Source organism: Cetorhinus maximus, chromosome 10 (assembly GCF_964194155.1).
Source record: "Cetorhinus maximus chromosome 10, sCetMax3.hap1.1, whole genome shotgun sequence".
Taxonomy (NCBI): Eukaryota; Metazoa; Chordata; class Chondrichthyes; order Lamniformes; family Cetorhinidae; genus Cetorhinus; species Cetorhinus maximus.
In genome coordinates this window covers 110,130,087-110,418,444 of record NC_135888.1, presented here as the reverse complement: position 1 = coordinate 110,418,444, position 288,358 = coordinate 110,130,087, and the positions used below count along the sequence as shown (strand labels likewise).

General features: G+C 42.3%; 2 protein-coding genes and 1 long non-coding RNA gene across 7 annotated transcripts in view; all 3 read left to right on the top strand.

Annotated features, from left to right (window-relative positions):
* The first annotated feature begins 61,799 nt into the window (after window positions 1–61,799).
* On the top strand, window positions 61,800–166,246 carry LOC144685941 (long-chain-fatty-acid--CoA ligase 6-like). 3 transcript variants are annotated; one of them, XM_078550997.1, is made up of 21 exons: window positions 61,800–61,853; window positions 78,607–78,827; window positions 86,091–86,205; window positions 95,267–95,331; window positions 97,154–97,255; window positions 97,399–97,498; window positions 101,574–101,752; window positions 107,079–107,111; window positions 107,304–107,355; window positions 115,058–115,131; window positions 127,357–127,434; window positions 131,798–131,932; window positions 133,961–134,095; window positions 135,672–135,767; window positions 142,787–142,859; window positions 150,561–150,649; window positions 151,537–151,653; window positions 157,883–158,026; window positions 160,994–161,095; window positions 161,894–161,965; window positions 165,770–166,246. In XM_078550997.1, exons 2-21 carry the CDS (start codon window positions 78,633–78,635, stop codon window positions 165,908–165,910), a joined length of 2,097 nt encoding a protein of 698 aa, XP_078407123.1. In that variant the 5' UTR covers window positions 61,800–61,853; window positions 78,607–78,632; the 3' UTR covers window positions 165,911–166,246. The 3 variants fall into 3 exon arrangements, with proteins under 3 accessions (XP_078407123.1, XP_078407122.1, XP_078407124.1); XM_078550996.1 differs by having other exon boundaries at window positions 61,805–62,054; XM_078550998.1 differs by lacking the exon at window positions 127,357–127,434 and adding an exon at window positions 127,232–127,309 and having other exon boundaries at window positions 61,805–62,054.
* Window positions 166,247–198,028: 31,782 nt separating this feature from the next.
* Window positions 198,029–202,837, top strand: LOC144685282 (uncharacterized). Its single transcript, XR_013577693.1, has 3 exons — window positions 198,029–198,133; window positions 199,504–199,603; window positions 202,734–202,837. It is a non-coding gene; the product is annotated as an uncharacterized LOC144685282 (long non-coding RNA).
* Window positions 202,838–283,728: 80,891 nt separating this feature from the next.
* fnip1 (folliculin interacting protein 1) overlaps window positions 283,729–288,358 on the top strand; it is a 122,635-nt gene continuing 118,005 nt past the window's right edge. For 2 of the 3 annotated variants that reach the window (XM_078550995.1, XM_078550993.1), the window contains exon 1: window positions 283,729–283,892. In XM_078550995.1, coding sequence (XP_078407121.1) covers window positions 283,807–283,892 — 86 coding nt within the window. In that variant the 5' untranslated portion in view covers window positions 283,729–283,806. The remainder of the gene's footprint in view (window positions 283,893–288,358) is intronic. The other variant, XM_078550994.1, reaches the window with a different exon arrangement.

Genomic DNA, 288,358 nt, shown 5'->3' with positions numbered 1-288,358 from the left:
GGCAGCTCACCACCACCTTCTCAAGGGCAGTTAGGGATGGGCAATAAATTCTGGCCTAGCCAGTGATGCCACATCCCATGAATGAGTAATTTAAAAAAGACCTTGGACAAGGAGGAGAGATTGAGTTGTAGTTGCAGGGGGTGCAAGGATTGGGGTCGAATGTTAGAGTCAAGTGTTATTAATGGTGGTTCTGAAGGAAAGAGAGCAATGCAAGAGCAGAGGGAGCCATTAATCATGTTAATATGTTGGCTGGGATTTTCCAGCCCCACTGTGGTGGGGCCCACCGCGGGGGATGCGGCGGCTCAGCCAAGAGTCCATTGACTTTCCGTGGGACCAGACGATCCTGGTGGTGGGCTGGAAAATCCCGGCCATTGTCTGTCCTTTCTCCCGTTGTGATCTTCACCAACCAGAGCTCAGCATTAAGTTTTCATTCCTATAACATTTACTTCTTTTCCAAACCAGACAGTGATATGTTTTCTCTGAGATGTTAATCAACATGGTAGCAATTGCTTTTGCTGAGAATCGGATCTAATACAACTTCTAATATAACTTCTCATTTCCCCTAGATTGGAATTCCTCTAGTGCCACACACAATTCTTCACCTGAGAGGACAGTATGACAATCTGTCACCAAGCCTGGGAGACATGCAGTGCCTCACATGAAGAGGCGCCTGGAGTATTTTGACCTCTTTATTTTGCCTCTCTGTCCTATAGAGAAGCTCCTGGCCTTTTGTCAAGCCCAAGACCGCAGCTGCAGAATGCACCACTGAGATTTCACCATGTGGGAAATCACTCGCAGCCTCAAATTCCAGGCTTTCAATGGCATCGCGTAGTGGATCATTAATGAGTCGCATTACCTTGGTGCCACCTGTGTTGATGTTCTTTTTCAATAGGCTTTGTAGCAATCTTAATAAAGTCGTAAAAATTTGGCCGATGCGTAGCTTGCAGGAATACTTATATAGTTTGCAGTTTGGATCTCCACTTAGAAGCCTCATTTGCTAATGTCTGTGGAGTTACATGGTGATCCATAGCGCTGTGAAGCCATTAACCAGGGCACTGAAGTTCATTCCTCTATTGATTTACCAAACTGTTGCATAATATCTGACACCATCTCTTTGCCTCCACATATGTCATACCCTGCAAACATCCTTCCTTAAAAAACAGGATTTCTGAGATCTGAATCCCTGGGCTCTATAGATAAGGAGTGATGTAGTGATGTATCCCTACTCCTGGTCAGTAATGTGTTTCTCCACCTGATCCTGATCACTGATGCTCTGTACATCGCCCAGCATACACCGTTCTGACTCACTTACCAATTACTCCCAAGTGTCCCTAAACAAGTGTTTGTAAGGTGAGTGAGTGTGTAAGATCACTTGTTCTGATGTGATTACATGGTGGATTACTCATCTTTTCCAGACACAGAGAGAAAAAATAGAAGGTGTTTGTGACCGAGCTTAAATTTTATTTTCAATAGGAAACATATGAAAGTTTATGATCTGGCACGCTGACAATTAATGTAGGGTGCAACAGGAAGAGAAGTAGAATGTCCGAATGAACCCTTTTACTTCACAATCTACCATAAATTCCCTGCCCTAGATTTGCAAGACATTTTCCTCAGAGGAATGAGAGGTTGCAGGTTTTGCACTTCTCATTGGTCCCTTCTATTATCTTTGTATACTCTTCATCAGCTATAACTGCGTCATTTAGCAGGATTTCTGCCAATGACAATTTGGGTGAGCAAATTGTCTATGAACTTAGCACCATTTGCTTTTTATTAACTCTCTGATTCATATCACCTGATGCCATAAATACTTGTCTAACAATCTGATGAGAAATATTAGATTTTGTTAAGGGCATACAATGATGACCTAACTGAGTAACTGCAGCTCAACTGATTTTCCAAAAATAATTGCCTTATTATACTCCATGTCAGATTTAATTTGTGCCATTTTCATAGAAGGTTTACTCAACAGCATAGGTATCTCACTATAGATGACATCAATACCTATAAATGGCTTCCTGCAGCTATTTTACATGGAATTACAACTCTCTTTAGTGGTTTCAATGTGTTGCCATCACCAAGCATAAAGCAAGTAGTACTTTTATATTCCTTAACCTTGAGATGATTCTCACTTGGTTAATCAATTTGTCCCACATACTGTTGAAATACAAGAACTACCTGGTACTGCACAAGTGAAAGGAGTCCATTACTAACACATTTAGCAAAGGAGTAAAACTCCTTATGATGAAAATAACATATTGAGACTCATCATTATTTTAATCCTCTTCCTTAAAATCCTCTTCAACTTGTGGCATTGAGAGCCCAGCCTCTTCGCTTTGGGCATTTCACCACATAATGATACTTCGAATCACACCTGAAACATCTATTAACTGTTTGCTGGACATTCCTGGATTAATTCTTCCCTTATTTTTGTTACAATTTTGTTTTATGCTGTAATAACCTGATTAAGGTGCTTTCACTTAATAGAAATTCTGAATCTTCATCACTATTCAATTCATGGACATCCACCTCACAAAATACTTTAATTCTGAGTTTACTCCTTTCAGGGAACAACAATAACAAGGCCAAACTTTGTTTTCCCTTTAGTAGGGCTATAATATGTGTCCACATATCCACTTAATTCTTCCATTGGTCATGTGGTTCAGACTCTGGGAACATTGGAGGATAATCATACCCTGACAATTTGCATCTGGTTACTGTCAGTTTCCACAATGGCCGGTAGGTTTTTAGTTTTCTTTATGAAAATCTTTTCTTCATTTCCAAACTTTACCTTTAGGCAACCATTCTTTACTACTAGGTTATATTCCATAGATCCAGGTGGTGAAGGTGCTGCCAATCCTTACACACTTTTATAAGCATTTATTTACAGAAATAAACTCCTCTTAATCCAACAGTTTCAGTCTGTTCCTATTCCATACCTCTTTTGTAATGGCGAACAAGTGAAGTCCCAGTTAATGCCCCCCACCTGAATACAATTAAATGCAATTAATACATAATTTATACTGCCATGTTCTGGTGTGAATGGTGGTGAATAATTAGCTAAAGAGAGCAGGAGGATCCATGACCATCCCCATCCTCAATAATGCAGCATGTGAGTGCAAATGACAAGGCTGAAGTATTTACAATGATCTTCAGCAAGAAGTACACAATGGATGTTCCATCTCAGTCTCCTCAAGAGGTCCTAAAATCTTAGAAACTAGTCTTCAACCAATTCAATTCACGCCATGTGATATCAAAAAACAGCTGAACACCCTGAGCACAGCCAAGGCTATGGGCTCCAAAAACATCCCAGCTGTAGTGCTGAAGACTTGTGCTCCAGAACTAGCCCCATCTCTAGCCAAGCTGATACCCAGGGTAATTCTCTGGGTATTGAATCCCACCACGGTAGATGGTGAATTTGAATTCAACAAAAAATCTGGAATTAAAGTCTAATGATGACCATGAAACCACTGTCAATTGTTGTAAAAACCCATCTTGTTCACAAATGTCCTTAGGGAAGGAAATCTGCTGTCCTTACCTGGTCTGGCCTATGTGTGACTCCAGGCCCACAGTAATGTGGCTGACTCTTTTAAAAAAAAATTGCCTTCCAAAATGGCCTAGCAAGCCACTCAATTCTCAAGGGCAATTAGGGATGGGCAATAAATGCTGACCCAGCCAGTGATGCCCACATCCCATGAATGAATAAAAGTACGCTACAGTAATGGCATCCACCCAACCAAGTGGAAAATTGCTGATGTATGTCCTGTCCACAAAAAAGCAGGACAAATACAACCTGGCTAATTACCACTCCATCAGCCTACTCTCAATCATTAGCCAAGTGATGGAAGGCTGTCGACAGTGCTATCAAGCAGGACTTAATCAGCAATAATCTGCTCACTGATGCTCTGTATAGGTTCCTCCAAGATCACTCAGTCCCAGACCATATTACAACCTTGGTCCAAACACAAAAGAGTTGAATTTCAGAGGTGAGGTGAAAGTGACTGCCCTTAATATCAAGTCAATATTTGACCAAGTGGCATCAAGGACTCCTGATAAAGTTGAGGTCAATGGGAATCAGGAGGAAAATTCTTCACTTGCTGGAGTCATACCTAACAAAAAGGGAAATGGTTTTGGTTATTGGAGGTCAATTGTTTCATCCTCAGGAAATCACTGTAAGGTTTCCTTAGGGTAGTGCCCTAGGCCCAACATCTTCATCAATGAACTGCCCTGAACCACAAGTTTAGAATTGGGGATGTTTTGCTGATAATTGCACAGTGTTCAGTACCATTCACAACTCCTCAGATACTGAAACAGTCTGTCCCTGCCTGCATGCAGCAAGACTGTACAACTTTCAATCTTCAGCTAATAAGTAATAATTAACAGTCCCACTGCCCAAATGCCAGACAATGACCATCTCCAATAAGAGAGAGTAGAAACCTCCTTTTGATGGTCAATGGCATTATCATCAATGAATCTCACACCATCAACATTTTCGGAGTCACCATTGACTAGAAACTTAATTAAACTAACCATATAAGTACTATGGCTTCAAGGACCAGTCAGAGACTGGAAATTTTTGAGTGAGTAAATCACATCCTGGCTCCCCAGAGCTTTTACACCATCCACAAGGCACAGGTCAGGAGTGTAGTACACCTCACTACCTGGTTGAGTGCAGCTCCAACAACACGCAAGAAGCTTGGCACCATCCAGGACAAAGCAGCCTACTTGATTAGTACCCCATCCACCACCTAAAATATTCACCACCTCCACCACCTGCAAACCATGGCTGTGGTGTGTGCCATCTATAAAATGCATTACAGCAACTCACCAATGCTACTTCAACAGTACTTTCCAAATGCCTGATCTCTACTACCTAGAAGAACACAGGCAGCAGGTGCATGAGGACATCACCATCCGCAAGTTCCCCTCCAAGTCACATAACATCTTGACTTGGAACTGTATCACTGTTCCATCATTGTTGCTGCGTCAAAATCCTAAAACATCTTTGTGGGCATAGCTACACCACATGGACAGCAGTGATTCAAGAAAGCAGCTCACATCACCTTCTCAAGGGCAATAATCGATGGGTAATACACTGGCCTTGCCAGCAATGCCCAAATCCCATGAACAAATAAAAACACACAATGCAATCTTATAATGTGCCAGAATTTACTGTAACCAATGAACAAATAGCAGCTGGCATTTATTGTATTTTCCCTTAACCATTTAATTTATTTTACACTGGGAGTTGCTGAAAATGGGAGACCGAAGCAGAGCACACCCTCTATAGGGCACCAGGGAGATCCATGGGCAGGGCAAACAGCTGTACATCTCTTTAATCACACTGAAGAATTGTGAAATGATCTAACTCTCACCAAAGGAAAGGAACCACCAAGGAATATCACTGTCCTCCTGATAGCCTTTTAACAAGTTTTACCTAGATTATAACAACTGGATATTATAAGGTCTAGGCATCTCTCCTCAACAACGTAACTCTCCACTGAAGAGTATATGGAGATAGGTTTTCGAATTTGGATACATAAGACAATATCAGACAATATACTTCTTAAATTATATGAAAGTTTATTGAAGAACCAAGCATGCAATTCACTTTTGTTGGTAATGCAATTGCAACATTGACAGTTCCAGGACAATTAAGTATACCTTGTCTCTAATAGAGAACCCACATCTTATTAAAGTTACAGAGATATTTGAGATATCAATTGATATTTAAAATAGTATTTACCTTAAATCCCTGAGTAGAAAGCTACCGAGTCTAGTAAGATACTTCTATCCCAATTAAGGGGAGAACTATCATCACTATCCTATAGCAACCTGCCTTTACCTTGAGAGATGCTGGCGAGAATGGAACAAATCTAAAAATCCTACTATGTGGTTCAAATATTTATACTCTAAAAGAACTAAACTAGCAGGAAGTATGTTGAGCACTCATGCCGGACAACATCCTTTGTTTTTTTGTCAACACCCTTCATTTTTAGTCAAGACCCTTCAATCAAACAGAATACGCAGAGGTGCAGACAGTGGTCAGTTCCTTGTAACAACCAGCTTCCAGGATTCAGTTAACAAGCTGTTTAGGGTCACCCTTACGGTTATCCATTGTTAGATTGTAGTACCTTACAATATATCAATGCATTGCTGAGGTGATGTACAGGCCAGTTCCGGTTTTTTTTTTCAGAATAGCCTTGTGTTAGAGGATATGCCACAGGTTATTGTTGTACAATTATACCCAGGCATGTTTACAAACTTTTTGAACCTTTGTCAAGCAGATGAACTCGGCTTTTAAGTTGAACTCTGCTTTTAATTTTTAATCCTTACTTCATAGGAGAATCACCATTTTAATCTCATAACTCCATATTTATAGTCGGATTCTCTTATAATTTGATATTTATATCTGCGTTCCTTCACAGATTGTGTACGCAGCGTGATGACATAAAATGTAAACCAACGCACACACGTACTATGCTCACGAACGTCATTGCACTGCCCGTCTTCACTCAGCACTGAGCCTTGACTTCGAGGAGAAATAAAGGCACAACTCAGAGCAGGCACTGCTGCAAGGGCAAATGAACTTTTAACCTCCTGGAAAATTCATACCATACCAACTAAGCCAGCCTAGAAAGATTTTTACACACAGGAAGTCCCGAGACTATAGGTACATGAGTGATGCTGCCTGCTGCTGGGCTAGAAAAATTAAATTAAAGCCCTAAAAGCCTAGAAACTTAGAAAGCCAATGTAATCTGGTAAAAGGAGTGCTGTTGCTTATATTATAGCTAGAAGAAAGCAAGCCTATAGTAGTGGTAAGTGTATGATTGATTTCTCTATCGGGTGTCCTGGTTTTAACAATGTGGGAAAATACCCAAAAAGTTAAACTGGATTCACTGACGGGGAAAGTTTACAGCATTTGTCATTAGTTTCTGCTTGTTCTTAACTGTGTGAGTGAAGGGTTGAGGGCTCCTCAGTCTCTGCCCCTGCAATCCCCAGTGGAGCTAGGTGCTGAGCTGTGGACGGTGCTGGAAAATCGGTGCTGATTCCGGGACATTTCTCTCTCGTCCTGCTCACTGCCCATGGCTCACAGCAAACCAGCCGCTTGGGTTTGGGCATCTGAGTACATGCAAATGATCCCAGGATGGAGATGGGATAGAAATTGATCCTAGTGGGATTTTCTCTTTCGGGTTGTGGGAAAGAGAGTCAGATTTTAATGGGGTTTTGAGGGACAAACCTGTTCTACCAGTTCTGCAGATTTTCATCAATTCCCTGGGAATAAACAGCACTGTGGGGCATCTTCAATGATTTTAATGTGTGTCTGTCCCTAGGGAATTGATGTAAATCTGCAGTGCTGGTAGAATGACCTTCTCTGTCTTTATCTTTTGGGTGGAAACTGATCCTAATGGGATTTTATTTTGGGGGAGGAAAATATCGATCTTCATGGGATTATAATCCAGGCAGGAATTGAAAATATTTGCTTGTTTTCCAAGTTTGCACTTTAGGACAGGATGAACCTCAGGACAGACCATTGAAATCCTACTTTTTTACGCAAAGCTGCAGTGATTGGATAATGTTGAATTCTCAAGTCTGCTCTGCACAAAAGGAGTATATTTCCCACTCTGTACAAACAGGGACGTTCACAATAGAAAACTTTCTCCATGGATTTGTAATAAAAGACACTACAGAAGTTTGTAAGGGCTGTTCTTTTACCTGTGTTCAAATCTATATAATGCGTTAACAGATAGGTTAAATGTTACGGAGATGGATTTAGTGCTAATTGATTTTTTAAAAAATAAAACTATTGTGCAAATTGATGAGAGTTTCTGCAGGAAGTTTTAGCTGGTGTGAAATGGGCTTTTGCAGCATGTTTGACAGAACGCTCAGTGTGTTTTCCTCTCTCACGATCCCTTAGAACTAGCTCACGCCACACTGCCGGCTTTCTGTGATATAATACCCGCCAACATCTCTCAGAATATGACCAACGAGAGTTAGAAACCTTCAGCCAATCTTCCTAATTAAAGAGAACCCCGCTGGCTTGGTGTGGTGTGCTTGTTGCTTGCAATTTAAAATTACAGCTGACCAGACCAGGGCGGAAAAGGGTTGGTTAAGTCCCCCACTGTGTTTTAATGTACTGCCATCCATCTGCCTGGTGGAAGGGTTAAACTCAAGACCTTAATGGCACGTTTACCAAAGCTTTTCACTTTATTTAAAAACTGTATACTTTGCTATGAGGCTAAATTGTTGTTTGAGTATGACAAGAAAATATCCTTTTCCCATAATGTTGATTATGAGCTGTGCCTGCTTTAACCATGGGGAGTTCATTAACTCAACAGGACGATGACGATGACTCATTCCCATAAATCCAGCAGCATGCTGCAGTGTTTGCTGCAGTACTGTGCATTAGATTGCATGCAGCACACAACTCTCTGAAAGATGGATACCATTCTCTTTGTCTGTGGTTGTATCTGGCTGCTGCTTAGTGAGTATGATTCCCATTTTATGCCCCTAATGTTCATTTATGAATTAGACTTATTAATTATCCTGGCAAGTGTCACGGTTACTGTGATGAGCTGGAAACCGCTGGTACATTTTGTGTGTGAGCATCATGCTCACATTGAATACATTTTATTAAATGATGTTAAAGTATTGTGATGTACTTAGTAGGCATTTAAATAAGCAAAAAACATACAGTTCAACTGTTTTATATATCTTTATTTAGTGTTTGTAATTAAGCAGCAGTTACAACTCTAATTCTGATCCTTCTTAAAGCAGCACAATCATTGTGTTCCGGGTATTAAGACCTTTTTCTGACTTGAGACTGCAATTCATGGAAAATTTAAAACACTGAAGTTATTTCTGATTTTCTTATGTCTGTAAAAGATTAATTAGCTGGACATAACTAATTAATACTATATTTTCTTTCTGTTTACTTTAATTGCTTATGACTTTTTTCCATACATCCTTAAAAAATACTTTGAGGGAGAATGATCCAGTGTTTTTTAATGCTGGCCCTGCCTTCAGCAGTACAATGTCTGGGAATTCTTTTAGACTGAAAGAAAACTGTGCATATGTTATTGTAAGAGACCACAAAGTTTTGAATTTGGAATGTTATTGAAATGATGCTATACTTAAATAGTGCATATTTGTTATGGGTGCATTGTAATCTTAACCTTAACTGGCCATTTTCTGCTGTTTGGTGTTCTTGCACTGTCTGCTCATTATACCAGCTGCAGTGACAAGGCTGACTTTTTAAACAGTAAACTTAAAGTTTAAAAATAACTCAGCAATCTCCCTAAATGACTCATCTGGTTTTAAAAAAAAGAATTAATTGAGCTACATTGACCAGAATATATATTTTAAGATTTAATCCCTGTTTTGTACAGCATTTATTGATCTCAGGCAGGGAGGTTATCAGTCTCTAAAATTGGCCTCTGAGTCCCTTACTATGTGAAAGAACCAGCCAGGGTTCCTGCTTTTAGTCACTAAGCAGTGAACCCCTGCTGGAAGTGTGTGCATATGTGTCATATTAAAGTTAATGCTACCAAGGTTGATTACTTTGTTAAGCCCAGTGGGCACTATACCAGAGGGTAAACACCACACCCCAGGATGAATGAAGGGCCGGGATTTTCCGTGCCCGACAGTGTCAGGCATGTTCAGTTGCGTGAGCGGACAACATGGTGTGATCGGTTTCACGACAGCATGAAACCTGTTTGCGATCGTCCACTCAGCCCGCTGATGGTGGGCCGTGTTTCCCGCCATCAGAACCTCGGGAACCTCATTGTAATACATCTGCAGATCATTATTAGGCCAGCCCGCCGGAATCATTGCCCCCACTGGATCATCCGCCCACGTCAGCGGGAAAACACACCAACATGTATCACAACAGCAAATAAGCGATGTGCACCTGGTGAGCTGCACTTCACTCGGGACTTCAATGTTTGTTTACCTACCTTGCTTCGATCAGCACTCGCAGTCATCAGTGCCAGGCTTCACAGACAGCACCACATCACTTTTAGGGGGGCTCGCGGCAGGTCTCTACCTACCAGACCAGCCCTAAGCGGGTGGCTTTTCAATGGCTGCAGGGCTAGGGCTTGCTTGGCAAAGGGGGAGAAGTGGCCTCAGGCAAGGGAAGAGGCTGCAGGATGAGGGCTGTACTGGGGAAGGAGGGTAACTTAGGGTGTGTGGGGGCACATATTAACCTTTGCAAGTGGCCTCAAGATGGTGAGGGCTCAGGAGGCAGTCTCCAGAGGAGATGAGGCCAGATGGAGATGTGAGGGTGTGTGTGTGAGAATGGGTGGTGATGCCCCTTGAGCTGGCCGTGAGTGAGATGCCAGTGAATGTGTGATGGGCTTGAGTGTGTGAGTTTAGAGTGATGAGATGGTTGCCTTACCCTGGCTGCACGGGTGAGATCATTCATCCTCTATCTGCACTGGATGGCCAACATCTTCTGTGCAGCATTGGCACTGATCACCACTGCCATCACCTCCTGAGCCTGGTTGGTCATACCACTGCCCATTTGCGGCCAAAGCGGGGGAAGAGGACATCACAACAGGCCTCCATGGCGTCCAAAAAGCGTGCCAGTGATGTGTCACTAAACCTGGGGGCTGTAGTCTTTTTGCCTTTCATGGACATCTTCCCTGCAGTAATCCTGGGCTAGAAGCACTGAGATGCGTGCGTGCGGCTAGACTTTAAATATGGAACCCGACGTGATGAAGTGGTGAGGTAATGGAGTGTTGGGCGAATGAGAGCCTGCCCACTATCGAAACGGCATGTTTCCTGGGATTGCATAACTAATGCGGCGGGTTTGGGACGATACGGCGTGAAAACCTGCCATTGCGGCCAGTGGGTAAAATGTTTTACCTGTCCACTACCGCACTTGGTGCAAATCTGGGACAATTCCGTCCAAGGTCATTCCGAGAGAAGAGATTTTTTAAATGTCAGTAAGTTGGGGGAATGAAAGAATTCCTGGGTGAGTTTTTAAATTCTCTCGAATATTCCAGTGGTATAAAAAGCTGACTACCTGATCAGTGCTTTTCTGGCATCAGGAAATTCATTGACAAGTGGGGACCAACGAGCAGAGATACAAGGCATGGGGTTAAGAAAGTCTAATTCAGAAACAATGTGAGTATTCAGTGTAACTGAGCCAATTTGCCCTCACTGCTTTGATGATGCACTGAATATTATTTTGGTAAAGTCATTGTAGAGTTATTGTGGCACAGAAGGAAGCCACTTGGCCCACTGAGTCCATGTCCAAATTCAGTGCAGTAAAATGGGGGTATCTGGAATACAGTGAAAACCTACTAAAGTAACTTGATCCAAAGATGAACTGACCTAGCACAGTATTAGGGCTCATTATTTTCTCCCCCACCCCCACAACAGCTCCATTAAATGGGTGGGAGGAAATGGGGGTCTATGTTATTAAAATGTATAGAATTTTGCTAATGTCATTGTCACAGTAAGTGAAAGTGCTATTTAGCATACCTCAAAGTTTCTTTTAATAAATAGAACACCACATAATTGTTAATGCATCACAAAGATACACTCACGCATTAGAAAGACTATTACTAGTCACAACTTGTGGTAATTGTAACAAGGGTTGTTCATACTTGTGAAAGAGCACCTACAAATCCCAAACAGTAATACAAGATTCGCATGGAGCATTTGCATTATTTCAGATCATTGCATGCTAAAATGAGTAACCGATGAGAGCTTTCTGAAAGAAAGACTGCAGATATTGTTGCAATTTTTCTCTTCCTACTTGCTTGTTTGCATCTGTTCTGGTTTGTGCCTCCTTTGATGTCTATGATGGTCACCCTTGTGGATAGGATAAACTTTTCTCTAGAGTTGCACTGGTACCTCCACTTTTAAATTGTGCAGGGACTCATTCCACCAGCAATCATGCCCAATATACCCTCCTTCTCTACATTCCACCCGCCCCAATCCCAATTGCCCAACAGACTGCTGCCTCTTTTGGGATTATCTTCTGAGATGACAGGTGACGTTGAATGCATCAGTCATGACTGGAATGGACATTTTCCAGTGAAAATTAATGACAAGGTAATGTAATTCAACTTATTTTCTGTCATTAATGTCATATTAGTGCTTGATGCCACGAATGCTAATGTATTCCTGACATTCGGCATTGCTACAGTAGGCAGGAAGTGATTTCAATTTCCATTCCCAAGAGATTGAAATTGATTACAAGATAATTGATCAAACTAATGCTGTCTTAAAAATCTTAAATTTAAAAAAAAATAATTTCTCAGTTGTTCTGGAGATAGTCAGGCACGATTCAGTGCTGCCAGTATCCAAGGCCTGCAGCAGCTATTTTCCTCTCTCTCCAAGGTGGACCTCTGATGCAGATGGAATCTACCCAGCCACCTGATAAAATTATTTAAGTGACACTGACCTCAGAAAGTACACCAGGGTCATCAGAAGGGCAAATAAGCAGGCACAAAATCTAACCCACCAACTTCATGCTGGGTTTCTGCCAAAGCGCTAAGCCCTAAATAATACTCATTAGTGTAGTTAAAGTAGATGTTAATAGTCACATACAGGTCATTTCACAGGAATGTGAAATTGCTTGGAAGGGTAAAAAGCCGATAATCCCTTCCATACACCATATGCCGCATTTCATGGCGTTATTACCCCAATTTTATATTACAAGAAATGGTGTTGTCTATGAAGATAGCATGAACAGTAAGAAATCCACAACAGACAACTCCAGAACTCAATGTGTCACTTTCCCACTATTTAGAACCTTTTCCATTTATCATCACTTCTCCATTCCATTCCTTGGTTGATTTTCAATCCAGTTGGGTAATTTCCCATTATTTCCATGAGGTCATTACAAGTTTCGTTTTTTTTTTCATTCTTGGGATATAAGAGTCACTGACAAGGCCAACATTTGTTGCCCATCCCTAATTGACATTGTGTGCCCAACCCTATAACAATGAAAACACCTCCGCTTTCGAGTGTCACATTTACCCTCAGCACCTTCCTTTTTGGTCTGAGAAAAAAACCTCCTGAGGATTTCCAACTGCTCCTTCTCTCCCCTGACTACCTACCTTCCTATCACCTTCCCACTTTCTATCCTTCTCGGATTTAAAAGGGTGACGAAGAAAAGGTTTAGATCTATGAACTAACTCACAATCAACAATTATCCCTGTTGCTTGCCTTGCCACTTTAACCCTCTGTTCCTCCACATGAGTTCTCATGACTGAAGGAATTGAATCTTTAAATTCTTCCAAAAGAATTACTTCTCTAAGAGCTGCATATGTTGTCTCTACCTTTAATGCCCATATCCACCAGTCAAAATTACTTTGTTTTATTCTCTCAAGCTCAATATAAGTTTGAGCAGGTTGTTTCCTTATATTCCTACATTTATGCCTGTCAGCCTCAGGTACTATGTATATGCAATCAAAATATCCTTTTTTTACTGCATCATAATCCACCGATACTCCTTCTGACAGTGAAGCATAAACCTCATGAGCTCCACCTACCAATCTAGACTGTTAAAGCAATGTCCAGATTTCTTGTGGCCATTTCATCTGCTTAGCTAACTTTTCAAACAAAATAAAGAATACCTCCCTTCCGTGAACTTTGAAAGAGCCTGCATCTGCCTGTATCTCCCCACTGGGCTTCAGGTTGGAACTGGTCATTTCATCCTCAAGACCTCCCTCAGCCTCTGAGATCTCTTTTCTAACTTACACTTTTTTAAGCTGATATTCTCTCTTCCTCTCCTTCTCCCTTTCCTCCCTTGCTAATTTCTCAAGTGCCAATTCCCTTTCCTGTTTCCTTTCTCTCTCCTGCCTTTCTGCTTGCTCCCTTTGAAATGCCCTTTCTTTTTCTTTTGCCTCCAATTCTAGTTTGTTTTCCATTTCCATTGCTTGTTCATGTTCAAGCTTCTTCATTTGTAACTGAAGTCTCACTACCTCCAGCTGTGACTCATCAGTTTCAGGTATCCCTTCCAGTTTCAAATGCTGTGCTATCACTTCAACAATATCTGCTTTCTTTGCCCCTACAGTTAATCTCAACTGCAATTTATCTGCCAATTCTGCTAATTTACCCTTAGATACTTTTTGTAAACTAATCAGAGTTATGTCTTCTACTCCGAGAAAAGTCTTAGCTATGGATAAAGCCATTTCTGCAGTCTCACCACTTTAAAATCCCTCAACACCAACTCCTGAGTTCAATGTTCTTCTCATAATTGTAGCCTTAAGATTCACCAACTCCAAGCCAATCAAGGAATTTCAAAAATTCCCACAAAGAGACCTCAGTTTTGTTATGACATGGCAGGTGATGTGCGCTGGGCAGACCAAATCCACAAGGGAAACTTTGCCACACTATCACAATAGTTTTTCAATTTGTTTTTATTATGAGAAGATTTGTGCACTGAATTCAGAAGTAATGAGTCCATTAACACCTTTAGAGATTTTAAAAACTAAATAAATACATTTATTGATAAAAGAAAAGATTTAAAATGCATATATGAGATTACATTTATTTAATACTGTAACAAATCCGAAAATCTCTAATTAACCTGACTCCCAACTACACACCCCCTTTAAGGCAACAGTCCAAAACAGATTTTAAATTTAGATAGGCAATCCTGCAAAGTTACCACATGCACCCATTCGACAGTAGAATTTCAAAGGCTTTTAATCAGAACTTTAGTTACTGGGCACAGCAGACTTCTGAAAAAGTGGCTAGAGGCTTCTTCGAAGTCTGTCACATGGTGTATCTTTCAGGATTTTACTCAGCCACTGCCCTACATAGTCTTCCATCCCTCTTTATATATGTTTCTCTCTCTTTAATTTGTAAATTCCATTGTTCTATATATTTTTGCAAATTTACTTTTTCCACAATATAAAAATCTTTCATGTTGCCAATATGGTTAGTACCTTTAGGAAAAATAAAAATACTGCTTGGCCTTCCTTATCTTGTTAGTTGTAAACATCCTATCATCCCTTTGAAACCCAAACAGCTCCTTCACTTATCTAAAAATGCAAATTTCCTTCACAGCCTACATGCTAAGCCCTCATTCATATTTACTCATTAGCAATTCATATTACCTTTTACCACTAACTTCTTCTGATAATCTCAAGTCTGCAGTCTATCTGACTCCAATTCAATTAAATCACACAAACAGAACCATCTACACTCACACCCATAAACATATTTAACAATAAACCACAATAATATAATGAAAAAATATGTTAGTTTCAGACAATTACTTGTTGCAGTGGAGATGTGGGTAGAGGAGACCACTTTGAGATCAGATTACAGGTTTCCATATAAACCCAGTGATATCACAGACAGAAGGACAGTTGCAGTTTTGGGTGATCTGCAACTGACTGGCAGGGGAAAAGGAAGAAAATAGATGTTGACTAGGCCTGCAACTTAGGCAGGGAAAATACTGGCTCTGTCATTCACCATTCAGAATGCAGTTAGGGACTTGCGCCTAGTTTGAAAGCTTAATTTGAGAGGAGTTAAAACACAGCTGGAGGGTTTGCCTAGCTAAAGAAAGAGTCCACAAGGAAAACTCTCATGGTGGAAGATTGTATTGGGAAAGGAAAAGAGCAGAAGTAAACCTGTGGGAGTTGTAAAACACTTGAGAATGGATATCCAGTTAAGTAATGTAACAAAATTGGGGTTTTTGGTCGTCATTAAAAGTAGAAAGTGGCAGGCTCTGTTCAGTAGTTCAAAATATAAGTTGTCCAGGAAATATTAATAGTGTTGAATTAATAGTGTTTTGTCTTCAATCATTGATATGATACTGCACAGTAAAAATTATTTTAAAACATAGAATCTCGACATCATCCTTTCAGCTAATAACTGGAAGTTTGAATTTATCTTTAAATCACTATTGGACTCAATATGGAGGTTGTAACAAACCATTTTAGCCAGTAGAACAGTAGCTGCATTTTAAAAGTTGTGTCTTGAAAACTTATTGATTTTGCTTCTTTCCTGGCCTCTACTAGGCTACTGCTCACCACAGCACAGCTGAGATCAGGATATCAACAAATGACAGGAAGGTCGGTAGCAACTTCACATCCCATCATTTTGTGACGTTGCATATTGATGCTCCAATACGTTGCACACATTTGAAGTTATCATTCTCCAAATAATGAGCTTTCAATCTCAAGGGTGCTGGTAAGGATGAGACATAGAACAGAGCCATGTAACTCTATCTACATAGGGAAGTAAAACTATGTTAAAGGTTGATTCCTTAATTTAGTACAATTCTTGCTACAGATGGGGAATCACATGATTTTCCCAGGTACATGGTTCTAAGTATCATTTCCCATTGGGAGCAGTGATTATGAAATTACCCGCTAAAGATCAGTTCTCATTCATGGGAGTGGATTGTACCAGCCCTCTGAAATTCATTTTTTTTATTTTTTTCATGGGATGTGGGCATCACTGGCAAGGCCAGCATTTGTTGCTCATCCCTAATTGCCCTTGAACTGAGTGGCTTGTTGGCCATTTCAGGGGGCAGTTAAGAGTCAATCACATTGCTGTGGGTCTGGAGTCACATACAGGCCAGACTAGATAAAGACAACCGATATCCTTCCCTAAAGGACATTAGTGAACCAGATGGGTTTTTACAACACTCAATGATAATGAAACTAATGAAATTCATGACTAGCTTTCAATTCCAGATTTTTAAATTAATCAATTGAATTTGTTAATTAAATTCAAATTCCACCAGCTGCCAAAGTAGGATTTGAATCTATATCCTCAGGATATTAACCAGGCCTCTGGATTACTAGTCCAGTGACATTACCACTATGCCATCATCTCTCATTCAGCTGGGAGGCATAGGGGCCCATAAAATGGTGAGGGAAGGTGGTGTGGGGAGGGAGGAGTGTGGAGTGCCAGTTAACTTCCTGCCATAATAGCATTTCACCAGCAGTGGGGAAGGGGAGGGCAGCCCTCCTGTCCAGAGGCCATTTGTGCCAATTAAGGGTTTCTTCTCACGGCTGCTAGCATTTTACCAGTGGCAATTTGCATTCCGTCAGGTGGGGAAACTGCCTGGTGAATCTTGTGGCCTTGCCGTTGGCTTGGAAGTGCTCTGCTAATCAGGCATGCTGTGGCTCATGGAGGGGACCCTGCCAGAAATATCCACCCTCACAGCAAACCCCTACACTCTCATCAACACCTCAACACCTTCGCTGGGGTCTGCCTGACTGGCCCCAGTAAGCCCAGACCCCACAATGCCAATAGTGAGGGTGGCCTGCTCCCATGCATCTGCTCTGCTTTGATGCAGTCCCAGCAGTGTCCACCATCCCCCAGTGGTGCTGCTGAAACTGAAGCGCTGCCAGCCCTCTGATTGGCCTTGTCAGACAAACAGAAAATGTGGCTGGGGTTTCCAGAAATGATTGAGGCAGGTTTACTCCCCACCATCTTTCAGACTGGATGGTCCGACAAAATTCTAGACATGGTAGGATCTGTCACTTTAATAGTTTCCAGTATCCTGGCCATAACCATCTCCTTTTCCCCATGAATATCTAATCCCTACCTCTGTCTTGCACAGCACAGTCTAAGGGCCCTTTGCTTCTTCCTTAAACAGAGGCCCAATCAGTTGCCATCCACCAGCACCCTCCACCGCCTGGCTGAACGTGATCTCACATTGAACAACTTCTTCTCCTTGATTTCACTCACTCCCTCCAAATAAAAAGTGTTGCTATGCGAACCCAAATGGTTCCTAGCTATGCCTGCCTTTTTTTGTGCGATAAGTGGAACATTCTTTGTTCCAGTCCCATTTAGGCCCATCCCTTATCTCTTTTTCAGGTATAGCTGAATGTATTGGTGCCATTTGCTGCACTTGCTCATCAACTTTGCTTTCGATTTCCATCATTCCTTCACCTTCACATGGTCTATCTTTGACTCATCCTTTCCCCTCCCCAAATTCTTTGTTTCCATTTCTCGGGATAAGCTATTGACTAAGATCTACTACAAGCCCACTGACTCCCACAGTTACCTCGACTACATTTCCTTGCACTCTGATTCCTGTAAGGATTCTATTTAATTTTCCGAGTTCATCTATTTCTGTCATGTATTCTCTGGCAATGCCATCCTCCACAGCAGTATTTCCAATATATCTTCCTATTTCCTCAACTGAAGATTCCCCTCCATTGTGGTTAACAGAACCTTTGGCTGTGCCTGCTCTATTTCCCACACTTCTGCCCTCGCTCCTTTCCCTTCATCTCAGAACCATGAACCAAGCACAGAAGATGCAAAACCTGCCCTTTTACCTCCTCTCTTCCAATCATCTAGGGCGCCATTCACTCCTTCTGGGTGAAACGATTTACATGTATTTCTTTCAATTTAGTACACTTTATCTTTTGTTCACAATGCACTGTCCTCTATGTTGGGAGACCAAACACAGATTGGGTGACCACTATTTGGAACTCTTTTATTCAGTATACAAGCTTGACCTGATCTTCCTGTCACCTATTTCAATTTTCCACCCCACTATTACTCTGGATTCTCTATCCTTGGTTTCCTATACTATTCTAATGTACTCACTTTTCATTTAAGCGTTTTTCAACCCTCCAGACTCAACAGTGAGTTCAACAAAATGAAATGCCATCAATCTGAAAATAAGCTTTTTTTCTCCACAGATGCTGCCTGACCTTCTAAGTATTTCCCGAAATTCTGTTTATATTTCAGATTACCAGTATTTGCAGTATTTTGCTTTTGTCTCTCTGTTCCTATGTTCGCTTGAAAGTTGTACCATTTACTTTATTTTGCATCTTCTCATTCTTTCTCCAAAAATGCGTCACTTCACAGCTTCTCTAACTCAAATTTCAGCAACCATGTGTCTGCCCAATTCATCTATCTTTTAAATTTTTTTTTTACAGGATGTGGGTGTCACTGGCTAGGCCAACATTTATTGCCCATCCTAATTTCCCTTGAGAAGGTGGTGGTGAGCTGCTATCTTGAACCACTGCAGTCCATGTGGTGTAGATACACCCATAGTGCTATTAGGAGGGGGATTTCAGGATTTTGACACAGCAATAGTGAAGAAACAGCGATATAGTTCCAAGTCAGGATGGTGTGTGGCTTGGAGGGGAACTTGCAGGTGGTGGTGTTGACATGCATCAATTGCCATTGTCCTTTGAGGTGGCAGAGGTTACAGGTCAGGAAGGTGCTGTCGAAGGACCTTTGGTGAGTTGCTTCAGTGCATCTTGTAGATGGTATATGCTGCTGCCATTGTGCATCAGTGGTGGAGGAAGTGAATGCCGAAAGTGGTGGATGGGATGCCAATCAAGCGGGCTGCTTTGTCCTGGATGGTGTCAAGCTCCTTGAGTGCTTTTGGAGCTACACTCATCTGGGCAGGTGAAGAGTATTCCATCACGCTCCTGACTTGTCACATGAAGATGGTGGACAGGCTTTGGGGGGGGTCAGGAGGTGAGTTACTCACCGCAGAATTCCCAACCTTTGACCCGCTCTTGTAGATACCATATTTATATGGTTAGTCCATTTCAGTGTCTGGTCAATCGTAACCCCCAGGATGTTGATAGTGGACAATTCAGTGATGGTAATGCCATTGAATGTCAAGGGGAGATGGTTAGATTTTCTGTTGTAGAAGATGGTCATTGCCTGGCACTTGTGTGGTGTGAATGTTACTTGCCACTTGTCAGCCCAATCCTGAATGTTGCACAGGTCTTGCTGCAAATGGACATGGACGGCTTCAGTATCTGAGGAGCTGCGAATGGGTCAATCATCAGCAAACATCCCCGCTTCTGACCTTATGACGGACGGAAGGTCACTGATGAAGCAACTGAAGATGGTTGGGCCTAGGACACTACCCTGAGGAACTCCTGCAGTGATGTCCTGGAACCGAGTTAATTGACCACCAACAACCACAACTATCTTCCTTTGGGCTAGGTATGATTCCAACTAGTGGAGAATTTTACCCCTGATTCCCATTGCCTCCAGTTTGCTAGGGCTCCTTAATGCTACACTTGGTCAAATGCTGCCTTGATGTCAAGGGCAGTCACTCGCACCTCACCTCTTGAGTTCAGCTCTTTTGTCCATGTTTGAACCAAGGCTGTAATGAGGTCAGGAGCTAAGTGGCCTTTGCGGAACCCAACATGAGCATCAGTGACCAGGTTATTGCTGAGTAAATGCCACTTGATAGCACTGTCAACGATAGCTTCCTTCATTGTACTAATGATTAAGAGTAGACTGATGGGGCAGTAATTGGCGAGGTTGGATTTGTCCTGCTTTTTGTGGACAGGACATATCTGGGCAATTTTGCACTTTGCCAGGTAGATGCTAGTGTTGTAGCTGTACTGGAACAGCTTGGCTAGGGGCGTGGCTAGTTTGGAGCAGAAGTCTTCAGCACTATTGCAGGAATATTGTCAGAGCCCATAGCCTTTGCAGTATCCAGTGCCTTCAGCTATCCCTTGATATCACATGGAGTGAATTGAATTGGCTGAAGACTGGCATCTGTGATGCTGGGGACCTCAGGAGCAGGCAAAGATAGATCATCTTCTCAGCAGGGTTGCAAATGCTTCAGCCTTATCTTTTGCACTGATGTGCTGGGCTTCTCCATCATAGAGGACGGGGATATTTTGGAGCCTCCTCCTCTAGCTGGTTGTTTAATTGTCCACCATTATTCATAATTGGATGTAGCAGGCCTGCAGAACATAGATTTATCTGTCTACTGCCTCCTGAAGTCCGTTACTATCCTCCTCATTGTTTTCTAAACTCCTGAGTTTTGTAATCTGCAAACTTTGAAATTATGTACTGTTTAGCCAAATCTATGTCATGAATATCCATCAAAAAAGAGCATTGGTCCTGTTGTGCTGAGTCCTGGAGAATAGCACTATATATTTTCCTCCTGTCTGACAAATAATTATTCACCGCAATTCTCTGTTTTCTGTCCCTTAGCCATTGTCATATCCATCATTGTAATTTTAAACCCATGGACTTTAATTCTGCTCATAAGTCTGTTATTTGCTGCTTTGTCAAACAGCTTTTGAAAATCCATACACACATGAAACACACTACCTTCCTTAAGTCTTTCTGTTACTTCATCAAAGAACACAATCAAATTAGTACATCAGAATTTGCCTCGAACAAATCTGTGCTGACTTTCATGTATTAGCCCATATTTTTCTAAATGCTGGGTAATTTTATTCTAGATATTATCTGTAAAGGTTTCCCCACCACCGCATTAGGCTGACTGGTCTGTAGTTGCCCAGGTTATCCCTCTCCCATTCTTTAAACGGGACATTAGCAATCTTCCAGCCCTCCATCCCCATATCCCCATACCTAAAAAGGATTGTGGCCTGACCCTCCACAATTTTCATCTTTTCATCAGTGCCCTAAGATGCATCTTGCCCGGAGTAGACACATTTTCTATGTTGAGGAATGCCAACCTTTGAGTTACATCCTCCTAATCAATTTTTATCCCATCTAATATCACAATGTCCCTTCCTTTACTGCTATAGTGGTAGAATTCTCCTCTGATAAATACAGATTTAAAGTACTCATTTAATATCTTAGCTACGCAATCTGCCACCATAAAATCTTCTTAGTCCCTAATCAGACCTCCCCTCCCTTTTACTATTTGTGTGTTTTTAAACTTTTGGGTTTTATCTGGGTTTCCTGCTAATTTATTCTCTTACTCTCTGTTACCCCCTTTATTCCCTTTTTTTGATCTCCTCTGTACTCCCTATGCTCTACTTTCTTCACTTTGCACTTTACTTTCACTGCAGATTATTGAATAGCACAGTTAGATGCCTCATTATTTTTGATACCTCCTCCAGTCTATTGTTCCATGTGTCTATTGTCTAATTCATAGGCCAGGGCTTTCTGGCCACACCATGACGGAACCCACCATGGGGGATGCGGCGGCCCAGTCAAAAGTCCACTGACGTTCAGCAGGACTGGATAATCCCAGCAGTGGGCGGGGCTGGAAATCCCACCCATAGTTTTCATCCTGTTTTATTAAATTTAACCATTCCAAGAAGCATTCTTTCCTTTTTTTAAATTCCTTCTTGGGATGTGAATGTCATTGGCAAGGCCAGCATTTATTGCCCAGCCCTAATTTCCCTTGAGCAGCTGGTGAGCCACCTACAACTGTGTGAGCTAAGCCATGCTAGAGGGCAGTTAAGAGCCAGCCACATAGGCCGGGATTTTCCTGCCCTGTCGCGGGTGGGACCCGCCACAGACGAGGCGGCGCTCCAGCCAGAAGTCCATTGACTTGCGGCAAGACCGGAAGATCCCGGTACCAGGCGAGTGCAGAAAATCCCACCCATCGTGTGGGTTGGGAGTCACATGTAGGTCAGACTGGATAAGGATGGCAGTTTTCCTCCCCTGAACGTCATTTGTGAACCAGATGGGTTTTTACAACAATCCAATAGCTTCATGATCGTTATTATTGAGACTAGCTTTTTCCCCTACCAGATTAATTAATTGAATATAAATTCCTTCAGCTGCCATGGTGGGATTTGAACTCACATCTCCGAAGTATTAATGTGAGCCTCTGGATTACTAGTCCAGTAACATTAGCACTATGCTACTGTTCACGTATCATTTATCCAGGGTTAAAAGTGTAATTATTGGCAATGTAGAACTAGCATTTTACGTTAACATTTGTACATTCTGTGAGTTCAGCATTGTTATTCTGACATCATTAGTTCTGCGGATCTACACTGACAGTGTTGTATTGCAATCATTTGGTCATGGGCATACACTGTGAGAGTGAGTTAGCTCTCTTTTAAACACACAGAATTTGTCCACACAGTAGGGTTGGGCATTGAATGAAACTTCCTGCTCAAACCCCAGATCTAGTCAAAAGGGCAGATCCACATGGGGAAAAACTTGCAGGGATTTCTGACTTTAAGTGCTGATTTTTTTGGCCAAATTTAGAGATTATTTTCAGAAATTTGTGATCTTTCCCATGCTATGTTGAACGTGATGTTAACAAATTTTAACTTTAGCTGTACACAATGCCCATACGGCCAAAAACAATAACAAAACTATTTCAGCAATTTGACTTGGCTTTTTTGGTGCAGATTGCTGGGTTTGGATAAAGTTTGAGTAATTTGGGTGCTTTTTTTTTGTTTGCTTGATGCTAATTGCAAGCAATGTTTGTCTAGTTGATGAATGAGTTTTTAGATTGCTTCAATTAGCCAATGAAATATTTTAGCCCATCAGGTGGTCTGCATGATCATTTGAGGCAAATTCAATTTTAATACCTATGGATGCTGACACTTTTGAGGTGCATCACCACTGAGATGCACTCTTAAATGGGTAAGCATTAAATATAAGGGTTTTATGTACAAAAATTACATTTGTTTTAACATTTCGAACCATCCACTTTATCCAGTGATAAAGATGGAATGGATGCCTGCTTGTTAGCCTCCATCAATAAAGCTTCTTACAGTTGTACAATAGGAGGTGCATGAGAATGAACCATAACTCTCCCTCAGTTATTCTCTCCGTGTCTGTGGTAAAATGCCTGGAGTCCAGCTACTCCACCCTCAGTGCATGACGACTAATGCACTTGGCCTGCATTGAAATTTTTCTTATTACGAGATTGCTGATGTCTCATTAAGGATATTTTTTAAGAATAGCTTATGGCAGTGAACATTTCTCTGATGCTGCATTGAACTTCTTGCATAGGCCTCCCTTCCCGCCAGATGGGGGGGTGTCCCACAGCAATTTCACGCTTGAATGAGCATCCATTGGCTGCAGTGGGTCTTCTACCCCTCACTCAGGAGGAAGTCCCACCTTAGAGAGCTGCCGGCCAACCTGATTGGCCGGCAGCTCTCCAGTCCCTGCAGCGACAAGAGCTGCAGGGGAATGAAGACAAACTTCAGAAAGATGCCTGAGGCCTAAGTGCAGGGATCGGAGGACAAGGTTAAGGGGTCCCAGGGCGGGGAGGGTTGGGAAGGCCTGGAAGGTGCAAAGGGGGTGATCAGCATGTCAGGGGAGAGGCCAGGGGTGGAGGGAGGTCCAGCAGCCACTGGACATTAAGAGGTGGTAGGGGGCTGGTGCGTTGTGGCGCGGCGCCTGCAGTCAGAAGCCTGTTCTTTTTCGGGCTTCCCCTACACCAGGTAAATTCTCCTGCCAGCCTAATGACTGAGGCTGGGCAGGAAACGGCCTTTAACTGGCCAATAATTGGCTATATAAGGGCCTCAACGTGGACAAGGGCAGACGCCTGTCTGAAGCCTTGCCCGGCCCAGCGTAAAATTGCTGCGAGGTCAGGGCAGGCAGGAACCCTAGGGGAAATCGTGTTCCTTCAATTTCACATTCCTCCCCTCAACTTAAAAACCTGCTGGTGGGGGAGTGTGAAAGTCAGGCCCAAGTCTACTTTTGGCAAAGACAAACTCTTCTGGTGTTTGAGTATTTTTTCTGCAGAACAAAGTTATAAAAATGGGATTCCTTTGGCTGTTCCATAAAACTACATGAATTGAATGAGGATGAATTCATGAGGTTGCAATATCTTCAGGTGCAATGCTACCTTAAGAATATGATCTATACTGTCATTACTCAAGGACTTGTGTTTGAAGATCATAGCACCCCTACTTGGGAATGACATAGAATCACAGAAGGTAATTTTCACCTTCACTGCGTGGCTGGTAATCCAGCAGATCAGATCAGTTCTCCCGCTATAGAACCTGTACGATTTTCATCTAATTTATTTCAATGTGATTAAAATCAGGCAGGTTCTGCAGCCGGTAAGTGATATGATCAATTTGATTGCAGTCCAGGCAGTGAAGATAAAAATTACCATCAAAGAATTTTGCAGCACGGAAGGAGATCATATATGTAAAGCAAAACACCTCCTTAATTTACCAGTGGAAAAAAGATAAACCTGGAAAACTTACAAATCTTTTTCCATCTAGTCGGTTTGCCAAGTGTCTGAAGCATTATACATGGAACCCATCAGGATTCTACAATTTAATCTGCATGAATACAAGAAGGGGGAGTAATCCATAAAATGTGCAAGTCATTTTCGACTACAAACCCGTCAATTTTCACCTTAATAACCATTATGCAGCAGTCTGCAGTGCCTGCATTATTTGATGGTCCCAAGAGAACGAAAGAATATCAGTGAATTTGTGAGAGAATATTATTCGCCCTTGATCCAGCAATGCTTTAGGTTTCTGCAGGTGGCTATGAATATGCCACTCACTCAATCATAACCTGCATATTCATTAAGACATCTGCAGCATTGCAATGTGTATTGCAGCACATTCTTTGCTGTTGCAGGTACCTTTTGGATGTGACAAATGTCTTATGCTCCTGCATCAACTCTCATCCGAAGGCAGATACAATAGAATGCCAACCCTTGCCCAGTTGACATGCAGCATCGGTTGCAGTCTGTCCAGACCTTGCTTCTTCTTATCCCGTCACTTTCTCTTTCAGTGCCACAGTTGTGAACTGTGACTCACTTGGTGCTCCTTTCTTACACTCACTAACTGCATTCACTAGTGTACTAGAATCTGTTCCATTGCTGGGGATAGGGGTCTGCTTGATGCAAGCTGTTGTCTAATGGTTCATCTTATGAAAACCTATAGGAAGAAAAGCCAAAACTAATTAACAAAGCATCTCTAGGACAAGGCCTTAAAAGAAATGCAACATTATTAGACACTGTGAACCATATATAATCCCTACTGTGAGAGCTAAGGAGAATTGGGGTATGAAGGATATATGCATACATGATATTCGCTGGGTTACAGCACCATGCCTCTAAATTCACATTTACCATTGACTGCAAGTCCAAGTGCTATTTCATCATACAGTATTGTTTTCTACATGATTTCCTTTCTGTTCTGGCTCTCCTCCTTCTGTTATGCACTGCTTTGTAGAGGAAAGAAATTGCTCCAAGCACCACAAACAATACTCCTCTGCTCAAACCACCTCCCTCTTGGGACCAATACTTTTAAAATGGGCCAGCATGGTATTTCTGCAGGCTGTAACAGAACTTTGAGCAACTATATTTAAGATATTATTGAGCCAGGGAAGCTGTTACTTCCACTGATCTTTGTATGCAAGAGTAAATTGAAAATAAGTAAATGTTTTCCATACATTCTCTCCCCGACATCACAGAAGGTATTTGCTTCTGGAGCTACATGGACAAAAGGCAATCATGTCTTAAAGTCATAGTCATAGAGTCATAGAGGTCTACAGCACAGAAAAAGGCCCTTCAGCCCATCGAGTCTGTGCCAGTCAAACAAGTACCTAGCTATTCTAATCCCATTTTCCAGCACTAGGCCCATAGCCTTGTATGCCATGGCATCGTAAGTGCACATCCAAATACTTCTTAAATGTTATGAGGGTTTCTACGTCTACCACCCTATCAGGCAGTGAGTTCCAGATGCCCATCACCCTCTGGGTGAAAAAATTCTTCCTCACATCCCCTCTAAACCTCCTGCCCCTTACCTTAAATTTATTCCCCCATGGTTACTGATCCCTCCACCAAGGGGAAAAGTTCCTTCCTGTCGACCCTATCTATGCCCCTCATAATTTTATACACCTCAATCATGTCCCCCCTCAATCTCCTCTGCTCCAGGGAAAATAACCCCAGTCTATCCAATCTCTCCTTATTATTAAAACTCTCCAACCCAGGCAACACCCTGATAAATTTCTCTCTAGTGCAATCACATCCTTCCTATAATAAGGATTCCAGAACTGCATGCAATACTTTAGCTGTGGCCTAACCAGCGTTTTATACAGTTCCAGCATAACCTCCCTGCTCTTATATTCTATGCCTCAGCTAATAAAGGCAAGTATCCCATATGCCTTTTTAACCACCTTATCTACCTGTCCCGCTACCTTAAGGGACCGGTGGACATGCACATCAAGGCCCCTCTGATCCTCGGTACTTCCCAGGGCCCTACCATTCATGTGTATTCCCGTGTCTTGTTTGTCCTGCCCAAGTGCATCACCTCACACTTATCCAGATTAAATTCCATTTGCCACTGATCAGCCCATCTGACCAGCCCGTCTATATCCTCCTGTAATCTAAGGCTATCCTCCTCACTATTTACCACCTCACCAATTTGCGTGTCATCCGCGAAACTTACTGATCAGCCCTCCTATGTTCAAGTCTAAATCATTTATATATACCACAAACAGCAAGGGACCCAACACCGATCCCTGTGAAACCCCATTGGGCACAGACATCCAGTCACAAAAACACCTATCGCCCTCTGCTTCCTGCCACTCAGCCAATTCTGGATCCAATTTGCCAAATTGTCTTGGATCTCATGGGCTCTTACTTTCATTATTAGTCTCCATGGGGGACCTTATCAAAAACCTTGCTGAAGTCCAAGTAGACTACGTCAAATGCATTGCCCTCATCTACACACCTGGTCACCTCTTCGAAAAATTCAATCAAATTTGTCAGATATGACCTACCCTTAACAAAACCATGCAGACTGTCCTTGATTAATCCCTGCCTCTCCAAGTGTAGATTAATTCTGTCCCTCACAATTGCTTCCAATAGTTTCCCCACCACTGAGGTTAGACTAACTGGTCTATAGTTCCCTGGTTTATTCCTTCCTCCCTTCTTAAATAACGGTACCACATTGGCTGTCCTCCAGTCCTCTGCACCTCTCCGGTGGCCAGAGAGGTATTGAAAATTATTGCCAGTGCCCTTGCTATTTCCTCCCTTGCCTCACTCAACAGCCTGGGATACATTTCATCCGGGCCTGGAGATTTATCTACTTTTAAGCCTGCCAGACCACTTAGAACCTCCTCCATTTCTATGCTAATTTCTTTAATTATATCACAGTCCTTCTGCCTGATTTCTATTCCCACGACATCCCTCTCACTTGTGAACACCAACACAAAGTATTCATTTAGAACCCTACCTACGTCTTCCAGCTCCATACACAAATTACCACTACGGTCCTTAAAGCGCCCTACTCTTTCCCTAGTTATCCTCTTATTCTTAATGTACTTGTAAAATTACTTTGGATTTTCCTTTATTTTACCTGCCAATATTTTTCATGCCCCCTTTTTGCTCTCCTAATTTCCTATTTAAGTTCCCCCCTACACATTCTATACTCCTCTAGGGCTTCAGCTGTTTTGAGCCCTCGGTATCTGCCATAAATCTCCCTTTTTCTCTTAACCCAATCCTGTATATCCCTCGACATCCAGGGTTCCCTGGGTTTGTTGGTCCCACCCTTTACCTTCACTGGAATATGTTGGCTCCCTATTTCCTTCTTGAATGAGTCCCACTACTCTGACGCAGATTTACCTAAAAGTAGCTGCTCCCAGTCCACTCTGGCGAAATCATATCTGATCTTATTAAAATCGGCCTTCCCCCAATTTAGAACTCTGATTTCTGGCCCATCCTTGTCCTTTTCCATAACAACCTTGAATCTAACAGAGTTATGATCACTATCTTGAAAAATGCTCCCCACTGATACCTCTACCAATTGCCTGGCTTCATTCCCTAAAATTAAGACCAGTACCGCCCCCTCTCTTGTAGGACTTTCTACATGCTGGCTTAAAAAGCTCTCCTGGATGCATTTTAAGAATTCCGCTCCCTCTAAACCTATCACACTATGACTAACCCAGTAAATGTTGGGGAAGTTAAAACCCTCCACTATTACTACCCTATTATTTTTACACTTCTCTGAAATTTGCCCACATATCTGCTCTTCTATTTCTCTCTGACTGTTTGGGTGCCTTTAGTACACTCCCAGAAATGTGATTGCTCCTTTTTTGTTTTTCAGTTCTACCCATATGGCTTCGTTTGAGGAGTCTTCTATGATGTCATCCTTCCTTACTGCTGTAGTTAATACCTTGATCAATATTGCGCTACCCCCTCCTCTTTTACCTCCTTCCCTGTCTTGCCTGAAGACCCTATATCCTGGAATATTGAGCTGCCAGTCCTGCGCCTTCTCAACCATGCCTCTGTGACAGCAATGGCATCATACTTCCATGTGTTAATTTGTGCCCTCAACTCATCTGCCTTATTCGTCAGACTGCTTGCATTAAAATAAATACCATCCAACCTTGCCAAACTGCCTTGTGCCTTAACTAGCCTATAATTTCTATGCCTTCCAGACTCACTTGCTCTCTCTTCTAATTTTGGCTGTGCATCTCCCCCTACTGAACCTCCTCTCAGAAGCCCATCCCCCTGCCAAGTTAGTTTAAACCTTCCCCAACAGCACTAGCAAACCTCCCTGCAAGGATGTTGGTCCCATTCCGGTTCAGGTGCAACCCATCCGCCTTGTACAGGTCCCTGCGCCCCCAGAAACGGTCCCAATGTCCCAGAAATCTAAAGCCTCCCTCCTGCACCATCTCTCCAGCCATACATTCATCTGGACTAACCTCCTATTTCTATATTCACTAACGTGTGGCACCAGAAGTAATCCAGAGATTACTATCTTTGAGGTCCTGTTTTTTAACCTGCTTCTTAGCTCCCTAAATTCTGCTTGCAGGACCTCATCCCTCTTTCTACCTATGTCGTTGGTATCAATATGTACCAAGATCTCTGTCTGTTTGCCCTTCCCCTTTAGAATGCCCTGCAGCCGTTCAGTGACATCCTTGACCCTGGCACCAGGCAGTCAACATACCATCCTGGAGTCACGTCTACGGCTGCAGAAATGTCTGTCTGTTCCCCTTACTATCGAGACTCCTTTCACTATTGCTCTTCTCCTCTTTTTCCTCCTCCCCCATGCAGCTGAGCCACTCACAGTGCTATGAGTGTGGCTGCACTCCCCAGAGGAACCGTCACTCTCACTATTTTCCAACACAGAAAAATGGTTCTCGAGCGAGATGCACCCTGGGCATTTCCTGACTACCTGCCTGACACCTTTCTTCTGACTGATGGTCACTCGTTCCCTCTTTATCTGCACTTCTGTAAGCCGTGGGGTGACCACGTCAAAAAGGTGCTACCCACGAAACTCTCAGCCTCGCGGATGCACCTCAGTGCCTCTAGCTGCTGCTCAAGCACCGAAATTTGGAGCTCAAGTAGCTGCAGCTGGTGGCACTTCCTGCACACGTGGGCGGTCAGAGCGCAAGGAGCATCTAGGACTTCCCACATGTTGCAGATAGTACATTACACAGGACTGAGCTGCCCTGCCTTGCCTCTAGTTGAAAAAAATCCCTTACTTTAAGTTAAATACAGTAAAAAAATGTTAAATTATTTATGCACTTTAAATAAAAACTAGAGCTCTTACCTTTCCTTAGCTTAATCTATTTTAAAATGGAGAAAAACTGGAGAAAAAACTGGAGAAAAACACTTACCCACTACTCACCAATCAGCTCTCACCTTTGTGTTGATGTCACTTTTTGAAGCCTCCCCGTACTCACGCTGGTTCTGATCTCTCCGCCGCTCTCTCACGCTGTCTTGTGACATCACTCTCGTTATTTTCAACAAGAACTGATTGCAGGAGACTCTTCCCAGACTGCTTCGCTGCGATGCTGACTGCAGGACACTCTTCCCAGACTGCTTCACCGTGATGCTGACTGCAGGACACTCTTCTAAAGCCTACAGGCAACTTTGTATCTCTCTGAATATTAAAAAACATCTCCCTCATTTTCTGCTGTTTATGATAGACTTGGGATGCTACCTGCCCTCTCTCTGCCTCCTTTCTCCATGCAGTTTTGTATCTCAATCTTCATAGGATGGTGACCTTCTGGTACAAACAAAACCAAAGTCCATTGTCACACCTCCTACAACAGGACCACCAAGGGGTGCGTAGTGAAGGAAGTATTGGATTCCCATCACTCATTGCAGCCATATTTTTGTATACCAAGCTGGTTATTTACAATTGGCTGAATTTTGGGACTAGCAGCTATTAACAGTTCTGGTCTGATTCTCATTTTTCATGAGCAGGAAGCTTATTCTAATTGAAGGGGAGATGGTCACCTCATGACATTTGACATAAGTGAGATTTCCCCACATAATAGCAGCCATGATCAGTCCAGTCTCATATCATTGAGTATGTAAAGCATTGTTTTATTAGAATATAAGAACAAAGGAAATTAAATTAGTATTGTTCTGGTGAAGAGTGTTGTTAGCAAGAACATAGTGGTCCATTAATTGATATTTGATGAGACAAAGGTAGAGTCTTAAATCAGCTAAGGAATATCAGTAAATATGCTTACATACAGGTGTGTATGGGAGAAAGGGGCATCTTGAATATGCGTTTCTGGTTCTATCCAATGACTAGATAACTGGGACAAGGCTGGAGCATTAACTACACAGGGAAATAATGTAAAAATATGTAGAAAAACAAATGTTAAAGGTCAAACTAACACCACTGCAAAGCAAAGAGCATTTTTAATTCAATGTTTCACTTTCATTTATCTTGTGATGCTTATGCTCTCTTTGTGAGTATGTACCTAAGACACCCAGGGCTGAATTTCCCAGGTAGGTAACGATCCCAAAGATGGCCTCAATCCTGGGCCAGAAACCCAGAAGTGCCTCAGATGGGATGTCTATCATGATGTTCCCGGAGGTGGCCAATTAAGCAGCTGCCTCCAGGAGCCCCAACCAATTAAGGATGATGGGTGGATCAGGGGAGAGAGAAGTCCAATCAGAGGACCCACGGTGATGCCTGGCCTTCAGTCTTACTGAGAGAGGTGGACGTTGCTGAGAAAGGCAAGAGACCACCAGGTCACCTCAACATGGAGGCGGTCTCTGCAGCCTTGGGGAAAAATGTGAAAAACGCACATGGCCACAGACATCAGAACATTATTTGCAGAATCCATGCTGGGATGAATGAGAGGAGGCTTTGATGGTCCTCAGTCAGCCGCCTGGAAGCCATCTCCAGTTAAATGCTGGGCTCCAGCCTCAGCCTGTCTGCCATTGGGAAGATCCCAATGGCGCCATCACCTTTCCCTCATTGACTCATTAATGGGCCGAATTGTCTACCCACTGCTGTCAGGCGGGGAGCTTCTGCTGCATTGACCACATCTCCAGCAAGATCACTCAGAGGCAAGAGTGAGTCAGGTGGCGAACCCAATGTGCTCCCAGTCCCGCCTTGTAACCCTCCCTCTTCCACCCTCCCCCCAACACAGGCCTGGGGAAATTCAGCCTCCTGTGTTTCTTAAACACATTGGGCTGAATCTTACCTATGTCGTGCGGGCTGGGCGGGAGTGGGCAGGGGCGGGCGCAAAGCTGATCGCCACCCGTGATCGGCTGCACGCCGCCATTTTATGTGGGCGGGCCAATTAAGACCCGCCCAGCGTAACGCGCAGCCGGTAGCACTCAGTGCTACCTGTGCGGGCTGGGGGAGGGAGGAGAGTTGGGGCCTGCACTCTTTCGCACTTGTGAAAAAAAAAACTAAGTTGAGAATAAAACTTTTGAATAAATGAACTAAAAAATTATTTAAACATGACAGTGTCACATGAGCTGGGACATGTTTGTGCATTTTGCAAAATGTATTTATTTATTTTAGTAAACCTTCAGGAAACCTCATCTCGCCCGTGGATGAGGTTTCCTGAAAAACGCAAAGGCCGCTTGGGCTCTTCGCCTGCCTGACAACCTTAAGGTTGGACGGGCAGCGCTGTTAACAATGTCAATTACTTTTTTAATGGCCTTAACAGGCCTTTGATGGTTCGGCGGGCGCGCAGCCACCTCTAGCGCGCGCCCGCCGAAAGCAATATTGAAATGGTGCGTGATGACGTCGGGACACACACCCGACGTCATCTTGCGCTTCGGCGTGTCGGGCCCGCCCCCGCACACTGACGGCAATATTCTGGCCATTGGCTGTGAATGAAAGGTGGAAGATGAAAATGAGCTTGTCTGACACCATAAAGTCAGCTGAGTTTTGTATATTACAATCACAGGACTAAAAATAACCTTTGTAATCCAATCCTATGCACAGTGCTGACTCATTAGAAGGGTTCTGGGTACCATTGATTCCTGATACAGCAAAGATCAGCTTGTTCTACGGACTCTACCGAAGCCGGCCAGCTTGATGCCCTTGGCATGTTCACCCTCAAGGAGCGGCTATATTCTGCAGCAGTGCAAAATTTTGAAACATGTTTTTCTAGCTATGACAATGTGATAGAATTTTTCTTTCGAAATAAAAATATATTGTATTCACAACATGCACACCAAAGAACCGGAAGACGTGGATCCATCCTTTACTTTCAGAGTTCCATGCTTTGGCAGTGCTTGTCCCGACCCAATACTCACAAAAGCTGTTTAATAAATCCTTACTTTCACTGCCCTCTCACTGCACCAATAGTATGCCAGCTGATTCATTTTTTACCTTTTAAATATAATAAATCTGCCTTTATAAATTACGATTAGTTTTAATTCTGGGGTTGGGGCTATGCAGAGCAGGTCTATAATGTGAGTTGTGAGGCTTTTTTTTTCTGGTTTGGGAAAAGGTGTGACTAGAATAGATCAACGAGTGAAATAATCACTGACTTGGAGTTGGGTTAATCTGGTGCGATTTTCCACAATTATTCAAGGTCATATTAGCCCTGTTAATAACACAAAGGTTATTTGTTATAAAGGGAGGGGTGAGGGCAGGGCAGAGATTTCAATTTCATGTAGGAAACCTCAGGAGCATTTTACTTCTGAGTTTGTTGGCAATTCTGCGGCAGCAAGTGCGATGTGTTTTGCATGACTTCATCTCAACTCCAGTATTTAAAGGGCCAAACCAAAATTGGAATTTAAAGGTGTTGGGGGCTGTAAGCAAGAAAAGATAAACTGTGAGAATGAACTGTGCCGCACTTCATTGATGCCTCACCTTGATTTACTGCAGGGGACTGTATAGGAGCTGGAAAGATATACTTTCCCCCAGCCAGGGAGGAAGAAACTTGCTGCGGCCACAAAGGCAGGGTGGTGGGAGATGATCCAGGAGGTCAGCAGCTGGAGCAGACTGCTCCATCCTCTCTGCAATCTTCCATGCATGCCTTGATCATGGATGTGCACAAACTGAATGCCAGCATGTCTGGTGCCTCAAATAGGATGACACATGTCTTAGCCTTGGCTTTGTTTGGGCTTTACTGATCTACACCAAGTTGTCTCCATCACAGTGGTAGTAGTGAAGTGTGGCTGACCCATGAGAGGGATAGTGTTAACAGGGCACATGGGAGTGAGGATTCCACTCAAAGCCCTTATAGTTCTCCCCCTTATCCTCTGCCTCCTGCCCCAATAACCGAGTCTGCCCCTTCTCAGACACAAGTGGAGTCATCTTTGGTGGGCATCTCACAGGCTCCAAAAACTCATACATCGTTGACCAAAAGCAACTCAGTTGGCAGAGCAGGAATCCAAGCAGCATGCCTCTACCTTGTTCAAGCCACAAGGTTGTGCCATATATAAAAGAGAGGAAGGGGGGGACTACAGTTATCTAGTTACACAATGCTATGCACATGGGTGTCTGATCAAAAGTCATGTTGTGAAGTTTCTGTTCTTTAGTAGAGCCACATAGATGGTATTGTTTTGCATTAGTCTCACATTTTGCCCATTCTTGGTTGCAAGTCATCTTTATCTTTGTTGTCGATAAGTGGCAAGACATGAATTGACAGGGACCAAGGGGGTCATGCAAGGACTGTTTTTGTGTCAGTCGCATGGTGCATGGGCAGGGGTGGGAGAGGCAGTAAACTGACAATTACATGTGGTTCTGGTGCATCCTAAGAGAATGTTGCATTAATAAAGGTATCCCATGCAGCAATATAAACAGCTAATTCTACATTGAACTCATCTGCTTACTGTTCTGGTCACCACTTTACATGTGATCGCACTAAAGAGAGTACTGTGGAGATTTACGAGACTATGAGAATCAGTGAAAGCAGCAGCGGGGGCTAAAAGTTCAGACAGAACAGGACTTTTTTTATTCATCTACAGGATGTGGGCATCGTTGGCTAGGGTAGCATTTATTGCCCATCCCTAATTGCCCTTGAGAAAGTGCTAGCGAGCTGCCTTCTTGAACCGCTGCAGTCCCTGTGATGTAGGTACACCCACAGTGCTGTTAGGGAGGGAGTTCCAGGGATGGCAATATATTTCCAAGTGTGTGCGTTGGAGGGGAACTTCCAGGTGGTGGTGTTTCCATGCATCTGCTGCCCTTGTCCTTCTAGATGGTAGTGGATTTGGACAGTACAGTCTAAGAAGCCTTGGTGAGTTTCTGCAGTGCATCTTGTAGATGGTACACACTGCTGCCACTGTGCATCAGTGGTGGAGGGAGTGAATGTTTATGGATGGAGTGCCAATCAAGTGGGCTGCTTTGTCTTGGATGGTGTCAAGCTTCTTGAGTGTTGTTGGAGCTGCACTCCTCCAGGCAAATGGATAGTATTCCATCATACTCCTGACTTGTGCTTTGTATATGGTGGATAGGCTTTAGGGAGTCAGGAGATGAGTTAATCTCCACAGGATTCCTAGCCTCTGACCTGTTCTTGTAGCCACAGTATTTAAATGGCTAGTCCAGTTCAGTTTCTGGTCAATGGTTACTCAGTTAAATGCTGCCTTGATGTCAAGGGCAGTCACTTTCACTTTGGAGTTCAGCTCTTGTGTCCATGTTTGAACCAAGGCTGTACTGAGGTCAAGAACTGAGTGGTCCTGGTGGAACCCAAACTGGGCATCAGTGAGCAGGTTATTGCTAAGCAAGTGCCGCTTTGTCATGAAGCTATTAATGTACATAATATTATTGGAAAATATTTTTCTTTTAAAATAGAGGTTTAGTCTGTGGGTGTGTCTTAATCAGATTAAAGTCTGGGTGCTTTGATGTGTACTAGTTTTGAGATGTAAGAGAGGTAGTGTGCATTTGCAATTTTTGAATAGAGCATTCAAGAAGTGGCGTGAAATCTGGCACCTAGCTGGCAGAGACCAAGCAATGTGATAATGAACTCCCAAGGTGAGGTGAGAGTGACTGTCCTTGACATCAAGGCAGCATTTGACCGAGTGGGACATCAAGGAGCCCTTGCAAAATTGGTGTCAATGGGAATCAGGGGGAAAACTCTCCGCTGGTTGGATTCATACCTAGTACAAAGGAAGATGGTTGTGTTTGTTGGAGGTCAGTCATCTCAGCTCCAGGACATCACTGCAGGAGTTCCTCAGGGGAATTAAGGAGAAATGTTTTCACCCAGAAGAAGTTGGGGTCTGGAACTCACTGCCTGAAAGTGTGATACAGCTGCAAACCCTTGTCGTATTTAAAACAATACTTGAAAATGCACTTGAATTCTGTAACCTACAGGACTATAAACCAAGAACTGGAAAGTGGGATTAGGCTCTTTTTCAACCAGCACAGACATAATGGGCCAATGGGTTCCGTGTCATAAATCTAAGCTTCTACACCATCCACCCACTCCATGGAATCGCCTGTATCCAGTGTGCATGAGTTCGAATAAGCTCCTTCAAAGGCCATTGTGTTCACACCTTACTTTCAATGGCCAGATTCAGGAAGCCGGAGGAACCAGTGGGTGCGACACTAAACTTAAAAATATTTTGAAATATAGCTCCAATTGAACAATTACCATACTTTATTTGCTGCACATCTCTCCGAAGGGGGTTGTGTGCAACCAGCATAATGCACACGAGTTAAACATCGTCAGGGATTGTAGTTAGGTTCCTGACGCACTTGCGTTGTTTCCAAATTTAACACCCCCCCCACCCCCATACCCATGTGCTCTTCCAGGTTATAACTCCCCCCATTGTGGATATTACTGATGGTGTGCAGTGTTTGAGGTGCCACCTGTCAGATGAGATGTTAAACCATATTAGCACTTCTGAGATATTTTCCTTTTTCCTCAACTGAGGATTTTCCCCTCACTGCGGTTGATACAGCCCTCAACCAAGTCCATTCTATTTCTGCTGTCCCCCATTCCCTTCCTTCCCAGAATGAAGAATGGGCTCCCCTTGTCCTCACCTTCAACCCCAACTGCATCCATATTCAAAAGATCATCCTCCGCCAATTCTGAGACCTCCAGCCTGATACCAATATCAAATACATCTGTCCATCCCCTCCCTTTCAGCAGTCTGAAGGGACCATTCTCTTTGGGCTTCCCTGGTCAATCACCCTCAAATGCTCCTAAGGCACTTTCCCATGCCAGTCTAGGAGTTGCAACATTTTTCCTCCTCCCTTCTCACCACCCAAGGTCCCAAACATTCCTTCCAAGTGAACTTCTTTCACTTTAGTCAACTGTATTTGCTTCTCACGATGTTGTCTTCGCTACATTGCAGAGACCAAATGTAGACTGGGTCACTGCTTTGAGGAACAACTTCATTCAGCCCCCAAGCCTGACCCTGAGCTTCCAATCTCCTGTCATTTTAATTCTCCACCTTTCTCCCACTTTGATCTTTCTGTCCTTGGCCTCCTGCAGTGCCTCAATGAAACAAACTCAAGGAACAGCACCATAACTTTTCTTGGGGTACTTCACAATCTTCTGAATTCAACATTGAGTTCAAAAATTATAGATTGTTATCTCTGTCCACATTTTACTTCATTTTTCTTTGCTGGTTTGAGTTTCCTTTTTTGTTTTTTTTTTCTCTTGTTTTTCCCTTATTTCCTTTTCTTTGCATTTGGGTGGCAGCTATTCAGGATCCTGACATTCACACCTCCTCGAGATACATCAGGCAGAATTTAGTTCCTATAAATGGGGTTCCCCTGCCACGAGTTGGAGAACTGGTGGGACCCCTCCCCATCCTCATGCCTGCTCCAGTGGGCTCCATTAAATCCCATTTGTTTCTTTACTTGTCTCTTTATCACTCCTTTGGTCTTGCACCATGAAATATTTTGTCATTTAAAAGCTCTTGCCCTCCAGCTTATTACAGACCGTCCCTTTTGTTCTTTTTCCCAACCTCTCCCCGTTTCACTAAACCTATCACAATTCTAACTTTCCCCAGTTTTGATGAAAAGTCACAACCTGTAACGTTATCTCTGTTTCTCTCTCCACAGATGCTGCCAGCCCTGCTGACTATTTCCAGAATTTTCTGTTCATATTTCAGATAGCTAGTATCTGCAGTATTTCACTTTTGTGTTAAACTGAGATCCTCTTTGCCTCTCTGGGTGTAGAGAGTCTCAACACTATTTGAAAAAGAGCAGGTAGTGTTTTTTTCTGGCCAATACTTAGCCTTCTGCCACCCCATCCTTTACTTCTCTCAGTATTAACTTGTCTCCAGTGCTACTCTTAAACCGCTAAAAATCCTCTCATTTACTTTTCGAGAAATTTTCTGGCCTCCTGTCCTGCCTGTCACTGCTCCTACCTCTTTTCACATTGCAGGGTCGTGGAGGGCTTCAGAAACCCACCCAACGCTGGTGGAACATACAAACATATGAATTAGGAGCAAGAGTAGGCCATTCAGCTGCTTGAGCTTGCTCCACCATTCATTAAGAAAATGGTTGATCTGACTGTGGCCTCAACTCCATATTCTGTCTACTCCCGATAACCTTTGACCTCCTTGTTTGTCAAGAATCTATCTACTTCTGCTTTAAAAATATTAATTGGCCCTGCCTCCACCGCTTTCTGGGGAAGAGAGTTGCAAAGATTCATGACCTTCTGAGAGAAAAAATTTCTTCTCATCTCTGTCTTAAATGGGAGACCCCTTATTTTTAAACTGTGTCACCTAGTTCTAGTCTCTTCCTAATAGGGGAAGCATCCTTTCAGGCATCCACCCTGTCAAGTTCACTCAGGATCTTTTATATTTCAATAAGATCACTTCTCAATCTTCTAAACTCCAGAGGTTGCAGCCCAGCCTATCTAAGCATTCCTCGTAGGCTAACTCCCCCCATCCCAGGTGTCAGTCAAGTGGACCTCCTTTGAACTGCTTCTAATGCATTTATATCCTTTCTTAAATAAGGAGACCAAAATTGTACTACTCTAGGTATGGTCTTACCAAAGTCCTGTACAACAGTAGCAAAATATCCTTAGTTTTATATTCCATTCCCTTTGCAATAAACAACAACATTCCACTTGCTTTCCTAATCACTTGCTGTACCTGTACTTTAACTTTTCCTGATTCATTTACCAGGACACACAGATCCCTCTGTACCTCAGAGTTCTGCAATCTCTCTCCATTTAAATGCTATGCTGCTTCTCTATACTTCCTGCAAAAGTGGACAAGTTCACATTTTCCCACATTATACACCATCTGCCAAATTTTTGCCTACTCACTTAACCTACCCATGTCTCTTTGCAGACTCCTTATGTCCTTTTCACAACTTACTTAACTACCTATCTTTGTTTCATTATCAAATTTATCAACCATACATTTGGTCCCTTCATCCAAGTCATTGATGTAAATTGTAAATAGTGGAGGCCCCAGCACTGATCCCTGTGACACTCCACTGGTTACACCTTGCCAACCCAAAAATGACCTATTTATGCCTACTCTCTGTTTCCTGTTAGCTAACCAAATCCTCCATCCATCCATGTTAATATGTTACCCCCTACACCATGAGCTCTTATTTTGCGTAGTGGCCTTTGATGTTGCACCTTGTCAAATGTCTTCTGGAAATCTAAGTATAGCACATCCACGAGTTCCCCTTTATCCATGTTACTTGTTACTTCCTCAAAGAACTCCAATAAATTAGTCAAACATAATTTCCCTTTCACAAAACCATGTTGACTCTGCCTGATTACATTGAGATTTTCTAAGTGCCCCGCTATAACTTCCCTAATAATAGATTCCAGCAATTTCCCTAGGACAGATGTTAAGGTAACTGGCTTTCTGTATCCCTCCTTTCTTGAATACCTGGGAGTCGGAGAGGCACACCAGTCAGCTGCTCAGAACTGGCCGACACTGAGTTTGAAAGGAGAGTGAGAAAAAATAAATAGTGACATCACAGGAAAACGGTATGTTCATTGCTTGGTCAGAAACTGCTGTTAGGGACTGTCTTTAAATTGCAGTAAATTAGAAAAGCACATTATTTCTAAAGAAGCAGCTATATTTGGATTTAAGTGAGAAACATCAGGAATAAGGGAAAGTCAAGGCCAGTATATTAAAGTAATACAATAACCCAAAGAAAATTAAAGTTAAGACATGGTGGCGCAGCTCAGTCGTGTGGAATGTATGTCTTGTAATATGTGGAAGGTCATAGATGCTACCAATGTCCTAGAAGACCACATGTGCAGGAAGTGCTGCCAGCTGCAGAACCTTGAGATCTGGGTTTCAGAGCTCGAGCTGTGGCTGGAGGCACTGTGGTACATCCATGAGGCTGAGAGCTACGTGGATAGCACGTTCAGAGAGGTGATCACACCACAGCTTAGGAGCTGGAGGCGGAAAGGGAACGGGTGACCACCAAGCAGTCCAAGAGAACTAGGCAGGCGATGCAGCAGTCCCCTGGGAACCTGCTTCCAAATAGGTTTTGCATTTTGGAAGTGGGTCCTCAGAGGAGTGCAGTCAGAGCCAAGTTTGTGACACCACTAGCAGCTCGACTGTACAGGATGGGAGGAAGAAGAAAGGAAGAACAGTACTGATAGAGGATTCATTATTTAGCGGAACAAACAGATGTTTCTGGAGCTGTAGACGTGACTCAAGGATTGTATGTTGCCTCCCTGGTGCCAGGGTCAAGGATGTCACCAAGTTGCTGCAGGACATCCTTCTGGGAAGGGTGATCAGCCAGGCGTCATGGCTCACATTGGTACCAATGCAGTGCTGGAGAAAAAGGATGTCCCAGAGGATTCAAGGACAGAATCAATTTGGCTAGAGCGAAGGAACAAAAAGGGCCCAATACATTGCTGGGTGTAGTCTATAGACCGCCAGGTAGTGGGAATGATGTAGAGGAACAAATCTGCAGGGAAATTACAGAGAGGTGCAAACATCATAGAGTGGTTATAATGGGGGATTTTAATTATCCAAATGTAGATTGTGACAGTGGTAGTGTAAGGGGCAGAGGAGGGCAAGAGTTCCTAGATTGTGTTCAGGAGAATTTTCTACAGCAGCACGTGTCCAGTCCAACAAGAAAGGATGCACTGTTGGACCTGGTTCTTGGAAATTAGGTGGGCCAAGGAGGTCAGCTGTCAGTCGGAAAAAATTAAGATGATAGTAGAAAAGGACAATGTGCAATCCAGAGGACGAATAATTAACTGGGGACAGCGGACTTCAATAGGGCAAGAAAGGAGCTGGGCCAGATAGACTGGAACCAAAGATTGGAGGAAAAAACTGTCGCTGAACAATGCGCTACCTTCAAAGAAGAAATGGTTTGGGCACAGTCAAGGTATATTCTCTCAAAAGGGAAAGGTAGTGCAAACAAATCCAGAGCTCCCTGGATGAAAAAAGGAAATAGAAATTAAGGTAAAGAAGAAAAAGTCTGCTTATGACAGGTGTCAGGTAGAAAATGAGAAGCAATTGAGAATCAAGCAGAATGCAGAAGGTTCAGAGGAGAGGTGAAAAAGCAAATAAGAGAAGTAAAGTGGGATTATGAGAAAAGACTGGCAGGCAGCATAAAGGGGAATTCCAAAGTCTTCTATCAGCACACAAATAGTAAGAGGGTGGTAAAAGAAGGAGTAGGGCTGATTCGGGACCAAAAGGGGATTTACCCATGGAGGCAGGGGACATGGCTGAGGTGTTAAATGAATATTTTGCATCTATCTTTACCAAGGAAGCAGATGCTGCTGAGGCCACAGTGACAGAGGAGGAAACTCTGTCACTAGGAGAGATCAAATTTGAAAGTGTTGAATAAACTGTCAGTACTTAAATCTGACAAGGCACCAGGACCAGATGAAATGCATCCAAGGATATTGAAAGAAGTGAAATTGGGAATTGCAGAGGCACTGGCCTCAATCTCTCAGTCTTCCCTAGACTCAGGGGAGGGGCAGAGGACTGGAGAATTGCAAACATTACACCCTTGTTCAAAAAAGGTTGTAAGAATAAGCCCAGCAAGGGACATAGACAAGTTGGTGGAGTGGGCAGATAGGTGGCAGATGAGATTCAATGCAGAGAAGTGTGAGGTGATGCATTTTGGTAGGAAGAACATGGGGAGACAATATAAGATAAGGACTACAATTCTTAAGGGGGTGCAGGAGCAGAGGACCTGGATGTATATGTGCATAGATCACTGAAGATGGCATCACAGATGGAGAGAGCAGTTATTAAAGCATACAGTATCCTGGGCTTTATTAATAGGGGCAGAGACAAGAGTAAGGAGGTTATGCTGAATTTATATAAGACACTAGTTATTTGAATAGAAACAATGTGCAAAGGTACAAGGAAAAGGCAGGAGAATGGCACTGAGTCATAATGCTCATTTGGAGAGCCGGTTCAGACACAATAGGCCAAATGGCCTCCTTCTGCACCATAACAATTCTGTGATTTTGTGATAGAGGAGTCACATTCGCTAGTTTCCATTTTTATGGGACCTTTCCAAAATCTAGGGAATTTTGGAAACCAATGCATCTATTATCTCAACAGCCATTTCTTTTGAGAGCCTAGGATGAAGTCCACTAGAACGTGAGGACTTTTCAGCTTTTAATTCCAATAATTTTCTCCATACCCTTTCCCTGGAAATTCTGCAAGCTCTGACCTGAGCCTTTCGATAGGGGTCAGTGGGCTTCCTGCCTCACACCTTTTCCGGCACCCCACAAAATAGCCGCCAGTGGGAATGAAGGGAGGACTTCTACCCCACCGTTTGCCAACTGTTTTTTTTGTCCCACCTCTGTTTGGTCCTCTCATGGGACCGTAAAATCTGATCCCAACTATCAATGGTGTGGTGATTGTTGCTTTAAGGCCAGCCTTCCTGAGTAAGGGTCACGTAGTCAGAACAGCCAATCAACACCGAGCGTGGGGAAGTTTATAAGAGGCGGGGTTTTCCTAATCTAAAGTGTATATTGTAGTCTAGCTAGAGACCTGCAGCTAATCCAGCAGCTCTGAAAATAAAGTTCGTCGTTCAACTAAAGGAGCCTCTTGGTAGTACAACTCTACAAATGGCACACCAGAATTTCTAGCATTCATTTGGAGATATTCAGGGTACTAGCCACAGAAGTTTAAATCAAGTGCATTAAATGGCTTAGATCGCTCTATTTTTCCTTGGTTGACTGTTTTGTCTGCTACTCATAAGTCATTTATTGTCCTCTGGGAGGGCACATAAATTCAAACTCAGCATTTTTATGTAGGGCTTGATCCTGATATATAATCCCTCTTTGTCAGTAAAAGCACTATCTAACTTAAATATTTATACGTAAATCAAAAGGCTAATTCCATCACTGTTACTTAATCACATTTAAAATGCAAACATTAATAAAGTAGATGGTCTAAAATACATTTAGTAAAATTTAACTGGAAGTCCGTTCATGGAGAATAATTACTGGCTGGGAGGGTGTAACATGAGAAATAAAACGCTATCTGGGAGCAACTGCAAAAATAAAAGCTGTCTGGGCTGACTATATATATTTGCTGTGTAACTGTTATTAATCTGCTTATGCAGTTGGGTCTAACCTGAATTTTGGGACTTCATACACTAAGGATAATGTGGAACACCAACATTTTACAACAATGGCAGGAACAGAGTTTCATTGGGCACTGATTACTGAGACATAATTGGCCGTGACCAACATTGAATTCTGTGATGAATGGTCTCAGAACAGTACCCGGTGAAGCAGTTACTTGATTGGCAGCCCATCCACCACATTAAACATTCACTCCCTCCACCACCAATGTACAGTGGCAGCAGTGTGTACCATCTATAAGATGCGCTGCAGCAACTCACCAAGGCTCCTTCGGCAGCACCTTCCAAACCCGCGAGCTCTACCGCCTAGAAGTTCAGGGGCAGCAGATACATGGAAACACCACCACCCGCATGTTCTTCTCCAAGTCACACACCATCCTGATTTGGAAATATATCGTCATTCCTTCACTGTCGCTGGGTCAAAATCCTGGAACTCCCTTCCTAACGGCACTGTGGGTATTCCCACATGGGTTGCAGTGGTTCAAGAAGGCAGCACCTTCTTAAGGGCAATTAGGGATGAGTAATAATTGCTGGCCTAGCCAGCGATACCCACATCCCATAAACAAATAAAAGAAATGGCATCTCAATTGCCAGGTTATACCATTCAGATTATAGTCACTTAGGCATCATCAAATCAAAGCATAATTATCCTGAATTCAGAAGCCTTCCAAACCATAACCCAAGAAATTATTTTTGAAATTAGCTTGGCTTTGTGCTAAACAGGATGGGTAGCTCACTTGTATTTGATAGGGTTTAGCTCCCTATATATCAAACATCTACACACTCCCCCTAGGACGGATACTTCGAAAGAATAGATATTAATCTGATACCCTTTCTCTGACAGTAGTTGGGAAACCACAGAGCATGTACGCTAAATAATGGATCTGGCTCCCTGATCAAGATAGTCAGTGACATGGCAAAATCAATGAGCCATGATTTCTACGCAAAAGGAGCAGTTACTATCGACAACCAGCAGAGGCCCAAGTGCCCACTTTAGAATGTCCTCGTCTACGAATAGATGACTGGATCAGGACTGTTCTGTGGGGAAACTCTTTCGAGTTATCAACAGTCACAGATTGCAACTCTTTGGAAGGTAGTGATGGTTGTCTGAACACTTTGATAGACTCCAAATACACAAAAGCATTTAATGCCTGAGTTGCCTGGGTCCTCAACTGGACTGGATCCAGAGTCCTCAACTGCAGAATGGAACAATTATTAAGTGTGCAGAATCCACTGAGACTCAGGATACTTGCATACTACAGTAAATACAAACTTGACAGTTGTATAGTTTACTAGCTGCAAACTTGGTAATTATTCCTCCCAGCAGAGAAAATTTGCCATACAGGAAACCGTCCAGGCCTTTGCCTAAATAAAGGGTCCAATAAGTGGATGCATTCTGCTGATTAAATATATCAATAAGGATCTAATCAGGTCAAGATGGCATGCCACCAGACCATTGGACTGCATTTGGTCACCAAAGGGCCACATAGCTCCAGACACTCATTAACAAGTCAACTATTGCCCCTAACTTGTGAGGAGGTCTTGTGGTGCATTGGGTAGTGACCCTACCTCTGAGCCAGAAGTTCCAGTTTGAGTCCCACCCCAGCACTTGGTGGCCAAGGAAGGTGCATTCATAATGCAGCCAAACAGGTTGATTATCAACCTGCAAATCCTTCCACCACACACCAATGGCAGGCGGTAACAGCAGAAGAGATTCCTGGTCAGCCATGTAATGGAAACAAGTTGGAGCCTTTAATATCACTATCCGTAGCTCCAGACCACAACTTGCATGTAAAAGTGTATGTTGCCACAGCAACTCAGATGCCTGAGCGATCTGTAACACACCACTATTTCCCCTAATTTACAATCAAATAGAGGGTGCCATGCTACATCAAAAGGCAGTGGTCCTGGACTTTGCATTGAGATTAATGGTTTTTAGTGCTTTATACGATTCTGTAAATGATCAGATCAAATGAGCTTAAGTAATTTACATTGATAACTACATTAACAAAATGTCACCCCCATGAGCAATCAAAATGGTTCGCCCCAATCAAAACAAAACAGATTCCAGATATTTTATAATTGGCAAAAGATGCAGGACTGTGGTCCATTCTACAACAGAATAGTATGAAACTAATCTGTGAAACAGGATTAAAGATGGTCAAACCGTGAGAGAGATTATCCTAGAAGTATGGTTAGTTGCCATTGAAGTAAAAGATGCAAACTTGCATTCCTTCATAAGATAGCACAGAATGTGTTTTTGGGTTCATCTTCAAAAGGCAACATGCCTGACCATGTTTGCAGTGTATGTCAGGTGTCCTCATCCCAGCTGAAAGTTATAGGAATTGTTGGTCTGATCACAGGAGTTGTCATTGTTGTTATCACCACATTTCATGTATCCACTTCGACTGTACCTTGTGAATCTCCTGCAGAGCATCCTTTGCCTAACCCTTTCCTAGTGCATCAACCCTGGATCTTAGGCTGTGGAATTACAGCAATCTCAAGTGGTACAATGCCCAACAATTGAAAGTGATAACCAGTATGTTTCTGCAGGATGTATTTTCCACCTGCAATAGAATTGATAGTTGGTCAAATGTATAATACAGCACTACGGACAGCTGGTATCAGGAGAGAGTGGTGCACTAGGTTAAACTATCTAATGGATAGGGTGAGCACTGACAAGCCTGATTGCCTTTCTGCAGCACATAATAACCATTTTTTTATTTCTTTACTGGATGTGAGAATTGCTGGCTAGGTGAGCATTTATTGCCCATCCCTAATTGCCCTTGGGAAGGCTGAGTTGCCTTCTTGAACTGCTGCAGTCGCTGTGGTGTAAGTACATCCACAGTGCTGTTAGGGAGGGAGTTCCAGGATTTTGACCCAGTAACAGTGAAAGAACGGCGATATATTTCCAAGTCAGGATGATGAGTGTCTTGTAGGGGAACCTCCAAGTGGTGGTGGTGGTCCCATGTGTCTGCTGCCCTTGTCCCTCTAGATGGTAGTAGTTATCAGTTTGGAAGCTACTGTCTAAAGAGGCTTGGTGATTTCCTGCAGTGCATCTTGTAGATGGTACACACTGCTGCCACTGTGCATCAGTGGTGGAGGGAGTGAATGTTTGTGGATGGAGTGCCAATCAAGCAGGCTGCTTTATCCTAGATAGTGTTAAGCTTCTTGAGTGTTGTTGGAGCTGCACTCATCCAGGCAAGTAGAGAGTATTCCATCACACTCCTGACTTCTGCCGTGTAGTGGACAGGCTTTGGGGAGTCAGGAGCTGAGTTAATCACCACAGGATTCCTAGCCTCTGACTCACACTTGTAGCCATAATATTTATGTGGCTAGTCCAGTTCAGTTTCTGATCAATGGTAACCCTCAGGACATTGATAGTGAGGGATTCAGTGATGGTAATGCCATTGAATGTCAAGGGGCGATTGTTAGATTCTCTCTCGTTGGAGATGGTCATTGCCTGACACTTGTGTGGCGAGAACGTCACTTGGCACTTGTCATCCCAAGCCTGGAAATTGTCCAGGTTTTGCTGCATTTGGACATGAACTGCATCAGTATCTGAGGAGTCGCGAATGGTGCTGAAAATTGTGCAATCATCAGCGAACATCCCCAATTCTGGCCTTATGATGGAAGGAAGGTCATTGATGAAGCAGCTGAAGATGGTTGGGCCTAGAACACTACCATGAGGAACTCCTGCAGTGATGTCCTGGAACTGAATTGATTGATCTCCAACAACCATAACCATCTTCCTTTGTGCTAGGTGTGATTCCAACCAGCAGGGAGTTTTCCCCCTGATTCCCATTGATTCCAGTTTTGCTAGGGCTCCTTGATGCTATACTTGGTCAAATGCTGCCTTGATTCAAGAACAGTCACTTTCACCTCACCTTGGCAGGTCAGTCCTTGTAGTTGCTGCTATGGCTCCTAAGTTAGGATCTTTGAATCTTAAATTTCTATTACTTTATGGGTGCAGAATAAAGCGAAATAGGCAGATTATCTTCGTGGTCAGGTCTTCTTCATTCTTTGTATGATTTGCACACTGCACTCAGGCCCTGCAAGGATATTTGGGCAGAATAGATTAGCACAATGATTGAATTCCTGATGCTTTATAAAACTTTGGACAGAATTTTGCCAACGGTGAGTAGGGGGCGGGGCCCGCTCGCCGACGCATAAAATGACGCGGGATGACATCAGGCGGAACCCCCGACGTCATCCCGACCCATTTAAATTTTCAGGAAGGCGGGGACGCAGCAAAATCAGCTGGGGGCCCGCCGACCTGTCAATGGCCAATTGAGGCCATTGACAGGATCATTTAAACAATTAAAGGACTTGCCCGTCCAACCTTAAGGTTGGCGGGCAGGCCAGGGGCCCCAGCGGCAAATAGAAGAAACATGAAACCTCATCCACCGGTGGGATGAGGTTTCATGCAGGGTTTTATAAAGTTTAATAAAGTTATAGTGTAAATTATGAACATGTCCCATCTAATGTGACATTGTCACATGAGGGGGACATGTTAGGGATTTTTTTTTCTATTTTTAATCTTTTTCAAAGTGGAAGAGATCTCCCTGAGGCAAAGTGCAGCCTCAGGGAGATGTGTGTTCTTTTGTGCGCATGCCCAAAAAAGTGCACTCTCGCTTTTGGGGAATCCCCCCCACCCGCACAGGAAGTGCATAGCGCTTCCCACCAAATGTCACGCTGGGTGGGCCTTAATTGGCCCGCCCACGTAAAATGGTGGTGCGGCCCACTTCTCCAGCGGGGATCAGCTCCGCGCCTGCTGGGGATTGGGTCAGGCCCACCCGCCCGACAGGCAGAAAATTCTGCCCTTTGGATTAAAGGACCATACACAATGAAACCTATCTCCATTGTTAAGATGGCATTTTATGCTTGTCATCTGAATATGTCAGAACCTGTTAAGGTAGGCAATATATCAGTGGTGTGGGGAGGCTACATATTATTCAAAGTATAGAGAACGCTCTACCAGATTGGTATTCTATTTCACCCCGAGCATGTTTATTCTTCATCTTAAATGGATCATTACGTGTAAAGTGCAACTCTCTTTCAGCTAGGTAATAGTTTGCAGCACAGGCAGGAGAGAAAAATAGAACAATAATGACATTCACGTGGGAGAGTTCTTTGTCTCACATTTTCACTGAATATTTTGAGATTTATGCTCAAAGTAGACAATATAGTGTTAATCTTTCAATATCCTGGTTGAATGAGTGGAGATATATCCAGGTATTCTTTTCTACACTAGCAATTTTTCAAATGTTGGCATTATTGCTCTGAGAAGATGGCAGGTGTATTTCTACAGAGAAAATTAGATGAAGTGCGTTTACTAAACCTTGCATTTGTATAGCACCTTTCACCTAGTAAAATGTCACAGGAGTGCTATCAAACACAATTTGACAGGTAAGGAGGTGTTAAGGCAGGTGACAAAAGCTCGGTCAAAGAGGTAGATTTTAAGGAGTGCGTTAAAGGAGAGAAGAAAGGTGGAGAGGTTTAGAGAGGGAATTCCAGAGCTTAGAGCCTAGGCACCAATGTTGGAGTGATTAAGATTGGAGATCTGCAAGAGGCCAGAATTGGAGGAGTGCAAATAGCTCGGAGTATTGTCGGGCTGCAGGAGGTTACATGGATGGGGAGTGGGGAGGCCATGGGGATACTTGAAAGCTAGGATGGGAATTTTAAAATCGGGGTGTTACTAGTCTTGCTGGCTTTTTTCCTGTCAGTCAAGTAAAATAATTATTGGTGATTGCTTGAGACCAGGCTAGCAACTCTGCACATTCCCATTCATGAAATATGTAACTTGAAGAGTTAACTATCAACTAACAATCAACTATAACTATCAAAATCCTGGGGGTTACCATTGACCAGGAACGGAACTGGACTAGCCATATAAATACTATGGCTACAAGAGCAGGTCAGAGGCTAGGAATCCTGTGGTGGGTAACTCACCTCCTGACTCCCCAAAGCCTGTCCACCAACTACAAGGCACAAGTCAGGAGTGTGATGGAATACTCTCCTCTTGCCTGGATGAGTGCAGCTCCAACAACACTCAAGAAGCTTGACATCATCCAGGGCAAAGCAGCCCGCTTGATTGGCACCCCATCCACAAACATTCACTCCCTCCACCACCGATGCACAGTAGCAGCAGTGTGCACCATCTACAAGATGCAATGGAGGAACTCACCAAGCCTCCTTAGACAGCATCTTCCAAACCCACAACCACTATCATCTAGAAGGACAAGGACAGCAGATACATGGGAACACCACCACCTGGAAGTTCCCCTCCAAGCCATACACTATCCTGACTTGGAAATATAGTGCTGTTCCTTCACTGTCGCTGGGTCAATATCCTGGAACTCCCTCCCTAACAGCACTGTGGGTGTATCTACACCACATGGACTGCAGCGGTTCAAGAAGACAGCTCACCACCGCCTTCTCAAGGGCAATTAGGGATGGGCAATAAATGCTGGCCTAGCCAGCAACGCCCACATCCCAGGAGCGAATGAGAAAAAAGGGAGACCAGCGAGGAGCATAATTTGATGGGGGAAAGAACAAAAACTACCACTGGAGCATAAAGAGCCTAAATATAAATCCTGGTTGTCAACTTAACACTCAGGATAACTTTACCTGAGATATGATAAATATTTTGCTTAAAATGGACAATCAGAGCACCTTTTAAGGGATTATTATGACTTCTGGTTCCTCATTTATCTGTGCCTTATGGCAGTAAGCATCCCATTTGCTTTTTAACATAGTTGCCAGATCATTGGCCATGGAGCATTCTTAGCTGGGCAAGAGAATTCAGCCAGCATTTGAAATAAAATGTCTCCATTGACATGCTTTCCTGAAAGTGGCGTGATGCGGTGGACTGCCAAGAATAAATCAGTCTGATATTCTTTAGAGTCCTTGAAAGTTCTAACAGTTACTTTGCATAATGCAATGTGTTGATACTAACAAAAGTTCTGAAAAGCAAGTGTCCTTCAGCTGCTAACACTGAAAGGATAATCATTTGCAAGCATATAGCCAGGATACTTCTGTGCTACTTTTACACTAATGTGATCTGCTTCATGCTGTTGAAAGAATAGTGCAATTGAAAAATACTGAAAACATTTTCTGACTGAGAATGACGGGTGGTGATGAATGTGTTTCATGGGGGCAATGCCTTAACAATGTTACGGAAATATATCTAAAACTTTGACCACAAGAATGGTTTGTTACTGCCATCTGAACGCTGAGCTATGTTAATGAATGCAAATGCACTTATCATGAGACACAGGAAAAACACTGTGGATGCTAGAAATATGGGCCAGGGTTTTACATTTGCAAACCAGGATGGCATCCCATTCATAAAATCCAGCGTCATGACGTTGGGTTCAACAAGTCGGTTTCCCAAAATGCGGTAGGCAAACGGGCTCCAAAATCGCCAGCCCACCCGTCATTAAAAGAAAATTAAGAGACAATTGAGCTTGTTAACAAGCTAATTGATCCGAACATTATGCTGCCCACACCATAATGTGGTTGGCGTGGGCAGGCAGGCAGGCAAGAGTTGGTAGCCTGATTTTGCACCAGCTCTGGTAGGAAAGTAGGAAGGAAGGGAGAATGCATCCTTTGGGGGGTGCCCAGTGTGCATCTCAGGCACCCCTGACCACAAGATGATTACCTCCCCGCCCTTTGTGCCTCCACAAGTGGCATCCAAAACCCACCGCCCCCATCCCCCTGCGTGGGGCAGTTGATCCCTCCTTGCCCAAAAAGGCCCACCTTACCTGCCTCTGGGATCCGTACTGACTTCTTCGTGGTACTGCTTGAAGTCCCAGAAATGCCCCTACGGAGTTCTGACGCTGCTTGGATTGGCCGGCAGCTCTCAAGGCTGGGACTTCCTCCCCCTGTGGGGGTGGGGGGGGGCGGGGGGAGGTGGGCAGAAACCCCATCTTGCTTGTTTAGGTCACCAGTAATGTGTTATCACTGTGGGGCGGCCTTTCTTAAAGTTAATTGGCTTTCGACCAACTTTTGTAAGTGGGGAGCAGGCAATATGCACCCCGCCCCGGTAATATTCACCCCATGAAATTAAAGCAGAAAATGCTGAAAACACTCAGTGGGCCTGGCAACATCTGCGGAGAGAGAAGAAAAGTTAACATTTCAGGGCAATAAACTTGTATCAGCACAACAACAACTTATATTTATATAGCACCTTTAATGTAATGTCCCAAGGCGTTTCACAAAATCATTGTAAGATCACCCGGCAGCATCCATAGAGAGAGAAACTGAAATAAAGGGTGAATTTTATCGGTTGTCGTGGTCCCCACCCACCTGACTAAAATGTCAGGAGAGCCTACCCACAATCCTGATAGCTGCTCCACAAGTGTTGCATCTCCTGCATTTGCATGGGAAGATGCCGTGGGAGGGGGAGTGTGTGTTGGAAGTATGTTAGCTGAAGAGTGAGTCAGGGTGTCACAGGGGAACAGTCCTTTCAAAATGCTGAAAGAGGATGGGGAGATATGGTTGGTGATGGCATCATGCTGAATGTGGCTGAAATGACAACAGATGATCCGCTGAATTGGAGGCCAGTGGATAGAAGGTGTGGATAAGGATAAGGATGTGGTCCTGGAACAGTGGGAAAGGGATGAAGCCAGAAGTGTGGGAAATGGGATGGGCACAGTTGAGGGCCTTGTCAATCAGGGTAAAGGGAATCTTTGTTTTGAGAAGAAAGGAAGACAAAGCAGAAGAGATGGTGTGGGAGGTGGCATCACCAGAATAGATGCAAAGGAGGCAGAGAAACTGGGAGAATGGAATAGAATCCTTACAGGAACTAATCTCAGATGATAAACATTGCTCCCATTTTATCGGACAGCCTTTATTTTTTAACAAACCCCTTTTGCCTTACACCAACATGCCTTTTGTAATTTAATCACTCTCCCTTCCATTCTTTCAATCACCTTCATTTTTGTTCTGTCCTAGCCAACCCTCCTCCCCACTCTCCCTGGCTCAAAACTTGCTTAAAAACTCTCACATCTCTAACTTGTTCCAGTTCTGTAAAGGGCATTGTGGTGCTTAATTGTTCTGTCTTTGATTATGTGAGTCTGTTTACTATTGATGCTCACTATGCTTGATTAATTAAGCCTGGGTATGGACTCAGAGAAAGTAAACAAACTGTAGAAATTGCTGGAAGCCAGAGCTGTAAGCATGAGCAGACATTTTAAAGCACTGTGAATGAAACCTGTTACACACAGAGGAACTGGTATGTCATCTCTACATATCTCTGAGATATAAAATATATAATAGTCATCATTGGGCTAGATTTTACACCCCCCAACCAGCAAGTTTGAAGGTGGTGAGGGGAGGCTGGGGTAGAGGAGCGTGTCTCATAAAATGCAGTGGATGGCCTTCCCGCTACTGTCAGCCTCTGACCTGTTTGAAGTTTTTTTTTGGGGAGAGCGCAGGAGAGCCATCAGGCAGCCTTCCCACCCCGGCCCTATTGAGGCTCTTAAGTGGCCAATGAATTGCCACTTAAGGGCCTCATCCTACTTTATCCACAGCCAGGGAAGGCCCACGCCATGCAGGAAAGCCAGCAGCTTTACCTGTGTGGGCTGCTGTCGAGCAAGGGTGGAGGGAGGGCAATGGAAAGCTCCTTTGGGGGCATACTGGGCCTATCAGAGGGACCCCCTTCCAGGTCATTCCCCCCACCTTTAAACCTCCTTCTTGACCTCTTGAACCTGGCCCCTCACCCCACTTGCCAGGACCCCAATCCTATTGGCCAGCAGCTCTCTAAGACGGGACTTTCTCCTGAGATAGGGGTGGAAGTCACACCTTAAAGCAATTAACACTGCTCCCAGTGTTAAATTCTGTGGGGCAGTTATCTGGGATTGTGGGTGGGCTCCCCCCGGACTTTTTAGTCAGCTGGGTGGGGATCACAGCACCCCATAAAATTCAGCCCTTTATTTCTGTTTCTCTCCATGTGGATGCTGCCTGACCCACTGAGTATTTCCAACATTTTCTATTTTTTTCTTATAGTGAGATGCTCTTAATTATATACATACATCGGTATTTATCATTCAACAAAAATTGGTACCAAAATTGAGCAATAAATTACCCACCAGCTGACCTCCATGACAGCAACAATGAAACAAAAAAGAGGTAGATTTTGAGCAGAGTTTTAAATGAGAAGTGAGAGATGGATGGACAACTGTCTTTGGGAGGAGAATTTCAGAACGTGGAGCAGAAGTGAAAATAGATATGAGGATGGATTTAATGCTCCACCCCTATGAATTTCAAGGTAGGGGGCATGTTAAATGCGGCAGATGCCATGCCCACCAGCTACCCACTTGCCCCTGTCCTTGTCACAACTTCTACCACAGTGTGGTTGGCACCAGGTGGTCTGCCCATCTATGGACCAATTGAGGCACTTAAGGGCCTCATCCTACTGCCATCAAGATTTAACCTGCCGCTGGGGACGCCCACGCCATGGCCAGCTGGCAGCTTTCCCGGCATGGGCTGGTGGTAGTGAGCCAATTGGGAACATTGACGGGCCCTCCCCAAAGCCCCTCTGACCTTTCTATCCCAGCTCCCCAGCCTCCTCAAGCCTTCACTGGTGCCTGCCAGTTTAGTCCAGACAAGACCACAGACTCATCTGCCGGGCTGGAACCAACACTGCTAGCCTTCTCTTGGTGATGCTGCAGTAGCGGAAGTGGCCACCGGAACATGGGGCTGAGGAGCAGGAGTAGGCCATGTAGCCTGCTCTGGTTATGGTATTAACTCAATTTCTCTGTCTGCCCCCATAACCTTTGATTCCGTTGTCTATAAAAAATCTGTCTACCTCTGTCTAACTGTCTAAATTCAATGACCCAGCCTCCATTGCTTTCTGTGGAAGAGGATTCCAAATACTAACAGTCCTCTGAGAGAACAAATTTCTCCTCATCTCGGTCTTAAAAGGGAGACAGTTCTTAAACTGTGTCCCCTAGTTCTAGACTCCACCACAAGTGGAAACATCCTCCTGGAATCCGCCCTTTCAAGTCCCCTAGCCCAGATCTTGTTTTTCAATAAGATCAACTCTATTCTTCTAAACTCCAATGAGTATAGGCCCAAACTTTCTTCATAAAATAAGTTCTTCATCCCAGGAATGAGTCGAGTGAACCTTCTCTGAATTTATAGAGATAGGTAGGTGTAAATTCGTGGAGGTTTTTAAATACCAAGATAAGAATTTAAAATGTCAGAAATTGGGGAAACAAGAACTAAAATTGATTATCAAGCACTGGGATGATGGACAACAGGGTTTTGAATAAACTGATGGTTACAGAGGAGGAAGTAGGAGTCAATGAGGAGGTTACGTGGTTTATTGTGGAAGCTGAAGACGATAGTTTTGCTCCTGCAAATGTTTGGCTGATGATTAAAGTTCATCCAAGAATGAATGTTATATAAGAGGTCTGTTAGCACGAAGGCAGTGGGCAGAGAGAAGTGGTGGTGAGGAGGTGCTGGGTAGAAGCTGACCACGTGTCTGCTGATAAGATCTCCATGGGGCAACATGCAGATGAGGACGGGGGTCAAGGATAGATCCAACAGTATCAAATGTTTCAAATTGCACTGCTGCGGCACAATCTTGTTATTCTATATGTAACGGAAAGGGTTCAGATAGCATAAAATACCTCGAGCAGCACTGTAGTAATGATCTTAATCCCTGGGATTATATTGTACACTTGAAGAAAGTACCTACATTTTACATTTATTTGTAAAGGTTTGCTCTGTGTATGTAGTTTTGCGCTGTTTGAGGACTCAACAGATAGGTAAAGTAGAGACATTGACAACACCCTAAAGTTGAGCGTTGAATTGCCGTATTATGATGGTGTAACTGAAGTAACAATCATTCGTATTCATACTAGGACATTACTTTGTAGATATTATTGTGAATTGCGCTGTGAAATATCTTACAGTTGGACAGGTGTGGGTCAATTCACAGATACCTAACTTAGGCACAATTTGGATAACACATGGTTGCGCATTTGGATGCTAATATTACATATATCACACTGTTATTCTATTTTACTGGTAATAGGTTGCTGCCTTTGAGTGTAATCAAAAATATCTTTTTTTTAAAATTATCCTGGTGTGAATAAACTAAATTATTTCCAGTTTAATTGGGGTGGAGTGGGATAAACCTAGTCCCTGGTGATCTAGTAGTGAATAGGCATTCATTTTTCCAGGCATATGTTTTTGCTCTTTCATAAATATTAGTAAAATTCAATTTTTTAAAGAAATGTTCTCCTTGTGGAAGAGGGGCATAGCAAATAATTTTTACCAGAATAATAACACATTCAATTGTCACAATGATATATTTTAGCAAGGCTTATATTGTTGCCTTTGATTTCAGCAAGGTTTACATTGTGGCATTTGTGAAGTTGCAAATAAATTTAAACAGCTTTGCTAAACATTTGTTCTTTCAGGTTGTTTCTTTCTGAAGGTGAATGAAAAGTTGTTTTGTGTTATTGTACTGCATTATAATTGCCTGTGTCCATTTTGCTAAGCGTCATCATCCTGTGCATAAAATAGATTGAGATGGTGTGTAGAAAGTGGAAGAAAGGTCGGCACTGAAGAGTTTCCCATTTTTATGATATAATCTAGGAACATATTGCCTGGAAAGGAGGAAGAAGTTTAACTTGGCTATAAAGCTCACTTTGTGTAGCTTGCACACTGGTGAAACCAAGGCTGAGTCATGGCAAGTTTAAAGAAAAATGGCAGGTAGTTACTGAAATCTCACAAACAAATGATAGAAATTAAGCCACAGTAAGTTATTGGTTTATACAAATGGCTGTATCCTAAAGCATAACTTTCTGCAGAAATTTGAAAATAAATTTATAAGTAAATAGCACTCTACTTTGGTAGTTAGTCAGGAGTGTATATTACATTTTCTATTAAATATTCATAAGTTAGTAAGGTTAAACTATGCATAATATGCCAGTGAAAAGTTGTTATGGACTGCATTTTATTGCCCCCCTATCCCCCACCGGGTGCAGGTTGGCAGACAGGGTGTGGGGCCATAAAATAGAATGCCATGCCTTGGGCACCATTCTCAGTGCCTATCTGCTGCAATTTTCCCATTGGTGGGGAAGATATTGGGAGGCTCACCCCCTAACACCCCCACCCGCATGGGCCAATTGAGGCCCTTAAGTAGCAAATTAGTAGCCTCTTAAGGGGCTCCACCTGTCACCATTGGGATTTAACCTACAGCAAATGTGCAGCCCAGCAGCTTTTACTGCTGAGGGTGGTGGCCAGTCAAGGGGGAGACAGGGTACCTCCTTTATGGGCCCACGTGCCCATCAGAGGCTCCCCCAAGGTATTCCCAACCCCATGATCCCCTCCACCACCAGCCTGGCCTGGCGAGAACACAGATTTATCTTAAGGTTCGGCTCCTCTCTGAATGCCTTCCTTGGGGACTGTTGCAGTCCCAGCAGAAGTTACTGCTCCTAGTGGCACGGCTGGAATCAGAGAGATTCCAGCCATTTGATTGGCTGGCAGCTCTCGAAAACGAGATTTCCTCTGCAGACGAGGGCTGAAGGTCAGCCTCAGGCCAATTTAAGGCCCAGCTTCAGGGAAAGCAGGCCAAGCGGAGGCTTGCTCACCTCTCAACTTTTATGCTGGGGGATGGTTCCCTGCCGCCTCCCCCCCTCTGTAAAACCCAACCCAATGTTTAAAAGGTGGAACTTTTACACTCCAAACAGAGAAATTATTTTGAAGAAAATGCTCATAAGTATAACCATTCCAAGCTGACTTTACAGTATAGCTTCAGTTGCACAAACATTGACTCCAACTAAATTGAAAACAGTCCAGAAAGAAAAAAATTGTAAATTAAGCTGGTTTCATCAGGATTTCAGTAAAGGGTGATAGTGTGAATCAGGTAACATTATATGTGCCATTTTCAATACTGGAGCTATGTAAGAAGCCTCAGTTTAAATTGATTCACCCAAAAGAGAGGCAAATCAAATAGACAAAAGAGTATAATTTAATTGAGATGTGTCAAGACCACCCTATTGCAAAATTGCCCAATAAGGGCATGGAAATTGGGCCATGTTTTGCTGTCATAGTTAATGTCAGATTCATCATGAGATGCTCTAGCAGATAGTGGTGAACACATTGGAAAGGAATAGGCATGATGTTATGTTATAAGTATCGCGCCATGTTGGAGGTGGACTCCTTACTGCTCAGCAAAATTGTGCACAAACTCCTTGGCAGGGTCGTCAGAATTTCCTGGTGTATGTTCAACATCCATCTGTGGTAGCTTTGGCCCAATGAAGTCTGCAACTGAGTCTTCTGAAGCAGAACTAGTATGCAACCTTTCCCTCTGGCGAGCTAACATCTGTGGTCTCCTATCTCTCTGCGCTTGGTCCTGCGCACTGGTACTTAGTGAGTATGCCAGATGCAGATCCCTCCTCTAACCTAATGTCTGAAAACAGAAAAAAAAATAAAAACTTGTATTTATATAGCGGCTTTCATGACAGGACATCCTAAAGCACTTAACAGTCAATGAAGCACTTTGGAAGTGTAGTCACTGTTACAATGTAGGAAACATGGCAGCCAATTTGAGCACAGCAAGATCACATATAACAATATGCCAACGAACAGATAACCTGTTTTTCTTTTAGTGATATTGACTGAAGCTTGATTAATGGCTCTTCTTCTATGAAAAGAGTCCAACTGATCTTTTCTGCCATGAGGTTGCAGAAGGGCCTCAGTTTAATGTTTTATCCAAAAGACAGCATGTCCAACAGTGAGGTATTCCCTCAGTACTGCACTGGACTGCTAGCCTAGAATTTTGTGTTCAAATCTCTGGGTTGGGAATTGAACCAACACTTCTGGTGCAAGAGTGCTACTAAGTGACCTTTGGTTGGCATTATGTCAGTATCCGAGCTGGTGCTTGTGAGAGTTTGATCGAGTGATGATGCATCTTCATGCATGTGGATTCCCTTCCACATTCTGTTGAACTGAAATGAAAGTGGGTGAAAGGTTGGGTTGTGGTGTGAGGGAGAGCAGAGAGGGAGAACAGTGTGTTGAAAGCATCTGCAGCTTGTCTTGCAAAGTGTGTGGGATAAGAAAAAAGCCAGAAGAAGGAAGGAGAATTAGATACAAATGAACCCAGCTTCCCCGATCCTCCAGTGTCGTCATTAGTCACAGCTTCCACTCTACTTCTTCCTATTACTGCCAGCACCATCTCTATAGGGTAAAGTATATGCAAAGGCACTGGTTCTTCACCAATGGCAGCCTATTGTCTCTTGTTATATGCCATCTTCTCCTACAAAAAGAAGATAGATGTGTTATTACAGTTTTATGATTTGTGTGGGTGATGTGGCTGTCATGGGCCAAAGGCTGACAGTCTGTGGGTAAGTTGTGGATGTCTTCACTGAGGAAGATACAAGAAACCTCCCAGAATTAGAGATCCAAAGGACTAAGGAGAATGAGGAATTGAAGGAAATTTGTATTAGTAAGAAGGTTGTATTGAAGAAATGAATGGGAATGAATGTTGATAAGTCCCCAGGACCTGATGACCTACAGCCCAGAGTGTTGAAGGAGGAGATGGTGGATGCATTGGTGATCATCTTCCAAAATTCTACAGATTCTGGAATGGTTCCTGCAGATTAGAAGGTAGCAAATGTCACTCCACTATTTAAGAAGGGAGGGAGAGAGGAAACAGGAAACTACAGATCTGTTAGCCTTACATCAGTAGTATGGAAAATGCTAGAATTTATTATAAAGGACACTTGGATAATCTGATTGGGCATAGTCAACATGGATTTATGAATGGGAAATCATGTTTGATGAACATGTTGGAGTTTTTTTAAGGCTGTTACTAAGAGAATTGATAAAGAATTGATGTAACATACTTGGATTTGCAGAAGGCTTTTGATAAAGTCCCCCACAGGAGGTTGGTTAGCAAAATCAAAGTACATGGGACAGAAGGCAATATACTGGCATGGATTAAGGATTAATTAACAGGCAAAAAACAGAGAGTAGGAATAAATGGGTCATTATCATGTTGGCTGGCTATGACTAGTGGGGTACTGCAGTCAGTACTCGGGCCCCAGCTGTTCACAATATATATCAATGATTTGGATGTGGGAACCAAATGTAATGTTTCCAAATTCATGGATGACACAAAGCTAGGTGGGAATGTATGTTGTGAGGAAGATGCAAAGTGGTTTCAAGAGGATTTGGACAGACTTAGGGGGCTGAATTTTCCCCCGTTTGGGGGGGGGGGGGTTGATGGGCAGGCGCGTACGGGCGTGCTTCCGATTGGCGCCACCAATCGGAGGCGCACCGCCATTTTATATGGGCAGGCCAATTAATTAATTTTTTTTTTCTTTTTAAAAAAGCAAAGGGACTTGGGAGTCCTAGTCCAGGATTCTCTTAAGGTTAACTTGCAGGTTGAGTCGGTAGTTAGGAAGGCAAATGCAATGTTGGCATTTATTTTGAGAGGACTAGAATATAAAAGCAGGGATGTGCTGCTGAGGCTTTATAAGGCTCTGATCAGACCACATTTAGAATATTGTGAGCAATTTTGGGCCCCGTATCTCAAGAAGGATGTGCTGGCCCTGGAGAGGGTCCAGAGGAGGTTCACAAGAACGATCCCAGGAATGAAAAGCTTAACATATGAGGAACATTTGAGGACTCTGGGTCTATACTCAATGGAGTTTAGAAGGATGAGGGGAATCTGATTGAAACTTACAGAATACTGAAAGGCCTGGATAGAGTGGACGTGGGGAAGATGTTTCCATTAGTAGGAGAGACTAGGGCCCGAGGGCACAGCCTCAGAGTAAAGGGAAGTCCTTTTAGAACAGAGATGAGGAGAAACTTCTTTAGCCAGAGAGTGGTGAATCTATGGAATTCATTGCCACAGAAGGCTGTGGAGGCCAGGTCATTGAGTGTATTTAAGACCGAGATAGATAGGTTCTTGATTGGTAAGGGGATCAAAGGTTACAGGGAGAAGGTGGGAGAATGGGATTGAGAAACTTATCAGCCATGATTGAATGGCGGAGCAGACTCGATGGGCCGAATGGCCTAATTTCTGCTCCTATGTTATGGTCTATCAGCCATGAACATATTGAATGGTGGAGCAGGCTCAATGGCCTACTCCTGCTCCTATGTTCCTATGTAAAGTTTGCAATGGTGCTGAGGGTGTGAGGGCGAGATGAATAATATTAAGTGAAGTGTGCAGTACTATTGCAATAAAGCACAACGTGGTGGGCAAGTGCTGTGAGAGTCACAGTCAATGAAACTATGAGTGGTGCAGCTGTGATCAGAAGCCAGTTGAACGGCGTTCTAATCTTGCTGACTGTTGTGAAATCACTGAACCTCTTCCCACACTGCATCCCTGACCACTCAACTACTCCTGGGATTCATTTCGTTTATAAATTCTTCCAATTACCCACGCATCTGGTGCCTGGATGGCTTCCTGGAGGGTAGAGGACGTCCCTCTTTCCTGCTACTTCTTGCACCAAGGCTTCTAGTGCAGCAGCGAATGTTGATGCACATTCTCTCACAACCTCGGGCCTTCTCACTGTAGAGAAACAATTGACACCACTTGCTACAGCTACAATGCACCTCCCCTTTAAAGCTGCCACTCAGCTGTGTTGTGCTGCGGCCCCTCGAAGTCCAGACCCCATTCATGCATGCAGCCAATGAACTGGCATCAGCTACAAGCAGCAATCATACTAATGAGCAGGCAGCACTGATTTTGCCTGCACCACTATTAAGTGACTTGGGTTATTATTTTCTCACTGCGATCACTTTCTCCGCATGTTCTTTCCCACGGCGTTGAATTTCTCGGTCAAGAAGTCCGGTTTACATTTTAAATGCCCGGTGACAGCAGTGTTTAAAACCAATTGCATTTAACTCTTTGTCAAATTGTTTACCCCGGCATTTTTAAACCTAAACAGCATAAACAGAATGAACGATGAGAACGTTTTTTAACTTCAGTAGTACTGTCAGAGGGTCTGGATCCAAAAATTTATAACTGATCATTATGTTAAAGATGGACCTGCTTTGTATCTCCAGCACTTAGTGCTTTTATTTCATTACTTATCAGATTAACCTAAACAAACTCCATCTCACACGTGTTTTCGTGAAGGTTCAAAATGTGGAAACTGTGCGCTAGGGAGAATACTTAAGATCATTTACCGACCTGAGAGTAGTGTGTAAAAGTGGGTTTAAAGCCACAGTATGCTAATTAGTGTATAGCAAAGGCGTGTTTAAAGAAATCACTACGTGTTCTAAACTAACAGAAAAGATTAAATTCTCTAATGAAATATTAAGATTCCTCACTAGTTCTTGATGTGTTAAAGCACATAAAGATCAGAGGATCTGAGCCTTTTTGACACTTTAACAGAGCTAGGGGGGGCAGGGCCGACTTAGTCAGCTGCTCCATTCGGCAGCCAATTGCAAATTAAATGCAGAGTTTACTCTCGGGCATAAGCCTGGCTATCTCAGAGTGGGAGGTCCTGCTGTATCGTAACTGGATGAATTCGGTAGTGTGAGGTAGTGGACTGTATTCTTGGGGTTTACAAAGTGCGGGCTTGGCAACAAGCCATTTTTTTTTTAAGCAGCGCATAAGATGATTCAAATGCTGTAACTTTATCCCTTCCACCAGTATAAAAGAGATTTTCACGTCCACAGCAGCTTGTTTCAAATGGAAAGTGCCCAAAGCAGCTGCTGCACCAAGGATGCTGAATGTCTGAGGTAAAATCATAAAGCAATTTCATACCTTGCTAATAAAGAGATTTGGAGTAATACAATTTCATCGCCTTGTGGGCTTTGTTCTTGTTTCTTTGGCAGCATTTTTTTGTGTTTTCTTTTTTAAAACCTTATGATTATGGGATCTGGGAATAATTTAAATATTTATAAGTAGCTATAGAACAGATTAAGAAAGATGTGCTAATTTATTGTATACTGTGGAATACTTGCATGTCAGAAAACATATATTTTGGAAAGGAGAAGTAATTTATTTTATACTGAGTATGATTCCTTCTTTAAATGTATTTTTCTTCTCTCTGCCTTCCTCTGACCCCAATGCAATATAACGTATTCTGGTTATGAGGAAGGGTGGACAGCTTGTTCTCGGGCCTTTGCCAACGTTGTTGTGAAACTAATTATTATAGGCTTCCGAGAGCAGCCTGCTGTAACTGTCCTTCAAGTTCCCCTTTTCCTCTGTTTGAGAAAGTACCCAGTTTCTTTTTGGCAGTGACTGCCTCACAAGTGGTACGGAGTCCAACAGTTTAACATATGAGAAATTGTGGATTAAGCTGGATTCCACCATCCTGTGGAACAATGCATTGTACCTTTAGCAGGATGTATCACTTCCATACTCACTAGTAAGACTGTTTTCATATATGTTATATCCAAGATTAAAGAAGGCCTAAGTCCATTAAGAAATACCTTCACAGTTTAGGTTTAAAATCTAACTGAAGTGCATATATAAACCAAAAAGGCTAAGGCACTATTAATATGCAGAATAATGAATAGAGATGATTGGCTTTGCAGTGTCCATTCATAATATTACTCTCCAGGAGACTGCAGGAAGAGGTTTAGCTCATTCATAAGCATGATTTGGTGTGAAAGAGACTTAAACATATTGTTTCAGCCTGAGTGAAGTCAGTAGTTGTTTTATCAGTTTTTCTGATGCATAGTGCAACATATTTGTATTTATGGAACATGAAAGATTAATGTTTTGAGGAAGGGGAAAAAGTAATTTGTTCTTTAAAAAAAAAAGTAATTTACATAAGTCCAATGGGTCACCTTCAACAGTTAAAGTGGTTGCTTCAGATTACTACAAGTGAATTCTAATTGGATCTCCTATTTCTTTCTCCCAGGGGGATTTATTGTATCATGACAGTTGATGTTGTAGAGAATGACAGCTTTCTTTTCCCTAAAACCAGGCAGAAATGATGCATGTGACTTTTCTACCCTCCATCTTGATCCTCTCTTTAGATGTCTTTCTGTGTCCACTTTCAGTGTGAACATTAACTCTCTCTTTAGACTTGAGCTGAGCCCCTACTCCCACTTTCCTTTTCACTCGTCTTCACATCCTGCTCTTTTATTCGTTTTCTCCCCCCCATTATCTAAAGCGCAGTGGAATGGTTTAATGTTAAAGGCAATACAAATTGTTGTTGACAGACTTTTGGTGTAAAATATTTGTTTAGGGACACACAAACATCTCGTTCGATGCCATGTTTCAGAAACCATTGGCTATTCCACATGATGGTAATTTGAGAGGTTTTTGATCCCATTTGTGGGTGACACAGTATCTAGATATATGTGTGAGGCTAGGAGCTGAAGTATAGAGCTTTAGAACCCAACAAGCTGTCATGCAGCATTGTTTGACCGTACAACCTTATACCTAGTATTTCTCGTACATATATTTCAGCAAGACAGACACTGGTATTTTTGAAAAGTGAGCTGTTATTCAAATTAATAAAAAGTTTGCACTTTTTATAGCCAAGTAAATTTATTACAAATTGTATATTTAAAAAATCTCTAATAAAGAAGTTTGGAGTAATACCATTTTATCATTTTTTTAAAAAAATGGTAGAAGTCATTCAGCTTTTTGAGAGTGCAACTTGTCTGAAAAGCTAATTGTCTGGAAGCTTATAAGAATGAATATTATGAACTGGTACTGGGGGGGATAAAATGTTGGCCTGGAAATTTCTCCAACATACAATCTGGAAGTTAGACCCAAAACTGGGTTCCATTCTGCTGATTTCAAGTTAGTCAATCTTTCTATTTCTCATCTACGTGTTGCTGTAGGGGACATTAAGATGTGTATACTAATGACATCAATACACTCTTGACACCCCTGCATTTTCCATACGGACATACAAATTAGGAGGAATAGACCATTTGGCCCCTTGAGTCTGCTCCACCATTCAATAAGATCACAGCTGATCTGATTGTGGCCTAAATGCCACATTTTACCTACCCCTGATAACCTCAGATTCCTGACTAACAAGGGAGTCAATCTACCTCTGCCTTAAAAATATTCAATGACCCTGTCTCTACCGCTGTCTGGGGAAGAGAATTCCATGGACTTGTGACCCTCAGGAGAAAAAAATCTCCTCATCTCCATCTTAAATGGGAGGCCCCTTATGTTTAAACTGTCTTCCCTAGTTCTAGTCTCTCCCATAAAGGGAAACACCCTCTCAGCATTCACTCTCTCAAGTCCCCTTGTGACCTTATGTTTCAATAAGATCACCTCTAAACCTTCTAAAGTCCAATGGATACATGCCCAGCCTTTCCTCATAAGATAACTCCCTCATCCCAGGAACCAGTCAAATGAACCTTCTCTGAACTGCTAATACAATTGTCTCCTTAAATAAGGAGACCAAAACTGTGCACAGTATTCTAGATGTGGTCTCACCAACACCCTGTACAACTATATCAAAACATCCCTACTTTTATATTCCATTTCACTTGCAATAAACACTGACATGCACTTGTTAGACTGCTTGCCCAAAATCCAGACCTGGATCAGTTATAATTTCCTCCAATTAAACGTTTGGAAATTCAAAGCCATCGCCTTTGGTCTCTGCCAGAAATTCTGTTCCCCTGCCACCAATTCCATCTCCGCTCCCTTACCAAGATCTCAAGTGAATCAAACAGTTCTCAGCCTCCGTGTCCTATTTGACTCTGAGCTCAGAAGCTGATTTGATCTCCCTCTTTTAAAGACCCCTGTCTTGCTCAACTTATCATCTACTGAACCCCTCACCCCCAGAATCAGCTATTCCAATCCTCTCCTGGCCTGTCTCTTATTTTCCACCTTCAATAAGCCTGACCTCATCCAAAGCTCAGCTGTCTGTATCCTAACCCACACCAAGTACTGGTTGCCCACTATCGCAGTGCTCACTGAGCTAAATTAGCTCCCAGCCTCCAATACTTATTCTTTTGTGGGATGTGGCATCGCTGGCAAGGCCAGCATTTGTCGCCCATCTCTAATTACCTTGAACCCACCCTTGAACTGGGTGGTTTAGTAGGCCATTTTAGAGGGCAGGTAAGTCAACCACATTGTTGTGCATCTAGAATCACATGTAGGCCAGACCAGGTATGGATAGCAGATTTCTTTCTCTAAAGGGCATTAGTGAACCAATTGTGTTTTTACAACAATTGATAGTATCACGGTTACCGTTAGAGATTAGTTTTCAATTCCAGATTCTTATTAATTGAATAATTAATTCTTATTAATTGAAATTAAATTCCACCATGGTTGGAATTAGATTGATTGGTCCTCTGGAGTATAAGTCTAGTGACATTGCCACTGCACCACCATCACCTGTCTATTAAAAGTCCTTATTCCAATAGTTCATAGCACCCTCGCCTTTGAATCAGAGGGTTGTGGGTTCATGTCCCACTCCCAGAAACCAAGAACTGTGATTGTACTCGAAAGAGTTGCAATCTGTAACTCTTGATAACTCGAAAGAGTTTCCCCCATTGCCTGCCCTTCCCCCAGCTCTGAAAGCTTTTCTAGCCTTACAACACTCCAAGAACTTGGTGTTTCTCCAACTTTGGTCTGCTTTCATTGCGTCAGCATTGGAGGCTATCCCTTCACAGCTCTAGGTTACAGAACTCCCTCCCTAAACCTCTCTATCTCTACATCTTTCTGCTCTCCTTCCAGAATCTCCTTTCAAACAAAAACCTACCTCTTTTGGTCACCCCTTTTCTTCAATAATGTTTTTTAAAATTTGTTCATGGGATGTGAGCATTGCTGGATAGGCAAGCATGTTTTGCCAATCCTTAATTGCCCTTGAGAAGGTAGTATTGAGCCTCCTCCTTGAACTGTTGCAATCCATGTGGTGTGGATGAACCCATAGCTTTGTTAGGAAGGGAGCTCTAGGGTTTTGACCCAGTGACATTGAAGGGACAGCAATATATTCCCAAATCTGGATAGTGTGTGACTGAGAAGGGAACTTGTAAGTGGTGATGTTCCCATGTGCTTGCTGCCCTTGTTCTTCTAGGTGGTAGCAGTTCCGGGTTTGGAAGGTGTTGGTGAGTTGCTGCAATGCATCTTGTAGATAATACATTATGCGCCAGAAGTGGAGGGATGAATATTTAAGATGGTGGGTGTGGTATCAACCAACTGCTTTGTCCTGGATGGTGTTAATTTTTGTTTGATAATACTCCTGTGAAACACCTTGGAGTGCTTTACTATATTAAGATTCTATGTAAATGCAAGTTGTTGCTGTTATTGTATCTCATTAGACTACACCTGCATGTAAAACTGGTAGTAAATTGACAGAAATTAGTCTAAACAGTTGATGCCCAAGGAAAGTGCAGTATTCATGGCAATGAACAATTAAGTATGACAATTAAAGTTTCAACCCATTCAACCAACACTCATGCACATTCAGTGCAGAATGTTCAAAAACCTGTCATTAGAGATGTTCCAATTTTTTATGTGCCTTACAATTATGCCAGAAAAATACATTTAAAGAAGTAAATTAAAAGAAGCAGAAAATACAGAGCAGGACACCATGAGGGATTTTTTTTTTTTAAGTTTAAAGAAACACTTTGTTTCCTGCTGTGCCTAAAAATCTCATTGTAAATTGAAGAGAGCCTCTGAGCATGCACAGCTGTGTGGAAACTTGCATATAATAATTTGTAACTTGAGGGAAAGGCCATTATCATGGAAGGAAATACACTTGTAAGGATGGATCAATAGACGATCATAGAAGATTGTGGAAATTTGACCATATTGTACTTTGCAATTGACTTGCCCAAAATTCTATGATTCTTTATTTGCATTGCACCCAAGTTGCCCATTCCCCTGAGAGCAAATACGTACAGCAAATTCCAGCCATCGTGTTCTATTACTTTCACATAATCAAGCTGAAAGAAATGAGTAGTGAACACTGGAAAACCTTTCACGTCTGTTACCTGGCTATTTTTAACTTTTAAAAGCCATTCCTAAACATAAGTAAACTTTTTGAACACATTGTCCCATCCAGCATATAAGAAAGATGTGATAAATAAGAGAGAGATATTTGAAAGAATATGTTAGAAATAGGAGGTTTATTTCAGCGGAAGGTGGAAATGTATACAAGATGGACCCGGAGTGAGTTGTGTACCCAGAAGTTGAAAACCAAAGCAAAACTTGACCAATTCTAAGTGCCATGCCTATTGTAATAAGGTTGACAAACTGGTGGGTGCCTAATGTCAGAAGCAGGGCCACCAGCCCACCTAGGCTATGCAATTTCCAGTGGGAAACCTGTCTCCCAGATTGAAAGATGAGTACACCTGTTAAAAGTTGCACTCATTCCATTCAGGGCCATTTTCTAGTTTGTTTTATTACTGCGGTACAGTTAAGAGATGGCTGGAAGGAGGCATAAGTTTACAATCTGGTTTTCAAGCATGTCAATGAAAGCAGTTAGGATCAGGAGGGAAGTGCTCTTGCCTAAAAATGGCAAGCAAATGCACGGCAGAATGCCTAACCCCATTTTGAGTTGGCAGAGGAATTTAGTAGCAGGAGCATCACCCCAAGGATGTAGATGCAGTGTCACAGGAGATTCAATGACATCTCTAGGTGAGGAAAGCTGAGCACACTGCCTTCTTTATGCCATCTCCTTACCAGCACTGATTAAGGCACCGAAACCATAAAGAGCCTGATAGTGAGCTTGCTGACCACTTTGTGTTGACATGGCAACCGTTATATCTGATCTGCTCAAGTATAATGGGGTGCCACAAGATGAATGAATCATTGTAGCTTCTTGTCCAGAAGATAGCATGACTTGCTGCAGAGGTCACTAACCACCTGTTTGGACAAGCACAGCCTCCTATGGTGCTGCCTCTCAAACATAAGGTGACGCTTGATATGTCGTTCCCTCTGGGTGGGTAGGGCCTTTGTGAGCAGACCCTCTAATGTACAGCTTTTTGAGTGGTCCAGCTACCGCTCTTCTGCGTGTTGAAGGCTATGATGTTGCCATTGTCACCAGTGCTCTTCCTTCTCTTGAACATCACTCATCCTAAGGTTTTGCAGTTTCTTCAGCATGAATAACCATTTGCCTGATAAAGTGGAGAGTGAGCAGTCCATATCCAGGCTTTCCAAAAAGTTACTTTTCTCGAACATCTATTATATATAATTGAAATGTATTGTCCATAATCCTTAATGTAAAATCAGTGGCTAGTGAGATGCTATAATGAGTGAGGCAATTTTGAAAAAAATTATTTAATTGGAAATGAAGGGAAAATAATTATAGTAGAGATCTAATATTTTGTTGATATTGTCATGGGAAGTGGGAGAGGATCCTTTGCATACTTCTTTTCAAGCAGTGTCTCTTTGACAAAATTGGTCCCAGGAATAAGAAAAAATTAAATGTAATCTTTGAGTAGGTGTTAGCATACTTTATGGTGACCCTTTCATTCCATTAATAAATCTCAAGCATCTCGTGCTGGGGTATGGTTCCACAGATCCTGGCAGCCCACTAAAATTACATTTGGGCAGCCATTCTTCGTGCATCATGGTTAATTCTGATCTTGTCTTCATTAAATAGCTATACAAATTCATTTTCCATCAAGGATCACTTGACAGTTAAAATCTCATACTTACTAGTCCTGTGCACTATCTTAGTCAGAGCTAATTGTAATAGAATAGCTGACTTAGATTTACTGACTTTATAGTGTTCATGCCAAAACTTAGCATTTTCCTACTTACCTGATGTTAGAACCATATCATACAACATACTGATTAACCGAATAGCTGGGAAGCCCTACAGCAATTTAAAGGCATTGCCAGCTGATCAAATTCCAAATTTGAAAACAGTACAATGTGATGGCGTATTTCGTTTGTGTATAATGTCAAGTTAGCTGCTGCTACAATATTTTAACGCTCAAATAAACTGCACGTTATGACCTGATATTTAAGTGGGGATTTGTGATCAGGCTACCATTGGCTGTTACACGTTTTTAATGTTCCAATAAATTCAGAAATTGTAACAATAGTTCTTTAATGACAAATTGATAAGGTAGTCGTCATTTTATTTCTTTTGCTTTTATTACTTGCACCACCTGTTATGAACAGAATTTGTATTGTTCCTTCAGCCCACAATCACAATGTTTGTAAGGTGTTTGGATTTTCTTGTTTGTGATTTCCTAGTGATTTTTTTTCCGATTTTAAAATAAATTCCAGCAGCAGGCTTTTCGGTGATTTTTAAAAAAAAATTTTTAAATCAAAGTTATTTATAATTACACACTTGCCCTGGATGTTTGAAATGCAACAACTCAACCACTCGACTCGCTCACTATCACATGCAAAGATTAGATACAGATGAAGTTAAAGCAGTAATTATAAAAATGGAATTTATAACTCAGTATATATGCCGAGGCAGGCCTGATGTATTCTTGGTTTAGTTGATCCTTTATTTGGAATGAATGTCTTTTAGAAACAAAGGATTCTCATGAAGCTGCAAAGATTCTAGACTAATAGTCAGGAGATTGGTTCTTGGGTAAATTTGGAAGCTGGAACAAATACAGTTCTTTGGCTGCATTAAATGATTTTCAGCATTGATGTTTTGAGTGTTTCTCGGCTGGATTTGTTTTGTTCAGAATATTTTAAGCTGCAGTGAAAGTTGGTTTCAGTCACATGATTGAAAAAGCAAAATACTGAATCTAAAGTAAAAACAGAAAATGCTGGGAAAATCCAGCAGGTCTGACAGCATCTGCGGAGAGAGAAACAGAGTTAATGTTTCGAGTCGATATGACTTTTCTTCAGAGCTAAAGAGAAGTAGAAATGAGATGAAATTTATACTGTTGTCGGGTGGAGCAGGTAAAACAGGATGAAAGGTCAGTGATAGGTGGGGGCTAAGGAGTGATTGACAAAGATGTCATGGATACAAGATAAAGGGCATGTTAATAGTAGTGGTAAAGGTGCTGATAGTGGCATACAGGTGAGAAAGCAGATTGTGTTAATGGCAGAACAAGGGCCAGCACTCTGTGAAAGAACAGAGTGGGGGTAGGTGCAACACCTTCCCCTTTACCTCCTCCCTCCTTACCATCCAAGGGCCCAAACACTCCTTTCAGGTGAAGGGAGGAGGTAAAGGGGAAGGTGTTGCACCTTCAATTTGGTCTACTGCATTCGTTGTTCCCAATGTGATGGTCTCTACATTGGGGAGACCAAACGCAGGCTGAGTGACCGCTTTGTGAAACACCTTTGGTCTGTCCACAAGTGTGACCCAGACCTTTCTGTCGCTTGCCACTTCAACATCCCATCCTGTTTTCATACCAACAAGACTATCCTTGGCCTACTGCAATGTTTCAGTGAAGCCCAACGCAAACTGGAGGAACAGCAGCTCATCTTCTGATTAGGCACTTTGCAGCCTTCCGGACTTAACATTGAATTCAACAGCTTCAGACCATGAACTCTCTCCTCTATCTTCACCCCTTTCTATTTTGATCCTTTTTCCCCAACAGGGCCATCTGTTACTTGTTCAATCTGTTCTTTTACAGAGGGCTGACCCTTGTTCTGCCATTCACTCATTCTGCTTTCTCACCTTTATGCCACTATCAGCACCATCAGCACCTTCTTTAGTCTTCACCACTACCATTAACACACCCTTTGTCTTGTAACCATGACATCTTTGTCAATCTCTCCTTAGCCCCTACTATTGTTGACCTTCAATTCTGCTTTACCTGCTCCACCCCCCTCCAACAATATAAATTCCACCTCATTTCTACTTTTTAGCTCTGAAGAAGAGTCATATGGGTTCAAAACGTTCTCTCTCCACAGATGCTGTCAGACCAGCTGAGTGTTCCCAGCGTTTTCTGTTTTTATTTCAGTCATATAATTGCATGGTTAACACTCCTGGAGTCTAGATCACCACAATGTCAATTGATAATCGTCATTTCACTGATCTTTGCCCTAGCTTGAGCTCTAGTCTCCTTTGTTCAATATGACACCCGGAGACCAATAATCTAAAGATCCCATATTCCTCAAACGCTGGCTCATCCTTAAACAGTGAGATGTTTAAACTTCACAGGTGGCTGCGAAATACCCTTATTGAAGTCTGTGTTTAACTAAATAATGGCCAGAGAATCGATTACAGTCCACAGTTTAAATGCCCTTATTCACATGTTAAGTTACAGCTATCATAACAGGTTTTGTGACCACTTTCGGAAAGTATGATCTTATAGCCTGCAATATCCAAAACCCTCATGCTTGTACTTAGCACGACGTTCCTCCCGCAACATGAACTTGCCAATACCTTTTTTATGAGGTCAATTTACTGAAGTAGGCAGAGGGACCTATCTTATCTATACAATCCTCAACGTGAGAGATTGAGTATGAATTAGTCTAGATCACTGCGTTAACCTTCTGATAATCAATACAAGCCATTTTGATCCGACTGGTTTTGGAACTAGTACTATGGGAGAGCAACAGCTGCCCTGGCTGGGCTCGATTCTGTCCTTGTCTAGCATGCATTTGATTTCTCGTCTGACCTGAGCCAGCTTATCAGGACTCCGTTGGAAGGGATTCTGTTTTGTTGGCAGGGTATCCCCTGCATCCACATCGTGGTCTTCCAGTGGGGTAGGTGCTGACTGACCCCCTAAACATTTCTTTAAATTCCCTTAGCAGGGTGGCTGTATCCTTCTGCAGCTCACCTGGTTAATAGGATATTTGCCAGCCTACAGTCAGGGGTTCAACCTGGGAGCCCTCTATTCTCTCCCCCTCATCTGACTCTTCCCAGCTGTTGTCTTGTAGTAATTATGGTTGTATTTAGTGTGTAATATACCTTTTTTATGAATAATGCTTGTTAAGATAGATCAGAAGATCTGTAGTAACCTATAGGAGAGTAGCGTGGGCTACCTCAAGAGATGTGGAGAGAGAGAGAGTTGGAGTTGAAAGCACATGTGTAGTTGCTGCTGAGTACATTGTAAATAAACTTAATGTTTCCACCCAAGAAATATCTGCTGTTCAACTCCATCAATAGTAGCAACTCTGCCACCCGTCCAACAGTACTGCTACCTCTAATCCCTGGCAAACACTCTCAGATTGAATAGGCTCTACACTGATTTTTTTTAAACATATTAAGGTGGTGTAATTTTATTTTCTATATTCAGGGGTATGGAACAGATAATTACCTCACTGATCTTTTTAGCCACCCAATAGGGATCACTAAATTTGGCCTGGAAAGGGTCATTTGGCTGTGACAGCAGCATTAAGACCTGCTCTCCCAGTTGGAGAGTTTGGGTTTCCACATGTCTGTCTGCCAGCCTTTTTATGACTTGCTGGCAGGCTTTTAAATGTTCCTTGGTCACAGCACGGGCATTGAAGAGTCGTTCTTGGAGCATGGACACACACCCCAGCAGTAAGGTGTCCTGTGTTCCAGAAACTTTTCTTTTACTAGTTTCAGAAGGCCCCGTGCCTCATGTCCTTGTTAATTCAAATGGACTGAAGCCTGTGGACTCATTAGGGGAGTCCTTTGTAGCAAACAGCAGTCAGCCTAAGCTTTTATCCCAGTCATGAGGATATTCTAAGCAGTAGGTCCAAATCATAGAGTTTAGGGTTTGGCGATACTGCTCTAATGCCCCTTGAGTTTGAGGGTGGTGATTTCAGCTGTTATTCCTGGGCTGTGAACAACTTACTGAAACACGTGAGACATGAAATTTGTCCCCTGATCCAATTGGATCCCTTTTGGCAGGCCATACCAGGGAAAAAACTGGGTCAGTCCCTCGATCATGGCTTTGGCTTTGATTTTTGAGGTGAATGGCCTTGAGGAATTGGGTGGCCGGGTCCGTTTATGGTAAGGAGGTACTGATAATCCATCCTGGTTTTGGGTAGCAGCCCTGCATAGTTTATCAGGATTCAGTTTAAAAAGTATGGGTTTGAGAGGGGCTGGTTTAATTGTGACCTGTTGTTTCCCTGTAACCTGACAAGTGTGACAAGTTTTACTGCACGCTGCCACATCAGACTGAAGGTGAAACCTGAAAAAGTGCCTGCACGTGCAGGCTAAGGTTTTGTGGGTATCCACAGGTCCAGCCATCTGAATAGCATGTAAGATTTTCTTATGATATCCTGGGTGTGCTACAATTTGATGGCACACTGTCCATTCCTCATCTACTGGTCTCCACCTCTGCATTACAAGCCTATCTTGCAAGTAATAGCACTTTAGCACCTGAGCAGCTTCTTGCTCCGAGCAGGCAGCCTGTGCTACGTGCTTTAAGTCAGGATCTGCTCGCTGTGCTTTAATTGGGGAGATTCGACTGAGCGCCTCGATTCCTTCAGGCTTCCAAAGAAGGTTTCAGCTAACCAGACCTCCGGCTCATCCAGCTGGAGTGCTGGCTCCTTCTCACTTAAATTGTCCTGTCTGGCTTGGGACCAGGTCACTATACAATTAGGAAAAATCCCCAGGATTTCCTCCTGTAGCCTTTTCTCACTGGGTTGGTGCAGAACTGAAGGGAGGGGGCACTACCACCTTGCTGCCAGCCAAATCCTTCCCAAGCAAGAAACCTATCCCTGCCACTGGCAGCTCAGGGACAATTCCTACAGTGACTAGGTATGGCATAATCACTCTTTAAGTGGACTTGATGAAGGGTAAATGAGCATGAATCCTCCAACTTCATTGATTAACACCTTGGCATTCAAGGAAGTTTTGGGGGAAAGGGTAGGACTTTCTCCAGCATCAAGGATGGAGTGGCCCTGGTATATCTCAGGAGTACAATGGACTTGTGAATTTCTTTAGAGGGGTTCAGGGACACCATTCCTTGAAGGACAAAACAATGGTAGCTCTTGGGAGTTTTGTCAGGATCTGCCACACATAAGGTAGGGTAGGGTACTAGAGGGTAATTTCTGCAGCTAGGGTCACTGTCTGATCTACCACACTACTTACAGGGGCATACTCCTCAGGACTAATCTTGTGGAGGCCCATAAGACTCATGGGCTTCCCCTTGAGCTTCTAGCATTTGGGTCTTGTGTGTCCTATTTTATTGCAGTCAGAACACATGGGCCTCCATGTGCCATTCTGGTTCCCCATGTCTTCTCTGGGCTTGGGGAGGACTTCTCACACCCTCATTCTTATTTTCTTTTTCATGGCTTCCTCACTTTCTGTTGTATTCCCCCTTCTTAACCCCCAGAAATTTGGGGAAATATATTCAGGAAGGCAGGCCTATGGGTTAAATCATAGTCATCAGCAAGGCCTTCAGCCTTCCTGGCTGTTAAAACCCTCTGTCCCTCCACATGAGTCTTCAGGCTGGGAGAGAGGCAGTTTATAAATTTCTCTAACAATGTTATTTCTCTTATTCATCTTGGCCAATTTCCAAGGTTTACACCTGGCGGCCAAATGCTACTTGTATAATTCTCCCAAATTCAAAAAGTTTGAGCATGCTTTTTGAGTATTTCAGAATTGTTGGCGGTATGCTATTGGGATGAGTTCATAGGCACTTAAGAACAGGAAAAGCTGCTATTATTTTCGGAACTATCGGCGGGAAACAAAGAATAAACCTCTCGGGCTTTACCCTTTAAGTGACCTTGCAGCAGAAGAGTCTAGAATTCTTCTGGCCACTTGATCTAGTAGCAAGCTTTTCAAATGAGATGGAGAATGCCTCTGTATCATCCTCATCAAATATGGTTACTAACCTCGAGTACATTAAACAATGAGGTTGTCCCCAAATAGGGTCAGTCAAATCACCAGCAGCTTCCCCATTATGTAAAGGCGACCTCTCCCTAGCGAATTCAATTTGCATTTAGCCTCTTGTCACGACCATGTAAAAGGTGTTTCCTTAAACTGGTCCATGAGCTAAGAATTTGTGTATGTAGCCTCCTTGTAATTTGAGTGATTGAGTTTTTAAAATACTGACCCAGAAGACAAACTTTAGTCTTAAACAAGATAAAGATTAGTTATTACAAAACTACTGCTGAAAGTTACTTGGGTAAAAGTGATGGTTACTAAAATACCGATACAAAGATTAAAATGCAGATAAAAGAAAAAGATACTTAAAAGATGATATTTCAAATCGGCCTCTGAGATATCATTGCTGCTTGAATTCCTTCTTTCTGAAGTGAAAGGGTTAAAACTTGATGTTTGGTTGAGCAGCTGCGATGGCTTCTGTAGTTGGAGTTTACCTTTGCAGGTGGACTTAACAAGAAGAACAGGACCTGGGAGTAAATGGAGGCTCCTGTTTTCATGTTTGCGATACTGCAGGTGGTTTTTTGGTAACCTGATTTAGCAGTCCAACAGCTATTTTGGAAACCTTCCTCAGTCTCTCCCTGTTGAGAAGCAGTTTCTGTTTCAAAATGCATCTCATAATGTTCAAGATATTTCTCTCTTTAGGCAGTTGCCAGCCTTTTCTTATACTATGCAAGCCAAAAATGGCTGCTTCCATTTAAGGTTCCATTCAAACAGCCTTTCTCCCACCTGGTGTTTTTTTAGCTTTTCATTAAGGTTCTTTATCAGTCAATTGTCTCTCCTTTTGAAAGAAGACCAGCAAGTGGAAGGATCTCATTTACACTTGTGGAACACTCGTGAATTTCAAAATGTCTTTTGTGATCCTTCTTGAGATAAGCAGTCTGGTGAGGTTTTGAACCAACACGGGTGTCAAGTTGCATGCCGATACACTCCTTTTCTGAGCAAAGACTTTGCTAAAAAAAACTTTTTTAAAAAACCTATTATTTTCAAACAGTTGCCCTTTTTTAAAAAAAATCTATAATATCATAACTACATGTTCATGGCACTCTTTCCTTTTGGGCCTGAAATTCCATCTGTAGTTTCTCCGGCTGGAAGACATGTTCTTGCTCTTTCTCTCTCTCCTGGAATTCTAATTCCAGCTTCAGCTGTTCTAGGCAAAGTTGCATCATGGTAATCTGGTCTAACCCAGGTACTGGGTTCTCTACCTGTTCCATTTCTGGGGTGAGGGAGAAGTGCACAGCCGGCCCTTTCAACACCATATACATCTGTGCCTTCTGATGTATTCAAGTTCTACCTGCTTAGCTGTAGTCCTTAGCTGTCCTATGGTTTGGGATGCTAATTTAATCCAGAAAGACTTCCTGTTGCATGAACGCTTTTATGTTGAAGTCAACCATCTTATTTTCTATTGTTCATATTCACAAAGCTTATTGCTGGAATTCCCATTTTTGTTTCTTGATTCGACAATTTTGGCCATGGTTACTTTTTCTTTCCACTTCCAATTTTCTTTCAAAGTCAGCTTTGGCTTGCTGCAATGGGTTTAGATCCCAGACAAGCCCCCAATTCTGTTTACAGACTGAATTTATATGGTCCCTTCCAGTCCATAATTCGGATATTTATATGTAAGGTGTGTGTTTTCCTTACCCTCAGTGATTTTTTTTTTCTCCCTATTATTTTAAAAAGTTCCAGCAGCAGGCTTTTTGGTGATTTGTTTTAAAAGTAAAGGAGGTCATTTATTATCTCTCACTTGCCCTGAATGTTTGAAACGCAGCATCTCAGTCACTCGTCTCATTCACACTATCACACATGCAAAGATTAGATGCAGATGAACTTAAAGCTGTAATTATAGAAATTGAATTTATAACTCCATGTCTATGTTGATACAGGCCTGATGTTGCTTAGTTGAGTTGATCTTTAGTTGGAATGAAGGTCTTTTAGAAACAAAAGATTTTCATGAAGCTGAGAAGACTCTTGTAGACAAATAGCCAGGGAATTGGTTGTCTGACTTGGAAGCTGGAACAAGTACAATACTTTGGCTGTATTAGAAGACTTTGAGCTGTGATGGTTCAAATGCTTCTCTGGATTTGCTTTGTTCAGGATATTTTAACCTGCACTTGCTGAAAGTTAGTTTCAGTCACATGATTGCATGGTTAACACTTCTGGAGTCCAGATAACCATGATACAATATCAGTTGACAATAGTCAGTTCAGTCTGATCTTCATCCCAACTGGAGCGGAAATATTCTCCTTTATTCAATAGGGCACTGAGACCAACAGTCTAAAGATCCCATGTTTCTCAAATGCTGTTTCATCTTTAAGCAATGAGATATGTAAACTTCACAGATGGCTGCAAACTACCCTTATTCAAATCCATGTTTAACTAAATATTGGCCACAGAACTGAATACTGCCGACGGTTAACAGGTAACCATGGGTATTTAAAGTTACACCTATCGTAACAGGTTTTGTGGCCACTTTCCCAAAATATGATCTTACAGTCCTAAATATCCAATATCCTCATGCTTGTACTGAGCATGATGCACCAAATAGTTAAGGAATAAGGCACATTTATATTGTCTTTCACATCCTCACGCATCCTAAAGTGTTTCATAGTTAGCTAAGTACTTTTAAGTGTCGTCCTTGGTGTATTAAAGGCAAACAAGGCAACTAATTTGTGTACTGCAAGATCAAACAAAAGCAATGGAATGATCATTTGTTAAGGCTGTGTTGGTTGAGGGATAAATGGTGGTCATGAGTATTGAGAGAATACTGCTCTTCCTGGTAGCATTTAACATTCATCAAAGCATTTTAACATAATGGTTTAGCATCTCATCCAAAAGACAGCTCCTCCAACAGAGGAGCACTCCTTCAGTGCTGCGATGACACATCAGTATCGATTATGTACTCCAGTCTCTGGGCTTAAACCAACAATCTTCTGATCAAGGTATGAGTGTCACCTCTGAACCAAGGCTGATACTTTGCATTTGTAAAGCCAGGCATATGGCTTACACCCAGTTCTCTGCCAGTGAAGCTGTTGTGATTACTGCTGTCAGTGATGATCAGTTGCTGAGAGATGCAGAAATTGATGCCACCTCCCTCTGTCCTTGACAGGGAGCACTTAGCATATGTTCTGTACAATTACGTGGACGATAGCGGAAGTTCACAGCTGGCAAGAATCGACTTTCTATCACTGTGTCCTGAAGATTTACAATCAAGAAAGCAGATTTTCAATTAGCCAAATGCTAAACTAGAATATAATAGAGCAGAATTTGATGGGTCAATGCTATTCACTACGATGCTGCTTTTTTTCCTTTTTGACTGTATTAAGAAATGGGTGAAGGAATTAATCCAGATACAAAGTTATTTTTACAGTAAATTCCCAATGTTTATCCATTTTCAAATGCCAATGTCATTTGCCTTTTATTGACAATAACTAATAGAACAAACATTTCTTTCAGTACAAAGCTGAAACAGAATATTAAGTTATTGTACTGAACAGTGACTGAAGGTCTTGCTAAATAACATAGACATTCTGCCAATGAATATTTCAACGTCCTTGCCCCCCCATCCCCCCACCATGATCAAATTTTGGAAGGTAATCTCACTCATATTTTTGTTTTTTTTCCCTTGATAGAATTTTTTAGCTCACTCATTGAGAAGATGCAAGCAAAGGAAGTCTTGAGGAATCTGCGGCTACTGGAATTGGATGAATTTGGCCAGTTTTTTCGTATCATTCCTCCACCAACATTAGTGGGAATTGCTTCATTTGCAGCTATTGTAGCATACTGGCTAACTACCAGACCCAAAGCCCTGAAGCCACCCTGCGACCTTTCACTACAGTCAGTAGAAATTGAGGTAAGTCCTTACCAAGTCAGTGTGGCATAAATAAAACTGATATAACACTAACTTGGCTTGATTTAGATTGTCATCTAAAGTGATAGCTTTATGCCTACAGCACTATGCAAGTGAGGAGAAAATTGAATTTTCAGTTGATGCACACTTTGGACTTGATCTTGTTGTGTTTCCACTCCTCTGACAGCATTGTAATGGCCTTTCAAAAAAATAAATCTCAAAATCCAGACCCTATAATTGTGATCATGGTGAGTAATCCACCTCAATCCCATGGTTAATCACAGTATCACTCTCCAACCTTGATTCTCTTGTCCAGCGTGCTTACCTATCCAATTGTAACCACAGCATCTATAGAAATAGGTTGTCTCCCGATCCTTGCACTGTCGGTTTAGAAATCTTCCAAAGATTGAGTCTTGGTCCTTTCCCCTTCCTCGTTTCCATGCTGCACCTAAGAATCACGCGGTGGACAGCATCTATTTGTATGATGTTGGAACTATGCTTTTCCACTCTTTTAATTTTCTCAAGCTCTTGTTGCTTTTTTGTGTTATCAGATTACTTCTCTGGTATTGATTCTTCCAGTTTAAAAAAAACTTTACCATTTTCTTTCTTCTAATTTGAGAGCTATTTTCTGTTTGCCTTCCCTACAACCCCCATGCTTTATGTTAATTACAGTCCAGAGGACAAACGGGTGATATGGTTGAAGGTGTCAACCTGTCAGTTGAACCAAATTGCTGCAAAATGTGTGATGACATCTTGTGAATGAGTTTACTCTGTATTTTTTCTTCCTTCTGTTGGAGAACCACTTGGATTCTGCTCAGCATTTCCCACACAATGAGAAAATTAAGGTGAGAATTTCAGCATGTATAAGAGCATGGATATGTTCAAACTCGCATCTAACCACTCTTTGGTATCGTGTATAATGATCCAATCGATGGTCCACACTACATTGCTTTAGTTTTATACCCTTTCGAATTTAACTCACCTAGAAGGTGCACAAATGCTTCGGGAATTACATTGAGGTTCACTGCCAGTCAGGATAGCCTGAGATAAACATGGCCATCTGTCTCATACCAGAACACGTATTTGGAAGATTACCTAATTCACTACAGATTGCATAGGTGGTGGTGTAGTGGTGTTGTCATTGGGCTGGTAATCCAGAGACCCAGGGTAAGGCTCTGGGGACCTTGGTTCAAAACCCACCATGGCAAATGGTGGAATTTGAATTCAATAAAAATCTGTTAAGTCTAATGATGACCATGAAACCATTGTCGATTGTTCGGTAATGTCCTTTTAGGGAAGGAAATCTGTCCTCGCCTGGTCTGACCTACATGTGCCCTCCATCATGTTGTATGGCACTACCACTGTGCTAAATGGGATAGATTTCAAACAGATCTAGCAACTCAAGACTGAGGCACTGTGGGTCATTAGCACCAGTAGAATTGTACTTGACCACAATCTGTAACCTCATGGCTCAGAATACCCCCCCACTCTACCATTACCACCAAGGCAGGGGATCAACCCTGGTTCAATGAAGAGTGCAGGAGGGCATACCTACAAATGAGGTGTCAACCTGGTGAAGCTACAACACAGGACTACTTGGATGCCAAACAGCATAAGCAGCAAGTGATAGAGCTAAGCGATCCCACAACCAATGGATCAGATCTAAGCTCTGCAGTCCTGCCACATCCAGTCTTGAATGGTGGTGGACAATTAAACAACTCGTAGAGGAGAAGGCTCCACAAATATCTCCATCCTTAATGATGGAGGAGCCTAGCACATCAGTGCAAAAGATCAGGCTGAAGCATTTGCAATAATCTTCAGCTAGAAGTGCCGAGTGGATGATCCATCCCAGCCTCTCTGGAGGACCCCAGCATCACAGATACCAGTCTTCAGCCATTTCGATTCACTCCTTATGATACCAAGAAATGGCTGAAGACATGGATAGTGCAAAGGCTATTGGCCCTGAAAATATTCTGGCAATAGTACTGAAGACTTGTGCTCCAGAACTTGCTGTGCCCCTAGCCAGTACAGCTACAACACTGGCATCTGCCTGGAAATGTGGAAAATTGCCCAGGTATGTCCTGTACACAAAAAGCAGGACAAATCCAACCGAGACAGTTACTGCCCCTTCAGTCTATTCTCGACCATCAGTAAAGTAATGGAAGGGGAAATTAACAGTGCTATCAAGCAGCACATGCTTAGCAGTAACCTCCTCACTGATGCTCAGTTTGGGTTCTGCCAAGACCACTCCACTCCTGAGCTCATTACAGTCTTGGTTCATACATGGACAAAAGAGCTAGACTCCAGAAGTAAGGTGAGAGTGACTGCCCTTGACATCAAGGCAGCACTTGACCGAGTGTGGTGTCAAGGAGCCTTACTGGAGTCAATGGAAATCACGGGGAAAACTCTGCTGGTTGGAGTCAGGCCTAGCACAAAGGAAGATGGTTGTGGTTGTTGGAGATCAGTTAACTCAGTTCCAGGATATCACTGCAGGAGTTCCTCAGGGTGGTGTCTTAGGACCAACCATCTTCAGCTGCTTCATCAATGACCTACCTTCCATCATAAGGTCAGAATTGGGGATGTTCACTGACGATTGCACAATGTTCAGCACCATTTGTGACTCCTTGGATACTGAAGCAGCCCCTGTCCAAATGTAGCAAGACCTGGGTGATATCCAGCCATGGGCTGACAAGAGGCAAGTAACATTTGCACCACACAAATGCCAGGCAATGACCATCTCCAGCCAGAGAGAATCTATCCATCACCCCTTGACATTCAATGGCATTACCATCACTGACTTCCCCCACTATCGAGGGTTACCGTTGTCCAGAAACTGAACTGCACTGCAGTGAGTAACTTGCCTCCTGATTCCCCAAAGCCCATCCAGCATCTATAAGGCACAAGTCAGAAGTGTAATGGAATACTCCCCATCTGCCTGGATGAGTGCAGCTCCAACAACACAAGAAGCTTGACACCATCCAGGACAAAGCTGCCTGCTTGATTGATGGTGGAGGAAGTGCCAACGAACAGTGGCAGTAGTGTGTACCATCTACAAGATTCAAAGCAGAAACTCACCAAAGCTCCTTGGGCAGCACTTTCCAAATCCACGACCACTACCATCTAGAAGGACGAGGAGAGCAGACACATGGGAACACCACCACCTGGAAGTTTCCCTCCAAGTCACTCCCCATCCTGACTGGGAAATATATCGCTGCTGCTTCAATGTCGCTGAGTCAAAACCCTGGGGGGACACACCCTCCCTTACAGCACTGAGAGTGTACCTACACCACAGGGACTGCAGTTGTTCAAGAAAGCAGCTTACCACCACCCTCTCGAGGCAATTAGGGATGGGCAATAAATGCTGCCTAGCCAGCAAAGCCCACATCCCATAAAATGATTTTTTAAAAAGCAGGTCTTCATTTTAACTTTCTACAGATAACGCACAAGTTAATAAAACTAGCTGGTAGCTGGTTCATGCCATCTCTAAATGCAAAGGAACAGACCAAGGGGATGTGGGAGACAAAAACAAGAGGATTAAGTTAGTTTAAAATGTTTTAATTAACAGTGGCCAACCTCTCAACCAGGTGTTCTTTGAGGAGCAAAAAAACAATCGATCAACCGTGTTACAAAATTGTTGTAAAATTAAGCAGAATGTACATTTTTTTTTTCCCCCTGTAAAATACAAAATATTTTGGTGGAATATCCCCCATCACTATCCCAGGAATATGTATGCACCAGCCTGAAAGAAAGAAATAATACTTTTAAAGGAGTGTGTACAAAGTTTATATTTGTTGTCTACATCTCTGAAGAACACCAGCGAAAGAGAAGGAGATAGCAGACAGGGAAAATAAATGGCCATCAGAAGAAAGGCAAAGAAAAAATATTCATACTTTAAAGGAAGAACAGAATTTAATGCAAAGAAAACAAGTAAATGAATTCTGAGAAAATGAAGGTCTTTGGCTTTGTTCTTATTTCAACATATCAACATTCCAGATAAGAGTTTTTCCTTTGAATGGTCCGAAGCCAGCAACTTCTAAGATTTGTGGAATTGAATGTTCCAGTGGGGGGAATGGAGCAAAACATTTTTTTAAAACCTATTTTAAAATATACATGATAATGAAGGTAGCAAAAATAAATTACCATATGATTCTGAATTCATTTTAAAAGATCTCAATTTATCTTCTTTAAAGAAATTCATTGAAAATGCTGTCTGAGAGAACTCATTGGGTTGTTGTGACTTTATATTCCAAACAAATCTTTGGTAGTACAGAACTTGAGTATTGCTGGAAAAAAAGAGGCCTGTCAAAACTTTTCATCTTGCACTCGTCAGGGTACTTGCAAGAATACCAATGTAGGGGCAAGACGACAATTTATACTGTATGTGAAGAATGCTGATTGTTTGACAAGTTGACTCTGGTAGAGGCGTTGCCATGGAGAATGCACCAGTGATGGTGACTGAACTGCCAAGCATTGTTGGAAATTTAAACCAGGCAGCTTGACCCTGATTGGTCAAGGCATTGCCCTGAGGAATGAGTCAGTTATTTTGATTAGTTAAAACAGATGCAATATGTGTATATGTTCTTTGTCTGCAAAAAAACAGTGCCCTGTGTATTAACATATGTCATTCCCAGTGCACGCAAATGCGTCACACTGCAAGCCCAATTGACACAATCTTAAATTGGTAGTCAGCGTACTTAGCACACTGAGGATTACCTGGCAAATGTTGTCCAATCACATCTAATATTGGACACTGTTTCTGAGTTTTGCAAGCACAGGCTGGCTGGGTACCTTGCCCTTTGCGAACAGTAGCTGGGATGTGCTGTTTGATACAATCTGTCAGTCTTTGGGACGTATGGCCTACGTACCTAGCACCACACTGGCACTGAAATTCATATGCCACATTACTCATTTGTGTGATAGGATGTCTTTTTGGCTTTAAGGCAACACCCTGTTAGTGGCAAATACCACTCCTGTTGCTACTGCATAATAGTAGCGTGAAGCAGCTAGCTTCACCTGTTGCTCCTCAAATTTTTGAAGTATCTTGCTCTTCCAGGGTAATCTGAGGTAGACTGGGTACATTTTGGGGCTGAAAGTGATGGCCTTAGGCCCGTTCATGAGTTTGCGTGGTATGCAGCGTGAAATGGTTTGATCAGAGTAGCCATTATCCTGCAGGATGCCTTTGCACCCTATTTCAACATCAAGCTTGCATGCTGAGCAAATGACTGGGGCCCTATTTACAAGGTTGCCAATTTAAGACCAATCTTATAGTGTGTAGAACTGTAGGAATCCCAGCATGTATATTGATCAGTGAAGGTAGGCTTGTGGTAGACTGTGGTAGAGAACGCCCTGGCAGATTCCTCAGCTAATACATGAAGGAAGGGAAGTTCATTTGATATGCTCCATTTCAAAGGTGAGTTTGAGGGCAGGATGGAGCCCACGAAGACATGTAAGGAAATTAGTACATGCAGCTGCGTATTTAAATATAGTAAACGTATAATCCACATTGGAAATAGGCGAGTAGTAGGTGTTTATTTGTCATTCCATCAAGACATGTTTCTCGTGGAACCCAACAAAGATGTTTGCGAGGGCTGGGCCTAGAGGGGCTCCCATGGCAACACCATCTATTTTGGCATATATGGTGTCATTAAAACTGAACTGCGCAAATTGTTGAGTTTATAAGCCCAGTAAATACTGATTCATGCAATGGTGACAGGTCTAGATCGCCGTGATGTAGTGCTGCAGTGCAAATATTTATGGCTTCTTAAGTGGGACATTGACGTTGCTAGCCTGTTCACTAATCACCTTTCACATACAGTACAAATTGTTGTCTTCCCCCTATATTGGAAGTATGCTGAAACGTGCAAGACAAAAAGCTTCAACATGTCTCTTCTCAGCAAAAATTTTTTTCCTGATTTATGTCAATGAAGAACATCCACCTGCTAAAGAAAGAAATGCTTTCAGAGAGAACACAAATGTATTTTGGAGCAGTGTGGTGCATATGTTCCTGTCTTCAGCTTTTTAAGCTGACATCAGTTTTTCAACCGAGTTTGCTTGTCAGTATTTTAAAGAAAAACTGGCTTCATCCAGATGTTGTCAGCATTGGCCATTCATTTTAAATGTGGGGCTGGAGTCCATCAGAATCAGATTGGTTAATTGTTCTGTTGAAGAGTCCTACAGACTCGAAACGTTAACTGTGTTCCTCTCTGCAGATGCTGCCAGACCTGCTGAGTTTTCCCAGGTATTTTTTTTTTGTTTTGGTTAACTGTAATCCTGCCTTCAAACCAGTCATTGCTTTCTCTCATTTGTTTCGTGAAAACATGAGGCAGAACAATTTTAAGAGTTGTTGGTTTCTAGCTTGTCACAGTTAAAGGTGTATCTGCATATGTGTTTTAACCCCCAAAAATGTGTATACATAACAAATAAGCTGCTGGAATTCATATTTTAAAACTCTTCCTTTTGATTGTGGAATTTTTTTGGAGTAAGTCTTTACTGTTGTCTTTTATAATGAAGCCTGATTTGTAACCTTTTTGCGATAAAGTGAATGTTCCTCGATGTGAATGCATTAGCTGGCTATATTTGACAACTTGAGGTGAGTGCATAGGAACAGGAGTAGGCAATTCAGTTCCTGAGCCTGTTCTATCATTCAGTGAGATTGTAATTTGTTTTTTAACCCCATTTACCTGACTTGGTTCTGGAACCCTTAATCAATCTTGGTTTTGAAGTTTTATCATCATGAGGCTTGATGCTCTAACATTTGGTTGAATGGTCTCTTCTCACCTCAACTCTCCTCTCTATGTTACAAGTCTTCAAAACACCACGTGCTTTGTCTTCAGCCACATACGTGTCTGTGCTCCCATTGTCAGTATCCTTTCCTAGTTGCACTGGCTCTCTGTGCATTAGTGAGTTAATTTTCAGAACATGTATCCTCACTTTTGGATCTCTTGATGACATTGCATCAGCCGACCGTTGCGATCTTCTTCATGCCCTCACATATCCTCTGTTTCTGTAACACTAGCCTTTTATTCACTCTACCAGTCTTAGATAGCACCCCTTCCACTTTCCCCTGTCCTTTGATACTTCTTTTTCTAACTCCTCCTGCCTTGGTGCAGAAATGAGCAACTCTCCCTTTGATAGAAACACTGATCTAAACATAATCCTAATTCAAGAATAAAAGGTGCTGACAAACTAGATCTGTTTATCGTGATTCAACTGTACAAAACTCACTTATGTAAGTTCATATGAATGCAATATGTTTTGTTTCATTAGGGTGCTGACCAAGCTCGTGGGTCGGTATTAGGTGATAGCCCTCAGCTTATGACACACTACCACGATGATGCAAAAACCATGTATGAAGTATATCAACGAGGATTACACCTAACAGGCAAGTTTCTGGATCCCAAAACAATTCCTCATTTTGAATTTGGAAGAATTCTTTATTAACACTGGAAGGCTGTTACTGAAGTAATCCATAAAATAAATTTCAAATGGCACAAATTAAGGTGTTAAAATTTTTTTAGAGAGGTAGTAGGATTTAGCTATCGCATTATATTTGGCAGAATCATGATTAAACAACACTTCTAATTCCTAATTAATTTTGCACCACTTGAATTTGTTGGTCTCTCTCTCTCTCTCTCTCTCTCTCTCTCTCTCTCTCTCTCTCTCTCTCTCTCTCTCCATACTCTTTTCTCTCCATATTCTTTTACTCCTCTTATTTGCGCTTCCCTTTCTTATTCTTTGCACTGACAAGCAGGAGAGAAAGTCAATCATAACCGAGGTTTCAGACTGACAAGTTGGACAACTGTGCCTTGGGGGGAAGGGATGCTGGGTTTCCTGCCTAGCTGAGAGTATGGGGGCTGAAATCCTTCTGTTTGTTGGCTTCCATCATCCTTTGGGAGACACGTGGGGTGATCTGCAGCATTACTGGCAATTTCATCCTCAACAACTGAGTGCAAGCCTTTTGAAGGGCTCTTTAGGCTGTCTCAAGGTGATCCAGCTAAGCTCTGGCTACAACCAGCTCCTAGCTCTGAGCCATATTATGTGAGGTGAACATTAAAAAGCCCCACCGGCCAAAATGGTTGATCTGGGAATGAACCCAGCAGAAATACTAACGGTGTTTTCTTTATCTACCCATAAACACATCTACTCCCTTTCTATACCAATGAATCCATCCTCCGAGAGCCTTCCCCCACCGCCCACCTCAGAATAAACATTTTCCTTTAACAAAATGAAGCCTTGTTCCAAATAAAGTCACACTAATCTCAGCCCAGGGCATTTTTATTTTCAATTTCACAGCATCGGCTTTCTGAATGAGAATACAATGGGTTGGCACCGTGCTCCTGTTCTCTGCAGTGCTATTCTGCTCCAAGCAGGAATACATGACACTGGAGGAAGGAAGCATTCCTGGCAGCAGGAGTGGGTTGCAGTCCACCAGACTGGTGATGGAAAAGCCAGCGACAGTGCTTCATTCATTCCCTATTAACAGAACAGTTTCTGCTGGTGGTATTTTTTTTGATGCAATTCTTTTTTTCTAAATGGCCTGATGAGTCATTCTTGGTGTTGGGAAAGGAGCTGGTCTGAAAACTTAGGCTAAGGTTTTGACATCCTAAAATAAAACACAAGTGAAATTGGAGTTATTCTTCAACTAAACATCTTAAATAGGTCAGGTATGCTATGGTTATTTGAACACTTAAAATTTAACATAAAACTGGACTTGGATGCCATGTCATCCAAGTAGAATGTGATATTTAAGCAGTAATACCAGATTTTGTTAGATCATGAACTCCAGTAAAATAAACATGATAAATGTAATGTGATATATTGTTGTATTATTATATATATTAAGTCTTAGAAATGTATTTATAGGAAGTGTAGGCTTTCCATATCAGGCTTTTTCTGTCACAAATGGATTCTGGAATTCACATTCGGTAGATTCCTCAAGACCATCAGGCCAAATGCCTGTCTGCTCTGAAAAAAGCTAATGGGATATTTGGTTCTATAAAAAGAAGAATGGACTGTAAATTGAAGAAAGCAAGAAATTGTATTAATATAATGCCTTAAGATCTCAGGACTTCACAAAGTGTTTTATGGCCAATTAAAAACTTTTGAAGAGTAGTCACTGTTGCAATGTATGAAATGCAGCATCTAAGTTGCACATAGCAAGACTCCATAAACAATAGAACAATCAGATCATCTGTGTTACGGTATATACTCTTGAGACGAGTTTTTTTAAGATCAAATTCGTAGGTAAAAAGTAGGGGGTCGACTTATACATACGAACATACAAATTAGGAGCAGGGGTAGGCCACTCGGCCCCTCGAGCCTGCTCCGCCATTCAATAAGATCATGGCTGACCTGAATATAACCTCAACCCCACATTCCTGCCTACCCCCGATTAACCTTTCAACCCCTTGTTAATCAAGAACCCATCTAGCTCTGCCTTAAAAATATTAAAAGACTCTGCTTCCACTGCCTTTTGAGGAAGAGAGTTCCAAAGACACTCAACCCTCAGAGAAAAAAAATTCCCCTCAACTCTTTCTTAAATGATTGACCCTTATTTTTAAACAGTGACCCCTAGTTCTGGATACTCCCGCAAGAGTAAACATCCTCTCCACATCCACCCTGCCGAGACCCCTCAGGATCTTAAATGTTTCAATTAAGTCGCCTCTACTCTTCTAAATTCCTGTCCAAGCGTAACCTGTCCAGCCTTTCCTCATAAAACAACCCACTCATTCCTGATATTAGTCTAGTAAACCTTCTGTGAGCACCTTCTAATGTATTTACATCTTTCTTTTAAATAAGGAGACCAGTACTGTACACAATACTCCAGATGTGGTGTCACCAGTACCCTATACAACTGAAGCATATCCTCCCTACTTTTGTAATCAATTCCCCTCACAATAAATTATAACATTCTATTAGCTTCCCTAATTACATGCTGTCCCTGCATACTAACCTTTTGTGACTCATGCACTAGGACACCCAGACCCATCTGAATCTCAGAGCTCTGCAATCTCTTACCATTTTAGGTATAAGCTTCTTTCTTATTCTTCATGCCAAAATGAACAATTCACATTTTCCCACATTATACTCCATTTGTCAGATCTTTGCCCACTTACTTAACCTATCTGTCACCTTGTAGCCTCCTTATGTCCTCTTCACAATTTACTTTCCTACTTATTTTTGTGTCATCAGCAAATTTAGCCACCATTTCCTCAGTCCCTTCATACAAGTCATTTATATAAATTGTGTAGAGCTGAGGCCCCAGTGCTGATCCCTGTGGCACACCACTCGTCACATCCTGCTAACCAGAAAAAGACCCATTTATGCCAGTTAGCTAGCCAATCTTCTATCCATGCCAATTTGTGACCCCCTACGCCATGAGCTTTTATTTTCTGCAATAACCTTTGATGTGGCACCTTATCAGATGCCTTCTGGAAATCTAAGTCCAGTATATCCACGGATTCCCCTTTATCCACAGCACATGTGACTCCTTCAAAGAACTCCAATAAATTGGTTAAACGTGATTTCCCTTTCACAAAACCATGTTGACTCTGCCTGATTGCCTTGAATTTTTCTAAGTGCCCTACTATAACATCTTTAATAATAGCTTCTAACATTTTCCCTATGGCTGATGTTAGTCTAACTGGCCTATAGTTTCCTGCTTTCTGTCTTCCTACCTTTTTGAATAAAGGAGTTATATTTGCTATTTTCCAATCTAATGGAACCTTCCCCGAATCTAGGGAATTTTGGAAAATTAAAACCAGTGCATCAACTATCTCACTCGTCACTTCTTTCAACACCTTTCGGTGAAGTCCATACCCGAGAAATATTTTGAGTTGAAATCCAGCATGTTGGAGGGACAACTGTAATCTAACAGTTTTTAATTTACGTCAATTGTAATGTCATCCTCTCCCTTCATCTCTTGTAGCAGAAGAAAATGTACATAATCCAAAAGAATTAGTAGATATGACCATAATATCAGGAAAGTAAAATTACTGGTAGTAACAGGTTATTTATCACAGAGTTGCCTGGTTTAGAGGGCGGGAATGACGGAAATGCAGTTTTTGACTTGGCAACACTGGTAGCATGTTTGGCTGGCATTCTACCCCTGGATTCATAACTGATGGTATTTCTCATCTTGGATAGCTTTATAAGACATAATATGCAGTGTGGTATCAGAGGATATTGTGATTAAAGTGTACGTAATCTAATAGCTTTGATAGTATGACTATAACATCAGGAAATTATATTTTCCTGGTAGTAACTTGTGTTTACACTCTTTTGATGTAGCGTTGTACACCATAAAACATAATCAAAAATCACATATTATCCCTTAAACATAAACATATGAAAAATTAAAGATTTTTGGGTATAAGGTGGGCAATCAACTTTTACACAAGATCAACTATTACTCGAGTATACATGGTGTTATTTTATGATATTGTTTACGGGATAAATATTTAGAAGGAAGTAATGTTGCTGCAATGTAGAACATTTGTCAGTCCACATGTGGAATGTACAGCTCTGGAATATCCATGGGGAGGCAGAGGTGTTGACCTCAATGAGGTTAATTGAAACTTCTCTGTGTAAGGTCAGGACCCAGCGCATCTGAGTTCCGGTGAAGTTTCTGACATTCCTACAAAACCCCGGCAAATATGATGGCAGGAGTTTTCTGGATTGATTGGACTGCACTATGTAACACTCTTGGGGGTGGTGGGTGGGTGGGGAAATGTTCATTTGCGTAACACAATCTAAGGATCTCTTGTTTCCTTGGTCCACACTGTTCTTCAGTAATATCAATGGTAACTGTCCATTGTCTTGCAGGTAGTGGCCTAGCATGCTGCCTGCTCCCAGAGAATCGATGTAAGACTGCACAGCACTGCTGTGTGCAGAAATTTATCCCCTTTGCTCTCTTTTGTAACATTTAGTGAAAGAACAACATACTTATAGAGAGGAGGATGTAAACTATGTGAGATACATACATACAGAAGAGCACGGACAGAATTAAATGAACAAGAAACAGAAGGAGTCAGTGGCAAATCCAGTTTTAATGGAGCACATTCTGCCATTTTTCTGTTTGCAATAGGTTTCCAGCTAGTTTTTGAGTTGGACAGAAGGTAGTTGGCAACTCTGATACAGTTATAAAATTAGAGTTCAGATTAAATTACTGGTAAAAGGCAAAAGCACATGCCTATCGTATGAACAGTTGCTACTGTAACCAGCTGGGAACTTCCTTGACTTCTGGGGAGGTTGAGAGAGGCAGAGTGCCAGCACTGATATGCTATTGATTAAAATGAAGTTTTCATGGTATAATGCTCTTTCATCACAAAACCCTGCATCCTACAACTTACCATGAATAACACCATGGAAAATCTACTAATTTAATATATTAAATACACTCGGGTATCTTTTATCTGCTCTTTTTTATTTAGCTCTGACGAAGAGTCATACAGACTTGAAACGTTAACTCTGTTTCTCCCTCCACAGATGTTGTCAGACCTGCTGAGTTTTTCCAGCATTTTCTGCTTTTATATCTTTTATCTCTGTGGTTTTTGGGGGGCTGCCTGGCAGAGTACTGTTTGGCGGCCTGGTCCATTTTGAGGGGCGAGCATCGTTAACACAGAGATCTGGGCAGAAGAGGAGTGCCTACCTTACAGCATTATTGAATCATAGATGGTTCTAGCACTGAAACAGATCATTTAGTCCATCAAGTCTGCACCAATATTTTTCTCCACATGACCAATTTACTCTAATCCAATTCTAATGCTCCGTTTCTATTCACTACAATGTCTCTCTCAAACAACCATTAAATTCTGTTTTAAAAGAATTTTATGGGGTGAAATTTATGGTCCATTCGCAGTGGGGGGCAGGGCTGTAACATGCAGCAAGCTGTTCAACAGCCCATTGACTTAAGTGGGACCGGAAAATCCCACTGACAGGAGGAGCTGTAAAATTCTACCCATGGATTCTGCCTCAACAATTGGTTCATGATTTAAAATTTTATATTCTAAACATGTGCAAAGACATTTTTTTCTAACATTCCTCCTTTTTTCTAATATACATTACGTTAAGTTTCTACCATTTATTCAACTAATAGAAATTATCTTTTACTATTTTGTCATCTTTCATGGGATGTGGGTTTGCAGGCTAGGCCAACATTTGCCCATCTCTAATTGGCCGTGAGAAGATGGTGCTGAATTGCTGCCTTGAACCACTGAAATCCATCTGTTGTTGGTGCGTCCACAGTTAAGAGAGTTCCAAGATTTTGGTCCAGTGACAGTGAAGGAATGGCGGTATCTTTCCAAGTCAGGATGGTGTGTGGCTTGGAGGGGAACTTCCAGGTGGTGGTGTTCCCATGCATCTGTTGCTCTTGTCCTTCTAAGTGGCAGAGGTTGTGCGTTTAGAAGGTGCTGTAGAAGAAGCCTTGGTGAGTTGCTGTAGTGCGTCATGTAGATGGTACACTGCATCATTGGTGGAGGGATGTAGGTGGTGGTGGGTGGGATGCTGATCAAGCAGATTGCTTTGTTGTGCATGATGTTGAGCCTCTTGGGTGTTGGAGCCACACTCATTTGGGCAAGTGGAGGGTGTTCCATCATAATCCTGACTTATGCCTTGTAGATCGTGGAGAGGCTTGGGGAGTTGGGGGGACAGTTACTCATTACAGAATTCCCAGCCTCTGACCTGCTCTTGTAGCCACAGTATTTATATGACTAGTCCAGTTCAGTTTTTGGTCTATGAAAACCCTCAGGATGTTGGCACTGGGGGATTTGGTGATGGTAATGCTATTGAATGTCAGCAGAAAATGGTTAGATTCTCTCCTGTTGGAGATGGCCATTGCTTGTACTTGTGTGGCCAAATGTTACTTGCCGCTTATCAGCCCAAGCCCGAATGCTGCATATGGGCATGTACTGCTTCAGTATCTGAGGAGGTGTGAATGGTGCTGAATATTGCGCAATGATCAGCGAACATCCCTGCTTCTGACCTTATAATGGAGGGAAGGTCATTGAAGCAGAGGAAGATAGATGGGCATAGGACATTATCCTGAGGAACTTATGCAGTAATGTCCTAGGACTGAGATGATTGACCTCCATCTTCCTTTGTACTAGGTATGACTCTCATCAGTGGAGAATTTTCTACATGATTCCCATTGACTTCAATTTCGACAGTCAAGGCTGCTTGTTGCTACACTCAGTCAAATGCTGCCTTGATGTCAAGGGCAGTCACACTCTCCTCTGGAGTTCAGCTTTTTTGTCCATGTTTGGGTCAAGGTTATAATGAGGTCAGGCATCCAGTGTCCCTGGTGGAATCCAAACTGAGCATCAGTGAGCAGGTTATCACTGTGTAAATGCTGCTTGAAAGCACTGTTGATGACAGCTTCCATCATTTCACTGACTGAGAGGAACTGATGAAGCAGTAATTGGCTGGATTGGCCAATATGTCCTTCAGGACATGGCCAGCTCTGTCAATAATGGTGTCATTGAGCCACTCTTAGTAATGGACATTGAAATTGCCCACCCAGAATACATTCTGTGCCCTTGCCACCCTCAGTGCTTCCTCCAAGTGTCTTCAACAGGCAGAGTACTGATTCATCAGCTGGGGGGGGTGGGGCAGTAGGAGGTTTCCTTGCCCATGTTTGACCTGATGCCATAAGACTTCTTGGGTCTGGGGTTAATGTTGAAGACTCTCAGGGCAACACCCTCCCAACTGTATTTGCCTTATCGTTAACCCTTTCTCCTAACTATTCCTAATCTTGAGCTCTTGCAAGTCACCACATAAATTAGCATAAATTGGAGTATGGTATAAACTAAAACTTCACCAGCACTCTACCATCCCAATTACTCCTACCCATACATCATTTTTAACGTATGTGGTGTATCATTCTTTCAAGGTGCTTTTGAGGAAACCTGGTAAAAGTATACTGAACTGACCTGAACATGTAATTATGCTAAAGTAATCAGGTTACACAGTTAATGTCTCCATTACTTTAACAAGTACCAATAATGTTAAACATAATTAGAGCAGAGTAAAAGATGTGTGCATAGACACCATTTGCATTCATCCAGATTTCTTAAAAGTGTTTCTGGAAGTTGAGATTCCCTGCTGGAAACATAAAGGGCTATATTTTACTGGTAATGGTGAACCCCGTCGCCAACACCTAAAGCGGGAGGCGACCTCACTTTGGCCAGCAGTGGGACCCTGGGTGGCATAGTGGCAGTGGTGGCCAATTAAGAGCCTACTGCCAGAATTACCATCCAATTAAGGGTGGTGGCCCACCCTCGGGAGCTGCCAGCCCAATCTGTGGGCCAGGAGCCTCTGCAGTTGACAAGTGCTGAGGCTGCAGCTCCAAAGAGGAGCTGCCTTAATGGTGGGGTGCGGTGAAAGACAGGAGAGTTGGGTAATTGGGGACCTTGAGGGCGGGCAGGCAGGACCCAGTGATTGGGGTGTTGGGTGGTGGTGTTAAGCACTGGCGTGCTCTTACCACCGCGGTTCCCTCCGGGGACCCTGGAGTGGCCATAAAGGAGGGCCAGTCCTCTGGAATCTGTTGGAAGGTCACCAGATTTCACCTGATGGTCTCCTCATGTGGTAGTGGGCCTTCCCAATGCTGCCAAAGTGCCAGTAGAGGCACGAAGTAGTCATTAATTGGCCACTTAAGTGGCTCAGTGATCCTGGTAAAATGGCATGACCACACGAAGACATCGGGTTCCTCTCCTGTGCCATTCTCCACCATTTGGCCAGCCCTCTCACCTCCCAGCCCATTCCCAAAGGGCCTGGAAAATTCAATCCAAAGTCAGAAAGCTTATACACTACCTGTCAGTATAATAGAACATTGGAAATACTGTTCTGTTTTTTGTAATAAAATCTAAATATCTCATGTTGAATTCCTTTTTGTTTATTTATACTTAAAGTAACTATTGTGGGTATAAACTTTTGAAAATATTACTATAATTCAGTTTTGTAAAAGATATTGTGAATAAAGGTCCTGTATTTAAACATATTTTTGGCAAGGCTAAGTTTAATTGGAGAAGTTTTTTTGGTAAAGGCACAAAGATATAAAATAGCGTATTCTCACGTTAATTTTTTTTGCCATTAATTAGAGAACCCATAATCTGAATATGTGAGCTGTGAATAGGAAGAGTCACTGTCCTAAATCACTTGCAGGAATGTGTTATTTTATATGTATAGAATGTGAGGAAGCAAATTTTATCTATTGAAATACACCTGCAATAGGTAAAGAAAATAGTATTTTTTTTTGACTGTTGCTGAAGTTATTTTACTGGCACAAGGGAAATCACGAGTAAATGTTTTTCCAAAAAAAACCCTCTGCTATCCAGAAATCTCCTTTACAACAGTTTACTTGTCAGTGTTATTAATGAGGTTAATGTTACAGGCAATATTAATATTATGAAGTAGAGAATGAAATAATTCAGTGCTTCTCTGTTTAGGTGATGGACCTTGCTTAGGATTCAGAAAACCCAAACACCCCTATCAATGGCTTTCTTATAAAGAGGTGAGAACAAATTTGAAAGAACCATCAGATGAAATCTTGTTCATGCATTCATTAGTACCTCATAATAATAATGTTTCATTTCTTGATTTTTTTTTTCTTTATTCAAACAATGATAGGCATCGCTGGCTAGCATTTATTGCCTATTCCTAATTGCCCTTGAGAAGGTTGTGGTGAGCCACCTTCTTGAATTGTTGCAGTCAGTGGTGTAGGTACATCAACTGTGCCAGTAGGAATGGAGTGTCAAGATTTTGACCCAGATATGAAGGAACTGCAATATATTTAAGTCGGGATAGTGCATGTCTTGGAGGGGAAATTAGAGGTGACCGTGTTCACTTGCACCTGTTGCCTTTGTTCTTCTAGGTGGTAGAGGCCATAAGTTTGGAAGGTGCTGTTGAAGGAGCCTTGTTGAGTTGCTGTGGTGCATCTTGTAAATGACAGACTGCAGCCATGTGTGCCATGTTTAAGGTGGCAGATGAGGTGCCAATTAAATGGGCTCCTTTGCTGTGGATGGTATCAAGCTTCTTGAGTGTTGTTAGAACTCATCCAGGCAAGTGGAGAGTATTCCATCACACTTCTGACTTGTAGATGGCGGCAGGCTTTAGGGAGCCGGGAGGTGAGTTATTCACCACAGATTTCCCAGCTTCTGACCTTGTAGTCACAGTATTTAAATGGCTGGTCAAGTTCAGTTCCTAATTGATGGTAACTCCCAGGATGATGTTGGCGGGGGATTCATTTGTGTTAGTGCCATTAAAAGAGGATTGCTTAGATTCTCTCTTGTTGGAGATGGTCATTGCCTGGCACTTTTGTGGTGCTAATGTTACTTGCCACTTATTAGGCCATGCTGAATGTTGTTTAGGCCTTGCTGCACAGCTGCTTCATTATTTTAGGAGTCGTGACTATGAAAGGAACTGAACATTGTGCAATTATCAGCAAACGTCCCCACTTCTGACTTTATTTGGACTGACAGTCATTGATGAAGCAGCTGAAGATGTTTGGGACCAGGATGTTGGCCTGATGGGCTCCTGCAGTAATGCCCTAATGCTGCAATGTTTTTCCTCAATAACAATACTCAACACACGGATGGTGATTGAGTTCAGCCAGTGCAGAGTTTTCCCCCTAATTCCCATTGACTTCAATTTTACTAAGAGCCTTTAATTCCACACTCAGTCAAATACTGTCTTGATGACAAGGCCAGTTACTCTCACTGCACTTATGAAATTCAGCTCTTTTTTTGTCCATCTTTGGACCGATGTTGTAATGAGATCATAAAATAAGATTAAAGATCATATTAAACCAAAAAATTAGCTTCCATTTATTTCTAAGTTCTGAGCTTCAATTTTAATCGTATATAATCAGTGACCTATTTATGATGAGGTCTAGTTGCTTTTCCCCATTGTTTGTGCAGTGTTCATGGTTGACGTGGTCAGTCCATGTTATGGTGTTAGACATGTAAGAATGTGTAGCTATACTACACAGCATGGCCGCCTACTGTTGCTTTAATGTTCCAGCACTGCTTCTAGTAGAAGTAGCTCTGGGACTTAAATCAGCTAGTACTGAATCTACACAGTTTCAGTAGCAATTAAACAATTGCACACATACAACTCTTGTTTAGCTTTCTCATTGGAGGCACCAGGGAAGCCACTTCCTTCTGAGGGTTTTGATGCTTCTGATTGCATTGGGATTGCATCACTTATTGTGGTACCATCAGATGCAAAAACTTAACTTAAAGGGGCATTGGTTACAGGGCAACTCTATTCATTTTCGTTTCATTGGTTGCGGTCTGAAAACAAATGGGGCATGACCAACATCGTTTTCCTCACAGGTCACAACACGAGCTGAGGACTTAGGATCTGGACTGCTCCAAAAAAACTGCAGGTCATCACCAGACCAGTTCATTGGTGTTTTTGCACAAAACAGACCTGAGGTAAGAGAGTTTTAACGTGTATTCAGAAGTGCTTTTTTTTTTTTAAAAAAAAAACTTTTTGTGGTGTTTATTTGTATGCATGAAGTGTTTTCTTTTTTTTTGTTGTTTATTTTTGTATTTTCATAATTGCAACTTCCTACCAGTGGATTATTGCTGAGCTGGCATGCTATACTTACTCCATGGTGATAGTGCCACTTTATGACACACTCGGACCCGAAGCCATTCGCTACATAATTAACACAGGTAAAAGAAATGACCTACTTCTCAAAAATAAGTGCCACTTATTAAATTTAACTGTCAAAAAGGTGAAATCAAAGGATTCTTAAATTCAAGGAGTTAAAAATAACAATCTTGAGGTCCAAACCTCCTATTACTAAATCATGGCCTGAATTTTTCCCATGGCCGGAGCGGTCGCGGAGCTGAATGCCGCCCGCGATCGGTTCTGCACCGCCATTTTATGCAAGCAAGCCAATTAAGGTCTGCCCGGCATAATAGCCGAGCGGTAGCGTGAGCACTACCTGTGCAGGTGGGGGGTAGGAGGGAGAGTTGGGTTCAGTGCTCTTTCGCGCATGCGCACAAAAGAGTGCTTCAATCTCGGAGGCATGGAGCTGCCTCATGGAGATTGAAGCACTTTTGAAGAAAATAAATACATGCAATATAAATTTAATGAAACGTCCCCTCATGTGACTGTGTCACATGAGAATAGTCACATGAGATGGGACATGTTTTTATTTTTCAAAAAAAGTTTTTATTCAATTTGTAAAAGCTTTAGGAAACCTCATCCCACTCGTGGATGAGGTTTCCTAAAAAACGTAAAGGCCACTTGGCCCTTTTGCTTGCCCGCCAACCGTTGAGTCAGACAAGGCAGTGTAAATTTGAAATTAATTAGTTCCTTAATGGCCTTGTTAGGCCTTTTAATTATTGGTGGGCGCTCAGCTGACTCCGGCGCAAGCCCACCAAACATAACATTGCGAGACAGCGCGATGACGTCGGGACGCACACCCACCATCATCGTGCATCATTTTACATGCTGGTGTGTTGGGCCTGCCCCCGCACGCAGGCTGTGAAATCCTGGCCTATGACTAGCAGGAAATATCCTATTGAAATCCAGTTGATTTTATGGCTGGGGGATGGGGAATAATTGACCTATTTCCATAAACCATCACACAAGTGTGTATTTTATAAATTAACCAGAAATAAGAGAGAAAATATTTGATTTTTATTTTGACTTTTCTGATCAGAGGTGGCATTAGAAAACGAATGAATTGTAAAAGAAATTAAAGCATTCTCATCCTGACTGAGACAAAAATGGCTTCATGGATGAATTCCTTAAAAAGGGTGTGAGGAATAGGCCAGAAAATTATAGGCCAGTCAATCTGACTTCGGTGGTGAGCAAATTATTGGAAACAGCCCCGAGAGACAGGATTAACTGTCACTTGGGCATGGATTGATCAGGGATAATCAGCATGGTTTTGTTAGGGGAAGATCATGTCTTACTTCCTCAAATTCTATTAAATTAGTATCAAGGAGGATTGATGAGGGTAATGAAGTGGATGTTGTCTACATGGATTTCAGTAAGGCATTTGGCAAGGTGTCCCACATGGCAGACTGGTCAGGAAAGTGAGATCGCATTGGATACAGGGGAAGGTGGCAGGCAAAATTGGCTGAGTGATAGGAAACAAAGGCTCCTTCAACAGCACCTTCCAAACCTATGACCACTACCATCTAGACGGACAAGGGCAGCAGACAGATGGGAACACCATCACCTAGAAGTTCCCTTCCAAATCACTCACCATCCTGACTTGGAAATATATCACTGTTCCTTCACGGTTACTGGGTCAAAAATCCTGGAACTCCCTTCCTAACAGCACTGTGGGTGTACCTACACCACATAACAGCACTGTGGGTGTACCTACACCACATGGACCGCAGCGGTTCAAGAAGGCAGCTCACCACCACTTTCTCAAGGGTAACTAGGGATGGGCAATGAATGCTGGCTCTGCCAGCGAAGCCTACATCCCATGAATGAATAAGAAGAAAAAAATAGTCAATATATGTTGCAAATGGAAAACTCTTTCTAGTGGTGTTCCACAGGGCTCAGGGTTGGGGTCCTTCCTGTTTGTTGTATATATTAATGATTTAGACTTAAATGTGAGAGGCATGATTGGGAAATTTGCTGATGACACAAAAATTGGCTGTGTAGTTGATAGTGATGAGGATAGCTGTCGAATCCAGAATGATATCAATGGTTTAGTTGAGTGGGTGTAGAAGTGGCAAATTAAATTTGATCCAGAAAAGTGAGAGGTAATGCAGGAAGGCAAACAAAGCAAGGAAATGCTCAATAAATGGGAAGTTATTGAGGGGTTGAGGAAGTGAGACCTTGGAATGCAGGCCCTTGAAGGTGGCAGGACAGGTGGACAAGGTGGTCAATAAAACATATGGAATGCTTTCCTTTATTGGGCGAGGTATTGAATTCAAAAGCAGAGATGTAGTGATGGAACTGTAAAATGCTGGAATTTTGTGCACCGTTCTGATCACCACATTACAGAAAGGACATAATTGCTCCGGAGAAAGTGCAGAGGAGATTTACAAGAATGTTGCCGGGGCTTGAAAATTGCAGCTGTGAAGAGAGATTAGGTAGGTTAGGATTGTTTTCCTTAGAACAGAGGGGGCTAAGGGGTGACCTAGATAGTGTAGACAGGAAGGACTTTTCCCTTAGCTGATGGGTCCATTACCAGGGGTCATAGGCTTAAGGTGATTGGTAGAAGGATTAGAGGTTGAATAAGGAAAATCGATGGGCATCTGGAATTCACTGCCTGAATTAGTGGTTGAGGCTGAAAAACTCAACTCATTTGAAAGGTACCCAGATCTGTGTTTGAAGTGCTGTAACTTGCAAAGCTGTGGACCAGGTGTTAGAAAGTGGGATTAAAATGAGTGGCTAGTTTCTCTTTTTTGACTGGCGCAAACACAGTGGGCTGAATGGCCTCTTTCTGCACTGTAACTTTTCTATGGTTCTATTTATTCATGTCACATACACATCTTTGGGACCACCAAATGTTGTCACATCAGTGGGGCTTAACAGATTGTTGAAAATATGACTTGGTTTTTCAGAAGCAAACGATTAACGTTCTCTCCCCAGTATAGTGGTATCCCTGCTTTGTCAGTAAATCTGAAAATGTTTCATTGATTCTACAAATACAGATGTTCGGAAGAGGCTCTTGCTTTAGGATGTCTTTTGCCACTTTTAAATTAATACTATACCATTCTTTCTGGACCAAAAACTTGTACCTTAAGTACATGGGTGCAATATGAGGAGAAAGCTACATTCCAAGATACTGGGGTTAAAGCTAAACTTCGACATGGATGCGGAACGGCACTAACACATGTTTTGCATCCATGCCAAAGTTGAATTTTACCCTCTACAGGTCTCCACTTGAATACCATTCTTTCAGAGTCCAACCTCCAATTTAAGATGCCTGTACTAATCTGTCAGGGCCACAGGATTCTGATCCACAGCAGTTCAACTGGTTATATATTTCCCAGTAGCTGAACACACTGTTAGCAGGAAAATTATATTCAAATAATGTACTTCATTTCCTCTCCCACTCCCAATACAAATTAGTGTATTTTCTGAAAATCATTTTATTTCACCATTTTTTGCTTTACATTTTAAAAGATGCCGTCTGCATGAAAGTATTTTGGCAAACAATTTCTCATGGAATTTAAACATAACTCAATGAAGCAAATCATCATTATAATGAAAATGATGCATTCTGACTCCTTGAAAAATGTTTCCCAAACAATTTTTCATGAAATTTAACATGTGTAATTAGTGCTTATTTTAAACAGGCTACAAATAATAATGGAACTGTATTACTAATCATTCTAAAACTAGGCATGTATTGCTGTGACAATTATTTTGCTAATAGAATTTTGATTGCACTCAATATAACTCTTGCTACTCAGAATATCATTACCTTAAAAATAACCTCTAATGCCTGTAATGACTGAGATTCCGATTAGAATTAGGCCTCTTTGTAATCTTGTGGATAAAGATAACAATTACATAAGTGAACTCTTCCTAGTCTCTTCAGTCCCAAAAGCATGCTGTTTTTAAAAAAAAAACTCTACAAATGCTAAGATGTAAGTGGAACAATACCCCTGTTCCCCAGCACAATTTCTACTTCTCTTGTGGTTTTTTGGGGGTGGGGACAGTGCAGAACGAGTTACCAATTTCAAGAGTTATTTGTGTCTTCAAAGTCTTTTATTTCTCACTTTTCTCTATGCATCACTAATGCATGCACCTCTTCTTTTTAAGCTGAGATTTCCACAGTTATCTGTGACAAGGTAGAAAAAGCAAAAATTCTTTTGAAGAATGTGGAGAGGAAGGAGACTCCAGGCTTGAAGATAGTCATCCTCATGGACCCATTTGAGATGGACTTGGTGGAGATGGGAAATAACTGTGGAGTGCAAATACTGGCACTCCAGGAGGTGGAGGTATGTAAATGATGTCACTGACAGTTGTAGACAAAGATGCTGTGGCATGTATTTGTCACACTGGTGACTTTCAATCTGGATTTCAATCCAGTTGCCAAATAAAGACTAGGTGATTTGGCATGGAGTCAAAGGAAAACTGGAGGGTAAGTCAGCATGTACCATATGCAACTCTGAGCAACTGACTCAAAAATAGCAGAGGGAGAGAGCTGGAAGCTATTTACAGGGAAGCAAAGAGGGTAATGGGGCCAGTGGAGTGGTTGCAGGCTTCGCGATTGGGAAATCTGGAAGAACTGGTTTCCCTCTGGTTCTGCCAAATTTTTAATGGGAGGACCTGATTACTATTTTTAGAATCTATTTCCTGGTTGCAGCCAGCCAGATTAAAAGGCTGGCTGGCTGTTAGGAAGGCAGGCATGTGACACGAGGCTGCAGATGGGGCTCTCAGGACCAGGAGAGAGACTGAGGCTTCAGAAAGGACATCATTGGGAGGGCCTAGCAAGATCATAAGCCAGAGAGGAGCGTGGGGGACAGGTGCAAAGAAAGATCAGTGTAGGGAGGAAGATCACTGGTGTGGGGTGGGCAGGGGGAGGTGAGACCTGGAGAAGATCAAGATGCAAGGAGAGGATCATGGGATGGGGGCACAAATGGCAGGACGTGGGGGACATCAGGAGGGCATTGAATCATGGGGTTGTAGGTTCTGACTGTGAGGAGGGCAGGGAGGGTGTGGCCCAGTCATTGGGGAGGTCAACAGGGTAGCTTTGAGGAACAGGAGACAGTACCCCTGCTCCTCCTGGACTGCAAATAGTGCTGGAAAGACACTTTCCTCTTCCACCAGCAAACCTCACCTCCCTTCCAGCTGTTGGATTTCCCAAGGCCTGTGAAACCTGGCTGGCCACTGTTAAACCTGGAATAGAGATAAAAGCTTAGGAATGCATCCCTCATTAAAATATTCAAATGAGAAACAAAAACAAAATGCTGGAAAAACTCAGCAGGTCTGACAGCATCTGTGGAGAGAAAAAAAACAACGTTAACATTTCGAGTCCTTATGATCCTCCTTCAGAGCTGAAGAGAAGTGGAAATGTGATGAAATTTATACTGTTTAAGGGGGGGTCGGGCAGGTGGAGCTGGATAGAAGGCCAGGGGACAAAGGAGGGATTGATAAAGATATCATGAGCAAGAGGACAAAGGGATTGTTAATTGTAGTGGTTAGTGCTAAATAAAGGTGCTAATAGTGGCGTAAAGGTAAGAAAGGAAAATGTGATTATAGCAGAACAAGGATAGCATTGTGTGAAAGAACACCATGGAACAAGTGACAGATGGCCCTGTAGGGGATGGGGTGGGGGAGGGGGCGGCGGTGGGGGGAAAATAATGGATAGGAAATGGGGGGGGAAAGGGGGATAAAACTACGGATAAATGAATAAAAATGAAACAAGTGGGTAAAAAATGAATGTAGAAGAAAGGGGATTGGGGGAAAAAAAGGGGGTGAGGATGGAGGAGAGAGTTCATGGTCTGAAGTTGTTGACCTCAATGTTAAGTCCAGAAGGCTGTAAGGTGCCTAAATCAGAAGATGAGGTGCTGTTCCTCTAGTTTGCATTGGGCTTCACTGGAACATTGTAGCAGGCCAAGGTCAGACGTTTGGGCACGAGAGCAGGATTGTGTGTTAAAATGACAAGGTCTGGATCATGCTTGCGGACAGAACAGAGGTGTTCCGTAAAGCGGTCTCCCAGTCTGTGTTTGGTCTCCCCGATGTAGAGGAGACCACATTGGGAGCAGCGGATGCAGTAGACCAAATTGAAGAAGGTGCAAGTGAAGTGCTGCTTCACCTGAAAGGAGTGTTTGGGCCCTTGGATAGTGAGGAGGGAAGAGGTAAAGGGGCAAGTTTTGCACCTTCTGAGATTGCATGGGAAGGTGCCGTGGGAAGGGGATGAGGTGTTGGGGTTGATGGAGGAGTGGACCAGGGCATCCCGGAGGGAACGGTCCCTACAGAATGCTGATGGGGGTGGGGGGGGGGGAGATGTGTTTGGTGGTGGCATCATGCTGGAGTTAGCTGAAATGGCGGAGGATGGTCCTTTGAATGCGGAGACTGGCAGGTGAATAGTGAGGACAAGGGGGACCCTATCATGTTCTGGGAGGGAGGGGAAGGTGTGAGGACAGAGGCACGAGAGATGGATTGGGCATGGCTGAGGGCCCTGTCAACCACAACTAGGGAGAAACCTCAGTTAAGGAAGATATGCCAGAAGCACCGTTTTGGAAAGCGGCATCATCAGAACACATGCGACGGAGGTGAAGGAATTGAGAGAATGGGATGGAGTCCTTACAGGAAGGAGGGTGTGAGGAACTGTAGTTGAGGTAGCTATGAGAGTCGGTAGGCTTGTAATGAATATTGGTGGACAGTCTATCACCAGAAATTGAGACACAGAAGTCAGGGAAGGGAAGTATGGACCATATGAAGGTGATGGAGGGGTGGAAATTGGAAGCAAAATTGATCAATTTTTCCAGGTCCAGACGAGAGCATGAAGCAGCACCGAAACAGTCATCGATGTACCGAAGAAAGAGTTGTGGGAGGGGGCCTGAGTAGGACTGGAACAAGGAATGTTCCACATCCCGCATAATGAGACAGGCATAATTGGGGCCCGTGCGGGTACCCCTAGCCACACCTTTTATTTGGAGAAAGTGAGACAAGTTGAGGGAGAAATCATTCATTGAGAGAGCAAGTTCAGCCAGGCAGAGGAGAGTGGTGGTGGATGGTGATTGTTTGGGCCTCTATTCAAGGAAGAAGCAGAGAGCCCTTGGACCATCCTGGTAGGGGATGGAGGTGTAGAGATATTGGATGTCCATGGTGAAGAGGAGGTGGTTAGGACCAGGGAACTGGAAATTGTTGATATGATGTAGGGCCTCGAAGGAATCATGGATGTAGGTGGAAAGAGACTGGACAAGGGGAGAGAGAATGGAGTCAAGATAGGAAGAGTTCTGTGGGGCAGGAACAGGCTGACACAATTGGTCTACTGGGACAGCACTGTTTGTTTGTGGATTTTGGGAAGGAGGTAGAAGTGGGCTGTCTGGGGATGGGGGACTGAGGTTGGAAGCTATGGAGGGAAGATCTCCAGGTGAGATGAGGTCAGTTAAGTCCTGGAAACAGTGGCTTGATGTTCGATGATGGGTTCATGGCCCAGGGGGAGATAGGAAGAGATGTCATTTGGCACTCAGACCTCTGGTCTGTCTGTGAGCATGACCCAGACCTTCCGGTTGCTTACCATTTTAACACGCAATCCTGCCCACATGTCCGTCCTTGGCCTGCTGCAATGTTCCAGTGAAGCCCAACGCAAACTAGAGGACCAGGAGCTCATCTTCCAATTTAGTCACCTTACAGCCTTCTGGACTTAACATTGAGGTCAACAACTTCAGACCATGAACTCTCTCCTCCATCCTCACCCCCTTTTTTTTTTTTCAACCCCCTTCTATATTCATTTTTTTCCCACTTGTTTTATTTTTATTCATTTTATCCATAGTTTTATCCCCTTTTTTTTCCTGCCCATTTCCTATCCTTTATTTTCCCCTCCCTCCCTCCCCCACCCCATCCCCTACAGGACCACCTGTCACTTGTTCCACGGTGTTCTTTCACACAATGCTATCCTTGTTCTGCTATAATCACATTTCCCTTTCTTACCTTTATGCCACTATTAGCACCTTTTTTTAGCACTAACCACTACAATTAACAATCCCTTTGTCCTCTTGCTCATGATATCTTTGTCAATCCCTCCTTTGTCCCCACCTATTGCTGGCCTTCTATCCAGCTCCACCTGCCTCACCCTCCTGCTTGAACAGTATAAATTTCATCACATTTCCACTTCTCTTCAGCACTGAAGAAGGATCATAAGAGCTTGAAATGATAACTTTGTTTTTTTTCTCTCTCCACAGTTGCTGTCAGGCCTGCTGAGTTTTTCCAGCATTTTCTGTTTTTGATTCAGATTTCCAGCACCCGCAGTATTTTGCTTTTATCTTATTATTTAAATGAGGGCTGCTTCATCTGAGGTCGAGTTGGCCACCTGCAAGTGCACCAGAAATACATGGCAGATTGAGTTTGGATTGAACTTTTTTTGTCTGGTGAAAGGTTATCAGTCTGAAATGTTGGCCATGACCTTATCTCTGAGGTGCATTTGGTGTGGTGGGCAGTGGAGATAGGGACAGAAGTGGGGATTTTCCAAACATCCTCCAGTGAGATGGTTGCCTGCCCCTCAACCCATTAAAACTGGTAGTGAGTGTGTTGAAGTTGGGTTACCTCCCTGGGGTGTTAAAATGACTCCCCCGCCCCTGCAATTGAACAGAAAACATGATGTGTATGAACAATGAAACGGTCCCATTTTAACACAAAAGCAACACAGCAGATGCTGGAAATCTGAAATAAAACCAGAAAATGCTGGGAATACTCAGGTCTGACAGCATCTGTGAGGAGAGAAAGAGAAACAGAGTTATTGTTTCAGGTCTGTGACTGAATACGGCTGAATATTTCCACCATTTTCTGTTTTTATTTCAAGTCCCTTTTTAAATAGGCCAGCTGACTTGCAACCCACAGGGATTATTCAAGTAGCTCCCCTTTAAGAGGCTCTGCCAATAAAATTATAGGAAGTGGTTGATCGCTTTTTTTGTGGATCAAACAGAATTAATTAAATTTAAATTAAATCATAAGGGCAAAATAAGTGAAATCAAAACAAAATTCATTGTTGATCAGTTGCAGAAGATGTGCAGCAAGCCAGTAGAAAATGAGAGTTTGGACAACTTCAACAATGGCTTGTGTCAATAGCACAAAACTGCATATAATTTTGCTGCATTTGACACTAACTTGTCCATCTCTCTTGGAGAGGCCACTGAATAACCGTTGTGGAAAATTGGTTATCTAACATTGGGGTCAGAATAGGGAAGTTCACTTGCACTTGGTGTGAGGGCACAGTGGGTGCAAAAGTTAGAAAATGTGCCAGTTTTAATACTGAAGAGTACTATTACAAATTGATGTATTTTTTGTTTTTAAAACAGAATATGGAAATAGAACTATACAATTGCAAAGGATTTGCAATTCATTCTGATGTTTAACAAGTGTTTTAAGACTAGCTTACATCCTACAGTATTTTAACAGCAGTGTTCAACGCGAAGCCCAGAATAAAGAACGAAACCACATGACAGCACTTTGGTTTTTTTTCCACTATTTCATAGTTAGCCACTAAGTGAATAGCATTCTTTGCAGGGCTGTTTTTGGAAAAACAAATGTAATTTTAGGATAAAATATGTGCCCCATTTTCACTCTGTGGTTACTTTCCTCCTTTCCTGCTTTCAGAACCTTGGACAGATGAACAGGCAAACTCCTGTGGTGAGTGAAACATTATAATTGACTTTCTTTTTCATAGATATTTCATTCATAATTCAGGGAAGGGTAACTTGAAAATGTGCATCAACAGCAGCCAGCATAACTGAGCACCACCTATAGTTTTCGGAACAAATTTGTATCTTCCACAGCTTGCGCTGCCCTTGGTTTCTTAATTTTTGTTTGTTTTCTACTCAGCCTCCACGACCTGAGGACTTATCAATTGTCTGTTTTACTAGTGGAACAACAGGTATGTGCCTCAAGAAATATTGGTAGTTACGTTAATTAATAGCATTAAATATTAGGATAAACTTGGCATCCCTTTCTGACTGCCCGTTATCAGGGAAGCTAGCCCACATTCACTGTGCATGTGTGCGTGCAGTAGCGTAATGTGGCAACCAATTTGTGCACAGCAGTTTATCAAACATCAATGAGATAAATGACCATGTATGTTTTAGTGATGTTGGCTGGGTGATAGATGGCCTCCCTGTTAGTCTGTTTGTCTCAGTAGACAAACTCAGTTAACATTTGGGGATTTTATGTCCTTTGAGAAAGAATCATGGATCCAGGTAATCATTAATACAGCCCATACTTAATCATTGGTGGTACAAGGACCACCTGTATTCCTCACAGACCTTACATCTTTCTAATTTAGGGATCACTACACATATTATCAGTTTTCTTAAATGTATAGAACTTGTATAGGACTATCCCCACGCTTTACCTTTTGAACATTTTTTTTTCCCAAATGACTTTTGTATGAGAGGTCATTTTCACCTTACTATCTGCTGCCTTCCATAGTAACTGCTGTGCAAAGTAGTATCTGTTCCCTACCATTGCAGTAATAAGATTTCCCTGCAATTATATGAAGAATCATCTCAAGCATTACATTGACATGAGAATCTTTTGTTAAGAAAATCTCCTTGTAGAGTCCAGAATCATGAGTTTTTAAAGTGCCCACAATGCCTATTTCACTGCAGATTGTCAAATGTTTACAATAAATTCTTTGTAGCCTTTAGGGGATAAATTCGTTTGGGTAATAGTGCAAAACCGGCAGTGTTGAATTGCACACCCCAATAGAATTGAATAGCAAGCAAGGCAGAGGCCAGAGTTCTATTTTGCACTGCAGCCCCTGCTATCAACATACTTGCCAGCAATTCCAGAAGTCTCAATTTTCTAGATTCTCAGAGGTGAAAGGCTGATTATTGGTATTTTAAACCCTCTAAAATTCTATAGCTTAACAATTTCATATCCATTTATTTATGAAAAAATGTAAAGCTTGTCATTAATACCATTATGCATTTATGTCTGTCTTTTTGAGAACTGATGCGGTTGTTCTCTGAATAGTTTTAATTATTGGGCATATTAAGGCAAATGTTCATTTTCACTATGCTGAGGTGGGGGGTGGGGGGCATTCAGTTCAGTTTCCATGTGCAGAAGAAAGAAAGGCCAAAGATTAATGATGCTAGGTCTCTTCCCTTACGGGATCAGAGATGGAGGCCTTTTGGGCTACTGCTTTTGGAAAGTAATCAGAAGGCTGCAAACCACCAGTTATTACAACTGCTGCAGACCTGAGGAAATAATTATATTTCTGTGTCTGTTCCAAGGGATGTATTGAGCATTGGCTAATGACTTGAACCTCCAAACACAAACCAGCTTAGTCAGGTCAAGCTGAACACGATAGGGTTTTAATAATTATTGTTAATCCTCAATTTCATTCTTTCATAAATGTAGTGGAAGTCCTGACACCCTGCCAAAAGTATGCTATAATAAATGTTGATAATATATTTAAAAATCTGTATAATACATTAACACCATCCCCAATAAAGTTTGATTTTACAAAACAGCAGCTAACATTAAATAGCTTCTGTTTCAGCCTTGACTTGCCCCACTCCTTCATGTATTAACTCCTTCATGTAATCAAGGTCACATTATTTGCTTCTGTCATGTATTGGAACATTCTTTTATCTCTGCTACCGTAGTTCAGCCCAGCCTGACTAATAGTGACATTCCCCTTTCTGCCGTGATTGCATTTTAAATAATCTCAGTTGACTTTCTAATGAGTATGGATCACAGAATAAACTGATCATCATTTCCCTTGTGAATTTAGTCTCAAATTTTCCTGAGTGTAATACTGAAGTAGCACAGGAATATTGGGTGTGAATCTTTCCCTCTTTTGTGCTCGATGGCTGTCTTTTCAGGCTGGGTGTAACTGACTACACTTGAAGAGGCCTAGTCAGTATCAATTTGACATTTTCAATTGACCTGGTTCCAGGAATTTTTTGTGGGAGAGTTCCAGATTTCCAATATCCTTTGTATTTTTAAAAAAAAAAGTGCTTCCTGAAACCACCCCTAAATGGTCAGCTCTAATTTTAAGGTTATGTCCCCTTGTTCTGAACTCTATCACCAGAGGAAGTAATTTATCTCCAATCTTGTAAATCCTTGAACATCTCACATCGCCCCTCCAATCTACTGTACCTGTGGAAATATGAACATAGTCTAAGTAGCCGTCCAGAAGATTTAACCCAGTGCAGTTGCGGGATGAAATCTTGGGATCGTAAGGTCCAGGACCATAATGGCGGCTGTGGAGCGGTCGAATGGAACTCTTGCAATGGGCCACTTTTCTAGACCAACAAATCCCCAGCATGTTCCATGCCAAGAGACAGCTGATTATTGCAAAATCTGCTGGAGCTGGCTGGCCTCCATTTTGCTGTCTTGAGTTTGATCCAGCATTGTTCACAACATTGCACTCAGGATGGATGTGGCGAGCAGGAGGGAGGTGCCAATATTTCTGTTACAGGTACTGCCGGCACACATTACAGCCTGAATTTTAACCACCTGTTCTCTGAGGGTACATAATTTATTGTGCACTTAGAACACACATGCTGTTTTACTCCATTTGAGGTACAGTCCTTTTGTCAAATATGGGGGAAGATGGTGGTAATGTCACTGGACAAGTGACCCAGAGGCCTAGGCTAATGCTGTGCACCATGGGTTCAAATCCCACCGTGGCAGCTGGTTGAATTTAAAAATTCAACAAATAAATCTGAGTTGAAAGCTAGTATCAGTAACAGTGACCATTGAAACTATTGACAATTGTCATAAAAAACCCATCTGGTTCACGTTGCATGAAAGACTGAAGGGAAAAAAAAAATCCACCCCATAACTTGGTTAGTATACAAAGCTTACTGTGCCACTGGAACAGAAATGATTTTAATGCTGACCCTTTATACCAGCCCTCCCACATGGTGGGCAAACCGTGGTTGTGTGAATGTCCCCTGCTGTAAGCAGCCTGACTGTAGCTGGGCTGCTGGTAGGGGTCACTGTTTTAGGGATACAATGATAACCAAGTTAACACAATTGGGAGATGCAGAAGTACTGATTCCTGGACGCCGATGCACTGCATCCCACAACAACAGCCACGCCCAACCCCCCACTCCTGCTCTGAGGTTATGTCAATTTAAAGCATCAAAATGGGGTCACAGTGGGGAAACAGTTTGGGAAGTACTGATTTAACCCTTTTAATCTCTCTATAATGCCGGTGGATCTGTATTGTGCCCAATCCAAGGCCAGTACCTCTGCTGTTCCCAGAGTTGAACACCGTTCTCACAAGTGCAGTCTCAGCATAACATTATATAACTGTGGCACAGCTTCCATCTCTATATGTTCCAGCCCTCTTGAAGTGAAGACTAACAGTTCATAGCTGATTATTTTTGTACCTGTCCACTAGTTTCTGGTTATTTCTTTAGCCTCCTAAACTACTTCTTCACAGTTGCCAGCTTTTCACCATTTAGAAAATGCTCTCATCTATCTTGGGTCCAAAGTTGTTGAACTCCACCTGTCACAAATTTGCCCATTTACTTATTCTATCAATGTCCCTGTGCAGGAGGTCGTGTGGCGCTCATGTCCCTACCTCTGGGCCAGAAGCTTTGGGTTTAAGTCCCACTTCAGGACTTGATGGCCATGGAAGGTCTGTGCATAATGTGACCAAACAGGTTGATTAGCAGCCTGCAAGTCCTTCCAAAACAACTGATGGCAGGTGGAAAGACCAAGAGACTTCCCTGGTCAGCCATACTGCAGAAGGCAACAGCAAACCACTGCAGTACTTTGCCAAGCAGAATCTTGATCAATACAAGGGAAGTTCATGGTCGCCAATGCCCTCTTGGGGCATGGTACCTGGAGAAGGAGGCTACCCCTTTGCAACTTTCTGCTTCCACCCACATTACTTACTATGCCACCAAACATCATCAAACTTGGATATGGGGCTCTCTGGTCCTTCACCTAAGTCAGTCTTAAATCTATTGAAAAGTTGAGGTTCCAGTACAGATCCCTGGGGAATATCAGTAGTCATATGCTGCCAATTGGAGCACATAATTTATCCTTATTCTCTGTCTTGTGCCTCTTAACTAATTTTCTACCCACATGAAAAGATTGCCTCGAATTCCATGTACTTCCATTTTTCCTTATGTGGAACCTTAATGAATGCCTTTTAAAGATCCATATAAATAACATTCATTGACACTGCCTTATCTAACATGTTAGTGGCCTAGTGAACTCAAACATTCAACTAGGTTAGTTTGATATGACGTGTCCTTTGTCCAATCTTTGCTGGCTCTGATCAATTCAAATTTGTCCAAGTGCTCAGTCATCCTGTCCTGAATAACAGATTCTAGTAACTTCTTCATCGTCCTTGAGTAATGGAATGGCTTTGGCAATTTTCGATCTGAGGGGATAATTCTTGAATCCAGAGGAGCTTGAAAGATCATGACTAAAGCTCCTACAATTTTCTCATCTACTTCCTTTCATGTCCTGGGGTGGAGACTGAGGCATAGTGGTACTGTAACTGGGTTGGTAACCCAGAGGCCCAGGCTAATCCTCTGGGGACACTGGTTCAAATCCCACCACTGTAGCTGGTGGAATTTAAATTCAATTAATAAAATCTGGAATTGAAAGCTAGTCTCGGTCATGGTGACCATGAAACTATCATCAATTGCCATAAAAACCCATCTAGTTCACTAATGCCCTGCACTCCTCACCTGATCATAGAAACATAGAAAATAGGAGCAGGAGTAGGCCATTCGGCCCTTCAAGCCTGCTCTGCCATTCATTATGATCATGGCTGATCATCCAACTCAATAGCCTGCTCCTGCTTTCTCCCCATATCCTTTAATCCCTTTCACCCCAAGAGCTATATCTAACTCCTTCTTGAAAACATACAATGTTTTGGCCTCAACTACTTTCTGTGGTAGCGAATTCCACAGGCTTACCACTCTCTGGGTGAAGAAATTTCTCCTCATCTCAGTCCTAAATGGTCTACCCTGTAGCCTCAGTCTGTGACCCCTGGTTCTGGACTCCCCCACCATCAGGAACATCCTTCCTGCATCTACCCTGTCTAGTCCTGTTAAAATGTTGTAGGTATCTGAGATCCCCCCCCCCCCCCCCCCACCCAAAATCACTTCATTCTCCTGAACTCTGAATATATAATTCTATGACTCATTCTCTCCTCATATGTCAGTCCCGCCATCCCAGGAATCCGTCTGGTAAACCTTCGCTGCACTCCCTCTATAGCAAGAACATCCTTCCTCGGATAAGGAGACCAAAACTGCGCACACTATTCCAAGTGTGGTCTCACCAAGGCCCTTTATAATTGCAGCAAGACATCCCTGCTTCTGTACTCGAATCCTCTCGCTATTAAGGCCAATATACAATTTGCCTTGTTTACCGCCTGCTGCACCTGCATGCTTACCTTCAGCAACTGGTGTACGGGGACACCCAGGTCTCATTGCACATTTCCCCCCTCTCAATTTATAGCCATTCAGATAATCTGCCTTCCTGTTTTTGTTACCAAAGTGGATAACCTCACATTTATCCACATTATACTGTGTCTGCCATGCATTTGCCCACCCACTCAGCTTGTCCAAATCACACTGAAGAATCTCTGCATCCTCCTCACAGCTCACTCTCCCACCCAGCTTTGTGTCATCTGCAAATTTGGAGATATTACATTTAGCTCCCTCATCTAAATCATTAGTATATATTGTGAATAGCTGGGGTCCCAGCACCGATCCCTGCGGTACCCCACTAGTCACTACCTGCCATTTGGAAAAAGACCTGTTTATTCCTACTCTTTGTTTCCTGTCTGCCAACCAGTTTTTTTATCCATCTCAATACACCACCCCCAATCCCATGCACTTTAATTTTACACGCCAATCTCTTATATGGGACTTTGTCGAAAGCCTTCTGAAAGTCCAAATAAACCACAACCACTGGCTCCCTCTCATCAACTCTACTAGTTACATTCTTGTAAAATTCCAGTAGATTTGTCAAACATGATTTCCCTTTCGTAAATCCATGCTGACTCTGTCCGATTTTGCCACTGTTTTCCACGTGCTCAGCTATTAAATCTTTTATAATGAACTCTAGAATTTTCCCCACTACCAACATCAGGCTGACTGGCCTATAATCCCTGTTTTCTCTCTACTCTACCTACTTTTTTAAATAGCGGGGTTACATTAGCAACCCTCCAATCTGTAGGAACTGTTCTGGAGCCTATAGAATCTTGGAAGATGACCACTGATGCATCCACTATTTCTAGGGCCACTTAAGTACTCTGGGATGTAGATTATCAGGCCCTGGGGATTTATCTGCCTTCAATCCCATCAATTTCCCCGACACCATTTCCCTACCAATACTGATTTATTTTAGTTCCTCCCTCTCACTAAACCCTGTGTTCCCCAACATTTCTGGTATGTTATTTGTGTCCTCCTTTGTGAAGATAGAACCAAAGTATGTATTTAGTTGGTCAGCCATTTCTTCGTTCCCCATTATAAATTCCCCTGTTTCTGACTGGAAGGGACCTACATTTGTCTTCACCAATCTTTTTCTTTTCACATACCTATAGAAACTTTTACAGTCAGTTTTTATATTCCCTGCAAGCTTACTCTCATACTCTATTTTCCCCTTCTTTATCAACCCCTTGGTCCTCCTTTGCTGAATTCTAAACTGCTCCCAATCCTCAGGTCTGCTGTTTTTTTTCTGGCCAACTTGTATGCCTCTTCTTTGGATCTAATACTATCTCTAATTTCCCTTGTAATCCATAGTTTGGCCACCTTTCCTGTTTTACTTTTGCACCAGACAGGAATAAACAATTGTTGCAGTTCATCCATGTGCTCTTTGAATGTTTGCCATTGCCTATCCACCATCGTCCCTTTAAGTAACGTTTCCCAATCCATCATAGCCAACTCGCGCCTCATACCATCGTAGTTTCCTTTATTAAGATTCAGGACCCAAGTCTCAGAATCAACTACGTCACTCTCCATCTTGATGAAGAATTCTATCATATTATGGTTGCTCATCCCCAAGAGACCTCGCACAACTAGATTGCCAATTATTCCTTTCTCATTACACAATACCCAGTCTGGGATGGCCTGTTCTCTAGTTCGTTCCTCAACGTATTGGTCCAGAAAACCATCCTGTATCCATTCCAGGAATTCCTCCTCTACAGATTGTTACTAATTTGATTTGCCCAATCTATATGCAGATTAAAGTCACCCATAATTCCAGATGTTCCTTTATTGCCTGCATCTCTAATTTCCTGTTTAATGCCAGTCCCAACATCACCACTACAGTTTGGTACCCCACTAACGTTTTTTTGCCCCTTAGTGTTTCTCAGCTCTACATGATCAGGCCTACATAACACACAACAATGGGGCTGATTCTTTAAGTGCTCTCTGAAATAGTCCAGCAAGCCACTCAGTTCAAGGGATGGACAACAAATGCTGGCCTTGCCAGTGACGCCCACATCCCATGAAAGAATTTTTGAAAAAATCATATCCTGGAGATTTTGTCTATATAAAAGTCTCTTTTCTTATGGCTTTTGTTTATCAATTTTTTGATGTGCCGCCTTATTTTGTGCTTTATAATTGTATTAACAATGTAATTTTTCCTTTCAGGGAACCCTAAGGGGGCCATGCTCACACATGGAAATGTGGTAGCTGATTTTTCAGGCTTTTTGAAAGTTACAGAGGTGAATATATACACACAGCTTTTTAGCTGCAAGTAAAATAATAATACAAAACTTATGTCAAAAGTATTGTTTTCAGCCCTATTAATCTGCTAACTTTGTATAAAATTGAAGTTATACAACTTATTTATTTTCTTATGGTGTCTTTAATTTGATAAATGCTTCAAATTTTTTTAAGCTTTTTTAATCATTGAAAAGAGAGCTCATATGTGAGTGCAGCCTTAGCATTCCTTTCGAAAAGTAAACCATTACAAAGAACTGTGATTGATTTGAACCTGCATTTCTTCGGTGCTGTGAACATGTTGATTTTTCTTTTGTGCTGAGGATAGATGCTGTAAATGGGGAACCCAGCTTGAGAAAGTTGATGCAAAGCGATTAAAATTCACCATTGACTGTACTTCTGATGAATCTCCTGATGACCTCAGTAATTCAGTCCTTGATGATATCATGTCTACATATGGTTTAAACAAAAATATCCCAAAGTCTTAAAATTCTTATCACTCTTGGAATATAATAATTCCCTTGGTTTGATATTCATGGAGGGAAAACTTATTGAAAGGCTGAATATCTTCCTTTGCTTTTTTTTTGAAAAAGTTTTTTTTTCAGGATTTCCCTGCCCTGGGTGATACACTATTTTTCAGCCATTAGGGTGGGTAGGTGACATGTTCCCAATGCAGTTCTTGAGCTACCAATATGGGACCCATCAAGCCTCTTCTTGGCACGCCTATGGTCGCACGGTTGAAATTCAGATGTTTTACAGTTACAGAAGTGGAACTTCATTTTTAATTTTTGCAATAGTGTGCTGACATGTTACTATAACTTACAGGGTTGTGAAGATTTGAACCACATACCTGAGAATGTTGTTATATCACCAGTGAGGGGTGTATGCATGTGTTACTACGATCCCAGCTGATGTTACTACTGGACATGCCTGAACCCAGGGTGGAACCCAGTTTGATAGACCCAAACTTTTATTTTTTGTTTAGATATGTGGAAAGTAGCCACTGAACAGTGACATGGGAGTCAGCTAATGAACTTCTAACAAAAGAAAACATTTATTCAAGAAAGGATGAACTATATTACTTTACCCCTTCACCCACAACTATACTTTTACAGATATATTTAGATTTGTAACAATAACACAAGTTACAAAAGCTATTTTATACTCTGATGTTCACAGTAACTCTAGTTACACTGTCCATGCAAACTAGTAGGTGACCTGTGGTCAGACACGCCATACCCTGAAACCAAGTGACAGCATCCGTTTGGAATGGCATCTATGAACCTCTCATCAGCTCCCCTGCACCCCGCAAGACACTTTTCACACTGTGAAACAACCAGTCTCACTGAACTCCATCTTTCACATGAAGGTTTCCAATCTCCAAAAACTCGCTTTGGAATTTTCACCCAAACTGACGTTTTCTTTCAGACTCCTTCCGCAAGGGTTCACCTCCAGGGTTTCAAACACTCCTTCCAATGTTCCTCTCCCCTGAGTAACCACATGGATTCAAGCTTTCTTCCATGCACACACACTCATTGACTCCGTTGTCAACAGTACACCACTGCTTCACATGCCCATAGCAAAGAGTTACAGATCTTCAGCTGCCTCTTTGGATCTTCTGGCCTTTCGCTTTAAATGGCGTCAAAAGTCAATGAATGCATCTTATAGAGTCATAGAGGTCTACAGCACAGAAAAAGGCCCTTTGGCCCATCAAGTCTGTGCTGGTCAAACAAGTACCTAACTATTCTAGTCCCATTTTCCAGCACTAGGCCCATAGCCTTATATGCCATGGCATTGCAAGTGCACATCCAAATAGTTCTTAAATGTTGAGGGTTTCTGCCTCTACCATCCTTTCAAGCAGTGAGTTTCAGATTCCCACCACCCTCTGGGTGAAAACATTCTTCCTCACATCCCCAACAAACCTCCTGCCCCTTACCTTAAATCTATGCGCCCTGGTTATTGATCCCTCCACCAGGGGGAAAATTTCTTCCTGTCTACCCTATCTACGCCCCTCATAATTTTTTATACACCTCAATCATGTCCCCCCTCAATCTCCTTCAAATTTTCAAATGCCACATCCCATCAACTGGACCACTAGCCCCAAACACTGCTCAATACATCTACCAACAATCTCTCTCATTCAAAACTCTCATTTTCATATGATGCATAGCACCCTTACACACTTAGGACTGCCACAAGCCTTATCCACATCTGACACCTTGTTACAGCCACAACAACCAGACAGATTGGACCATACTCACTTACATTTCCTTTTATTTTGCAGGACAAAGTGGCGCACAACTGGAAGAAACAGGAGCTAACTAGCGGTGTCAGGTGCATCTGCATGACCTAACTGTCATGGAGGTGACTCTGTCGACCATTATTGGGAAGCCCATTGCTGAGTCCTTGGCTGGTGGTGGGGCTGAAAGCATAGATCATATCCTCATATCTAATCTTCTTTCTTACATTTCACTTTCCACTTCTCCCAAATGCTTAGTTACAAGCTGCAGATGGTTTAACCATGCATCTCTTAACTCCACACCACCCCCACCCTCCCCTCCAACGCACTCTACTATTGCACTTGCTATTGCCTGTCAGCTAGCCAAGCACAAACTGGTTTACCACGATGGCTGAAATGCAGCAGGTACAGTGGACTGTCATCACGCCTGCTACCAGAATACCAGGCATTAACCTGCATGATTTTGGGCTGCTTCTTTCCCCAAATCTACAGTATGGTCACACACACCAGCTGGACATTCTAGGAGTGGAATCCCAGTGTAGGGCAGAGTTGACCATGTATCACCCGCAAAACAGTGTGTGTGTGTAGTCAATGCCATCCTGCATCATTTGGAAGCCTGCAATCCAGCTAAGCCATACAGTCACTCTCTCTGCTTGTTGTTAGCTCTCATTGAATCTAGAACCTCAGTGACTGTCTTTGTATTACAGTGAACTGCAAGTTGTTACAAATATCTCCAGCTCTGGCCTAAATGGAACCAGATGCATGAAAATTTATTGCTATGGTCAAGTTCACATTCACTGGTAATGTAGCCTTTGCCCTGCTCTGAAGTTACAGCAGGTGGTAAATTTCAGTGAGGACTGAAGTGCAGATGTGTCTCCTGTTGCCCCTACCTGAGGCTCAGTTAAGATAATTGCTCCCTGAACCCCCTGGGTGGATGTAGCCTCCTGCTGAGAGTCCTTCTCCCCTTCTTCTCTTTCAACAGCATGGCCTCTATTCATTTTCCAAGTCATGCTGTATTTCGAGGGAAACGCCTACTAGAACCCTTGAAATCAACAAAATGTCGTTCAGTATCTACCATACCACTCCCTGTAGACTTTTGCAACTTTAAACAATAGAAATCAGCAAAGACTTGTAGAATCATAGCAACAGCTGGAAGGAAACAACAGCAACTAACCTGTACATGGTTGACGATTGCATTAAGTAGCACTAATGGAGGCAAGAGTGTTAGCCGGAACATTCGGCTCCACAGTTGCAATGCTGGTATCAAATTGGTATTTTATGCTGACTGATATGATGATCTGCCTGCTCTGCATACTTCCAGTGACTGTTTACTGTGCATGCACTAATCCTCACCAATGTGATACCCAGTGCCATTCATCCTAGCATTGTGTGTGCAACCACAGATGTCATTTTTGGAGCACTAAGGGCACTTATAGTACCCAAAAAAGGCCAAGAATGAGCCTAATTTTTTTAGTTGTGCTCCTGAAAGTTCATTAATGGTAAGATAGTTATTTCCTCCTTCTACTGCCATTTATATCATGACGTGTATGAAGCAGATGCCAATAGCTGTTTGACAAAAGACAAGAAAGGCTGGAGATTCTTTAAGCTGACCCCTTCCCCTAAACTGCAGTAAAATTGGAAAGCGGAATATAATACCATCTTCATTCTTAGTAACATTCTCTGGATATGACATCCATGGTTGTACTGATATTAATTATACCAGATTTTCATGACACACACAACTCGCCACTTTCTCCAAATTTTTCTAACAACCTACCAGGCCAACATGGTTTGTTTGTCAACCCGACTATATCCCTGTGCTAGCAAGATGCTGTACGAGTTTGTCATGTTTTGTTAAAACCACTTTTGTTAAATTTGTTCTTGGGAGATGGATGACTGTAGAAAAGCAGCGTTATTGGCCATCAATGGTTGCCTGTGACGGCAGTGGACCCTCCTCCTAGAGCCACTGCATTCATTTTTGTTACAATTTTTCACAAACATCTACTTGAAGTGGGACAAATCCTTCTTGGAAAATAAAACAATTTCAATCAAAGTTTTTCACAAATGCAATGATGTTGAATAAAAGTAGCTATTTACTGATAAGATGAACAGGTCAGTGGCACCCCAGTGTTAATTCTATCTTTTCACGGTTGACGTTCACTACCTCCCACTCTGCAGTTCAAGTTTTGGATTTGCATGATTTTTTTAAAAAAATGATTCTTGAAACTGAAATCTTCAGAAAAGGTAGTTTGTTTCAGCTCTCCCCATGAGTAAGCTCGCTTAACTGCCTTCCTATCCAAAAATAAAAATAATGGTAGACAGTGTCACTTTTTAAATATTAAATCCATGGGATGTTTGAGGAGCAAATGTTGATCTGTAAAACTCCAAATCCTAAAGTCTAAAATATCCTAGTTTAAATCATGAGTGTCAAGTATAAGGGTGCTATAGGGATGATAAGATATATTTAGTAGATGGTGTAATGATGTGTGCTAATCTATAGTGCTGTAAAGCAAGCATGACACAGGTTTGCTCCTGTAGCTTCCCACACATCAGGCCTACAATTTTGTTTCCTAATGTTACTGGTGGAGGTGGCATTTCAAGCAGAGACATGCCACCCCAAGGCTATTCTTGGCACTTTTTTTTTGGTTCATGGTACATGAGCCTCGCTGCCAGCCAACATTTATGGCCCATCCCGAGTTGCCGCCTTTAATTACTGCAGTCCTTGTGGCTCGGTAGAACACAATGCTGTTGGAGAGGGATTCCTAGAATTTTGACAGTGACATTGAAGGCATGTCGATATAGCTCCAGATCTGGCTGGTGTGTGATGTGAATGGGGAACTTGGAGGCCGTGGTGTCCCCATGTCACTTCTCAATAGTCACCAGTTCCTTCCTGATGAACCCTATTGTTCTGCCTAATCAAAATAAGAAGGAATCACCAGTTCGAGGAAGCAATGGATAACACATAGCAGGAAAGTGTTATTAGAACAGCAACACTATGAGCCACCAAAGGTTGAGATAGCATTTCAGCACCAGTGCATGAGATTGAATAGTATATAATGGGCAATGGGAAACAGTTCAAAGAAAGAATGTATTTTATTTTTCTTGTAATATCTCCCACAAATCTAATATTTATAACAAAGCTGCATGTGGTTTTATTGTCCATAGCATTGATTATAATCAATATGGATTTATTAGTTATCAGTTTCTCCAGTTACCACCTGTTCTGTCTTGAAGTTACTGATCACCAACTGCCAGTAACTTCCAGTACATTGAATAACCATTCTTTATTTTAGCTCAGGATGGCAGGCATGCAGGAAGGACCCAAGGTGGGTGGCAAACCATTGCTCCTCAGCAAAATTATGCCAGGGAAATTTTACCTCCTTGACCTCATATGCATTGGTCGAGTCATCTCCTGGGAGGGGTATATAGAGTTGCAGGATGCCACTGCCAGCACTGAAACAATGTTCCCCAGCAGTCAATTAGTTGTTGGGAAGGTTTTTGAGGGGCTCTCTCAGTTGGAGCTGGTGGGGAGGGTAGTTGGATTAGGATGATGCACCTGGGAAGTACAGGACAGCCCTCCACTTTCCTTATAGTCTTGGCTACTCCTCCTCCTCCTGGATCCAAAAGGAAAGTCTAACAAAAGTATTTCCAAATACCTAAATTTTGGGGCCTCCTCTGACCCGGAATCCTTTTCCAGCTGTGTTCAAATCAGAACCCTGCAGGAAGCAGGACCTCAGCAGTTAATCCCCTTGGATGAATCCAACTGCATGCCCACCCTGTGAGCAGAATTAAAATTGGCCATTAAATGTCAGCAGATTCCTTAATCATGGTGTGGGGCGGGGGCGTTACAGTTAAGCAGAATCTGCCTCTAACCATTTTATCCCCATTTCCAACATGGTATGGGGTTACTGGAGCTTTAGGTGTTGTTGTGCTCCCTTAACATTCCTAATTATTTCCCTAATCTACTTAATAGGGATCAAATCTAGAACCTTCCTGGTCTGTGTAATTCAGTACCATCCTAAGCATATTTCCTCTAAAGGACCATCAGTTAAATACTTTGGTCAGTCATACCTGATGAAATCCTTAATGAAATGTCATTTTGTCTTATTGCCAAACTTAAATTGCTGTTAATTTTGAGATATAAAACAGATCTTGATACAATTACTCAAGTAGAACGCCTTGAACCATAGAACGATATAGCACAGCAGGAGACCATTCAATCTATTGTACTTGTGCCAGTTCTTTGAAAAAGGTATCTAATTAGTCCTATTTCATTGTTGTCCTGCAAATGTTTCCCTTTCTAATTTTATATTCACTTCTGAAAGCTATTAATGGATATGGGGCTGAATTTTCCCCCCATTGGGGGGAAGTTGATGGGCGAGCGGACTTCTGATCGGCGCCCCCGATCGGTGGCGTGGTGCCATTTTACATGGGCGGGCCTTAATTGGCCTGCCCAGTGTGATGTCCGCATAGAAACGCTATGAGCTCTCTGTGCAGGAGGAGGGGGGGGATATCCCAAAATTGAGTGCGCGCTGTTTCGCGCATGTGCACGAAAGAGCGCATTCGTCTCCCTGAGGCTAAGTGCAGCCTCAGGGAGATCGGCTCTAAATGTGAAAAAGCTCAAAATAGAAAGATAAAATTTCCCTAACATGTCCCCTCATGTGACAATGTCGCATGAGTTGGGACATGTTCATAATTTCCAAAAAACTTTAAAATTTTTAAAGCCCTACATGAAAGCTCATCCCGCCGGTGGATGAGGTTTCATGTTTTTTCTAATTGCCAACCTTGAGGATGGATGGGCAGATCCACTAATTACTTTAATTGATCTGTCAATGGCCTCAATTGGCCATTGTCAGGTTGGTGGGCGTGCAGCTGATTTTGCTGCGGCCCCGCCTTCCTGAAAATTTAAATGGGGTGCGGTGACATCGGGGGTTCCGCCCAACGTCACCCCGTGTCATTTTACGCGTCGGCGAGCGGGCTCCACCCCTGCTCGCCGAATGTAAAATCCAGCCCATGCTTTCACACCCCTTTCAAACAGTGTATTCCAAATCACAACAACTAGCAGAGTTCATTGAGGAACTAACATTTCACCAGCCCTAACGGTGGGTGCAAAATTAGGATCATTTGCACCCAGTTTTTGGGCCTTGCGAGTGCCCTTAGAAGTGCCAGATGGAGTCGCATAGTTCTGGGATGAGTTGCACCAGACACCATATTGGTGAAGGCATTAATGTGCAAACAATGAACAGCTGCAAAGCAGGCAAATCATAATGTCAATCAGCATGCAACCCTGATTTGACATCAGTGGTACCATTTTGGTGTTCAACTCCAACCAACAGCTTCTCTTAACCTCTCACAGCTGAACATGTGTTCCCACCAGCAGTGCTCTGTAAAGGGATTATCATCATCTACCAACAAGTTAGTTGTTGGTCAACTTTATCTGTTGTTTCGATTCTACAATTGTTTAATTGTTTAAAGTTGCATAAGTTTACAGAGTGATGCTCGTGGATTTGTTGCTGACTTCAAGGCTAATGCACAAACCAGTTGTTCCCAAGCATGGCATTCCCTTTGGAATACAAGATGGCTTGGAGAATGAACAGAGGTCACAGAACAGGACAAGCTGTTGTAAGAATGAGGTCGGGGGGAAGGGGTGGGAGGTCGGGGGGAAGGGGTGGGAGGTCGGGGGGAAGGGGTGGGAGGTCGGGGGGAAGGGGTGGGAGGTCGGGGGGAAGGGGTGGGAGGTCGGGGGGAAGGGGTGGGAGGTCGGGGGGAAGGGGTGGGAGGTCGGGGGGAAGGGGTGGGAGGTCGGGGGGAAGGGGTGGGAGGTCGGGGGGAAGGGGTGGGAGGTCGGGGGGAAGGGGTGGGAGGTCGGGGGGAAGGGGTGGGAGGTCGGGGGGAAGGGGTGGGAGGTCGGGGGGAAGGGGTGGGAGGTCGGGGGGAAGGGGTGGGAGGTCTTGCCAGAGATAAGCAGGTGGACAGAGCATGAGGCTTCATGAGAATTGCAGGCTTCCTCACTGTGTAGGATGCCAAAGACTGCATGCATGTCCCTGCACATGTTTGCTCTATACCAGAACCAAAAGGAATTTCATGCCAGCTAGTGGTTGGCTATAGGAAAGAATCATACAGGCCTGTCCCCAGTTAGGCAGCAGCAATGATACTTTCACTCTGCATTGTTCCACTGTGCCAGCTGCATTTCAGGCAACATGGAAAATCTTTCTGGCCTGGCTGGCTGTGAAGAACTCATCTGAGTGCAATACCAGTTAAAAACAACACCGATTTCCACCCCCCCCCCCGCCTCCCCCTCCACAACCTCATTAACCAACAAGTTAAAACCTTACCTTCCCTCTGCGTTGACTGTCTGCTTGCCCACAATGCAAAAATAAATACTGACACAAAATAAAAATGACAAACCAAATGAAACTGCTCCATACTGTAAAAAAAGAAATGTCAACTAATCACCCTTGGGCAATCCCTAAATGCCTGTCTTCTTTATGCCTTTGCCCATCCTAGTCCCCTATGCACTATTACCCCTATGGCTACAGCATAGCTGGTGAAGGGCTGATGAAGCCCATTCATGTTGGGTGTCTGACTGCATGCAGGCCCCACCTCTACACAAACAGTTTCAATATCTGAACTGGTGGCTGTTAATGTGATATCAAATGACATTGTTGTGTTGCCTTCATCACTATTTTCTTATTCCTCTTCGCTGCCTGGCTGAGTTTCACCTCTGGGTATCTCTTAAGGCACAATGATAAGTTTGTAGTGCAGAGAGGAAGGAAAGTAAGAGATGCATACTAACACTATCTGCAACTCGTAAATCAGAAGATGGTGCGGAATGAGGGAGGAGGTGGATTAGGTAGGATGATACCGTCATTTTCAATGGTTTTAGCCTTGCCATTGATAATGGCCTGAACAATGGGTCATCCCAGTGATGGCCACAATGCATCCTCCATAGAAATCAAGACATTTAGGCTTGCTTGTCTGCAAGTGGTTACTTCTTGCTGCCTCTGTTTGTATGCCACTTTGTTCTGCAAGAGGGAGGGATGTATGTCAATGAGTGTCATGGAATTTGTTTGGGTTATGTGGTTGTCATGGTTAGCAGTGTGTACAAGCTGTGAGGTATGAGTGTGAGGCTTGCAGCAATACCAAGTGTTTGAGGGTGCAGTGCAGCATATGAAAGTCAGGTATGAGTCCTGACTGATGGAGATTGTTGGTAGGTGAATAATGGGGGGTGTCATGAATTGAATAATGTCTGAAGCAGGGGTTTCCAAATTGTGGGTTGTGATCCCAATGGAGTTGCAGGATGAGCAATTGGGGTTGTGAGGTCTGAGACAACAATGGCGGCTGTGGAGTGAAGACTGAGATTTGACAGCCCTGTACCCCAGATGCTTGAACTCCCCTTTCCCTCCCCACCACCCAAGATCAGTACTCTCCCTCTTTTCCCCCACCCCCTGCCACATATTTTTCACTCTGGGGTTGCACCAAGTGTGAAATATAAAATGGAATCAGAGTGAAATAAGTTTGGGAAGCATTGGTCTGAGGCTAGTGGTGCAGTTAGTTGAATATGGTATTTGAGGATTTATTCACTGGCCTTAACCACTTATGTAAGGTTATTGAAGTTCTTGCAACACTGCATCTAGGTCCTCAGTCATTGACCTCCACACCTACCTGCTCCCACTGCCTTCTGAATGTGCATCTGCGAGTGGGGGGGCCTCACACATTGCGGATGTAGGATATCCTTCCTCTTTTGCATCTCGTCAATCAAGGCCTCCAGTGCAGTGTCCAAAAAGCTTAGACTTCACTGTCATTGACATTAAGCCATTCTTCAATGTTTCACAGGTCAGATTCACTTCCTGCATGACTGCAAATCTCCAGCCATAATGCACCGCACCTTGAAGAGGTGCTGGCTGGCTTTAAGCAGAGTTTTAACTGGTCCTAGCCATTCACAATATTGGTCACCTCCTGGAATATCCTGCCAATCCACCCCATGTTTATTGCTGGCTGGTCACAACTTATTTAAGGCAGCACAAAGTTGGAATGCTGCCTGCATCATGGTTAACAAAATCATGTTAATTGTGCATCGTAATCGCCAAGACCATTTTGAAAACTATTGAATGTCATGACTGAAGGGGTACATACAGAAAACGTGTTCACTCCCCTCTATCAGAAATTTTTTATCCCTGCCAGAAATGGGAGCATCCAGCAGGAATGGATTCTGTCACAAAATCCTGTTCCTCCACTCTCACTGTGCTGAAATTATGTCCCCCAAGATGGAGAGGAGGAGGACTGAAGCAATAGCTCACAATTTAGCTCAGAAGTGTTGGAGAGGGTAGCTGTGGAAAGTAAAATGTGTTACTCATCTTTGCATTTAATTTATTCTCTGATTTTAGCAAATTAAAAAAATTCTTTGGCTACATGCATTCTGAGTAAAATTGTTCTGAGCCAGCAGTGTATTGAGACACAATGGTTAGGTAAGGGCTGTAACTTTCTCATTTTTCCCACAGATCAAGAATCTGATAGAGGAAATGAGCAGAAACCAGATTTTTTTTTTCCTCATTGAGAGGGGGAGAAACTTAGTTTTTTTTTTATATAGTTAATAATGGCACAGTGAATTCCGATTGTTTTTTTGTCTTTGCAGCACGAGAGATCTGTGATTTGACCATTGGTCCAGCAGCTGGAGGAAATTTGTGTTCCTGCCAGTCACCACATTTGAGAGATATTTGCCTTTTACTGTAATTGTCTCCAGCTGCTTCCTACTACAATGCAAATATATGACGTACGATAAGTGGAGTAATATTTTTAAAAATCTAGAGCAGATGTGCAGTTCTCATGCGCTCTTTCCAGTCAGTGGCTGAACAGTAGGGATTGGCAGAACCTCGGGGCAGGTTACCTATCCTTATTTTACTGGAGGCAATGAAATGTGCAACCTAATATGAGAGAAGGCAAATAAAATAAATATCGGTTTTTCAAAAGTCATTTGAAAGATGTGTTTTCTCTGATCAATGTGTTAAATAAATTGGAAACCTCAAAACTGACGATTTAGCAATGCTCGTACTGTTTACTTACTAACTGCTTTGCGTGTTACTTGATTAGTGTGGTGTTGATCTGCTACTCTTAAAGGGGCTGCGTCACAAAGTGTTCCCAACATTTAACTGTTGTGATGTCAAGACATCATTCATTACCAATTTATAGCTCAGGGTAGCCATTTGGAAGTCCGATTATTGCAGGCGACTGCAGAAAGGGTGAGGAGGGTGGTGTCGGTGGGGGGTAGTGAGGGAGGAAATTATAGCTGTTAATGGCAAGGTAGCTTTTGACAGCAATTCACTTTGTGGCAAGTTATGGTTTGGCCATACTTTAAGGCAAGAAAAACATAAAAGTTGGTTACCATCATTTCAATCGGTTGCAGAGTACATTTAACAGTTTCCTGTTGGCCAGGAGGCAAGGGAACAGAACATGTTATGAGGAAGTTGGCCTTAAATGGAGAACAATTTTAATTTTAAAAAATATATACATTTTTGCAAAAGCCAAAATATCTCTCATGCTGAAATATAAAATAAAATCAGAAGCCGCTAGCAACATTCAGCAGGTTAAGATCATCTGTGGAGAGAAACAGAGTTAATTTTTCAGATTGATTTACCTTTCAAGTTTGCAGTTGTAGAGTTTGTTGTGATGAAGCTGTTGTGGTGGTAGTTTTGTGAGTAATAACTAACCTTTTATGTCCTCTCCACATACTCTGAGATGTCACAGCCCTTTTTAATTCATGTCTATTTCTTCTGGCGTCATTTTCTTTTCTCTTGTAACTTTCTCTTTGTCTCTCTGTCAGTGTATTCTCCTTTCTGTCTCTCATTCCCTCATACCCTCTGCAGAAAGTGATCTTTCCAAGACAGGACGATGTCCTTATTTCCTTCTTGCCTCTGGCGCACATGTTTGAGAGAGTTATCCAGGTAAGAGTCTATCTCACCATGCTTGTGCCACTTATTATGTTTTACAGAGCCAATGGCTGCCTACATCTGATGATGTACATATTTCCTACTTGCCATTAGCACACATGTTTGAAAGGATGGTACAGGTAAGGAGGATACAGGCAGCAAAGGAATGTCTGCCTCTCTTCATCACATCTTAAAAAGTGTACGCTCATTTGCTGTTCTGTCTTTCTGCTTTCAGTAAAGCACTGGTGAAGAGCAGTACAGATTTCCACTACTGCAGTATTTCTTTATTGACTGACTATAATGATAACACACTGGCTACTGATAATGTTTTCAGATTTTTAATCCCGTCTAAAATTCTTCGATTTCATCATCATAGTGAATGCAATTTAATACATTGCTTGTGATTCTGTGACACGTGGTCAAGATCAATATTATCATAACACAGTTTAACATATTATATTGACTTTGAACTTCATGTAACATGCTGCATCTTTTTTCTCATTACCATGATTGAGTGCAGTTTAATGCACTCAAAAAGCAGGTTTGAAGGATGATGGTCCTTCAGTCCATTTGGTAATTATCTATCCAGAATATTAACCCTTTAACTTTCCCATAACAGCATCTAGATGTTTCCTAAGCTAATCCTGAGAACTGGCCTCACCTATTGCTCCTAGCAACCATTTTTTAAAAATCTGCTCATCCTCCTGTGTGAGAAAATACTTCCTGATGTCAATTCTGTATTTACCCTTAATAATCTTTTGCCCACTTGTTCCTCTAGCAGATATAAAAACAAAAAACTGCGGATGCTGGAAATCCAAAACAAAAAATAAAAAATACCTGGAAAAACTCAGCAGGTCTGGCAGCATTGGCAGAGAAGAGTACAGTTGATGTTTCGAGTCCTCAAGACCCTTCAACAGAACTAAGTAAAAATAGGAGAGGGGTGAAATATTAATATTTCACCCCTCTCCTATTTTTACTTAGTTCTGTTGAAGGGTCATGAGGACTCGAAACATCAACTGTACTCTTCTCTGCCAATGCTGCCAGACCTGCTGAGTTTTTCCAGGTATTTTTTTATTTTTTGTTCCTCTAGCAGATCTGAAAGTAATATTTTGTTTGTCTCTTATGTACCTCATCTCTCGCTGGAAGGGTGTGTCTAAGAATACTCATTCTTGAGGTTGACGGTGTTTTTAATGATTATTCTGACCTTGCTTTAAATTGGGACTAGATCAGCTCATAATATTACTGTGAAGTAATTTGCCTACTTTTGGAAAATATTCTACAGCATGGTCACATAGTGAGTTGGAGCCCCAATGCACTATGCCAGAGTTTGCAATTCAGATTTGCACCTACTGTCTGCATTAGTTCATTTATGCTCCTGAGAGAAGACCAGTTGGTTTTCCATAGAGGGAAATTCAGAAGAATCACACTTTTTTTGAAGTTTGGGGGAAATTTCATTATTCTTAAATAGGTCACTGTTAGAGTGGTAGGGGTCATTTCTGGCAACCTGATTGCTTTGGTTCATGATGTGTGCCTCCTCTATCAGCTCAGTCAAAGACTAAAGTTGATATCACAAGCCAATCTTGGAAACAGGTGGAGAACCTGAAGATGTTCAAAGTGTAGGAAAATGGAAATAGTGAAACACTATAGTTAAAATTGACTGGCATTTCTCACATTCACAGAAATACAGGAATATATTTGCATGCAAATTTAGCAACAGAATTTGGTAATGCCATTTGAAAATGCACAAAACATAAAATCACCCCATCATGTCAAGTTAACTTTCAGTAGACTTCAGGAAGGTAATGGGTAGAGCAATTTCACCACCTATCTGACGTCCTCTGTGAAAGGCCCATGCAATTTGCATGGAATTGGTGATCCGTGAATAATAAACAAGTGAAACAATCTGATGGGCTGGAAATCTACCGGATCCTCCATGGAACCAAACCAGAAGTTAGAGGTTAAATTGGGGCGGGAAGTGCTGGTGAGTGGTCATTAAAGGACATTACAGGAGGAGGCCATAAATGTTTGGCAGTAGTGCAAAGATTTTTGTGGAACCAGGTGGAGTATTCCAATAAGCAGAGCATGTGCAGTGCTGAATCTGCCAACTGTTATCTGAAAATTGCATTGGGGTCCTATGTAAATCTTCGTGCCTTTAATCAAGCATCAGGCTGAAATAGGTGCCTTGGCTGCCCAGTTCCAGCAGCAGATTGGGAGCAGAAATAGAATGGTAAGTTTATCCCCTTGATTTTCAAAGTGTTACCATTATATTCCCAAATGGTTCCCAGTGAAGAATGATCATGATGTCTCTAATAGAGTCATAGAATCAGAATGTTGCAGAAGGAGGCCATTCAGCCAATTGAGTCTATACTGGCTCTCTGTAATCCAGTCAGTTCCATTCCGCTGCTCTATCTCTGTGGCCTGAAAAGTTTATTTCCCTCAGTTGTCCATCCAATTTCCTTTTTTGAAGTCCATTGATCATCTCTGCTATGACCACTCCCAACGGCAGCACGTTCCAGGTCATTACCATGCTGCATAAAAAAAGTTATTCCTCACATACCCTCTGCATTTTTTTATTCTTTCATGAATGTGGGCATCACAGGGTTTTGTTGCCCATCCCTAATTGCTCTTGTACTGAGTGGCTTGCTCGGGCAGTTAAGAGTCAACCATATTGCTGTGGGTCTGGAGTCACATTTAGGCCAGACCAGGCAAATTCCATTTGTCACTTTTCTACCCATTCTGCTATTCTATCAGTGTCCTGTTGCAGTCAACTTGTATCATCCTCACTGTTTGCCACTCCTCCAAGTTTGGTATCGCCAGAAAATTTTGAAATCTTACTCTCTATTCCAATATTCAAGTCATTTTATATCCATCAAAAGAACAGTGGTCCTACTACTGACCCTTGGGGAACACTACTGTCTGCCATCCTCCTACCTGAAAAACAAAATTTATTACAGCTCACTGTTTTCTATCCTTAAGCCAATTTTTTATCCAAGCTGACACTGACTCTGCCATTTCATGAGTATCAATTTTACTAACCAGCCTTTTATGTGGATACTTTGTCAAACACTTGAAATTCATATCATCAACAAGATAACATCCACTGCATTCACCTCATCAACTTCTTAGTTCATCAAAAAATTCAGTTAGATTAATCAAGCACGATCTGCCTTTTACAAATCCATGCTGGCTCTCGAATTAAATCAAAGCTCTCCAAGTGCCTGTTAATTCTTTTCTTGACCGTTTCTAAAATCTTACTCATGCTAAACTGACCAGCTTAAGAGTTACTTGGAATGTTACTAGGAATCTTGAACAAGGATGTCACATTTGCCACTTTCCAATCCTTTGGCACCTCCCTCCAATCCAGGGAAGATTGAAAGATTACATCAAGCCCATCTGCTACATCCACCTGCACTTCGCTTAGCAACGCAAGCTATCTGGACCAGGCAGCTATCTGTCGGGATTTACAAAGGGCCTCTGGTTTGGAATCCGGACAGTTTCATATTTGAAAAGGGATGGCATGGGGGAGGGAACGGGAAATGTGCTTGCCAGGCAGGAAACTCCCACTCCCTGAAGGCACTCGGTGCCTCTAATTTGGTGCTGAGTTCACCTGCCAAATTAGGACATTTAAATTTTAAAATAGCATCGCAATAGTGATGCAGCTTGAGTGTGGGGTTGGAACCCACATTGAAAATCCGGCCTATCCACTCTAAGCATAGCCAGTCTTTTCAATACATCTGCATATCAGTTTTTGCCCTGCCCATTACTTCTACCATCTCTGCTTCCGATGTTTTGTCAGCATCCTCTTGCTTTGTAAACACTGATACAAAGTATTCATTGTGTTCTAGCCTTGCCCTGTGCTACTAAGCAAATAGCACATTCTTTGTCTCTCTTGGTCCCATCGTGCCTCTTGCTACTTGTTTACTATTTTCATGCCAGTAGAAGATTTTTGGGTTCCCCTTTATGTTAACTGCTATTCTATTATCATATTCTCTCTTTGCCAGTCTTATTTTTCTCTTCCTTTTCCCTCTCAACTTATTATATTTAGCCTTGTTCTCACTTGAAGAATTCACCTGATGTATATCATACACCCTTTTTTTTGTTCATATTCTTTCTCTATCATCATCCAAGGAGCTGTTGTTCCCCTATGTTTTCCACCTTGTTGGAATGTACCTAGCCTGTGCCTGAAACATCTCCTCAAATATCACCCACTGTTGCATTAGTTTTCCTGTCAACCTTTGATTTCATTTTAGATCCCTCGCATCCCACCTAAGTTAGCCGCCTTCAAATTTATAAGTTCTACTTTAGATTGTTCCCTGTTCTTCTTCTCCGCTACTAATCCAAACCTTAGGATACAATGCTCATTCTTAGTCAAATGTTCGCCGACACACTTTATCCACTTGTAAATATCTTATCTGCTCATGGTTAACCTGAGATACTTTGAATAATTAGTGCAACAGTATTAGTGGGTCTGTTTTAAGTGAATGTGATTTCATTTTCTTTCAGTCTGTAGTTATATGCCATGGAGGCCGGATAGGTTTCTTCCAAGGTGACATTAGGCTCCTGTCTGATGATATGAAGGCTCTTCATCCAACTATTTTTCCTGTTGTTCCAAGACTGCTAAATCGAATGTATGATAAGGTCAGCTGTATTCTGTGTACTAGTTCACAATTTAGTAAGTGTAGCACAATACATGAATAACTTGTTACAAGGTAATAAGACAACAACATGCATTTATATGGTTCCTTTACCATAGAGAAATATCTACAAGTACTTCATTAAAAAGGTGAATAAAAAATAAAATAGATTTTTTAAAACGTATAAGGGGATGGATGCCAATGGATGAGAGTTCGGAGAGAGAGGTGAAGGTTCTGTTGAAAAGATTAAGAGAAAAGAGGCAGAGAGGTTTTGCGATGAGTTAGAGGTTGAGATAAAACACTAATTATTTTATTGACCAATGGTGGGGAGGATGTACAGAAGTCTGGAATTAGAGGACTGAAGGATCTGGGAGAACCATAAGACTAGATGAGATAGCAAAGTAAAGCAGGAAGTGATGGCAGAGGAATTTGAAGGTAAGAATTATACATTCAATGCATGGGGCTAGGGAGCCAGTGTGGACCAGTGAAGACAGGGTTTTGTAATTTAGTGCAGGTAAAATTATGGCTGAGTTGTGATTGAGTTGGTGATTATGGAAGGAGAATGATGAGAAAGTAGCAGCTAAGACCTTGTATAAATTGGGTTAAATTTTCCACTTATGTGGAATCAGATTTACATTTTTTGACCATGGAGATTCATCCCTAACCCTGTCCTTGGGATGATTTCCTCAGCCTTCACCATGGAATGTGCTGGAGCGGGGTAGAGATTGGTAAGGACAGGCCTCAAATTTGCTGCAGCTCTAAGGCCAGTGGCCTCTATATTGCAAGTTAAAATTCTTTAACTTAGATTTAAACATGAGTGGCAGTTGTGTAAGTGGGGTCTGAGAGCATGGCAAATTGTCCTGACTGCAGCAGTAGAGAGGCGCAGGTGATTTTTATCTCACAAACCCATCTTCATAGGTTGTGTCAGTTTCTTACCTGAAACGGGAGGGAAGCAGAGCCATCGCCAGGGATTGCACAGGTAAATTGCTGGGAAAGGGTGCAAGGCTTTCTCTTTGTCAAACAATTTACTGAGCTCATACACATGGAACAAACAATTTGAGACACAGATTTTTGGAAGAAGTTCCTTTTATATAAAAATTAGCAAGAGATTACAAGTAAGCATCCGAAAGTATAATCAGTAATCCCAAATTACACAAGCGTGCACAGATCCTTTACTGTAAAATCAAGTGGCTATAAGCAAAGCCTCATGAATTCCAGCAAGTGGTATATTTGACAGTGGCTCAACATAACTCTTTAACTGGCAATTGACCAAGTTGCCCTACCAACTGCAGCCCTGAGTGTCTTTTTACAACATACTTTTATACCCGTTTTTTAGGGGTGGACCTGGGTGTTATATTGCCAGGACATTAGGTTCCCCTTGGTACAAAATGTCCAATAATATGTTGAGTTCCTTGGTTAAAAGCGTGCCTTTACGTTATCCTCCTTCCATGAGCTTTGCATATGCCTCTTGTCCTTATCAATCAGGCCTTTATATCATCCTCCCCATCTTTTCCTACGCCCTTCCCCATGAACAGTTCCACAACTCCCTCGTGATTGCCCATCTCCAGCCTTCAAACTAGCTTTCAGGAGCTTTATTGTTTGTATTTGCCTGGTTTCAGTTTTTACACTTAGAAGAGTTCATAAAGACTATCCAGTCCAAGTTTTCTAATTTCTTATCAGACTATTAAAAAATAAAATGTTTCACCAAGGTCTACACACGAATTAACTTTTGCAGTCCAGTAAGCATCTTAGTTAGGCAAGGCAAGCTGATAAACCAAACACCTAGATTGGCCTCCTACACAGGCCTCTGGTTAAGGTTGCAGTCTGACTCCAGTGATTTCTGGTGGTCAGAAGAGCAGGTTAAAATTGGAACTTGCTGGAAGAGAGCAGGATTTTAGCAGGCAGGCCCCGCTGGCAATTCTAACTGCACATCTGCCCAGTTTGCGCAGACTGATCAGCATTAAAAACGCTTAAATAAATACTTTCATGATATGGTAGCACTAAAGTACAAATTTTGTTCAATTTACTTTAGATATTTAGCCAAGCAGGCACACCAGTAAAACGCTGGCTACTGGAATTTGCAGCTGGAAGAAAGGCAATTGAAGTGCGAAATGGCATCATAAGGAATGACAGCCTATGGGACAAACTCTTTTTCAAAAAAATACAGGTAAAAAAAAAAATAATCATTTTGCAAATGTCATTTGAGACCATTGGGGGCAAGGTTTAACACGTCAGCACTCCTGCCTGTAGAATTCTCTCCTGGGGAATGCTTAGGAATGGCATTTTGGCTCCAAAACTGATGTGCTGAAAAATTAATCCTTGCAGCTAGAACATAAGAATCAGGAGTCGGCCATTCAGTTCCTCGAGTCTGCTCCAACATTCAATAATATCATGGCTGATCTGATGGTGGCCTCAACTCCACATTCCACCTACCCCGATAACCTTGGATTTTTGACTAACAAGGGAGTCAATGTACCTCCGCCTTAAAAAATTATTAATAGACCCTGCCTCTACCACTCTCTCTAGGGAAGAGAGTTCGAAAGATTCACGACCCTCAGAGAAAAATTTTCTTCTCATCCCCATCTTAAATGGGAGACCCCTTATTTTTAACTCTGTCCCCTAGTTCTAGCCTTTCCCACAAAGGGGAACATCATTTCAGCATCCACCCTGGCAGGACCCTCAGATTCTTATGTTTCAATAAGATTACCTCTTGATTTGAAAATATTTTTCCATATATGTCAAGCCTATGGTTTATCTTTGATTCAAAAAAATGATATTTCCCCATAACAATGTCATTTCAATTACAGCTAGGAAATGGCATACTCTCCACACCAGTGAAAACTATTTCAGCTGCTTCTGTGCTATCAGCAATCACAACATCACGCATGATAAGAGATGAGAAATGGCATTCAGCAGCTAAAGAAAGCCAATCGGCCTACACCAGGCTCACCTTAATAAAACAAAACAAAAACAGAATTACCTGGAAAAACTCAGCAGGTCTGGCAGCATCGGTGGAGAAGAAATCAGTTGACGTTTCGGGTCCACATGAGGGTCATGTGGATCCAAAACGTCAGCTCTTTTCTTCTCCACCGATGCTGCCAGACCTGCTGAGTTTTTCCAGGTAATTCTGTTTTTGTTTTGGATTTCCAGCATCCGCAGTAGCTTTTTGTTAATGAAACAAAGCCTGGCTACAGTCATCACCAATTATCTTCTGTTATGTCAATGAAAGGACTGCTATATAAGAACTGATTTCCATGTTCTGTGCTAGTTCCCACTTTCAGCATAATTTTAAAGTTATTTTTATTTCCATTTTTCAATCTCATGGAGCTCCCACACTGCACAAGGAGCAGTTCTGCTGACATTAACAATGGGATTATTAGCTTGATGCTCCTTAGGGAATCTTACAAATTGGTGTTTGGGCCACATGGGAGAGACCTGAGCCAAGAAAAAAATAGCGCTGGCTAAAAATATAGCACCGTCAACCAACACAGTTTTTGTGGCTCAGTCACCTCTTTGCTGCTGTTTCAGGATTGAATAGAATGTAAATCTTGCGTGTCTTTAATTTATGTTGAAAACACTGTCATAATCTAAAATTAAAGTTAGGAGAGCATTTTTTAATTGCATATTGAACCCAGTTTAAATAATTTGGATGCCTCGGGCAACATAAAGCTGTTGTGAAATTTATGTCTTGCTTTGTTTTTGACCAATTTTTGCTGCTAATTTGGATATATTTGTTATTACAGGATAGTCTTGGGGGAAAGGTGAGAATGATTGTCACAGGGGCTGCTCCCGCCTCTCCTGCTGTACTTGGCTTCCTGAGAGCAGCACTGGGTTGCCAGGTATGATAACTGGCACTTAATTCATTCTTTCATTCCGTTTCTTTCAATTTTCATAAAATATTTTAAAATAATCCAAATATGAAATAAGTATACTTCTCACCAGCTTTCCAAAAAAATTCCCAAACCCCACCATCGATTCAATCCTCTTGTCTGGTGAGTTCCTAATCGTACCTGATCTGCTTGGGGAAACGCTGAAGATAAACCCTCAGTTAGCTGTGGGGGAAGGTTAAATAAAGATGCTATGGTAGGTAAATGTCTCATCTCTTGTAAAGGCAATTCAAGAGCCGATTTGGATACATAACGGGATTAAGCACCCTGACTGCGTCTTCGCCCACTAGAAGTTATACAAGAATATAAGAAACAGGGGCAGGAGTATACCATATGACCCGTTGAGCCTGCTTCACCATTCAGTATGATCGTGGCTGATCTTGGGCTTCAACTCCATTTCCTTGCCCCATATCCCTTGATTTCCTGAGAGGCCAAAAATCTCTCTATCCCAGCCTTGAATGTATTCAATGATGGAGCATTCACAACACTCTGGGGCAGAGAATTCCAAAGATTCAGAACCCCTTGAGTGAAGTAATTTCCCCTCATCTCAGTCCTAAATGAGCGGCCTCTTATCCTGAGACTGCGCCCTCACATTTTAGATTCCCTGACCAGCAGAAACAATCTCTCAGCGTCTACCCTATCAAACCCCTTCAGAACCTTTTGCATTTAATGAGATTGCGCCTCATTCTTCTTGCCTCCAGAGGAAATAGACCCAATTTACTCAGCCTCTGATCATAAGACAACCCCCTCATCCCAGGGACCAATTTATTGAACCTTTGATGTACTGCCTCCAATGTAAGTATATCTTTTCTTAAATGCGGAGACTAAATCTGCACACACTACTCCAAAGGTGGTCTTACCAAAACCCTGTACAACTCTAGCAAGACTTATTTATCCCTGTACTCCAATCCCCTTGCAATAAAGGCCGTTTGCCTTCCTAATTGCTTGCTGTACCTGTAAACTTTTTGCAGGTCAGTTAAGGCCCCCACAGTGTGAATCATGAGTGGCAGCAGGCAAGGAGCGCAAGTGGGGCGAGCATGACCTTCGCGCATGCTCGAGTGAGTGCTTCATAATCTCTGAGGCACAGAGCTACCTCAGGGAGATGAAGCGTTTTTCAAAAACAAAGAAATAAATAATGTAACAAAACATGCCCCCTCCTCAGCAAGGACATGTTATCAATTAAATTTTTTATTTTACTTTTTATTTGCTTTAAGAAACCTCATCCTGCCTGTGGATGAGGTTGCCTTAAAAAGTGCAAAGGCTGCTTGGCCTTTCCTCCTGCCCACCAACTGCAAGGTTGGATGGGTAGTGAAAAACTTAATTGATAATGTTATGGCCTTAACAGGATTTTTAATTGTTGGCAGGCGCGCCAATGACCCTGGCAAGTGCCCACCAATCGAAATAGCATATGAATGCGCGTTGATGTCAGGGCGCCCGCCCGCCATCAACGCACGTCATTTCATGCTTGAGCAGATCGGCCGTGTACGTGCCCACCCGCGGAGCTAAAAGTTTTGCCCATAGACTTTAAACAGGAAAAGCACGTTTGACCTTACAAATTCAAAATGAGGTCCCTTGCAATTTGGTTCCTTTGCAAACACAGTCATAGGGCTTACAGGCTGGTTAGATCTTACATGCCTCTGACTCTCGTACACAAACTCCTCTCAGTTTATACCTAGCTTTTGCTTTGAATATAAATTTTCCATTGTATTACTAAGTTTTTAATTTTACCTCTCCTAACAATAATCCTTTTCATTCCACCAATTTTATTAGTAATATAAACACGTTGCTTGGTGTCTCCTAATTAGGTGCAAGATTTTACCCATTCTTTTGAATTGTTTATTCAACAAATGCAAATGTACTCTTTACCTTCTATCTCTTACGTTTATCTAATTAACATCTCAAAATTACTATACATCAAATCACCCAGACTAGCTGGCTTTAATCCAATTCACTCTCACTCTCTCACTCACACCAGTACAATTCCAATTTAAAAATAATTTCCAACTACATTATACACTTATTAATATCTCCATGACGGGCACCTTATCAAAAGCCTTTTGGAAATCCAGGTATACTATATCTATTGGTTCCCCTTTATCTACCTTACTAGTTACATCCTCAAAAACCTCCAATACATTTGTTAAACAGGATTTTCCTTTAACCAAACCACATTGACTTGCTCTAATAACACACTGCTTTTCTAAGTACATTGTTAACCTTCCTTAATAATACATTCCAGCATTTTCCCAACAACTGATAGGCTAACTGGCCTGTAGTTCCCTGTTTTCTCCCTTTCTCCATTCTTGTAAAGCACAATAACATTTGCCAACTTCCAATCTAATGGGACCATTCCCAAATCCTATCTAGAAAATCACAGCCAACGCATCCACTATCTCTGTAGCTATCTCCTTTAGAACCCCAGGTTGTAGGTCATCAGACCCCAGGGATTTGTTGCCTTAAGTTTCTCCAATACTAATTTCAATAATTTCCCCTCAATTTTTAATCCCTTGTTTACCATCTGTTTCTGGGATGAAACTTGCGTCTTCCACTGAAGATAGACACAAAATATTTGTTCAGTGCCTCTGCCATTTCCGCATTCCCCATGATTTCTCCTGTCTGATTTTAAATGACCAACGTTAACTTTAGCTATTCAGTACCTTTTTGTATACTTCAGCAAGCTTTTACAATCTGTTTTTATATTACTGGCTAGTTTACTCTCATGTTCTCTTTTTTTTTCCCCTTTTTAATCAACTTTTCAGTTGCCCTTTGCTGGTTTCTAAAACACTCCTCAATGCTCAGATTTATTATTGTTTTCTTCCTATGAAATAAGAGCAAAAGTAGGCTATTCAGCCCCTCAAGCCTGCTTCACCATTCAAAAAGATCATGGCTCATCGGTTTGTGTTTCGAGTTCCACATTCCCACCTACCCCTTGAGAATCAATCTACCCCCACCTTAAAAATATTCAATGACCTCATTTGCACCACCTTCTGAGGCAGTGAGTTCCAAAGTGTCTCAACCCTCTAAAAGAAAAAAACTCTCCTCATCTTTGTCCTATAAGGGTGACCCCTAATTTGAGTTCTGACTCACCCACAGGTAGAAACATCATTTCCACATCCACCTTGTCAAGACCATTCAGGATCTTATATACTTCAAGTCACCCTTCACTTCTCTAATCTCCAGTGGAAACAAGCCCAGCCTGTCCAACCTATCTTCATAAGACAACCCGGTCATTCCAGGTATCAATCTAGCAAACCTACTCTGAACCGCCTCCAACGCATTTACATCCTTCCTTAAAAAAGGAGTTCAAAACTGCACACAGTAGTCGAGATGTGGTATTACCAATGCCCTATATAACTGAAGCATAAAATCCTTAATTTTATATAAAAACAGAAAATGCTGGCAAAACTCAGCAGGTCTGGCAGCATCCGTGGAGAGAGAAACAGAGTTAATGTTTCGAGTCCGTATGGCTCCTCTTCAGAGCTAAAGAGAAGTAGAAATATGATGAATTTTATACAGTTTTAAAAAGGGTGGAGCAGGTGGAACGAGAGAAGGTCAGGGATAGGTGACTGCTAAGGAGAGGGTCACTGTTCTGCTATTAACACGTTCTGCTATCTTTCTTTTATGCTACTCCCAGCACTTTCTTTACTCTTCACAACTATCATTAACACTCCCCCTTTGTCCTGTATCAATGACATCATTGTCAATCTCCCCTTAGTTGTCACCCATCCCTGACCACCTATCTCGTTCCACCAGCTCCATCCCCTTTTAAACAGTGTAAAATCCATCATATTTCTACTTTAGCTCTGAAGAAGAGTCATACGGACTCGAAACATTAACTCTGTTTCTCTCCACAGATGCTGCCAGACCTGCTGAGTTTTCTCAGCATTTTCTGTCTTTATTTCAGATTTCCAACATCCACAGTATTTTGCTTTTATCCTTACTTTTATGTTCAATTCCCTTCATAATAAAGGAGAGCATTCCATTAGCCGCCTTGACTACGTGCTGTACCTGCATACTAACCTTTTGTGACTCATGCAGTAGAACACCTAGGTCCCTCTGCACTTCATAATTCTGCAGTCGTTCTCCATTTAAGTAATACTCTTTTTTTTATTCTTCCTGTCAACGTGAACAACTTCACATTTTCCCACATTGTACTCCATCTGCCATATTTTTGCCCATTCACACAAACTATCTATATTCATCTGCAACCTCTCTTATGTCGTCTTTACAACATACTTTCCTACTCATCTTTGTGTCCTTTGCAAATTTAGCTACCATGCCTTGGCTCCCCTCATCTAAACCATTGATGTAAATTGTAGAAAATTGAGACCCCCAGCACAGACCCCTGTAGGACTTCACTCATCACATCCTGCCAATCAAAGACCCATTTATGCATACTCTTCTGCCAGCCAGCCAATCTTCTATCCATGCTAATATAAGTAACCTCCCTACACCATGAGCTTTTATTTTCCACAATAATCTTTGAGGCACCTTATCAAATGCCTTCTGGAAATCCAAGTACAATCCTTCCTGAGTTAGCCATTATGGACCTTTCTTACTGAGCTTTTGTTTCCATGGAATGATTTTTTTGTTGACCGTTTTGAATTGTTTCTTTAAATGTTTCCCACTGTTCATTTCCAACCATATCTTTTAGTTCATTTACACAATTAACCTTAGCCAGTTCTCCTGTCATACCTTCGTAATTGGCTATGTTTAACTTTAAGATTGTTTGTGATTGGAGTATGTCACTTGCAAATTTAACCTGGAATTCAACAGTATTATGATCATTATTTCCCAGTGGATCTTTTATAATGACATTACTAATTAGCCCTGCTTCATTACACAATTCCAGATCTAAGATAGCTTCATCTCTAGTTGGTTCCAAAACATATTGGTTCAAGAAACTCTCAAGCATTCTACAAACTCATCATCTAGGCCACACTTGCCAATTTGACTGTTCCCAGTCTATATCAAGATTAAAATCCTCATTACATTGCCTTTGTTACAAGCTCCAATGATTTCTTGTTTAATGTTCTGTCCAATGGTATGACTACTGTTAGGGGGCCTATAAAACTACTCTCACTAGTGTTTTCTGGCTCTTGCTATTTTTAATTTCTATCCATACTGATTTTCTTTCATGATCTCCTGAGGGAGGATTTAGAACTAAGGGTCACTGCTTAAAAATAAGGTGTCACTCATTTAAGACCAAGATGAGACATTTTTTCTGATGCTCGTGAGTCTTTGGAACTCTCATCCTCAGCAGGCAGTGGTAACAGAGTCTTTGAATATTTTTAAGGTAGAGGTAGATAGATTCATGGTGGTGGTTCCCATGTGCCTGCTGCCCTTATCCTTCTAGCTGGTAGTGGTTGTGGGTCTCAAGGGCTCAAAAACTTCTATAAAGTTATCCTTTAAATTCCAGGGAATGCAACAATTCCATTTTGCATAAACCTTCCTTGTAATTTATCCTTTGGAGGCCAGGTATCATTCTACTAAATTTACTCTGTGCTCCTCCTAAGGCCAATATGTACTTTCAACAGTATGGTGCCCAGAACTGAGCACTGCCCAGGTGTGGTTTAACCATGGCTTTGGCTTTGCATAATTAGCATGACTTCTATCCCTTTTATATTCTAGTCCTCCCAGATATACAAGTCAATATTTCATTAGCCATTGTGATTATTTTTGTACCTGCCCACAGCATTTCAATGATGAATGTACATGGACCCCAAAGTCCACTTGGAACTCTAGCTTTTTACCATTCAAAAGGTATTCTGATCTATCCTTATAGGTCCCCAAAGTGGATGACCTCAAAGTTGCTTATTTTGAAGTCCATTTGCCACAATTTTTCCCATTCACTTAATCTATTAATATATCTATCATCTACACTGCTTACCATTCTACTTATCTTTGTGTCATCAGCAACTTGATATTGGCTCTTGTAAATTGTTAATAAATGCAGTGAATAGTTGAGGCCCAAACACACATCCCTGCGGGATGCCACTAGTCACATCATACCTGTTATCCCTACCCTCTGTCTTCTGTCACCCAGCCAATTTCCTAACCAAGTCATAATTTGTCCTCAATTCTATGAGCTTCAACTTTGGCTAACTGTCCCTGATGAGGGAGTTCAGTAAATGCCTTCTGGAAGTCCTAATAAATAGCATCCATAACACCTGTCCACTACTTCTGTCACAGCTCCAACATTTAATCGGGTTTGTCAGGCATGATGTACCCTTTACTAAGCCACGCTTGCCCTCCCTGATCAGTTGAAAATTTTCTTAATTGTAGACATGAGTAATTTCCCAACAAATGTCTAGCTTTGCTTTGCTAATCAAATTGTACATACAAAATGGCATTTATGTCATGGCCAACAAGCAACTAGGTGAAGCTTTGTTAATATCTGCTTCTATTGCCAGCAACTAGGGCTGTTCAAAGATGGTAGTTATGACAATGTAACAAACACTGTGGGAAGTCCTGCAGTTTACAACTTTCTTCCTCCACACCCCGGCATTCTGAGTATGCCACCTTCGAAGAATAAAAAGCTTCAAGACTCTTTGGTCCATAAAACAACAATCAATGAAATGAGATGGCTAACACTCTACTTCATAAAGATTTGAAACCCAAGCACTACTTTGTAAATTATAGTGGGGTCTGTATCATTATGGCTGCTCTGTCAATCAGAATGTTGTCTGCCCCTTTGTCGGTCACTATTCTGTTTACCCTATTTTTCTGTTTAAAAACCCATGAAATATTATAGATGTGTTTACCTCCATAGCTGCTTTTAGCCAATAGTTCTAAAAGTTAACAAGTGTGATTGAGAGATGTCAGTAATTGTACAGTAATTGTCCCTTTGTGTTTAGGCTTATTTATGAAACTCAGCATAGTAGCCCTGTAAAGAAATTATGTGAGTGAGTATTATTCTTGAAATATACTTCACTTTCCACATATCTATAACCATTGTGTGATGTGGTTAGGTCTATGAAGGTTATGGACAGACTGAGTGCACAGCTGGATGTACCTTTACCACACCTGGAGACTGGACATCAGGTACTATTTGATGCCTCTATTGCTATTTTTAGTATATGTGCACTATATATCAAAGAGCTTTAATTATGCTTCTTAAAATATGCTCCAGTTTCTGGTATAGTCAGGTATGGTGCACTAGAAAGTAATAGCAAAATGCCCTAACTCTGATTTCTGAATGTTAGTTGCAGTCCTTTGGGAAACATCAGCTAGATGATGCTTAGGGAAGAGGGGTGAGCTTCTCTGGTTGGCTTCAGAGCAGAATTAATGGAGGCCTGAGAACTGCTTGTTCACCTATCCTCTATTTCAATCAAGGATGGGTTTGGTGAAATGGAGAGACCAAAGAAAGGTAAAATCATGAAAATTACTTGTAGAGAAGTTTTGATTTTATATTTGGAGCTTAAAAAAATTTGTTTATCTCCCATGGTGTCACACATAGTGGGAAGATAATTTTGACAGTGGACAAGAATATAAGAATTGCTGAAAAAGGAGGCATGTCAAAGCTTTTCATATTGCATTCATCAGGACACTTTGCAAGAATACCAATATAAAGGGAAAACAACAATTTCTACTGAATGAGAAGGGAGTGCTGATTGGTTGACATGTGAACTCTGGTAGAGGTGTTGCCATGGAGAATGCACCAATTGTTGGTGACTGACAGTTAACTGCTAAGCATTGTTTGAAATTTATACCAGGCAGCTTGACCCTGATTGGCCAAGGCATTGCCCTGAGGAATGAATCAGCATAAGGCTGTCACCTATTTTGTTTAGCTGAAACAGGAGCAATGTGTGTACATGTTCTTTCTGTCTGCAAAGAACAGGGCCCTATGTTAATATATGTAGCTTCCTGTACGTACGTACGTACGTACGTACGTACACACACACACATACCATACTGCAAGTTCAACTGACTATCTTAAATTGGTTGTCAGCGTGATTCTTAGCAAACTGGGGATTATTTAGCAAATGTTGTCCAATCACTGAATCACATCTAATTTTGGACATTATTTTGAGTTTTGCAAGCATGGGCTGGTTTGCTATGGTCTGTACTTTGCCCGTTGTGAACAGCAGCTGCAACAGGCTGTTTGATACAATCCGCCAACCTTTGGGAGATACAGCCTACACTGGCACTAAAATTCATATACCACATTACTCACTTGTGTGATAGGAATAATGCCTTTTTGGCTTGATGGCAGCATCCTGTTAGTGGTGAATACCACTCGTGTTGCTACTGCACAGTAGCAGTGTGAAAGGCTAGCTTCACCTGTTGCTCAAGTTTTTGAGATACCTTGCCCTTCCAGGATAAGGGCAATCTGAGGTAGACTGGGCACCTTTCAGGGCCATAAGTGATGGCCTTAAGTCCATTCATGAGTTTGCATGATATATAATATCAATTTGGCCACTTAATGTAAACGAAAGTTGGGAGGTATTTTAATGGCTGTGCAAACAATTATCACACGTCTTACATGATCACCCAATGTCAGAATTATTTCCACGATGTCAAGATTGGGGCATGTTTCAGAGCAAGTAAGAATAGAAAACAAGAGGTAGGTGAACAAAGACAAGAGAAGGGGGTATATAGGCGGGGAAGGCAAGCAAGGGGGTGGGGTGTGGAGGGGGGTGGATGAGGTGGAGGAAGGGAGGGTGAAAAAGCAGGGGAGAAGGCAGAGGAGCAAGGTTGCGAATAGTGGAAGTAGAATGAGAACATGGTGGGAGAAGGAGATGAGGGGGAGGAAATGAGAGGTGAGGAGAAATGGGTGGGGCAGGAAATACACAATGGGAGGAGAGAGAAAAAATGGAGGAGGACTGGAGATGGGGAGGAGCAAGGAGCAGTGTGGGATTAGAGCAGAAGAGGAATAAAGAGATTATAGTGAATGATTATGGAGAGGGAAGAGAAGAGGCAGGTGGAAAAGGAAGAGGGGATATAAGAAGAAAAGTAGAGGATGAGGGAAGAGCTAAAAAAAAATGATTGGAAGTTAAGTGATGAGTAAGTTATCAGAAATGAAAGGAGAGGGAGAGAGGAGATGGGAGGGAAGAGCGAGAAAGGCAAAGTGTTCAGGAAATGGGGAGGGGAGAAAATCTAAAGGGGAGAGAGGAGTGGCATAGAGGAAGAAGGAAATAGGGTTGAAGGGAAGAAAGGTAGGAAGAAGATGAAAAGGACAGATGGGAGGGGAACGCAAGAGAGGAAAGGAAGAAGAGCGGCAGAGAAAAGGAGGAAAAGATTGATGGAGGGACTAGAAAGGAATTGGGGTAGGCTAGAGGCTGGAGGGGAAGAAAGGGAGAAGAGTTGGGAAGAGAGGAAAGAGCAGTCGGGGGGGAAAGGAGCAAGGCAGAGAACAGGAGGAGGGAAATAGTGGTGGGATGGAGAGATGGGGAGGCCAATATTGGAAGACTAGTGGAGAGAGGGGAGGTGAAGTATTGAAGGGGTTAGGTTAGGAAAGAGGGGAAGAGTGGAGAAGGGAGAGATGGGAGGAAAGTGAAGAAGGGCACTGAGTGGAGGAGAGAAAGGGAAGAGCAGAGAACACAAGTGGAGGAGATGATGGAAAGAGAAGAGTGGTGGAAGGGAAAGTAGAGAAGGTGAAGGGGAGGATATTGGGAAGGAAGCACAAGAAAATCTCGAGAGGAAGTAGCAAGGTGGGGAGATCAGGAGAAGAGCAGTGAAAATAGATGGTGGAGGAAATTGAGGAGGGGAGAGGTGAAGAGGGTGAGATGGGGTACAGGAGTGGGGGAGATGAGGAGGGGAAGCATGAGAATGATAGTACCAGTCACTTGGATAAATGTGGATTCATGAAGGAAAGTAAGCGCAAATAGTGTTTAACTAATTGTTTGTTTTGTATGAGGAAAGGGGTCATGCTGATGAAGTGGTGCACATGGACTTCTAAGAGGCATTTGATAAAGTGCCACATAACAAGCTTGTCAGCAAACGTAGAGCCCATGGAATAAAAGGGACAATTGCAGCATGGATATGAAATTGGCTGAGTGAAATGAAACCAAGAGCAGTGGTGAATGGCTGCTTCTCATGCTGGAAGAAGGTTTATAGTAGAGTTCCCTAGGGATTGGTATTAGGATCCCTGCTCTTCCTGATATATATTAATGACCTAGATCTTGGTGTACAGGGCATAATTTCAAAATTTGCAGATAAGAAACTTGGAAGTTGTGAATTATAAGGAGGATAGTGTAGAACTTCAAAAGAACATAGGCAGATTGGTAGAATGGCAGACAAGTGACAGGTGATATTTAATGCAGAGAAGTGTGAAGTGATTCATTTTGATAGGAAGACAAGGAGAGAGAATATAAAAAAGGTACAATTCTAAAGGAGTGTAGGAGCAGAGGCACCTGGGGATATTTTTTTAAATTCATTCACAGGATATGTGCTTTGCTGGCTGGGCCAGCATTTATTGCCCATCCCTAGTTGCCCTTGAAGGTGGTGGTGAGCTGCTTTCTTGAACCGCTACAGACCATGTGGTGTAGTACACCCACAGTGCTGTTAGGAAGGGAGCTCCAGGATTTTGACCCAATGACAGCGACATATGTGCACAAGTAATTGAAGGTGGCAGGACAGATTGAGAAAGTGGTGAATGAAACATACAGACAGGGTCCTCAGTTGATTATTGTGACAAGGCCTGGGCACCACACTTGAAAGGATATGAAAGTACTAGAGAGAGCAGAAAAGATTCATGGGAATGGTATCAGGGATGAGGAACTCCAATCACGGATAGGATGGAGAAGCTGGGGCTGCTCTCCTTGGTGAAGAGAAGATTAAGAGAATATTTGATCATGGTGGATAAGGAGAAACTGTTCCCATTGGCAGAAGAATCCAGAATCAAAGGACACTAATTTAAGATGATTGGTAAAAGAAGCAAAGGCAATATGAGGGAATCTTTTCTCGTGCAGCAAATAGTTGGGAAATGGAATGCACTCCCTGAAACTGTGCTGGAGGCACATTTAATTTGAGTTCTTCAAGAGAATTGGATAAGTACTTGAAGAGAATTTGTAGACTATAGGGAACAGATGGGAGAGTGGGATTAGGTAAATTCCTTTGCAGAAAGCTGACGCACAAAGGGCAGAATGGCCTCTTTCAGTACTGTAAAAATTCTATGGTTCATAAGAGAACATGGGATAAGGGGAGGAGATGTGAGGAGAGAAGGGGAGAGGTGATGGGAGAAACTGAAGGACGATCAGGAAAGTGAGTTTGAGCTTTAATAGCTAAACTCTCTAATTTGCCTGTCACTTGGTTATTCTGTCAATTGTGTTGTTGTCTGTCCCTTTGTTGATCACAATTAGGTTTACTACATTTTGCTATTTTATTTTCTGTTTAAAAACTCACAGAAGAAGCCTCTCCATCTTATCTTGATCCCACTTACCCCCACACCCTCTCCCTCTCTACTATTCTCCTCCTCTCCAATGCATAGTACTCCAACCATGGTCTAACAGGGAGGTCATGGAGTAGTGGTATTGTCACTGGCCAAGTAATCCAGAGACTCAGGGCAATGCTCTGGGGACCTGTATTCAAATCCCACCAGGGCAGATAGTGAAATTGAATTTAATTCAAAATAAAAAAAAAATATGGAATTAAAGTCTAATGACCATAAAATAATTGTCGTAAAAACCCATCTGGTTCTCTAATCCCCTTGAGGGAAGGAAATCTGCTGTCTTTGTCTGGTCTGGCATACATGTGATTCTAGATCACAGCAATGTGGTTGACTCTGAAATGGCCTAGATAGACACACTTCTGTCCCAAACTGCTAAAAGGAATGAAACCAGACGGACCATCCAGCATCGACCTAGGCAGCTGACAACCCTACAGAGTCCTCCTAACATCTGGGGGCTAGTGCCAAAATTGGGAGAGCTGTCTCACAAACTAGTTAAGAAACAGTCAAAGACATAGGCCAGAATTTTGACCTTGATGGGCGGGTGGGCCCCACCAGCTCGGCAGCAGGTGGGCAGCTGAACTCCGCCACCAAAACGGGGCTGGCTGCCATTTTGAGTGGGTGGGCCAATTAAGGCCCGCCCAGCGGGTTGCCCAATGTGAAGCGCTATGCGCTTCCTGTGCGGGGGGGTGGAGGGGTTCCCCATCTGTCAAAGTGCACTCTTTCACGTATGTGCGCAAAAGAGCGCACTGCTCCCTGAGACTAAGTGCTGTCTCAGGGAGAGCGCTGAATGCTTAAAAAAAACTTTAAAAATAGAGAAAGAAAAACATTATTAACATGTCTCCCTCATGTGACACTGTCACATGAGATGGGACAAGTTAATAAATATGAGTGAAACTTTAATAAACTTTTTAAAAACTGAGATGAAACCTCATCCCCCCCCCAGTGGATGAGGTTTTATCTTTTTTCAGAAGCCCGCTGGGGCTCCTGGCCTGCCCGCCAGCCTTAAGGTTGGACGGGCAGGTCTCTCAATGAGCTTAATGATCCTGTCAATGGCCTCAATTGGCCATTGACAGGTCGGCGGGCAAACAGCTGATTTCGCTGTCCGCCCGCCTTCCTAAAAATTTAAATTGACCGGGAGGACATCAGAGGTTCCTCCCGATGTCATCCCACATCATTTTCCCATTGGTGAGCGGGCCCCGCCCCCAAATCGCCGACGGGAAAATTCTGGCTATAGTCATACTCACAGAATCAAACATTACAGATCATGTCCCAGATACTGCCATTGCCATCCTAGCAGGTGGCAGCACAGTCAGGAGAGAATTGCCCTGGGCAACCTCAACATTGACTCCGGACCCCATGAAGTGTCGTGGCATCAGATCAAACATGGGCATACATACTGCACCCTTCCCTCCCCAAGTGGATGATCCATCTCGGCATCCTCATGAGGTCCCCAGCATCACAGATGCCAGTCTTCAGCCAATTCAATTCACTCCACATGATATCAAGAATTGGCTGAAGGCACTGGATGCTTCAAAGGCTATGGGCCCTGACAATATTCTGGCAATAGTACTGAAGACTTGTGCACCAAAACTTGCCGTACCCCTAGCCAAGCTGTTCCAGTACGGCTACAACACTGGCATCTACCTGGCAATGTGGAAAATTGCCAAAGTATTTCCTGTACACAAAAAGCAGGGCAAATCCAACCTGGCCAATTTCTGTCCCATCAGTCTACTCTTGATCATCATCAGTAAAGTAATGGAAGGGATCATCAACAGTGTTAACAAGTAGCACGTGCTTAGCAATAACCTGCTCACTGGTGCTCAGTTTGGGTTCTGCCAGACTCACTCAGCTCCTGGCCTCAATACAGCCTTGGATTAAACATGGACAAAAGAGCTGAATCCCGAGGTGAGGTGAGAGTGACTGCCCTTGACATCAAGGCAGCACTTGACTGAGTGTGGCATCAAGGAGCCCTAGCAAAGCTGGGGTCAGTGACAATCAGGGGTAAAACTCTCTGCTGGTTGGAGTCATCCTGAGCACAAAGGAAGATGGTTGTGGATGTTGGAGGTCAATCATCTTAGTTCCTGGACATCACTGCAGGAGTTCCTCAGGGTAGTGTCCCAGGCCCAACCATCTACTGCTGCTTCATCAAAAACCTTCCTTCAATCATAAGGACAGTAGTGGGGATATTTGCTGCTGATTTGTATAAATGCTCAGCACCATTCACAACTCCTCATACCGAAGCAGTCCATGTCCAAATGCAGCAAGACCTGGACAATATCCAGGTGTGGGCTGACAAGTGTCAAGCAATATGCATGCCACACAAGTGCCAGGCAATGACCATCTCCATCAAGAGAGAATCTAACCATCGCCCCTTGACATTCAATGGCATTACCATCACTGAAACCCCCACTATCAAGGGTTACCATTGACCAGAAACTGAATTGAACAAGCCATATAAATACTGTGGCAGAGGCTAGGAATCCTGCAGCAAGTAACTCACCACCTGACTCCCCAAAGCCTGTCCACCATCTACAAGTCACAAGTCAGGAGTGTGTTGGAATGCTGTCCACATGCCTGGATGAGTGCAGCTCCAACAATGCTCAAGGAGCTTGACACCATTCAGGACAAAGCAGTCCACTTGATTGACACCCCTTCCACAAACATTCACTCTTTCCACCACCGATGCAAAATGCCAGCAGTGTGTACCATCTACTGCAGGAACCCAAAGGCTCCTTAGGTACTTCCAAACCACAACCACTACCATCTAGAGGGACAAAGGCAGCAGACACATGGGAACACCACCACCTGGGAGTTCCATCCTGACTTGGAACTATATTGCCGTTCCTTCACTGTTGCTGGGTCAAAATCCTGGAACTCCCTCCGTAACAGCAATGTGGGTGTACCTACACCACATGGACTGCAGCGGTTCAAGAAGGCAGCTCACTACCACCTTCTCGATGGCAATTAGGAATGGGCAATAAATGCTGGTGTAGCCTGCGATGCCCACATCCCATTAATGAATATAAAAAAAACTAAAGTCTATGCAGGGTCAATATTATTTTTCTGCTTTTGTATTCAATGACCAGGGGGTAGAAAATAAAGCATTCTGGGGGTCCTTTTTATCATCAAAAATACTAATGTTGCCACCTTTAATGACCTCTGAATCTGAACACCAAGGTTCCCCCTACTCCTTTACTTTGTAAAACTGTATTTGTTTTGTATTTGTCCTTTAGTTCAGTGCACAGTCTACAAACCTAATTATCATGTAAGCATGAATCAAATTACATTTTCTCCTTCTGTGTTGTAGTTACTGTCTCATTTGATTATTAAGTTGCCTCATTTTCATCCTGCAGGTCACGTTGGGGCTCCACTACCATGTAATTATCTCAAACTCATCGATGTAGATGAAATGAAGTATTTTTCTGCAAAAGGAGAAGGAGAGGTAGGTAAATGGTTATCTTTCATCATACTCATCCCATTTTTAGGTATTCCATCGTCAATACCATTCAATATTTCAATGGGCAAGTTACAAGGAGAATGAAATTTTTTCAGGAACGAGCAAAGGTTTAGAACTAATTGAATAGCTCTTTCAAAAAGCTGGCACGGGTGTCATGGGCTGAATGGCCACCTTCTGTGATTCTAAGGGGGGCAAACTTTCTATTGTTCTCAAATGGGTATGCAGGGGGTACAGGGAATAATACCAGCACTGGGATGGTATAATATTGGGCCTCTAGCCTTATGACCATGCAGACACCCCAGTAGCTCACCAGAGATGAGGCCTTGAAGATTGGTCCACTGTGCTGTTGAGAGCAGCCCTCCGGCAAGTCCAGCAAGGGAAGAACAACTAGGAAGAGGTCAACTAGGTGGGAGGAAGCAGTGGCCATGATCAGGGTTGGCTTGTAGTTGCCAACAGGGTGGATTGTGGCAGGAATTGGGGAAAGAGATGATGGCAATTAGGTGGGGAGAGACAGGTGCTGAGGTAGTGATCAAGGTTGAGCACCCTGATCGAAGGTGGAGATCAGAAGAGAACTGCCGTTCTTCCCAGCTGCATATGATGGTGGTGGCCTTTAAAGATTGTAAATGCAGTACCTTTTAAAGACTGCATATTAATCCCCAAGTGGGCCTGGTTTTTCTGAAAGTGGTCAACACTTAGCAGCGTTAGGCATGAGCCCAGGAAACCTATTTTTTAGTGTATACAAAACAGGCATTAGGTTCTTTGCATACAGAAACAAGGGACCTTTGAGCAACTTGAATTTGGAAGCAATGTGAAAAATACAGTTGAAATAGTTTTTATTTTGACACATCATTGCAAATGATCATTACTTGTAGATCTGTGTGAAAGGACCAAATGTGTTCAAAGGCTACCTCAAAGACACTGAGAAAACAGCTGAAGCACTGGACAAAGACAGTTGGCTGCATACTGGGGACATTGGAAAATGGTTACCTGTAAGTATTTAGTTTAAATATCATTGTGTAATACAACTGAAGTTGATTTTTTTAATAGCTATATATTTTAGAAATAATAATTTTGAAAATGTTGCCTTTATGAAACAAGATAGACAACCCTGAACATTATTATGAATTCATATCAAAACAGATTTTATACTCCTGTTCACATATCTGTTTATAGAATGATTAATAGTTAAGTCAGTTTGGGACATAGGAATTCTGTCCAGAGATAACTGCACTTGTATTCCATTTTGTAAACATGAATGAGAAGAAATTGGATCTACTGAAATTCTGTATCCAATGACTTAGTGGGGATTGGTTTAGTACATTATGATCTTATGAGGATGATTTTATGAGGAGTAAATGAGAAGTGATTGGGTTATTGGAATTCTGCAGAATGGAAAGAAAAACCATTGGAATGTGACGGCATAAATAAGCAGTCTGGTTGATTAGAATCCTGCTCTTGGACTATTTGTACAGTCGCCTGGAGTTGACCAGCGCACTAAATGGAATGAATGAGTCATATGTATTTGTTATGATCCAGTACTTGCAAATTTATTATTTTGAAGAAGTAATCTATTTTTGAGGGACTAGTCTTAACCTTAACACTTGCTAGTTGAGTGTGTTTCAGTTTAGGGTATTTCAGACAAATGTTATTGGTTGGCTGCAATTGAATCTTCTATGTTAAATTACCAATTCAATATCCAATTGATTAAATATGGAAACATCAAAAACAGTTCCATTCAATTGGTAAGTATCAGAGATACAGGTACTCGAGAGAAAACTCTGCAGTCAGATTACTTTTTTTAAGCTGCCAATTGGCAAAAAGCTGGAAGCAACCATAAAATATTGATTACTGTTTTTAAAAAAATATATATATGAAATTGGTTTGGACTGCAGCCTTGGACCTCACTGCTAATAATTTATTGATTTTAAAATAATAATCCCACAAAAATAAAAGCTTCTAGCTCATAGACTAGTTGATCTGTTACAGTACTTTTTGGTGCTATTGGTTGAAGAAATCTTTGGCCAAAAGCTCGAGAGAATGCCCTGCTCTCTTAACATCCACCTGAATCAGTGGAACAGGCAAATATGTTGGTTTAAAGTCTCTTCCAGCCCAGCCCAAATTGGAGTTAAAAAAGAGGTGCAGATATATCTTGCCTTTCACATCCCCAAGATGTCACTTTAGAGCTAATTAAATACTTTTTAAATGTAATCACTGTCATAATGTAGAAAACATGACAGACAATTTACAGACAGGGAATGTCCCACAAACGGCAATTTTGGAATAACCAGGTAAGCTGTTTTAGTGATGTTGATCGTGGGAGCAATGCGGTCAGCACCAGCAAGATCTCCCCTGAAATGGTGCAATGGGATCTTTTACATCCAACTGAGAAGGCAGGCATATCACCCAAAAGGCAGCACCTCCAACGCTGCAGCACTCCTGCAGTAATGCACCAGAAAGTAAGCACTTAAAAAAAAAAACTTTAATGTCTGAGTAAAGCCATAAGAGAACAACGATATTGTTTACTAATACATTGCATTATATATACATATGTTGTTACAAAATAGTTTAACTTCTATCATTTTGTGAAAGTTCTATGATCTAACATGGCCAGGTATAGGTTGAGACCTGATTTTGGAACATAATGTAAGAAATAGGAGCAGGAGTAAAACTACATGGCCCATCGAGCCTGCTCCACCATTTAGTATGATCATGGCTCATCTTGGGCTTCAACTCCATTTTCCAGCCTGCTCCCCGTATCCCTTGGTTCCCTGAGAGACCAAATATCTGTGTCCCAGCCTTAAATGTATTCAATGATGGAACATCCACAACCCTGTGGAGTAGAGAATTCCAAAGATTCAGAACCCTTTGAGTGAAGTAATTTCCCCTCATCTCATTCCTAAATGATTGGCCCCTTATTATGAGACTGAGCCCCCTTGTTTTAGGTTCCCTGACCAATGGAAACAATTTCTGTGTCTATCCTATCAAGCCCCTTCAGAATTTTCTAGGTTTATGATGAGATTGCTTCTCATTCTTCTAAACTCCAGAGAATATAAACTCAGTTTACTCAGCCTCTCATCATAGGACAACCCCCTCATCCCAGGGACCAATTTAGTGAACCTTCACTTAGCCATGTCCAATGCAAGTATGTCCTTTCTTAAATGTAGGGACCAAAACTGCACGCATTACTCCAGATGCGGGCTCATCAAAACCTTGTACAACCCTAGCAAAACTTCTATATTCTTGTACTTCAATTGCCTTGCAATAAAGACCAACATGCTATTTGCCTTCCTAATTGCTTGCTGCACCTGCAAGGTAACTTTTTATGCTCCTTTTACCAGCACACCCAAGTCTCTTTGAACATCAACACTTACAAGTTTCTCACCTTTTTAAAAAAATATTCTGCTTTTTTTATTCCTAAGGCCTTCACATAACTTCACATTTCCCTTTATTATACTCCATCTGCCATTTTGTTGCCCACTCACTTAACATGTCTACATCTCTTTGCAGCCTCTTTGTCCTCCCCACATCTTACCTTTCCACCTGGTTGTGTATTATCAGCAAACTTATATGCATTACCCTCTTCATCAGAGTCATTAATATAGATTGTAAATAACTGAGGCCCCTGCACTGATTCTTGCGGCACTCCACTATTCACTGCCCACCAACTTGAAAAAGCCTGTTTTCTATTCGTTAGCCAATCTTCTCTCCAATCCTCTATCCACGCTAATATATTACCTTATTTTACCTATTCACCTTTTGTGCAGCACCTTATTGAATGCCTTTTGGAAATCCAGGTGTACTACATCTACTGGTTCTCCATTATCTACCCTACTAGTTACATCCTCAAAAAAATCTAATAACTTGTCAAACAAGATTTCCCTTTAGAAAAACATTTGAATTATCCTTAGTGCATTGTTTAGACTCCCTTAATAATAGATTCCAGCATTTTCCCAACATCTGATAGGCTAACTGGCCTGTAGTTCACTGCTTTCTCTCCCTCCTTTCTTGAAAAACAGTGTAACACTTGCCAACTTCCAATCTAGTGGACCATTCCTGAATCAAAGTAATTTTGGAAAATCATAGCTAGCACATCCACTATCTGTACAGCTATATATATTAGAAGCCTAGGGCGTAGGACAACAGGTCCTGGGAAGTTGCTGGATTTTAATCCTTTAAATTTCTCCAATACTTTGGCCGGGATTTTCCGTGCTCACCAGCGTCAGGTGTGTTTGGTGGTGTGAGCGGACAATATGGTGCAATTGGTTTCACAACAGCGTGAAACCAGTTTACGATTGTCCACTCAGCCCGCCGATGACGAGCTGAGTTCTCTGCCATTGAACGTCGGGAACATCATTGAAACAAATCAGCATATCATTATTAGGCCTGCCCTCTGAGATCGCCCACCCATGTGGGTGGGAAAACACACTGACATCTTTCACAGTAGCACATAAACAACATGCACCTAGCGGACTGCACTTCACTCGGGACTTCAAGGTTTGTTTGCCAATCTTGCTTTGGTCAGAGCTCGGTCTTCAGTGCCAGGCTTCACAGACAGCACCACATCACTTTTAGGGAGGCCTCACAGCAGGTCTCTACCTACCAGATCAGCCATATGTGGGTGGTTTTTCAATGGCTGCAGGGCAAGAGCTTGCTTGGAGAAGGGGGAAAAGTGGCCTCAGGCAAGGAAAGAGACTGCAGGATGAGTGAAGGAGGGTAACACAGTTTGTGTGGGGGCACATGTTGATCTGTGCAAGTGCCTCCTTAGTCTCCAGAGGAGATGAGGCCAGATGACCATGTGAGGGTATGTGTGTGAGAATGGGTGGTGATGTTCCTTGAGCTAGCAGTGAGTGAGATGGGCTTGAGTGTGAGAGTTTAGAGTGATGAGATGGTTACCTTACCCTAGTGGCACGGATGAGATTATTCATCCTGTGTCTGCATTGGATGGCTGGCCTCTTCTGTGCAGTATTGGCACTGATCACAACCGCCTCCCAAGTCTGACTGGTCACACCGCTGCCCATCCTGCGGCCAGGCAGGGGGAAGTGGACATCACGACAGGCCTCCATGGCATCCAAAAGGCATTCCAGTAATGCGTCACTAAACCTGGGGGCTGCAGTCTTTTTGCCTTTTGTGGACATCTTCCCTGCAGTGGTCATAGGCTGGAAGCACTGAGATTAGGCTGGAAGCACTGAGATGTGTGTGTGGGGCTGGACTTTAACTATGGTGCCTGGCATGGCGGGAAAATGAGAGCCCGCCCGCCATTAAAACAGCGTGTTTCCCAGAAATGCATAACTAATATAGTAGGTTTGGGAAGATATGACGTGAAAACCTGCCATTGTGGCCAGCTGGTAAAATGTCAATTTACCTACCTGGTAGTGCACTTAGTGCAAATCTGGGATGATTCCGCCCTTTATTTCTGCTGATATTAATTTCCCTAATTTCCCCTCTCTTTTTAGCCCCTAGGTTACCGTCTATTTCTGGTGTGGAACTTGCATCTTCTCCTGTGAAGACAGACACAAAATATTTGTTCATGCCTCTGCCATTTCCTTGCTCCCTGTGATAATTTCTCCTGTCTGTGCTTCTAAGGGACCATAGTTTACTTTAGCTACTCTCTTCCCTTTCCTTTTTATATACTTATAAAAGCTCTTGCACTCTTTTATTTCTGGCTTGTTTACTTTCATGTTCTACTTTTTCCCTTTTTTTGGTGGCCCTTTTTGCTGGTTTCCAAAACATTCCTAATCCACAGACTTGCTATTGTTTTTTGCAATATTGTAAGTCTCTCCCTTTAATCTAGTACTATTCTGAACTTCCTGAGTGAGCCAGGGTTGAGTCGGTCTTGCTGAGTTTTTGTTCTTCAGTGGAAAGTATTTTTGTTGAACATTTTGAATTGTTTCTTTCCATGTTTCCCACTTCACTTATCTCCATGCCTTTTAGTCAATTTACCCAACTAACCTTAGCCAGTTCTTCCCTTTATAACTATGTAATTGGCTTTGTTTAATTTTAAGATTTTTGTTTGTGTTTGGAATAGGTCACTTTTAAACTTAACATGGAATTGAATGGTATAATGGTCACTATTTCCCAGTGGATCTTTTACTATGACATGACTAATTAACCCTACTTCATTGCACAATACCAGGGGGAGAATTTTCTCCCTGTCGGGGGGTTGTGCGCACAGCCAGTCGCTGCCTGCGATCAGCTGGGCGCTGCCATTTTACGTGAGCAGGCCAATTAAAGCCTGCCCTACGTGACGCGCTCCCTGTGCGGGTGTTGGCTGAGTTGGGGCCTGCGCTCTTTTGCGCAGGAATCTCCGAGGCACAGAGCTGCCTCAGAGATTAGTTTGTTTAAAAAATTTTAAAGGAAAAATACATTTTTAGGACATGTCCCTCAGGTGAAACTGTCACATGAGCTGGGACATGTCTCTGAATTTTATTGAAAAATTTTTCAAACCTTTAAAAACCTTCATGAAACCCATCCCGCCCATGGATGAGGTTCCATGGGCTCTTCACCTGCCCGCCAACCTTAAGGTTGGACGGGCAGCTCAGTTTGTTGATTTTAATTGATAGTTAACTGGCCTTAATAGGCCTTTGACAGTTCAGTGGGCGCGCAGCCGGCTCGGCTGTGTGCCCACTGAACTGCAAATCTGAATGACGCACGGTGGCTTCGGGACGTGCACCTGACGTCACTGCAAGTCATTTTACACCTTGGCAAGCAGGATCCGCCCCCACTCGCCGAGCCGAAGATTCTGCCCTAAATCTAATATAGCTTTATCCTACTTGGTTCCGCTATATACTGCTTGAAGAAACTGTCACAAAAACAATCTACAAACTCATCTTCTAGACCATTCTTGCCAATTTGATTGTCCCAGGCTATATGAAGATTAAAGTTATTACATTTCCTTTGTTACAGGCTTCAATAATTTCTTGTTTAATGCTCTGCCCAATGGTATAACTACCGTTAGGGGGCCCAGAAAGTACTCCCACCAGTGTTTTCTTAGTCTTGCTGTTCCTAATTTTCTACCCATACTGATTCTACTTCATGCTCTTCAGAGGCCAGATCCTTTCTCACTTATGTCATATTTTACCCCACCTCCTTTGTCATTTATGTCTGTCTGTTTTTTGTACGTCCTGATCCACCTTTCCTTTTTCAGGAGTCATTTGTGATTTATAATGCAGTTAATGACACAAGTGTTGTGGGATCATTGTTTTGTTTTATTATACACAGAACGGCACTTTAAAAATCATAGACAGAAAGAAACATATATTCAAACTTGCTCAGGGAGAGTACATTGCACCAGAAAAAATTGAGAATATCTACGTACGGAGTGAGCCTGTGGCCCAAGTGTATGTCCATGGAGATAGTCTGCAAGTAAATATGGATTTTTAATATCTTCAGTAATAAAATGAACTATAACAATTGTACTTGAACGTTTATCAGGTATTTATCTATTTACTATGTCACTTGAGCTAAAAACATTTTAAAATATTTTTTGGTTTATTTGCTTAAATTTTTTCTTTTTCTTTCTGCGCTTCCCATTTGTATTGTATTATATCTTACATTAGTTGCAGCAATACACTATTGTGTTGGGAGACATTAAATATGTCACACTGTTTATTATAGTGAGGCAGCATGGTACTGAGAAAAATTCCAAGGGGAGGATCCACCAAACGTAGTTACATTTTTTTTAAAAGTTAAAGATAGTATTAAACCTAAATAAAAAGCATATAATTGTGCAAGGGTGGATGACAGGTCAGAAGACTGGACAAAATATAAAAAAACAACAAAGAATAACTAAAAGATTAAGGAGGGAAAAAGTAGAGTACAAGAGAAAGCTAGCCAGAAATATAGAAACAATAAGAGTTTCTATAGATATTTTGAAAAGAAAAGAGTGAACAAAATGAGCATTGGTCCTACAAAAAGTGAGTCAGGAGAATTAATGGAAAATAAGGAGATGGCTGATGAATTGAACATTTTGCATCGCTCTTCACTATAGAGGATACAAGTTAAGATCCCAGAAATAGCTGTAAATCAGGAAATGGAATGGAGGGAGAAACTTGAGGAAATTACAATCGCCGAGGAAGTGGTACTGAACGAATTGTTGGAGCTGCGGGATGACAAATCACAGGTCCTGATGGATTTCATCCTAGGATATTAAAAGAAGTGGCTAGTGAGATAGTTGATCCATTGATTTTAATTTTCCAAAATTCTCTAGATGAAGATTCCATTAGATTGGAAACTAGCAAATGTAACTCCTCCCTTCAAAAAGGGAGGGAGGCAGAAAGCGAGAAACTACAGGCCAGTTAGCTTAACACCTGTCATAGGGAAAATGTTAGCTGTTATTAATGATATAGCAGGGCACCTGGATAAATTCAAGGTAATTGGGTATGAGTCAGCATGGTTTTGTGAAAGGGTAATCATGTTTAACCAATTTATTGGATTTCTCTGAAGGAGTCATGCACTGTGGATAAAGGGGAACCAGTGGATGTACTATACTTGGATTTCCAGAAGGCATTTGATAAGGTGCCAAATCAAAGGTTATCGCAGAAAATAAAAGCTCATGGTGTAGAGAGTAACATTTTGGCATGGATAGAAGCTTGGCTAGCTAACAGGAAGCAGAGAGTAGGCATAAATGGGTCACTTTCTGGTTGGCAAGATGTTCTTGTGGCAACCAGTCGTTACCGAGTGCTGGGGCCTCAACTTTTTACAATTTATATAAATGACTTGGATGAAGGGACTGAAGGTATGGTTGATAAATTTGCTGATGACACAAAGATAGGAAAGTGAGTTGCAAAGAGGATACAGATAGATTAAGTAATGGGCAAAGATCTGGCAAATAGAGTATAATGTGAGGAAAATATGAAATTGTCCATTTTGGCAGGAAGAATAAAAAAATAAGCATATTATCTAAATGGTGAGAGATTGCAGAGTCCTGAGATGCAGAGGGATCTGGGTGTCCCAGTTCATGAATCGCAAAAGATTAGTATGCAAGTACAGCAGGTAACTAAGAAAGCTAATAGAATTATATTGTTTATTGTGAGGGCGTTAACACCAAAGTAGAGGTTATGCAGTTCAGACCAGTACTCTTATTTCCCAGTTTTTACTGGGTTTATTTTCGCCTTCTGGGGCTTCAGTTATACAGGGCATTGGTGAGACCACATCTAGAGTATTATGTATCGTATAGGCCTTCTTATTTAAGGAAGGATATAAATGCATTGGAAGCAGTTCAGAGAAGGCTTTTTCAATTAATACCTGGAATGGTGGGTTATTTTGAGGAAAGGTTGGACAGGCTAGGTTTGTATCTGCTGAAGTTTAGAAGAGTAAGAGGCAAATTGATTGAAACATATAAGATCTTAAGCGGTCTTGACAGGGTGGACATAGAGTGGATGTTTCCTTTTGTGGGAGAATCTAGAACTAGGGGTAACTGTTTAAAAATAAGACAGAAAAGAGGAGATTTTTTTTCTGACGGTCGTGGGACTCTATCTTTGCCTCAAAAATATTCAAAGACTCTGCCTCAGCCACCTTTTGAGGAATGTAGATTCTTCTTAAGCAAGGTGGTGGTAAAAGATTATCTGGGATAGGTGGGAATGTGGAGTTGAGGTTACAATCAGATCAGACCTGATCTTTTTGAATGGCAGAGCAGGCTCAAAGGACCGAGTGGCTTACTCTCGCTCCTAATTCATATGTTCGTATGTACTGTGATAGGCAGCTAATGGAGGCAAGACCTTCACAACATGGAGGGAAGAAAGTGGAAAATGAGAAATCAACTTCAAACCAGCCCAAAACAATCTTGCCCACTTTCTAGAAGTTAGAGTAACTTTAGCAGAGTCCTTGAAGCATTTGAGTACTGTGTATGTTTATGGAAAGAGAATTAGAGGGAGAAAAATGGGTTACAATGGTGATCTTTGTGCGTCATGTGGTGAAAATGAGCATTCGTAAGAATGAAATATTATTCTTTTTCACTCAGTTAAATATGTTGTATTGCCCTATTCCTGTGCTTTAATCATAAATCAGTAGAGCTAACTGTAAACCGAAAATCACCCAAAAAGTTCAAGTTATTTAAAATATTTATAACAATCTCCCTTAAAACAAAAAATATATAAATAAAAAAACAAAAAATGAATCACATGGTGTATTGCTGTTTGAAGGATTTTTGTTTTGATGTTACACTCCATTTCACATTTTTATTTTATGATCACAATGTTGCATTTTATTGTAGATTTTCTTCTTGGGTAACACCAGAAAAGTTGGTGAATATCTGAACTTTCATGTTTAGAACTTAATTGCACTGTTGTATTCTGTGTAACATGTATACATGTTTTCTCTGTTTTGGTACAGTCCTTCTTGGTAGGAATTGTTGTTCCAGATCCTGAAGCCACAGAAGCCTGGGCAAGGAAAAGGGGATTTGAGGGATCATATGCAGAACTATGCAAATCAGAGGTATGTTTTTAAAAATGATATCTAGACCATATGCTGTGTTTTGACCTGGACATGATAGAGCCGTCAACACAATTTTACAGGAGCCTAACGCTGTTATACAGGGTTTGTTCTACACTCTTGGTGCATTATGTTAATAGGGTGACCTCTCTTGGTAGGAAAAAAGTACTGCATGATTTCAAAACAAAAACAGAATTACCTGGAAAAACTCAGCAGGTCTGGCAGCATCGGTAGAGAAGAAAAGAGTTGACGTTTCGAGTCCTCATGACCCTTCTATCTCTGCATGATTTCAACCTGTTTAATCAATATCCTGGATAATCCACATTCCTATTTGGGATGCATTTTCAGCTTCTGCTCCTGCCTGCTTTAGATGCTTATTAAAGCACAGTGAAGCTGCCACCCGGGCAGTGGGAAATGGTGAGGAGCTGTAAAGAGATGGGAACACTGTTTTATCTCAAGCAATTCTCATCCCTGCCTTCCCTAAATTTGCCATGAAATTGGTGACAGGAGAAACTACGCCACGAGATCTGCTGTGTTATATTTTTGATGTGGTGTGAGCTAAACAAAATAGATGCCACACTACAAAAAATAGTAAATTGTTTTTGCACATGCAAAGCTGGTATTCTGGTAATATATGAATTACGATTCATCTTAAAATATATTTCTTTGAATAACGTAACTTAAGAAATCAGAGCAGCTTTGATTTATTCTCTATGCAAGAGTTAATTTCTCCGATCAGGTAAAGTGATGATTCATTTGGACGTTCTGTGTTACTTAATAGAATGTATTGTTTACATTTAGGGTTTGAAAAAAGCTATTATGGAGGACATGGTGAAACTGGGGCAACAGGCTGGCCTTTATTCATTTGAACAGGTAAGGCAATATAAGCTGAAATTCTCCTCTTATTGACTATGGGGAAATTTCAGCTGTAGAATGATATGCAAAGATTGTTTTGAGTTTGAAATATTTTCTTTAAAAATTTGCTTTGTATTTGCTACTATAATTTATTTTGATAGTATCTTTTTAACAGGGAATTACAGATCAGTGAGCCCAACATCAGTAGTAGGGAAAATGCTACAGTCTATTATAAAGGATACGATACCAGGATACTTGGAAAATATCAATGGGATTAGACAATGTCAACATGGATTTATGAAAGGGGGATCATGTTTGACAAACCTCCTGGACTTTTTTTTTTTGAGGACATAACTAGTAGAATAGATAAAGGGAGAGCCAGTGGATGTGGTATATTTGGATTTTCGGAAAGCTTTGGGTAAGTCCCACAAGAGGTTAGTGTGCAAAATTAAAGCATATGGGATTGGCGGTAATATATTGGCATAGATTGAGAATTGGTTAGCAGACAGGACAAAGTAGGAATAAATGGGTCTTTTTTGGAGTGGCAGGCGGTGACTAGTGAGGTACCACAGGGATCAGTGCTTGGGCCCCAGCTATTCACAATATATATCAACAATTTGGGTGAGGGAACCAAATGTAATATTTCCAAGTTTGCTGATGACACAAAACTAGGTGGGAATGCGAGTGGTGAGGAGGATGTTTAGAGGCTTCAAGATGATTTAGACAAGTTGAGTGAGTAGGTAAATACATAGCAGATGCAGTATGATGTGGATAAGTGTGAAGTTATCCATTTCAGTAGGAAAAACAAAATGGCACAATATTATTTAAATGGTAAAACAAAAACAGAATTACCTGGAAAAACTCAGCAGGTCTGGCAGCATCGGCGGAGAAGAAATCAGTTAACGTTTCGAGCCTTCATGGCCCTTCGGCAGAACTGAACAGATGAGTTTAATGTTAAGGCACAATTCTTAGCACAAATTACTGAGACAGTGGTCCCTAGGTGAGTTTAGAAAGAAGAAGAAAATATATTTAAAACTTACCTTGCTTCTAACTTCAAAATGCTAGGCTTTTGGATGATAGGATGGTGAATGTGGGTTAGTTGATTGGGCAAGCAATTAAGTTAATTTATTAATTTAACAATTATTTAAATGTTTTTAAAATTGTAATGATCTTGTGAAACACATCTTTTTATCAAGCAAGTTTTTAACAGGTCAAAAATTTATGCTGAGTGATCCAAAGGTCTGCCAATTTTTTTTCTACAACCATCTGACAAAAATACAAAGCTCTGTAAACAGAGATAAAAAGACTTGTAATATAACTTCAGACTTTCTATTTTTAAAAATACAGGCAGAAAACAGTAAATGCACTCCAATTTTCCCTCACTCATGACATGTGCAGTAAATTAATGGGAGCAGTTAAAAAATGGGAGGAGTACACAAACTATAGCCTTGGTTAGTCCCATAACTCAAGTAACTTCAAACTAAAAGCAGTAGTAAACATTTGCTTGAGCTGCCATAGGTGGTGATCACAAGCTGTGTAAATAATTGTAGGTCATTTAGCTTACCTTTTATTAAATCCCTTTCTTGTGATCCAATTTCTATGATGTTCCAAATAAAAACTATTACTGGGGTCCAATAAAAATGCTGGTCTAGCTAGTGATGCCCATGTCCCATGAAAGAATTTGAGTCTTTGATAAGTATAAAATCAGACACCCTAACCCAAAATGGTTTTTAAATCCGCAATGGAAACCAATTTTAATGGTCCATTCTTGAAATGCTTACTTTATCTATTTGAGACCTGAACATCTGTTGCAAAATGCCCTCATTACACCACCATTCTCTGATCCATATTTAATCCTAGAAAGCTTTTATTTTTAAGCACAGAATTAATCATCATGGAATGAATAATGTTATCAAACTCAAAGAAGATGAAGCCCTTGACTGGATGGATTGCATACAAACATTTTAAAATAATCTAAGGAGAAGATAGCAGCAGCACTATTGCACATTCATTAGAAAAAGTTACAGTGCCAGAGAACTGGCAATTGGCTATTTTTATTGTATCTCCCTTCTTAAATATAGTTATATGTGCAGGGAACTATAGACCAGTCAGCTTAACATCAATAATAAGAAAAATAATAGAATCCCAACTAAAGGAGAGAATAGCACAACATCTAGAAATCAAAAATATATGAATAGTCAACATGGATTTCCAAAGGGAAAGTCTCGCTTGACCAACTGCATTGAATTCTTTAAAGAGCTAACAGATGCAGTGGTTGTAATATATTTAGGGTCTATAGATAGAGTTATTCTAGATTGCAGACTTCCAAAAGGATAAAGTACCACATAATGCACTAACGAATAAGGTCAGTGCATGCGGAATCAGAACAAATAGCTGAATGGACTTCTAGCTGGCTATAAGACTGAAAGGGGAGAAAGGGTAGCTTTTCAGAGGGCAGAAGGCAGGAAGTGGCATCAGAAATGATCAATGTCAGGATCATTGTTATTCACCATTCATATTACCACTTAGATTTTGGAATCAAAAACACAATTTCTAAATTTGAAGACAACACCAAATTGTGAGGGATAGTCAACATTGTGGAGGACTGCAAGAAGACATTAATAAACTTGCAGAATGGGCATATAATTGTCTAATAAGTGGATAAGTGTGAGGTATTACATTTTGGTAAGAAAAATAAAGAGGTCACACATTACTTGGGAATATAAAACTAAATGGGATAATCACTAAAAGTTGTTCTGCAGATCAACATGGCCATAACAAAAGCAAACCAAACACTAGGATTTACTTCTCGAGGAATAGAATTGAAAAATTAGAAGTTATGCTAAACTTGTGGGGTCTAACCAAGGTTTGATACAAGAAGTACTGTGTCAGTTCTGGCCGGCATATTATAAAAAGGATTCGGAGGGACTAGGAAGGTGCAAAGAAAAAAATTACGAGGACGATACCAGAACTGCACATCGATGAAGGATGGACAGCTTGGGCCTCATTTTCCTTGAAAAGGCAAGGCTGGGGTTGGATGAAAAGTGGAGTGGCGGTGGAGGATGGCAATGACATAATAGGGATTTTTAAAAGTATGAAAGGCTTTGATAGAGACAGAATTTTTCCACTTGTGGACAAGAGCAAATGTGAAGGCCATCAATTTAATGTGGTGACTATTAAATCAAATAAGGGGCAGGATTTTCCCTGCAGGCTTCTGGACCCTGCCATCAAGCTTAAATAGGGGTCAGAAACAGTCACTCGCCTGTCCTTTTCCCGGAACTGGCCAATTAAACCCAGAGGATGGGCTCACTGTCCAAATAAAGACAGCGGGCCCAGCTTTGAAGCAGCAGCAGGATGCCATGCCCTGGTAAGTGAGAGAGAGGGTGCCCAAAAATGCAGGCATCCTCTTTCCAACTTTTTGAAAATGTGAAATGAAAAATAGATGGAGCGGTTGGTCACTGTGAGGTCAGGGAGAAAGCCTCTGCACAGAGTGGCCTGCAACAGCAGCTGAAACCAGGAAGACAGGGGAGTGTTTTGGAGTGATAGCACCCTGGCTTGTCACCAGGAGGCCACTTCCAGACAGGTGAAGGGCCCAACAGCAGCTCTGAAGAAGGGTCATGCGGACTCAGGGCATCGGCTGTTTTTCTCTCCGCAGTAGGGCCTGCTGAGTTTTTCCAGCATTTTGTTTTTCTAGCAGGTCTTCCACATCTCTCAAGCTAGGAGAAAATTGGGAGATCTGAAGGTGGTAAAAGAAAACTTTAAAAATAGAGTGACTACATGAATAAATTGTCTGTTTGAACATTGTGATTTCTTGATTTCTAGGTAAAAGCCATCTATCTCCACTATGAAATGTTCTCTGTCCAAAACAGCCTGTTGACTCCAACACTAAAGGCTAAGAGGCCAGAGATGAGAAATTACTTCCGGAAACAAATTGAAGAGCTTTATGCTAATACTTCTATATGAAAATATTTGGAAGATGTCTCATGAAGAACATTCCTATTCTCATGTACTGATTATTTTTTGTGAAGTAATCATGACGTATAAATATAAAATATATTCTTTGGCAATATTCAGAAACCTATTAATTTTCTTCAGTCAACTGGAAGGTGTCTTGCTTAACAATAAGAACTCTTGTGTATAATAAAGTTTTGCGCTTTTTTAAAGCTGCAGTATGCTAGAGACAATTTTATATGTTCTTCAGCAGTGATATTTGCTTTGTTTATATGAGGATGACTAATAGCTTAAAATTGAAATGTACATATTTTGTAAAATTGAAAAATAAAAGTTAGGTTAAGGGTTCAGCACCTCTAAATGTCATTGATTATATTTGTAGATATAAAAATAAAATCAAAATACTGCAGATGCTGGAAATCTGAAATAAAAACAAAATGCTGGAAAAACTCAGCAGGTCTGACAGCATCTGCAGAGATAGAAATAGAGTTAATGTTTTGAGTTGGTATTGCTCGAGAGCTCTGAAGAATAATCATACGGACCAAAATGTTAACTTTGTTTCTTTCTCCACAGATGCTGCCATACCTGATTAGTTTTTTCAGCATTTTCAGTTTTTATTTGTTAGATATAAATATGTATATAACTCTATCTAAACATTTAATTTCCTTAACCTGGATGCATTCATAATTACATGAAGCAGATTTTGTAAGTTTATTTTTCCTCTAAACAAGCATTATCCTTTTCAGGTCTGCAGTAGCAATTTTGCATCAAAACCAAAAGTATATTTTATCATTCAGATAATTGTGAATACTATATATTCATGAGAATTCAGCATTAGAGATTTTCAGAAAATTTGTGAGTAATTTAGTGATTGTAAAGATTGAGTGCAGTATAAGGAAAATTCGTATTATTTGGCTTGAGGGTGTGTAGTTAGAATTAATTTGTTACTGTAGTCAGGCACTTAGTTTAGGCTTCTGCTTTGTTATGATCAAAACCATATTGTGGGGGAAAATAGGAATCTTTTTGGTTGTTCATTATGATAGAGCTGTAAAGTGGAATCAAGAACTGGGCTTACATTGCATCTACCTACAGGAAATCAATTTTCGCACCAATGTAATTTGAAAAGACAGGTAAATGCAGTGTGGAAAAAAAAAGTTGCATTTATATAGCACCTTCCATGCCTCAGACTATCCCAAAGTGTTTTGCAGCCAAGTTACGATGTTTGTAGTGTTGTCACCCTCATCGTCACTACTGTCACTGGGCACGTTCAGCAGCCAATTTGCTCATAAATGGATAAATAGGCAATTGATTTGTTCAGTACTGTTGAGATAAATGTTGGCTAGGACACTGGGGGAATCTCCATCTTCTTTGAAAATGGCCATGGGAGTTTTTGCGTCACCTAAATGATGTAAGAAAGGGTGTCAGCCTTGATTATTAGCTCAAATCCTGCGATAATCTTGTATTGGTGGCAAGTGTTATCACTGATTTAAGGCAGACACCTATATATTGCAATATCCTTCTTTGCCAGTCTTAATGGTGAGAAAAGCTAAGTCACTAGTCATCTTCCAACTATTTTCTTAGGGTTGAAACATGAAAATGAAATCCTGATTGATACAGAAACCTGAACTTGAATATAAATATAAGATTGAGCTAAAATAAATCCTATTTGGATTATCTCTATCCCAAAAAGGTGGATGAATTTCTGGTTAGAAATGGGAGTGAGAGTTATGTACAGATCGAGGTGATCAAATATCCTACAGCATATAAATATTTCAAAGCTGTTGTAAACATGAAGGGGCTTGTCAATGAAAGCAGCTGATCAAGGTTTAGACAATTATTTAAGAATTCCACTTGATGTGCCTTTGTAGTCCTACTAAACATTTGGAGACTTTATGGTAGCATGTTTTAACCTCCAATTTGTTTTCTCCCCGAGTGTGAATGTAGGTTTAAGCCAGTGGAAAGGTTAAACACCGAGGGCAGACACTTGCACACCAGTGTAAATATCAGGGGCGAGCATTCCTCTGCTTAGCTGGGGCTTGCCACTTCAATTTTTTGGCTGACAGTCTTTAATTTTTAAGTATGCCTCATACTAATTGAGGTGTGAAACTGGTGAAGCTAAAACACAGGACTACTTGCATGCCAAACAACAAGAACAGCATGTGATAGACAGAGCTAAGCAATCCCACAACTAACAGATCAGATCTAAGTTCTGTAATCCTGCCACATTAGTTGTGAATGGTGGTGGACAATTAAACAACTCACTGGTGGAGGCTCCACAAAGATCCCCATCCTCAATTATGGGGGAACCTAGCACATCAGTGCAAAAGACAAGCCTGAAGCTTTTGCAACCATCTTCAGCCAGAAGTGCTGAGTGGATTATCCATCTCTGCCTCTCTCTGAGGTCCCCAGCATTACAGACACCAGTCTTTCAGCCAATTTGGTTCACTCCATGTGATATCAACAAATAGCTGAAGGCACTGTATACTGCAAAGGCTATGAGCCCTGACAACATTTCGGCAGTACTGAAGACTTGTGCTCCAGAACTAGCCATGACCCTAGCCAAACTGTTCGAATGCAGCTACAATGCTGGCATCTACCCCACAATGTGGAAAATTGCCCAGGTATGTCCTGTCCACAAAAAGCAGGACAAATCCAACCTGGCTAATGCCGCCCCATCAGTCTACTTTCACGCATCAGCAAAGAGCTGGAAGGTGTTGTCAACAGTGCTAGCAAGTGGCACTTACTTAGCAATAACCTGCTCACTGACACTCAGTTTGGCTTCTGCCAGGGCGACTCAGTTCCTGACCTCATTGCAGCCTTGCTTCAAATATGGAAAAAAGAGCTGAATTCAAGGGGTGAGGTGAGAGTAACTGCCCTTGACATCCAGGCAGCATTTGACTGAGTGTGGTATCAAGCAGCCCTAGCAAAACTGGAGTCAACGGGAATCAGGGGGAAAACTCTTCACTGGTTGAAGTCATACCTAGCAAAAACAAAGATGGCTGTGGTTGTTGGACGTCAATCATCTCAGTCCCAGGCCATCACTGCAGGAGTTCCTCAGGGTAGTGTCCTAGCCCCCAACCATCTTCAGCTGCTTCATCAATGACATTCCCTCCATCAGAAGGTCAGATATGGGGATGTTCACGGATGATTGCACAATGTTCACCATTTGCAACTCCTCAGATACTGAAGCATTTTGTGCCCATATTCAGCAATACCTGGACAATACTCAGACTTAGGCTGATAAGTGGCAAGTAACCACACAAGTGCCAGGCAATGACCATCTCCAACAAGAGTTTCTAACCATCTCCCCTTGACACTCAATGGCATTACCATTGCTGAATCCCCACTATCACCATCCTTGTGATTACTGTTGACCGTAAACTGAACTGGTCCAGACATACAAATACTGTAGCTACAAGATCACGTCAGAGGTTGGGCATTCTGTGGAGAATAACTCGTCTCCTAACTCCCCAATGCCTGTCACCACCTACAAGACATAAGTCAGGAGTGTGATGGAATGCTTTCCACCTTCCTTGAGTGCAGCTCCAACAATGCTCAACAAGCTCGGTACCATCCAGGACAAGGTAGCCCATCTACCACCTTAAACACTCACTCCCTCCACCATCAGTGGCAGCAGTGTCTACCATCTACAAGATGCACTGCAGCAACTCACTAAGAATCCTTTGACAGCACCTTCCAAACCTTCAATCTCTACCACCGAAAAGGACAAGGGCAGCAGTGCATGGGAATACCACCACCTGCAAGTTCTCCTCCAAGACACACACCATCCTGACTTGGAACTATATCACCATTCCTTCACTATCGCTAGATCAAAATCCTGGAACTCCCTCCCAAGCACATTGTGGATGTACCTATACAACATTGACTACAGCAGTTCAACAAGGTGGCTCACCACCACCTTCTCGAGGGCAATTAGGGATGGGTAATAAATACTGAACCCAAATCCTGTGACTGAATTTTTTTAAAAGGCAGTGCTTCCATCCATCTCTAGGAGGAATTCCTGCCTAATAAAGCTGCCAGCTATTGGAGGCCAGCAGCTCTGCACATCAGCACCAGCTGGAGTGGTGGCTGGAGCTGTGGCCACTGCTAGTGCTGCAGGTAAGCCAAGGAAGTGGCGTTCAGCAACGGACCTGGACATCCAGGTATGTCCGGGTTCTCAATGGGCCTAGGCTGACAGGTTACGGCAATGGGGTGTGGAGAGGCATGTTCGACAGTAACAGTGGGGGGAGTGTGGATATGGGGAGGCAAAACTGTGGGGAAGGGCCTTTGATTGGCACTGGGGCCCTGGCAAGAGGCACCCTTTTAATGGGCTAGCAGCCCACAGGGTTAAACCTGCCAGGCTGCATATTGAACGCCAGCTTCTCCTGTCACTTGTTAAATCAGAGTGGCAGCAGGATGAGGCCATTATTTGGATATCAGTTGCCCACTTAAGGGCCTAAGTTGGGCTATGGGCAGACAATCCACCCAATGCCTCCCGTTCCATTCGTAAAATCAAGATGGACGGGGGGGGCCAGCTGGCTGGCAGTTGACACAGTGACAATGGCATGCAACCCTATGGTATTTTACAGGTCCACCCACCTGCTTTCCTGCCAGCAGGTGGCCTGTAAAATTTAACCTGCAATTATGCAACACCATAGCTCTCTACCCATTTTTCTTTTTCACACATTGGGGTAGATTTTTGACTTCAATCAAATTACAGTTAGCCAAATTTTACAAAGGATTTGTGATCGCCCTGTCAGATTACCATTCAAGTGGTGAAGCCAAAAATCATAACTATTACCTATAGTTCTGTGTGTATGAATCTGGCATGTGAAATTATCATTTATTAATAAATATTTGAAAGTGGCAATTACCTTTGCAGTCTTCGTGATATCAACATATAGTGCTATGAATTGATAGGGTATGAATTCACATATGCAAGTTCATCCTCATTAAGGTCCCAATATTATCCACGCCAATGAAGGAATGTGCCAAAAAGGAAAGGCATTTCCCTTACAATGTAAGATTGAATGGAGAGTCAACATAAGATTGCATCCAAAGACCTCATAACTGTCAATTAAAGCAGTATTGGCAGAAACCAAGAAGGAGATGCTCTCAACTATAGATAGTGTTCAGAGGTTGGAAGGTTGAATGACTGTTTTCTATCTGTGAAAATTCAATAATGGCTGCCATGTTTACAGAAACATTGACCGAATTACATTGGAAAGTGTTACACTGAATTTATTATTTTAAATGTGAAGATAAGTTAAAATTTTGGAGCTTCAATATTTTATAAAACACAGGGAGATTCTCACTAGTTTAGCAAAAACACTTGGTCAATAATGGGGGAAAAAAATCATTTGCCAACACTGATATGCAACCTTGATGGGAATACAATTTACCAAAAGCAAAGTGCCATTTGAAACATGTCCCTGGGTTGGATTTGAGTGGCACAGTTGGTCAGTACACTGTCATTCCATCTATATAACCTAAGTTTTAGCTCAGCTTGGGTCGAAGGATTGAATTCATTCTAATGCTTCTAAGCAACCTATGTAAAATCATCTTGGAGCACTAAAATTTTATTGAAAATTGTCAATGACAATGAACTTAACTTGCTCTTGCCTACATTTTTGTTCACAAATGTCTGTTTCAGTGGTGAGCTTTGATTTGAAGAAAAAAAATCATGGTATGCATAAACCCTTAATTCAGTAGTTTGGTAGAATCTATTCTGAATTCACCAATGGGGGTTACATTCTGCTTCAAGATTTCAATTAAACTTGAGTGATCTAAAGCCAATCAGAACGGAACTTAAAGGTTTTAAATGGCTCTGAATCTTAAGAATCTGCAATGTGTCTCAAAGTTTAAATATTTAAAAGCATTCCCATATACTTCATTATAACTTTAAAGAGAGCCATCTTTATTAACAAATACTTTGTAGACGTTTTGATCTCGCAATGTGATGACACAAACTATTGAGGTGTGAAAACGCCACTATAACCCTTGTGTATGATAACACCATGATGAAAAGAATACCTGACTTTTCTTCATACCTATGATAAAAGTTTTATTCCTTTAGACAAAGGGTGTGTAGTTCTTAAAACATTTTAGTCGAAATTTGAAATGAAAGCAGCATTGTTTTTATTTTCAAATATATTGCAGCTTTAAAAGAGATCAGATAAAGCACAAATAATATTGTACATAGGATATTGTATTCCTACTATAAACTGCAGAGAATGAATAAAAACAGTATTTTTGCATGACAGCAAGTCAATCAACATCTTTACATTATGCATATTTCTGTAATGTAATTATATTGCAAAGAATATTTCAAATTCAAATAAAGAAAAATAGTTACCAGAATAAAAATATTTACATCAGTTGATTAACTGTTTAAAACAACCAAATAATATTTTGCATTAGTTAACTTGTAAATGAAGTGAATGCAGTCAATATGATCATTTATGTAAATATCTATAAATATCATTATCCAAATAATATAACTACAAAGAGATGGTTTTATGTGGATGTACATAATTTGAATGTAAAAATGCAGAAATGCAAGATAACGTGAAAATTCTTCATCTTATTTGGTTAGAAAATGTGGACAATTATCTTTAACAAATTTTATGTCCTTCATAAAGTTATGTAAAACTGGCAACCATAAAATATGCTTTTGTTGGTCTTTATGATGGAAAAAAATATTTTTGAGCATATTCAATGAAAAAAATGGGACATATGTCCCTTCACATTTTACAGTTTAATGAATGAATTCAATAAATTAGCTCCATAATTTTTTTTAACTTTTTAGGTATTCTTTCATAATGTTGTTCAGGGAGAGTTTGGTTTTTGGAAAACCGTTGCAATATTTAGTTGCTAATCCAGCATGTCCCTTAAGGTTACTGCTTAGGTACTCCTTATGGGGAAGTTGTCTGAAAAAGTCCCAAGGCTCATGGCAAGTTCTCTAAATAGCAGCTGCTTGACTACTCTCATTGTAATCCTGATACCTCTCTAGGTTATTTTAAAATCTAAAAAATAAGAACCGAAAAATGCCGTGTTTCTTTCTCTTTATTATGTTTGTAAAAACTTCTTAATTTGTGATTTATTGACATTTTATATATAGTAATATAGTTAGAGTTTCATGTAATTAATTTACAAGAGGTCCAGTATTACATTAGGTTAATTTTTCCATAATCTCATTGCTTGAATTGTTTGTGCTGCTAAGTATTTGCACTTTGACAGATGAATCTGATTTTGTTTTTCCATCACTCTAAATTCCTTAATCAAATGTTTGTTTTGCACATCTTCACACTTTCTCCAAGGGAAAAGAGTATGGAGTGTTGGAAGGATTTGCAGGCTGAATAACAATCTAATAAACTGCATTGTGAACACTACAGTGGCCATTAATACCTGGGACTGGATTAATGCAGCCCGTCGGGATAGGAAACATGGCAGCCGGACCCACTTAATCGTGGGAGAGGCCACATGTCAGTCTTTCAGTGGTGGGAAAACCTTCCTTTATGAAGTTGGAGGTAGGAATGGGCCCATAGAGGAAACTGGCTCATTAGTAAGTCAATTGACACCAATTATCCCTGAGCCCACTGGAATTTACATGAGTGGCACAGCTTTCCTGTGCTTCCAGAAGGCCGCCAAGTAAACCCAACAAGCACTTAATCTGGTCGGGCCTCTCCCTCAGAAGCAACATTGGTTTCCCACCAGTTCTCCAACCAGTGGACCAAACCTGCATCGATTATATTAAATACTGCCCCATAGTGGAACTTGCAGCTCAGAGGCAGAAGTACTACCATCTGAGCCATAAGATCTCCAGATAAATGGAAATGAGCATTTAGCATATTACCTCTATTGTGGGCCCCAGCCATGTTCTGCATCATGTTATGGGATATTTTAATGCTACATCTATTGATATGAAAATGAACTAAACCAAATATGGAAGATTTAAAATCATTTCTATGAACTGCTTTCTGAGAGAAATGTTTTTGTGGTCTGTGTGTGTGTGTATTTGGTGGGAGCTTGAGAGAGTAGAATTGGTATAGTTAAGCTTCTGCTCAATCACGACTTCTCAAAATGTTGATGGTGACAGACATGGCAATGAGTTGTGATATTGAAGGGCAAGAAGAAATTGTTGGGTTTCCTCTTGTTAGAGATGGTCATTACTTGGCACTTTTATGATGAGACTGCCAAAGGCTACTTGTTAGCCCAAGTTTTGGTGCTGTCCAAGTTGTGCTGGCATAGGCTGCTTCATTATCAGAGAGATTGTGAATGCCTCTGTGCAATCATTAGTGAATATCTCTCCTGATAACTTATGAAAGAGGAAAGGTCATTGTTGAAGCTGAAGATGTTTGGGCCAAGGACGCTTTAATGAGGTACTGCTGCAGCAATAACCTGGGACTGCAATGACTGACGACATGACAGCCACAAAGCTCTATGCTGTTTTATGGTCCTGATTCTCAACAATCAAATGACTGTTTAAATGTCATTGATTGTCTCAATACCTCAGTATAGGGATTCTGACATGTTACAAGATGTGAAAGAATGCCTAGGGAACAATCCCACGACCATCATAACCATACCTGAGGCCAATGTTGAGGATTAAGGAAAGAAATTGAATAAGACTGAGGTAGTTGAAGATTATATCACCAATAATGGGCAAAAGGAGAGAGAATGCACAGAAGATCAATGTCTACTGAAGGGGATATAAGGTTACAGTGAGAAGGTGGCGAGAAGTCATGGAGGGATGTGAAAATGAGCAGTTTAAGTTCCATGTGTTGCGGAATGAGACCCAATGTAAGCCAGTGAGCAATGATGGAAAAGCAGGACTGAGGGTAGGATAGGATAGAAGCAACTGAATTTTGGATAAGTTAGAGTTTTTGGATGGTGAAAATGGCAATAGGGATGTTGGAGAAAGTAAATCTGGAAGAGCCAAAAATATAGATAACAGTTTCAACACTGCTGGGATGAACTTAGAATGGGGGTCTTATGGGGATTAAAATCAGTGATGTTGATGATTGATAGCATGTAAGAATTGAAGTCTGGCTCTGAGTTGAACCAGGACATTAAAGTTTTGCATGACCTGATTCTTGTCTAGTGAGTCACTGGCTAGGATATTTCGGATGGTGGGCTTCCCATCCCACCATCCGAAAAGTTGGCGGGGAATGTCTACCCCGTAGCCATTTCACACTCCAATGAGCATTAATTGCCTGCAGGGGGACTTCTGCCCTCACTAGGAAGTCATGCCTTGGAGAGCTGCTGGTTAATCTGATTGGCTGGCAGCTCTCTTGTTCCTGCAGCAACAAAAGCTATAGTGGACAGAAGTGGATTTTCATGAAGTGCACTGAGCCTAAGTGCATGTAAAGATGAGTTTTCAGAGTCTCTGGGCGTGGATGGTAGGGAAGGCCTGGAAGAGGTGGTTAATGGGGGATTAGGTTATCAGGGCACAGGTCGGGAGTGGAGGGAGGCCCAGCGGCCACCACACCTTAAGGGGGAGGGGGGGTTCCCAAAGTTCGAAGGGGACTTCTGATGGAGGCGATCTCCACTTCCCAACCAAGGCCTAAATCCGATCATTTTCAGGTTTCCCCCACACCCAGGAAATCCTCCCTCCAGCCTAAAAATTGAGGCAGGGTGGGAAACGGCCCTTATGTGGTCAATAATTGGCCATTTAAGGGCCTCAATTGGGGCAAGGGCAGGCGGCCCGTCCGAGGGGCCATAAAATCGCTGAGAGGCCAGGGAGGACAGGAACTCCAGCAGAAAGCCCAATCATTCGATTTCACGGTCCTTCCTCACCTTAAAACTCACCAGTAGGGGAGCATGAAATTTAGGCCACTGGGAAGAGGATGGAATCACTGATGAGCGAGTGAAATTCATTTGGGGCAGTAAAAACGATGACTGTGGACTTCTCAAAGTACAGTTTGAGGAAGTTTTGACTCATTCGTGACTTAATGTCAGACAATTAGTCTGACAATGCTGTGGTCATTGTAGGGTACAGGGAAGTGGTGATAAGTCAGCGCTCAATGTCATCAGCTAACCCCATGCCTGTGCGTATCGCTGACAGCCAGCATGTGGATGAAGAAGGTGCCTAGGGCAGTTTCTTGACCGTCTCCAGAAATGATAAGTCAGAAGATAAACTCCAGGTTGAGTATCCTTTATCCAAAGACCTCAGGGCCAATTTACATTTCAGATAATTTTGGTTTTCGGAAACCACATTATTGTATTGAAATTTACATTACAATAGCCTAAGCCTAGGCTAGCTATAGCCTAAAGTAATTAAAATGACTAGAAATGTATGTATCACTGAATAATAAATAGAGGGTGCCTGTAATAAGTTTCTTTTTGACATCTTCACCACAAGGTAAACAGTGCAAACAATTAGTCTTCCCATGGTAAAGGTCAATGAGGTTCAAAAAATGTGCAGTTTTTGGGTGTGTTAGGTTTTAAGGAGGGAGAGAGGTAAAGAGACAGATAAGTTTACAGATGGAATTCCACAGTTTTTTGAAGGGTCGTGAGGACTCGAAACGTCGACTCTTTTCTTCTCCACCGATTCTGCCAGACCTGCTGAGTTTTTCCAGGTAATTCTGTTTTTGTTCCACAGTTTAAAGCCTAGCCAGCTAAGGGCATGTCCACCTATAGTGGAGTGGTTAAAATTGGGATGCAAAGGAGGGTAGAATTGGACCCAGAGATCTCAAAACCTTATAGTCAGCGGAGGCTGCAGAAATAGGGAGGACCAAAGTCATGGAAAGATTTGAAAACCAGAATAAAAAGTTTAAACTTGAGATGTTGCTGGATGGGAGCCAATAAAGGGCAGTGAGCACAGGGCAGGGGGTGTGATGTGTGCATAGGACTTGGTGAGAGGACACGAGCATCAGAGTTTTGAATGAGCTAATGTTTATGTAGGGTGGAAGATGGGAGGCCAGCCGTGAGAACATTGGTTGACTGAGCCCTGGCCTTTGAGATTTCCTCCCTGGACCACTTTACCTCTTTCTCCCGCTTTGGGGCATTCCTTGAAGCCTATAGGTTCTCTGGGCTTTTGGTCATCTGTCCTGTTGTCTCCTTGTATGCATTGATGTCACATTTTGTTTGGTAGTCACGCCTGTGAGCTGCCTTGGGACATTATGTTGCATTGAAGGCACTATATAAACACAAATTGAAGTTATTTGGGGTGAGCTGGGAGAATTTGGTATTTTATGACCTTAGGTCACATTACACTGTGTAATTCAAAATGTGTTAAAGATGATTGAGTTGATTGCATCGTTTTTTTATTACAAGATTCAGGAATTTAATCAATGATGTTGAAATTGAATGTTATAATTTTGTTCATTTCACTATTGTTACAATCCTAGACCAGACCCCGAAGTTTTTGGTAAGTCTGGTTAGGGACTAATAACATTTTGTTTAAAGTAGACAAAGATTCAAGACACTTGCCCAGTGAATAAAGCCACAAGATTCCACATGTTTTAAATAAACAAAAATAAACTTTACTATACAAGGTCAGAAAGATGAAACAATTTACAATATCTAGCTTATACTCTAACATTCAGGGTAAGTATGAGGTACATGTGAATTAACAAGCCAACTGTGGTTGAACACATCACACTACACAATAAATGGCAGATGTGACCAAGACAGAGTCCATGGATTTCTTAACAACCCACCCAAGTGTCAGTAACACTGTGAGTCAAACAATCTCACTGAAACTCTGTCTCCCTTATGATGACTTCCAGTCTTCACCTTCGAAGATCTAACCTAAGAATTCTCTCCAAAAATTTCTTGGATAGGATCAACAACAGCCTACCTCGCACAGTTTCAATCTTGTCTCCTGAGATTCCATTCCCCTGGATTCCCGAGTATACACTCAAGCACCAGATCACAAACACAACTTCAGCTCTTCGACCATGTCGAGCAGAACCCCACTGCTCCGAAGTGGTATCTTTTCCCTAATGGCCCGCAGCATGTAGTCACCAACCTTCGGCTGCCTTCTTCACTTAGTCTGCTCTGCAGTGCTTTTTTTCTGTTTGGAGCCTGTTTCTCTGTTCATCTCTTAACTGAATTGGGATATTTTCCTGTCCCTGTGCAGCCTGATCATGGTCTGCGCTTGCACAAAAGCTCCAAGGATAATCGGGAGTTGAAGTTCCTGACCTCCACACTCAACGTTCAGGTAAGCTTGACTTTCATAACATTATTTAAAATTTATAAATGGTTTAGTTTGTATTCCTTCGGAATATATCAGTTTGATCTCTCTTTAAACTGTTTGACTCTAAGGGAATCAAGGAATATGAGGGTAGTGTGTGAAGGCTGAATTGAAGTAAAAGTTCAGCCATGTTCTTATTGAATAATGGCACAAGTTCAAGGGGTCACATGGCATACGCCTGCTCCTATCTCTTATGTTTCTCTGGGTGAGTCAGGCTGGAGGGATGCTATGATCACAGTCACATAGTATGTGATTTCTGGTCTTAATTATGGCTGTTTTGGTAACATAGCAGGGGAGGGGGAGCTCGTGGGAGGGATTCAAATAAAAAATTGTGGGAAATATTGGCATGGATTTGTGAAACAAAACCACATTCAAGGACTTTAGAGAGGAAAGGGAAGTTGGGGATGAAGCGATAGTTTGCAAGTACAGAGGGATTAAGACTGGAACTTTTGAGAAGGGTGATTGTGGCAGATTTGAAGGAAAGGGAACGATTAACAATATCAACTACCAAAGGGGCCAGGAAAGAAAGTTGGGTGGTCAGTCATTCGGACAGCCAAGGGAGCAGTAGGTGCTTCTCATGGACAAGATGAGTTTGGAGAGGCCAGGATGGGAGATGGGATAAAAACTGGCGTCTTTGAACATGCTATCACTTCCCAAGACTCTGCCCATCTTTCCTGCAACTCCATGTTTGAATCTCTCCAATCAGCTATCCACACTCCCACCACCAAAATGGCTCTAACTAAAGAAATAAATTACATCTTCTATGACTGTTACCATTATGCACTATAACTTCTCATCCTCTTTGTAGCTTTTTACAAGGTCAACCACGCCATCTTTCTCCAAAGTCTCTCCTTAGTTGTCCAGCTCAATGGGACTATCCTCACTTATTTCTACTCTTACCAATTCAGTCAAAACCAGAGCATCACCAGCAATGACATATGTTCCCAACAGTACAATGTTTCCTGTGTCCCCCAAGGATCTATCCTTGACCCCCTGTACTTGCACACTGATGACAGCCAGCTCTACTTATGCATTACTTGTCAATCTCTTTATTGCCTCTGTGTTGTCACTTTTTAAAAATCATTTACAGGATGTGGGCGTCGCTTGCTGGGCCAGCATTTATTGCCCATGAAGGTGCTGGTGGGGGTCAGATTTCTTGTTTAACATGTAGTCTTGGATGAGCCAAAATTTCCTCCAGTTGAACATAAAGACTGAATTCAACATCTTTGGTTCCCATCACAAACTCTGTACCCTTAGCACCAATTCCATTCTCTTCCCCAGCCGCTGTTTCAGATTGAACCAATTGGTCAGTAGTTGATCAGAACCAGGATTAAAGGATCAGGAGATAACCTAGGAAACAGTAAGATGGTACGTGAAGAAAAAGTGCAGAGTACTGAAGGTATCGGTGGTAGGAAAGTTCAGGACTCTGGGATGAGTAAGAGGATGAGGATAGGAATGGAAGGTGTCAGCAGAGTAAATTGCATAGTCTCAATCTTAGGGAAGAAATTCGGGAGCTCCTTGCATTTGGCATTGGAGTTGAGGAAGAGCACAGGGAAAAGAAATTTGAAGAGGCAGTTTGTCATCAAGAAAAGCAGCTATAGGTTTTCAGATAGTTCTACAGTAGGTCTGGTGTGAAGACGTAGAAGCATGGTAATGCATAACATGGTTGAACTAAGACTAGACCTACGCACTACACGTAGGTATACATAGCTTTGCAAATCTTTGGTTTAAGGGAATGAAGATGGTGAATGTGCTGAGGGAATTGAAGGGGAAGCCCAGAATATAAGAAGTTGGGAAATTGAAAGTAGTAAGAGAACTGGAAGGACCCTTTCAAGAGCAGATGGTAAGGATGGATTAGGTTTGATTAAAAGCAGGGAGAGGTCATAATAGCTTCATCAGTGATTTGAATTCTTGGTAGTGGAGAGATCATTATGGAATAGTGAGGTAGCAAGATGTGATGGTGCATGTGGATTGGAAAAATTAAAGCGGAGTTATTTAAAAATCCCAGAGGGAAACTTTAAACAACTGCCATAACCTATAATTTTGTGTTATGTTTGAGATGTGACTCTAAATTCAGGAATCAGATCATCAGTTCTTGACGTTTTACATTAAACTAATTGAAACATTTTATTAACTTACAAAGGTTAAAATATATGGCTATAAATTACTATCATAACTTTTAACGAATTCCCAAACTAATCTCCATTAAGGCAAAAGCAACCTATAGACTTAACCAAACACCAGACAAAGCATTTTCACTTTGAATTCAAAATGAGGTTCTTTCATTTTGGTTGCTGTGGAGTCAGTTGGAGGCTTGCAGTTGCCTCTTGATTTGGGAGATTGTATGAGAGTAGAAAAGCAAAGGACCTAGAGAATTTCAGATGTCCCTAAGAATGTGTAGTTAGTGTAGTGACTAAGGGAGCAGGGACAAGACCTTGGCAAGAAAGTTGGTTATGTGCCTCAGGAAAGACGGCTCCTACAAAGGTATGAGTTGGTAATTAAGGAAACTCTTTTGAGTTATCAACAGTCACAGATTGCAACTCTTTCGAGTACAATCACAGTTCTTGGTTTCCGGGAGTGGGACATGAACCCACAACCCTCTGATTCAAAGGCGAGGGTGCTATGAACTGAGCCACAGCTGATTAAGGAAACTCTTTCGAGTTACCAACAGTCACAGATTGCAACTTCTTTTGAGTACAGTCACAGTTCTTGGTTTTTCCGGGAGTGGGACATGAACCCACAACCCTCTGATTCAAAGGCGAGGGTGCTATGAACTGAGCCACAGCTGACACCTCATGCTAATGGATTAGGCAGAAATCAAAGCAGAGTTTAAAGGAAAAGAACATTTCATCACTGTTACAATTTTAACAAGTGCTGGAATTGACAATCAGGTAGGCAAACTTCAATGAGGGGAAGGATTGGCCACCTATTATTGGCCCACACAAGCTACCACGACCAGCTTGTCAACAGATTCATCAATTATGTGGTCATAGATGAAAAAGGCGGATTTTCAGAATGGTTTGCTGACTGCATATTTGAGTCTATCGATTTTCTTTCTCGATTTGAATTTGAGGGATTCAAAATAAACCTCTCCTTCCCTGGTTCAGAGTGGGGAACATTTTTCCACTTATTACCTGTTAATACAAGCTGGAAATGATCATCAGCTGGTGGTAACTCTATAACATCAATCTCTTGAGGTGAGCCATGTGATTTACTGGAACCAATGTGGCAAAGAGCAGACTGCTTTGTGTGTATGGATAATATTTCACGGAAGAGGGGGGAAAGACTGGCTAGGTAGGTAGTCCGCTTTTACCTTGGTACTTCGGCTGCACACATTTTTCACACAATTAGATTCTAACCGTTTTAATGAAAAGCACTGGTAAACCAAATGGATGGCGAGGATGATGAACAAAGACAGGTCGCTCCCCCATTTACTTCTGGATCTTTATAATTAGGTTTTGATGGAAGTTCAGTCAGTGAGAACTTTATCTAAGAAACAATCACGACTCGAGCCGCAATCCCGCTCCCATCGTGACACCGATTCATTTCCGATTTGTAGTGAAAGATCCCGCCCCGTATTGCCATGTCCCCCTCCCGCCCCCACGGGGACACGCTCCTTCTCTACCTCCCGCCCCCACGGGGACACTCTCCCTCTCTCTGTGTTGTCAGTGGGCAGCTCTTGCTCCGACTGCGAAACAACCGGCCACGCGCTGCGCTCTCGCTTTAAACGGTCGGTGTGGAAGCAGCCGCGCGCCGGTGTCCTCAGTGACGTCACAGAGGGCGGGGCGGGGCGGGGCGGGGCGGGCGGAACCGCCGTCAGTGTGGAAAGAGAGAGAGAGAGTGTGAGTGAGGCACCATTTTACTGCTGAAATCCAGTGTCCCTCTTCAATACCTCTCACTTGGAAAGTGTACAGATTTATATTTTTTATTTAGTAATACATTTGTTTATGAAAATGCATTGTTTTTTGGAGGTGTATGATGTTATGGTGGGGGTGGGTTGGGGAGAGAGAGAGATGTTTTGGACTGAGATTTGTTCAGTTACTTGCTCATCAGCTATTGGAAATGGGTGTAAAACCTTATCAAGCCTTGTCTGGTTTTGTGCCGTTCGGCCTCGGTCCTTTCAACTTTGGCAGTACTGCCCGTGAAGGAGGACGTGCAAGTGGCTCATCATTCTCCTTATTTAGAATGAAGAGGTGATACTTATCAGAAGAACTGGGCTGGGGACTCTTTTAAAAAAAATATGACCAGATAAAGCTCTTTAAGTCCATGAAAAGGTTTGATCATGTAGACGGAGAGATGCTTTCAAGAGGGAAAGCAAAACCAGGGGCCATCAGTAAATCCAATAGGACTTTCAGGAGAAACTTCAATCAGGCAGTGGTTAGAATGTGAAACTTCCTATCACAAGAAATACTTGAATGCCTCAAAGGAAAAGTGAATACGCACATTAGGGAGCAAAGGTTAGATGGGATAGATTCAGAACACATCTAGCAATTTGAAAGTGGGCATCCATGAGGTATCATGGGCAATCTACAGTAGCAGAATTGTATTTAACCTCATGCGCTGACATATCTTTCATTTTTTTCATTACCATCAAGTCAAGGGATCAACCCTGGTTCAATGAAGAGAGCATGCTAAAAGCAGCATCAGGCATAGCTAAAAATGAGGTGTCAACCTGGTGAAACTACAACAAAGGGCTATTTGCATGACAAATAGCAGAAGCAGCATATGATAGGCAGAGCTAAGTGATCCTGCAATTAAAGGATTGGATCAAAGCTCTGCAGTCCTGCCATCCCAGTTGTGAATGGTGATGACAATTAAACCACTAACAGGAGCTCCACAAATATCCCTATCATCAATGGACATCAGATCAAAATACGTAGCTGAAGTATTTGCAACCATCTTCAAGAAGTGCTGAGTGGATGATCCATCTCTGCCTTTGCCTGAGGTCCCCAGCATCGCAGATGCCAGTCTTCAGCCAATTCGAATCATTTCCACATGTCAAGAGGTGTCACCTGTGGCTCAGTCCATAGCACCCTCGCCTTTGAATCAGAAGGTTGTGGGTTCATGTCCCACTCCTGGAAACCAAGAACTGTGATTGTACTCGACAGAGTTGCAATCTGTGACTGTTGATAACTCGAAAGAATTTCCACATGTCAAGAAATGGCTAAAGGCACTGGATACTGCAAAGGCTTTGGACCATGACACAGCCTGGGAGTAGAGCTGAAGACTTGTGCACCAGAACTAGCTGTACTCTCCAGCCAAACTGTTCTAGTACGCTTACAACACTGGTATCTACCTGACAAAGTGGAAAATTGCCCAGGGATGTCCTGTACACAAAAAGCAGGACAAACCTAACCTGGCCAATTACCACCCCATATGTCTACTCTTGATTATCAGCAGAGTGATGGAAGGAGTAGTCAACAGCGCTATCACTTGCACAGCAGTAACCTGCTCACTGACGCTCAGTTTGGGCTCCACCAGGGCCACTCAGCTCCTGACCTCATTACAGTCTTGGTCCAAACATGGATAAAAGAGCTGAACAAAAGAGGTGAGGTGAGAGTGGCAGCCAAAATGTGGCATCAAGGACCCCTAGCAAAACTGAAGTCTATGAAAATCTTGGTGAAACCCTCCATTGGTTGGAATCATACCTAGTGCAAAGGAAGATGGTTGTAGTTGTTGAAGGCCAATCATCTCAGCCTGAGGGCATCGGTGCAGGAGTTCCTCAGGGTAGTGCCCTAGGCCCAACCATCTTCAGCTGCTTCATCAATGGCTTTCCCTCAATCATAAGGTCAAAAGCGGAGATGTTTTAACAATTTCATGGTGTTCCGTACCATTTTCGACACCTCAGACACTGAAGCAGTCTGTGTCCATATGCGCCAAGACCTGGACGTTATTCAAGCTTGGGTTCTTAACTGGCAAGTTGCATTTGCACCACACAAGTGTCAGGCATTGACCATCTCCAACGATAGAGAATCTAACCACCTCTCCTTGATATTCAATGGCATTACCATTGCCAAATCTGCCGCCAATCAACATCCTCAGGGCTACCATTGACCAGAAACTGCACTGGACCAACCATATAAATATTGTGGCTACAAGAGCAGGTCAGAGGCTGGCAATTCTGCAGTAAGTAACTCCCTGTCTCTGAAAAGTCTGTCCACGATCTACAAAGCACAAGTCAGGACTGTGATGGAATGCTCTCCACTTGCGTAGATTAATGCAGTTTCAACAGCATTCAGTGTTTGACACCATCCAGCACAAGGTGACTGTTTGATCAGCACCCCATCCACCAACTTGAGCATTCGGTCCCTTCACCACCGACACACAGTGGCAGCAATATGTACCATATACAAGATGCACAGTAGCAACTACTCATTCGGCAGCACTTTTCAAACCCACAACCTCTATCACCTAGAAGGACAAGGCAGCAAATGCATGGGAACACCCACCACCACTTGCAAGTTCCTTTCCAAACCACACACTATCCTGATTGCCATTCCTTCAATGTCACTGGATCAATATCCTGGAACTCCCTTCGGAACAGCACTTTGATTGTACCTGCACCAGATGGACTGCAACGGTTCAAAAAGGCAATCCACCACGACCTCCTCGAGAGCAATTAAGGATAGGCAACAAATGTTGGTCTTGCCAGCAATGCCCTCATCCCATGAAAAAATATATAAAAATGAATAGGAGCGGTAGGATACCTGTGGAGCATAAAATGCTGGCATGGACCAGTTGGGCTGAATGGTCCGTTTCTGTGCTGTAGATTTAAAGAACCCAAATTAAGCAATCATATTTGAAGCTTGCATGTTTCTTTAAAAAGCACAAATTTACATAATTGTTTTTCCTTGTTGCCATTTTGTATGCTGCTTCAAAGAAACGTTTTGAAAGTATATCTCTAAAAGCTGTCAGATCTACATTATAGGGCATAACATTTCCTTAGATAAAAGGTTTGAATTGAAACTGAATGATTATGAATGTGCTTAATGGCATATACAATTGTCTGTAACCGTAACTTCAGACTGACAAAATCAGCAAGCAAACAAAATAAATACAGTGCAAAGAATAAAAATTCTTCTCACATTGCAGCTGTAGCCCAATGTAAAATATAAATTGTGTAGACCATCCAAATGTGGAAGACTTAAAATCAGAGCTCCAGTGGCAAGGAAATGAAAGTGGAAGTAGAAATCAAAGCTCCAGTAGCAAGGAAATGAAAGTGGAAGTAGAAATCAAAGGGAAAAAGTACTAGCAAATAATTAATCATTATCTAACACCAATGTTCAGTCGAATAGATCAACAGGCAATTGGAATCATGTCACTTGGATCTGAGCACATTATGTAACGAAAGATTACAGAATTTTGCGCTTAAGTGTCTTGTAACTAGAAGATTTCAAGCTTCTCGATCTTTTACGTCCATCCTTCGATCGGAATGAATCTGTGCACTAAACCTGGCCCTCAAATGCAAATATGCGCCAAAGTGCTTATTGGGAGATTTTTTAATATAGTGACCACACTTTCAGGTGCTGCTGGAAAGAGTTATTTTGCTGTTATTTGAATTACAAACTTTTTTTAGTTTTTGTCCTTGCATCTGTTTGTATTTCTTTAGTGCATTTTTTTTAGTGTAAATCATTTCTTTTTTTAAAAAAAAGAAAATCTGCCCCGATTGCTGTTTCTTGAAAATGCTGTGCCTGATGTGCATGAATGATGGTTAAATGAATTGAAAGTTGAAATTTTTAAAAACTCCAAGAAGAAATATGCTAGTGTGGATTTGGTATTTTCTTGCTGATCATTTCCATTGATTTTAAGCCCATTTTGAGTAGGTGTATTCTAATACGATTGTAGCAATACTTGGGTGTTTTTCTGACACTGGCAAAATTAGTGCAGTTTTGAGTGCAATTTAGGGTGCAGCTTCTGGGTTATGCCCATGGAGGAAACAAACTCCAGGCCTTGGTCTCTAACTACCATATACACTCAGAATCTCAGAATTGTTACGGTGCAGAAGGAGGCCATTTGGCCCACTGTATCTGCACTGGTTCTCCAAATGAGCATTATAACTCAGTGCCATTTCTCCTGCCTTTTCCTTGTAAGCCTGCACATTATTTAAATAGAATCAAACACCCTCTTGAATGCCTTAATTGAACCTGCCTCCTCCACACTTCCAGGCAGTGCATTACAGGCCCGAACCACTCACTGTGTGAAAAAGCTTTTTCTCACATCACATTTCTTTTGCAAATCACTTTAAATCTCATTCTCGATCTTTTTATGAGTGGGAAAAGTTTCTCCCTATCTACGCTGCCGAACCACATGATTTTGAACACCTCTATCAAATCTCTTGGCCTTCTCCTCTCCAAGGAGAACAGACACAACTTCTCCAATCTATCTTCATAACTGAAGTTTTTCATCCCTGGAACCATTTTTGTAAACCTCTTCTGCACTCTCTCCAATGTGTTCGCATCCTTCCTAAGTGTGGTGCCCAGAATCGTACACAATACTCCAGCTGAGGTCTAACCAGTGCCATATACAAGTTCACCATAACCTCCTTGGTCTACTCTCTGCCTCTATTAATAAAGCCTAGGACACTGTGCACTTTATTAACTGCTCTCTCCATCTATCCTGCCACGTTTAATGGCTTATACTCACGTAAAACTAGATATTTTTTTTTTAGCCTAAAAGACTGTGTTCCAGTTTCTTTTTCAGGGTTCAAAGCCCAAAAATTTCAAAGTATAATCTCTACAGTCACATAAAAAACCTTGAATTTATTATTCCTGAAAACAGGTACACATACCATAATTCTTCCAGTTCATATTGTCAATTAAGGCAGGAAGAATGTAGGTTGATTTTGATTTTTGAGGGGAGAAAGTAACAGATCAAAGAAGAATAATAAACAGTGCGCATTGGAATAGGATGTAGGAACCAACTTCCAGAGTAGACTTTAAATACCTGGGTCCTGTGTCTTCAATCATGAAGGCTCTTCCTGGGTAGGGGCTTACGCCTTGCCAAATGCCAACAGTGCAATCACCCTACACCAAAGCCTAGGTTAAGGACTGGGAGCCATCAGCATGAAATTTTCCAATGGCATAGCCCTTCCCTTTCCCTGACACCCAAGCAGCATTGCTATGACAGGCCCAGCTGATGCTGCTGCTTCCTCTCTTGTGACGTGGGGGTTTGTGGAGACTCTTTAATAAAAACAGAGACACAGTAAATGGCTGGTATGGGTGCTGCTTCCCCCATTACCTTGTGGATTCTTTAGAGAGTCATGTTAGGTGGATGTGAGGGTAAGCTCCTTGAAAACATTTATCTGTAAAAGTTGACCCTTAGGCCAGAATTTTGCATTCGGCGTGTGGGCGTGTGCCCAACACGCACGAGCATAATATGACGCGCGATGACGTCAGACGTGCGTCCTGACGTCATCGAGCACTTGTGCGATATTTCGTTCGGTGGTGTGCACCGGAGTCGGTTGTGCACCCACTGATAATTGAAAGCCTATTAAGGCCATTAACAAGCTAATTAACTTGAAATGTATTTTATGGAGCCCATGAGTGGGAAAAGTGGCGTGTAGGGTGACTTAATTAGGCAGGATACGAAATTTTGATTTTCCCAATGACCGGTTGAGATGGAGCTGTTTACGGCGTGTCAAATTATGCCAGCTTATGGTAGGTTTGTATTTGCAATACATTTGCATGACGTGAATACTCATAACTTAAAAGTTTTCAATAAAGTCTCAGGATAAAGTCAGCAGCACATGAGAATCTCATGGTACCCAATTCACGATCATATAAAGCTGGTGTGCACAGTAGGCTCTGTGCAGTTGAGATTAAGTTGAACTCTGTGGCACAAGGTAGTGGGTGATGCAAGGTTGGTGTTTGGGTGTGTGGAGGGAAGGGACAGTGGACAGAGGGTGGTATTTGGGTGCCAGGAGATGCCATAGAAGAAAGAGTCTAGTGTCCTGGGTCTGGTGAGTTGGTGGTTTGAGCAGGGATTGAAAGATGGATTAAGGGCTTAAAGGGCTGGGTACCTAGGGTTGAATTGAGGGTGCTCAGCGCAGAGGGAACAGTCACAGTCAAAGGGGGTGTACTATGTATGGGGGCTGGTTCAAAGTCAGGGGTTGGGTAATGGGAGGCCTCAGTTGGGTCACGGTCATGAGCAAAAGCTTGAGGAGGATAACAGAAGGGCTCAAGGTCAGAGTGGGTATTGGGATAGTTACAGGTGTAGGCACAGGAAAGGTGGCATGTGTAGGGAAATGGTAATGGAGGGAGGTTCAAGGGTAATGAGAGAGAAAAGGTTATGTTGGGTAGGTCAAGGGTGATAGGGGCAAATATGAGGTTGATGGGGGAGGTAGAAGGTACAGGATCGGGTTTCGAACGTAACCTACATCATGCCTGTGGTTCGCTGAAAACACGTGCAGTTGCAAGGATGGCAGAGCGAAGTGGGAGGAAGGTTGATTTATGTGGGTGAAGTTAATGTTGCCCGCAACTAACCAATTAAAGGAACTTCCTGATAATTAGTTAAAACGATAAGAACCATGGACAAACATGATCTCATATGTTTGCCTGCCTTCTTCACACAGTACAATTACTGCCATAACTATGGATCTCATTCACCTGATTTTTCCTGCAGCCTCAGGAACAGGAGGAGAGAATGCAAAGGAGGAGAGCTCTTGTCGTTCAACAACCGAGATCTCAAGGCCAGCAACAAGCAGCACCAGATGGGGAGGCTGGTCTGGATGCAGACATCTGGGGAAGGCATCAGTGAAGCCAGGCACGTCAACACATCCAGGGGACAAGAACAAACTACTTCCAGATGTCAGAGGAGCGATGCCAGAGACGTCTGAGGATGTCCCAGAAAACAGTCACCAAGACATGTCAGATTGTTCACCAAGACTTGCAGCCACATGGATTTGATGGGAACTCCATGCCAGTGGCCCTCAAGGTTACAGTGGTGCTCAATTGCTATGCCAGCATGGCTTCCAGGGTGTGACAGATGACACGTGGCATCTCACAGGTTGTCACACACGGCATTAGTCACCTCCTTTATGCATCTCTTTAGTCATGCCAATAATTTTATCCACTTCACCACCAAAAATGACAGCCTGGCTCAAGGTCAGCCATGATTGGTGTTATTGTTGGGTTTCTTCGCGTGCAAGGTATCACTGACTGTACTCTTGGCCATACAAGCTCCCTCGGAACATCCAGCTGCGTTTGGAAATCGTAAACGGTTCCATTCTCTATGAATATGTGTGGCCACAGGAGAAAAATAATGCTTATTTCTTAGGGAGCTGTCATGATGCATACATTTTGTGCAGCTCGCAGCTCCCAGAGCTTTTTAGAAACCCCAATCCAGGTTGATGGATGAATCCTTGGTGACAAGGGTTATTCCCCACATACATGGCTGACGCCAGTGAGACATCCCCAGCACAAAGCAAAGGAGTGCTACAATCAAGCTGTTGCCTCCACCAGACCCATCATAGAATACACCATTGGGCTTATTAAAATGTGCTTCTGCTGCCCTGCCCGGTGGGGCTCTGTAATACACGCCTCTGAGGGTGTCATAAATAGTAGTGGTCTGCTGTGCAGTACACAATTTGGTGTTGTAACATGGACAGATGTTGCAAAGGAAAGAGCATGAGGAAAGAGCATGATGAACATCAGCCCTCCTCAGATGGCAAGGATTTGTTGGAGCATGAGGAGGAGGCCATAAATCCAAATGAGCCTTTCATGGATACCAGGGCCATAGAGAGTCATGCAATGGATGTCTGGAACAACTGATCTACACAAGGTTTGCACAAAGACTATTCTGCATGAGCATCGATCCTTCACCCTCCTGGGATGTGAACCTAGCCCTGCCATCCTCCCTTGCCAAGTTAACTCTAAACCTACGTCCTTGATCATCTGGAATATAATGGGGAGCGGAGCTTTGTGTGTCTCATACTTGCTAATGAGTGCTGGTACCAGGGACATCTTAGGGGTATGTGGAACAGTCTGCCTTCCCCAATTATTCTGATCCAACACCATCGTTCAAATGCTTTGAATAAAGCTGCCCCGTTTCATTTATAGCTGCTGAGAGTTAAATGGGCCAATATCCTCGAGTGCATAGATGGGGTTCCAGCTGTGCCTGCATTTAAAGCCATGTTCCATAGAATGATTAGCACAGAAGTAACAATTCATTTGAACATTCAATAAAGAATGCACAAAACACAGCATATTTCATTTAGGCAGAATGTCTGCTAGTCTGTGTCCCTATTGCCTCTCCAGTCATCAATTTTTGACAAAGGTGGGAAAAGCCCCAAAAAGTCTCAATTACGAATGCTTACAGAAAACAAATTATATTGTGCATATTTTAACAAGTGAGATAGACATGGAAAAATCACACATACCACCTTAGTGCTTAATTTTTTGATTTTTTTTCTACCTCTACGTCTAAGTGCTACCCTACCAAGTCTGCTCAGTTTCATGTCCTGTTGCCTTGCATGACTGTGGCAGTCATGCAACCCTTAAGGGCTCCAGCCTACTGGTGGTCATAGGAACATAAGACCTAGGAGCAGGAGTATGCCATTTGGCCCTTAGAGCCTGCTCCACCATTCGATAAGATCACAGTTGATTTGATTGTGGCCTCAACTCCACTTTCCTGTCTGCCCCTTGTCTATCAAAAATCTATCTAACGCAGCCTTGAATAAATTCAATGATCCCACCTCCACTGCTTCCTGGGGAAGAGAATTCAACATACCAATGCCTCTGAGGAAAAAAATTCTCAATTTCTGTCTTAATGGGAGACCCCTTACTCTTAAACTGTGTCCCACTAGTTCGTGTCTCCCCCACCAGAGGAAATATCCTTCCAGCATCCGCCTTGTCACTTCCCCCTCAGGACCTTGTTTGTTTCAATAAGATCGACTTCATTCTTCTAAATACCAATGGGTATAGGCCAAACGTTTTCAACCTTTGTAAGATAACCAGAAATGAGTCCCATGGACCTTCTCTGAATTTCTAATGCAATTATATGCTTTTTCAAATAAGGAGATCAAAACTGTGCACAGTACTACAGATATGGGCTCACCAAGGTACTGTACAGTCGCAGTAAATCTTCTGTACTCCCCTTGTAATAAATGTCAACATTCCATTTACCTTCCTAATCATTTGCTGTACCTGGATAACTAACTTTTTGTGATTCATGTACCAGGACACCCAGATCCCTCTGTACCTCAGAATTCTGCAATCTCTCTCCATTTAGATAATATGCTGCTCTCCTAACCTTCCCACCAAAGTGGGCAAGTTCACATTTTCCCACATTATACTCCATCTGCCAAGTTTTTTTTTGCCCACTCATTTAACCTAGCTCTGACCCTTTGCAGACTCTTTATATCCTCTTCACAACTTACTTCCCCAGATATCTTGGTGTCATCAGCAAATTTAGCTACCATACATTCAGTCCCTTCATCCAAGGCCCCCTTGGCCCATCTGCCTGGAGCTGTTGGGATCAGTGGTAAAAGGGAAAGGAGACACTTGTAACCTTGTGGCTGTCCTGAGACGAAGGCCCTGGGCCAGCTGGCACGTGCTCCTCCTATATCTGTGTGCCTGATGCACCTCCCTGTCTCCCTGAGGGGAAGGGGTTTCTGGGTGAAGTCCAGGTGCCTCATTCCCCTCTCGCCCAGCCACTGCTGCTGTGAGCCAATGGCTAGAATGATGGAATGCAAGTTAGAGTGCATTTGGATTGAATGCTTAACCTGGCCGTCCATGGCAGTTGCTATCCTCTGCATGGTTGAAGCCATGCACTCAAATGCCTGGAATATGGCAGAACTCATGGCTAACGTGGACTCTTCTATACTATGTGAAAAGCTGTGCATAATCCCTGGCATCTCTGACGTTTTTTCCCCAGCCTCTGCTACATGACCAGCAGGCTTCTTGTGACTGTGACCAGAGGCCCATCATCAGTGTGGAGCTCAGCAGGGATCTGATCCCCCAGCAATCCTCTGATTGTCTGGGGACCAGGCTGTCACATCCTCTCTTGGCTGCTGGGACCTGTTTGTAATGTGCTCACCAGACTGTGTTCCCAAATCTACATGTGAATCCTTGGCAGACTGTGTGGATGTAACTGGTCTGGCAGAATTGGATGATGAGGTAGATGATGCATCCTCTAGGGCACTGGCTGCTTCGTCCCCAAGGTTGGAGCCTTCTGGCTGCTCTCTTGGCTGCAACTAGGTCCTGGTCCAGATTGAGAATCATCACAGTTTGAACGCTTCACATTTCATTGCATCCATCCTGTGTGCCTTTGTGCCACCAAGATGGTTGCCCCTTCCACTTACTCCTGGCTGGTCCAGCTTTGCCATCTGCCTCTGATCGTGCTCCCTCCTTGCCAGTGATCCCGATCAACATCTCCTCAGTTGTGAGGAGCCTCCGGGTCTGGAACTCCTGTGCATCTCCTCTCGCAGGAATTGAATCTGCTTGAGTGTGTGAAATGTTAGTGACATGTCAAACGACACCTAACCCTCTTGTCTGCATGCATCCCCATCTTGCGTACTGACCCGTCATTCGCATGCTTCATCCAAGCATGCACATAAGGCAAACTTCAAGATACCATGGTCTCAATTGTCATGTGGTACTAAGGCTGATCACACATTCTCTCTTCTGGCATAGCTGCCCATTTGCACATACATTATTGATAACCAGACAAGCGATTCCTGTTGAATACATGACACAGGCGCTTGTAGATTGGAGCAGGTTGTTGACCCGTTTCCTGCACTGGACCCAGATTCAGCGGGTGACCCCCATGGTTGCTCACCTTCTCTGTAACCTACATTTAGGCCGCCTTGGCCTAGCGGTAGTCTGCCTTATGTTATTTTCGGGAAAGACCACCTTCCGTCTTTCCCTAACAGCCTGGAGGAGAACGTGCAGGGAGCCATCACTGAACCACGGGGCTGGTCTGTTTCAGCAGTCACTCATATCTCATCTCTCCAGGGAATATGGCGCACTCAAGTAGTAGATCATCGTGGCAATGATGTACTTCCCTGTTTGAGCAGGAGGCTTTGGCTGCCCGTAGATGCAGCACTGTCAGCTTGATTGCAGGTTTCACCAATGAGAAACTTCCTCACTGCTAAATCGCACGTGATTTCCATGCACGCCTCTGGCACTTAAAATTCTAATTATAATCATGTGGGAAAGGGCAAGAAGAGTGGAAATGGCCCTCCATTTCAGTTATGAAGTCAGGAACAGCACGCTGTTGACAAAATCTTGGCTAAAGAGACTGCAAAGGGATGTAATTTGATAGTTGGAGTATAATGTGGGAAAATGAGGTTATCCACTTTTGCAGGAAGAATAGGAAAACAGAATATTATTTAAATTGAGAGAGATTGCAGAATACTGTGGTACAGAGGGACCTGGGTGTCCTTGTACGTGAATCGCAAAAATCAGCATACAGGTACAGCAAGTAATGAGGAAGGCAAATGGAATGTTGTCCTTTACTGCTAGATGGTTGGATTAAAAATTTAGAGCATTCTTGTGACATCTGACATCTTCCAGGGTCCAGAGAGGCTGCAGGCTTGGCTCCTCAGGGACAAGGGCTACCCATACAAGATGTGGCTGATGATGCCCGTGCGGCGGACTGCAGCAGAGCACCGGTATAACAAGGTTCATGCTGCGACCCAGACTTGTGGAGCAAACAATAGGCATTTTGAAAATGAGGCTCCAGTGCCTTGACAGGTCTAGTGGAGCACTGCAGTACAGTTCATGCATCATCATTGCTTGCTGCGCACTACATAATCTGGCGTTGCAACTTGGGGAGGACCTGGCTGAGGAGGAGATGGAAGAGTTGCACGTGTCCTTTGATGAGAACACCACCAAAGGGGATAACAGTGATGAAGTCCTTGCACTGGCCAGATGAGGCAGACACATCTGCAAGGCCCTCATAGCTGCTAGATTTGTGGAGGATGATGATGGGATGCAGTGAGGACAGTCCTGACATCCTTGCCTTGCATCTGTGAACGCTTGACTGCTGTGTGGCTATTGGCAACACATATACCCTCAGTGCTCAGGCTCGTGTCATGGAGATGCAGTGAAGGCCCTAATAATCCCTAGATTTCAGGAGGATGATGACGACGTGCCGTGAGGACACTCCATAGATCTTCACATTGCCTCTGGATATCTGACTTCTGTCTGGCTGAGGGCAGCTCACTTGCATTCTGTGATCATGGTCATATCACGGATGCAGCCGTGAAACTTTAAATGCACCTGATCATTTGTCAGCCTTCAGCACCTGACGCCTTCAGAAACACAGCGTCACCAGTCACAGATGCTGAAGAGATGGGGGACCAGCCCCACCTCAAAGGTGCTGAGAGTACACAGAACTCTCCAACGCCTGTCCACGACATTCTAGCAGCAATGACGAGCACCATCAAGGTGCAGGTATCACTAATGTGTCCAGTGACTGTGAAGCCAAACCGTCACTTTGCTCTGAAGGTTATACACTGCACAAGGAAGAGGCCCTGGACTGAGACAACTGCTTTTATCTTGTGCAGGAACCAAAGTTTCACATCTGAGTGACACAAATACTGCTTATCATAACAAGGAGCCATAAGCAAGGAGACATTCACAATAGTGAGCATTGTGCAAGTGATTAACACCCGCGCCCAAGCTGTGCAACTACACCTTCTTAACACCCCTTTAATCACATCTTAGTTTGATGTTTGTAAGGTTCCTTTAAAGTTTTTCCTTGATTTTACAGCTGACCTGACTTAGGGGCTGTGCTTGATTTCTCCCTTGTTTTTGTTAATTTAGTTTATTGTTTTGACTCGAAAAGAGTTACACCTTCTTAACCTTCCTAACCCTGCTGCTACATCCTGATGCTCCACCGACCTCTGTAGTGGAGCTGGAAGCAGCCTGCTGACTGCTATGTCCTGTGTGTGGTGACTTTGGCGAGCGGCCCCTGGAGGACCGAGATCTGGAGGGCCGCAGCCTGTTTTGGGTGTCCTGCTGTGGGCCAGCTGCACTCTTCCCAGCCTGAAGAGCTGGAGCTGCGGGGGTCACCGGAAAAGGGGATTTGGATCAGCCCAACATTCCCAGAGTCATCTGGGCTGTCGAGCTTCTGGTTGTCCTCCTTATTGGTGCCAGACGGCCCCTGGCTGACTCCTTGAGGAGAAGGGGAAGCTAGAGTGAGATAGTCTCAAGTTGACACTGAGGGCCAACCGTAGCATCAGCGATGAAGTTCAGCCTATGCAGCAGTGCAGGACCAATGTCCTGGACCAAGGTCCCCAAGGCAGCCACCATCCTAAAGCTGTTGACCTCGTAGCTCCAGCATACCGATGCAATCAGCTCAGACTGAAAGCAGACGGACTCCTCCATTGTGCCTTGCACTCTGGAGGAGTGCAGTGGACATCCTTTCCTGATGTTTCCAAGTTTGTCTTTGCAGCTCCAGCAGCTGAGATATTACCGAGAAAGAGCCTCGTCATCTGACTTGGACTCAGCAGATTTCTGGCCTCCAGCAGTCTTCGAGTGCGGAAACTTGAAGTCCCTGCAGCCGCCTGCTGTGCGTCAGACAGTGTGATGTGCTCACCAGATTATGACCCCGAGGTTACTCTTGGTACCACCAAGGTATGTGTCTCTGCGCTGGTGTAGGGTGTGGATGAATGTTGTGACGGATCTTCAGTTAAGTGTCATCAGATTCTTCTTCCGAGGTGTCAATGGGGCTTGGGTCATGGACCCCCCCTTGGTTGCTTCCCAGATGTGCCTGCAAAAGCAAGGAGAGATAGTTAGTGCATGGCAGGGGACTGAAGAACAGGGGAACTCGCTCACAGCATAGCTGTCTAATGGATGTTGCACTGCTGGATTTTCACTTGGTTGAGTACCGTCAGCCTCGCCATTTACACAGGAATGGTCCAGATCGTCGGCCAGCTAGATGAATCTATTTTCAAAGTTTGTGAGGACCTTGATGTCGGGCATTCCTCCACCAGCCTGCAACCTCTCCCTTTTTGTTCTGTGCCAGTTTGTCCTGCATGAATACAGATGGAGAGTGTAAGCAGGACACCTGCCAGGCCAGATAAGAAGGATACCTGGCATCTGTGGGTGGCGAGTGGTGCCATGCACAGGATAAGGACAGGGCAGATGCAGGGCGTGTGTGTGCGGTGATGTCCCTTGAACTGGCAGTGACTGGGATCCCTGTGGATGTGTCATGCGTTTGAGTGTGAGAGTTGAGTGTGATGAGAAGAGTGACTTACCCTGACGGAGGAGATAATTCATCCTCTTTTGGCACTGCGTGGCAGTCCTCTTTTGGAGTTGACACTGACCTCTGTTGTCACTGCCTCCTATGCTGGATTGGTGACCTTGCTTGCCTGAGGGAGGCATCACTAAATTTGGGGGCAGCATGTTTCCTCCCTTTGGCAGCCAAGACTTTGCAGCAGCATCCAATACCTTGGAAATTGCTAGCTCTGTGCAGGTGCTCCCTTTTAACATGGCGCCAGGATTACTGAAGGCCTGAGGTGACACCGGGGCGGGTAATTTGTGGCCGCCCCGCCAGCAATCCAGCATCTTTTCCCGTGAAAGCTTTTAGGTGGGACTTGCCAGGAATGGGACGATATGATGCGAAAACCTGCCATTGCAGCTGACTTTTTTCATGCCCACTACCGCACTTCTGGGAGAATTCCACCCATAGTGTTCAACAAGGAACACCATCATCTCAGATGCAACTGCCAAATGCCATCTGGTGCAAGCCACCTTGTGAACCAGGTGCAGGGGTTCTTTTTATTCATTCATGTGATGTGGGCATCGCTGGCTAGGCCAGCATTTATTGCCCATCCTTTGTCCAAAAGGCTTTTAAGAGTCAATCACATTGCTGTGGGCCTGGAGTCACGAGTCAGCCAGGTCAAGGATATTAGTGAGCCAGAAGGGTTCTTACAATGGTTTCACGGTCTTATTAATTCCAAATTTTTTATTGAATTCAAATACCACCATCTCATGGTGGAATTTGAACCCGGGTCCCCAGAGCATTACCCTGAGTCTCTGGATTACCAGTCTAGTGACCATACCGCTACTTCACAACCTCCTCATGTGCCAGTGACTTTATCTTGAAGGTAGGACTTTATTAAAAGAGGTTTTACACTAATGAGTATTCATGGCATGCAAATATATTAGAAACATAACCCACCACAGGCTGACATGAGCCCCAGCACACAGTAAAAATGCCGCTGACTTTTTAGCTCCGCATTTCAACCTGACGTTGGGAAATCAAAATTTCATTCTGCCTTATTCGGTCACTATATATGCCACATTTCCTGCTCTTGCGGACTCTATAAAATCTCCCCACCCCCTCATGGTCTTATTTGCCCAATACCCCCGTCTATGCTGACTTCTATGGTATAACCCTCAAATTTAATGCCTCAAATTTAAAATTCTCATTCCTTGTGTTTAATTTCCTATTTGGCTTCACTGTCCCTGTTATGTAACCTTTTTCACGATAATTCACCCTCTGCAAACTCTCCCATTACCCTAAGTATAAGGCCACTGGTGATTGTTGGCTGTGTCTTCAGCTAAGGTCCATGCTGTAGCATTTGCTTCCTAAACTATCTCCACCTTTTAATAAATTCATTAAAACTCATCTCTTTGACCAAGCTTTTGGTCCCTTTTTGTTTTGCCTTAAAATCCAAATTTTTGCTGGTTTGGACAATTTCCTGTTAAAGGTGTTATATAGATGCAAGTTGTCCTCATTACTTGTGGCTTGGAAGAAAAGCATAGAAAATTTATGCAAAGTTCCCATTTCAAATTTCTGTCTAAAGACTCACGATAATGACACTTCATAGATGAAAAATCGCTAATTAAATGAGGTACTAAAGGAATGCAAGCTTCTGTGAAACTATACTCCAGCATCAGTCACCAATTTTGTTGGGTGGGGGAAAGAAAGTAATTCTATGGTTATGTATTAATTTTTCTTTGAAACTTTTCTTCTTGCAGAAGACATAATGGCTCACATTAAAGGCAAATCACACCGGAAGCAAATGTGTGCAAATACACAGATGAACCAGTGTTCCTCCCTAGCTCATAATTATGGAAAGAGAAGTAATGTAACTGATACTATGTAATTATTGACTGTATTTGTGGATGATCTCAATTGTTTCTCCCTAAACCTAGTCTTTATTCTTCAGACTGATTTGAGAGGTGTACTGGAAAGGACCCTCAAATAAGCCTAAACAATAAACGAATACTTTATCAAGGAACATTACTGCCTGTACAGTTCCAACCATAAATGTAATTCCAAGAAGAGAATCCTATTTTTTTTTCTTTGTCCCCCTGCCCAAGAGGTAATGCTGTCATTTGTAGCAAATCCACTGCTGTTCCAGCCTAAGTTGGTGTTCTCAATTTTCTCTATTTACTACCCATTGATTTTATAAGAATTGTTTTTCTTAAAAATTTAAGTCCCGAATGAATTTACAGGGCTTTTTTCCAACATGTCATATTCCTGGTTGCCAATGTTTTAGAATGCTCTATGACATGAAGGTCAGTGGATTCCTCATTATCATTGGTGTAGGTTTGCTTGGTCACTTTTTGTATGCAATTGGAATTTACTGTTTTCTGGTGCTGCTTTGTGTTGATTGGCACCACATCCACAAATATCCACTCCCTCCACCACCAACGAACAGTGGCAGCAGCGTGTACCATCTGCAAGATGCACTGCAGAAACTCACCAAGATTCCTCAGGCAGCACCTTCCAAACCCACAACCACTGCCACCTAGAAGGACAAGGGCAGCAAATAGATGGGAACACCACCACCTGGAAGTTGCCCTCCAAGCCACTTGCCATCCTGGCTTGGAAACATATTTCCGTTTTGCCGTTCCTTCAGTGTTGCTAGGTCAAAATCTTGGAACTCTCCCGCCACCCCCCCACCCCCCCCCCCCACCCACACACACCCCCATCCCCACCCCAACAGCACTGTAGGTGTACCAATACCACAGGGACTGCAGCAGTTCAAGAAGGCAGCTTACCACCACCACCTCAAGGGCAATTAGGGATGGGCAATAAATGCTGGCTGAGCCAGCAAAACCCACATCCCACATATGAATAAAAAATAACAATGCAACGTATTTGGGTGTCGATAAATCTGTCACTATAACAGTGTAATAAAATGTAACGAGGTAAAATTCAACTTTGGCAGTGGCCAAAAATAAATGGTAGCCAAATTGTTCACACATTTTCCAGCCCAGCCAATTCTCCTCACCATTAACTTCAATGAAGAAGAAAAGTCTGATGGTGTGTATATAAAAAAAAACAATCAATCCTCTAGCACCAATGTTGCAACCCATTGCAAAGTTGACTTATACCCCCAATATCTTGTTTTTGTTTTTTAAAATGTTAGCTGCACAGCATATGGTACTTTTCCTCCCTTTAACTGGGCCAGTTTTATCTTTTTTCTTTAAAACAATCACTGCAGATGTAAAACCAAGTTCCAAGTTGAAGAAATTGTCGTTCATCCATGAGGAAGCAGATTCAGAATTATCCCAAACCAATAAACTGGCTTCTGGTGCCCACAGGTCAGTGTTGCAATGAGATATGAAGCATCTCCCAAATGCACACACAAATTGAAGAAGATGCAAAGTTACATTTTAAGGGAGAGTATTTAGGTGGGGAGATGGTGGTGCTATGGTAATGGGCGAGTAATCCAGAGGCCCAAGCTAATGTTCTAGGGTCACTGGTTCAAATCCCACCACTCCAATTGGTGGAATTTATTTTAAATTAATAAATTCATTTAATTAACAAAAAAATCTGGACTTGAAAGCTAGTCTCGCTAATGGTGCTGTGAAATTATCATTGATTGTTGTAAAAACACATCTGGTTCACTAATGTTCTTTAGGGAAGGAAATCTGCTGCCCTTGTGACTCCAGAGCCACCGCAATGTGGTTGACTCTTAACTGTCCTCTGAACTGGCCTAGCAAGCCACTCAGTTGTACCGAACCACTACAGAATGGACCACAGCAATTCAAGAAGGCAGCTCACTTCCACCTTCTCAAAGGCAATTAGGAATGGGCAACAAATGCTGGCCTTGCCAGCGACATCCAAACCCCATGAAAGAATAAAAATCGATAGTTGGTAAGGATATATTAATTTGGCAATGTTGACTATTGTGTAACAAAAAGCATTTTTTAAAGTGGTGCCTTTCGTAAGTCTATCAATATTTATTTCAGAATGGTAAGGACAGTAGTACTTAAGAATATTGAATCAACTTACTGAATAGTTCTGTATATTCAGACTCCTAACATCTGTGTGCACATCCTGTCTGCACTACTTGACTTCCAGATGCATCATTTTTGGCACAATTTTTATGTCAGCTACTTCTTCCTGTTATCATTTCCTGTTTTGTGCATGGAGGGGCAAGAGCAATTGTATGAACATGTGCATACGTTGGCGGGGGATGGGGAGCGTGGAGGTCGGGTCGGGGGAGAAGTTTGTTTAGGTAAGTTTGTGTAGGTAGACGTATGCAGAAGTTATGTTTCTTTGGGTAGAATGTGGGAGAGGGAGGCATGTGTCTGTATAGGAAGGATTGTAGGTGAATAGTTGCAATCCATTCTTTAAATTGTACTTGGTACAGTCACAGTGCACTATTGGTGGAGAATGTAGAGATATAGGGATAGAATTTCCTGTGAGGCATAATTGAGACGTTCCACCCAAAATTACGCCCATTTTGCCATTACCAATTTATTCCTCGATTTCTTGTTAATCTAATTAGCATATGCCAGAACATAAAATACAGCACAAACCTTCAGGCCAGTGGGAACCATTGAACAGGTTTTTATTCCCTTCAAGTATGAATTAAAGTTTCAAGCCATCTAACCATCATTCATGCACATCAGACACAGCATATATAAGGAAATCCATTCATGGAAATTTTTCAATTCCTGATGTAACTGACACAGAAACAATAAAAATGCATTCAAAGATACATAAAGTATAGTGCAGGTCTTAGTAAGGATAAATTAAATCAGTTGCTTAAAAAATATCAAAATAAACACCGCAATAATTGTTTCCTGCTGTGCCTACAATTCTGGAATTAATTTAACACCTGTAGCAGGGTATCTGCATGTAATAAGGGACAAAGCCTTTATAGTGAACCAAAATGCATTTGGGTGCAAACTCTTTTGTGCTGGGAATGGCTTTACTCCCTGGCACACATAGGAAGTTCCACTGCATGGTTTTGCAAGTTAAATGTTGATTGGGGCAGTTTCGGTGTTAACTATATACAAAAAACGTAACTCAAGTCATAATAGGAAATGAGATGGACAGACAGGAAATTCATTAGGAAGCTATTTTTATAACATTTCAGTATGTGTTTGTCATAATTCCACACAAGCCAAATTTTGGTCATTTTTCAAAAGGCCAAGATAGGCCTGAAGCCAGCAAGAAATTAACTATGACTGACCTTGAACCCTTGAACATGTGGCCTCATCCACCTCAAAAGGCTGAGTAGTTAGACCTGTGACCTGAGAAAAACATCAAGTTGTATATGGTTGCCCATCAGCAGAACATTACAGTTTAAATGAATAATACCAGAGGCAAAATATGAATGAGGTAAAAGAATATCTTTGCTAAGCAACGAACAACTTGGTACTTCTGCAGCACAACCTTGAAATTCTATATTGAAGATTGTGTAGGTGTCCTTGTAACACAAAATTTGCAATGCTAGCTGATTTCAGGACTCCAGCAATAATCAGAGGCAAATCTAAAATTTTCTTCACAAGTACTTAGTTGAGAGGAACAAAGGGAGTCTATGATCATAATTTTCTTCACTTAAAATTTTCACGCATCGGGACAGTTTGTGGGCCCCAACCCCATTCATGCTTGTGGTGCAACCTTATAAGCGGCAATCAGCGCCAATCAGGGACGGTAGGCAGCAGATGGATTTAGAAGGTCCACTCAAAGGGGTCCATTGGAGAGACCACCAGCAGTCCCACTGGGGAAGGGAAGTGCTGCTCAGGCAGACAGTGAGAGGGGGCCACAAGATGAAGGCTCTCACCTAATGTTCCAAATGGTTTGCAAACACTAAGGGCTAGGACTGTCAGAGCAACAGTCTGCAAGGGAATCGCTTCCAGGTGCATAGATCTGGCAGCAAATGTGCTGTATTTAACCTATCTATCCCTTTATACATGGATGTGCAGAATCATATGATGTAGCTTCCACCTCCTGCCTCCGGTACATTGCTGGACTCCTTTACACAGCACAGAACCCAAGCGCCTTCAGTAAAATTTAATTGCTGGCTCAGGAAAAGAATCCAGACTTTATGTAATCAAGGTTTCGAGATCTCAATTCTTTTCACATTTTATCTTCCTTTAGTCTTGTCTTTCTAATTTTTCAAACATGAATGGGATTGCTTCTTTAATACTTTAAATCTAATAACTTTTTATTTTAGAACTTAAAAAAAGTTTTTTTTTAAAATAAAATTGTCATTTAGTGTGCTAAAAGGAAAAGAACTTACATATCTGTGCAGAGTTTTGAAATAAAATCAGAAGAGGTCCATTTTAAGCAAAGTCTTAAAAGAGAATAGAGGTTGAGAGTTTTCGAGAGCAAACTCTAGAACAATGATGGCTGAAGGCGCAGCTGTCAATTGAGGGGAGGGGAATGTTAGACTATTAGTTTGAGGAGAAAAATAATAATATTTTTGTTCTTAAGGAATTTGCATTTTTTCCGAATGAAAAGAACTGTACAGAGAAACATTTTGAAGACCAAAAAAGGGATTGAGCCTTTTCACAACAGAAGTCCTAGTCTTCAGCAGTGGAAGGTGTGTTTGCTGTTATAAGTCATAAAATTGCTTGTTATTTCATGTTACAGTGGTGAGTTTAGGAGAAAATTATCAGGTTTTCTGCCATTTTCCTCAGTTTGTAAACTAATTTTAATGTAGCAACTTCTATTTTTTTTCAAACATTTAAAACAGAGCTCTAGAATGCAGAGAGAAGGTTTGGAATGCAACTTAAATGTACTTGGGAAATTTTGGGCAAAGCATCTGCTTTAACTCAATATGTCCCCTTTTAGGCTGCCAGCTTTCTGTATCCAGAACCAGGTGAAATCATATAGTTCTAAAATCACAAGTAACAAAAAAAGTACCTTTTCACCACATTTTCCTTAACATAGTCTTTTTAGATAATAATTACAATTTCAACTCCATTATTAATATACACCTACTTCACAATAACCACTAGTTTGGCAACAATCACATTGAAATAAGCTGAGACCCACGGGAGCTTTTGATCCAGCCTGCAGCTATAAGGTAAGTTAGCCAATGATTGGTGGCTGAAGGTGGACATTTCTTAAGGAATGCGGCCACCATGTGAGAGGAGGGGAGTGCAAGTGGAGGAACACCGAGGGCAGCACAATGGAAGTGAGGGTCGATTGGGATATTGGAAAATTTTAATCAGGCCGTAAGTAGAATTTTAAAATACTTATTCATTGCAAATTATTTCTTCAAGGAGGTATCTTGTTATGTAAAACACAGAAAATGATTATAAAAGATAAGCATTTAACCATACACAGAATGCCAAGTGTATAGTTAATGTGTTTAATAATTTATTAACTCTTTCTACTTGCCTCCCACTCACTGCCTTCCTTTCCCATTCGCCAACTCCCTCTCCTGAAACCTCACTGTGAATGAGAGCTCCGGAGTGGAGCATTGGGTGGGAGAGAGGCAGCGAGCGCGCTGCAGGAAAGACAAGCGGTACAATCAAGCTCACAATGAGCTATCATTGAACACACCATTGGCTTGGTGAAAATATGCTTCTGCATTCTGGAGAGGCTCTGCAGTACACAGAGTGGAGGATTTCATGCGTAGTCATAGGTTGTGTAGTGCACAATAGACTAACCATGCAACATGGACAGATGCTGCTCACACGCGCCCTATAGTAACATATCACTCCTCCTCATACGGGGATGAATTATGAGTCTCAGGTGGAGGCCATAAATGTGCATTGCCCTTTAATGGATTCCAGGGCCATGAAGAACATGTACACAGAATACCGGGACAACCTGATCTATACATGGCTCACCCAAGAGTGAGGTAGCTACATGACCACCATTTCGTCATCAGAACTCCATTGCCTTCATGGGATGTAGCCCTGCCTCTGCTATCCTTCTTTGTGGAGTAACCTGTAAACCTGTCCTCTGCCACCTAGAGTAGGACATGAAGTGGAGCTTTGCCCCATACTCTCTAGTGCAGGGGTGGGGAACCTGTGGCCCATGGGCCAGATCCAGTCTGTTGCTCAATTTATCCGGCTCACAGCAAGATTTCTAAAGATATAGACGCATGGAAGTAGTGGCTTCAAAATAGCATTTATCATCGTTATGAATTTGCTTTGGATAAAAGCATCAGCTAAGTTGCTATAACAATATCTAACAATATAGCATTCAAATTCAGCCACTCTATTAAAACAGTGGGTGAGTTGAACGTTTCTGTATTCTCTCGTCAGAAAAACTAAATTAAGTTGGTTTTTGTGTGTGTGGCCCCTGACTGATTTTTGTCTACGTGTGAATGGCCTGTGATAAGAAAAAAGGTTCCCTACCCCTGCTCTAGTGAATACTGGTACCAAGGACATCTGTGCCATACCTGAACATACATCTATCAGCCTATCATGACCAACTAATCTAATCCAGCTCCATCTTTTAAGTTCTTTGAGTTCACCAGCCTACACACAGCTCAGTTAAGCCTGGTGAGATAAGCTGGGCCTGTCTCCTTTGAAGGGGCGGTGGGGTGTCAGCTGAGTCTGCATCTTAAACCATGCACCACAGACTGGTAAATACAAAACTGGAAACTCATGAACATTCAATAAAGATTGCATGGAAACACAGGACATCTTTCACAATAAAGGCAAAGTCCCTATCTCCACTGGAACCACCAATGTTAACCATGAGGTGTGACAGTAAATTTAGTCTTCAGACTAAGGAAGTCCCCACATATGTACACATGAATATAGCAAATGTGCAGTATTTACAAGTGATAAATATTTTTATGAAACACCTGTACCACCTTTTAGTTTTCTACTGCTATGTCTAGGTGTAACCCTGAGATCAGCAGCTGAGGTGGAGGCAGTCTGCTCGCTCTGATGCCCTGTTGCCTTGGGTGAACATGGTGGGTGTACTTTGGAGGTGTGGGGCTTTGAGAGCTCCAGCCTACTGGGGGCCTCTTTCACTGGTACAGGGGCATTCCCCTTGGCCTTGCCTGCTGGAGCAATTGGGTTCAATGATGGAGGGAATGAGGAGATGCCACTAATCCTGGGGATGTACTGAGAAGGCGGCCCTGGAAGGAGGTCCAGGTGCCTTGTCCCCTTCTTGCCTAGCAGGTCAGAGTATATGGATCGAATGCTTGATCTGGCTCTCTGGACTTTGTGGAGGAAGCCCATGTGCTCAGATGCCTGGGACATGGCAGAACTCCTGTTTCCATGGACTCCTCCAAACTCTGTGAAAAGCTAAACATAATCCCTTGCATTTCCACCCTATGCTCCCCTACCCAATGCTGCATGTACAACAGGCTTCTGCTGCCCATACCAAAGGCCCATCATCAGCGTGGGGCTTACAGGGACCTGTCCCCTGCAGGTCTCCAATTGTCAGGGGATCCAGCTGTCACAATCCCCCTTAGCTGCTAAGATATGTGCAATGCGCTCACCAAATTGTGTTCCTGAGCCTAAACGCGAACTCTCCATGCCCTGTGTGGGTATAAGACATAGGCTGATGAAGTAGGTAGTGGTGCATCCTCTGGACACTGGTTTCTTCCTCCCCAGAGGTGAGGTTTTCTGGTTCAGGGATGGTCTACAGTCTTGACTTTTCATGGAATAGACCTGTGGTGGAGAACAAACAGAAAGACATTAAACATCATCACAGGATGGATGCTTCACATTTTCTTGTGTGCCACCTGTGTGCTGATATGCCACCAACAGGATGGGTGCCTCTTCCCCCCGCCTCGCCATTTGCGACAAGTTGCAATACCTCCTCTCTCCCCGATCTTCACCGTCTCTTCCGCTGCAGGAATGAGGAGACTCCGGTCTGGAACTGAAGCCAAACTTCTGCATACTTTGGCCTCAGTTGCCAAGTGCCACTAAGGCTGATCATGCATTCACTCTTCTGGCATATCTGCCCACACTCTCACACACATTATTGATGACCCCCATGAGCGATTCCTTGTGAAAATGCCTAACTAGAACTTATCCTGGTGGATCAGAGCAGATCATTGATCTGTTTCCTGCATTGGACCCCGGTCCTGGTCAAGACCTCATGGCTATTCACCACCCCTGCCATCTCCGCCCAATCCGCCTTGGTCAGGTGGGAGGACCTTCTGATGCCATCTGTGGGAAAGAGCATTCCTGCCTTTCTCTGACGGTATGGAGGAGAACCTGAAGGGAGGCATCACTGAAACATGGGGCTATTCTTTGGTGACGCTTTGCCACCTCAACCACCGACTTGGGAAGGATTGACCATGGGGTGAGGGTGTAGGTACAAGAAACACTAAGGCCTGAATTTTTCAGGCAGGAATGGGCGGGGGTGGTCGCGGAGCTAATCGCCACCTGCGATCGGCTCCAGGCTGCCATTTTACATGGGCAGGCCAATTAAGGCCCACCCAGTGTAAGACGCGACCGGTAGTGGGCACTACTCGTGCGGCAGGGGGAGGAGGGAGAGTCAGGGCCAGCGCTGTTTCGCACATGCGCGCGAAAGAACGCTTCAACCTCCCTGAAGCACGAAGCTGCCTCAGGGAGACCGAGGGGCTTCTGAAATTATTAAATAAAAGGTTTATAAATTTATTTAAACATGTCCCCTTATGTGACTGTGTCACATGAGATGGGACATGTTTTTATTGATAGGAAAACATTTTATTTATTTAATAAAAGCTTTAGGAAACCTCATCCCGCTTGTGTGAGGGGCGTAGGAAGAAATTTGACAATGTGTTAGGATCCAGGAACAGGAGAACATTTTAGTAGTGATGCAGAGCCTGCATGTTTGTTCAGAAGGCTCTGATAGCCCACCCGTGGCTGTAGCATTATTGACTGATGGTGTGTTTCACCAATGAAAACCTTCGCCTGGTGCGGGATTGCACCTGTTTTCCATGCATGGTGCCCCACTTTAAATTTTAATTAGAATTGCGTGAGAAACAGCAATAAGCAAGAGAGTGGAAGTGGCATGTACTTCAGTTCTGCTGCAGGGAACAATGCACCACGGTTAAAATCCTGCCTTAAGTCTCTACATTCAAGCAGCTTATATACTTTTTTTTTGCTTATATCAAAAACTCACTTCACATATGTTGGTATTTCAAGGACCTGGGGGCCAGAAAAAATCAAGAGGCATGACTTTTTCTCTCAAAACCATCAGTAGCAACATTAATCTCATATTCATTTGGATTCTCTGCAATCGTGGCCTTTGCTACAAAGTCCTCTGAAAGCAAACTTCAGACCAGGCAAAATCCTCCAATTGCCTCTTTTTTGAGAAAATATTGCTGAATTTTGTGCAAAGCTGAGACAGATGCTTCATAATTGCATCTTAACTTCTAAGACTGACATTTCCATCCATAGTGACACAAAATAACGCTTGGAGCTGAATAACATTATTTTGCATCACATAGATACTACATAGCAAAGGTATTTTGGCAAAGCTCTTTTTATCGTACAACTAACATGTTTAACCTTCCTTTGCTTGCAAAGAATTGTAAGTTCATTGAGTTTGCCAAATCTGTGAGCCACATTTCCCAGCAATGCCTGGCAACATAGGTTGAGGAAGTGGTGAAGTGAGTTAAATTTTAACGTGCAACACTGCTGTTTGAGTTCAAATAATTTTGCCGTTGATGCAAGACAACCATTGAACTTCTACATGAAGCAGAAGTTGCTGGTGTAATAACCCCCTCTCTTCACATTGTACTGAGAAGTGACATGAATTCAGTGGTTTAATTTTTGAAGTTCACAATTTTAGCAACATAATTAAATACACCTGACAGTTCTTTTGGCATTGCATTTGCAGCTTGAGCCACCCTTTGTCTACAACAGTGGCCTCATACACCCAAGCCCATAAGCTTTTTTTACATCCATAGAAATTTTGCAATAATGATTCTGCTCAGTGTTTTTGATCTATGTGCCAGTCAAAAACTTCAAATAACTCCTCAGATTAATTCCTGTTGTGATAGATCAAAAAATAAAAAGCTGCTATTGGTCCCCCGTGTACTGAACCAAAACCATCCTTTTTACTGTGTTGCGTATATGTTAAGTAAAACCAAGGAAGTGAAGATGATGGAGTTTGGTAAATGCGATGAGAAAATCAAAAAGCCTGTGACATAATTTAAAAGATTTCAATAGTTAATGGAAACCAGGCACTGTCCAATTATGCAAAGGAATGTAAAATCTGGGAAGACAGTCAAACATTGGAGGCAATGTGAAGAGTCACTGGGCTAACCCCTCTTGATTGAGAAAAGATGAGAGAAACATGTCATTTTCAACCTTGAGAGTTGACAGCTTATAAGATAATAAATGGCATGAGAAAGTAATCTGGAACATTACTTCAAATTAAATAGCAATAATAGATTAAGGGGACACATTCAAACTAATAAAGGCAAATACACACCGAGATCAGATTCATCACATTGTAGGAAAGGTGACTGAAGAATAGTTGTTTTAAACTGCAGTTATTTCTGGGACTTGTTAAACTGGCAGCTGTACCTGATGGCTTATCCAGGGGAACACATGTTCGTTGAGAGTAGGCCTTTTGTCTGGATTGGCAATATTTTAGGGTCTCTCGGAAGAACTTTGCCCTGTATTTTGTATCACAATTTCGGGTTGAGATTACATTTAATGAACGGCTAGTTTTACTGACTAATTAAAAACATGGCCATTATACTCCCTAATACATCTGTCCAAATTGAGTGGTTTTTGAATAAATCCATGTAACATGAACTATTTTGAAAATTTTTTTTAAAATTCATTTACGGGATGTGGGCATCTCTGGCTAGGGCAGCATTTATTGTCCATCCCTAATTGTCCTTGAGAAGATGGTGCTGGGCTGCCTTCTTGAACCGCTGCGGTCCGTGTGGTGTAGGTACACTCACAGTGCTATTAGGAAGGAAGTTCCAGGATTTTGACCTAGCAACAGTGAAGGAATGGTGATGTAGTTCCAAGACAGAATGGTGAGTGGCTTGGAGGGGAACTTCCAGGTGGCAGTGCTCCCATGTATCTGATGGCCTTGTCCTTCTAAATGGTAGCGGTCGTGGGTTTTGAAGGTGCTGCCTAAGCAGCCTTAGTGTGCTTATGAAATCCAAGCCAATAGTTTCACACAGCTTCGGAGGTTGTAAGAATTTAAAACATTGGAACAGGAATAGGCCATTTTGTCTCTGAAGCCTATTCCGCGAGATCATAGCTGATCTGCAACCTTACTTTATACACCCGCCCGAGCCAGAGTTATTAAGAGATATGGGCAAACAAAAATCTATCAATATCAGTTCTAAAATTGACAATTAGCAATTTAGCATCAATTGCCGTTTGCAGAAGGGAGTTCTAAACTTCTACCGCTCTTTACATAAAGAAGTGTTTCTAATTTCACTCTTAAAAGGTCTGGCTCGAATTTTAAGGCAACACCTTCTAATCGGTGATGGCACAGAGGAGCTAGTTTCTCCCAAGCTACCCTATCTGTTCCCCTTAATATCTTGAATACTTCAATCAACTCGCCCATCAACCTTCTAAGTTCACATCCTATAGGAAGGATGTGAACACATTGGAGAAAGTGCAGAATAAGTTTACGAGAATGGTTCCAGGGCTGAGAAACTTCAGTTATGAAGGTACATTATGGAGAGGTTGGGACTGTCCTCCTTGGAGAGGAGAAGGTTAAGAGGAGATTTGATAGAAGTGTTCAAAATCATGAAGGCCATGAATAGAGTAAATAGGGAGAAGCTTCCCACTTGTAAAAGGATCGAGAACGAGTGGGCACAGATTTAAAGTGATTTTCAAAAGAAGCAAATGTAATGTGAGAAAACCTTTTTCATATGACGAGTGGCTTGAGTCTGAAATGCACTGTCTGGAAGTGTGGTGGAGACAGGTTCAACTGAGGCATTCAAGAGGGCATTAGACAATTATTTGAATAGAAACAACGTGCAAGGGTGCGAAGAAAATGTAGGGCAATGGCACTAGGTCATAATGCTCATTTGGAGAGCCAGTGCAGACACAATGGGCCAAATGGGGCCCTCTGTGCCGTAACAATTCTGAGAAATTCCAGGGGATGCAACCTTAGTTTTTTTAATCCCTGCTTATGACTTAACCTTTGAAGACTAGGTGTTATTCTAGAAAACCTACACTGTGCTCCCTCCAAGGTCGATATATCCTTCTTAAACTTTGGTGCCCAGAACTACTTGCACTACTCCAAGTGTGGCATAACAAGGCTTTGTATAGCTGAAGCATGACTTCTGTCACATGGCCTTTACATTCCATTAGCCTTTTGTTAATTTATTTATCTTCTGTACCTGTTCCATGACACTTTAATGATCTGTATACCCGTATCCTAAGCCCTTTCTCCTCCAACATTGTCCTTGGCTTTTCACTTTTGAGAAAAAGCATCCTGTTCCATCTTTCTTGGGTCCAAAATGGATGACCTTTCATTTTCCTGCATTGAAATCCATTTGATTGCCCTTCTGCTTAATGTATCAATATCTTTTTGTAATTTTATGCTTCCATCTAAGTTACTTATAATAGTGTCTATCTTGGTGCCATCAACAAATTTGGATATGTGCACAGGAACATATGAACGTGTGAATTAGGAGCAGGAATAGGCCATTTGGCCCCCTCAGGCCTGCTCCACCATTTGATAAGATTGTGGCTGATCTGATTCTGTCTTCAACTCTACTTTCCTATCCGCCCCTTATAACGTTTGTCAATCAAGAATATATCTTACTCAGCCTTTAAAAATATTCAAAGACCGTGCCTCCACCACTCTCTAGGGATGGGAATTCCACAGACTAATGACCTTCAGAGAAAAAATTTCTCCTCATTTCCATCTTAAGGGGAGACCACTTGTTTTTAAACAATGCCCCCTGGTTCTAGTCTTTCCCATAAGGGGAAACATTCTCTCATCCTCCACCCTCTCCGGAGGTCGCCAGCATCACTTTTGCCAGTCTTCAGCCAATTTGATTCACTCCACGTGACATCAAAAAACGGCTGAAGGCACTGGATACTGCAAAGGCTATGGGCCCTGACAACATTCCGGCACTAATACCGAAGACGTGCTTGACAACTTGCTGCACCCCTAGCCAAGCTGCTCCAGTATAGCGTCAACACTGGCACTTACCTGGCAATGTAGAAAATTTCCTGTACACACAAAGCAGGACAAATCCAACCTGGTCAATTAGCACCCCCATCAGTCTACTCGATCATCAGTTAAGTGGTGGAAGGGGTCATCAACAGTGCGATCAAGCGGCACTTGCTTAGCAATAACCTGCTCACTGACACTCTGTTTGGGTTCCGTCAGGGACATTAGGCTCCTGACCTCATTACAGCCTTGGTTCAAACATGGATAAAAGAGCTGAACTCCAGAGATAAGGTGAAAGTGAATGCCCTTGACATCAAGGCTGTATTTGACCGACTGTGGCATCAAGGAACTCTAACAAAACTGGAGTCAAGGGGAATTGGGGTTGGGGGCAGGAAACTTCTGCTGTTTGGAGTCATACCTTGCACAAAGGAAGATGGTTGTGGTTGTTGGCGGTCAATTATCTCAGTTCCAGGACATCACTGCAGGAGTTCCTCAGGGTAGTGTCCTATGCCCAATCATCTTCATTTGCTTCATCAATGATCCTCCCATCATAAGGTCAGAAATAGGGATGTTGCTGATGATTGCGCAACGCTCAGAACAATTCGCGATGACTCAGATACTGAAGCAGTCTATGTCCAAAAACAGCACGACCTGGACAATAGCCAGGCTTGGGCTGACAAGTAGCAAGTAACATTCACGCCACACAAGTGCCAGGCAATGACCATCTCCAACAAGAGAGAATCTAACCATCACCCCTTGACATTCAATAGCATTACCATCGCTGAATTCCCCCACTATCAACATCCTGGGGGGTTACCATTGACCAGAAACTGAACTGGACTAGCCATATAAATACTGTGGCTACAAGAGCAGGTCAGAGGCTAGGAATCCTGCAGCAAGTAACTCACCTCCTGACTTCCCAAAGCCTGTCCACCATCTACAAGGCAAAAGTCAGGAGTGTGATGGAATACTCTTCACTTGCCTGGATGATTGCAGCCCCAACAATACTCAAGAAGCTTGACACCATCCAGGACAAAGCAGCCTGCTTGATTGACCCTCCATCCACAAACATTCACTCACTCCACCACCAACGCACAGTGGCAGTAGTATGTACCATCTACAAGACGTACTGCAGGAACTCACCAAGCATCCTTAGACAGCACCTTCCAAACCCACGACCACTGCCATCTAGAAGGACAAGGGCAGCAGACACAATGGAACACCGCCACCTGGAAGTTCCCCTCCAAGCTACCAGCCATCCTGACTTGAAATATATTGCCATTTCTTCACTGTTGCTGGAAGGAACATTTATATTCTATTCCCTTTGCAATAAATGAGCATTCCATTGGTCTTCCTGATCACTTGCTGTACCTGCATACTAACTTTTGTGATTCATGTACCAGGATACCCAGATCCCCCTCTACTGCAGAGTTCTGTAATCTCTCCCTACTGCTTCTCTGTTCTTCCTGCCAAAGTGGACAAGTTCATATTTTCCCACATTATACTCCATATACCACTCACTTAATCAATCTATATCCCTTTGCAGACTCCTTATGTCCTCTCTGACCTTTCTTTGTGTCATCAGCAAATTTAGCAACCAGACATTTGGCTCTTTCAATCTGGTCATTGACATGGATTGTAAATAGTTGAGACCCCAGCACTGATCCCTGTGGCAATGAATTAGTTGTAGCTTGCCAATCTGAAAATGATCCATTTTTCCCTAGTCTCTGCTTTCTGTTAGTTAACCAATCCCCTATCCATGCTAATATGTTGCCCCCGACACGATGAGCTCTTTTGTGTAGTAACCTTTAATGTGGCACCTTATCAAATGCCTTTTGGAAATCCAAGTACACCACATTTAAGGGTTCACCTTTATCCACTTTGCTTGTTACTTCAACAAAGAACTCTAATAAATTGTGTTTGACTAATTTCCCTTTCCATCCCTTCATCTAAGCCGTTAATGAATACACTGAATAGTTGAGGTCCCAAACTGATCCTTGTGGGACACCACCAGTCACATCTTGCCAATTAGAGTTACCTGCCCATTATCCTGTTCTGTCCCCTTTCATTCAGTCAATTTTCTAACCAAGTCAATAATTTGCCTTCAATTCCATGAGGCTTCAGATTTAGTTAATAATCTGTTATGAGGGACTCTGTGTGTCTGCGTGCGTGCATGCGGGGGGTGGGGGTCAGTCAAATGGGAGTTAATCAGTTCACTCAATAATAGTGCACAGTTTCATGGTGTCAGCTGTGGCTCAGTTCATAGCACCCTCACCTTTGAATCAGAGGGTTGTGGGTTCATGTCCCACTCCCGGAAACCAAGAACTGTGATTGTACTCAAAAGAGTTGCAATCTGTGACTGTTGATAACTCGAAAGAGTTTCATTGTGATGGATTAGCTTTGCTTAACTATTGTACTTGAGGCTGAGCCAAGACAAATTTTAGGCACTCAGTAACCTTAGAATTGTAAGCACAGAGCAAGAAGATTTATACCAGCAGGATCTATCAAAAGATGTTGATTAGTTGCAGGTTTATCATCCCAACATTACTGCAATTAAAGGGTTACCAATACTTGTGCTGCCGCCTTTATCCCTGCAACCCCCAGTACAGAGTATTAGAGCTGAAAACCTATAATTATTTAAGAAAACATTTGGATGTTGAAATGGTGTGTGGGTCAGGGGGCTGTTTATGTTTCTGGATAAATGAGCTAAGGCTGAATTGCCTTCAACTGTAAAAATCAGCAAAAGGTTGTCATCTAAAAGATATGCCACTTATTACAATTGGTCATTGGCCTGGAATGTTAACTCTTTCTTTCTCCAAAGACGCTGTCTGGCCTGCTGAGTATTTCCAGCATTTTCTGTTTTTATTTCAGATTTCCAGCATTATTTTGTTTTTTGCCACTTATCAAATTGTGAAGCAATAATCCTTAAAAAGGGTACTTTTTACTCCTTGTGGACTGAAATCCGTATTTTTGTTTTTTAAATGTATGTTTTCAGTAACTTGCTGCTTCTGTATTGTTGCTGTTATTTATCACTTTTTAAGTGCATGGAGCATGTTATTTCGAGTGTAATATACCATAACTAGAAGGCTAACTGTTAATTCTATAATATGCTTTCCCACTCAGTATATATAAGTTTGTAAATTTCAACTTCTAGGAGACTTTGGCTATTTTTGGAAATTGCCTTTTGGCTATTTATGAAAACTTTAATGGTGCCGATCTGAGGAAAATGTGAAGTGTTATGTTGCAAGTTTCAAATCTTAGTTCTAGCATGATGTTGTAATTTATTTTAACTATATTAAAATCAAACTGTAATTATCCTGCATTAAATTTCTGCATTATTTTTCCTAAAATACTGTACTTTGGTTTCACATGGATCTCGGATCTCTGATAAGGTATTTAATCTGTCCCTGGGGGAAAGACTTTTATGTGCATTGAAATTTGAAAGGGAAGCTAGTAATTTAAGCTGTTTTTCAATTGTAAATTTGTTTCAGGAATTTAACCTATGTAATTCCAAAAGTAGCACAACATGTTCTGAGTACACTGAAACTACTTCAGGTAAGAAAGCATTTTTGAAATAAAAGCTAAAAAATTTAAATTATCATGGGAAGTATAATATTTTTCTAACTATACGACATGACCTTTTAAGAATTCTTTGCATTTCAGAAAGGTTGGTGCTGCCTCTGGTCATTTTACCTTTATTAATCCAATTTGTTTTCAAACAAATACTGTTACTAATTAAAATTCACTGAGCCGGAATTCCAAATATTACCAAGCACTTAAAAAAGATCATCAAATTGCAGCAACAATTTTGAGGAAAAAAACTAACACTAGTTCCTGCTATTAAGTAAGGTGGCCTGTTGCCTTTTATACTCCAGGTACTTGTCAACCTCAATTTTTAAGCTTTTTGGCAACCTGCAAACTTCCTTCATCAATAACAATTAAACTGTTAACTACTGCTAGGCTTGTGCTTGGAGAAATCACACATTATAGCTTTAAATACATCTTTGTCTTAGCAGCAGGAAACTATATGGACCAGGAATTGCTGCTGGTTTGTGTTTTTTTCCAACGCAACTCGCCCAAAATCAACAAATCCAGTACAATTTAAAGTGCCAATTACGTTCAGGGCAAATTAAATTTCAATGATCATTTGTACAAGTTTAGAAAAAGTTTCCCTGAAAGCTGGCCACACCCCAGATTGAATTAGTCACTATTGTGAGTTTCTGCTAATTGTGTCCCTTCACAGGCCTTCGAGGGGGCTCTTAAAATTAAGCTTTTGGACACAAAGGACAATAGTAGCCACATTTTAAAAGGTTTTTGGATTTTTTTTTATTCATTCATGGGATATGGGCTTCACTGGCTGGGCCAGCATTTGTTGACCTTGAGAAGGTGGTGGTGAGCTGCCTTCTTGAACCGCTGCAGTCCATGTGTTTTAGGTACACCCACAGTGCTGTTAGGAAGGGAGTTCCAGGATTTTGACCCAGTGATAGAGAAAGAACAGCGATATATTTCCAAATCAGGATGGTGAGTGACTTGGAGGGGAGCTTCCAGGTGGTGGTGTGCCCATCTGTCTGCTGCCCTTGTCCTTCTAGGCAGTAGTGGTTGCAAGTTTGGAAGGCACTGTCTAAGGAGCCTTGGTGAATTCCTGCATTGCATCTTGTAGATGGTACAAACTGATGCCACTGTGCATCGGTGGTGGAGGGAGTGAATGTTTGTGGATGTGGTGCCAATCAAGCGGACCGCTTTGTCCTGGACGGTATGCAGCTTCTTGAGTATTGTGGGAGCTGCACTCATCCAGGCAAGTGGGGAGCATTCCATCACATTCCTGACTTGTGCCTTGTAGATGGTGTACAGGCTTTAGCGGAGTCAGGAAGTGAGTTACTCGTCGCACGATTCCTAGCCTCAGACCTGCTCTTGTAACCACAGTATTTATATGGCTAGTCCAGTTCAGTTTCTGGTCAATGGTAAACTCAGGATGTTGATAGTGGGGGATTCAGCGATGGTAATGCCATTGAATGTCAAGGGGCGATGGTTGGATTCTCTCTTGTTGGAGATGGTCATTGCCTGACACTTGTGTGGCACGAATGTTACTTGCCACTTGTCAGCCCAAGCCTGGCTATTGTCCAGGTCTTGCTGCATTTGGACGTGGATTGCTTCAGTATTCGAGGAGTCGTGAACGGTGCTGAACATTGTGCAATCATCATATAATCTTTCCTTGCTAACTAACTGACTGCAGTATACTAATATAACTAGCAAATGATTGTGTCATTTTTAGGCCATTTTCAGTTATTTAAAGTAGGGTTACTCACAGATAGTGTGATTACAAATGCTTATTTTTTGTGATAAATATATTTTGAGCAGTATTAATCAAGCTACACCAAGTTGCTATTCAATAATATATTGAAGAATATTTTTAAAACTATATTTTTTCCCTCCTCAACCCACTTCACCCCTCTAAAGGGTTCTAAAAGAGGTAGCTGCAGAGATGTTAGATGCACTGGTTATCATTTTCCAAAAATCCTTTGACTCCAGACCGATCCCAGTGGATCACAAATGTAAGAGCATTATTCGAGAAAGAAGGCGGAGAGAAGATGGGGAACTACAGGCCAGTTAACATGACATCGATTGTCAGGAAAATTCTGGAATCTGTTATTAAGGAAATCTTTAAAGTACATTTAGAAAATCATCATATGATTGAACAAAGTCAATTTGTTTTACGAAAGAAAATCGTATTTAACAATTTGTTTTGAGGATGTAACTAGTAGGGTAGATAAGGGGGAAGCAACAGATGTAGTATGCTCAGATTTCTAAACGACATTTGATTGGGGCTACCCAAAAGGCTAATACACAGCAATGCACAAGGAGTTGAGGGGTAATGCATTAGCATAGATAGAGGATTGGTCAACAGTCAGGGAGCAAAGACTAGGGGTAGACGTGGCATTTTCAAGATGACAGGCTGTAACTAGTGTCATGCCACAAAGATCAGTGCCGGGGCCTCAATTATTTACAATTTACTTTAATGACTTAGACAAAGAGACAGAGAGTAATGTATCTAGGTTTGCTGATGATACAAAGTTAGATGGGAATGTAAGCTGTAAGGAGGGCACTAAGAGACTGCAAAGAGATATAGAAAGGTTAAGTGAGTGGACAACAAGATGGCAGTAAGAAAATGTTGGGAAGTGTGAGGTTATTCACTTTCAGTAAGAACAGAAAAGCAGAATTTTTTTTAAAACCATGAAACCTACAAATATTGATGTTCGGAGAGACTTGGGTATAACAAGTGCAAAGTTAGCATGCAGGTGCAGCAAACGTTAGGAAGGGGATTGGAGTACAAGAATAAGGAAGTTTTGCTACAGTTGTACAGGGCTTTGTTGAGACACCTGAAGTACTGAGAAGTTTTCTCATCTAAGGAAGGATATACTTCCCTTGGAGGCAGCAAAGGTTCACTAGATTGGCCCCTGGGACGAGAAGGTTGCCCTAAGATGAGAGACTGAGTAAACTGGATTTATTCCCCTAATCTCTGGAGAATATGAGACATGATTTCATTGAAACATAACAAGATTCCGAAAGGGCAGGCATCAAGAAGTTGTCCTCCTGATTAGGGAATCTAGAACCTGGGGGCACAGGATGGGCAATCAATCATTTAGAATTGAGATGAGAAACTTCGTCACATCAAGGGTTGTGAATCTTTGGAATTCTCTAGGCCGCCAGAGGGTTGTGGATGTTCCATTGCTGACTATGTTTAAGACTGAGATAGATTTCTGGTCTCACGAGGAATAGATGGGTATGGGGAGTGGGCAGGAAAGTGGAGTCGAGACAGAAGATCAACCATGACCTTATTGAGTAGCAGAGCAGGCATGTGGATTGCTCCTACTTTTTATGTTACACTCTCTACATCTTTGTTCTACTTTCGGATGTGATTGTTCATCTGTCCTATTGTCTCCTGCTTTGGCTTAGTGTCAGTTTGGTCTGATTGCAGCACCTTGGACATTTTACTATCTTAAAAGTGCTATATACATAGAAACATATATAGAAAATAGGAGCAGGAGTAGGCCATTCGGCTCTTCGAGCCTGCTCCGCCATTCATTATGATCATGGCTGATCGTCCAACTCAGTAGCCTGCTCTTGCTTTCTCCCCATATCCTTTGATCCCTTTCACCCCAAGAGCTATATCTAACTCCTTCTTGAAAACGTACAATGTTTTGGCCTCAACTACTTTCTGTGGTAGCGAATTCCATAGGCTCACCACTCTCTCTGGGTGAAGAAATTTCTCCTCATCTCAGTCCTAAATGGTCTACCCCATATCCTCAGACTGTGACCCCTTGTTCTGGACTCCCCCAACATCAGGAACATCCTTCCTGCATCCACCCTGTCTAGTGCTGTTAAACTTTTATAGGTTTCTATGAGATCCCCCCTCATTCTTCTGAACTCCAGCGAATATAATCCTAACTGACTCAATCTCTCCTCATATGTCAGTCCCACCATCCCAGGAATCAGTCTGGTAAACTTTCACTGCACTCCCTCTAAAGCAAGAACATCCTTCCTCAGATAAGGAGACCAAAACTGCACACACTGTTCCAGGACAAAAACAGAATTACCTGGAAAAACTCAGCAGGTCTGGCAGCATTGGCGGAGAACAAAGTTGACGTTTCGAGTCCTCACGACCCTTCAACAGAACTAAGTAAAAATAGGAGAGGGGTAAAATATAAGCTGGTTTAGGGTGGGGGGAAAGAAATGGGTGGGGGGGGTGGTCGTAGGGACAAGCAAGCAGTGATAGGAGCAGATAATCAAAAGATGTCACAGACAAAAGAACAAAGAGGTGTTGAAGGTGGTGATATTATCTAAAAGAATGTGCTAGTTAAGAATGGATGGCAGGACACGCAAGGTACAGCTCTAGTGGGGGTGGGGTGAACAATGTTCCAGGTGTGGTCTCACCAAGTGCAGCAAGACATCCCTGCTCCTGTACGCGAATCCTCTCGCTATGAAGGCCAACATACCATTTGCCTTCTTTACCGCCTGCTGCACCTGCATGCTTACCTTCAGCAACTGGTGTACGAGGACACCCAGGTCTCGTTGCACATTCCCCTCTCTCAGTTTATAACCATTCAGATAATCTGCCTTCCTGTTTTTGCAACCAAAGTGGATAACCTCACATTTATCCACATTGTACTGCATCTGCCAGGCATTTGCCCACTCACTCAGCTTGTCCAAATCACACTGAAGTGTCTCTGCATCCTTCTCGCAGCTCACTCTCCCACCCAGCTTTGTGTCATCTGCAAATTTGAAGATATTACATTTAGTTCCCTCATCTAAATCATTAATATATATTGTGAATAGATGGGGTCCCAGCACTGATCCCTGCGGTACCCCACTAGTCGTTGCCTGCCATTCGGGAAAAAGACCTGTTTATTCCTACTCTTTGTTTCCTGTCTGCCAACCAGTTTTCTATCCATCTCAATACACTACCCCCAATCCCATGCACTTTAATTTTACATGCCAATCTCTTATGTGGGACTTTGTCAAAAGCCTTCTGTAAGTCCAAATAAACCACATCCACTAGCTCCCCCTCATCAACTCTACTAGTTACATCCTCCCAAAATTCCAGTAGATTTGTCAAGCATGATTTCCCTTTCGTAAATCCATGCTGACTCTGTCCAATTCTGCCACTGCTTTCCAAGTGCTCAGCTATTAAATCTTTTATAATGGACGCTTAAATTTTCCCCACTACCGACGTCAGGCTGACTGGTCTATAAATCCCTGTTTTCTCTCTACCTCCCTTTTTAAATTGGAGGGTAGCTAATGTGACCCCACTATCTGTAGGAACTGTTCCAGAGTCTATAGAACCTTGGAAGATGACCACCATCAATGCAAGTTGTTAATTTACACCTCTTCCCATGAAACTAAAACAAAAAGACAGCACCACTCTTGTCAAAATAGTAACTTGAATGTTTTTCCCACTGTAGAACTTTCTATAACAACTGAAGTTTTGCCTTACCTCTTGCCTTCATTGGATTCGGAGCTACTTGTTGATGACGACGACTCTGCTAGAACAAATAGCTGCTCTTCAGTAGAATTATTCCGAGAGGCAGAGGGTAAGGGTGAAGAGAACTAATTCAGCTACAAATTGGAAACTTTGTTAAAAATTTAAAGCTTCTTTCACAGCATAGTTTGTTGCATCGGTTTTTGTCATTGTTATGTTTATTATTTTATCATTTATATTACCTTTGGTCAATGTGCATGAAAATTAATGAAGGTTATCTCATGTGTAACAAGTGAATTGCTTCAGGCATGGCTATATATCTAAAACATCAGCTTTGTGAGTGGATATGTGGTATCCAGTAATTAGAGATTTCACTATTTGTGAATGAATGATTGTAATCATGGTTCAATCAATTTTTTTCTGAGAGCAAGTCAACGTTGTCAAGCTGTCAATCATAGGCCTCATAGAGTAGGGTGAAAGAGCAAGGAATAATTGTAAAAATTGTGAATGATTACAGGCATTATTTAAAATTTATTCCCCTGGTTAAAGTCATGCATTCTGTAGTTATTTTTGTTTCTAATAGTAATTCAGAAGTCCACATATTTGCAATTAGAGGAGCTGTAGCTAGGAAAGGGTGTAATTACATAATTTATTATAAATTTTAACATAGAAACTTATGAAGAAAAAGTTAATAGTATGTGCAGGTGTAATAGTACTATTTGATCTTACATGGTGTTGCACACAGTGGACCAGATTTTCCTCAGGACATGTCATGGCGCATCAATAGCATAGGCAACCATGAAAAGCACAAAAGAAACAAGAAATTATGGAGTAAGTGATTTATGCTATTAATTCCACTCCATGAGTGAAATTTTATCAGCTTAGTCCCTGCTGTCCCCCACTTCCTCCTCAAATCTCCATCTCAGCAGTTAACACTCAAATTCATTCTTCTATTGCCCTCTCACATCCATTTCTCACAATCACCTTCTTCAAATGTATGGACTGAAGGGCCTCTTTCCGTGCTGTGAACTCTGTGACACTATGGCCAGGATTTTCCCGTCAGCGAGCAGGGGGCGGGGCCAGCTCACCGACGCGTAAAATGATGCACGGTGACGTTGGGCGGAACTCCTGACGTCACTGCGCCCCATTTAAATTTTCAGGTAGGCGGGAGCTCAGCAAAATCAGCTGTGCGCCCGCCGACCTGTCAATGGCCAATTGAGGCCATTGACAGAGTCAATAAACTAATTAATGGACCTGCGCGTCCAACCTTAAGGTTGGCGGGCAGGCCAGAAGCCCTGGCAGGCATTGGAAAAAGCATGAAACCTCATATATGGGCAGGATGAGGTTTCATATAGGTTTTAAAAAATTTAATTTAAAGTGTTTTTAAAAGTTATGGACATGTCCCAACTCATGTGACAGTGTCACATGAGGGGACATGTCAGGGAATTTTTTTTTTCCTATTTTTAATATCTTTTAATGTACAGCCGATCTCCCTGAAGCAGCACTTTGCCTCAGGGAGATGAGTGCGCTCTTTCATGCGCATGCGCGAAAGAACACACTCTCGGCTCGGGGAATACCACCCCACCCACCCACCCCCCGGGCACAGGGAGCGCGTAGCGCTTCCATGCAAACGTCACGCTGGGCGGGCCTTAATTGGCCTGCCCACATAAAATGGCAGCGCGCCTCTGCGCGCCCGCTCTTCAACATCCCCCCCTCGACGGAGGGAAAATTCTGCCCTATAAATGTTCACCTTCTACCCTCCGCAATCAGTTTGCTGTTTGCACTCTTTGCCTTTTCTCATTGCAGGAGAGGTGGCAGGGCACCATGGGTAGACCTGCAGAGATTCCCACCCTACTCCAATGGAGGAGGAAGTGATTGAGATTGGCAGGGTGGTACTCGTATGGGAATGTCATGGAAATGGGAATGCCTCAGGCATTTGTATCTCCATTGAAAGAGTAGTCACTGTCATAGAGAATCAGATGCAGCAGGTCAGCAAGTGCGAGAAAGCCCATACCAATGACGAACGCTGTGGCTGCCAATTTACAGAGGATTGAACAAAACATTGCCTTGGTGGCTGAAAGCCACACTGACATGCAGCAAAGTGTATCCAATTCTCTGCTAGCAGAGAAGTGCAGGTGGGCCATGAGGGGAAGGATAGAGAAAGGGCTTTCTCTGGAACTAGGGCCGCTACTGTAAGGCGCTCCCACTTTTCGCCCCTTGTCATACAAAGCAAGGTAGACCACAACCTCTCTGGAGATCCTCCTTGGTGCATGCTGAGCATGCCCCCAGATCATTCAAGGAACCTGAATCTAATTTTCAGCAAGCCAATGACTTGCTCAGTGATTACACTTGTAGTGTTGTGGCTCCTGTTCTATCTCTCCTCAGCATCATTGGCAGGTTTCCTGACATGTGTTATCAACTGGATAGCCTTCGTCTCTAAGGAGTCATCTGCTCAATCTGCCCAGGTGCGGACACCTGTAGCAGACTTGACTGGCAGATGATTTGGCAGCTTCCAAGAAATCTTGTGCATAATAAACTTATGATGGTCATAAACTATCTGCACACTGAAGGAGTAGATCACTTCTTTTGGATAATGAACATTGCAGGATTATCTGATGGCACCTTGATTACCACCTATGCAGTCAGTGATCCTGTAGAAATCCAGCCAATGCAGCAAAGGCAAGAGCTCTCTGTATCTGATGGGCTCAGCAGCATCAAAGTGCACATATTGGTGGCTTTGCATATATGACATCTTTAAATTGAGAGATGGACTTCAGGCTGCAGATCAAGAGACCCTGCAGATGTCCCCACCTGATGTCTGAAATGAGCAGGAAGCAAAGAAATTAAGGGCTGTGGTGATTTTGACAGCACTGGCAGTACATGTGCCTCTTGTCCTCTTGAAAGGAGGCCTTGTTCCAAGAGGCTACAAATTCAACAATGAGTTCCTGTGACAGCTTGAGCCTGAGGTACTGCTGCTCAGCCATGTTGAGGAAGCTGATCCTCTTTGTTGATATCAAAAGCAAAATACGTTAGATGCTGGAAATTTGGAACATAAACAGGAAATGCTGGAAATTTACTCAGCAGACCAGGCAGAATCTGTGGAGAGTAAGAGTTAACGTTTGAGGCCTGACCTTTCACCAGATGAGTTAGATAAATTTTTGATAAACAAAGGAGTTAAGGGTTATGGGGAGCAGCAGGAAAGTGGATTTGAGACCAGGTCAGCCATGATCTTATTGAATGGTGGAGCAGGCTTGAAGGGCTGAATGGCCTACTCCTGCTCCTAGGTTCCTAGAACTTTCGGTGCACTGTTCCTAATTTGCCACTATCCTCACTGTGACTTATTCAGACGAATTTCCATTAAAATTTGGTGTCAGTTTGCCAGTGGAGGATTGGGGCATGCAGTGTTCTAGCTTATGCTGTTCGTCACCAAAATTGCTGATGCAGAAATATTTTTGCAGGAGAACTCCATCTATCTTGGGAAAATATGTAGAGAAAAGTAGCTCCAGCTGCTTGAGCTTGTACTCAGGATTTTTGAACTTGATGGGCAGCTGGAGTCACTGTGGAGTGTAAGGGAGGATAAGTGTTTCCTGGATCATGTGTTCCAGGAGACGGTCAACCACAGGCAGTGAGAATTCAGGATAATAGATGGACAGTCATTTGAAAGAGTAGGAAGAGGCAGAGGTGCAAGAATCTTCGGCACATGTGCCACTCAAACCAGTACTCGGCTTTGGAGATTGCAGAGAGTGATGACACCTTGAATGAGTACAGTCCAAAAATTGACACCAATGAGCAAGGGATGCACAGGAGAGAACAGCAGAAGTGCGATCATTATAGGAGATTCCATTGTTAGAAGGGCAGACTATCATTATGAATCTCGTATGGTGTATTGCCTCCTTGTTGCCAGGGTAAAGGGCATCACAGAGGATGCAGATTATTCTGCAGAGGGAACGGAGGGAGCCAGAAGTTGTGGTACACATGGATACCAGCAATATATGAAGATCAGGTATTGAGGTCCTACAGTCAAATTTTGAGGTGTTGGGAGGAAGCTTAAAAAGTAGGACCTTGAAGATGGTAATTTCCAGCTTACTCCCAGTGCCACCTGCTGGCAAGAGTAGAAGTGGGAAGATTGGGAGGATTAATGTGTGGCTTGACACATGCTGCAGGAGGGAGGCCTTTGGATACTTGGGACATGGGAACCAGTCCTGGGGCAAAGGCATCTATTCACAGGACTAGGACCAATGTACTCGTGGGGAACTACACCAGTGTAGTTGGGAGGGTTTGAACTAAAGTGTCAAGGGGTGGGCATCAGCATATAGAAGTTGAAAAGAGGAAGAAGGTGCATAAAGGAGTGAGTGTTGGACAGTACTGGAGAAAGAAAAAGTACCATATCAGATAGGAGCAGAATAAGAAGGACTATGAGGAAAACAGTCAGGTTTGCAGTGCATGAAGTATTAGAAGTGGTGAGCTACAAGCACAAATAGACATTTGGGAATATGATGCAGTGACAATAATGGAAACGTGGTTTCAAAGTGCTTAATATTTGAAGATACCCCTCATCTGGATGACATGCATTGCAGGTTGCTAAAAAAAGTGGGAGTGGAGTTATGGAAGGGCTCACTATAATCTTCCCATCTTCCCTGGAAACGACGGGAGGTGCCAGAGGGTTGGACAGTGGCAAATATGGTACCTTTAGGATGTAAGAACATTTCTAGTAATTACAGGCCAGTCAGTGGTGAGTTAGGTTTTAGAAACCATAATCGGGAAAGAATCAACAGGTACTTGGAGAAGTTTGAGTTAATTAAGGAGAGCCAGCATGGATTTGTAAAATTGTGCAATTTGGTGCCTTTGAACTGAGGCAGGCCTGCCAAGTTGGGAAATTACTCTAGCTACCTGCCTCGGTAGCCGAAATCTAGCCCTATGTCTCTCTTCCTCTGCCCTTTTATTTCCCCATAACTATCTATATTTTTATTTTTGCCGCATTTCTCGATCCTATCACTAGTCCTGTTTCTTCCCTTTTGAACTAGCCTTTTCAGCCCCTCTTTTCCCTTCCCATTGCTCTGCTGTCACTTGCCAAATCCCTAAATTTCCATCCATTCCCAATATCATGCCTAAAGGCCAAATGATGAGAGACCAGAGGCCCCCCCCCACCCCCCTGTCACCTGCAACCATTTTACCTCTCCTCCTCTCCGATCCTTACTCTACCTCCCCCAGGGACCTTGCTGCCAAAATTAATCCTTTTTATTTTAGCAATTGATTTAATGGAATTCTCTCCCTACATGCGTTTCCTCTCTACCTCACTTTACTGCTTTAAGACTCTCCTTAAAACCTACCTTTGACCAAACCTTTGGTCATCTAACCTATTTATTTTCTTATGTAGCTTGGTGTCACATTTTATTTTCTGATATTCCTGTGAAGAGCCTTCGGACATTTTATTTGTCTAGTACATTCAACATAGTATGAGTTGTTGTAAACTATGACCAAGAAAGAAACTACTTTTTTGCATTTTTCATTTTCCTTTCTCCCTCAAGTGCCCCCCACCCCCTCCCCTCTCTCTCCCCCCTGTCGTCTTCGTCTCTCTGCAAAGAACATTGACGTTGCAAAGAAAGATGTTTCAACAGTTGGATAACAATGCCCTTTCCTCTCATTTTCTCTTAAATTTCAAAAAATACATTTTATCTCAAGCTTTTCAATTTTTTTCTAGCCTTTCTTCATAATTTTGAAAAGCACTTGAGCAGAAATGCTAGGGCCTGAAACAAAAATCTTTTAATATAGCTAGTTGAAGGTACTGATGAGTCATGAGTCACATGCTGAAATTATGATGACAGTTCAGTTTGCAGTTGCAATCGTCTCCAAGCCTAAGCTTTTGGGAAAGATGAGAAAACTTGAATTAAGACACAAGATATAACTCAGTGGATAAATTTAATCATATTATGAAAAATACATATGTTTAATTGTTTTGTTATATTTACACCATTATCTTGTGTGCTACACATTGTAGTTACTGAGGCAAAAAAGTCAAGAATTGTTTTTTTTGTTGGAGAGCATTGAGAGAATTTTGTGAACCCAATGACCAATTGACAAAACAGCTTGAAGAAGCTGTGTGGTACAAACAGGAAATGCACATAGATGTAGAGGTTTTAATATATCTATCTCCTGTGGTGCAGAACACAAGAGTCTTGGTCAAGTGTCTTGAAGTGAAGCATCTTTATACCAGAGCAGGCAGATGCATTTCAGTTCCTATTTTGTAGTTATACATGTTGTCGCTATCTTTATGTTTCAAATTCCCATACCCACATTTATAATGGAACTGCCTATATAAACTTGTCCCCTGCAAAACTGCAACTTTAAAAACTTAGCCACTCTAGCACATAATTTGAAAACATTGAAAAGGCAGCTCAACAGCCTATCTGAAGTGTTTTTATTGAATATAAAAGTTTCAACATTTAATTTTGCATCAGTTCCAGTCATAACACAGTTGGTGCATGATTTTGTATGAAGCCCTGGAAAGAAAAAAATCAATGATAGTTTAACAAGATTTTGCTAAAGTTACACATTTTTTCTTGTGATGTTAAAAAAAACCCTCCAATATTAATTTCCAACCATCAAGCTTATCATAATTCACTATTTTGTTAGTGTTACTTGACCAGTCATATTTTTGAAAATAAAAATCTTATTCATGGTTCCCCAAGACTTAGCCTCTATATTCTTGTATTGAAGTGGTGTATCATGGGATCACTCAGGCTTGACCAAGTTGCTGGTTTAAGTTTAAAGTTATAAGTGTTTCCGTTATATAAAAAAAACACTACAGTGGATGTCGTAGGGAATGCGACCTTTTGGCCAGGCCAGGAAGTTGATGACTGACCAATGGGCCAGTCCATGATAAGCTAAGGAATGTGGCCTTTGGGTCAGGATAGAATAAGTTGATGAATGATCTGAGTTATACTGTATTAAACTGATTACCTGACCTGAGGGGCAGGCTAAGAAATGCAGATGACTGGGCAAAGCAGTGAATCATCAGGATAGATGAGCAAAGCTCATGTTTTAGAATAAACTGTGGACATCGTTTGTGCTAAAGGTCAAGTCATCCCGTGATTATTTTGTGAACTCATCTCTAATTGCAGATACACTAAACTAGATGCACAAGACAAGAGCATTGTGAGTTAATGATGAGGTATCACAAAGATGGTATAAATAACTGACGCAAACTGTGTATCTTTGAATTGCCTCTTAGAACATCATGGGAGAGCATTCCCCTGTATGCACACTTGTATTAAATAAACTGCTAAACTGTTGCTTGACTTGCTTATAGCTGACTCTGTGTCGTGTGTCTTTAGATATTCGACAACCGTATTAACAGTTTGTCAATCCATCTTTCAGAGCATACATCTGTTGTAATTCAGGAAGATATTTGTTGGTTACATTGCAAAAATTCTACTCTGCTGGACAGTAGTAAAGCAGCAAACATTGATGTGATTGGTCAGCCTTCAGGTCTCTCTGAAATTTTAGGTAATCTGCACTTTTATGATCACTTCATTCGAAGTCTTTGCATAAAAATAAATATTTGCTACAGGAACAAAACCTGTGACTTGTACAAACAGTCTGTTTTCTTCCATCAGTATATTGATTTGCGGTAATAACATTTTCTTTTGGATCTCAGAGCAGACTGAAAATCTTACAAGAGAAGGCAGCGTCAACAGGTGAGACGTCATTAAGAACGATATGAAGCATCTTGAGACTATATTGGTTTTGTTATAAGAATATACTCTCACTAAGTACTGATGCCAGAACAGTGAATTGCAATATACTACTTTGCCTTGTATTAAAAGCTCTTTGAATTCTGAGAGGTTTACTGTTGTGGTAAAAAAGGTCATTTTAAACTTGCCTAGCTTTTTTCGTGAATCTTTCTCCCTACCTCTACCTCTAACAGCCTATGAGATTGGGAAGCTTCAGTACTATTGTGCTCAAGATGTTTTCACAATTTAAATATAGAGAGATTATACGTGTCTCTGTGCTGGAGTTGGAATAAGTTCTACTGAAAAATGCCCACTAAAACACACAGCCATCCCTTTATCAAGGTGGGGATGAGGAGGAAATTGCATGACTGAAATTCATGACTTTATCCTTAGCTGCTTGTTAGGGTATGCTACTTAATCCAGCATACTTAATCCAGCATATTTCCGAACAGCCGAGAACATGTAAATAGTACATAATTTTTTAAAAATGTAACTAAAGAAAATACATTTTCTTTAACAACAATTTGGATATTCAAGAGACTTCACAAGAAAGGGAGGGAGAACAAACCAACACCAAAGAGAAGGTAAAAGCAAAACACTGCAGATGCTGGAAATCTTAAATAAAAACAGAAAATGCTGGAAAAACTCAGTAGGTCTGGCAGCACCTGTGGAGCAAGAAACAGAGTTAACATTTCGAGTCCTTATGACTCTTTTTCAAAGAGTTGTGCAGGCATGATTAAAGAGAGCTTTTGAGAAATTTCTTGAAAATAAGGAAAAGTGTAGTGAAATAGAATCGTTTAGGCAAAAATCTCCAAGAGTAAAGTTTGTGAGGGTTAAGATTTTTTTCACCAATGATAGGGGAGATGCACTATACCAGAATTCAAAGTGTAGAGTGAAAGCTGGAAAGGAGAGCTGAAGGGGATTGCAAAGATAAGGTAGGGAAAGGCTATGGAGCACTTTATAAATGGAGATAAGAATTTTGAAGTACTTGTGTTGAGTAATAGTGTCTTTGAAGATCATAAAAGATTGGAATGATGGAGAGAGAGAACAAACAGAACATTTTTGTCCAGCCAACCATATTGCTGCAACATGATACCATATTCTAGGACTTCTTTTTCGCTGCTATACTAAACAGTTTCCACAATAGGGAATTTTTGGCTACTCGCTAACTGTTTTATTGGTTTTAATTAATGGCAGCATTGTGGTGATGATTTTAACAGATGATAGAGCTGAGCATTGTAATTAAATGGGGATTTAGTCCAATAGCATAGCCCTATGAGATTAGGAAACCTCATTCTTATTGTGCTCAAATCTGTTTGTTGCTATGGAATCAGGAGTAACTAAAATGATGCTCTCCCAAGCAAAGCCATAGAGGCAGGCCCAGATTTTTGCCACAACAGATGGCTTCTCCGTCATGGTGAAAGTGGCCAAAAATTCTAAATCCTGCTTCCAAACACGGCACTTCCAATTTTCGCAGGGATAGCTCAGGCTTTGCACATACTCTGTTCATGGAGGCAGCTGGCCACTTAAATCATCAGATGCCTCTACAAAATTCTGATTTTTGCATCCCTGTAGTGTGAACCCGGAGTGTGCAGATCACACCAGGTAAGGGCAGGTCCGAACTTTGTGGATTCATTTGGGTACCCTTTGGATCTGGTCGTGGAGCCCCTTTGGGGGGAGATCAAGCGCCCTTTGGGGGGAGGTCAGGCGCCCTTTTGGGGGGAGGTCAGGCGCCCTTTTGGGGGGAGGTCAGGCGCCCTTTTGGGGGGAGGTCAGGCGCCCTTTTGGGGGGAGGTCAGGCGCCCTTTTGGGGGGAGGTCAGGCGCCCTTTTGGGGGGAGGTCAGGCGCCCTTTTGGGGGGAGGTCAGGCGCCCTTTTGGGGGGAGGTCAGGCGCCCTTTGGGGGGAGGTCAGGCGCCCTTTGAGGGGAGGTCAGGCGCCCTTTGGGGGAGGTCAGGATCCCTTTGGGGGAGGTCAGGTGCCATTTGGAATTGTGAAAATTAGGCATAAATGTGCGTAAAAAGTGCATAAACCCAAAACTTATTGGAACCACGTTGCTGCGAGCCTGGAGTCCGCCACGTTGCTGCGGGCCTGACTAGGTAAGGACGGGAGGTTTCCTTCCCCTAAGGACATTAGTAAACCAAATGGGTTTTTATGACAATTTTTTTTTTATTCATTCACGAGATGTGGGCTTCACTGGCTAGGCCAGCACTTATTGCCCACCTCTAGTTGTCCTTGAGAAGGTGGTGGTGAGCTGCCTTGTTGAACCGCTGCAGTCCATGTAGCACACCCACAGTGCTGCTAGGAAGGGAGTTCCAGGATTTTGACCCAGCGACAGTGAAGGAATGGCGATATGGTGAATGATTTGGAGGGGAATTTCCAGTTGGTGGTGTTCCCATTTATCTTTTGCCCTTGCCCTTCTAGGTGGTAGTGGTCATGGGTTTAGAAGGTGCTGTCTAAGGAGCCTTAGTGAATTCCTGATGATAAAATTGATAGTTTCATTGTCACCATTACTGAGACTAGCTTTATATTCCAGATTTTATTCAATTTAAATCTACTTGCTGCCATGGTGAGATTTGAGTCCATGTCTCTAGACCATGAACCTGGGTCCCCGGATAACTAGTGCGGTGGCATTATCACTATGCCACCACCTCCCCATTAATGGGGAATGGGTGTAAGTACATCTCTTACGCGCACATTATTAAGTACCAGGGGTGTGAGAAAAGAGTGGGGATATGGGAGCAGTGGATAGGATATTCCAGAGAGCGAAGTCCTCTTGGAAGTTGAAAAGGGAAGTGAAGAAACTGTTGGATTGGAGATTGTGGATAAAGATCTGTTGGAAATGAAGGCTAGGAGAGTGGAATGTGAGGAAAAGAGAGATTCTATCACAGTTATGAGTAGAGGGGAAAGATGAGGCTAGAAATATGGGTAATTGGATGGGCTCTTTATAAGTATACAGGGAAATCCATGGCTGAGGAAAAACGATCATGTTTCAGAAACTTTGTTGTGGAAGATGGCATTATCTGCGCAAATATGATAGGTGAGGAAAATGAGAGAGGTGAACAGAGTCCTTACAGGCAGCAGGATAGGAAGAAGTGTAATCCAGGTAGTGGAACATTTATTATAAGCTCACCAACTCTTAACTTCCATAGTTTCCTAGTTTTGTTTCAGATTCCCAGCCTATGCAGTCTTGATTTTGTGGGATCAAAATGATTAGTGTTCTCAAGTTTATTGTTGAAATGGCATTGCTTTAGGGAAAGTGTTGTACGAACATATGAATTAGAAGGAGGAGTAGGCCACTTGGCCCCTTAAGCCTGCTCTGTCATTCAATAAGAACATGGCTGATCTGAATTTAACCTCATCTTACTACCTACCATCGATAACCCTTCACTCCCTTGTTTATCAAGAACCTACCTATCTCTGCCTTAAAGATATTCAAGGCTCAACCACCTTTTGAGAAAGAGAATTCCAAAGTCTCTCAACCCTCAAGAGAAAAAAATTCTCCTCATCTCTGTCCTAAATGGGTGACCCCTTATTTTGAAACAATGACCCCAAGTTCTAGATTCCCCACAAGAGGAAATATCCTTTCCACATCCACCCTGTCAAGTCCTCTCCGGATCTGATATGTTTCAAGCAAGTCGCCTCTTACTCTTTTAAACTACAACGGATACAAGCCTAACCTGTCCAGCCTTTCCTCATAAGATAACCTGCCCATTCCAGGTATTAATCTGGTGAACCTTCTCTGAATTGCTTCTAATGCATTTACATCTTTCCTTAAATAAGGAGACTAATACTGTGCACAGTATTCCAGATGTGGTCTCACCAATGCCCTGTATATCTGAAGCATAACCTCCCTACTTTTCTATTCAATTCCCCTTGCAATAAATGATAACATTCTATTAGCTTTGCTAATTACTCGCTGCATCTGCATACTAACCTTTTGCGATTCATGCACTAGGGCACCCAAATCCCATTGCATCTCCGAGCTCCGCAATCTCTCACTGTTTAAATATTATGGCTCATTTTTACTTGTTCTGCCAAAATGGACAACCTCACACTTTCCTACATTACACTCCATTTGCCAGATCTTTGCCCACTCACCTAACCTATCTATAACCTTCTGTAGCCTCCTTATGTCCTCTTCACAACTTACTTTCCTACCTACCTTAGTGTCATCAGCAAATTTAGCAACCATACCATCGGTCCCTTCACCTAAATCATTTATATAAATTGTAAAGAGTTAAGGCCCAGGCACTGATCCCTGTGGCACATGACTCGTCACATCCTGTCAATCAGAAAATGAGCCATTTATGCCTACTTTCTGTTTCCTGTCAGCTCACCATCTTCCATTCATGCCTATATATTATGCCCTACATCATGACCTTTTATTTTCTGCAATAATCTTTGATAAGGCACCTTATCAAATGCCTTCTGAAAATCTAAGTACAAAACATCCACTGGTTCCCTTTTATCCACAGCTCCTGTAAGTTCTTCAAAGAACTCCAAAAAATTGGTTAAACATGAGTTCCCTTTCACAAAGCCATGTTGGCTCTGCCTGATTACCTTGAATTTATCTAGGTGCCCTGTTATAACATCTTTAATAGTAGCTTCTAACATCTTCCTTATGTCAGGTAACTGGTCAGCTGGTCAGCTAACTGGCCGATAGTTTCCTGCTTTCTGTCTCCCTTTTTAAATAAAGGAGTTAGATTGTATTACGGCTGGTCCCCGGGCAACGTCCCCCAATTTGTTAACTTCCCGAACGGGACCCCAGTTTTGTTATGTTCCCGAGTGAGGAAGAATGCGCTGGCTCCACTTCTTTATTCAACCTCCCCGCAACAAGGTTAATTTAAAAGGGATCCCCTCCCCTCTAGATGCCTTTTCCCAGCCAAATGTATTATTTTTTAGAAGGAGCCAATTAAACCCGGCTTTCTTGAGTCAAAGAAAGAGTAAGTTCATTAGTTACTAAAAACCAGAGAAAAATAATAAAAACACAATACACATACACACAGATGTGTATAAAAACATAATACACATATACACAGATCAGAAATGAGAAGTTAAGAGACCAAATAAAAGTTTTAAAAGATATACAAGTCAGTCTTTGGCTTCCATGATGTATAGATGGTGAAACGTTGCAGCCTTTCAGTTGGGTGATTCCGGTAGAGCTGACTTTGGCAGTTTCGCAGTTGGCTTGGAGACACTTGGTACTGCAGGATAGCTGAAGAAACTGTCCTATTTTGTTTTTGATTGTGGCTTCTGCTGGGCTTTGCCTCCAGCAACAGAGAGAGAAAGAGAGAGACTTTGCCTACAACTACAGGGGTGACTAGTTGGTCATTGTCTTGATGTCACACACACCTGTACACACTACGCTGCACTGTGTATTCCTGCAAGGAAAAAAAACATGTCTTGCACCCAGAGCCTGTTTTCTTTCATCTCTGACTATTTTACACATTCTGAGATATAAATCAACAGGAGATTGATTTTCGATGACTGCTAAGATACGGTAAACAATCTTTGTCCCTGCAACCACGGGAGATTAAAGTTCAGTCTTTTGCATCTTTCCTAAGTCCCTTTGAAGAAAGCCATGACACCTTTCAGGTGCAACATTCCATGTTCTCTCAGGACGGATCTGTCAGTATAATTCACATAGGAATTTTCCAAAAAGTGATCACTTACATTATTAGCCATCTTGTGCTCAGTGTTTGCTAGTATTTCTTTAAAAATACATGCCTTCCTTAAAAAGCTCAATATACCCATTAGCAATTTGTGACTGTATCGGTTTTCATGGCAATTAGTTATTTTCCAATCTAATGAAACATTCCCCAAGTTTAGGGAATTTTGGAAAATTAAACTAACGCATCAACTATCTCACTAGCCACTTCTTTTAAGATCCTAGGATGAAATCCATCAGAGCCCAGGAACTTGTCAACCCACAATTCCAACAATTTGCTAAGTACCACTTACCTGGTGATTTGTAATTTCCTTGCATTCCTCCTTCCTTTCCAATTCCTGATTTACAGCTATTTCTGGGATGTTACTTCTATCTTCTATAGTGAAGACTGATGCAAAATACCTATTCAATTCATCTGCCATCTTATTTTCCATTAATTCCCCAGACTTACTTTCTATCGGGCCAGTGCTCACTTTATTAACTCTTTTCTTTCTTAAATATCGATAGAATTTCTGACTGCCTTTATATTTCTAGCTAGCTTTCTTTCATACTCTAATTTTTCCTTCCTTGTTAATCTTTTCGTCATTCTTTGCTGCTTTTATATTCTGTACAATCTTCTGACCTGCCACCCATCTTTGCACAATTACATGATTTTTCTTTGTTTGATACTCTCTTTAATTTTTTAGTTAACCACGGATGGGGAATCCTCCCCTTGTAATTTTTCTTTCTTGTTGGAATGTATCTATTCTGCGTAAACGTCTGCCACAGGATCTCTATTGACCTATCCTTTAACCTAAATTGCCAGTTCACTTTTGATAGCTCTGCTTTCATGCCCTCATAATTGCCCTTATTTAAGCTTAAAATTTAGTGCTAGACCCAGTCTTCTCCCTCAAATTGAATGTAAAATTCAATTATATTATGAACACCGCTACCTAGGGGTGCCTTCACCTTCACTATCAGGTAATTAATTAATCCTGTCTCATTGCACAATATCAAGTCCGGTGTAGCCTACTCCCTGAAATAAAAACAGACAATGCTGGAAAAACTCAGGCCTCGGAGCATCTGTGGAGAGAGAAAGAGAGCTAACGTTTCGAGTCTATTTGATTTCTTCAGAGCTTAAAAAAAAGGCCTGCTCCCTGGTTGGCTCCAGAACATGCTGATCTAAGAAATTATCCCAAAAACATCCTATGAATTTGTCATCTATGCTACCTTTGCCTACCTGGTTGTCCCAGTCTATATGTAGATTAAAATCCCCCATGATAATCACTGTACCTTTCTGACAAGCTCCCAATATTTCTTCTTTGACACCCCATCCTGCCATGTGATTACTGTTAGGGGGACTGCACACCACTCCCTCAAGTGACTTCCTGCCTTTATCATTCCTCATCTCTGTAGTCACACAGGATAAGAATAAATGTGCAACACTGCTTCTCACCAGTAACACTGATGCTTCCTTCCTGTGTGTGTTTTTATTGTTCTAGTAGTGTTGTAAACTGTGCTTTTGTTTGCAGAGACCATGTGTCAGATGGAGCTGAGGTGCATGGGAATTCTCGAGCTGTTTCATTTACAGTTGCAGGTATTAAGGCTAATTTGGTGACCTTGTAAGACAATTGAAATGACATTTACGGTTTAAGTCCCATCAAATGGTAGACTGTTTGCAACCTTGGCATCCTGTTGAACTCAATCAGGGCTCTGGCCCATTATTCTGCCCATCAAAGACTTTGATTTTGACCTTCGTGTCATTGCCCACCTCTGCCTTGCTGCACCCCATCTGCTGCTGAAACTTTCACCCATCCCTTTGTTGCTTCAAGGTTAAACTGTTCCAGTGCTCTCCTGAACAGTCTCCCAACCTTTGCCCTGCACAAATTTCAACTTTGTTATAATCCCCATAGAGACTGATTAACTTTCAAAGAGAGATACAAATTAACCAATGCAAAGAAATCACGTGACAAGATTTCACATTTTAAGACTTTTACTGTAACAAACTAAAATCAATGCCATATATACATTAGTTAGTACATTATTATAGTACACTAATACATTAAAACACAAAAGTTATTCTCCAGTAACTTAGAACCAAAAACCCCACGTCACATTTATACATTACTCTGCACTCTCCGCAGATATATACTCTTGTCCAAAGCTCTACCCAGCTTTAACAGAATCACTTCTCCCTGCTTCACCAGGATGAATCTTTCAGTGTCCTTTTAAACAAAGTCTCCTTCACTCAACCCTTTGAAGATAATCAAATGGACCCGTTGTAAGGTAGCTTCTGGTGATTCCGTGGGCTTTAACTCTTCACAATCCTTGTTTCCTCGAACATGGGTTCTGTCCTCACCAGTCCTCTGCTTGGTGGTAAACCCAAAAGTGATCCTTTTCTTCTGCCTGGCATAGCAGCACCTGTTGTGTGGTCTTCTCCAAACCCTCTGTCCAACTGCCCTTGAAAGTCTGTGTGTCTGTAAGCAGCAAAAGCAGCTTACCTTCTCTATTGTGTCCAGATGTCAAAATTTTCACCTTGCTTTCAATAGGTTTTGCCCTGGCCCCCATCCCTATGGCAACCAAGTCACATGGGCATGTCTTTGGTCAGACTTTGTAGGTTACATGCCTCTTTCCAATGCTCCATTTCATATTGAATTAAATGAGACAATTTAAAACATAACCATCTTATAAAGTCTCACATTTGTAAAAGCTCATTGTAAACTCTGCTCTCTCTATCCAATCCTGTACAAAGTCTTATTCACCAAGTTTTGGCAGAGACCAAGAGGGGAGACAGAAGAAAGGAAGAAGCAAATGGTGAGGACCAAGCAAACAGCGCATAAACCCACCAGGGGTAAAGCTCCCCGCAAGCAGCTGGCCACCAAGAATGCCCCGTCTACTGGCAGCGTGAAGAAGCCGCACCACTACCGGCCTGATACCATCGCTTTGCGGGAGATTCACCACTACCAGAAACCCACTGAGCTGCTGATGAGCAAACTGTTTTTCCAACGCCTAGTGCGAGAGATCGCCCAGGACTTCAAGATCAACCTGCGCTTCCAGAGCTCGGCCATATCATGGCCCTGCAGGAGGCCAGCGAGTCTTACCTGGTGGGGCTCTTCGAGGGCACCAACCTGCGCTCCATCCATGCCAAGCAGGTCACCATCATACCCAAGGATGTCAATCTGGCCCAGAGAATCCAGTCGGGGGAGCAGGCCTGAGCTAAAAAAAACCCATAATCCCTATCCTCATTAGTCTACATAAACTCAAAGTGCAGGGATTAGGAGTCAAAAATTCTGGCCCTTGTGTTTAATCCCTACATAGCCTCAAACCTCCCTATTGCTGCTACCTACCCCAGCTCAAGCCCTCCCATTCCCATTTCTTGTGGGTCTCTCCACCTAGCCCCCACACCCCCCACCCACCCATTCTAAGTTACATGCTGTGGAATTCTCTACCTCCTCTACCAACCCATACTTACTTTTTTATGATCACCTTAAAACTCAAATCCTTGACCAAACTTTAGTTATCCCACCTCCAGCTTGGCATTCATTTTTTTTACTCGTACTTCTGTACTCAGGTATTTTTTTCTTCTATTCAAGGCATTCCATAAATGCATGTTGTTGATGGTAATCTTTACCTGTAATCCACTTTGATCTCCCATTTATTTTCCCCATTTCCACTACGCCACCATCTCCTGATTCAGTAATATCACTGCATGAGTAATCCAGAAGCCCAGGCTAATGCTCTGGGGGCATGGGTTCAAATCCCATTGTGGCAGTTGGTGGAATTTAAATTCAGTTAATAGAATCTGGAATATAATGTTAGCCTGGTAAGGGTGACCAAGACAACTATCATTGATTGTTGTAAAGACTCATCTGGTTCACCAATGTACCTTTTTAGAGAAGAAAACCTGCCATCCTTACCTGGTCTAGCCTACATGTGACTCCAGATCCACAGCAATGTGGTTGCCTCTTAACTGCCCTCTACAATGGCTGAGCAAGCCACTCAGTTCAAGGGCAATTAGGGATGGGTGACAAATGCTGGCTTTGCCAGTGATACTCTACCCCATCAAAGAATAAAAATTACCAGTTTTTAAAAAATATTTCAATATACTTTTATCTCCTGCACCATAAAAATGGAAAAATCCTTTATTTTATATCAGTATTGTCTTAGAATGTGATCCAATTTGAGTTTAATCAAATAGTAAATAACAGCAATATTAGGATATATTTTAATAATTTGTAGTAATTGTGAAGAGGGAAAGATAAAACACACTCAACCACAGAGAAAACGTTGCATATTACAAATGTAAAACTTGGGGATTATAATTCCCAATTGAAGATTATTAAAACGAGGTTTCTAAAGTAATCCAAACTCCAGTTACTGCCTACCAATGGCCTCTACCAGTCTCTGCTCCCATCGCACCCTTAGTGATGGTCTGCGCCTTTTGACAACTCTCCACCATTCTGAAGAAATGTTTATTGCCAGTTTCCTATGCTAGATCAGCCAATCTCTTCAGGTGTTTACTGTCCTTTATGAAGATCATGAAATCATAATTCCCTAGGTCACATGTTTTTAATTCATTTGTGGGATGTGGGCATTGGTGGCTAGGCCAGCATTTATTGCCCATTCCTAATTGCCTTTGAGAAGGTGGTGGTGAGCTGCCTTCTTGAATCACTGCTATCCCTGTGGTGTAGGTACACCCACAGCGCTGTCAGGGAGGGAGTTCCAAGATTTTCACCCAGCAACAGTAAAGGAACAGCGATATATTTCCAAGTCAGGATAGCAAATGGCTTGGTTTGGAACTTCCAGGTGGTGGTGTTCCCATGTATCTGCTGCCCTTGCCCTTCCAGAAGGTAGTGGTCGTGGGTTTGGAAGGCTGCCTAAGGAGCCTTGGTGAGTTTCTGCAGTGCATCTAGCACATGCCACTCTTCGTCGGTGGTAGAGGGAGTGAATGTTTGTGGAAGGGGTGCCAATTAAGTGGGCTGCTTTGTCCTGGATGGTGTCAGGTTTCTTGTGTTGTTGGAGCTGCGCTCATCCAGGCAAGTGGAGAATATTCCACCACACTCCTGGCTTGTGCCGTGTAGATGGTGGACAGGCTTTATGGAGTCAGGAGGTGAGTTAATCGCTGCAGGATTCCTAGCCTCTGACCTGCTCTTGTAGCCCACAGTATTTATATGGCTAGTCCAGTTCAGTTTCTGGTCAATGGTAACCCCCGGGATGTTGACAGTGGGGGGGTTCAGTGACGGTAATGCCATTGAACGTCAAGGGATAATGGTCAGATTCTCTCCTGTTGGAGATGGTCATTGCCTGACACTTGTGTGGTGCAAATGTTACCTGCCACTTGTCAGCCCAAACCTGGATATTGTCCAGGTCTTGCTACATTTGGATATGGACTGCTTCAGTATCTGAGGAGTTGCGAATGCTGCTGAACATTGTGCAATCGTCAGCCAACATCCCTACTTCTGACCTTATGATGGAAGGTAGGACATTGATGAAGCAACTGAAGATGTTTGGGCCTAGGACACTGCCCTGAGGAACTCCTGCTGTGATGTTCTGGAACTGAGATGATTGACCTCCAACAACCATACCATCTTCCTTTGTACTAGGTATGACACCAACCAGCAGAGCGTTTTCCCCCTGATTCCCATTGATTCCAGTTTTACTAGGGTTCCTTGATGTCACATTCCAGTCAAATGCTGCCTTGATGTCAAGAGTAGTCACACTCGTCTCACTTCTGGAGTTCAGCTCTTTTGTCCATATTTAAACCAAGGCTGCAATGAGGTAAGAGGCTAAGTGGCCCTGGTGGAAGCCAAAGTGAGCGTCAGTGAGCAGGTTATTGCTAAGCAAGTGTCGCTTGATAGCACTGTTGATGACCTCTTCCATTACTGATGATTGAGAGTTTACTGATGGGGTGGTAATTGGGCAGGTTGGATTTGTCTTGCTTTTTTTCTACAAGACATACCTGGGCAATTTTCCACATTGCCAGGTAGATGCCTGGTTTGTAGCTGTACTGGAACAGCTTGACTAGGGGCACAGCAAGCCTGGTGTACAAGTCTTCAGTACTATTGTTGGAATATTGTCAGGGCCCATAGCCTTTGTGCAGTATCCAGTGCCTTCAGCCGCTTCTTGATATCACGTGGAGTGAATTGAATTGGCTGAAGTCTGGTATCTGTGATGCTGGGGACCTCTGGAGGAGGCCGAGATGGGTCATCCACTCTGGCTGAAGATTGTTGCAGATGCTTCAGCCTTATCTTTTGCACTGATGTGCTGGGCTCCTCCATCATTGAGGATGGGGATATTTTTGGAGCCTCCTACTCCAGTGAATTGTTCAATTGTTCACCACCATTCACGACTGGATATGGTAGGACTACAGAGCTTAGATCTGATCCATTGGTTGTGGAATCGCTTAACTCTATCACTTGCTGCCTATGCTGTTTGGCATGCAAGTAGTCCTGTGTTGAAGCTTCACCAGGTTGACATCTCATTTTTAGGTATTGCTGGTGCTGCTCCTGGCATGCCCTCCTGCACTCTTCTTTGAACCAGGGTTAATCCCCTAGCTTGGTGGTAATGGTAGAGTGGGAGATACGCTAAGCCATGAGGTTTCATATTGTGGTTAAGTACAATTCTGCTGCTGCTGCTAATGGTCCACTGCGCCTCATGGATGCCCAGTCTTGAGTTGCTAGATCTGTTTGAAATCTATCCCATTTAACTCGGTGGTAGTGCCTCACAACACGATGGAGAGTGTCCTCAATGTGAAGCCGGGACTTCGTCTCCACAAGGACTCTGCTGTGGTCACTCCTACCAATATTGTCATGAACAGGTGCATCTGTGGCAGGCAGGTTGGTGAGGATGAGGTCAAGAATGTTTTTCCCTCTTATTAGTTCCCTTACCACCTGCCCCAAACCTATGTCCTTTAGGACTCAGCCAGCTCAGTCTTTGGTGCTGCCGAGCATCTCTTGTTGATGGACGTTGAAGTACCCCACCCAGAGTACATTCAGCTCTCTTGCCACCTCCAGTGCTTCCTCCGAGTGGTATTCAACATGATTTATTGGCTGAGGGAGGGCAGTATGTGGTAATCAGCAGGCTGTTTCCTTACCCATGTTTGACCTGATGCCATAAAACTTCATGGGGGTCAGAGTTGATGTTGAGGACTCCCAAGGCAACTCCCCCTTGACTGTATACCATTGTGCTGCGACCCCTGCTGGGTCTGTCCTGCTGATGGGACAGGATATACCCAGTGATGGTGATGGCGGCGTCTGGGACATGGTCTGTAAGATATGATTCCGTGAGTATGACTATGTCGGGCTGTAGCTTGACTAGTCTGTGAAACATCTCTTCCAATTTTGGCACAAGCCTCCAGATATTAGTAAGAAGGACTAGGTTGCAGGGTTGACAGGGCTGGTTTGCCATTGTCATTTCTGGTGCCTAGGTTGATGCTGGGTGGTCTGTCTGGTTTCATTCCTCCTTATTGACTTTTTAGCAATTTGATACAACTGAGTGGCTTGCTAGGCCATTTCAGATGGCATTTAAGAGTCATGCACATTACTGTGGATCTGGAGTCACTATGGATCTGGAGTCACATGTAGGCCAGACCAGGTGAAGACAACAGATTTCCTTCCCTAAAGGACAGTAGTGAACCAGATGGGCTTTATGACAATTGTTTCATGGTCCTCATTAGACTTCTAATCCAGATTTTTATTGAATTCAAATTCCACTGTGGTGGCATTCGTCCTGGGTCCCCAGAGCATTATCTTGTGTCTCTGGATTATCAGTACAGTGACAATGCCACCGCCTCCCCACATCAGGGAACTCATATCATCTGAAAGCCAGTTCATGATACACCTAAAAGATGCATAATTTGCCAAATGTACAGACAAACCACTAAACTTTTATAAGTAAGTACCTGGTTCAATTCTAGAAAACCTGCTTTCAGAATCCTTTAAAGTTTGAAGGGGGAAATTATTTTTAATGCAGCCCCTGTCCCCCAAAACTTAACTACAATACCTTAAACACAAATAATATGCTGTCCTTCATGTTGCCAATGGACTTGCCTGCAATTGCACGTAAACCCTAGCATCCTTCTTTCCTGTTCCTCATAGGATTTGGCGGTAGTTTCCTAGGCTGTAATACATATTTCATTACTTGCTATCCCAACGTCACAAAAGGATTTGTCCCGGAAAGAATGAGTGCCAAATATACAAAATAAAACTCTAAACCGAAGAAATTTGCCAACAATTTTTCACTAACTATCTTTTTGCCCACTGCTTAAAATGGTTGTTTTCCCTGCATTTTAGAAAAATGTATTGAATAAAATTATGTTTATCATGGCTGTAATGCTGTAACTGAATCTTATGCTGTTTTCAACTATCATTTTTAATTAGGTAAAATGGTCTCTAAATTACAAGCAAGCAAGGAGATCACTGTTGAACAGAGAGGTTTACATGCAATTTCTCTCCCAGTAAAACAGAAAAAAAAGGTAAGAGAAAACTAGTGTGGCATTGTGTAAGTTGCAATTTTATATATCTTGTAATGCTACTATTGATTTCCATTGTCAGTGGCAACTTTACTCCCAGGAAGGAAAACACTGTGCAAAATAATTTGTCACATAAGGTTGGCCAAGGTATTAATGCACATCTTGAAAGATGGCAAGAAGCATGATGAACCTCCATATCCACCATGCAGTCAAAGTGTAAATCAATAGCTGCATGAATAATCACAGGAATCTGTAAGCCCATGTGTATATACACACATCCTTATCCCGCTAATCTACTTTACCTAATCTCTATTGATGAGACTGGGGATGGTAGTAAAATGAAGAGATTGCTGCACAGCCTACATCGGATTTTCTCATGGTATATCTACAATTCCTGGGTGAAATAAAATGCTAAATACATGAGTCTATTAGGTGCCTTTCTAAATCTGAATGATAATAAGGAACAAGCTGTCATAGTGGTGGGCAGAACAGCAACTATTAGGCTATTTAAACACACAAACTGGGAAGAAATTCTTCAGTTCTTCAGCTTTTATTGTCCCGTATGAATGCTTCCACACTCTGAAATCAGGCAACCATTGTCCAAGCAACACATGGTAGGCATCCCAGTTCAATAACTCATACTAGGCTTAAACTAAGTCCCAATGTGATAGCGCTGTACTCCTCATATGGCTGATGCCATTTACAGAATATTCAATGATGGACCATTTCCCTTTTTTGCTAAAAATCCTTCCAGTGGCTTGGTCCTAGATTTTACACATGACCTGAGTAAGCCATTTCCTTGTATATTTGAGTTCTGTAACACGTAGAACTGTTTGAACACAGCTTATGTGTTGGATAAATGCCCATGAATTGTGAAATACGCAAGTAGAGAACTTATTCATGGGACAGAATTTTCTGCCTGTAGGGCGGGCGGAGCAGGAGCAGGCGCATGTGGGCGTGGACCCGATCGGTGCCCCTGATCGGGCCCACGCTGCCATTTTATGTGGACGGGCCAATTAAGGCCCGCCCAGGGTGATGCGCACCCGGAAGCGCTGTGCGCTCTCTGTGCGGGAAGGGTGGGGGTTGCCTGAGCCGGGAGTGCGCTCTTTCATGCATTGGCTTAGTTTTAAGTCCAAAAAGTTTAATAAAGTAGCAAGAAAATTTTTGATGTCCCCTCATGTGAAACATGTGCATTAATTTCAATAAAAATTTTTGTCAAAATTTAAAATCATTCATGAAGCCTCATCCTGCTTGTGGATGAGGTTCCATGAGAAATGTGAAGGCCGCCTGGGCTCTTTGCTTGCCCGCCAACCTTAAGATTAGATGGGCAGCTCCGTTAATTATTTTAATTGAGAGTAGGCCTTTGACAGTTTGGCGGGTGCGTGCCCGCCAAACTGAACGTCTGAATGTCGCGCCAAGCCGAAGATTCAGCCCATGAGTTACAAAATTAGATTTAACAACTTAAAATATGCTACTAGATGCTTCTTTCTGTTGTTGTAAGGAATAATTCTAGATCCCAGAAAACTAAATCGGGTATCTGAAATTTCGAGCACTGAGAGACTTATTTCTGCAGCAAACAACGCAGATTCTGCACAGTCTATCCAGGTTTTGGGGACATATCTTTCTCCATTCAGTAGTTTTCAAATCATCTGATTTTAAACAAAAACTGGAAAAACTCAGCAGGTCCAACAGCATCTGTGGAGAGAAAAATGGAGTTAATGTTTCAAGTCCGTATGACTCTTCTTCAGAGCTTTTATCTGATTTTAAAAGTCGGTTACAATGCTATACACGTGCTGCTTAATGTTTTCACCAATACCACTTAACAGGGAGTTTGCTGTCATTTTGCATCTGAAATCTCACGTAAGTGTATAATGGCTAAGCAGTAGCAGGTATACCAATACCTGTTCTTAATTTGGAATTAAGTTGATCCTACTCTATAATCTACCATTGATGTGCAACTTGCATACATTTACGACTTTGTATGTTTGCCTGCCAAATTGGATCTGGGTTTCTGCAAAGCCAACTGGTTAGAGTTTAAATAAGTAGAGCTGCATAACTCTCCTTGTATTTCTGCCAACTGTGGAATCCCTTACCACAAAAAATTATCGCATTAACTGTCATGCCATATCTGGTGCTATATGATCGATTCTAAATGCATTTAAAAGTGGTCCCTTAAAACTGGTGGAACATTGCATAACTGAATGGCATGCATTTCAGAGATATGGTAGTTATGTTTTGGAATCTTATAGAGAATCTTATAGAGAATAAATAGCAAAACTCTGTCCAATTATTTTAAGATGCTGGTAATTATCCTGCACCTCCATACAATCTCCCTCTGGTTTTCTGAAAGGGTTATAAAGTTAAAATATTAACTGAATTTACTAAACAATGGACAAATTAGTGAACAGTGATAGGATACACTTATTCACATTAGAAAGTATATTATCTAACTGGGGAAAAAAAAAGAAAGATTCATAATTTAATGAGCTTTCCCTTTTCCTTTTATTGGTTTATAGCTAACACTTATATGCTTAGCTCTTTTACTCGTAATTTTTCTCTGTGACACATCGGCTAGTGTATCTTTTTATTCATCTGAAAATTGTGCTTGGACTAGCTTCTGTCAATTTATTTAATATATTCAATAAACAAAAGCAACCACACTTCACCTGTCCTGTAGATTTTGTTTTCATTTTTATAATTGATACTTGGATTCCAGAATTACTTATCATTACTTAACTGGACAAATCACACAGATTGTGTTTGTTCAAAAAGTGGGGTTGTTCCTTCCTTTGAACCTCCTCCTCCTCCTTTGGGTACTATGCCCTAAGAGGGCATTGGTGACCATAGACTTCATCCATGATTATGCTTGGCAAAGTACTGCAGTGGTTTGCCATTGACTTTTGCAATATGTCAGCTGCAGGACATTCTTCTAGGGAGAGGAACAGCTAGAGGCTGTGGTCCACATTGGTCCTAATGACTTAGGGAGGGTTGTGGGCTCGCAATCAGAATTTAGGGAGCTAGATCACAAATTAGCAAGCAGGACCTCAAATGTAGTGATCTCCGGATCACTCCCAGTGCCACGTGCAAGTGAGTACAGAAATAGGAGGATGAGGCAGATGAATGCGTGGCTGAAAAGATGGTGCAGAAGGGAGGGCTTCAGGTTCCTGGGACACTGGGACTGGCTCTGGGAAAGATGGCACATGTACAAGCTGGACCGATCGCACCTGAATAGAGCCAGGACTGAGTTCCTTGCAGGGTCATCTTGCTAGTGCTGTTGGTAGGGCTTTAAACTAACTCGGCAGGGGTGTGGGAACCAGAAAACAATATTAGAGAGGAACACCAGGGTGCACAAAATACTGGGAGAGACAGATAGCACTAGTATAGAAAATAGTAAGTTAATAGGTGGAGTCGGAGTAAGGGAGAAAGTCGTGAAATCTAAACTCGGGTTACTGTGCTTGTATGTGGATGCACGGAGTATAGTAAATGAGGTTGTGGACTTAGAAGTGCATATTGTCATGTGAAATTATGATGATGTAGTGATAACAGATATCTGGCTCAAAGAAGGGCAGGACTGGGTGTTAAATATTCCTGGGTACAAGGCGTTCAGAAAAGGTAGGAAAGGAAGAATTGGAGGAGGGATGGCAGTATTGGTTAAGGAGAGCATTGCAGTGCTGGAGAAAGAGGATGTCCCAGAAGGTTCGAGAGCAGAATCAATTTAGCTAGAGATAAGGAACAAAAAGGGTGCAATTACATTGCTCGGTGTAGTCTATAGACCATCAACTAGTGGGAAGGATGTAGAGGAGCAAATCTGCAGGGAAATTACAGAGAGATGCAAACATTATAGAATAGTTGTAATGGGGGACTTTAATTACCTGAATGAGTACTGGGACAGTGGTAGAGTAAATGGCGGAGAGGGGAAAGAGTTCCAAGATTGTGTTCAGGAGAATTTTCTACAGCAGTATGCATCCGGTCCAACAAGAAAGGATGCTCTGTTGGACATGGTTGCCCTTTTATGTCAGGCATCTGCCACCAGTCTGCAACCTCTCCCCTTTGTGTGCCAGCTTGTCCTGCATGAATACAAATGTAGAGCGTGTAAGCAGGATGCCTGACAAGCCAGATGACAAGGATGCCTGGCATGTGTGGGTGGTGTTTGGTGCTATGGTTGGGATAAGGACAGGGCAGGTGAAGGTATATGTGTGAGCGTGAATGGCGATGTCCCTTGAACTAGCTGTGTGTGAGATCCTCGTGGATATGTGATGGGTTTGTGAGTGTGTGAGTTAAGAATGATGAGAAGAATGACTTACCCTGGCGGAATGGAGGAGATCATTGGTCCTCTTTCAGCACTGGGTGGCTGTCCTCTTTTACAGGGCACTGCCACCACCTCCCATGCTGAATTGGTGACCTTGCTTGCTGGCCTTTGCCCAGAGAGGGTGTAGAAGACTTCACGGTGGGCCTCCACTGTGTCCAGTTCATACCTGAGGGAGGCGTTGCTAAATTTGGGGGCAGCATGTTCCCTCCCTTTGGCAGCCATGACTTTCCAGCAGCTTTTGATCTCTTAGAGAGTACTAGCTGTGTGCAGGGACACTCTTTAAATATGGTGCCAAGATTATTGAAGGCCTGAGGTAACAGCAGGGTGGGCGAATCAGAGGCAGCCCCGCCAGCGATCCAGCGTCTTTCCTATGAATGCAATATTAATGAGGTGGGACATGCTGGGAATGGAGCGATATGGCGCGAAAATCCACCATTGCGGCCGGTGGGTGAAACTACTTTCTTCACACCTGCTAATGCATTTAGTGCAAATCTGGGACGATTCCACCTCTCGTGTACACTTGCCCATATTGTGTGAAATTGGTGCTGGGATCACTATGCCACCATTGCCTACACTGCTGATTGGCCGTGTGCCCGTTTATCTGGGGAGAGGGAAAATCGGATGCCTGTTAGTGCAGCCTACACCTCTTGAAAGGGATACTTTGACAGAAAGACTTGAAAATGGCAGACAAGGCTGCAAACACTGCAGATAGGATATCAGGCTCTTTGAGGTTCTTGTCCAGGCAGTCAACAAGAGGTGGCTGTTTTCCACAGGAGGCAGGAAGCCTTCCAGCTAACACTTCTGAAACTAATAATGTTAGGATGCATCGCAATGTAAAAGCATTAAAGTATACTATGAAATCCAGAGCAGCTATTTTAAGTGGTATTTGGCCCTGATGATACCACATTTGAAGTGCAGTGCATTTTATAAATATATTTCAATAAAGATTATTGCAATATAGGAAACAGTGACTACATTTCAAAAAGTACTTCAATGGTTGTAAACAACTGATGCTTGTGAAAAGTGCCATATAAATGCAAGTCTTTTTAATGATATTCAGTTATTAGAGAATGCAGAGAAGAGCTATGCAGTTGATCCTAGATGTTGAGGAACGATAGAAAAATCCAGAGGACAATAAGTCCTCGCTTTAAGTCACCTCACTTAACATTATTTTGCTTTGAAGTCATGCAGTCTTTAGGGCTGGTAATCCTGATTTGCATTGGCATTTTTGATTTAATGACATCGCATGTTGTTGTTTCACATTGTTTCACATCGATGTGATGTCAGGTTCTGCAATCCGATCAGCGCTCTTCTGAAGCAATTGGAGGTTTTTGTCCGCACTTCAGAGAACAGCAATTTTAAAAAAAACCTCTGAAGCAAGTTCTCAAAGAATATCCAAACCAGGTTTTCTTTTTGTAAGAAACATATTAAGACTGGGCTGCTTGTTTCTGTGAAGCAAAAGCCCATTTCTTGACTCTGAAAGCTGATTTTAATTTTGGAGCCCAGGTGTGCCTGCTGTGGAGCTTTACATTGGGCGAGGCAGTGAGGCCATTTTAAAGCCTGTGAAAGAGATGCATTTGATACTGTACACAGGTGAAATTACTTTACTTGTCTCAGGTCTTGTTTGGTTGATGAAATGGATGAGACTGATGTGGGGGAATTGCTTGCATCCCACGGATGGAATTGTCCATTGACTCTTTAGCTGCATTAAGTCTTCAATGAGCTGAAGAGGAAGACTGTGCTGAAACATCACACCCTTGAATTTTGTTAATGAAGTGACTGTCAAGAGCTTTCCAACTCATGCAAGAGGCAATGGAAATCTTCACGGAGGATGACCCAAACGGAGAACCGAGTGCCGAAGTGAACAGGGTGATCAATAATGACATTAACTGCTAAAGAAAGATCTTCTGGGAGAAGCAAAAGAAAAGCACCCAAAAGTTCTTTTCAGGATTTTTGTTGATCCTGGCCCTTCGACCTATTCACTCCACCAGGCCCTGGCTATTGTACGCCACCTTCAATTAAAAAAACAAAATCACTCCAACTTCAGTCATTGAGCTCCTCAGAAGAAGAGGACCAGGATCTCAAATCGAAAACTAAGATCTTGACACCAGGCACCCCAAAGCACCATTGGTGTTGTCTTTGAAAGATCCTCCAAATTCAGTGGCAAGAAAGGCAGTGCAACAGCAAGGTCTTACTCCAAGCCAACATGCCCAGCATCGGGCACCAAAACACTCAAAACCATCTCCACTAGATGTCCTCAAAGCATCCCCGAAGAGGTCAAACATATCCACCATCTCATGATGACTGAACAAAGTGAAACATTTGGGAAGGCACCAAATAAGAGATTTTGTCAGGAACATGCACAGGTGAATTCAGGGCACTGGAAAGAGTGCAAAAACCTCCAAGCAGCTTATCTGACTGACCCTCCAAACAACATCTACCCACGCGAAGCAAAGTGTGAAGATTGCATGTTGGACTTCTGAACAAACTCGGAACCCACTGAACCAGGAAGCAAGTCAGCTCCGAACCGGAAGGACTGCCTAAGAAGGAGGTGACATTGGTGAATGTTATCGATTTTTGAATTTATATAGTATTTATTTTATATTTAGTGATTTATTAATTTTGCAAGGTGTTTCTGCTAGGGATGCACAGTACTGCTCATGTACAGTATTTCCAGCTTTGTTTTTTCTGGGCAAAGAATATCTCCAGCTCCGGTTTTAACATTGATTCCCATGAGAATCCACGATTCACTTAAAATTGTTTCACTTGAAGCCACGATTTTCAGAATGCAATTACAACTTAAGAGAGGACTTGCTGTAGTCAATCTTTTTTATCTTGCAAAGAGAAGACTAAAAGGAGATATGGTGGTCGTTAAAACTATAAAAGGTTTGGACAAATTGGATCCAATTAAGGTTTTACTGTTGTGTACAGAATTTAAGCACAAAGGGATTATATTTATGAAATGAAATAGGGAATGCAGGACAAACTTGTTTTTTACAAAAAGGGTGGTAAGTATTTGGAACCAATTATTTGACGCAGGTGGTGGGATAAAAAACCTTAGTGTTTTATGGATAAGCTAGACAGGTTCTCATCAACAGATAGGATTCGGGGTAATTGGAAATACACCAAGGAAATATGGTGGATAGTTGGGTTAGATGGACTGAAGTTCTTTTGCATCAAACTAGTCAGTGTTTGTCCATGAACGAACACCACCAAAAAAAAACAAGTTATGTGGTCATTTATCTCATTGCTTGTAATGTTTTGTGAGTTAGAAACTTCAAAATCTTTTAATGAATAGGAAGATTTAAACTGCCCATTGGGTATATCAAAACCATGAAGGAGTTTATAGAGAATGCATATATAATTTACTACGTCTACCTACAGAGCAAATCTTTCCCAACAGAGTTTTAATTTATTGTGTAATTCCTTCATAGCCAATGTTAACAGTTGTCAAATGTTATGACCTTTTTTTAAGATGAACGAAGAACCATCAAGTAGGCAGGTAATAAAATGCAAGAAGAAAGTTAATTTTGCAGAGGCACTAAAGATTGAATATGCATCAGAAATTTCTAGGATAAAACCACTAAATACAGAGCTTCATTTTCAACTAGAAAAACCAGTATTGGTAAGTTGTAAGCTATAATCCAAATACTTGAAAGAAGAATGTGACTGATTTAATTGCATGTTCAAAATGCTATACGTCTGTCTCTCAAAAGAATGCATGTTTGTAATGTTATCTTATTTGCTTTAGTTAAACAAAATGTTACTGTGGGCTTCATATACAGGTTAAAGTGACCACAGTGAATTGATACGCGTTAAGGATATAAAGAAGCATAAGAGCTGGGCACTTCTATTTTCTTCAATAGAAATAACAGTTGAACAGATGAAAAATTTAACCATTTGTAATTGGCAGCATTAAGTACTAATCAGCCCTTTTCAGGATTTAAAAAGAAAATTGTCCCAACGCTCCTGAAGCTGGTACATTGTAAGTAACATTGTTATACAACGGTCAAATAGTTGGTCAGGTACCCCAGCCTGGAACCAAAATATTGGCTTCTTTTAACAACAATCTGTATTTATATAGCTCATAAAACATAGTAAAACATTCCAAGGCACTTCACAGGAGTGTTTTTGAACAAAATTTGACACCGAGCCACATTGGGTAATATTAGGGCAGATGACCAAAAGCTTGGTCAAAAAGATAAGCTTCAAGGAGGAAGGAGAGGTAGAGAGAGTTAGGGAAGGAATTCAGTATCTTAGGGCTTTGGCAGCTGAAGACAAGGCTGCTAATGATGGAGTGATTGAAATTGGAGAACACAGAAGGTCAGAAGTGGAGGAGTGCAGATATCTCTGTTGTAGGGATGAAGGAGATTACAGAGATAGGGAGTGTTGAAACCATGAAGGGGTTTGAAAACCAGGATGAGAATTTTAAAATTGGCTCCTGGTAAGCAACAATGTAGGTCAACAAGCACAAGGGTAGGTGATCAGTGACTTGGTGCAAGTTAGGACATGGGCAGCAGAGTTTTGGATTATGTCAGGTGATGGGAGGATGGCCAGGAGAGCATGGAATCGTCAAGTCTGGAGGTAACAAAGGCATAGACTAGTGTTTCAGCAGCAGATGAACTGAGGCAGGGGTGATGCTGCAGAAGTGGAAATAGGGGGTCTTAGTGATGGCATAAATATGTGGCCGGAAACTTATCTTGGAGTCAGATATGATACCAAGATTGCAAATGTCATTTTGCTTTCAAGTTTGAACAATTGACTTATGATAATAACAGCTATTTTGACCTGCAATAAAGTGAATTCTAGAAATATTGCCCTCCAATTAAAATACAATGTTATAAGACCCCATAGAATGCTGAGTAAGCTTAAGCATAAGGTTTGGAAAATACAGCAGCTTGACAAGTGAGTATAACTGTCACAAACGGACACCAGCACTTCAAACCTGAAAAGCTTGATCCAAGAAAGTTATGGCCTACTTTAATATAAAAGCAAAATATTGCGGATGCTGGAAATCTAGAACAAAAACAAAAATACCTGGAAAAACTCAGCAGGTCTGACAGCATCTGTGGAGAGGGATACAGTTGACGTTTTGAGTCCATATGACCCTTCATCAGAACTAAGACATATAGAAATGAGATGAAATATAAGCTGGTAGAAGTGGGTGGGACAGGAGCGCTCAATAGGGGGCCAGTGATAGGTGGAGGCCAAGAAGAGATTGCCAAAGATGTCATAGACAAAAGGACAAAGGGGTGTTGATGGTGGTGATATTATCTAAAGGAAAGCAAGCTAGTGGCAGATGGCCCTAGTGCGGGTGGGGTGAGGGGAAGGGATCGAAATGGGCTAAAAGATGGAGATGAGACAATAGATCGAAATAAATTTAATAATAGGAGGGAAAAGAAAAAAATATAGTGTAAAAAAATTATAAATTATTGGAAAAAGGGGGATCGGAAGGGGGGTCAGGATGGAGGAGAGAGTTCATGATCTGAAATTGTTGAACTCAATATTAAGTCCAGAAGGCTGCAAAGTGCCTAGTCGGAAGATGAGGTGCTGTTCCCCCAGTTTGCATTGAGCTTTACTGGAACATTGCAGCAGGCCAAGGACGGACATGTGGGCATGAGAGCAGGGTGGTATGTTGAAATAAAAACAGAATTACCTGGAAAAACTCAGCAGGTCTGGCAGCATCGGCGGAGAAGAAAAGAGTTGACGTTTCGAGTCCTCATGACCCTTCAACAGAACTGAGTAATATTAGGAGAAAGGTGAAATATAAGCTGGTTTAAGGTGGGGGGTGGTGGGGGGGGCCGGGGGGGTGCAGGGAGAAGTTGCGGGGAGTGGGGTGGTTGTAGGGACAAGCAAGCAGTGATAGGAGCAGATAATCAAAAGATGTCACAGACAAAGGAACAAAGACGTGTTGAAGGTGGCGATATTATCTAAGAGAATGTGCTAATTAAGAATGGATGGCAGGACACTCAAGGTACAGCTCTAGTGGGGGTGGGGTAGAAAGACTGACAGGGCGTTACAGGTATAGATTTAAAAATAATGGATATAGGTGGGAAAAGAAAAATCTATATAAACTATTGGAAAAAACAAAAGGGAGGGGGAAGAAACGGAAAGGGGGTGGGGATGGAGGAGGGAGTTCAAGATCTAAAGTTGTTGAATTCAATATTCAGTCCGGAAGGCTGTAAAGTGCCTTCCATACTGTAAAGTATGTTGAAATGGCAAGCGACAGGGAGATCTGGGTCATGCTTGCGGACAGACCGAAGGTGTTCTGCAAAGCGGTCACCCAGTCTGTGTTTGGTCTCTCCAATGTAGAGGAGACCACATTGGGAGCAACGAATGCAGTAGACTAAATTGAGGGAAGTGCAAGTGAAGTGCTGCTTCACTTGAAAGGAGTGTTTGGGCCCTTGGACGGTGAGGAGTGGGGAAGTAAAGGGATAGGTGTTGCACCTTCTGCGGTTGCATGGGAAAGTGCTGTGGGAGGGGGCTGAGGTGTAGGGGGTGATGGAGGAGTGGACCAGGGTGTCCCAGAGGGAACGATCCCTGCGGAAAGCTGCCGGTGGGGTGAAGGGAAGATGTGTTGGGTAGTGGCATCATGCTGGAGTTGGCGGAAATGGCGGAGGATGATCCTTTGAACGCAGAGGCTTGTGGGGTGATAAGTGAGGACAAGGCGGACCCTAAATTGGTTCTGGGAGGGAGAGGAAGGTGCGAGGGGGGTGTGAGGCCTACCTTCTCAGGTTCTCAAAGACATCTGAGGCACCAGATGCTCCTCGTTGAACTGCTTTAGCTGCCCTCTGAAGGGGAGGTTGGAATATTTTTTAAAAAGCCTACTACAAGAAAGTGTCCATAGCTCAAGCTTCCAGAGTGAAACACTGAATCAAAATACCTGCTTACCAATTTAAGCAGAATCACGGTTAACCTATGAGTTTTCTAATTGTTGAAAAAAGAGATATATCAAAACTTTTCATCTTGCACTTATCAGGATACTTGCAAGAATACCAATATAAGGGGAACACAACAATTAATGCTGTACATGAAGAAGTGCTGATTGGTTGGCAAGTGGACTCTGGTAGAGGCATTGCCATGGAGAATGCACCAGTGATGATGACCAATAGTTAGCTGCCAAGCATTGTTTGTTTGAAATTTAAACCAGGCAGCTTGACCCTGATAGGGCAATGCCTTGACCAGAAGAATGAGTCAGCGAATGGTTGTCATTTTTTTTTTTTGTTTAGCTGAAAAAGATGCAATGTGTGTATATGTTCTTTCTGTCTGCAAAGAACAGGGCTTGTGTATTAATCGATGTAGCTTCCAGTACACGCAAATGCATCATACTGCGAGCCCAAATGACAATCTTAAATTGGTTGTCAGCGTAATTCTAAGAACTAAAACTGGAAGCTACATATATTAATACACAGGGCCCTGTTCTTTGCAGAGCTGTAATGGAACACTGGCCTGTGTTCAGGCTGAAAGAACAACACCTGAAGACACAGATTTAACTATAGGAAAAGCATTTAATCGGCATGCTGGCTAACTCCCTAACACATATGCTAACTGACCTTCAAACTTCCAAGTCAGATGACCTCATATGTAGAACAGAATATAATTAAAAGCTGATAAGTCACCAGGGCCGGATGCAATGCATCCAAGGAGACTGAGAAGAGTTAAGGAAATTGTGGATACACTGGGCATAATCTTCCAATCCTCCTTCAGAAAAGCATTGCTGCCAGAGGACTGGAGAATTGCAAATATTACACGTTTGTTCAGAAAAGGGTGCAAGGATAAGCCCAGCAATTAACAGGCCAGTCGGTTTAACCTCAGTGATGGAAAGTTTTTAGGAATGATAATTCAAGCCGAAATTATGTCACTTGGACCAATGTGGATCAATTAAAGAAAGCCAGCACAGATTTAGTAAGGACGAATCAAGTTGAACTAACTCGATTGAATTTTTTGATGAGGTAACAGAGGGTTGATTAGGGTCATGCAGTTGATGTGGTGTACATGGACTTCCAAAGGCATTTCATAATTAAGTGCAGCATAACAAGCTTGTCAGCAAAGTTGAACCCCATGGAATAAAAGGGACAGTGGCAGCAAAGATACAAAGTTGGCTGAGTGACAGGAAACGAGTGTTGAAAGTTTGTTTTTCAGACTGGAGGAAGATGTATAGTGAGGTTCTCCAGGAGTCAATGTTAGGACCCCTGCTTGTTTTGACCTATGTTGATCTATATTAATGACCTAGACTTTGGTGTACAGGGCACAATTTCAAAATTTGTGGATGACACAAAACTTGGAAGTACTGTGAACTGTGAGGTGGATAGTGATAAACTTCAAGAGGATGTAGACAGGCTAGTGAAATGGGTGGACAAGTGGCAAATGAAATTTAATGCAGAGAAGAGTGAAGTGATACATTTTGGTCAGAAGAATGAGGAGGGGCAATATAAAATAAAGGGTACAATTCTAAAGGGAATCTGCAAAAGTGTTCTAAAGTATATGGGATCCTGGACTTTGTAAATAAGGGCATGGCGTACTCAAGCAAGGAAGTTACAATGAACCTGTGTAAAACACTAGTTCAGCCACAACTGGAGCATTGTGTTCAGTTTTGGGCACCACACTTGAGGAAGACTTGAAGGCATGAGAGGGCGTGCAGCTAAGATGGTGAGAGTGGTTCCAAGGATGAGGAACTTGTGCTACACTGATAGGTTGGAGAAGTTGGTACTGCTCTGCTTAGAGAGTAGATTTATTGGAGGTTTTCAAAATGGTGAGGGGTCTGAATAGAGTGAATAGGGAGAAGCTGTTCTATTGGCCAAAGGGTCGAGAACCAGGGAGACAAAGTTGTTGGTAAATGATGCAATAGTGACATAGGGAAAAACTATTTTACTCCTGGTTAGGATATAGAATGCTCTGCCTAAGTGAATCTGTCTCTGCAACACAATCTAGGCCTTCAGAAGAGAATTGGATAATTGTCTGAACCAAAAAGAATTTGCAGGGCTATGGGGAAAAGGCAGGGGAGTGGGATTAGGTGAATTGCTTTTCTAGAGAGCTGGTAGGGACACCACAGGCCAAATGGTCTCCTTCTGTTCTGCAACCATTCTATGATTCGATGAAACTCCCTAGCTTAACAGTACTGTGGATGTATTTAAACCGCAAGGACTGCAACACTTCCAAGAAAATGGGTCACAACTACCACCTGGAGGACAATTAAAGATGGGCAATAAATCATGACCAGTTACATCCACTCGAATGAATGAACAAAAAAAAACAATGTGTGTACTACTATGATGTGCTTTCCGAATGTATTTGAATAAATGTACGTTGAATAAATCTCAAAATCTAACTCTTCCTCACTTTGAAGTTAAACTCGTGAACAGAGGCTACACTATGGTAAGTTTTCTATCATTTGCCTGGCAGGTTGTTGTAGACTATAGTGGGCACTATCTCTGTCAGTTATGTAAGAAGTCAGAAAGCATTTCAAACCTATTGATGTTAGGATATCTTTGCTCCCTAATAAAGTATTCCCTTGATGCCTTTTGTTGGACAGCAAGTAAAGAAAAAAAGAACATTAAATCCCACCTTGATCTATAAATGGAAGACCAAAAACACATTTCGGCATGCAGCCAGCATTACCCATGCTGCATGCATCAAGAGGAGGAGTGAAATGGGGAGTGGACAACACTATTTAAAAGAAGCCAGTACCTCTTAACAGCAGATGAGGGGTTGCAGGAAGCTTGCATTCTATCTAGAAATAGAGCTGAAGAGAGGAATCACAATTGAAATTTGGAACAGTGGCAGATGGAGGTCTGACGCCGCACTTAGAGGTCTTGGTTAGAGAGGGAAGGAAGGACATGCTGTATTGGCCAAGACAGGAAGCCTTCACACCACATGGTGGTGAGGAAATAGGAGTAGATCTCTAACAGATCACTAAGATTACTGAGGTGTTACCTCAGGAAAGCAACATTGGCACCATGAGAGATGAACTTGCTGCCCTCTCTTGGGGTGACAGCATTCCTGCTGCCACTCCTGCCACTGTCAATGCCTTGCTGTGTCCTGCTAGTTCAGGCAGAGGTGGTGCAAACTGCAACCTATAGAATCAGAGCTGCTTAGGGTCATCCTTCAAAGCCCTCTGCAGTCACCTCCATTGTAACCTTCCAACTAAGCCGCAGCGATTGTGGAAACACCTCATACGAGCACCCGGAAAGGAAAACAAACATAAAATCCAGGCACTAAGGGAATGGTCAAAGATTAATAATTTTATTGTGTTCACATGTAGTAGTGATTATCTTGATTAAGTTATGATTTGAAAGTGCATTTGCTGTTGGTTTTTTTTGCAGTCAAGTGAAGGAACTCTTGGGTACTGGCACCTCAGCTTATGAACACCTTGGGGAAAAATTTTCCCCCCGTTTGGGGGGGTGTTGTGCAGGGGCGGGCGGAGGTGGACGCGAACCCGATCAGGGACGCGCCACCATTTTACGTGGGCGGGCCAATTAAGGCCTGCCCCTCGTGACGCACGCCCAGAAGCGCTGTGCGCTCCTGTGCGGGGCAGGGGTCTTCCATGAGTGGTTCCCTGCACTCTTTCGCACATGCGCACGAAAGAGTGCAGAGATCTCCCTGAGGCAAGGAGGTGCCTCAGGGAGATCCGTTTGACATGTGTCAGTTTAAATAAAGGAAGGAAAAAACTTTTGAAACATGTCCTCTCATGTGACACTGTCACATGAGCTGGGACATGTCAAAGAATTAATGTAAAAATTTTTATTACATTTTAAAACACTTCATGAAACCTCATTCCGCCCGTGGATGAGGTTTCATGAGAAGTGTGACGGTCACCTGGGCTCTTCACCTGCCCGCCAACCTTAAGGTTAGACGGCAGCTCAGTTAGGTACTTTAATTAGTTTTTAACAGGCCTTAGTAGGCCTTTGACATGTCTCTGCTGCGCACCCGCCGAACTGAGGATCAGAATGACGCGCGGTGACGTCGGGATGCCTGCCTGACGTCACCGCGCGTCATTTTACATGTCAGTGAGCAGGCTCTGGCCCGCTAGCCGGCGGGAAAATGCCTCCCCTTAAATTTGCAAATTTCACTGAGCTTCTTTTGATTGTCAAATACTTCAAAAATATAGAGAGCACATAAGGGGACAACTTTTGTGTGGCTTTATGAAAGAACCTAGAAAAGCTTCCCATCCCCCTCAAACTTCTAGTCTGCAGCTTGGACCTGATTTTGATGAAGCATAAATGTCAACCTTACTTCAACTGAGAAAATATCCTCTAAGATAAGTGGTACATTTACTGAACAGATCCACAAAATTAGAGATGACAACCTAAATTAAGTTCTTGAACAGCAATTCATTTTTATCACCTTCCCTGTTAAAATTTGTAATGAAATATAGGTTGTGAAAGTACTTCTATTAAATGAATTACAGTTTTTAAACTCTTGCCTTATTAGGAATGGTACATTGGTGCATAGATTACATCATTCACTGCCATTTATTTGAAGGCAAAGTCCCAGTGACCAAATTTAGGACTATTTCACTTGCAATTGTTACAACATGAATACATTTTAATGAAGTCATTGATGGTAACAAGTAAGATAGCCAAGATGAAACTGAGGGACCGGTGTTAATTTTTTTTTGTATCTGAGTGCAACATATGCGGTTCAAAAAAAATTGTATTATCCCACTATAATCTGAAAAGTTTTTTCACTTTTTTTTTTCCTTCCAACCCTTTCTCTTCCCAAAACAGGATATTAGCTTGGAAGAATGCTCATTTTATATTTTAAATGCAATAGTCTGCATTGTTTTGATTTGTTGTAATGAAATAATAAATTTTTTCAAGTGATTAATGGCCAGCTACTATGACTGCAGCTTCCCCAGCTGAAATACTATTTTAGCTGTCTCCGCATTTAAAAAGAATTATGGTGATATGGAAGATTCTTTTTGTAATTATATGAAGTGGCATGAAAGGATAATTTATTTGTATGAATAATCTATATTGTAAGCATGTGGACAAAACTTTTGCAATAGCCATTGATTTTTTTTTTCTCCACAGCAGCAGATTGTAGAAGCCAACAAAATTAGTGAGCCTATACAGACAAGCACACCAGTTGAGACACTTAAACAATCAGCAGTAAGTTTATAGCTCTGCCAGTGTTTACAATACCACATGCAATTGGCACAAAAATTGAAAATATAAGCCTAATATTTTCAAAATATTTACTAAGTTGTGCAATAACATTTGGCACCATAGTAATGATCAAATTATTTTCTTCAGGAAATAAAGAATTTTTAGCTATAAGTTCATAGATATTAAATGGGTATCTTCACACAACATCTATCCAGATGGCCAAGGCCATTCAGCCCATCTTAGATTATCCATCCAGAAAGCTTCCTGATATCTCTCCTGAATTGCAATTTTACCAGTTTGAACATCTGTCATCTAATTTTGCTATCATTGTTTAGTTATAAATGATCTATTCCCACACTTTTCTGCCAGTGATGTCACCAGATTGATCATCAAAGAATTATCATAGATTCCATAAATATCTATTTTTTTAAAGTTTTTCTTTTCAATGCATTAAGAAAGAATTGCATTTATATCACATAATCACAAGTATAATTATATTCCAAAGCCTCATAAGAGTGTTAGACAAAATATGACACTGAACCACATAGAAATAATAGGACAGGGGACCAAAAGCTTGGTTCAAGAGCTAGATTTTAAAGAGCAACTTTAATCACAATGGAGAACTTTGGGGAAGGATTCCAAAGCTTGGGGCTCAGGCAGCTAAAGGCCTGTCTGAAAGCAGAGGACTGATTAAAAATTAGAGATGTGCAAAAGGCCAGAATTGGAGGAGTACAAAAATCTTTGAGGTTTGTAAGACTAGAGGGAGCTACAAAGATATGTAGAATGAAACCACAGAGAGAATTTTAAAATTGAACTGTTAACAGGCTGATGGCCAATGTAGGTCAGTGAGTGCAGGTGTGATGTGTAAACAGGACCTTATGCTAGTTAGCATACAGGCAGCAGAGTTTTAGATGACCTCCAGTGTGCAGACGGTGGAAAGTGGATAGCCAGCCAGGAGAGCATTGGAGCAGTTGAATCTAGCGGTAACAAAGGCAAGGATGACCATTTCAGCAGTAAAGGTGGGGGTGTAGATGTATGATTTTACAGAGGTGGATGTAGGTGGTGGAGAGGATATAAGACTAGAAATTCAGCTGGAGGTCAGGATGACAAAGTTACAAAAAGCCTGATTCATCCTGAGACTGAGGCCATGAAGGGTAATATGAGATTGTGGCCAGGGAGTGGAGTTTGTGGTAGGAACTTGAAGTCAGTCTTTCCAATATTTAATTGGAGGAAATTTCTGCTCATCCAAACTGGAGGTCAAGACAAGCAGAGTAGCAAATGTGAGATAGTGGAGGGGACAGGAAAGGTGGTGATGAGATAAAGCTGGGTGCTGTCAGTGATGTTTTCAGTTGATACTGAAGGGGCAGCATGTAGATGGGAAAGAAGAGGGGACTAAGGGTATAGAATCTTGGATGGCTCCAGAAGTTTCATTGTGTAAGTGGAAAGAGAAGCCATTGTAGATGGTTCTTTGGCTATGACTGGTTAGGTAGGAATCGAACCAGGTGAGGGCAGTCCCACCCAGCTGGAAAATTGAGGAGATACATTGGGAGGAGGATGGTGGCTGAAGACACTTTCAAGAGATGTTTTATCTTTCCCCGATTAAATCTCACAATTCTCGTGCCTTTCTTGGTAATTGGGAAATTGCTACGAGAAGTTGAACTCCTTTAAACAATAAGTCAAGGAAGTAACTAAATTTTTTTTTATAAAGTCGCAGACATGTTTGTAGTAAACAGTGTGTGACTCATAAAATACATAAGCTGAAAATACACAGGAGATATGGCAGTAACTTAGCTGTTTTAACAATATCAATCCTGACTTCCTGCCTACTTATAATTAAACTCTTACGTGCCTAACAGATCTGCATTTGGGAAAAGTATATACATGTCTCAAATGGTTACATATATAAATAACATAAGGTTCCCTGTAAACCATCTATATCTCCTCAGTTGTGTATGATTGCATGGAAAGGAAATATTTCAAACCCTTGGCACTGATTGCTGTATTTGAGGAATAACTTGGGCTGAAAGACATATTTTTGATTTTTGAATGCATATCTTGTGTTTATTCAAAATTTTATGCATTATCAATGTTATAAGTTCACTAATATGAAATAGAAAAAAATACAATGATTTCTTGATTTCAACCAAGGCAGGGGATTTTAGCTGGTGTAGCTTATTGCATGATACACAGCCTTCACAATTCATGCAAAACTAATAAGTACCGGGAACAGATGATAAAACTCTGATCACCAACATAACCACAAGGAGGTAAAGTACCTTTGGACATTGAAGCTGACTTGAAAAATCATTTTTATTCTTGTTTTTGTTCTTGCTAGAGACTGAAACAACAAGATGAAGTACCCATTTGTAGCATCATCCTTGCTCCTGTGTGTTACCGACCATCTAAAGTTTGGCAATGTGAACATGTGCAACCTTGGACAACATTTGAAAATGCACCTATAGGTAAATGACCCAAAATGTCTAGTTTTGCTATGCCTATTTATCCAGGATTGTTTGCATCGTTCCTCTGAAACCATCTAAGTGAATCCTAAAAGTTAAGGCCAATTATTTGGACTCACTAACACTTTAAAACATTTAGGGTGGATGAGCAGCACATGCCATAATGCCAGATGAACCCTTCCATTTGGGTGTGCAGTCAAAAATATAATTAGCTTGTAAGTTACCCTGCAGCTGATGCCATGTCAAGCTTGAAGCTTGCATCGAACAAATCCACTTTTCTGACTTAGTTTCTAGAATTGGCAAATTGTTCAGATTAGATTTTTCTATCTACACCTAATTTATTTTTTATATCACATAAAATGGTTTACCAGCACCCTTGGCCTTAGTTTATATTCTGATTCAAGACTCTCTGCATTTGAGTAATTAGTATCATTTTGAATGTGAGATATCAGTCAAACACAAGATAATGATTTTTGTTTTTCTTATCTCCTCCTCAAGGCTATAACCTTATGATTGGTTTTAAAGACAGCAGCCCACAAATCAAAAGTATTTAATTTTGTCATATTTAATAATAGTAATGATGACTTCATGAGGTGTTATGGACTTGCACATAGTTTTTTTTACAGTAATGATAGTGTTGGAGGATATTTCTGTGTTCTCAATAAGTAAAGGGATAAGTGATTGCTTCTTACACCAGAGGTTATGGTGCTGGTGTTTCATAGAACCCATCTTACTTCTCCCTTTTTTTATATTCACAGGAACCTCTATTTTGTTACAAACTTTTAAAATAAAAATGTAACTAACCTATCTGCAATGGTTTCCAAAGAAATGTAATCTGGGGCTAAACTAACACTGAGGAAAAATGCAACATAATGCAAGAACACATTAAAAAAATGCAGACTGGGCAGTTAAGTGGCGAGTGAAAACCTAGATAAATGTTAAGTGATGCACTTTGGTTAAAAAAAACAGAAACATCATCTACACCATATGTTGGATCTTGGTCACTAGTTTAGTTGGACTAAAGGATCTGGGCTGCATGCTTGTTTCGGGATAGTTGAGATGGCACCACAGACAGAGTAGATCAACAGACAGTTCTTATGTAGAACACATTCTATTTATTTACAAAGGAATGCAGCAGCTACACTTGTGTGCTTCCAACTCAAACCCTGTCTCTACATTACAGACTCTAACTCTAGACTACTGACTACAGAGGTAGCCTGCGCTACTCTGCCATTGGATGTTAAGATCATGTGATCTTCTATTATACCATTCTTCTTAAAGGTATATTACACATCAGATTACCACACCATATAAACTAAATGGGTATAGAAGAGCATAGGGCTGTAGAAATACAGGTGAATAGATCTTTATTAAAACGGCATTGCAGGCCAGCAAAGCAATTAAATATACTAACAAAGCACTAGATTTATTTCTAGGGGTATAAAATGCAAAAATACTTGTATAGAGCTGTGGTTGGGCTGCACTTGCAGTGCTATGCACAGTTCTGATCACCATGCCATCAAAAAAAACATACAAGTACTGGAAAAAGTTGCAAAAGAAACGTACAAGGATGGTACCAGAACTGAGAGATTATAACTATTGAGAAATATTGAAAAAGTTGGTACTTTTTCTTTAAAGACAGAGATCTTTAAAATTGTGAATGGGTTGGACAGAGTAGACCTGAAGAGATTGTTTCCACTTGTGGGACAATCCAATACCAGGGGCAATATGTACAAGATAGTTACTAATAAATCCAATAGGGAAAAGAGAAATTTCTTCACTCAGTGGTTAGAATGTGGAACTCATCCAGAAGTGGTTGAGGAAAATAAGTTGCACACTTTCAAAAGGAAAGCATACGAGTGTAAGAGAAACGGAAATAGAAAGACATGCTGAAAGGTTGAAACTAGATAGATGGAATGGGAGGAGACTCATGTGGAGTATAAACACCAGCACAGACGAGTTGGGCCAAATCGCCTGTTTCTCTGCTGTTTGTTCTATGTAAAAGCAATCAAGGAATATGTGTCAGTATGATGACTATTATACCCTTCTGCATGGACTTTATTTGTACACCAGGACTATTAGAGTTCTGCAGTTAATGTTCACTTTAATGCTGAAATGCTTGCTTATCTAGTCTGTGACACCTACTTCCTACAACCAGGGACCGTGTTGTGGTTGTTGCAAGCCAATCACCTCAATTCCAGGACACCACTGCAGGAGTCCCTCAGGTAGTGTCCTATGTCCAACCATCTTCAGCTGCTTCATCAATTACCTTCCCTGCATAAGATCAGCAATGGGCATGTTTGCTATTATTGCATAATGTTCAGCATAACTCGTGGCGACTCAGGTACTGAAGCAGTCCGTGTCCATATGCATCAAGACCTGGACAACATTCAGGCGTGGGCTGACAAGTGGCAAGTTGCATTTGTGCCACACGAGTGGCAGGCTATGGCCATCTCCAACAAGAGAGAATTCAACCATCTCTCCTTGACACTCAATTGCATTACTAAATACCCCACTATCAATATTCTGGGGTTGCTACTGATCAGAAACTGAACTGAACCAACCAGTGTGTCTAAAAGAACAGGTCTGAGGCTGGGAATTCTGTAGCGAATAACTCATCCCCTGACTGCACAAAGCCTGCCCATCATCTACAAGGCACAAATCAGGGGTGTGATGGAAAATTCTTCACTTATCTAGATGAGTGCAGTTCTAACAACATGCAAAACGCTCAGCACCATCCAGGACAAAGCAGTCCACTTTATCAGCAGCCCATCCACCACCTTCAACATTCACTCCCTCCACCACCAATGCACAGTGGCAACATTGTGTACCATCTACAAGATGCACTGTAGCAATTCACCAAGGCTCCTTTGACAGCACCTTCCAAACCCGTGTCCACTACCACCTAGAAGGACAAGGGCAGTCGATGCATGGGAATACCTACATCTGCAAGTTCCCCTCCAAGCCACATGCCATCCTGAATTGGAATTATATCGCCATTCTTTCACTGTTGCTGAGTTAAAATCCTGGAACTCCCTTCCTACAGCACGTGGACAGCAGTAGTTCAAAAGGTAGCTCACCATCGCCTTCTCGCAAGCAATTAGGAATGGGCAATAAATGCCAGCCAAGCCAGCGACGCCACACCTGGGAAAGAATTTTTTTTTAAATGCATTGTTAAGACTTCCTTTATAGATTCTAGCACCATTCTGACAACTAATGTCATGCTAACTGACTTATAGTTCCCTGTTTTCTCTCTCCCTCCTTTCTTGAACAACAGTATTACATGTGCCAACTTCCAATCTACTGGGCCCATTCCAGAATCTAGGAAATTTTGAAAAATTGTAGTCTGTGCATCCACTCTCTCTGTAGCTATCTCATTTAGAACCCTGGGGTGCAGCCCATCTTGTCCTCGTGATTTGTTGGATTTTAGTTCCTTGAGTTTCTCTAGTACTTTTTCTCTGCTGATATTAGTTACCTTAACTTCCTCATTCTTTTTAGCACATAGGTTGCCTCCTATTTCTGGTATGATACTTCTGTCTTCTAATTTGAAAACCAAAAATATTTGTTCTCTGCTTCTTGCTCATTCTCTATTATCATTTTTCATGTCTCTACTTCTAGGACACTTACATTTACTTTAGCTACTCTCTTCCTTCTTTATATACTTATAAAAGCTCTTACAATCTGATTTTATACTCCTGGTTAATTTGGTCTCGTATTCTATTTTTTCCCTTTTTTATCAACTTTTTGGGTCTAAGCTAGTTTCTAAAACACTCCCAATCCTCAAACTTGCTACTATTCTTTGCAACATTTTAAACCTCTTCTTTTAACCTAATACTATCCTTGACTTCTTGAGTAAGCCATGGATGGAATTCATACGGATTCGCAACGTCAGCTCTGTTTCTCCACAGATGCTGCTAGACTTAGAGTTTTTTCCTGCATTTTTTGTTTTTGTTTCAGATATCCAGCTTCGCACTATTTTGCTTTTAAGCCATGGATGCACCACTCTTAAATAAAAACAAAAGTGCTGGAAAAACTCAGCAGGGTCTGGCTGCATCTATGGAGAGAGAAACAGGGTCAATGGGCTGGATTTTGCCGTCGGTGAGCAGGGGGCGGAGCCCGCTCGCCGACGGCAAAATGACGTCGGGGGTAACCCCCGACGTCATCCTGCCCCATTTAAATTTTCAGGAAGGCGGGGGCACAGTGAGATCAACTGTCCGCCCACCGACCTGTCAATGGCCAATTGAGGCCGCCATTGACAGGATAATTAAAACAATTAAAGGCCCTGCCCGTCCAACCTTAAGGCTGGCGGGCAGGCCAGGAGTCCCAGCGGGCTTCTGAAAAAACATGAAACCTCATCCACCAGCGGGATGAGGTTTCATGTAGGGTTTAAAAAAGTTTATTAAAGTTTCAGTAAAATTTATTAACATGTCCCATCTTGTGTGACATTGTCACATGAGGGGGACATGTTAAGGATTTTATTACTTTCCTATTTTTAAAGTTTATACAGCTGTCAGCAATCTCCCTGAGGCAGCACTTAACCTCAGGGAGATGTGTGCTCTTTTGTGCGCATGCGCGAAAGAGCGCACTCTCGCATTTGGGGAATCCCCCCCCCCCCTCCCCCCCGCACAGGAACCCAGCGGACGTCATGCTGGGCGGGCCTTAATTGGCCTGACTTAAAATGGCGACCGGGCCCGCTTCTCCGGCGGGGATTGGCTCCCCACCCACCGGAGATTGGGTCGGGCCCGCCTGCCCGATAGGCAGAAAATTCTGCCCAATGTTTCGAGTCCAGCATGATTCCTCTTCAGAATTGAAGAGGGGTAGGACACTGATGGATTTTATGCTGTTGGAAAGGGGAGGGGAAAGTGGAGCAAAGGAGAAGGTCATGGATAGGTTAGAGGGTGGGAGAGATTAAATGACAAAGATGTCATGGAAAAAAAGGCAATGGAGTAGTAATGATAGTATTAAAGAAACAAGGCATTGGTCCAGACTAGCTGCTCATAGCAGAATAAAGGTCAGTGCTGTCTGAAAGCAAATACATGAGAACAAGATACAAACTGGCACCTGGTGGGGGAAAGAAATTCTAAATGGGGGACTGAGTTCACGATCTGAAGTTGTTGAACTCAACATTGAGCATAGAAGGATGTAAAGTCCCTAATCGGAAGTGGAGGTGCTGTTCCTCCAATTGCAAGGGGGATGGATGTCCAGGTGGGGGGAAATGTCAAACGGCTTGTGGCAAGTGAGGGACCTGGGCGACCTCTGGCTGGTAGCTGTCAGAGACGGGACATCTGCCCCGTAACAGAGTGCATTAGGGAATTGCCCCTGTTGGAGCTGGAACCCCTACAGCAGCAGGAGGACTGCCTAATTGGGACTTAATCCCAATGGGACTCCCAGAAATGGCCATGGTGGGGCTGCCACCGGTTCTCCAGCTGCAGGACATGCCAGCTGTCTTGATCATTAAATTTCACCCAGAGTTAATATTTCAGGTGATGAAAGATCATAGACCTGAAACGTTAAATCTGTTTTTCTCTCTCCAAAGATGCTGCCTGACCTGCTGATTATTTCTGGACACCATAGACGGAATTTTACGGCAGCGGGATTTTACATTCCTGCAGAAATCAATGGAGTTTAGAAAGGCTCGCCACATTTTACGGCCCCGTCCCCACCATGATGGGGCTGTAAAATTCCAGCCAATGTTGATTTAGTTTAATATTTTGAGACTTTTTTCATATTCCAACTTTGTTTCTTTCTCTTGCAGACATTATTATTGATTTGTCTAAATGAGTGTGCCTGCTGAAGATTTTAGAAAATCTATATTGTATCTGTCGAACTCTGGAATCGTTTTCCAATGAATTTTCCAGTAAATAAAATAAGTCAATGTTTAATTTAACCATGAATGATTTTTTTAAAAAAAATTCTAGTAACTGCTTAATGTATGTATGAAATAAAAAAAATTTAGTAAATGTTTATTTGTGTAATGAAAATGTTTAATACTATTTTTCCATGTTTAAATTGAAGATTTGTTTCTTACATCAATATTTGAAAAAATCTTATCTTCTAATTAAAGTTGCAAAGATTTGTTGCTCCCTGAATGGAGGTCCAGACTGATGAAAGTTAGGCAACTGGTTATAGATATTAAATACTAATGTAATATTGTATGATGCTCTATACAGTGATGTTTATTTGGGTGTCAGCAGAAAAAGAGCTAAATAATTTGATCTAACAATTAATTGGTCTTATAATGTTTCCCTCTCTTTCAGCTACCCAAATGTATGTAATGGTCTGTTAAAGATTTTGCATTACTCAGCAACTAGATACCAGACTGACTGCCCCATCCTTCAAACTTTTATAGTTCTCTGTCCAACAAGTACCTGCTCTCTGCTTGCTGACTTGCATCAACAGCATAGTTCAGATTGATCTTGCTGTGGAAGATAGATTATGTACATGAACCTATATGTTGTCATTCTGGGCTGATCTGTTAGTTACAAATGTATCATACCCCTGGCATAATGTAATTTGTTGTGCCATATGCTGATGTTTGCATTACTAATGACTCTTACCATTGCATTACCTAATTAAAGGTTACAAAAGAGCAATTAAAACTACTGTCACCTGATTAGTTTATTTTGTTTCATCTATTTATAGTAATGTGTATGTAAAACAAAATTAAATATAGAAACTGCTGAATGGATACATCAACTCCATCAATTTATGAAAATGGAAATAGGTTAACTCTTCAGGTGTGGGATCTCTTGTTCAAACTGGAGGATAAAATCATCGTCCCTTATCTTGCTGACTTTTACGTACTTTGTGCCTACTTCTTTTGTGCTTCTAGAATTGAAATTTATGAATTGTGTATAAATGTGTTTTGCTAGTTATGTTACCTTTAAAAGCATCTTACATCAAATACCTTTTAAATCATTACTCATTAGATCAGATAATGTTTGTTATCTATTCAGCAGGCAACTCCCTGTAATTAAAAATGAAACAGTTCTCATTCCAATACTTAACTGGATATAAATGTTGTAAGTTTCACTGCTTGTAAAACCTGAGAGAGCCATTTTTTTGAATAAATATATTATGATTTGTCTTGTTGGTTGTGTGGCGGACAATTATTTCTAATATAGTTAACAGGTATTCAAATTCAGAAAGTTCTGGAACAGTGTTGATCTTTGAGTTAGTTTGGAACTTCCAGGAGATGTAGTTCAAACTAGCACAAGTCCCGCAGTCGTAAAAAATACAAAAAAGTGTATCTAAAGACTATTTACAGAAGAATAGCTTGACATTTAGATTGAAACACTTTCTTCCAAGGAACTAGATCCAGGAATTTCTTTATATAAAGAGGTCTTATGGAAGCGTAAGATAACTTTTATTAATATTTTGGTCACTAAAGTTATAAAAGCAAAATACTGCAGATGCTGTAAATCTGAAATAAAAACTGAGAATGTTGGAAAAACTCGGGTCTTGCAGCATCTGTGGAAAGAGAAAAATAGTTGTTTCGAGTCCAATATTCCTCTTCTTCAGAACTGGAAAGAGGTAAAAACGTGATGGGTTTTATGCTGTTGAAAAAGGGAGGGGAGAGAGGTGGAGCAAAATAGAAGGTCAGGTATAGGTTAGAGAGCAAGAGAGATTAAATGACAAAGATGTAATGGAACAATAGATGAAGAGAGTGGTAATGATAGTATTAAAGACTAAAGCTTTGGTCTAGAGTAGGTGTTAATAGCTGAATAAAAGTCAGCACTGTCTGAAACCAAAATCATGAGAACAAGATACAGGCTGGCACTTTGGGGGGTGGTGGGAAGGAGGACAGAGTTCATGGTCTAAAGTTGTTGAACTCAATGTTGAGTGCAGAAGGTTATAAACTGCCTATTCGGAAGATGATATGCTGTTCCTCTAGCTTTCATTGGGCTTCACTGGAATATTGATATGAACATTATAGTAATTCAATGAATCGAAATGGCAAGCGACAGGAAGGTCGGTATCATGCTTGCGGACTGAGCAAAGGTGTTCAGTAAAGTGATCATCAAGTCTGTGTTTGGTCTCCCCAGTGTAGCGGATGTTATCATGAAAATATTATCAATTGTTTATCCATATTATGAAGACTTGTAAAGATATTCACAAAGGTGCAAAGATTTGGGATATGCCTACAAAGGTGTTCTAAAATAAGAGAGTTTAAAAAAAACTAGTATAGGTGGAATGACCCAAAAATATAGGCCAGAATTTGGTGGTGGGGAGCGGAAAATATCACGAGATGAGAAAGTCGGGTTCATGTCAGTGGAAAACAGTCCTATTGTCCACTTGGGACTTCAATGGCAGACTGAGTTTCCTGATGTGCAATGTTGGGAACGCCATTTGAATACATTTAAATGTTATGAGTATTCGTTATAAAGCCCGCTTGCTGGTATCATCCATATCAAGGATTGGTGAAGGAGGATTGGGAGCTGTTGAATGCAGGGAAACCTGGAAATTCAGCTCCTTCAGGCCGATGGGAGGGATTTTTACAGTCGCACAAGAAGGTTTCGAGCTGGTTGGGGATTGAAAGCTCAGCACCACCATCTTCCAACCTGAAACGATGGTGGAGCACAAAATTAAAAAGAGGTGACACTCTGAGGGCCAATTGTAGCACTAGTATTCTGCACAGGGATGCTGATTGAAGGAGCACACAACTGAATTGTTTTTCGCCAAGTGAGGGGAAATGTACACCTGAGACATATTAGGAGCCTTTCAGTGGCAATGCAGGGAATCAGGAGAGTTAAACACTGAGGCACATTTACATGAGATGAATCCCCATCCCTGGCACTAACTGAACTCTTTGTATTAACCCTTTGTTCCAAGCACTGAAGTTTCCCAGAGCCATAACAAAGTGCAGGGCTATTGGGCAACTGGACAAGCTGGAGCTCAGAATACAGTCGCTGGCAGCTGAGCAGATGAGAAGCCTCAGCCCCTCATCAAATAATCACACATCCTCAGTAAACATTTGCCCTTATGTCTTTCCAAAGAGTCTAGTTAGCGAGTACAGTGAATGAGTACCCCAGCGACAGGCCTGAAAGCTGCACATCAAAATGCTTGGCCAAAGTGATGTCATAGCAGTGGCTGATGTAGAAGTGGGGTGGTTGGGGAGGGAGGAGGAGGGCAGGACCGTGAAAAGCAAAGTCCGTTGGCCATTATTTCAGTGGCAGTTAGGTGCCGATACTGGACCCAACAACTTGAACGCGCAGTCACTCACTATTTGTCGACAGAAATAGGACATTTGAAGGCTCATGCTCCTCATGTCTTTTTTCTAACTTATGCTGCAGAGAGGAGACCTTCAGCAAGATGGTTTTTGGGTTTATTGCTGCCTGCATCATCGCATACAGGCAGCAGAGAAGGAGGAGAAGATTGCAACTCGAGTCCCAGGCTTGCCAAAGGGAGGAGCTATACCCTCTCGAGCAAGGGGCAGCAGGGCCCCCTCTGGATGCAGAGAATGAGGCTTAGAGAGATGTCATGCGCAGGCAGCTCACAAGATCAAGTGTGTACAGGAGCCATGTGACTTTTCTGCAGATGAGCAACAGACAGTGTCACCGACACCTCTGCATGTCCAGGGATCAGGTGGCGCACATCTGCCACATTCTGCAGGATTTGATGGCATGAGGACTGGAAGGACATCCATTGCCAGTAGCTGTTAAATTCATTGCCGCTCTTAACTTCTACGTGACTGGCTCTTTTCAAGGCTGCACAGCAGACCTCTGCAGGATCTCTCAAGCTTCCACGCACAAATGTACCCAGGGGGTAACAGATGCCCTTTTTGCCAAGGCCACAACTACGTTAACTTCAATAGAGATCAAGGCAGCTAGAATGCCAGGGGCACTGGGCTTTGCTGTGATTTCCGGTTTCCCACAAGTGCAGGGTGCCCTTGACTGTACTCGGGGCTATCAAAGCTCCTTAGCAACAGTCACTCTGATATGTAAACAGGAAAGGCTTCCACTCCATCAATGTCCAGCTGGTCTGTGACCAGGAGAAACAAATCTTGCAGGTATGCATCAAATACCCAGGAAACTGCCATGATTCCTACATCTTGAGTAGGTTGCAGGACATATTCGAGGGATTGCACAGGATCCAGGGTTGGCTGCTTGGTGACAAAGGGACCCTCGAAGGACGTGGCTGATGACGCCTGTCTGGTGGCCACAAAATACAACAGAGAAAAGGTACAACAAAGCTCATATTGCTACCCAAACATTGGCAGAGCAAACCATTGGCATATCAAAAATGTGGTTCCGATGCCTGGACAGGTCACTTCCAGAGGGTCTCACGGATCAACGTGGTTTGCTGTGCGCTGCACAACCTGGTGCTGCAAAAGCAGGAGGAGTTGCCAGATGACGTGGAGGAGCTGCACATCTCCTCTGATGAGGAGGACATTGAAAGGGATGAGGGCGAAGAGGTTGAAGAAGCTGAGGCTACAGGGGAAGATGCCATTGCATGGGCCAGATGAGGTAGCCATGCATATGAGACCCTTTTAGCCGCCAGATTTCAGGAGGAGGATGTCGAGAAGGAGTGACTCTCCTCATCGACCAGTGCCCCCCCCCCCATCATGGGCCCAAACTAACATCAGTATGGCTCGCCCTCTCATTTTAACCATCCACATTAATCGGGAAGTGAGCACGGAAATATCAGGCTCATGTTTATCTGATGCTTTGAAGGACAATGAGGTTTTGGGAGCATGCGTCATTGCTGAGATAAGGTCCTAACTGGAGGAGGGCATCCTAGTATCAGACGTCAGAATGTGCTGCGCCTTCATGCGTCCCTCCAGCATTCCACTTGCTACGGCAGCCTAGTAGAGGCAGGAGCTGCTTGGCAATCCTCAGTGCGTCCGTACCTGTATGCCCCCAGTCTGACAAATCTCCTCAAAGAGATCCATCTCCAGCAATGGGGCGACGCTTTCTGACTCTCCCCGATGGTGATACTGAGAGGTGTCATGTGCATGATTGCAGCCCAGGATGCTACGCAGGCCCTCATGCATTTTTACATGACTCAGTTCTGTATTTTACCTACATCTCCATTACGTTAACATCTGGCACTCTGCAGGCCTAAATGTAGCCTAGCCTTTCCATATAAATTGACCACCTGAGGATAACCATGTTCACACACTTGTTGGACACGTATTAGAATGCTTGCTCTTGAACACAGCCTCCCCTCATGGTCACCCTGGCTCTTGTGACTTCAATACAGCAATGACACTATGGAGGCCTGAATGTGAGGCTTGGTTCACATTAAAGACCACACTTTGGCTTGATTACATCTTGGCTCCTCGGCCATTGCTACCCTCAACATTGTCTTCTCATCAAGGTGACGTAAGCGCATCAAAAGCATGCTCAAAGCCTTCATTGGCCATAATACATCATCATTTAGCGTTATCATCAGTGACCATAGTGACTCTAAGTGAGGGGTAGCTACATAAAATGTCTGGCACAGCGCTGTTTCTCTACATTGTGATGAGAGCCTTGTGGGCGCTATGCAGACAAGTACAAGGTGGGAGAAGCTGAAGGTTGTCACGTCAAGCACCATGACTATAATCTGGCTGTGAGGGGCAGAGCTGGGGAGGCGGTCACATTTAGGGATGAGCTTATCAGATATACACTCAGAGTAGACAATGTTCAAGGCAGGCAGACAGGAGTGCGTGCGGGCTGTGATTTTCAGCTCTTTGAATGGAATCCCTGCTGGATGACAGAGAGAACATAGAGTTTCCAGTATATATGAACCTTCTCGATGCGTTCCAACATCTTTCCTTGCGCACCAAGCCTTCACCTTTCAATGAGGAGACAGCTAAACACCTCAGCCTCAATATTACACAGCCAAGATCTAAAACTACAGGACCCAGCAAAGCGAGAAAATGAGCTCCCTCCTACAAGCACACTTTACTTTAAGAACAAGGCATAACTGATGCTGGGAACAACCTGAGAAGGGGCATACAATGTACTCAGTTGGAAGCATACAACGTTGATCAGAGGCACATGAGAGCGACATCTGCGATAAGTTGTTGGGTGAGGGGTGGGGGGACCATGGTGGCACATATGATTAACAATGACACAGCTCATCATAAAGAGGAGGCATTCACAAGAGGAGATGTGAAATGGGTGCAATTCTATCTACATTTTTGAAACACCATATACATCTGTTTAACACACGTGCCACCAACATGATGCTAATATTGTTTTGTCTTCCTGACCCTACCACTGTGTCTTGGTGCACATCCACAGCAGAGGTGGAGGCAGCCTGCTGACTGCCATGCCCTGTTGTCTGTGATGACTTTGGTGGGTGTACTCTGGAGGACCAAGATTTGAAGGGCCCCGGCCTGCTTTGGGTCTCCAGCTGTGCGGCAGGTGTATCCTCCTCAGCCTGTGGAGCTGAATCTGATGTGGTCACAGGAAGAGGGTATTGGGATCGGGTGTCCAGTTTCTGGTCCTCATACCTTTGGGTGCTCGATTGCCTGTAGAGAAGGGTAAACTGGAGTGAGATTGAACTGCCCTGCCTCCCTCTCACGTAGCCACCGCTGGATGCCACCAATGCCTACACTGATGAAGTGCAGCTCCTTCCGCAGTGCAGGACCTATGACGTGGACGAAGGTCTCCATGGCAGCTGCCAACCTACCAGTGTTGATCTCAGTGCGTTGGCATGCTGGTGCCATTAACTCAGACTGCATTCATCATGCATTGATATCTGAGGAATGCAGCTGACAACGTTAGGCTCCTCAGACAGCACCTTCCAAACCCACGACCACTACCATCTAGGAGGGACAAGGGCAGCAGATAGATGGGAACACAACCCCTGGAAGTCCCTCTCCAAGTCACTCACCATCCTGACTTGGAAATATATCGCAGTTCCTTCACTGTCGCTGGGTCAAAATCCTGGAACTCCTTCCCTAACAGCACTGTGGGTGTACCTACACCACATCGACTGCCGCAGTTCAAGAAGGCAGCTCACCACCACCTTCTCAAGGGCAACTAGGGATGGGCAATAAATGCTGGCCCGGCCGGCGAAGCCCACATCCTGTGAATGAATTAAAAAAAAGATCCCTTCCTGATGTTCCTGTGATTGTCACTGCAGCTCCATCAACTGATTTAGGACCGAGTCCAGAGGTTCATCGTCTGACTCAGACTTTGCAGAATTCTGGCCTCCAGCAGTCCTCTGAGTGCAGGCCACCTTGGATGTAACTGCCTCCACCTGCTTTGAACCTATGAAAGAAAGTAGAGATGATTAGTGCATGGCAGGTGACTAGAAAAACGCTCAATTGACTCACGATATGGTTGTCTGAGGGATGAGTTGGTGCAGGATCCTCACTTGGGTGATTGTCGCGGACCTCTCCGTTGCCGTAGGAAAGGTTCACATCCTTTCTGGTCAGCGTAATGGTAGGGTTCTCGTACACTGTGAGGACCTTGGTGTCGGGCACTCACCTTTGGTCTGGGACCTCACCCTCCAATCATATGCCAGCTCGTCTTATATTAAGACAGATGGAGAGAGTGTGAGCAGAATGCATGCTAGGGCAGATGATAAGGATGCCTGCCATGTGTGGGTGCTGAGTGGAGCCATGGATGGGATGAGGACACGAGCTCTAGAAGATGTGAGGCCAGATGGAGACGTGAAGGTATGTGTGAGAAAGTGAGTGGTGATTGTTCCTTGAACTGGCAGTGTGTGAGATCCCTCTGGAGTGTCATCCTGTGAATAGGCTTGTGAGTTGAGAGTGATGACCTGGTTGGCTTACCCTGGCAGAACGGATGAGATCTTTCTGCACTGGATGGCTAACCCCTTCTGCGCAGTGTTAGCACTGACCGCCTCTGCCACTGCCTGCCAAGCCAGAGTGGTGACATTGATGGACCTCCTCCAGCCAGAGCGGGGATAGAGGACATCACGGCGGTCCTCCACTGTATCCAGTAGGTGACCCAGGGAGGCATCACTAAACTTGGAGGCTGCTGTCTTCTTGCCTTTTGAGGCCATATCTTTAGTGCAGCAGTCTTGTGCTGCATGCAGTAAGACTGCTGTGAATGGCTGTTCTTTAAATATGATGCCCAGAGTGAGTTTCCCACGAGCTCATGGCGGGGCCGGCGAATCAGAGGCTACTTGCCTGCAATTCGACATTTTTCCCATGCGTGCATAATTAATGAGGTGGGTAGCAGTAATGAGGTTGATATGGCATTAAAACCCATCATTGCAACCGGCATGAAAAACACGATTTTCACATCTGCCAACGCACTTGGAGCGCTGATAGGAAAATCCCGCCCACAATATCGTCCATAGAGATAAGTAGAGATGTTTTAAATGTACCAGAACTGCTTTAAACACTCTTTATTATGGAATATATTACTTAAAAAGTCAACACTTGAAGGCAATATTGACTTATCCTACTTCTATATTATGTTTTACCGGTGTAAAGTTTATCTTTTATTTGAAGAGTAAGGCTGCACCTGTAGGTAAATAATCTACCTGCTCCTGCGTTGTTGAGAAATTTAATTTGAACTGAGGCAGAAGTGGTTTGTAAATACTGTAAAATCAAAATCATATTTAACTTTAATACAATTGGAGCCTATATTTTGCCTGTAATTTGTTTGGATGGTCAGGGTCTGAGTTTGGAAGGCTTTATTTTTCCCTTTATCTAATACCCTCAAAGATTTGTTTCAAATTGGTGTGTGTACTGATCCCAGCTGAGGTTACTACTGGACAAGTCAGATACCAGAGTGAAACCTGGTCTGATGGATCCTAACTTTTTTTTATATATAAACCATGGAGGTAAGTTACTGAATTAATTCATAGGAGTCTGCTGATGCACTTTTAACACAAAGAATAAAGCATTTATTTAAAAAAGAATTAAGTATGTTAAACCAGAATAAAAGGTTGGAAAGATCTCAAGACCAACACAAGAAAATGATTCAAATATTCATGATTCCTTCACCTCAACTATATCTTTACAGTACATGCAGAAAGATAAAACAATTTACCTTATCTATCTTATATTCTAATATTGAGGGTAGGTATGTGGCACATGTGAACCAACTGGCAAACTATGGTCAGACACATCACATTCTAAAATAGATGACAGGTGTGACCAAATCAGATTGTATGGATTTCTCAACCCACTCAGATGCTTGTTACTGTGAACCAACCAGTCTCACTGAAACTTTGTCTTTCTCTTGGGGGTTTCCAATGTCCATGTTTGAAGGACTTGCCTGGGAATTCTCTCCCACATGTTGCTCTCACTCAGACGGATTCAGCCAGGATTCACCTGCAGGGTTTCGATCTTGCCTTCTGAGATTCTTTTCTCCTGGATCTTCATGTACACTCAAGTTTCACCTACCAAGCACAATTTCAGATCTTCGGCCATGCCAAGCAGAACACCACTGCTCCAAAGGCCCTCAGTAAGGAGTCATGAACCTTTGGCTGCCCTCTCAGATCTTCAGGCTTCTCTCAAGCCCACTTTGCTTCAAGTATGCTCCCCGCAGCTCTCTCTCTCTCTAACTCAGAGTTTATTGCTCTGCTCCTTTGTCTCAACTTTACTTAACCGGATCTGTTTCTGATCTCTGACTTGTCCCTTGCCTGGGACCTGTATCTGTCCCACTCCCTGGTTTGGGATCTTCTTCTTTGTTTGGGACCTTCCCCCTGTCCCCTCCCACATGTCCTGCTCCCTGGGACACCTTCTCTGTAATGGTGCTCCTCTTCAGGACACCTGACCGTCCATTTTACACTGTTTCACTTTTCTTCTTTATCTTCTGCACATGTGTGCAAGGCCGGTTCCTGGCCTGAAGATGTGAAAATGGACGAACTGCGCATGCGCAGCCCTTTCCTGGTCTGCACATGGACAGAAGTCAATGTCCAATGGGAATTATAGTTCCCAAACCACGACTCTAATTAAAACTTAAGTTTTTTTTTTCCTTTTGTATCAAAATTGAGCAAATATCTCCTGTCATGCAAAAGAATTTATCAGTTCAGACTTGGTTAAATGCTACAGAAGTTCATATGAGGATAGATGATTGTCAGAATAATTGCAGTCTTCATCATAGGTCTTAGATTCACCCTATTTTCTTCCTTCCTCTCTGTAAAGAATTGTTTTTCAGTACAGAAGTTGTAGATTTGAGAAGGGAATGGAGCCAGTGTAATTAATGTCAGTGTCCCTGGGGCTTGGCTGTGGGGCTGAGAACTAGCCAAGTTATCTGTTGTTTGATCTTTCTGAGATGTGGGTGGTACATTGGGTGGGGACAGAATTGAACTTGGCTGTTGGACAAGGTACTGAAAGCCTGCTGCTGATCCCTGTCTGCATCTCATCCTAAGTACTTGTTTCAGTAGCGAAGAGTAGGCAAAAAAAGTATGTCCTCAATAAGGCATAGTTGGGGAATTGCTACAAGTTCAGGAAAAGGACCAGCCTCGAAGGAAAGCATGTCACTTCGCAACATGATGAAACTTTGAGATGTATTATGTGCCATACATTAGGAAACATAGAAGAAATAATAGCAGCAGTTTTACGAGGAAGGATGTTCTCTCCAGCGTACATGCTCTGTGATAAGTTAGGAACTCTAAGTTAAAGGGTGGGACATTTCCAACTATGCTTGTCTTTGATGTATACATCAAAAAACTTAGTACGCTCATGCTACCTTTGCCACTAGAGATTTATAACTGGGCACTAAGAAGTGTGCAAATATTGCCTATTATCTTGCTGTCCAATTATTGTGCTTTTGTTACTGGACTGGTGAGCCAGACATCTGGACTAATAAAAACAGAAATAGCTGGAAAAACACAGCAGGTCTGACAGCTTCTGCAGAGAGGAATACAGTTAACATTTCGAGTCCGTATGGCTTTTCATCAGAACTAAGGAAAGATAGAAATGAGGTGAAATATAAGCTGATTGAGGGGGTTGGGACAGGTAGAGCTGGATAGAGGGCCAGTGATAGGTGGAGGCAAAGAAGAGATTGCCAAAGATGTCATAGACAAAAGGACAAAGGGGTGTTGACGGTGGTGATATTAGCTAAGGAATGGTGACATTAAGGGTAGAAAGCAGAATGAGCAAGGTACAGATAGACCTAGTGGGGGTGGGGTGGGGGGAAGGGATCGAAATAGGCTAAAAGGTCGAGATAAACCAATGGATGGAAATAAATTTAAAAATAATTGAAATAGGCGGGAAAAGAAAAATGTATATTTTTTTAAATATATTAAAAAAATAAATAAAATTATAAATTATTGGAAAAAGGGGGATCGGAAAGGGGGTGGGGATGGAGGGGAGAGTTCATGATCTGAAGTTGTTGAACTCAATATTCAGTCCGGAAGGCTGTAAAGTGCCTAGTCGGAAGATGAGGTACTATTCCTCCAGTTTGCGTTGAGCTTCACTGGACCATTGCAGCAGGCTAAGGACAGACATGTGGGCATGAGAGCAGGGTGGTGTGTTGAAATGACAAGCGACAGGGAGGTCTGGGTCATGCTTGCGGACAGACCGAAGGTGTTCTGCAAAGCGGTCACCCAGTCTGCGTTTGGTCTCTCCAATGTAGAGGAGACTGCATTGGGAGCAGCGAATGCAGTAGACTAACTTGAGGGAAGTGCAAGTGAAGTGCCGCTTCACTTGAAAGGAGTGGACTGTTCCCTCCAGGACACCCTGGTCCACTCCTCCATCACCCCCTACACCTCAACCCTCTCCCACGGCACCTTCCCATGCAACCACAGAAGGTGCAACACCTGCCCCTCTACTTCCTCCCTTCTCACTGTCCAAGGGCCCAAACACTGACCTCTCAAAGGGTCTAGCAAGCCATTCGGTTGTATGTAGCCACTAAAAAAAATTTTTTTAAGGAATTTCTTTTAACTCCCAGTCAGATTGACACATTTTGCCAAGTCAAAAACCAGACAAAATTGCACAATGAAAATTTATCAAAAAGCCTTAACACCTCTACATCATGTGCAAAGTAAAAAAACATAATAAACATGGAGAATCCATTCCTTAAACTTTAATATGGTTTCTGTGGAAGGTGTCCAGAAATTTCTATCTAGTTTAAAACAGATCAAAAATCCTGGGTGAACTATTAAAGTGGCATCTGGGCTGCTTTATATTCCCATAGATGTGGTTTTTAAAAATCCATGTTGAACAATTATGAACAATTTGAACAAGTATCCTAACTCTGTTGAACAGATGTAAATGTGCAAAATTCCTCAATTTCAGATGTGTAAAATCTGGGGTTCACTCTAATCTCAATTGCAATGCTGGAGTTAATTACAATTGCCAGAATGAGTTGGGAAAGTTATCTAAAAGGAACCTGCAGTTCCTGACTAGCTACAGACCACTCTGGGTACAAGTATGATGTTGCAAGTTTCACAGCATTTATTAAGTTAATTGTAATAAGTTCAAAATTACAATACTTAGCAAGGCAGTGGATCAGTCCGTTTACTCTTGTTCATCAGCTCTCGACTTCCAGTTGACTGTGGTGCTGTCTCTTCTTCTGTTGCCCAAAGTCTATCTTATTTTTTCTTACTTCATGTTGTGTTGCTCACCCAGCTACTGAAAATTGTTGCTTATTAACCCTTGCTAACAACTACCCCTATGCATATCAGTAGTATCCTTTAGTTCTGATTGGCACAAATGGCATAGGATCAGTCCCTGATTGATTAAATGGTGCATGATCAATGTCTGATGTTCATAGAACCCTCGCCTTTGAATCAGAGGGTTGTGGGTTCATGTCCCACTCCCGGAAACCAAGAACTGTGATTGTACTCGAAAAGAGTTGCAATCTGTGACTGTTGATAACTCGAAAGAGTATCAATGTCTGATACTGCAAAAAAAAAATCAATGTCTGATTGGTCTCTTAAGGGTGATGGTCATCTTGCTGATATCATTTCCCATTAACTCCTAACTGGTTCCCTAAAATGTCAGTCACTTCTGGGAAGATCCTTCTCTTTATATTTTCCCTGTTATTTTGTTAAGTTTGTAGCTTTTACACTAAGATAACAAGGCATCACAAGGTAATTTTACTTATTTGTGATAAGAGAATGTGTGGTGTCACATCCTAACAATTGATTTCCTTTAGGGCTCATGTCCCAAAGACCTAACTGACACATCGTAGGTGTTCTGGAAAGTTCAAATGCCTATATGTAACTTCTTTGTGATTGCTGATGCCTGAAGCAAGTTACTTAAAAACAAATAACTAAAAGTACAAGAGATACACAAGTTTAAACTAATACAGCAATTACAAAATTACTACAGTACATATATAATCAATACATAAGATGTATAGTTCAGGTAGCAATATACACATTACAAAATACCATATTCTATTAATACATTATATGTTCATAAGAAATGAAAGTCACAAAAGCTACATAACTACAACACTGGCCAGAATATTGCCGTCGAACTGTGGAGGCGGGCCCAACACGCTGACATGCAAAATGACGCGCGATAACATTGGGCGTGCGTCCCGATGTCATCATGCGTCATTTAGATATTTCGTTCGGCGGGTGCGCACCAGACACGGCTGCACGCCCGCCAAACTGTCAAAGGCCTATTAAGGCCATTAGAAAATTAATTTAGCTAATTAACAGCGCTGCCCATCCAACCATAAGGTTGGCGGGCAGGCGAAGAGCCCAAGCGGCCACCGCGTTTTTCACAAAACCTCATCCACAGGCGGTATGAGGTTTCCTGAAGGTTTAATAAAATCAATAAATAAATCTTGCTAAATTGACAAACATGTCCTAGCTCATGCGACACTATCACATGAGGGGACATGTCTAAATAATTTTTCTCTTTCTCTTTATTAAAAAATTTCAATCTTTACTTAATCTCCCTGAGGCAGCTCCATGCCTCAGGGAGATTGCTGCACTCTTTAGCACGCATGTGTGAAAGAGTGCAGGCCCCAACTCTCCCTCCTTCCCCCGCCTGCACAGGTAGCGTTGAGCGTTACAGAATGCATTTAAGGCTGGTTGGGCCTTAATTGGCCCATCCACGTAAAATGGCGGCGCACAGCCGATCACGGGCAGCAATCAGCTCCGCGCCCACCCATGCCCGCTCCTGCCCAGCCCGCCCGACATCGGTAAGTTTCTGGCCACTATTACAGAAACTGATAAAAAAAACACAGTAATGCACAAAATCTGTTGTACACTTTGAAGGAAAGTGACTATTTCTCTTTAAGGCACTTTAAGTTAAAAAGCTAATACAATTTAATACTTAGATTTGTAGTTTGAGACCTAAAGCTATTTCATTTCACACAACATACTTTTGAAAGAAATACAGCATAAATGTCAAACCTCTTGCCAAAGCCTAACATCTACAGCATTTCTGCAGCATTTGCTTTCACAGTTAAACTACCAGAGACTTCACAGGTATCCTCTAAACAAGCCATAAAACATAACAGTGATTCTCTTCAACATTTGTCCTGTGGTAAAACCAGAAAACATAACTCTACTTTGGCCTAATGCAACATGGCACACATCACTTGTCAAGTAGGAAATGCACCTAAAGACAGAGACTCACATAGTATGATACCATACTGAATTAGTTGATTAATACACTTTGATTCCTTGATAATTAAACATAACTAATACTATTAAAATTATTCAACATGGACTACAGAGGGATGCAGCTTCTTTTTTTTGGAAAATTATAGGTTGATTTCCTGCCCTCCCTTCCTGTCTGACCATACCTCACACATTTCTGGATAGGCAGGATAGGTGAAGGGTTAAAATCTTGAAATTCAAAATTCCTCCTCTGCTTTGCTAGCTAACATATTAGCAACTACAATTCAGCTGCTGGACCAGGCTCCTGCTAAAATAGATAGAGGCCTGTCGAAGATACAGGCATCATGGTCTAATAATGATGCTGGTGGACACAAGGTAATATTAATACCAAGGTAGGGGGAGTCTGCCCACCAGCAGAAATGCGGCAAGAGCAGCTGACTAGCCAAAAAAGGCCAAGCTAAGTTTCAAAGCTTTCTTTTCGTTGAAACCCTTGTAGGGTAGGAACAGAAGCAGTGCTCCCTCTAGGCCCCTTGAGGAGTCCTTTGGCCTCCTCAGCCCTGACCTGACCAATTGTGCAACATAAAGGATTCCCCACACCTGCTGACTGCCATGCACCATTTCCCATGGGTTCCTAGCTTCAGCCTTCTGCAGCCAAATTCCCTCTCCCGCTTGCCAGTTATGTTGTGTAATAAATCTGACCATGTGTCAGTGGGCGTCTTGCCAGTTTCTATTAATGAAGCCCTGATGTTAAGATTGACAAGGTCTTCATGTCCCTGCTTTGTCCAGGTTGTGTCACTTGGTGCTGGGTGTACGTGCACCTTTCCCTCCCACCCCCAGTTGTAAAAATCGAGGCTGTAGTCTGCTTTTGCTTGTCTCCCACTTGAAAATAAAGGTTGATCTGTATATTTAGATAATTTTAATATTAACTTTTGTTCAAAAGATCTTCAACCTTGCACCTTGCAAATTTTATCTCAGTTGCTTTGGTTTGGGGCTCGAATGCGATTGCATTTGGGGAATAGTTTTTTCCTCAGGGCCTGAATATGCCAGTTGACACCATTCCAGTTCATTTTGAGAAGGATCTTCACAGCGATCAGAGAGTTCCCTTATGTCCAGGTTAATTTCAAACCAGTGGATTATATGCTGCTTGCACCATTCAGTTTCACTTTCTCACCGATTTTAATTATGTAGCATTTGATATAAAGTAAGGAGTACAGTAGCAGAGGAACCTTAGGAGTTTAGATACATAAATCATTGCAGGCGGGAGCACAAGTTGTAAAAATGAAAATAGGGCTAGGTGTTTAATTTGTCGCTGTGGTGTAAAACTGGCATTGTGTATTCACCATTCATTATAGAAAAGAACTATTTTCATTTCTGTTGGAAGTAAAAATTGTCAGATTTCTGTAACAGTTGTCTGATCTGTAACACCAGTTTTTACGTCCTAAGTTTAAAATCTACCCCATCAGATGCTAGGTTTCATAAAGAGGGATATTTTGTATAAAAGCAACAAGTAACGCCAAACTGATACAACTTAAAACGTTTTGACAAATAGGGGAAAGATTACTCATTGGCCAACACATTATTAACTAGACGTTAATTTTAAGATATCAAAAGGATATTTTTTATGCAGAGGATTGGTCGGACCTATAACAATCCATGAAAAACAGTAGTGAATTCGCAGGGTCCACATTAGTTTTTAAAAGGACGAGTTAAATGTTTCAACTTTTAAAAACTTATATGGAAAGGTGATTAGGCGGATAAGTGTTCGCTTGGGTGTTATTCTTCTGCGTTGTAAAATTCTGTAAGTTGGAATATTTTCCCCTTTAAAATTGCTGCTGCAATGTTTCTCCTGTCGCCAGCCTTAATTAGTGATAAAACTAATGGGCTTTGCACAGAGCGGCACATAATGTCTGTGAAATGAATGCGTTTAAAAGTTGTATTTTAATTTATTTGCATGTGTTGCAGTTCGAAAACAGTAGATTGGAGAAATTTGCTGTTTCGTTATGCATCTTGACATATAAGCCATTAATAATGCTAAGAAGTTGAAAAGTATTTACTGTGACGCGGGGAACACAAAGAACACTAATTCCTTGCACACATTGAACACTCCCCTAAATAAAAAACCAAAACATTGAAAAAAATGCACTAAGCATGTGGTTACAGGACGCGAAGCAGCCAATGAGCACATTCGGTACAAAGCAGGTCAATCGACAGGGGTCCAATGAAGGAAAGCGTTTGGAGTGTTCCTGAAGCGGCGGCACTGAGCCAGCCTCAGTCATATGACAGTGGAGCTCGATGGGTTAGTGACTTACACTCCAATTCTCACAGCTACAGGGAACAAAAAATGCCACCGACTCTATTTCAGAAACTCTTTAATAAGCGGAATGGCTTAATTTCCCCCAAAGGTTCGAAAGTCGACAATGCCTTCAGGTAAGAATTGCATTTAGGTGTTGTGAACCCTTCCTCCTCCTCCTCCTCAAGAGAAGAATTGCACCAAAGAGTATCGATAGTTGGAAATGATACAGTGAGTGAAAGTGAAGCGCAGCGCTGGCAGATACAATGTATCCAAAATACGGAAGTGTATTCCAGCAAGGAATTGGTGCATTCTTTGTGTTGCTTGTTATCTTTTTTGAGTTTCGCCCGTGTCCAGGCTGGAATTCGTGCTCGTTTTGAGAACTGCTTCACTGGGCGTCTGTTGTTCTTTGCCTTATTTTTGGGGAAGAACGTCTTTGTACGTGTCGTTCTTAGTGGTTGGGTGGACCTACACGTGCTTTTTCATCTTGTGACAATTGTTGAGATAAAGACTTGGCTGAAAGTCAAAAATGGGGGGAAAAAAAAAAAACGCCTTGAATCCCGAGTAGAAACGAATGCGAAAAACACAGACGTCGGCTTCACATCAGCCTTTTTGAACCGTCTTTACATAAAAATATTCACGATGCTGATCACTGTGGGTCGGTGTGCTTTCGGACCTTTGATCTGTTACAGGATTGTTTCTTCTAAAAATGCACATCATCTTCAAATAATACAGCTTTTATGTTGAATACCTTTTTTTTTAATGGTTAACGTTTTTTTTCCCTCTGATGATGCACCAATTCAGCATCCACATCAAGACATATCGTGGTTTATTACTGTTTATTTCTTAAAGCTGTACGAGATCCCTTTTAAAGCTGCATCAGACTGAAAGATAATTAAATGGAGTCGCATGGGCTGCACTATATAAACAATCTTATTGGAACGAATGTGAATACTGACACGCAGTGCATAGTAATCCTGATGTTGATTTGTGTTGTAGTGAAGTGGAAAATTAGGTATGTTTTTACGGTGGGAATTTAACAGAAATGTGTATTTAAATGAAGTAATGTTTTCAGATGTAAACTCCAGCATTTTGTACCTTGTCTTCAGCCAGAAGGACCCAGTGAATAAAGGAGATCTTTCACAAAATGACTTATTATGAATAAATGGGGGTGGGAATTAATGTAACTGCTAAATGTTTTCCACTTTTTTTCTCGTACTATTATGTGGACAAGAAGGGGCCTAGATTAAATCTTCTGCCTGTGCTGATTTGGTAGGTGTCAGCTAGTGTAGTGGTAGAAACATTACAGTTGGCCTTCACATATCAGTATGTGTACCTAATGGCATAATTGAAGGAAGCAAAAACTTTAACAGCCTATGGATCAGTGCTTGTAATTATTTTGCTGTAAATTAGCTATTTTCCTTTTTAAGGAGGCCAGGATCTTTGCCTGGTAAAATGGAGTATTAATCCTTTTGTACAAAAACGAAATACTTTGGATGCTGGAAATCTGAAATTAAAAACAGAAAATGCTGGAAATACTCAGTAGGTCAGGCAGCATCTGTGGAGAGAGAAACAGAATTAACGTTTCAGGTTGATGACCTTTCATCTGTTCTGATTAAAAAGTAACTGACCTGAAACTTTAACTCTGCTTCTCTCTCAACAGCTACTGCCTGACCAACTGAGTATTTCCAGCATTTTTTGTTTTTATTAGCATTACTCCTTTGTTGATTGAGATGTTTCCATCCCTCTTTTTTTATTTACCTTTACCTCTTGTTCCTCCTTTTTTTAACCTTGTCTTCCCTTTACCTCGTCTCCCCTCCCTCGCCCCCAAAAGTCTAGGCAAAACACCTTCCTACAGGCTAGTTAATAAAATTGGAGTGAAGTCTTTCCTCAGGAATTTTTTTTATTTCCTTGAAGGCTGTAAATGGGATGAATGTGAACCATATTCTGGTGGGTATTTCACTGAGTTTGAGAATATTAAATACAGTCTGAATTGTAAATTTAAAAATGCAATATGTTAAATCTGCAGCGTTATATGTATTAATTTTTGATCCCCTTTGTATCAGGCTTACTGTCATAATTGTATCTTTTATGGCTGAAATTAATGTTTTTCATTTATATCTGAAGATGGATAGATGAGAGTGCTTCTTGAATGAGTTGGTTTATTCTATATTTAGAGCCTGGTATGTATGTTGGTTTATACCTTTAATCTAACCTTAGAATATAAAGGGTAGGCAGTGGTGCAGTGGTAATGTCACTGGACCAGTAATCTAGAGGCCCAGGCGAATGTTCCGGGAAGATGGGTTCAAATCCCATCAGGGCAACTGGTGGAATTTTAAATTCAATTAATAATGTTCAATTAATTCATTTAATAACTTTTAATTCTAATGATGACCATGAAACCATTGTCACTTGTCATAAAAACCCATTTGGTTCATTAATGTCCTCTAGGGAAGCAAATTGGCCATCCTTACCTGGTCTGGCCTGCATGTGACTCCAGACTCTCAGCAATGTGGTTGATTCTTAAATGCCCTATCAAGCCATTTAGATCTCCTTACGAAGTCTAAAATAATGAAAATAATTAAAATAATAAAACCGCACTGACCACCTGGCATCGACCTAGGCACTGGAAACTGCAAGGGCACACTCAGCCCTGTCGAATATGCCAGGCCCTCCTTATTAACACCTGAGGGCTTGTGCCAAAATTAGGAGAGCTGTCCCACAGTCTAGTCTGTAAGGTATGATCCCCATGAGTATGACTATGTCCCAGACAGCACCATCACCATCCTGTCCCACCGACAGACCACCACCACCAGAGGTGGTGGCACTGTAGTATATAGTGAGAAGGCAATTGCCCTGGAAGTCCTCCACATTGACTCTTGACCCCCATGGAGTCTCATGGCTTCAGGTCAAGGAAACCTCCTGCTGGTTAACACATACCACCACCACTGCCCTCTCCCCAGCTGATGGATCAGTACTCCTCCATGTTGAGCACCACTTGGAGGAAAGCACTGAGGGTGCCAAGGGCACAGAATGTACTCTGGGTGGGGGGACTTCAGTGTTCATCACCGAGAGTGCGTCCGTAGTGTCACTACTGTCTGAGCTGCCTGAGTCCTAAAAGACATAACTCCTAGACTAGATCTGCAGCAGGTGGTGAGGGAACCAACAAGAGGAAAAAACCTATTTGACCTCATCCTCACCAATCTACCTGGTGCAGATGCATCTGCCTGACAATATTGGTAGGAGTGACCACCGCACAGTCCTTGTGGAGATCAAGTCTCATTTTCACGACCCTCCATCGTGTTGTGTGCCAAGTTTAACACTTTAATAGTTGACAGTTTTAAAGCAGCGAGAGATGAGCCACGATTTTGACAATTTAAAACAGTTCACACGGAGGGCAGATCTATGTGAGAAGGGCAGTGGCGGCAGAAGATAAAAACCGGCGGCAGAGAGCCCCTTCAACCTGTTTCTACCTGTTAGGGCCGAAGTGTGATTGGTGGGTATCTCTTCCCTGTTTCTTTAATTCGCCAAGTGGTTTAACCCAGGAGACGTTATTTACAGCTGAAGAGTACAGTTAAATTCATTTTTAAAATATTTAACAACCAAATTAATTAAGTAGAATAGAGATGGCTGGGCAGGCGATGTGTTGCAGCTGTAGCATGTGGGAGCTGGTGGACACCAGTGTGATCCATGGTGACCACATCTGCAGCAAGTGTTGGCTGCTCGAGGGACTTCGGCTCAGAGTTGATGTGCTGGAGTCCGAGCCGCAGACACTGCGACACACCAGGGAGGGGGAGAGTTACCTGGACACTGTTTCAGGAGGCAGTCACACTTCTTAGATTAATTACATCAAATTTGGTCCATGATCAGGGACAGGAGGGTGTGACTGCGTGTGAGATAGGTATGGGGATCCAGAATTTAGCTTTGGAGAAGCCTCAGCTGGTGCCCTTGTCCAATAGGTATGAGGTTCTTGCTCCTGGTGTGGACGCGGGCACAGGCTTCAGGGAGGATGAGCAAACTGACCATAGCACCGTGGTACAGAGCACCATTCAAGTGGGGAGAGAAAAGAGAAATGTTGTAGTAATAGGGGGTAGTATAGTTAGGGGGATAAATACTGTTCTATGCAGCAAAGACAGAGTCTCGAAGGCTGTGTTGCCTATCAGGTGCCAAGGTTAAAGACATCTCTTCTGGGCTAGAGAGGAACTTAGAGTGGGAGGGGAAGGATCTAGTAGTCATGGTCTACGTAGGTACCAATGACGTAGGTAGGACTAGGAAAGAGGTTCTGATGAGGGACTACGAGCAGCTTGGGGCTAAATTAGAAAGCAGAACCACAGAGGTGGTAATCTCCGCATTGCTATCTGAGCCACATGCAAATTAGCATAGGGTAAATAAGATTGGAGAGGGAAATGCATGGCTCAGAGATTGGCGTGGGAGAAATGGGTTCTGATTCATGGGACTCTGGCACTAGTACTGGGGAAGGAGAGAGCTGTTCCGTTGGGACGGACTTCATTTGAACCATGCTGGGACCAGTGTCCTGGCGAGTCGTATAACTAGGCTTGTAGATAGGACTTTAAACTCTCCTCTCCCCGCCCCCCCCCCCCCC

Coding starts and splice junctions, on each gene's coding strand:
- LOC144685941 (XM_078550997.1), top strand. CDS start 78,633: ATGCAAGCAAAGGAAGTCTTGAGGAATCTGCGGCTACTGGAATTGGAT. Junction 101,753..107,078: donor TGGCACTCCAGGAGGTGGAG/GTATGTAAATGA, acceptor TCCTGCTTTCAG/AACCTTGGACAGATGAACAG. Junction 161,966..165,769: donor GCCTTTATTCATTTGAACAG/GTAAGGCAATAT, acceptor CTTGATTTCTAG/GTAAAAGCCATCTATCTCCA.